General features: G+C 44.2%; 4 protein-coding genes and 1 pseudogene across 11 annotated transcripts; 2 read left to right on the forward strand and 3 right to left on the reverse strand.

Annotated features, from left to right (window-relative positions):
* Window positions 1-50,188: 50,188 nt before the first annotated feature.
* On the reverse strand, window positions 50,189-50,909 carry LOC124528087 (NADH dehydrogenase [ubiquinone] 1 alpha subcomplex subunit 8-like; annotated as a pseudogene).
* A 4,434-nt stretch (window positions 50,910-55,343) lies between these two features.
* SIRT5 (sirtuin 5) lies at window positions 55,344-94,850 on the forward strand. Of its 7 annotated transcripts, none has more exons than XM_047102375.1 (10): window positions 55,344-55,488; window positions 62,114-62,263; window positions 63,878-63,964; window positions 66,087-66,220; window positions 73,270-73,495; window positions 76,410-76,497; window positions 77,580-77,633; window positions 79,626-79,749; window positions 81,812-81,927; window positions 94,339-94,850. In XM_047102375.1, the coding sequence occupies exons 2-10, from the start codon at window positions 62,149-62,151 to the stop codon at window positions 94,412-94,414; spliced, it is 1,020 nt and encodes a 339-aa protein (XP_046958331.1). In that variant the 5' UTR covers window positions 55,344-55,488; window positions 62,114-62,148; the 3' UTR covers window positions 94,415-94,850. The 7 variants fall into 7 exon arrangements, with proteins under 7 accessions (XP_046958331.1, XP_046958332.1, XP_046958329.1 ...); XM_047102376.1 differs by lacking the exon at window positions 55,344-55,488 and adding an exon at window positions 55,816-55,840; XM_047102373.1 differs by lacking the exon at window positions 55,344-55,488 and adding an exon at window positions 56,041-56,186.
* A 3,612-nt stretch (window positions 94,851-98,462) lies between these two features.
* On the forward strand, window positions 98,463-102,894 carry NOL7 (nucleolar protein 7). The gene is made up of 8 exons (XM_047102650.1): window positions 98,463-98,777; window positions 98,875-98,935; window positions 99,578-99,636; window positions 101,312-101,343; window positions 101,585-101,666; window positions 102,229-102,350; window positions 102,429-102,506; window positions 102,784-102,894. The coding sequence occupies exons 1-8, from the start codon at window positions 98,512-98,514 to the stop codon at window positions 102,858-102,860; spliced, it is 777 nt and encodes a 258-aa protein (XP_046958606.1). The 5' UTR covers window positions 98,463-98,511; the 3' UTR covers window positions 102,861-102,894.
* Window positions 102,895-103,767: 873 nt separating this feature from the next.
* RANBP9 (RAN binding protein 9) lies at window positions 103,768-194,683 on the reverse strand. The gene is made up of 14 exons (XM_047102649.1): window positions 193,901-194,683; window positions 179,220-179,331; window positions 141,270-141,322; window positions 140,222-140,389; window positions 135,968-135,990; window positions 128,126-128,310; window positions 125,360-125,472; window positions 123,909-124,017; window positions 121,216-121,406; window positions 119,918-120,062; window positions 116,471-116,592; window positions 114,668-114,819; window positions 107,999-108,110; window positions 103,768-104,637 (listed from the first exon to the last, which is right to left on the reverse strand). The coding sequence occupies exons 1-14, from the start codon at window positions 194,475-194,477 to the stop codon at window positions 104,507-104,509; spliced, it is 2,193 nt and encodes a 730-aa protein (XP_046958605.1). The 5' UTR covers window positions 194,478-194,683; the 3' UTR covers window positions 103,768-104,506.
* Window positions 194,684-240,750: 46,067 nt separating this feature from the next.
* Window positions 240,751-267,071, reverse strand: MCUR1 (mitochondrial calcium uniporter regulator 1). 2 transcript variants are annotated; one of them, XM_047101934.1, is made up of 9 exons: window positions 266,509-267,071; window positions 258,495-258,632; window positions 254,692-254,795; window positions 253,844-253,945; window positions 252,270-252,311; window positions 251,392-251,463; window positions 247,386-247,439; window positions 245,961-246,075; window positions 240,751-241,179 (listed from the first exon to the last, which is right to left on the reverse strand). In XM_047101934.1, the coding sequence occupies exons 1-9, from the start codon at window positions 266,939-266,941 to the stop codon at window positions 241,145-241,147; spliced, it is 1,095 nt and encodes a 364-aa protein (XP_046957890.1). In that variant the 5' UTR covers window positions 266,942-267,071; the 3' UTR covers window positions 240,751-241,144. The 2 variants fall into 2 exon arrangements, with proteins under 2 accessions (XP_046957890.1, XP_046957889.1); XM_047101933.1 differs by lacking the exon at window positions 240,751-241,179 and adding an exon at window positions 241,392-244,890.
* Between the last annotated feature and the right edge of the window lie 21,287 nt (window positions 267,072-288,358).

A 288,358-nucleotide genomic window follows, 5' to 3' on the forward strand; every position in this document is an offset into this window, starting at 1 on the left:
CAAAGCTCAGGTGATATAACTGCTCCGTAACCAAGGAATGTGGGGGAAGATTAAAAGAGGAGTTTTCATATTGAATCTCTTTTCAATGATAAAAATGGATTTTATTTAAATAATGAAAAGTGAGTGGGGGGGCTTTCTTCCCACCTGTTAGACTTGTCACTCGGCTTCATCTTCCAAGACACCTGTAAGATCAGAATCCTGATGTTGTTTGACAAGAACTGCTCTCAAGTGCAGAACGATTGTGTAGGATGGCAAACTGGGACGAGGTCCACACTGAGAGACAAGCGAGTCACAAATACACTGGGCTGGGGGAGAGGCAGAGTGAGGAATTGTAAGTGACTCAACCCGTGCCTCTTAGTTCTGGTCTTTGGGGTCCCACGTGCTCTCCCTCACTCTCTGTTTTTGCAAAGGGTCCATGGTAGCAACTGGGGACACAGTGGAGATGGGAGCCAAAAGGTTAGCAGGAAAATGCCCAGTGGTATCGTACATGTGGGCTCTTCAGTATTTCTATTCACGTCACACCCATCAACCTGGTCACTGGGGCCCTGAACCAGGAAGTTGTCTTGAGGTTGTTTTGGGCTCTTCCCCCTCCTCCACCGTCTGCATCCCAGCGGTCATCAGGTCTGGCCAAAAACTGGAATTAAATATACAGACTGTGTATCTACGATATGCTAAGCAAAGTTCAGGTCCAGAGAGATTACCAGCTTAAGGACCTCATGGCCGAGGAGCTTACAATGCTACCTGGTGAGATAGCAACAAACAGATGAACAAACAAAAGCATCTCCGGTTGTGTGTTAGGTTGCTTTGGTCGGCTAGGTAAGTGAAACTGGCTTAATTCCAGTTGTGGAAAAGACTTCAAGGGTTTGTGATCAGCGGTTGAAGCACTGTCATCAAGGACCCAGTCCCTTCCAGCTCTCTGCCCTGTTCTTGTTTCGCATGAACGTATAGCTCGAAACAAGATGGCTGCCGCAATTCCAGGCATCGCGCTGAGATGACACCAAGGCCAGAGGGAGGAGAGGGCTTCTCTGCCTGTGGCTCTCCAAGGACAGAGGGATCTTTCCCTGGCGGCCCTCACAGCCTTCCCTCATGTCTCTCCCTCTGGAACTGGGTCACTTGCCCATTCTAGAACCCCGAACTAGCAGAGGGTGTGAGATTACCATTGGATCAAACAAGATGGAGACTCTTCCCCAACGGGGTTTGTGGGACGGTGACATCCGGCCGAAGCCAGGGTTTCGTTAAGAAGGAAAGGGAGGGGAACCAGCTCTGGCTTGGCGGCCAACAGTGTTGACAAAATATTTAAAAAGCATTAAAAGTAAGATGGACTAACGAGACAGAGGGGTCAGGAAAGGCTGCTCTTGACCTTGCCCCCACTGTCACTGCCTAGAGTTATGACAGCAGCTTCCTAATTGGTCTTCCAGCCTCCAACATTCCCTCCCCCACTCAATAAACCCATGTTTCATTTTGCCCCAGTGGATCTGCCTAAAATACATATCTGCTCATGTTGTCTTCTTGCTGAAAATGTTCCTGTCGCTCCTTAGTTCATATGCAATAAAGAGACGAACCTTTTAGCATGATGTGATGACTGAGTACTTCGCCCATGCAAAGCACTATAGCTTTGCTAGATGGAAATGCTCTCCTAGCCCCACCGTATAAATGAGACGATCGGGAACTGAGATGTTGAATAACTTGTCCCCGCAGTAGTACTTTGCTATCATCGCCGTAACACGTCACTACACACGTAGTGGTTTAAAACAACACAAACATATTATGTTATAGTTCTGGAGGTCAGAAGTCCCAAACCAGCTTCAAAATCAAGATGTCTGGAGAGCTGTATACCTTCGGGAGACTCCAGGGGCCAATCTATGTTCTTACCTCTTCCACCTACTTGAGGCGGCCTGTGTTTTTGGCCGTGTGTCCATATCACTCAACCTATGCTTCCAGACTCCTTCTTTTTGATCTCCTGCCTCCTCTCATAAAGACATTGTGATTACCTTGGGCTCACTTGAGTAACCCAGGATAATCTCCCCATCTCAAGATCCTTAACTTGATCACGTTGGCAAAGTCTCTTTCGCCATGTAAGTCCCTTTTGTCACGGGATACGGGTCTTAGGACAGGGACGTGTTTAGGTAGCCTGTATCCTGGCTACCACTCCCAAGGTCAGATGGCCAGGAAGTAGAGGAGTCAAGGTTTGAACCCAAGCTCTGGAGTTCCCAGAAGGAGTCACACCCTAGTTCCCAATCTGCTTGTTGTGTCTTTCACCTGGAAGGCCTTTCTTGCATAACCAGCCCCTCACATGGCTAATTGCCACTTAACCTTAGGACCTAGCTCACAGTGACCTCTTGAAAAGTTTTCCACAACAGCATTCTTACCCTACTCTTTTACCCCTGGACGTACCCTTCAGCGGAACTAGGTGTCCCTGCTCTGTGAGCCCATGTCACAGGGCTCACTACCAAGTTATCACTTGTAACTCTAAATGGGAAAGGCTTCCCACAGAGCGCAGGGAGCTCGGGAAAACTCGTTGATCGGTTGATCGGTTTGTGGGTTGGTTGGTTGAATAAAGGAATCAGCTGGGGGTAAGGTATTTGCAAGGAGAGATATAATTATAAGAGCTAATAGACATAAGGAAAAGGGGCTCTTGGCAGTAGTTCTGAGAAACCCGTCTTGGGGTAGGAGGACGTTTGGGGGTTTGGAACACCCTATATACTTTCAAGAACCAAGAAGGATCTGAAAAAGAGGCAGGCAAGTGACCCTCTTGGGCTGCTCTAGTTTGCCAGCTAAATCTCCAAGTGAGAAAGGAAGTGAGTTTCAGGGCAGAAGCTGGGTTCTAGAACAGAGTGAGCACACAGTTGTGCCCTGTCTCCCAGGGACAGGGCTGTGATGGGTGAGGCACAGAAGGAAAGATTTTGCAACCCAGGGTGACGAACTTTTAACTACTCCCTAGCTTGCGAACATCCAGTTCATTAGAGCTCAGAGTTAGAAGCTTATGTTGAACACTCTCCCCACCCCCACCCCCACCCATACTGGGGCAAAAAGAAATGTGTACATCACAGAACTAGTAAGTACCAGAACCAGGCTTTCAAACTGTCGGGGTTCAGGCCTGTGTACTTACCACCACACCATACTGCCTCTCGAATACCAGTGTTTCATTTTTAAAAGAAAGTAATCTCTGGGGACTTTGGAGCCTGGCCTAGCGGGCAGACAGGTCACAGAAAGTCTAGGAGAAAAGAGGGAGGAAAAGGGGGTGAGAAATCATTTCCAAACCAGATCTCCTAAGGCCGAGCACAGCACCATGCCCGCACCCCTGTATCAGGCCAATTCTTTGTCTTCTCAATGACTTTCCCTCTCAAAATTCGCGGTGGTCGCTCACTGAGAATTATCGTTTTCACCAGCTAGAAAGGAAACCTAGAGGTAAAGCAATTTTATGCTTCGATTCTAGCTAATTAAGTCTTGTAAATAAGAGGCAGAATGACTTCTCACCCCAAAGGGCATATTTATTTCCACTATGTGATTTTTTACCAATGAGTTGAATCAGTGAGGGGTTCCTCAAAGGGCCTGCCTGATATTCTGAATGATGTTTTTATGAACTAAATAAACAGAGAACCCTCCTGCGGTAGGAAAGCTACCAACATGAGTCACTACAAACCAGGGCTCCCCTAAGCAAACCCGTGTATACTTTGTTGGATAACAGAGGGACCGGGGCTCCAATTCTTACTTCCCCAGCAGAGGTGTTGACAGATATTGACAGGGACGCGTGAATGCATCACACTTAACCCTGCTGGTAAGATGTCCCCGAGAGAAGTCAAAAGCCCTAGCATGGCAAAGCATTGGCGATTTTCCAAGGTTAGACTTTTTCCGCCAATGTGAAGCTCTGAGTCCATACAAACTGTGCTATGGCTTGCTGAAACACAGTGACAACACCTTGACGTACTGTGGGTCCTATCTTAGACATCATGCAGCCCATCTAGTGAGGAAGTTAGGGCAAGGGACTCGCATGGCTAACGCAAGGCCTCAGAGGGTGGGGCAGACACCCAGGCTGGAGGTAGGGGTGTGGCAGGCTTCAGGAAAACCAAGGGAGGAGGTGGCCACAAATGGCAACCTTTAGCGGGTAAGCAGCGGGAGGGGTGCTTCTAAAGGGGGAAGGAAAACCGGGAGGGTCCAGGAGCCGGAAAACCGGGGGGAGGAGACATTCAAAGCACCTGTCAACGGAGTCAGGTGCCACGGGGGGCAAGAAGGAGAAGGGCTGAGAAAATCCCACTGGACCCGGTGACCAGGAGGATGTCGGTGATCTCTCCCCACCCTGTTGTGGGGGCAGAATCAAATCTTAAGGTCTCAGAGAGTGAATGGGAGGTGAGTAAGCGGAGGTGGATTCAGGGGGTGCTGCTTCTGAGAAGCTTGGCTGTAAGAAAAGAGGAGAGAGAGTACTCTGGCTGAAGGAGCACTCTGCTCCCGACCTTCGGAGAAAGGCAGGGAGGAGGGAAGATCGGCAAGTCTAGGGTCAAGAGACTCGAAACAACAGAGCTACCACAAGGAGACAAGTGGGGGGGGGGCGCCTGGGTGGCTCCCTCGGTTAAGCATCCGACTCTTGACTTCTGCTCCGGTCATGATCTCGCGGTTTGTGAGTTCGAGCCCCGCATCGGGCTCTGTGCCGACAGCGTGGATTCTGCTTGGGAGCCTGTCTCCATCTCTCTGCCCCTCCCCCACTTGCTTTCTATCTCTCCCTCAAAATTAAAATGAAATAAACTTTAAAAATATATTAAAAAATAATAAAATAAAAAATAAATTTAACTTAAAAAAAAAAAAAAAGAAGAAGGAAACAGGAAGTTCCATTCTTATTTGAAACCCAGACCAGCCAGAGGAAACTAGCAGGAATCATGCTGCTTCCAGAGATATTAGGAGAATTCACTCGAATCTTGGTTACTGGAAACGCTTAGGGAGGACTGACTGTGTTGCTGTACAGGGCGATCTCCCAACTAGTGGTCTGAACGACTCTAGGGAGGCATCAGGTCCCCCTAAACTACTGTCCCTGGCCAAGGTGCTCCTGTCACTTCTGCTCTCTCTGTGGCAGGAAAACAATACAAGCATGAAGGGAACTGTTTCTAAACCAAGACTATCAAAGAGTACCTTCTGATCCAAATGGCCACAGAGTCGTCCCTAATGGGTCCTCATGGGGCATGTTGACACAACCACTAATCTCTTTAGGGGATAATTTATTCTCTCTAGAAACTGGCTGTAAATACCGACAACCATTTTTCAATGATTGCTGTTGTTAACAGGCCCTGTTACCCCAAACCTACAACAGCTGGGTGTTGTCCCGCGGTCCAGAAGGGAACAAAATCCAGTGCATTTGGGGGAAGTCAAGGGATACCCGATAAGTACAGCACTGGTGTTTGCCTTCTCAGGAGTAACAGAGAGAGAGGTCTGAGAAGTCCAGCCCACACTGGCAGAGGCTGGCTGTGAAGTTTGTGGGTGGACACGTCGTGATGCCCGTCCCTCACCCAGTGGCAACAAATACATTCATGAGACACTACCTATACACCAGGTGCTTTCCTAAACGTTTGACCCATTTCCCCTCCCAACAACCTATGCGATGGATAGGAGGCCTCCCCTGAACCGACAAGGAAACCGACTTCAACGAGATGAAGGAATTGATCAGCTGTCACACGCCAGCAAGTTCCGGACCCAAGATTATGAGCCAGACCTGCTCGCCTTGAAATTCCGAGGCTTAACTACGCTCCAAGACTCGGCTTAAACAAGTCCGGTCTAGCTGTTTGTTCTGAAGGTTGGGCGAGTTAATGACTAAATGTGCTGTGACAACTTCAAAGAGGAAGAGCAAAGCCTCCTGACTGGTCTGCTTTGTGCACCTACAGCGAGAAGCAAGCACGCGTCTTCCAGCCCGGGTGGCGGCATCCACGCGGTCAGGGGATTCAGGGGAGGCACGTGTTTTCGGGCCACCGACCAAGGGTGCCGCACCCATCGGGGCTCACGGGAAGGTTTGGAGTGAAGCGGGCACCGTCTTGCCTCTCTGGTTAGCACGATGTCATTGCCTCATGTCACCTGCGGAGGAGTAATAGTGGGTGACCTGGCCAGCTAGTTCCGGAGGGCCACGGTTAGGCAAGGGAGACGTCTGCTGGCCTAGAGCTCCCTCAGGTGTGTACTAAGGGACTTGGCTGGGAGGGGGAAAGCCTGTGTCGTCGTTTCAACCCAGCCCTCTAGAAATGTTAGAGAATCAATTCCAGAACTCTCTTTGCCCAGCTCTTGGGTTGGCTGACTCATTGCTCAGATCTCCTAGCTCAAATGTCACTCTGTAAAGTAGCCCCCTCCTGTCCCTTCGGGTTTTTTTTTTTAATCTCTATTTTTTTTTTAATTTTTTAATGTTTATTTTTGAGAGAGAGAGCGAGCGAGCATGAGTGGGGGAAGGGCAGAAAGAGAGGGAGACACAGAATCTAAAGCAGGCTTCAGTTTCTGACCTATCAGCACAGACCACGACGTGGGGCTCGAACTCACGAATGCGGAGATCATGACCTGAGCCGAAATCGATCGCTTAACTGACTGAGCCACCCAGGTGCCCCTCCTTATCTCTATTAAAAAAATTTTTTGGGGGGCGCCTGGGTGGCGCAGTCGGTTAAGCGTCCGACTTCAGCCAGGTCACGATCTCGCGGTCCGTGAGTTTGAGCCCCGCGTCAGGCTCTGGGCTGATGGCTCAGAGCCTGGAGCCTGTTTCCGATTCTGTGTCTCCCTCTCTCTCTGCCCCTCCCCCGTTCATGCTCTGTCTCTCTCTGTCCCAAAAATAAATAAACGTTGAAAAAAAAAATTAAAAAAAAATTTTTTTTTTTTAATCTTTACTTATTTTTGAGAGAGAGAGAGACAGAGTATGAGCGGGGGAGGAACAGAGAGAGAGGGAGACACAGAATCCGAAGCAGGCTCCAGGCTCCGAGCTATCAGCACAGAGCCCGATGCAGGACTTGAACTCAAGAACCATGAGATCATGACCTGAGCCAAAGTCGGATGTTCAACAACTGACACGTGCAATCATCAGGCTCATTAGCCATGAGTTCTGTCTCCCTGCTCAGTCACTGCTCCTCGCTGAGAGGCCAGGTTCATCACTCCTGTTCTAGACTCTCAGGTGAGGGGTAAAGTGCTATGAAGTCAGGGACCCCAGTAAACTGCTTGGCTGCTAGTGAAAAACAACACATTTCTTAAATATCGACCGCGCAGCAGTATGTGGAAATAGATTATGTCTGTGATCTGTACCAACTTCACAGATTTATGACAAATGACCATTAATCATTTTTTAAAAGCCATTAGTACTACATATTCCCTATTCCCCATTCTTTCCATTCCTTTGCAGCGTCGAGGTAATAATTCATCCGATAACGGTGAGGTTTAACAACAGGAAAAATTTCCGGCCAGGTAATCGATTCAATGGCTGTGAGTTATGCTTGAGATTCTCACTGAAATACGCCCAACCTATTCTTTTAGGCTCTTCCAAGTGGAATCCGTTCCTGAAAACATGAATGTTCAGTAAAGAGCCAAGTGAGCATGTAAATTATATTCTTGGAAATTATTGCTAGGGTATCTGAAATTCTCAATAAAAATGTAATAGCACCCCAACCGATCTTAAGGGTGAACTTGCTTCAAGCTCATGCACGCCTTGCTGGCTGACTTAAGTCCTTGTGATCTGTAGCAGAACTAAGTTTCTTTTGAGATTTGCAGACCACTGGCCCTGAGGAATGAAGGACCAGACTTTCTCAGAAGAGATGGCCTGACTACATTAGAAAATAGCCACGGCAGGTGCCAGCAAGTCTGTTCATGGTCACGTCGACAGGTGACTAACTGTCCGGGCACCTGCTTCTCGTGCGCATAGCCCCTCTCCCTCTCCCCATGCCTTCTAAACCCCTACCCACCCCACCCCCGGCTCCCCCTGGACAGGGAAGGTGGTCTTTGAGACATTAGTCTACCTTCTTCCCAGGTTGCTGGCTTCCTGAGTAAAGCAAACTTACCTTTCCCACCATCGCTTGTCTCTTGAGTATTGATTTTTGAGCCGTAAGCAGCCGAGATGGAATTGGAAAGTGGTTCGTGGTCCCATGACAAAAACTCCAGAAAACCTCTTTTTAGGGAGAAAGGGATACTGCGCATTTGGAGAGAGCCTGGATCTCGTTATTATGACTCGGGAAACTGAAAAATCCAGATTCTCCATCACACTGTAAGTCAATTATATTCCAGGCCAATTGAATTAGAATTTCTGGGGGTGGGGCCTGGGCATCAACAGTTTTAAAGCTCCCAGGTGTCTCCACAGATAACCTGGAACAACCCCCAAATATAGGATCACCTGGAGAGCTTTTTTAAAAATATTAATGCTGGGCCCCCTCCCCAAGGATTCTGACCCAACTGATCTACAGAGGAGATGCGGATTTTTAGGATACACAGGTGAGTCCACCGTGCGGCTGGGATTGAAAAGCTCTGGCCTAATGCTGCTTCCTTAATTAAATCAGTCCAGACCAGTGAACCAATCTCGAATCTTCCCTACATCCTCCAGGTTTTTTTGTTTGTTCACTTGTTTTTTACTGCTGCTTTCTGTAGTCAAGCATGATAGGGTAGGGTGAAACTAGTTTTTTCCCTTTGAATTTATATGTGGATTGAAATCAGCACAATCTTACACTGTCAGTCATGTATACCTTTGTGCATTTGTACCTTTCTTACCTTTGGGGCAGCAGCCCTTTGGAAAGCTCACTCATTGGATTGCTGCTGACCATCAGAAGTGCAGAGAAAGGGGGGTGCCTGGGTGGCTCAGTCGGTTAAGCTCCCGACGTCAGCACAGGTCACGATCTCACGGTTCGTGGGTTCGAGCCCCACGTCAGGCTCTGTGCTGACAGCTCAGAGCCTGGAGTCTGCTTCACAGTCTGTGTCTTCCTCTCTCTCTGTCCCTCCCCTGCTAATGCTCTCTCTCTCTCTCTCTCTCAAATATAAAGAAAAATGTTAAAAACTTAAAAAAAAAAAGTGTGGAGAAAGGCAAATAGGGTAACTTCAAATCAACCGATTCCTTTATCTGAACTCAGGAATCTTAAAAATCCTGATGCCCCATCATGCCATAGGCCAAATATATTCTAGGGCTGTCAATTCTGAGAATTCCATAGAACTTCCCGTTTGGCTCACTCACCATCCGCCTGTGGTACAGTGGCCTGAACAATTCAGGCATGGAGCAGTCTCCAAAAACGACAGGTGGATGGGGGCGCCTGGGTGGCGCAGTCGGTTAAGCGTCCGACTTCAGCCAGGTCACGATCTCGCGGTCCGTGAGTTCGAGCCCCGCGTCGGGCTCTGGGCTGATGGCTCAGAGCCTGGAGCCTGTTTCCGATTCTGTGTCTCCCTCTCTCTCTGCCCCTCCCCCGTTCATGCTCTATCTCTCTCTGTCCCAAAAATAAATAAACGTTCAAAAACGACAGGTGGATGAATGAAGGAAAAGATACATGGGGGGCCGGGGGGGGGGGGGGTCGCAGAATTTGAGGACGCTCACACCTGGGCAGTATAGGGAATGATCTATCAACCACCTGAGCTGTGTAGAGAACTTAAGTCACTTTCCTGCGGCCACAAAGTAGAGGGCCAGGCCTGGATTCAAAGCCAGGTGTCCAAGAATCCAAAGTGGTTTATTTTTCTCTGACTTGTGTTGGCATCATGTTGACATAGGTCCACAGTCAGTTTATTTGAAAACTCTGGGACAAGAGTACTCTGGAATTTAGAGTTTGGGGGGGTTTAGGAAGGTATATAAATTAATGTTTCTGCAGCAAATCATGTTAGTGTTTTCACGAAAGGGGTCGAGAAGCCTCAGATCAGACTTTCGTCAATTCAGTACAAACCGTACCACCAAATTTAGGGTTTTCTGAACTTCTAAGGTTTTGGGAGTTGCAGATAAAAAAAATCATCACTGAGATTGGGGTGCCTGGGTGGCTCAGTCCGTTGAGTGTCTGGCCCTTGATCTCAGCTCAGGTCACGATCTCACAGTTTACGAGTTTGAGTCCCACGTCCGGCTCTGTGCTGACAATGTGGAGCCCGCTTGGGATTCGTTCTCTCTCTCTCTCTTTCTGCCCCTTCCCTTCTCTCTCTCTCTCTCTGTCTCAAAAAAATAAATAAGTACAAAGAAATTGTGAAGATGAACATCAGAGGAAAGAAATGTATGTATGTAGTAACAAACTTTCATTGGCTGATAAATATGGAGTGAATTGAGACACTAGGCAAAGCTCTGGACACGCATAACCCTAACAATAACTTGGCAAGATAAGTGCTAGAATACCTCCATTCTCCAAATCAGGAAACTGAGGCATGGAGGGATTCAGTAACATGGCTGAAATGACCTAAGTCCATTCATTTGGTTCAGTCTCCGTTGCAGTTAAAATCTGACAGCTGACATTTTTTAGAGAAGAATTTTTCTTTCTTATTGAGGGGTGGAATATTTCCAGCACGACTGGGAGGCACGGGGCTTTGATCTGAAAGTTTCGGCTTTGGAGCTTTAAATATGCCTTTTCTCTGGTGTTATCTGTCTTAATTTAGTGGCAGCCCATCCACAGAAAACAGCCGCAGCTTCTCCCCTCTGAGCGCCTTTAGAAGTCTTAGGAAATTCAAGGGGAAACTCATGGTTGATTCAATTCATTCATTTGCTGCTTGTTGAACACCCACGAAGGGCTGGCACTTTACCAGAATTAGACCCACTTCTGAGAAAGCAGAACAGCCTGTGAACTTCTAAAGCCGTGTTGTAAAATTAGAGTCAGATGACCGCGGAAAGTTGCCCTCAGTAATCAGCTTCCGTATGTAGATGCAGAGTTTGGCCATAAACAATGTGTTCTGCCTCCCGCGTGACTCATTTTCCCCTGGAATGATAACCTTTGCCTTCCTAGAGGAATCTGATAATGAAATTCACAGGAGTGGTCTCCTACTACTGTGCCTGATCCATTTTAGGATACACTTTAAATGCTCTCCGTGATTTACCAGGAAAGCCCCGGTGTTCTAATGATCATTGAAATAGAAAGCGCAGTCATTCAAAACGCGGGAAGTACAATGCGTTCTAGTGTTTAGTGATTAATTAGCCTTTCACCTTTCCGCCTTTAAAACTTAAGACCATTGCATAAAGCACACAAATCGCCCTAGCTGTCAGGCATCTATTTTGTGATTAACTGACGTTTATTATTTCAGAAAATAAGACAATTTTTTTCTAATTTAATTTTCAGGATTTAAGTTTGGGGTTTTGGAAACAGACAAAAATTGACTGCTGTTTATCCAGGGGTTCCTGGGTGGCTCAGTCAGTTAAGCCACCGACTCCTGATTTTGGCTCAGATCATGATTTCATGGTTCGTGAGTTTGAGTCCCGTGTCGTTGGGCAACTTGATGATAACTCAGAGCCCGTTTGAGATTCTCTCTCTCCTTCTCACTCTGCCCCTCTCCTACTGGTGCTCTCTCTCTCTCAAAATAAATAAACTTAAAAAAATTGACCGTTGTTTACACATAAATGTGCTTTTTAAAAATATGATGCTGTCTTAAGAGTAATTTTATTATGCTTGGGTAACGAAAATATCGAGGTAATGAAATCCAATGGAAAGAATGGTTTATCTGTAGAAATTCATTCTATGGGCAACTTTGAAGTAATTTTTTTTTAACGTTTATTTATTTTGAGAGAGAAAGAGCACATGCAAGGAAGGGGCAGAGAGAGACAGGGAGAGAGGGAATCCCAAGCAGGCTCCGAGCCATCAGAGCAAGCCATACGTGGGGCCCAATCTCACAAACTGTGAGATCATGACCTGAGCTGAAATTAAGTTCGATGCTTAATTGACTGAGCCACCCAGGTGCCCCTGAACAAATTAGTTCTTAAAAAAAGGACACCTGGGTGTCATGAAGCCTCCTTGAAGGAAGGAAGGAAGGAAGGAAGGAAGGAAGGAAGGAAAGAAAAAGAAAGAAAGAAAGAAAGAAAGAAAGAAAGAAAGAAAGAAAGAAAGGAAGAAAGGAAGAGGAAGAAAGAAAGAAAGAAAAAGGAAGAAAGGAAGAAAGAATGGAAGGAGGGAGGGAGGAAGGAAGTGCCCTTATGCTGGGTTGGCTTGCCCTACAAGTCTGCTACTTTCTTCTTCACAAGGCTCCCCCTGGTGTTTCATAAAGTTCAACTTTACCCAATTCTTTTGGACTTCTAAGTGCTTTTTTTTTTTTAACATGAAATTTCTTGTCCAATTGGTTTCCATACAACACCCAGTGCTCATCCCAACAGGTGCCTTCTTCAATGCCCATCACCCTCTTTCCCCTCCCTCCTACCCCTCATCAACCTTCAGTTTATTCTCAGTTTTTAAGAGTCTCTTTGGCTCCCTCCCTCTCTAACCTTTCTTTTTTTTTTTTCTTCCCCTCCCCCATGGTCTTCTGTTAAGTTTCTCAGGATCCACATAAGAGTGAAACCATATGGTATCTGTCTTTCTCTGTATGACTTATTTCACTTAGCATGACACTCTCTGGTTCCATCCACGTTGCTACAAAAGGCCAGATTTCATTCTTTCTCATTGCCACGTAGTATTCCGTTGGGTATATAAACCACAATTTCTTTATCCATTCATCAGTTGATGGACATTTAGGCTCCTTCCATAACTTGGCTATTGTTGAAAGTGCTGCTATAAACATTGGGGTACAAGTGCCCCTCTGCATCAGGACTCCTGTATCCCTTGGGTAAATTGCTAGCAGTGCTATTGCTGGGCCATAGGGTAGGTCTATTTGTAATTTTTTGAGGAGCCTCCACACTGTTTTCCAGAGCGGCTGCACCAGTCAGCATTCCCACCAACAGTACAAGAGGGTTCCCGTTTCTCCACATCCTCTCCAGCATCTATAGTCTCCTGATTTGTTCATTTTCGCCACTCTGACTGGTGTGAGGTGGTACAAGAAGCATAAAATACCTAGGAACAAACCTAACCAACGATGTAAAAGACCTGTATGCTGAAAACTATAGAAAGCTTATGAAGGAAATTGAAGAAGATACAAAGAAATGGAAAAACATTCCGTGCTCATGGATTGGAAGAATAAATATTGTTAAAATGTCAATACTACCCCAAAGCTATCTACACATTCAATGCAGTCCCAATCAAAATTGCACCAGCATTCTTCTCAAAGCTAGAACAAGCAATCCTAATATTTGTATGGAACCACAAAAGATCCCGAATAGCCAAAGTAATATTGAAGAAGAAGACCAAAGCAGGAGGCATCACAATCCCAGACTTTAGCCTCTACTACAAAGCTGTAATCATCAAGACAGCATGGTGTTGGCCCAAAAACAGACACATAGACCAATGGAATAGAATAGAGACTCCAGAATTGGACCCACAAACGTATGGCCAACTCATCTTTGACAAAGCAGGGAAGAATATCCAATGGAAAAAAGACAGTCTCTTTAACAAATGGTGCTGGGAGAACTGGACAACAACATGCAGAAGGATGAAACTAGACCACTCTCTTATACCATTCACAAAAATAAGCTCAAAATGGATAAAGGACTTGAATGTGAGACAGGAAACCATCAAAACCCTAGAGAAGAAAGCAGGAAAACACCTATTTGACCTCAGCTGCAGCAATTTCTTACTTGACACATCCCCAAAGGCAAGGGAATTAAAAGCAAAAATGAACTATTGGGACCTCATGAAGATAAAAAGCTTCTGCACTGCAAAGGAAACAATCAACAAAACTAAAGGCAACCAACGGAATGGGAAAAGATATTTGCAAATGACATATCAGACAAAGGGCTAGTATCCAAACTCTTAAGTGCTTTTAATCATCCTAAAAAGCTACCCATGGACGCCTCATTGGTTATTACCAAAGCTAGAACATCTGGCCAAATTTTGAAAGATAATGGGCACATAATAATTCCTCAACAGTTGTTTGTTGATATTCCTACAAACCTCATGCCAGAAACCAGGCAACTAAGGCAGAAAGAGGTAACTTAGCTCTCAACATTCACCTACTGGTGACCTTGGGTAAGTCACGTAACCTCATTTATATATTTATTCAACAAAATCTCCTTGATCATTAATCCATGCCGGTCACCAACCCTCCACTTCCACCCCCCTTCCTGGGTACTAGGGACACAATAGTGACAAGACAGGTATGGTTCCTGCCTTCACGGACCTTATACATTGAGAGAATCTCAAACCTGGTATGCATCAGAATCACCCGTAAGTCTTGTTAAAAACGGTTGCTGGGCCCCACCCCCAGAGTTTGTGTTTCAGTAGGTCTAAGGTTGGGCCTGATACCTGGCATTTCTAAGTTCCCAGATGATGGTGTTGATGGATGATGATGCTGGCCTGGGAACCCTACTTTGAGAACGGCTGCTCTAAGAGAACGGGGGTCCTAATAGTATGAGTGCTATGATAGGCAGTCTATGGGGATAGAAGTTTCCCCAGACACAGCAGATTCAGTCAATCCTAGGACCTTAACATCTCTGAGGTTGTAAACACTGACTATCTTCTACCTTTCAATATCTCCAAAATCAAAATGCATTTGATGAAATACTGTGACAACATTTGTCTTCTGAATGTTTATTTATTTAGAGAGACAGAGGGAGAGAGAGAGCACAGGCAGAAGAGAGGGGCAGAGAGAGAGAATTCCAAGCAGGCTCCACACTCGGTGTGGACCCCAACTCTGGGCTCGATCTCGCGATGGTGAGATCATGACCTCAGCTGATATCAAGAGTCGGATGCTCAATGGACAGAGCCACCCGGGCGCCCCACGTGAAATACTGTAACAACATTTAAGCAGACACAGTAATCAAGACAAGTCCGAACTGGCACAAAGATAGACATAGTTCGATGGATTAGAATTGAGAGTCCGGAAATGGATCCACGTCTGTGCTCAACTGATCTTCAACAAGAGCGTTAAAACCATTCAATGGGGGAAAGGATGGTCTTTTCAACAAACAGTGCTGGGATAAACCATGGAAAAGAATGAAGTTAGACCCCATCCCATACCATATATAAAAAATTGTCTTGGGGCGCCTGGGTGGCGCAGTCGGTTGAGCGTCCGACTTCAGCCCGGTCACGATCTCGCGGTCCGTGAGTTCGAGCCCCGCGTCGGGCTCTGGGCTGATGGCTCAGAGCCTGGAGCCTGTTTCCGATTCTGTGTCTCCCTCTCTCTCTGCCCCTCCCCCGTTCATGCTCTGTCTCTCTCTGTCCCAAAAAAAAAAAAAAAAAAAAAAAAAAAATTGTCTCAGGGCGCCTGGGTGGCTCAGTCGGTTAAGTGTCCAACTTTAGCTCGGGCCAAGATCTCACAGTTGGTGGGTGTAAGCCCTGCATCAGGCTCTGTGCTGACAGCTCAGAGCTTGGAGCCTGCTTTGGATTCTGTGTCTCCTTCTCTCTCTGCCCCTCCCTCTCTCATGCTCTGCTCTCTCTCTGTCTCTCAAAAAGTGAATAAACGTTAAAAAACATTTTTTTTAATTTACTCCAAGTGGATCAAAGACCAAATGTAAGAGCAACAACTATAAAACTTTATTTTTATTTTTTAAATTACTCCCTAATCATTATTTTAATTTTTTTTTAACGTTTCTTTGTTTTTGAGAGAGAGAGACAGAGAGAGAGTGGGGGAGAGGCAGAGAGAGATCAGACGACAGAGGCTCTGAAGCAGGTTCTATGCTGACAGAAGAGAGTCCAATGCGGGGCTCAAACCCACCAACCATGAGATGGTGACGGGAGCCGAAGCCAGACGCCTAACTGACTGAGCCACCCAGGTGCCCCATAACGACTATAAAACTTTTCGATGAAAAAATAGCGATGAGTCTTCATGATCTTCGAATTGGCAAAAGATTCTTACACAACATCAAAAGCACAAGCAACAAAAGGAAAACGAGTGGATTAGATTTCATCAAAATTAAAAACTTTTCTGCTCGGAATGGGAGAAAATATTTGAAAATCATATCTCTGGTACGGGAATTGAATCTGGAATATGTAAAGAACTCTCGCAACTCAAAAATTAAAAGATAATCTCATGTAAAAATGCACAGAGATTTCTCGAAAGAAGATATGCAGACGGCCAAGAAGCACATGACAAGGTGCTCAGCATGGTCAGGGTTGAAGGTGGGAGTGCAGGAGGCGAGAGAGTGAGTGATGGCTAAAGGGTGCAGAATTTATTTGAGGTTACGAAAATGGTCCCCAGTTGACTGTGGTAATAGTTGCACGTCTCTGTGACTATACTAAAGACCACAGAACTGTGTGCTCTTTTTCTAATGTTTATTTATTTTTGAGAGAGAGACAGAGCATGAGCAGGGGAGGGACAGAGAGAGAGGGAGACACAGTATCCGAAGCAGGCTCCAGTCTCCGAGCTCTCAGCACAGAGTCCGATGTGGAGCTCGAACTCACAGACCTGAGCTCAGATCATGACCTGAGCCCAATCGGACGCTTAACTGACTGGGCCACTCAGGTGCCCCCTGAACTGTGTGTTTTGAACAATGAGTTGTGTGGTATGTGAATTATGTCTCAATAGAGCTATTTTTAAAAAGGACACACACACACACACACACACACACACACACACACACCATATAAGCAGATCCCTGCCTGGTGACCAGCAGGTCACCAGGCAGAAAGTGGGGGTGGGGAGGCCACTGGAAGGAGGGAGAGGGAAGGAGAGAAAAGGAAGACAGTCCCAGGCTGAAGGAACTGTTTGCATGAAGGTATGGGGAACATAAAGCATTCGAGAAAACAAAAGAATTTTGATGTGGCTGGCAAATGTTTTCCTGGAGGGGGAAGGGGTGAGAATTACAAAAGTGGGGCCAGGCCACGAAGACCAAAGACCGTTGTTCTCCCTACTTCCGCTCTAGGCCAGCGGATCCCACAGTGTGGTCCCCGGATCAGAGGCAGCCAGAAGCAACCCAGATGAGGGCATGTTAGAAATACAAATTTTGGGGGCATCTGGGTGGCTCAGCTGGTTGAGTGTCCAATTCTTGATTGCAGCTCAGGTCACGATTTCAGGGTTCATGGGTTCAAGACCGCATTGGGCTGTGCACTGACCTCATGGAACCTGCTCTGTATTCTCTCCCTCCTTCCCTCTCTGCCCTTCACGCGTGCTTTCTCTCTCTCTCTCTCTGGCAAAATCAATAAACAAACTTTAAAATAAGGCAAACTGTCTACTCCATTCCAGAAGGCCCCACCCCTAATCGAGGGAACCAGAAACTCAGAGGGTGGGGCCCAGCAACGTGGATTTTAACAAGCTCTCCAGCTGATAGCACTGAAATTTGAGAACTCCTTCTCTTATCTTCTTACAAATCTGGCTTCCCTACAGAAGCCCGTGTTTTTTGATCGGTGTAAATCCAGTCGTGGGTCTTCGGTGCTTGAAATCCTCTGACGTTCCCCAGTGCACTTTCTTAGTGGACAGAGGTTTGACCGGATTGGATTTAAGCTTTCGGAGGTCCCCTCTGGGCTGTGGAGCAAGAGATGGGGAACAGTAAGAATGAACACCTGCGGACAGATGAAGGGGCCCCTGCGGTGACCCAGGTAAATGTGATGGGGGTGGGCTTTGGGGCGCCTGGGCGGCTCAGTTGGTTAAGTGTCCGGCTTCGGCTCAGGTCATGATCTCTAGGTTCGTGAGTTTGAGCCCCACATCAGCCTCCCTGCTTTCAGCCCAGAGCCTGCTTTGGACCCTCTGTCTCCCTCTCTCTCTGCCCCTCCCCCACTTGTGCTCTCTCTCTCTCCTAAAAAATAAATAAATTGGGGGCGCTTGGGTGACTCATTTGGTCAAGCATCAACTTCGGCTGAGGCCATGAACTCACCTTTCGTGAGTTCAAGACCCATCCCTCCCAGCCCCGTCGGGCTCTGTGCTGACGGCTCGGAGCCTGGAGCCTGCTTCGGATTCTGTGTCTCCCTCTCGCTCTCTGCCCCTCCCCCGCTCATGCTCTGTCTCTCTGTCTCTCTCAAAAACAAATAAAGATTTTAAAAAAATTAAAAAATAAAAATAAATAAGTAAACTTAGAAAAATGTGTTGGGGGGGCTGGACTAGCCGCGTAGCATCAGTCGGGCGGGGAGAGCACATCTGAGAGACGCAGAAGCAGAATCGACAGGACTGGACTCTTTATCTTTGGCTGGCCTCCCCGTAAAATATACACAATATTAAATTTACCATGTTAGCCGTTTTTAAGCGTTTGGTTCTGTGGCATTAAGTACATTCGCATGGCTGGGAAACCATCACTGCCATCCTTCTCTAGAACTTTCTCATCTTCCCAGAGACTGTATACCCGCTAAAGAATAACCTTCTGGCTGGGGAGGCGGGGGGGGGCAGCGGCTGGGGGGGCTCAGTCGGTTGAGCATCCGACTCCGGATTTCAGCTCAGGTCACGATCTCCACAGTCATGAGTGAGACCGAGCCCCACATCGGGCTCTGCGCTGGCAGCATGGAACCTGCTTGGGATTCTCTCTCTCCCTCTCTCTGCCCCCCACCCCGTTCTCTCACTCTGTCTCAAACTAAATAAATAAACATTTAAAAAACAACAACAACACAATAACTTCCCATTCCCCTGCCCCTAATAATCTCCATGAGTTTGCCTATCGCGGATACCTTCTATAAGTGGATTCATAGGTTATTTGACCTTTGTGTCTGGCTCCTTTCACTCAGCTTTACGTTTTCAGGGTTCATCACTGATGTAACCCGTGTCAGAAGTCCACTGCTTTTCGCGGCTAATATCCCGCGGTATCGTTTATCTCTTCGTCCACTAACGGATGCTTGGGTGGTTTCCATCCTTTGCTATCGTGAAGAATGCTGCAGGGGACATTGGTGAACAAGCACCTGTTTGAGTCCCTGCTTTTAATTCTTTGGGGTATATACCCAGAAGTGGAATCTTTGGATCGCGTGGTAATCCCGTTCAGCTCTTTGAGGACCTGCCAGCCTTGTTTTTCATTGTGGCTGCCCCAGTTTCTCCTCATCCAAATCAACATTTATTATTTTGTTTAAAAAAAATTTTTTTTAATGTGTACTTATTTTTGAGAGTGGGGGGGGCAGAGAGAGAAGGAGGGACAGAGAGAGAGGGAGTCAGAAAATCAGCGCGGATCCTGATGCGGGGCTTGAACTCGCGAACTAGGAGACCATGACCTGAGCCGAAGTCGGACGCTTAGCCGACTGGGAGCCACCCAGGGGCCCCTATTCTGTTTCTTATAATAGTTATCCTGATGGGTGTGAATGGGTGTCTTGTACTTTTGATTTGTGTTTCCCTAATGGCTGGTGATGTCGAGCACACTTTCATGGGCTTTTTGGCCATCGGGAGATCTTCTTTGGAGAAATGTCTATTCAAGTCCTTTGGCCATTTTTGAATTGGGTTATTTGGCGGCAGGGGGGTTGTTTTGTTTTGTGTTGTGGGAGATCTTTATACATTCTGGATCTTAATCCCTTAACAGATGTATGATTTGCAAATATTTTCTCCCAGTCTGTGAGATCTTTTCTTTCTCTTGATAATATGTTCTGGTGCACAGTTGGGCTTTGGTTGAGTGTGCCTCAGGAGCTATGGAGGCAGCAGGAATTGATCAGGAAAAAAACATGCTTGGTCCCAGGATGAGGGAGGGGTAGTAGATAAGGGAAGAGAAAACCCCCCTTTAAGACCCGAACCTCTGACTCAGGGCTGAAATTTTGCTGCCTAGTCCTATTTTGCATATCAGCGGCAGAGTATTATTTTTCTCCTGGCATTATTTCTGTTACCAATTCCATTCCCCTTCCAGGCAGAAGGATGCTTCGAGGAAAAGGAGGCCCAGATCTTTGTTAGTTTTAGAAATGGCTGACCTGATGGGCCCTGGAGCTTAAATGTCAGTAGCTTCAAGGTAAACTGTCCTCTGGGCTTCTGAGCCACCTGGGAATTTTGCGGAGGACGAAATCAGTGCTGTGGGCCAGCATTGCCAAGAGGAGCTACAGAGGAGGAGGGATTGATTTTGAAGGAATATGAGAGTAGGATTTCCTTGATCAGCTGTGGGCTTTCTTTCCCACAGGAGGCAACCCTACTCTTTCTATGGATTTAACTGTTAAACCCAATATCGTATGGGACCAAAAAGCTGGACAAGGTAGGGAAGAATGCTCATCCCCCACCTTTCTGGTTCTAGGAAGAGAGATTTTCCTCTAAAGGGTCTTTCCGCACCCACCCTCGTCCACGCCCAGGGGGAGGAACAAGCCACTCGTCAGGTTGGTGACTTTGGGACCAGTAATCCTCTTGTGACTTTTCTCTTTGGGAAACTGAGTGGTGCAGAAAGCACTGTCCTTTCAAGATACAGTTTAAGTTCAAGCTCTATATCGTGAAGCAAAGTTTCATCGCTGAGGAAAAATGTTGTGCAGTTGAAGAAAATCCCAACCGACCATGTGAGAAGAAAGCCTGGCTTATCTTCCTTTTACATAAAGTGATGTTGTAAAACCACTCTTTTGTGAAGAGGAAATCAAAGAATAAGGGGCAGCCAAAAAAATGTAGAGGAGTGTCAAGAAATTTATTTGAAAAAAGAAAAAGTCATGTTACTTTCTAGATTTGTAGTATCTGTCAGCTTTATAGAATTGTAATTTGTTGTGATTTCTTTTCTCATTCTAAATATTTACCTATTTAAAAAAAATTTTTTTTTTATTTTAGAGAGAACACGTGATGGGGGAAGGGGCAGAGGGGGGAGAGAGAATCTCAAGCAGGTTCCACACTCAGCGCGGAACCCGACGTGGGGCTCGTTCCCATAACCACGAGATCATGGCCTGAGCCAAAATCAGGAATCGGTTACTTAACAGACTGAGCCACGCAGGTGCCCCCTAAATATTGTGGTCGTAATATTTATATTTATATTTATAAAATTTATATTTAATTTTGTGGTCATAATTTTGTTCTTTTTCTTAAGAGCATCCTGGCATATTGTATAAGCATCAGGCCTCACAAAACCCAGAGCCATTCTCTGTCCCAATGAACTGAGGTACGAAAAACCTAAAAACCCGCCCCTTATGCAATGTCCCATTCTAAATTAGGCCAGTCACGTTGTCCAGTATAGCCTACCAGGGGTTCTGCAATGAGCTTAGGTGGCGTCATAATGGTAACAAAATGCTAACAGCACATCCTTTCTGTCAGGATGTTCACTGTGGATTGAAAGCTCAAAGATGAAAATCCCAGAGAGGTTGAATTCCTGAATTTTTAAGTTCAAGTGCAAAGGAATTAATCTAATATTTTCACTCTTATGTGTGAAAGCCTAAAGTTCCAATTCCTTAGGATGATTTTAAAAGAAATTAACAGTCTTCCCAATTTCTTCTAGTCCGTTCTACCCACAGGGGTTCTTGGAGCCTGGGTGGCTGGAGGGGTTCCTCTGGGAGATCCAGCCTGAAATAACCGTGTTCCTCCAGGATATCCAAAATGTCACCCATCACACTACTTTCCAGAAAGTCCATAGTATGCAACAAGAGAGGAGGCTTTGGGTGGCCCTGGCCCCACACCTACTCACTGGAAAAACAAAAACAAACAAACAAAAGCCAAATTCTTGCTTTTAGTACAGTCATCCAAGTTCTCTGAAAATTATGTTCCAGAAGCCAACACCTTGACCCACAGCTTCATGGAGGGAGAGAGGGCAGAGGAAGTCTCTGTGCCAGCTTCCCCAGGGAAGAACTAGTTAATCCCAGTTATCTACAACCCATGAGTTGTGCACCTATGTTTCTTTGGGAGACAGTTCCTAGCAAGAAGTCAGGCATGCCTTACCACTGCAGCCAAGGGGGTGGGGGTGCTCCGCGCTATGTCCACTGTCCTTCCAAGGAGGAGCATTAAAATCATCTCCACCTTCTTGCATAATTTAGAAATTTGCAACTGCCTAATTGTCACATCTTCCTCTGTTGGTTCCCACCCCCTCCCCCGTCCCTGCGTATTGAAGAGCTCAAAAATTCGATTTCCCCTTGGAGTCTTAACCATTTAAAGCCAGAGGCTAAAAAACAAATACTCTGTAACACTTGCAGAGTAGAATTCTCTCTTAGTTGAAAATTTCAACCTGCCGATCTGACTGGAAAACACACACACACACACACATACCCAGTAAAAGGTAGCAAATGCTTGTTCTGACCATGATGATCAAAAGTTCTTTTCTTAAAAAAAAAGTTCTTGCCTTCATAATTGGTGTCCCTCACCTTTGTTGCACAATAGAATCGCCTGGGAAGCTTCTCTAAAAAAACTACTCACTGAGGGGCCCCTGGGTGGCTCAGTCTGTTAAGCGTCTGACTCTTGATCTCGGCTCGGGTCATGATCTCGGCTCGGGTCATGATCTCACAGTTCCTGGATTCAAGCCCCGAGTCGGGCTCTGCGCCGACAGCCTGGAACCTGCTTGGGGTTCTCTCTCCCCTTCCCTCCCTGCCCCTCCCCCTCTCGCTCTCTCTGTCTCTCTCTCAAAATAAATAAACTTAAAAATAAAAATAAAAAACTACTTGCTGAGCTCCACCCCAGGAAAATTAAATCAGAATTGGGCGCGATGTGGACAGGTAAAGGGGTAGGGGACTAGAGTATCTGTTTAATTCGTTTCCCTGGGGAAGATTGAGTGCACAGCCAGGGTCAAGAACCGTGTGGCCTGCTGGGACCTGCTGCAGCCACCGATCACCCCAACCTCCACTATTCTTTGGCTTCCTCATGTTGATGAGACATACCTTCCAGTGGCCTCTTAAGAGAGGTGCATAGCTGTAAGTTTTCTGAGTCTTGAAATGCTTGAAATGTCACTAATTGGATGAACCAGGAGTTCACTACATGAACTAATGAGCTCACGGTTTGCCTGCACAGAGAAGTTTATGTGGAAAATAATGACTCTTCGGAACCGTGGGCATTGTTCAGGAATCCTGGCGCTTCTGACTCTCAGAGAATCCTGTGGAGCTATTAAGAAGCTTCATGCTATTCTAAGTCTTAGTCCTTCCATGGGAACCTACTTTCTCCTCTGAATGTGTTGGAATATACCGTTTAGTCAGGAGACTCACATCAGACATTTAAAAATTATTTTCTTATTAATTTCCTTCCCTTCACTTTCTCTATGTTCATTTTCTGGGACTCCTACTGCTTTACCCGACCTCCCGAACTGAGCCTTCGGGTAATTTTTTCTCGCTCTCATGGTTTCTATTTTCTTTCTCCTGGAAGATGTCTTTGACTGTTCTCCAACCTCATCACCAAATTTCTTACTTCAGTCAACCTACTTGATTTCTTTTGAACGCTATTTCAACAAACATAGCAAAACCTTTTCTCTGGAAGTACGCAAGCTGATTTTGACGTTTACATGGGAAAATAAACAAAAAAGGCCATAAAACTTCTAAGAGGAAGTACGCTGTGAAGGAACAAAGCCCTATCAGATGTTAACACATTTACAAAGCCTTAGTAATAAGAACAATGTGGTATTATGCCTGAAAAGACACTAAGACATATGGATCCTTGGAGCAGAACAGAAAGTCCAGAAGTAGATTCAATAGATTATGGATCAGTTTCATGTATGACAAAAGTACCATCTTGAATCTGTGGAGTAAAGATGAACTTTTTAGTAAAAGATACCGCAGTGACTGGGTACCCATTTGACCCATGCTTTATCATCTATCTATCTATCTATCTATCTATTTCCAGAAAGCAAAACAAAACAAAGGGCAAAGAAAACAGGGAGTTCATGGAAGAAAGAACTATAAATAATCCTTAAACATAGAAACAACTTCACTTTAATGAGAAAAATATAAATGGAAACTGTACCAAAATTCCATTTTTCACCTATCAGATTATTCCCCCTCCCCCCAAAAAAATCTAAAAATGTGCTATTATACTTTGTTGGAAAGGCTCAGAAGAAATATGCAATTCCATATTTTATTGGTGCAAAGCCATGCAACCCCTTATGGTGGGGAATCTGGTGATGTTTTCCAAAATTACAGACACATTTTCCTTTGGACACGACAATCCACTCATCTGGGAATATATGCTATACAATCTTCTACATAGTAATGCAAGAACACATGTACAAGTTTATTGATTGTGGTGTAATTTTTTAAATTTAGCCCATGAATTGGGGCACCTTGGTGGCTCAATCTGTTGAGTATCCGACTTCAGCACAGGTCATGATCTCTTGGTTCATGAGTTCGAGCCCTGCATCGAGCTCTGTGCTGACAGCTCAGAGCCTGGAGCCTGCTTCAGATTCTGTGTCTTCCTCTCTCTCTGCCCCTCCCCCGTTCTCTCTCTCTCTCTCTCTCTCTCTCTCTCAAAAATAAATTTAAAATTTAACCAATGTATTTAGCAGTTAAGTACTAATTCAAAAAACGAAGGCACACCAATTCAATGGAATAACAGGCAGCTATAAAAAAGGAATGTGGAGGGGCGCCTGGGTGGCGCAGTCGGTTAAGCGTCCGACTTCAGCCAGGTCACGATCTCGCGGTCCGTGAGTTCGAGCCCCGCGTCGGGCTCTGGGCTGACGGCTCGGAGCCTGGAGCCTGTTTCCGATTCTGTGTCTCCCTCTCTCTCTGCCCCTCCCCCGTTCATGCTGTGTGTCTCTCTCTGTCCCAAAAAAAATAAATAAACGTTGAAAAAAAAAATTAAAAAAAAAAAAAAAAAGGAATGTGGAAAATCCCTACTGAAGTGAAGAGATCTATCTATAGCTACACCATTAAAACATGAAAAGCACGGTGTAGATAGAATACTATTTGATGGAATGTAAACAGTATGCTACACTTAGTGGAATAAAAATATCAGTTGTATCAGTTGTAGAGAACAACACTGGAAATATAAATAAGAAAGTAATAAAAATATTTTCGGGGGGAGGAATCATTAGCCAGTGTTCAATTTCTCTAAGGATATCAAATAGATTTGAGTGACTTAGGAATTTTTTGTTTGTTATTCTGTTTCCTGAATTATTAACTTTGGTCTCTGTATCGGGGAGGAATGCTTTCAGCTACAAGCAACAAAACAATAAAAAGCAGTTCATTTTCCCAGGTAACAAGAAATATGGTGATAAGCGGATGCTGGACATTAGTTAGGGCGGGCATCCTTACAGGTCTTTTGGCCTTTCCCTCATGACCATCAGATTGTGGCCCCAGATCCAAATATCCCATCTACTTTCACAGCAAGAAAAAAAGGATAGAATAGGTCACTTCTTATATTCCTGAGGATTCCATCAACAAAGCAAGACTTTTCTAGAAACCTCCCCTTACAGACTTCCCTACACCAGGTCTTTTGGCTCCCCAAAGAGGGAGCCAACCAATGGCTTGGACAATTGATGAGTCATCATCTGGAACTGGGCACATTACTACCAACTTGGATAAATTTAGGGTTCTATTCAAGACATTGGGGGGAGGCTTATTGTGGGGCAGGCCTCATGCTAGAATGATTAGCCAGAGACTCAGACCTTCTTTTGCAGAACCTCAATTACCAGTATGGTGTGGTGGAGTCTGTGGCCCCATTCAGTTCCTCCAGGAGAGAAGCCTTCTATAGAGGTCTGCCTTGGAGCCAGGGTGGCTAGGGGTGGGTGCCAGAGGAGGGAGTTGGCGGTCAGACCAGTCCATTCCCAGGCAATCAATCCTCCTGACGACAGCTCCAAGCCTCAAGACCATCCTCGGGTTCCTATTATCTTTAAGGCAGTCGTTTTCAACTGGGAGCCATTTTGTTCCTCAGGTAGGGTTGCCAAACTTGGCAAATAAACGGACAGGGTGCCCAGTTAAATGCGAATTTCAGGTAAACAATGGATAATTTGTTAGTGTAAGTATGTTCCAAAACTCGCATCATTTATCTGAACTTCACATTTAACCGGGCATCTGATATTTTTTTTTCTGGCAAGTTGAAGGTACCCAGGGGATATTTGGCAACACCTAGAGACTTTTCTGGTTGTTACAATTCCAGGAGTGGGTTAGGGGCCAAGGATGCCGTTAGGCATCCTGCCATGCCCGAGGACAGTCCCCCACCACAAAGAATTATCTGGTCTGAAATGTCAATAGCACCGGGGTCGAGAAAAATTGTTCTAAAACAAAGCCTTTTCCTTTCAGCTTCTCCAGAGACGGAGGCTCCAGACTCTTGCCTGACATTATGTGCCCAGGGTGGGGCCCATTCATCCGTTTTTGAAATCTCAGCACGATCTATTTTTCGTGGCCGCATTAGAGACTCAAACGTTCTGTCTTCTTCTTCGTTTTCTTTTATAGGTAATAAGCAACCCAAGGAAGCGCTGGCCAAGAAGAAGACAGTGTCTATATTATGTTCAGGACCACGAGGGCCAGCCTGCAGGTACCCCTGGAGTCTTTTCCTGGGAAAGACCACGTTCAGCCGCAGCCCCACAAAGCAGCCCTGAGGAGCTGGGGGGGGGGGGAGAGGGGGGTGTTGGGGGGGCGCTTGGCTGGCTCTTTCAGGCAGGGGTGGGGGGGAGTGGGGTGGGGGTGGGCTTCCACCTTCCTGGCTGTCAAGGGAGGGATGCAACCCATACACAGCTGCACTTCTCATGAAGAGACGCTTTCTTTGCAGCCCCAGGGATGGGAGGGGAGCAGGGGGCAGAAGGGGAAAGTGTGACATGACTGTTAATCAAACAATTTTTCAGAGAACAGGGGAGGAAGGAAGCGAAGGGGTGGGGAAGGCGCTGAGTGTTTTCTGGTTATGAGATGTGTATAAATTCGCGGGAGGTTATTTGAGGATATTTAGCCAAGCCCTATTCACAGTTGTCCTTGAAATGAATACCAGAGCATTAGAATTCAGGGGTAATCGCTCCTCTTTCTGCAACCATCGGGCCCCATTTCCTTCCCCCCTTTCCCCCTGCCCCCGGCAGACCCCCGTGTCTCACACATGTTGGTGTATGTGCAAACAGAATGACCCACATAGACCGTTACCCGTCCAGTCAGTACACCTTGAGGTCCCTAAGGAAAAAAGAAATGACTGGTAGGTTTTTCTCCCTTTATTGTATTAATTCTTAAAATAATGAATAAAAAACTTTTTTTTTTTTTTTTTTACCCAGTAACTGCTGACTCCAGGATAGAGATTAAAGGGTTTTTTGGGGTTTGTTTGAGGGTTTTTTTTTTTTTTTTTTGAGAATTTAAAAATAAAAATCCATTCAGGCATTCATTAAGTCAAGCAAGATGAATCAGGCTTTGGGTTATATAAAAGCTCGGCTTTTTCTGGGAGATCTGTCGCTGCAGTTTGCTGCTTGCTAGAGAAAAGAATGCATAGATCATAAGAGGGGCTGGACGGACAGCCTCATCAACACTGGAAAAGTCCCTTTTAGGCTCAGCTACAGCCCTGCACCGGCTAGATAATAAACCTGAGTAGGTGAGGGGTGAGGGGCTGGAGGTGGGGGATTGGCCTCCCCTCCCTTCTCCGTGACCATGTGTCATTTGTGGGTCCAGTAAAGTCACTGGGTATAGTGCTAATTAATGGTTGTCATTTCCATCTCAACTGTAGTGACTTAATCCGTTTCTCTCGTTTTTTGGAAAGTATTGTAAGCTAAACCGAAATATATTAAAAAAGAAAAAGACCTTGAGTTTATCATGCATTGTAAGGGCCGTAGAGATATCCAAGGGAAAAGAAAAAAAAACAAACAAACTCAGAAAGTACCAAAAAAACAGAAAAACAAAAAACAGAGAAAATAATCATTGAACCCTGTTTGAACCCATAGTTGAATATCCAGAGATGGCCCCTGTCCTTGTTCTATTTCTTTCCAGGGTTTTCTCTAAGCTTCGTTTATGGATTGAAGTGTTGTGGTGACTTTTTATTTATTTATTTATTTATTTTTAATGTTTATTTTTGAGAGAGAAAGAGAGAGAGTGAGAGCAGGGGAGGTGCAGAGAGAGGGAGACAGAGGATATGAAGCAGAGGATATGACAGCAGAGCTCGAACTCCCGCAGAGCTCGAACTCACAAACCGTGAGATCAGGACCGGAGTCGAAGTGAGCCGCTTAACTGCTTAACCGCTTAACCGACTAAGCCACCCAGGCGCCCCCGGGGTGACTTTTTAAATGCCAGGTTGTATCTGGCTTTAAAAAATAGGAATTGCCATTTGACAAACACATTGCACAGCACGTACATAATTCCAATTAATGATCCAACAGCCTGATGTGGGGAAGATACTGTCGTGACTTCCCATTTTAAATACGAGCAATGGAGTTTCTTACTTGGCACAGTTAGTAAGTGGGAGAACGAGGCATATTCTACTTTTTTCACTTAATATTGAACACGACCTTTTCCATGTTGTAACTCTAACATCATTGTAATGATCCGATATTTTGAGTTGCTCTCTCACAATTTTGTACCTAGCACTGGACACTGGGGTTACTTCCAGTTTCTTATGGTTGTGGACCATGTTAGACTTTCTTTACTTACGATTACAAACAGCGGAATGAGCGTCTCTGAGCAAAATTATTTTCGGATTTAGGGATTTGTAAGGATAGATTTCCAAAAGTGAAAATGGAATGTTGTTGTCTTTTATTGTCTTTGTTTTTTATTATTATTGAAGTATAATTAACATAAAATGTTATATTAGTTTCAGATGTACAATATAGTGATTCAACAATTCTATATACTTACTCAGTGCTCGGTGAAAAGTGTGCTCTTAATCCTCCCCACCTGTTTCACCCATACCCCATCCACCTCCCCTCTGGTAACCATTAGTTTCTTCTCCATAGTTCAGTGTCTCTTTGTTAGTTTCTTTCTATCTCTCTCTCTTTTTCCATTTGTTCATTTGTTTTGTTAATTAAATTCCACATATGAGTGAAAGCGTATGGGGTTCATCTTTCTCTGCCTGACTTATTTCACTTAGCATTATACTCTCTAGTTCCATCTGTGTTATTGCCAATGGCAAGATTTCATTCTCTCTATAGCTGAGTAATGTTCCATTATATATATAATGGAATATATATATATATATATGAACATTACTAATATGGAACATTACTCAGCTATAGAAAGAATGATATATATACATATATACATATATATTATATATATATGTACACATATATACATATATATAATAGATATATATCTTACATATATATGTATATGTATATATGTAATATACATATATGTATATACATATATGTGTATATATATGTGTGTGTGTGTGTATATATATATATGTATATATCTCACATCTTCTTTATCCATTCATCTATTGATGGACACTTGGGTTTCTTCCAAGTCTTGGCTATCGTAAATAATGTCACAATAACCATAGGGGCGCATATATATTTTTGAGTTAGTGTTTTCCTTTTCTTTGGGTAAAGACCTAGTAGTGAAATTACGGGGTCATAGGATATTTCTATTTTTAATTTTTTGAGGAACCTCCATAATGTTTTCCACAGAGCACACCAATTTGCATTCCCACCAAGAATGCACAAGGGTTCCTTTTTCTCCACGTCTTTGCCAACTCTTGTTATTTCTTGTCTTTTTGATATGGCCATTCTGATAGGTGTGAAGTGATACGTCATTGTGGTTTTCATTTGCATTTCCCTGATGATTAGGGATGGTGAGCATCTTTTCATATATCTGTTGGCCATCTGTATGTCTTCTTTGGAAAAATGTATATTCAGGTGCTCTCCCCAATTTTTAAGTGGATTATTTGGGTTTTTTTGGTGTTGGGTTGTATAAATTCTTTATATATCTTGGATATTAACCGCTTATTGGATATATCATTTACAAACATCTTCTCCCATTCAGTAGGTTGCCTTTTTATTTTGTTGATTATTTCCTTCACTGTTCAAAAGCTTTTTATTTTTGTATAGCCCAACAAATTTAATTTTGCCCTTGTTTCCCTTGTCTGAGGAGACATATCTAGAAAAGTGTTTCTGTGGCTGATGTCAAAGAAATTACCGTTTATGTTTTTCTTTGAAGAGTTTTATGGTTTCAGAACTTACAAGTCTTTAATAATTCATTTTGAGCTTATCTTTGTGTTCAGTGTTAAAAAATGGTCCAGTTTCATTCTTTTAGAGTGTATCTGTCCAGTTTTCCCAACAGTATTTGTTCAAGAGACAGTCCTTTTTCCATTTTATAGTCTTTTCTCCTTTGTCAAAGATTGATGGACTATATAGTCATGGGTTTATTTCTGAACCCTCTATTTTGTTCTATTGGTCTATGTGTCTCTTTTTTGTGCCAGTACCATACTGTTTTAATTACCGTAGTTTTGAAATATATCTCGAAATCTGGGATTGTGATATCTTTAGCTTTGTTCTTTTTCAAGATTGCTTTGGCTATTTGAGGTCTTTTTTGGTTCCATACAAATGTTAGGATTATTTGTTCTATTTCTGTGAAAAATGCTGTTGCTATTTTGATAGGGATTGCCTTAAATCTGTAGATTGCTTTGGGTAGTATGGACGCTTTAACAACACCGTTTCTTCCAGTTCGTGAGCATGGAATACCTTTCATTTATGTGTGTCATCTTCAATTTCTTTCATCAGTGTTTTATGGTTTTGGGAGTACAGATCTTTCACCTCCTTGGTTAAGTTTATTCTTAGGTATTTGTGTGTGTGTGCGTGCAATTGTAAATGGGATTGTTTCCTTAATTTCGCTTTCTACTACTTCGTTATTAGTATACATAAATGCAACACGTTTCTGTATATTAATTTTGTGTCCTGTAACTTTACCAAATTCATTTATCAGTTCTAATAGTTTTTTGGTGGAGTATTTCAGGGTTTTTTATATATAGTATCATGTCATCAGCCAATAGTGAAAGTTTGACTTCTTCCTTACTGATTAAGAAGCCTTTTATTTCTTTTACTTGTCTGATTGCTATGGCTAGGACTTCCAGTACTATGTTGAATAAAAGAGGTAAGAGCGGACATCCTTAAACCCTAATAAAGATTAGAGCAGAAAAAATTGAAATAGAGACTGAAAAAAATCCTCAATAGATCAATGAAACCAGGAGCTTGAAAAAAAGGTTTGAAAAGTTGATAAACCAACCTTTAGCTAGACTCATCAAAAAAAAGAGAGAGAGAGAGAGAGAGCAAGAGAGAGGGGGGATTCAATAAATAAAATCAAAACCAGATAAAGACGCCACAAGAAAAGAAAACTACAGGACAACATCTCTGACTAACATAAATGCAAAAATCCTCAAAATATATTAGTAAGCCTCATTCAACAATACATTAAAAAATTGTTTGCCACGATCAAGTGGGATTTATTCCAGGGATGCAAGGGTGGTTCAATATTCACAAATCAGTCAACCTGATACATCATGTTAATAAGAGAAGGGATAAAAAAAACCAAAGAACATATGATCATCTCAACTCAATAGAGGCAGAAAAAGCATTTGACAAAATACAACATCCATTCATAATAAAAACTCGCAACAGAGTAGATTTACAGGGAACATACCTCAACATAATAAAGGCCATATATGAAAAACCCACAGCTAATAATCATATTCAATGTTGAAAAACTGAGAGCTTTTCCTCTAAGAAAATGGCATGTTTTTTGGGGTGCTTGGGTGGCTCAGTCAGTTAAGCATCTGTCAGTTAAGCATCTGACTTCAGCTCAGCTCAACTCAGCTCATGATCTCATGGTTTATGAGTTTGAGCCCTGTGTCAGGCTGTATGCCGACAGCTCAGAGCCTGGAGCCTGCTTTGGATTCTGTGTCTCCCTCTCTCTCTGCCCCTCCCTGTCTCTCTCTGTCTCTCTCTGTCTCAAAATAAATACATTAACATTAAAAAAAAAAAAGACTAGAAAAGAAAATGGAATGTTTTTAAGGAGTTTTATATGTAGAGAATCATTGATGTCCGAATAGCCCTCTTTTCCTGTATGTTCATCAGCAATAAAAGTTACTATTGAAAAAATAACCTGTTGATTTTTTTAGAAAGAAATTTATAGTAAGTGGTTTGAATATGATTTTGCGTTGCTCAGCTACTCCCTTCTCCTTCCTCCAGGTGTAACCTGTGTTTAACACTCCTGAGAGATTTCTCAGTAATATTTATAAAAAGGTTCAAAATAACACACAAACAGCATACCCTTTCTCAACCCCCAGCTTTACTGGAACAATTGATTGCTGTAAGCTACCGGTCTGAAACCACCCAGAACTGATTTGTGCAAGCCAGCCCCAGGGCTCCCTAGATCCCCTTGGCAAGCCGTCCTGGTATTTAACAGCCCTCACTTTGTGATGTTGAAAATTCTCCATTACAGCTAATTTGAGCCTCTTCTGCTATGCAGAGCCATTTGCCTTTGTTCCATTCCGGGCAGAGACATAACAGCTAGGCATTGTTCCCCAGGAGATTATTTCTTGGGGGGTAACACTCCCCCAGTGCATGGTGGGCTCTCAATGAATATTTCTGGATTAAAGTTGATATTGAAAAATCTCTAATTAGATCTATTCTCGGGCTTTCTTTCTCAAAGTTGAATAAGCTAACAACTTTGTTTTTTGGTTTTTGGTTTGGGTTTTGGTTTGTTGTTGTTTGTTTGTTGTTTTTTGTTTTTGTTTTGTTTACGCTTTGGAACATCTCTGTGCCTCTAACTTGTCGGTCATCCTGAAGCCCAGACTCCAAGTTGGGATGCGAAGTCTGTGTCCTCCGGTCACTCCTGCCCCACCACTCTCCCACGGTGTGAGCACCCAGCCTGTCCCCCCCCAACCCCCCTACCCAGAGGTGGCCTTTACCAGGGGTGTTCTCCCTGGAATAGATACAGATGAGAGGAAGCCATAACGGCGGTGAGAGCTGGCTGGGATAGAACCAGCTCTCAGGTCCAGGGGCACCTTAGTAATAAATAAGGGGCTCACAAGCTGACGTTGGATTGAAGATTAACCGGTTTCAACCAAAACAAGTTGTCATAGGTAGTGGAAATATTTATCATCGACACGAGAAGCTATATTAAAGTCAACAGATAGTTTTATATGTATTATACATAACTCTCAAAATGATTAAGAGAATTTTTTTTTTTTTTCCTGAGAACAGCCTACATTCCCCAGTCTTTAAAATACCCTCAGGAAAAAACCAGGCTAATAAAAACAATCGCGCTATAAGCCCTATATCTGTGCCACCTTATATCTGGGTAATCGGACGGCAGAGGACATCCTTATTACTCTGGAACGAAGGAGTTACAGCCAGGAAAAGGGGGAGGCCTCGATGGACACTCGTTCTTACTTTGTACGTGGTTTGAATTTTACATCATCAGAAGTTTCTCTTTCCAGTGTTTCACAACCTTAGTTGTTACTAAAATTGAATTGACAAAGAATGATGTTAGGACTCCGAGGCTGTGCAGAAGCCTCATTTACGGGTGAAAGCCATTATGTAAAAAAAAGGAACTATTCTCTTTTGTTTTACTTATTTGGCTTAAAGAGAAATACATTGCCCATCCCCCTCCTCACCTCCCATTTAATTTTTGTCACTGGGGAAGGAGTTAATGGCCTGATTAAACGCTCCACCATCACCTTCATTGGATACTAAATAGAGTCACCCCAGAAGAGAGAATCTCCATCTTACGCTGCTTTCTGGGGCTTCTGTTTTGTCATCTTTGTGTACATCTTTAAATCTGGAACACCCTGGGGTGCCTGGGTGGCTCAGACCGTTAAGCCTCCGACTTTGCGCTCACATCATGATCTCGCAGTTCGTGAGTTCCAGCCCCACGGAGGGCTCTGTGCTGATGGCTCAGAGTTTGGTGCCTGCTTCAGATTCTGTGTCTTCCTCTCTCTGCCCCTCCTCAGCTCGTGCTCGCTCTCTCTCAAAAATGAATAAAGATTAAAAAAATAAAAAAAGGAAAAATGCCCTTTCAGCCCTTTAGCTGATGGGTTTTGTTCCTCCACACTTAACAAGCTCTGTTCCTACCTGCTCTGTGTCAGATAACCGAATGCTTGTCTTGTCTAGGATATTGCTTTATGCTGCCCCGGAGATAAACAACGAAGACCTTAGACAGTTGATGCCGTGAGGATAGAATGCAAGATTGAGCAAAGAAGTTGCTTTAGTCAGGAGCTTGTCTACTTGGATCGCAGAATGATCCATTTTCTTAGATTCTCTCATTAAATCACTATTACTTAATTATAGGGTTCTCTGGAAGGCAAAGGAAACTGACTTTGAATTTCCTTCCAGAGCTTTTTTTCAGCCTTTCTGATGAGCCTAAGAAGAGACATTAGAAGACAAGCACTATTCTCATGCTAATGCTCAGAGGTCGCCACTATTGTGCCCAGGGTTCCTTCTAGTGTTTTTGACATTTCCTCGCTTGAGTGTCCTACAAAAAAGGCGTAGTATTTTTGCCACCTTATAGGTAAATGGGGCAAAGGCTCCCAGTATAGGACAAAGGTGTAGGAATAGGGAATCTCAGGATGAAAATATCCAAGATGAGGTAAACAAGATTAGGTATTCAGGGCGGAAATACCGCCCAACTTAGTACAATAGCAAGAAAGCTGCTTGCACAGGAAGGAAGGGCCAAATTAGGTGAATAGGTAAACAGGGCTATAGACCGCTGCAGGGCGAAGTTGCCCAGAGAAGATCTAATTAGCAAAAGAAAGGAGCCTTGTTGACCCTGAGGTTGCAAGCTCTGTCTTTCTTGTCCCCTAGACTAGGTAAACAGAGGTGGTGCCTCACGTTGGCTGAAAACCACCTTCCACCTGGACGCCAGGATTTTGTTTTATATTAACCCAAACCCCTAACACCGCGTATCTTCAAAACCTCACAATTTCATTCTCTTTGTGCGCACCCATCACCACATTTGTAAGCCTTCTGATCCTAATAAAAACGGAGCAAGGACCCTTACTCGGGGCTCTTGTCTCCTCCCAGACATTAGCCTCTCTCACATTTTTAATCCTGTGTCCCACTTTCTTGTCCTGGACAAGAGAGAACTCCAGACCTAGAGTCTACGACACCACCTGTATTTTAAACCGACTCTACTATTAAGAAAAGAATAAAGGAACATTAGCTACCAATTGCTTTTAAGCGATGGCTACTACATTAAGCTAAAATTCTTTCTCTTTAATATCCATTTTAGTGACCTTGGGTCTAAATCACCTCTTCCCTTAATCCCTCAGAAGGTCATTTTTAGAACATGAGTGTGAATATATAAAACACAGGGAGAAATATCTCAAGTGACAGTTTTCGTGTCTGTGGTTAAAGCGATGACCTGGATTGATGGCAAGGTTATTGACCCTTCCCTGGCCGGCACTCGCCTAAGCCAAGCTTTGAAACAAACCAGCTCAGCACTTAATCAATCCTTCTCTTTCCTTTGACTTTTAAAGTGGCCTTGATCAAGAGCAGCCTTCTTCCAATGCATGCTACCCCGGTGGAATTTTCTTTTTCTACTGAATTATACAATCCCAGGTTTGACAGTGACTCACCCCTGACCTTGGACCAGCCACTTACCCTCTATATCCAGGTGGCTGCACTTAAAAAAGAAGATGTTAACATTGACCTGAAGATTCAGGGACAAATAAGTTATTAATGATTTGAAAGCACTTAAGACCTATAAAGCTCCATAAAAATCCCTCCTGCAATAACGTACGGGTAACATAAGGGAAGTGCGATAGCCAATCACCATAGTGGAAATGAACCACGTAGGCGCCATTCTGGTGTTCTGTGAAATTAAGCAAAGGAGGCTATCCCTTTCCACCAGAAGGTTTTTGCCAAAGTAGGTGAACACTTGCGAACCCGCCTTCTAGTTATTTTCTTGTGGCCGTAGTGTAACAATTTGATGTGATTCAAAGCTGTCTTCATAGGTCTAAAAGCTTGGAGTGTCCTCATTACCTTTGGCCTCCTTTGACCTAGAAAATAGAAAGCAAAGCTTGTGTTGCTAAACATGTTAGCGGAAAATGCTAACAGGTTTGGAGTTCGTAAGGGTCTGTCTAGAGACCGTGTTGGAGTATGTGGAAGAAGAGACAGGCAAGTGGCAGGTGAACCTTGTCAAACATCTTAGTGTTTTGAAAAATGTGTAGGTGCTTTACTGTCATGTGAAGCATTGCTAGACCAAAAGGAGCCAATTTAAGACAGTACTTAAAATTTTTTTTTAATTTTTTTTACATTTATTAATTTTTGAGAGACAGAGAGAGACAAGCATGAGCAGGGGAGGGGCAGGGAGAAGTAGACACAGAATCAGAAGCAGGCTCCAGGCTCTGAGCTGTCAGCACAGAGCCCGATGCTGGGCTCAAACCCACCAACCGTGAGATCGTGACCTGAGCCGCAGTCCGGCGCTTAACTGACTGAGTCTCCCAGGCACCCCAACAATACTTTAAAGAGAACGGTGCTTGCTGTTGGTGGACATTGTCCTTCTCCTTGGCTGCTCAGCACAGGTACCCCCTTCCAGTATTGGGGAATTCTCTCACTTTAGGGATATTGGTGGGAGGCAGGGTCTGCTTTCCACGCTAGAGGTAAAAATGCAAGTTACTTGCTTTCCCAGGGCACAGCCACAGGACAAAGTCCTGCCAGACAGAGACACCTGTTGGGGACTTTGAAAACAGAACTAGTAACACAAAGAAAGGACCAGAAGAGCTCTACGTGACTGTGACCACGGCAACGGATGCGGGAGCCCACCTCCTTGGGCAGCAGAGGGAATTGTGAGTTGGCCATGTCCGGATCCAGAATTAGCAGTCTGTGGTTCAAGTTCAGATGTGGTCCCAGCTTCAGACATCTTCTTTCCGCTGAAGTTCTACACTGGGATTTTGAGCACTGTTCCTGGCTGGAGGTCCCAGCCCTGGTCCCAGGGCTACTGTGAGATACCCAGGACTCTTTCGTTGTTAGTAACTGGTTAAAATGAAAAATATTCATATTTTGCATCTGTGTTTGTTATTGTACAAACATGCACAAACCCCTCCTCTCCCCACCCTCCACTCCTCTTGGTACAACTAATTTACCATAACATTCACACATTGTGGTTGGACAATGCAATGGGCTTTCGTAAATTTATAGTGCTATACAATTGCTACCACAATCTACTCACATTTTTGTTTTGTTTTAGTATGTAGTTCTAGGAATTCTGACCCAGGTATGGATTTAACCACCCCACAGTCAGGATACAGATGAAGCAACCACTAATCTGTTCTCCACCTCTAGAATTCTCTTTTCCAGAATGTCATATAAATGGAATTCTACAGTAGGTAGTCTCTTGCGTCTTTGCATGATGCTTTTGGGAGTCACCCAAGTTGTTGCATGTGACAATAGTCTATCCCTTTTTGCTGAGTGGCATTATGTTGACAGCTGGACCACAGTTTGTTTATCCCATTCACCTTTTGAGGGGCATTTGCATCGTTTCTGGGGTTTTTTGGTGTTGGGCGAGAAATATCTTTTTCTATTTTAAATATCTTTTTTTTACGTTTTAAAAAATTGTTTTACTTTGGAATAATCATGACTTATTGATAAAATTGGGGATACTATACAAATAATGTTTTTTCTCTAAACGATTTGTGAGCAGTTGATGATCTAACGTCCCATTATCCTCCCATTATACTTATGTATTTTCTGCACACAAGAACATTCTCCTACATAACCACAGTACAACAGTCAAAGTCAGGAAATCCGCCTTGCTACATTACTACCACCTAATCCCCGGAGCCATTCAAGTGTGTTCAGTTGACCCAAGAGTGAGTTGTTTAGCAAAAGTATCCAGGTCACGATCACATGGAGTATTTAGCTCCCATGGTTCTTGAGTCTCTGTCTGGAAGACTTCCTCAGTCTTTCAGAGGCTTTTATGACCTTGACACTTTCATAATTAACAGTGCAGTTCTTCTGTAGATTATCCTTCAATCTGGTCTAACTGGTGTTTCCTTGAGATTAGATTAATACTATCATTGTTGGAAGTGATTGCATCCTATAATTTCCATTTGTCTCGTTACTGATGATATCCACTTTGATCCCTTAATTAGGTGGAAAATACCAGGTTTGACAAATATTTTGTAGGGTGGTATTTGGAAACTATCTTGGTACCCTGTTCTGTATCACACGTGCGCACATGCACACACACGCACACACACACACACACACAGAATGCATATAAAATAAATGTGTACATTTAAATATACATACCATGTATCTATGTTCCCATGGTTTCCGGTGTTATTTAATAAGTTGTAATTATTAGCTCTGTGTCCTTCTGATGTCCCCATCGTTCTTGGGGCATGGTCTTGCTTTCTGGAACTACAGAATGTTCCAGGATCACCTTCCTCTTTCCTGTGCCAAATGCGTCAACTGATACTGGGTATTGCTGCTCCCAGTCTTTCAGCGAACACAACTAGGGGAAATATGTACGTAGACGCACAAATACATACGCACATTAAAAAAATTTTTTTTAACGTTTATTTATTTTTGAGAGACAGAGAGAGATTGAGCATGAGTGGGGGAGGGGCAGAGAGAGGAGAAACAGAATCCAAAGCAGGCCCCGGGCTCTGAGCTGTCAGCATAGAGCCCGTCGCAGGGCTCGAACTCAGAGACTGTGAGATCATGACCTGACCCGAAGTCGGTCACTTAACCAACTAAGCCATCCAGGCGCCCCCTACATGCACACATTTATATTACATCTTTCATCTATCATCATCATTTATTGGAGTTTTTATATATTTTAGATATTAGATAAATTTAGATATATTTAGATATATATCTATTTAGATATTTAAATTTAGATATATTTTAGATATAGTTCCTTATATGATTTGCAAATTTTTGTTCTCATTCCATAGGTTATCTTTCTATTTTGCTTACGGTTTCCTTTGCTGCACTGAAGCTTCTTTGTTTGATGTAGTCTCCCTTGTTTATTTGTGCTTTTGTTGCCTTAGCTTTTGGTGTCAAATCCAAAAAATCAACACCAAAGCCAGTGTCAGGAACCCTACCACCTAAGTTTTCTTCTGGAGTTTTGTGATTTCAAGCCTTACATTCAAGTCATTAATCCAGTGTGAGTTGATTGGTGTGTGTGGTGTAAGATTGGGGTCCAGTTTCATTCTTTTGCATGTGGCTATCCAGTTTTCCCAGCACCATTTATTGAAAAGACTGTTCTTTCCCCCTTGTATATTTGTGACTCTTGTCACATATAATTGACCACATATGTGTGAGTTTATTAGTGGGCTCTCTACTCCATTCCGTTGATCTAGTATGTGTTTTTATGCCAGTACCATACTGTTTTGATTATGATAGCTTTGTCATATAGGTTGAAATCAGGAAGTGTGATGTCTCCAGCTTTGTTCTTTTTTCTCCAGATTGCTTTGGCTATTTTGGGGTCTTTTGTGGTTCCGTGTGAATTTTAGGATTGTTCTATTTCTGTAAAAATGTTGGTATTTTGATAGGGCTTGCATTGTTTTTGTAAATTGCTTTGGCTTTGAGTAGGTGGACATTTTCAACATTATCAGTTCTTCCAATTCATGAGTATAGAATATCTTTCCCTTTACTTGTGTCTTCCTCAGTTTCTGTCATCAGTTTCTGTCATCTTTCACCTCTTTGGTTAAAGTTATTCCTAGGTATTTTATTCTTTTTGAGGCGATAGTAAATAGTACTGTTTTCTCATCCCTCTTTTTGTTAGTTAATTATTAATGTGTAGAAATGCAACTGAGCTTTGTATATTGATTTTGTATCCTACAACTTTACTAAATTCTTGTATCAATTTTTTTAATGGAGTCTTTAAGGTTTTCCGTATATAATATCCTTTTATCTGTAAATGGAGACAGGTTTGCTGCTTTCGTTCTGATCTTGATGCCTTTTATTTTTCTTGCCTAATTGCTCTGGCTACGACTCCTAGCACCATGTTAAATAAAAGTGGCATTAGTGGGCATCCTTGTCTTGTTCCTGACCTTAGAGGAAAAGCTTTCACTTTTCACTGGTGAGTATTATATTAGCTGTGGGCTTGTCATATATGGCCTTTATGATGTTGAGACATGTTCCCTCTGTACCCACTTTATTGAGAGTTTTATCATGAATAGACATTGAATTTTGTCAAATGCTTTTCTGCATTTATTGAGATGATCATAGGATTGCATCCTTCATTTTGTTAATGTGGTGGGTCACATTGATTGACTTGTGGGTATTGAGCCATCCCTGAATCCTTGGAATAAATCTCGCTTGATTGTGGTATATGATCCTTTTAATGTGTCATTGAATTCAGTGTGCTAATACTTTTTTTTGAGATTTTTGCAATTATATTCATTAGGGATATTGGCCAGTAATTTTCTTTTCCTATAGTGTCCTTGTCTGATTTTGGTCTCAGTGTAATGCTGGCCTCATAAAATGAGTTTGGGGGTATTCCCTCCTCTTCTATTTTTTGGAAGCATTTGAGAAGGATTGGTATTAATTCTTTAAATGGTTGGTAGAATGCAACCGTGAGTGTATCCATCCAGCCCTAAACTTTTGTTTGTTGGGAGGGTTTTTTTTTTTAAATGTTTATCTATTTATTTATTTTTTTAATTTTTTTTAATGTTTTTTATTTATTTTTGAGACAGAGAGAGACAGAGCATGAACGGGGGAGGGGCAGAGAGAGAGGGAGACACAGAATGGGAAGCAGGCTCCAGGCTCTGAGCCATCAGCCCAGAGCCCGACGCGGGGCTCGAACTCACGGACCGCGAGATTGTGACCTGAGCCGAAGTCGGACGCTTAACCGACTGAGCCACCCAGGCGCCCCTTATTTATTTATTTATTGAGCAAAAGAGAGAGCAAGCAGAGAAAGGTAGAGAGAGAGGGAGAGAGAAATCCCAAGCAGGCTAGGTGCGGTCAGCATAGAGCCTGACATGGGGTTCTAACTCACGATCTGTGAGATCATGACTTGAGCTGAAAATGAGAGTCAGACATTTAACCAACTGAGCCGTACAGATGCCTCATTTGTTGGGAGGTTTCTAATTCCTAATTCAATCTCTTTACCAGCAATTGGTCTGTTCAGATTTTGTATTTCTTTTTTTTTGTTTTGTTTTAAGATTTTATCTATTTTTAAAGTAATCTCCACACCCAATGTGGGGCTCAAACCTACAACCCAGATACCGAGTTCCACACTCCACCAACCGAGCAAGCCAGGCACCCCAGATTTTATATTTCTTGATGGTTCAGTCTTGATACATTGTATGTTTTTAGGAATTTATCTGTTTCTTCTAGGTTGTCCAATTTGTTGATATATAACTGTTCATAGTAGAGGCATGATCCTTTGTATTTCTGTGGTACCATTTGTAACATCTCCTTTTTTATTTCTGATCTTATTTGCATCCCCTCTCTTCTTGGTGAGTCTGGTCAAAGGTTTGTCTATTTTGTTTATCTTTAAAAAAAAAACAGCTCTTAGTTTCATTGATCCTTTCTATTGTTTTTTTAATCTCTATTTCATTTATTTTTACTCTGATCTATGGTATTTCCTTCCTTCTACTAACTTTGGGCTTAGTTTGTTCTTCTAATTCCTTCAGGTATAAAGTTAGGTTGTTTATTTGAGATCTTTCTTATTTCTATATATAGGCATTTATTGCTATGAACTTCCTGCCTTAGAACTGCATTTACTACATCCCATAAATTTTGGTATGTTGTGTTTCCATTTTCCTTTGTCTTGAGATTTTTTTTTTGTTTCTCTTTTTATTTTCCCTTTGGTCCATTGGTTGTTTAATAGCATGTTGCTTGATCACCACATATTTGTGAATTTTCCAGTTTTCTTCTTACAATGGATTTCTAGTTTCACACTGCTGTGGTCAGAAAAGAAAAAAAGCTTAGTATGATTTCAGTCTTCTTAAATTTCTTAAGACTTGTTTTGTGGCCTACTGTAAGATCTATCAGGAGAATGTTCCATGTACACTTGAGAAGAATGTGTATTTGGCTGATTTTGAATGTAATGTTTCGTATATGCCTATTAAGTCCGTCTGGTCTGATTTGTCATTTAAGTCTGATGCTTCCTTATTGATTTTCTGTCTGGATGAAGAAAGCAGGGTATTAAAGTCCCCTGTTATTGTTTTGCCGTCTATTTCTCCCTTTAGGTCGGTTAGTATTTGATTTATATATTTAGGTGCTCTTATATTGGGTGCGTCAATATTTACAAATGTTACATCCTCTTGTTAGATTAACACCTTTATCATTATATAATGCCCTTCTTCGTCTCCTGTTACAGTCTTTGGTTTAAATTCTGTTTCATCCAACATAGACATAGCTGCTCCAGCTTTCTTTTGGCTTCCATTTGCATGGAATATCTTTTCCACCCCTTCACTTTCAGTCTATGTGTGTCCTTAAAGCTGAAGTGGGTCTCTTACAGGCAGCATATAGTTGAGTCTTGTTTTTTTATTTTTTAAAATTTTTATCCATTCATCCACTCTATGTCTTTTGATTGGGGAATTTAGTCCACTTACACTTAAAGTAATTGTTGAGGGGCACCGGGATGGGTCAGTGGGTTAAGCATCTGACCCTTGATCTCAGCTTGGGTCTTGATCTTGGGGTAATGAGTTCAAACATCACTTGGGGCTCCATGCTGGATTTGGAGCCTACTTAAAAAAAAAAAAAAAAGGAAAGTAATTGTTGATAGGTATGGGCTTATTACTATTTTGCTAAGTGTTTTCTGGCTGTTTTGTGCTTTTGTTCCTTTCTGTGTGTCATGCTCCCCTCCTTTGTGAATTGATGCTTTTCTGCAGTGGTATGCTTAGATTCCTTTCTCTTTATCCTTTGCGTATCTGCTGTAGATTTTTGCTTTGTGGTTGCCAGAGGCTTACATAAAGCAACTTATATTTATAACAGTCTATTTTAAGTGAACAACAACTTGTCCAAATGGATGCTAGAGCTCTACATTTTTACTCTCTTCCTTCCCATGTTTTGTGTTTTTGATGTCACAACTTGCATCTCGTTATCTTGTTAATCATTAACACATTATTGTAGTTACATTTATCTAATTATCTTTTCTAATAAAATATTTTTTTTTCTAATTCAACTAGCCAGAATTGGTTTCTGTGGCTCGCAGTGAAGAACCAGACCACTATTTTTCTACACCTGGAATGTCCCTAGACCTCACCAACTGAGGGTACAAATCAGGTCACTTTACTATTTAGACGTATTTTGTTAGTCACACTTATAAGCCCACACTTATATAACTATAGTATCCCAGTATTCTTGTTGTTGTTTCCCAAGTATTTGTCTTCTTTTTTATAATTTTTAAAAGAATGTTTGTTTATTTATTTATTTTGGGAGAGAGAGCCAGTGAGCAAAGGAGGTGCAGAGAGAGGGAGAGAGAGAGAATCCCAAGCGGGCTCCGCGCTGTCAGCGCAGATCCCAATGAGGGGCTTGAACCCACTGACTATGAGATCATGACCTGAGCCAAAACCAAGAGGTAGACGCTCAACCACCTGAGCCACTCAGGCACCCCTTGCCTTCCTTTTTATATTTGTAGACATCTCCAAGCTCCTTCCTGCCACTGCCCATTTCAGCAAGATGATCAGCCCCACCCGCCACTTAATAGCCTACTTGTTCATCGTTGGCACGTCATTTCTCCCCTGTAATGGGTAATGACTTGTAAACACTGCTGTCCTTGGCTTATGTCCTTCCAGGCCCCCAGGAGAGACCTGCTGCCCCCAGGCATTACAGAGTTTGATGAGCTGAATGCTTTCATTTTACACAAGCTTTTTCCTCTTTAGAGTTCCTAGGTTGTCAAGAGGACTGGGCTGAGGCAGACTCAAGTAATGGCCACTGGGTTCTACCTGAAACTTCTGCCCTCCTCCAAACCTTAGTCTTGTTGCTAAGGCTGGTTCAGGGTGCCTGACTTTGTCTTCCCTTAGAATGAATTCACTCTCAGAGGCTCTGTGTTTATTGCTCTTTCTTCTTTTGAGCTCCCAGTCCTCGTCCAGTTCACCAGATATGACTTTCTTGGTGGTACATTCCTCCTTCTACCATGCACATCCATTATGGAGCAAATGAGCAAGTTCAAAGACCCCTGCACCTGCACCAAAAATGGACGCATGGAAAGTGGCAAGAGTGACGATTACTTTCTTCTTATCTTATGCCTAATTCTCCTTCCCTGTTCCCCAGAACATCAGAGGAACTCCTCTTTAACCCTGCCTGGTTGAATACCTTGTCCCCTGCCGTAGAGATACCCAGCTGAGCTCAGAGGGTCAGAGGCTGCCTCTCCTACCCAAACCCTAGTGGCACTACGTTATTTCTCTTGATTTGGGCCCTTCCCATTTTCTCTCTGTCATTGATAGGTATATTACTTGCCTACCTTTGTGTAACAAATTAACCCAAAACATAGTGGCTTGAAACAAAGCATTCACGGGGCGCCTGGGTGGCTCAGTTGGTTGAGCTTCCGACTTTGGCTCAGGTCACGATCTCACTGTCTGTGAGTTCAAGCCCCGTGTCGGGCTCTGTGCTGACAGCTCAGAGCCTGGAGCCTGCTTCGGATTCTGTGTTTCCCTCTCTCTCTAACCCTCCCCTGCGCATGCTCTGTCTCTCTCTGTCTCAAAAATAAAATAAAAAACATTAAAAAAAATTTAAAAAAAAAGAAAGAAAAAGAAACAAAGCATTCATTATCCCACAGTCTCTGTAGATCAAGAATACAGGAACAGCTTTGGGAATGCAAGCTGGTGCAGCCACTCTGGAAACAACAGTATGGGGATTCCTCAAAAAACTAAAAGTAGAACTACCCTACGACCCAGCCATTGCACTACTAGGCATTTATCCAAGGGATACAGGTATGCTGTTTCAAAGGGACACACGCACCCCCATGTTTATAGCAGCACTATCAACAATAGCCAAAGTATGGAAAGAGCCCAAATGTCCATCGACGGATGAATGGATAAAGAAGATGTGGTATATATATATATATATATATATATATATATATATACACACAATGGAGTATACTCGGCAATCAAAAAGAATGAAATCTTGCCATTTGCAACTACGTGGATGGAACTGGAGGGTATTATGCTAAGTGAAATTAGTCAGAGAAAGACAAATATCATATGACTTCACTCATATGAGGACTTTAAGAGACAAAACAGATGAACATAAGGGAAGGGAAGCAAAAATAAAATTAAAACGGGGGGGTGGACAGAAGAGACTCATAAATATGGAGAACAAACTGAGGGTTGCTGGAGGGGGTGTGGGAGGGGGGATGGGCTAAACGGGGAAGGGGCACTAAGGAATCTGCTCCTGAAATCATGGTTGCACTAGATGCTAACTAATTTGGATGTCAATTTTAAAAAATACAAAATAAAATTAAAAAAAAAAAAAAGAATACAGGAACAGCTTAACACGAAGATCCACAAGCCCTGGTCAAGCCTTCACATGACAGCAACCCCAGCTGACATTTGAGCCGGGAGATCAAAGCCACAACCACACAACTAAACTGCTCCCAAATCCCTAACCTCTAGAAACTGTGGGATAATAAACGCTTCCGGTGAAATTGACCCTTTTCAAGTGAACAGTTTTAGGAATTTTGACAAACATATGTGGTCGTATAATCCCCACTACAATGAAGATCTGGAATATTTCTCTGTCGCCAAAATGCAAAATGTTCTCGTGCCTCTGTTATAATCAATCTCTTACTCCACCCCAGTCCCCTGGCAACTGATCTAATTTTTATGCCGAGAGTTTTGCCTTTTCCAGAGTATGATCTGAACAGAACCACAGAGTAAGTAGTAGCCTTTTGAGTTTGGCTTTTTTCATTTAACGTAACGCTTTTGAGAGTCACCCCCATTGTTACCTATGTTATTCATTTGTTCTTCTTTATTGCTGCCTACCATCTCCTTGCAAGGCTGCACCACGGATTTGTTTATCCATTCACAGTTGATGGTTATGTGGATTGTTTCCGGGTTTTGGCAATTAAGAATACAGCTGCTGTAGGGGAGCCTATAGTGGGTCGAACACTCAGTCGGTTGAGTGTTCAACTTCAGTTCAGGTCATGACCTCATGGTTTGTGAGTTCGAACCCTGCATGGAACCCTGAACCAAGCCCTGCATCGGGCTCTGTGCTGACAGCTTGAAGCCTGGAGCCTGAAGCCTGCTTTCAGATTCTGTGTCTCTCTCTCTCTCTCTCTCTCTCTCTCTCTCTCTGCCCCTCCCCCACTCGTGCTCTGTCTCTCAAAAATAAATCAACATTTAAAAACAATTTTTAAGAATACTGCTGCTGTGGGGCACCTGGGGGGCACAGTCGGTTAAGCGTCCGAGTTCAGCTCAGGTCATGATCTCACAGCTTATGAGTTCGAGCCCCGCGCCGGGCTCTGTGCTGACAGCTCAGATCCTGGAGCCTGCTTTGGATTCTGCGTCTCCCTCTCTCTCTCTGCCCTTCCCTTGCTTGTGCTCTGTCTCTGTCTCTGTCTCTCTCAAAAATAAACATTAACAAAAAAAATACAGCTGCTTTAAACATTAGTCTAGAGATGTTTCTGTGGATGTATTTTCCATTTCTCTTGAAATACCCGGGAGTGAGATTGCTGGCTCAAAATGGATCACAGATCTGATTGTAAAACCCAAACCTATTAGTCTTCTACAGCAACATTTGTAATGCTGAAAATGTTTTCTTATCCTGTGGTGTTCAATACAATAGCCAGTAGCCACAAGTGGCTCTTGCACAGTTGAAATGTGGCTAATGTGACTAAGAAACTGAATTGGTCATTTTATTTAATTAGATTTTAACTAATTTAAATTTAAATTTGACATTTGACTAGCGGCTACCATGGAAGCCAATGCCCTTCCAGAAGAAAGCATAGAAAAGCATCTTTGCGATTTGGGCTGAGGCAAAGATTACTTAGGGGACACAAATCAAGCCATAAGCCATCGGAATTTGTTGATAAATTGGACTTCGTCAAAATTGAAAAATGTCTGCTCCTTGAAAGATGCGTGTAAGATAATGGAAGGATGAGCAGCAGAGAAAATACTTATAAACAAATATCTGGCTAAAGAATGTCACAACTTAATTATTAATGAAATATTTTGCCTCTTGTAAAAAATAATTTAATTAAGTTTAAAATTTTGAATTAAACTTAATTTTAATTTAATGTCACAACCTAATTTTTTACAAGAGGCAAAATACTTGAATGGACACTTCACCAAAAGTGGACAGAAAATGACTACGTGGAGAGATGCTCAGGATGGTTATTCGTTAGAGAAATGGAAATCACAATTTGATGCCACCTTACGCTTAATAGGATGCCTTTGAAACTGCTGACAATACTAAGCACAGGAGACAATGTGGAGTAAATGAACTCCTCACATACTGCTGGAATGTGCAGACATTAAAAAAATAATCCAGAGCTCTTTCTATTGGAGTTTGATCAATTACATTTCCAAGGAAACTTCATCAGTGTCAGCCACTGATTCCTTAACGTCCAAGGTCAAGTGCCTTGGTTTGCTCTGCATTCAGCTTTCCTCCTCCTGTAGATTAGCATTCTGTATCCCTTGCATGTGCTGAACTACAGGATGGGTGTTTCATTTGCTCTTTTTGGTGAGAAATATAATTTCTGGTTTGGAGTTCCAGCAAAAAAACAGATCAGCCTTCCACTGGGCAGGAACAAGGATGCTGTGACTTTCTTATATAACACCGCGTTACCCCTGCTCTAGGGGCAGCAGCTGTTTATAATAACTTTGTCTCCACTGGTAGGTAAACAATGTCAGGGCCTCTCAAACTCTGAAGTTTCTGGAAATCCACCCAGGGATCTTCTTACAATGCATATACTGACTGAGAGGTCTGGGATAGGGTTCGAGTTTCTGCATTTCTAACAAGCTCCCAGGTGTTGTTGAGGCCGCTGTTCCCAGAACCACACCTATTTTCCATAAAGCAAAATTCAGAATCTGATTAATGTTTGGTTCATACCTTTCCAAGAGGGTTGAGGTGCTGTATCTCTTTCAAGGAGGTTGATGACACAGCACAAATAAAGGGGTCAAGCGCTGGTAATGATGACGTGGATATGCTTTCAAAATACAATCTAGAAGGTGATTCCATAAACTGGTTCTGGAAAGTAGTAAATTAATAGCAACTGGGCAACTGCTTATTGGGTGTAGCTACAGCAGGCACTGTGTTAAACCCTCTGTAGACATTATTTCACTTGCTCCTAACAACAATCTAGTAAGAAGGGGCATTGTTAGTCCCATCTAAAAGGTAAAAAATCTGAGACTCAAGACGCTAGAACAGAAGCTATGGACCCTGGATTCTTAAGCCTTGTAGAATTGCCTACAACAAACTTACATACACACACCAGTGATGATCACAAACCGGGCGGTACGAGTGATCAAATAGGTTCTTAAAATAAATATCTGCAAACTACATAACAAAAAAATGGACAGGCATATGTCAGATTACATGGAAACCACAAGACCTTTTCTCTTTGTTTCTTGAGGATGTTTTTGCTTCCCACCAATCTAGTTAATCTAGAAGTATGGTAGTTAGAGGTGGTTTGCCTCGACTTGCCTTGACATCTCACAGTAAACTTGTTAAACACCCTGATGGCAGGTTATTACAAAATTCTTCATGCTCTGAGAGAATGTTGACTAAGTACCCAGCACAGCTATTTATTGGAGGTCAAAAAAATTAAATAAAGAAAAGCAGATTCTAAATTTTAGTGCTTAATGTGAGAAAAGCCGAGGGCCAAAGATACAACACAGTATATGTTTGATGGCAGAATTTTATTATTTGATCTGTGCATAGTTATCTCTGCTGGTGCTGTTAGTTCTTATCCATTGCTCTGATTGAAGGCCTAGCCATGTTTGGCACACGACTGATAAATGAATAAGTGGATGGACGGATGGATGGATGTGCCAATGGGGGGATGGAGGAGACTAAATCGGGGAGGTCAAACTTGCCCAGTCAATTTAAAGTGGGAGAATATAAGACACTTCCTTTTTATTCCCACGTTCCTTAGCTTTTAACCTCCTATTGTCTTGGTACTTCTTTGGTTGGATTCTTCGTGTAAAGAGGACTTTCTGCAGTGAGAGGGCTTTTTTTTTTTCAATATATGAAATTTATTGTCAAATTGGTTTCCATACAACACCCAGTGTTCATCCCAAAAGGTGCCCTCCTCAATACCCCTCACCCACCCTCCCCTCCCTCCCACCCCCCATCAACCCTCAGTTTGTTCTCAGTTTTTAACAGTCTCTTATGCTTTGGCTCTCTCCCACTCTAACCTTTTTTTTTTTTTCTTCCCCTCCCCATGGGTTTCTGTTAAGTTTCTCAAGATCCACATAAGAGTGAAACCATATGGTATCTGTCTTTCTCTGTATGGCTTATTTCACTTAGCATCACACTCTCCAGTTCCATCCACGTTGCTACAAAAGGCCATATTTCATTCTTTCTCAATGCCACATAGTATTCCATTGTGTATATAAACCACAATTTCGTTATCCATTCATCAGTTGATGGACATTCAGGCTCTTTCCACAATTTGGCTATTGTTGAGAGTGCTGCTATAAACATTGGGGTACAAGTGCCCCTATGCATCAGTACTCCTGTATCCCTTGGGTAAATTCCTAGTAGTGCTATTGCTGGGTCATAGGGTAGGTCTATTTTTAATTTTCTGAGGAACCTCTACACTGCTTTCCAGAGCGGCTGCACCAATTTGCATTCCCACCAATAGTGCAAGAGGGTTCCCGTTTCTCCACATCCTCTCCAGCATCTATAGTCTCCTGATTTGTTCATTTTGGCCACTCTGACTGGCGTAGGGTGATATCTGAGTGTGGTTTTGATTTGTATTTCCCTGATAAGGAGCGATGTTGAACATCTTTTCATGTGCCTGTTGGCCATCCGGATGTCTTCTTTAGAGAAGTGTCTATTCATGTTTTCTGGTGAGAGGGCTTTTTGAACGGTTAACTCCAATAACAGAATTTCAAGATAAAATAGGAATAATTTAACAAGAAATGTGGGAAACCTATATATGAAGAAAAATGTAAGGGCTCTTGGGAGATTTAAAAGATGCCTTGAATAAATGAAAAGGCATATACTTTTTTTTAGTTGAACTGCAGTTGACATACGATATTATATTAGTTTCAGGTGATAACATAGCGATTCAACAATTGTATGCATTTTGAAATGCTCACCACGATAAGTCTGCTTACCATCTGTCACCATGGAAAGTTATTACAATATTATTGACTATATTCCCTCTACTTTACCTTTCATCCCCATGACTTTTTTTATAACTAACTGGATGTTTGTAATCTTCGTCCCCTTCACCCATTTCGGACTTCTTCTACCCCACCCTTGGCAACTACCAGTTTGTCCTCTGTATTTATGAGTCTGTTTCTGGTTTTTGGTTTTTTTTCCCTTTAAAATTTTTAATGGCCGGGAAATGGTATAGAATAACTGCCAAGTCACATGAATTAACTTTTTAAAGTTTATAATCCCAGAAAGGACACTCTATTGGTCGATGCAAACAGCATGGGAGTGTCATCAGTGGTCGTCTGGACCTGTGACTGAGTGCAGGCCATGGACCCCTCTCTACCTGGTCCAGAAAACATGGCGGCTGCCATATTTGGCAGGCTTCAGTTCTCCTTCCACCTCGGGGCTGGGCTCTGCTCTTGGTCTTGAGATTCTCTGGGAAAGGTTGATCTGTTTTCACTTTGGTGACTTTGACCGCTCTTTCGGGTCATGTCACACCCAGCCCAGTTTGTCCGGCACAGGCTTGTCAAACTTGGTCTGCTGTTTGCAACACCAGCAGAGTTAAATGCAGGCTGGAATAATCAATGCAAGTTTAAGCTTCTTACTTTTATTTGTTTTTTATTTCTTTTAATGTGCATTTACTTTTGGGGTGGGAGGGGCAGAGAGAGAGGGAGCCACAGAATCTGAAGCAGGCTCTAGTCTCCGAGCTGTCAGCACAGAGTCTGATGCGGGGCTTGAACCCATCAACTGTGAGATCATGACCTGGCTGAAGTTAGACGTTCAGCTGACTGAGCCACCCAGGCGCCTCTAGTTTAAGCTTCTGTAAAAGGCTCTACACAGCGAAGCTTGATCTGCTTGAAGAAGTCCAGAGCACATTTGTTGATGATCTCACGTTCCTCTAAACACTGCCTTGAGTCTCTCTTTCCAGTGGCACAGCATGAACTCATTGTTAGGCTTATCACGCTGAACTCCATAGTGATGAGCCTCAGCTTTGAGCACCGACTTTCACCTCCTACCCTTTTGGATCCCCCAGACTGCGGAGCTCCACTCTCCCTGGCATGATGGTGGTACCCATGTTTTTCTTTGTCTGTCTGACTTACTTCATTTAACATAACAACCTCTAGGTACTTCTTGTTGTTGCAAGTGGCAACATTTTATTCTTTTTTTATGGCTAGTTAATATTTCCATATATAGAAATTCATTTATCCATGGACATTTGGGCTGCTTCCATATCTTGGCCATTGTAAATAATGCCGCAATAAACATAAGGGCGCATATATGTTTTCAAATTAAGTAGATACTGTTTTTAAGTAGGAAAATTCAATATCGTAAGTATCTGTCAATTTGCCCCATGTTAGTTTATAAATTTAACTTGATCCCTTAAAAAATACCAATAGAATTTGGCTTTCAGAAATGGGCAGGTTTTTAAAAAAATTTTTTTTAATGTTTATTTATTTTCGATAAAGAGAGACAGAGCATGAATGGGGGAGGGTCAGAGAGAGAGAGGGAGACACAGAATCCGAAGCAGGCTCCGGGCTCTGAGCTGTCAGCACAGAGCCCGACTCAGGGCCAGAACTCACGAACCATGAGATCATTACCTGAGCCGAAGTCAGACGCTTAACTGACTGAGTCACCCAGGCGCCCCAAAACATGGATGTTCTAAACATGAAAAGAAAGAACAGGGCTCTTGGATACATTAACCTTAAAAACGAAACAGTTATTTTAAACCAGCAAAAATGGGTTTATTCTGGAATCGAAGTGGAGAATTGCAATTTGACACAGCAATCTGCAGCAAACCACAGGCACGTCCAACAAAAGAGAGGAAAGAAATGCTATTTTATAGAGAAGAAGGAGGAAGTTGGAAGTGATTGGGTTTTTTTTTAACGTTTATTTATTTACTTTGAGAGAGCGAGCGAGCACGTGCACGAGTGGGGGAGGGGCAGAAAGAGAGGGAGAGAGAGTGAATCCCAAGCAGGCTCCACACTGTCAATGCAGAGCCCAATGCGGGGCTCAAACTCATGAACTGCGAGATCATGATCGGAGCCGAAATCAAGAGTCGGAGGCTTAACAGACTGAGCCATCCAGGTGCCCTGGAAGGGGCTGTTTTGAATGAAAGTCCACTGGACAAAGGCAAGAGTTCAGGGTGATGAAGGCTTCTCATTGGCTGGGTTGCAGGAGTAGAGGTGCAATGCACATCTTTTCCCTGTTGGCGCCTGTAATTGAGGATTCTTCCCTATTGGCCATTCTTTGTTGGGACCTGAAATTGACAATTCTTGTAATTGATGTTGAGTGATAAGGGTTCCCCTTCTGCCCTCTGGACTTTAGTGAAGTTTCCCTTTATTAATTATCACAGACATTAGGAATAAGGGCACTGACTCCCCTACACCTCGCCATCCAACTACTAGAAGATTGCGCCCTCGTTGTTCCAGATTGCTGTCTGATATAACCATTTCCTCATAACCTGGCTTCCCGCACCACAGAGCATGCAAACACCTGCACCCCTCATTTCCTGCCTTCCACCACTCACAGCTGTTTTGTGCGTGTGTGTTCATTTTATTTCTTGAGTGTGAGCTTCAGGCATTCTTGCTATATCCTATGCAGCTGTATTGTATGCAGATGGACTGACCAGCTGACTGCAGTGAAAGCCGAAGCCCTGGATGCTGTGTGTGCGGGATCCCTCCGAGGGCAAGGCCATTCTTTGTGCTAACCACTCCTCGGGCCTCATACCGAAACCTGAAGAACCTGAGGGGCTGTGCAGACACGTTCTTGCTCTCTTGCCTCTCTCCAGACAGCGCCCAAGATGCCTGGGGGTAGATGGGAGGATGAGCGTCACATCGGCATGTGATTGTGGAAACAGACTAGAGCTGGGAAATGTATCATCTACGCGGCTGGGGTTTTGCACCATTTCTGGATGGTGTTTATATCTCTTCTAGTTTTGCGGTCTTGATGTCGATTTTCTTGTTGTTCTCCCTTAGTACTGAGTAAAACCCTTAGAAACTTGTAGCTTTCTCCTAAGCATGTCAAAATCAGTCAATCGATGAAGGACGCCAAGTCTAGATGTTTACATCTGCACCAGAGCTTAAAGAGGACAGTCCGGGGCGCCTGGGTGGCGCAGTCGGTTAGGCGTCCGACTTCAGCCAGGTCACGATCTAGCGGTCCGTGAGTTCGAGCCCCGCGTCGGGCTCTGGGCTGATGGCTCAGAGCCTGGAGCCTGTTTCCGATTCTGTGTCTCTCTCTCTCTCTCTGCCCCTCCCCCGTTCATGCTCTGTCTGTCGCAAAAATAGATAAACGTTGAAAAAAAAAAAAAAAAGGACAGTCCACCCTTAAGAGGCAGCATGGCAATCAGCAAAGTGAGTGACTCGGAGAGAATATACATGGGGTGCCTGGGGTGGCTCAGTTGGTTAAGTGTCCAAGGCCTGATTTCTCTTTTTTTCCTAAAATGTTTATTTATTTAATTTGAGGTGGGCAGGGGGAGATAGAGAGAGCTCGCACATGCAGGGGGTGGGGCAGAAAGAGAGAATCCCAAGCAGGCTTCATGCCGTCAGCACAGAGCCCAACTTGGGGCTCAATCTCACAAACTGAGCCACCCAGGTGCCCCTTGATTTTGGCTCTGGTTATGATCTCACAGCGCGGAGCCTCCTTGGGATTCTTTCTCCCTCTCTCTCTGCCCCTCCGCTGCTCACGCATGCCTAATCTCTCTCTCTCTCTCTCTCTCTCTCAAAGTAAATAGACATTTAAAAAAAGTCGGGGGGGGGGAGATTTTCTTCCCAGAGGGAAAGTTTGGCATGTCTGAATTTCACTAAAGGGAGGAGGCAAGATTCTACTTCCTAGCGTATGTACTCCTAAACTCTTATATCACCTCCTTCATTATGCCAGGAAAACCTCTGCAAATAGGTAGTTAATCGATAAACTGCTTTTGCTTGTTTACTTTTGCTTTGTTTTGTGCTGCTCGGGACTCATAAGCAACGTGAAAGGAAAAAGTAATTTACTTCTTCATTTTGGTAAAGACAGCCAAGCCATTCTCCTCTCAATGCTAGGCTGCTTTTCCTGAGGTTGCTCATTTACTCTTGTGACACATATTAATTGAATTAATAAATTGAGTATCCACTGTCAGGCCCTGTGAAGCAATGGAAATACCACTGTGAGCAAAGAAAGACAAAAAGGTCATCTTCAGGGATGCTTACAGCCTGGTGGAGGGGAGACAATGGAATCCAATAAACAGCAGTGCATTTGAAACCTTCACTGGGATAATTGCTGTAGTGCTGTAAGAGCCTGGATCAGGCACAAGGGATCTCACACATCGGGGGGAGAGCCGGGGTCAGAGAAGGCTTCCTTGAGGAAGTTACGATTGAGGGGAGCCGGGAAAGTTGAGAGGAGTTACTCTTGAGGGAATAGGGAAAGAACATTTCAGGAAGAGGGGACAGTCTTTGTTTTGAAAGAACAAGGCCATCGGGAGATTCAGCGGGAGTTGCTTGAAAGATGGCAAGGACGGTACCTAATGATGCTTCAGGAGGAACAGTCAGCTCATCCAAGTCTGGAAGAAGGGATGGCTTGAGGGGTCGGTAGGGAGGGTTGCTGTAGGGAGGAGACTCCTGGACCTTGATGGACGGCCAAGCCCCAGAGGTGGGTGAACATGTGGGCGGAGGCAGAGGGCTACGTGTTGGGCCTTGAAACCATGAAAGGTTGCAGCGAGGGGCACTGCACCCCGCTCCCCCCCGCCCCAGCTCCCTGCACCCAGTATCTGAATGTAGGAAAGGATGAACACTCAAAGGCTAATCTCACATGCACACAAAACCATGGAACAACACCGTAATAAGAGAAAGTGTGTGTGGAAGCCCCGACCTTTGTATCTGGAGCTAAAGCACTTAGGTTCGAATCTTAGCTCTATCAACAGCTTTTCTGCCTCGGGCATCACTTCCCTGGGTTTCCATTTCCCCACCAGTGAAGTAGGGATAACAGGGAAGATTTAAACTGGTTAAGGCTGGGCACCTGGGCGCCTCAGTAGGTTAAGCATCCTGGCTCTTGGTTTTGGCTGAGGTCAGCCATCTCACAGTTCGTGAGTTCAAGCCCTGTGACCGGTTCTGTATTTGGCAGCACAGAGCCTGCTTGGAGTTCTCTCTCTTCCTCTCTCTCTGCCCCTCCCATGCATTCTCTGTCTCAAAATAAATAAACTCAAAAAAAAAGAAACTGGCTAAGGTATGTTAAGCGCTTACAAGTGTCTGTCACAAAGTAAGTGCCACATACACATGGAGGGGGGCGGGGGGAGGGAAATAGTTAGATGTGAGGCCCTCCTCCCATATCCTTGGATTCCCTAAGCCCCTGAGGGGCTGCAAGAGCCTACAGGAGCAAGAGAGGCTTCCAAAGTGGGCTGAATTTCCAGCCAAACTAGGAAGTGGTTGAGGTCTGACACCAGAAAACAAATGTCAAGGTAACGTTTTTTGCACCCAGGTTCTCAGGCCACTTCCGGTTCAGATCCACGGGCACACCCGTAGGCAGTTCTACTGCAGGAAGGCTAGTGCTGGTGGTCAGCCTGAATCAAAAGGAAGAAACCTGAGCGATTTTAAGGGAAATCAGACACGTGGAGCCACTTGGGACACCCTGCCCTGGAGACCCTCAAACTGTTCCCTTGGGACACCCAGGTAAAGATCTCAGGGGTCGCTGCCCGGAAACCCGACTAACCATCTTTGGAGATTGCGTTTTCTAGCGTTTGAAGTGCTCTGTCCGGAAGCTGTGTGATCCGGCCGGAGGAAAGCAGGTAGTAATTCACGACACCTCGGGGAAGCGCGCAAAGACGCGGCAAGACACCGCCCCCGGCTCCGCTCCGCGGTCGCTGGCGGACAGACAGGAGCGGGGGTGGCCCCGCCGTTCGCGAGCGCGGCCAGGCTGGGTGTCCGGCAGGGGCCGCTGCAGCGGGGCAGGTGGCCGGCCCGCCCCGCGGCCTCCACGGCCCGCCCCCCGCGTCAGGGCCGCCGCCGTTCCCGCCTCCGGCAGGTGCGTCTCCGCGCGGCCCGCGGGCTCGGCGGCCCGTCCTCCGCTCCCCGCCGAGGGTCCCAACCCAGCACCGACCGGAGCGGACTCGAAGCTCCGCCGGCCGGGGCCGGCCGGGGGGCGGTGCCGGCGGGCGCATGCGCGCTCCCCTCTTCCGGGGCCCACGACGGGTGGGAGGGGGAGGGGAGCGGAGCTCGCTTCTGCGGGAGGACCCCGGGAGGCTCCCCGGGCGGGGCCGCGGCCCGTGCGGAGCCCCGAGCCCGGTGGTGGCACAGCTCGCGGGCACCTGCCGCCCGAGAGACGAGGGAGGGGGCAGGAAGCGAGGTTCAAAGTCACTCGGCCGGATCAGGTGGGCCTGGCGGGCCCCTCTGTAGGGGGAGCCGCAGGGGGGCTCCGAGTGGAGCCAGTGTGGCCACTGCAGCAGCCCGGGTCGCAGATGATGGTGGCCTGGGCCAGACTGGGGTGTGAGATGTGAAAGGGAGAGGTCAGGTTCAAGGAGACGATGCCTTAAGGCTTTGCGTGGAGAAGGTGTGGGGAAGGTTCTGGAGCTCAGGCGGGGCTGTGTGAGGTGGGAGCGCCTGTTGGACATTGGAGGGGCGGATGGGAGACCCAGAGAGGTAGGAGGAAAATCTGGACAGTGTGGTGCCTGGAAACCAGAAGAAGCAAATGTTTCCTGTAGAAGTGATCAAATGGGTCAGAGGCTGGACGTGGCCAAGTAGGATCCGGACGACCATTGGGTTTAGCAAGGTGGATGGAGGTCACTGGTGGCCTTGACAAGAGCAATTGGTAGAGGGGTGAGGGAATAAGTGTGCTAGTGGGGACTGGTACATTGCACTTAACTCCTAGGGTTTCAGAAATTATTTGTGTTGGTTTTTGCAGTTCCTTTGCAATAGACTTAACGTATTTTAAATCAGTGTTTTTCTCTTGCCTTCCTGATGGAGCCTTCCATTTATAGTATTTTTCAGCATTGAAAAATACACAGGGAACAGAGAGACGTTGTTCTTTTCTTCTAATTCAGTAGGTGATTTCAAAAGTCTGGTTAAACAGGGAACTGCCATTCACCCAGAGGAATGTCAGTGTTTGGGGAACCGGTCCTGCACCCAGAAAGCTCCCAATGACTGTTTGATGAGTTAGTTTATTTTCTCCCCTGTGGTCTGTCTCCCACCCTGAAGATAAAAGGCAGAGTAATGGAGTTCTCCATTCTCCGACTCAGCACGGCCGTGGCCTGTGCTGCTTAGAGGAATTTGCTTTTACACTTGAACAGGGTCGTAAGCTTGTAGAAGGTAGACCACTCCGACCAGCCCCCCCCCCCCCGAAAAGCAGATAAATGTTGGCACAGAAGATGTTTCCAATAAATACTTTGTGGGAGTATCTTGAAAATAGTCTTGTGTTCTGAGCATTTCCAATCTGGGAAGTAAATTTCAGGTGGCACTGCTGTATTTAATCTCTAGTCTGCACATTCACTGAAAGATTTGCAGAACATCTTTTAAATTGACGGAAAACTTAGCAAAATGGTTCCTACGCTCATTAAAAACATCATGTGAGATGTTCACCAATAAAACAGGAAGCGGAGTGGGTTTTGTGAGACCAGAAATTATCTCACTGATTGACTACTTCAGATAGACAATGAAAAACTTGCATTCTGAGACGCCTGGATGGCTCAGTTGGCTAAGCGTCCGACTCTTGATTTTGGCTCAGGTCATGATCTCACGGTTTGTGAGTTCGAGCCCCATGTCATGTTCTGCGCTATCAGCTTCAGATTCTCTCTCCCACTTTCTCTGTCCCTCGCCTGCTAGTTCTCTCCCTCTCTTTCTCTCTCTCTCTCTCTCTCTCTCAAAATAAACATTTAAAAGAAGGAAAACTTAGACTTTACTAATAAATTGATAAGTTAGTACGATAAAAGATTTGCAATACAAAGAATATAGATGTTTAGAAAGTATTTTAATTGTATTATAGTCCTTGAGTGTATGTATACATGCATATATATGTGGGGGGGGGGGCATTTGGCATAATTCACATAAGAACTAAAGCTATCTTCCCAAGAAGTACTTGCTGATTGCATTTCCTGGGCAAAGAAAATAGAAACTAGTGATTTTTAGAAATATTGAAATATGATCAAGTAAAACTTTTTTCTACTTTATGATGATTATTATTAGAGAGAGAGAGAGAGAGAGAGAGAATCCCAAGCAAGCTCCATGTCCCATGTGGAACTCAACCTGGGAATGGATCCCAGGACTGTGGGATCATGACCTGAGCAGAAATCAAGATTCTCCCCTTCTGACCCTCCCCTGCTCACTCGGGCTCTCTCTTTCTCTCTCAAAATGAATAAACATTTTTTTTTAAGAAAAAATAGGGGAAAAAAATATTTGTTTTCATTTCATAGCTATTTAGTAGAAGACTCATCATTGAGACCCTTGTGCAAAAGAGCTACGGACAAAGCAGTATTCCCAGCTGCTTTAGGTTGATGCCTCTGTTGCTTGGATCTTATTTCCTTAAATTCTTTACAATGCTTAATGACTTTTAACAATGTTTATTTATTTTGAGAAAGCGAGAGAATCCCAAGCAGGCTTCCCACGGTCAGCACAGAGCCCGCCCAACGCAGGACTCCGTTCCACCAACCGTGAGATCGTGAAGCAAGCCGAAACCCACGGTTGGACGTTTAACCGACTGAGCCCCCCGGGCGCCTCAAATTCCTAGTGACTTTTAAAATCCTACCTTCATGTCTGAGAAAAAAAATAAGACCGTTTATTCAGAAGCTAGCTACATGTCTTTGACAAGAAGTAGGCGAGTGTTTCATCGTATGGACGAACCACAGTGTTTCTACCCCCTTTGTAAGCTGATGGACGTTGGGTTTGCTTCCATGTTTTTGTCCTGGCACCGTGTGATGGACCCTGGTGTTCTGCTGTTGAACATAAATAATTTCCTAGAACACCAACATCACACAAGGCCACCCTGTGACCGGCGGTGAAACAGGACGAAAACAAGACAGCTCAGTGATTAGGTCTGAACCCAGACAAAAACAAGCACGTCTCCCAAGCCACAAAAATGACAAAACATTCTCCTGTCCCGGCTGATACGAGGGACTGCAGCTTCTTGACCAGTCGTGGTGCCAGCCCCTTTTTCCTCATTGCCCCTTTTCGGTAAGATTCACTAAAATAACCAAGGCATCGTGTTCTCTGACCGCATCCGGTCCAGAACGCGGTCCCGCTTCCATCAACCCTGCTTGACCTTCCTAACACACGCCTCGATCCTGTAATAAATCCTTTCGAAGGCTGTTACTGAGACACCCCGGAGGTCTCCATGGTGTTTCTCTCTCCCCGCAACCTGCCCAGCTACAGGAGAGCACTCGCACCGTAAACAACATACAGAGGCAAGTATGGCGGGTCCCTGCTTCCCCTCTTGTCTCCGGACATCCTATTTCCCACCCCACCTCCAACTCTTTTCACTTACTAGTTGGGAATTCTTCCACGTTTTTAACGCAAATGCCAACGAGTACTGTGGTCCCGTAGTACTATGGTACCTCCTATCCCCTTTCTCTTACAAAACAGTATTTATATTCTGGAGACGTCTCTCCAGGTTAGAGAGGCTGTCTTGGGGCATCTGGTTGGGTCAGTTGGTAGAGCATCCAACTGTTGAACCCAGGTTGTGAATTCAAGCCCCCCATTGGCTATAGTGCTTACGTTAAAAAAAAAAAAAAAGGTTAGAGACAATGTCTTTATTCTTTTTTTTTTTTTTTTTTTTAACATGGGACATCTGCATACCGGACTGAGTTGTGGAATTAAATAGTCTGATTTGGCACTAACAGAGTTTTGAGCCTCATCTTTCAGACATTTATTTTTAACCTCTCCGAACATCCTCTGCTCCGCTGATACCGGCCCTCACTCTGAAGTCAGGGAGCTGTCTGCTTCTAAATATGGAATCAGCCAGCAAATCACCTGTGATCACTTGGTTCATTTGTGTGTTTTTAAAATTTTTTTAACTGTTTTAATTTATTTTTGAGACACAGAGAGACCGAGCATGAGCAGGGGAGGAGCAGAGAGAGAGAGGGAGACACAGAATCCGAAGCAGGCTCCAGGCTCCGAGCTGTCAGCACAGAGCCTGACGTGGGGCTCGAACTCACAGACTGTGAGATCATGACCTGAGCTGAAGTCAGACGTTCAGCCGACTGAGCCCCCCCAGGCGCCCCCATTTGTTTTTTTAAAAAAAAATTGTAGGAAACGACACATAACGTAACATTTAGCATCTTGGCCATTTTTAAGGGTACAGTTCAATAGTGTTCAGTAAGTACAGTCACGTTGTTACATAACCAATCTCCAGAACTCTCTTTATCTTACAAAACTGAAACCCTATACCCATTACTTTTATTTTTAAACTATTTTATAGTTCACATACAGGAAAATGAATGCTTTTTTCGTGTGGTGTTCTGTGGGTTTTGACAGACAACAATCGTAACCGCCACCATAATCAACTTGTAGGACAATTCCATCACCCCCCAAAATCCCCTTGTGCCCCTTTGTGTATTCACTCCTCCCTGCTCAGGTGACCATGACATATTTTCTGTCCCCATAGTTTTGTCCCTTCCAAAATGTCATATTGGTAGAATCGTACACACCTTCTTTTTTGTCAAGCTGCATGTTGTGACTGTGCCATTGTGTTTACTGAACTCATCCCCCATAGGTGGACAGTTCGGTTGTTTCCAGTCTCCTGCTGTTAGTCAAACTGATCTAAAGAACAACCCTACAGATTCATCATTTTGGATGTGGGCAGGTCTCACTGTTTTACAAATTTCCTCACTTGGGATTGCTAGGGCAAAGGGAAAAATGCACTTGTAATTTTTTTTTATATTTTATCTTTTATTTTTTAAAATTTACATCCAAATTAGTATATAGTGCAACCATGATTTCAGGAGTAGATTCCTTAGTGCCCCTGACCCATTTAGCCCATACCCCCTCCTACACCCCCTCCAGTAACCCTCTTGGTTCTCCATATTTATGAGTCTCTTATGCTTTGTCCCTCTCCCTGTTTTTATGTTATTTTTGTTTCCCTTCCCTTATGTTCATCTGTTTTGTCTCTTAAAGTCCTCATGTGAGTGAAGTCATATGATTTTTGTCTTTCTCTGACTGACTGATTTCGCTTAGCATAATACCCTCCAGTTCCATCCACGTCGTTGCAAATGGCAAGATTTCATTCTTTTTGATTGCCGAGTGATACTCCATTGTATCTATATACCACATCTTCTTTATCCATTCATCCATTGGACATTCGGGCTCTTTCCATCCTTTGGCTGTTGTTGATAGTGCTGCTATAAACATCGGGGTGCACGTGTCCCTTCGAAACAGCACACCTGCATCCCGTGCAGAAATGCCTAGTAGTGCAATTGCTGGGTTGTAAGGTTTTAGTTTTTTGAGGAACCTCCAGACTGTTTTCCAGAGTGGCTGCACCAGCTTGCCTTCCCAGCGCCTGTAATCTTGATAGGTTGTCTTCCAAAGGGATTATGAAGTTTTGGTAAATGTTTTTCTATTTTCTGGATCTACAGACTTCTTCATTCTGAGTCTATCCAACAGTTTGCCCTCTAGATAGAAGTCAGCCCTGTCAACTACCCTTTTGATGTCATTGATCTAAATATTGTCTTTCTCTGTGTCTGTTTCCCTTTTATACGTTTCCTCAGGGATGGATAAGAATTTACTAACTGTGCTTTAAGTCACAAGTTCCTTTGACCTGATGTCATCTTGATCCCATTCGTTGTCATAGTATGTGTCTTCCCTGCCTCGTTCTGTTCTCAGTTAGAGTTTACCTTCTCGTAGAAACTGTCTTTTGACCCAAAGTTGAGAAGACACACCTTTTTCTTACCTTTTCATACGTTTTAAAAAGCAGAAGAACTTGTTTTCTGAATGAATTCTCACATCTTACCCCTTCCCAAGCCTCTAGGGCAGCGGTTCTCAAACCGGAACATTCATCAGAATCACTTGGAGACAGACGGGGGCCCCACCTGCAAAGTTTCTGAATCAGTGGACCTGCGGTGGAGCCCCTGACTTTGCAATTTCTAGTAAGATCTCAGGTGCTACTGCTGGTCTGGGGACCCGTCTTTGAGAACCACTGCTCCAGGGCACCTGGAACAGCTTGAAAACACAGACTGAAAACCGTTGCTTTAGAGGATGCATTCCCCTCAAGATCTGTTACTAATGATTTTTGTCAAGGGCCTTCTTACTTTTATATACACGTGTAGAAATAGAAGTTGACTGTTTCTGTTTGTGTCTGTGTTTTTTTTTTCTGAAGCCCATCTCTGGAGTTAGGACTACAAAGAAAACCTGATGCAACCTCTTCAGATTGTCCCCTGTCGATTACTCTCCTGGCTGTATAGTGGACTGAAGTCTCCAGTCTCCACCAGAACCCGGATTTGCCCGACGATGGCTCGACCAAGTTCAAGTAGGTCTTTCTCAGCCTGCCACTCCTTTATCTCTGGTGGAATTTAAAGTACCTGAACGTTCCTACACTTTGAGGGGGTAATGTCTGTAGTGGAGTGGGTGCTGGGCAAGATTTTGGAGAAAGCCACACTGCCCTCCTGCCCTCAGGCAAGCCCCCTGCAGGTCACAATCTGGGATCATCTCTTAGTAGGTCAAGTGCAAGCCCATTGAAGACATTTTATTGCTTCTCCCAGAATGTTTGCATTCAAGCTTCTCACATAAGATTTGCATTTAAATTTTTTTTAATGTTTGTTTTTGAGAGAGAGGGGAGGGGAGAGGCAGAGAGAGAGAGAGACAGAGAGAATCCTAAGCAGGCTCCCAGCTGCCAGCGCAAAGCCCAACATGGGGCTCAAACCCACAAACTGTGAGATCGTGACTTGAGCTGAAGTCATATGCTCAACTAACTGAGCCACCCGGGCGCCCTGATTTGTACTTTAAAATCCTCACCTCTCAGCAGGAGGGGAAAGCAGGAGACTGTCCTACAGGGTAATGTGGAGTAGATTTTCTACTTCAGAGATAAGATTAAAAAAAAATTTTTTTTTAATGTGTGTTTTTGAGAGAGAGAGAGAGAGAAGGGAGAGTGCGAGTGGGGGAGGGGCAGAGAGAGAGGGAGACACAGAATCCCAAGCAGGCTCCAGGCTCCCAGCTGTCAGCCCAGAGCCTGATGCGGGGCTCAAACCCACGAACCATGAGATCATGACCTGAGCGGAAGTCGGACACTCAACCGACTCAGCCACCCAGGCACCCCTTAATAACGACTTTTTTTTAAGTTTACTTATTGATTTTGAGAGAGAGAGCAAGCTGGGGAGGGGCAGACAGAGAGAGAGAGAGAGAGAGAGGGAGAGAGTTACAGGCAGGTTCCGTGATGGCAGCACAGAGCCCGATGTGGGGCTCCATCTCATGAACTGTGAGATCACGGCCTGAGTTGAAATCAAGAGTTGGACGCTTAACCAAGTGAGCCACCCAGGCGCCCCGAGGTAGGATTTGTCTGCAGGGAGTATAGAGTCTAACAGATTTATATACTAAAAGGACCTTGGATGAGCCTGTTCAAGAGTGCTGAATCCAGGGTGGCATTGAAAGGCCAAGCTGACCTCTTTTTGCCTCATTTTCAACTTCTGGATTTTTCTAATCCTGCAAGTGTGCTCAGACATAACGGCCCCTGCTTCTGTTTGCCCACCCTCAGAAATAAAAAAAAAAAAAAGAAAAACCCAATCCCTTGGTGCTCCTGGCTGTGGAGAACAGGGCAGGCTGCTAGAGGCTGTAGTGAGACCCACGGTTGTGCCTGGCTTCTGCCCAGAGCGGGCCGTCTGGGTTTGGAAGTGCAAAGTGTCCTGCTGTGTTTTCCTACGGTAGTTAGGAAATGTTCTTTTCTTGTCTTCTTTTCTTTTCTTTTCTTTTCTTTTCTTTTCTTTTCTTTTCTTTTCTTTTCTTTTCTTTCCTCTTCTCTTCTCTTCTTTTTTCTTTTCTTTTCTCCTCCTCCTTTTTCTTCTTTTAGGATTTCACACCACATTAACAGTATTATATCTTACATCCTGTTTTCCAAGAACCAAACCTAAGTTGCCCTTTTTGTTTCTAGACATTGCTTTTAAAGTGGGACCTTTTAAAGGAGTCACTTGGACCTGGGATCTTTTCATCAGTGGGATAACAAGAGTTTACATTTCAGGTGAAAAAGACTCTTAGGGCTGGGGAAAGTTTTATGGGCGAACTTTGAAGTCCTTGAGGATCTTTGTAGGGTTTGAACCCAGGAGTCGCACAAATGGCCCCGAGTAAAATACTTGCCCGTTTTCTTATGAAGCATCTTGTTCTTTCAGGGGATTAGATCAGACTGCAAACCCCAATCTACCCAGACGGGGTTCCTTTTCTCCTGGTTGGTCAGCTTTAGTGGGCTTCATTTCTCACGGTGGTCTATCTCCCAAAGGGACGTGAGCGTGGGCTGAGCTTTGGTGTGGTTGGCAAGTGGTTGGGCTGGTCATACCCCAGGAACAGTGTGCCAGCACCATCTTCAGTCCTTTGAGATTTGTGCTGCCAGAAACGTGGTCCCGGAGAAGCTTCAGGAATGTGGTAGGAGAGGGAGTAGTGAGCCTCTGCGTCTTTGCTTCTGAGAGTCTGTTTTCACTCCCTGTGCATTCTTACCAGCAGCCGGAGAGGAAGGGACGGGGAGGGCAGGTTGGGTCTTTATTGAGATTCTCACCCTGGGCCAGGCGTGGAGGTGACTCTGGGCTTGTAAGGGAGGCGTCGTGGATGTATGAGAAACCAGCAGGATCTGTCTTCCCAGCCTGGGGCACAGAATGAAGCCACATTCCTTTCATGTCTAAGTTCATTGTCTCTCCGCCCCCATCCTGCTATCCTTTCTCCTTTCTCCCATCCTCCTGTCATGGGCGCCATCAGGGGATGCTCATCCCGTCCAGGGGTCAACCTTGGTCACCACTGCCTCCAGCAGGAGACCAGAAAACCTTCTGTCTGCATCCGCTGAAGAACTCGTTTGCTCTTTTGCGAGAATCTGCAGAGCAGGAGCCCAGGTTAGCCACTCCCAGAAGACGTCAGTGTCAAGGGGCCACAAGCAGTGTTGGTCCGGCTTTTGCTTCTCCAGCGGGAGGGCAGAAGGGGGACTTTCTCTTCTCCTGGCAGCTTGTGCTCAGCTCTGCACCGCTTGGGCCCGGCCTCCGGGGGCCCCAGCACCACTCAATGGCGTCACCAAGTCATTCTTAACCAGGGACAAGGACATTTATTGCAAGGGCGGACTCTCCCTTGTGGTCCACGCACGGTGCTTGGTGCGGAGCCTGGGGCGTGGTGCGCCCTCACTGAAGGACGGTTGCTGCTGCCTCTGTTGGTCAGAGCTGGAGAGGGAGAAGGCCTGGAGGTACAGAACAAGGCCCCCCATCCCAGACAGTGAGCCAGCTGTAGTCTGTGACCTGCTCTCCGGTTATGCTCCGGGTTCACCTGCTTTTTGTGACCCCAAGTCCCTGGTGATGTCTTGCTGAAAGATCCAACTGTTGCTTGAGTTGTAAAGAACGTTGTCCAGGTTTGGAGCTGAGCATCTGTTCACAGGGGAGGGAGCCTCACCCTCAGCTTGTAATGATGCCGAGGGGACGCTGCAATTAGCAAGATCCCCAAAGGGAAGGGGATTTGGGGAGGAAGGGGTCCAGTGGGCCTGAGGTGAACCCTCCTACACTAGCTTGTTTTTACTGTTAGGAAGGAGGATGCGTCCCATCCATTAGGTGCTAAAAACCCCTGCGAGAGCCTGCTCTGGGGAAGGCAGTACTGTGCACATCAAACAGCTAGGGCCGCAGAGGCCACTTGTTTGCATCGGATCTCACAGGTGGATGGATGGGAGGCAGAGCTGAGATCGGAAGCCAGTGTCATGTGCCTGAAGCCCCTACTTTGTTTTTTTTTCCTTAAGTTTATCTATTTGGAGAGAGACAGAGCATGCCTGTGGGGGAGGGGCAGAGAGAGAGAGAGAAGGAGAGAGAGAATCCGAGCAGACAACGCAGAGCCTGATGCAGGGCTGGAACCCACGAACCCGTGAGATCCTGCCCTGAGCCAAAATCAAGAGTCAGACGCTCAACCGGCTGAGCCAGCCAGGCTCCTGCCCCTGCTTCTTAAGCCGCTGTCCGGTCTCACATCAGGCCACACGGGTGGCATCTTCGTGGCATCGGAATGATTTTTTATTTGGGTATCCTAAAATATAATTTCACGCAAGGTCAAGTCAAAATATGAACGATTGATACAGAATATAAATGTCCAAACGGTACGGTGGATTTATAAAGATTTTATGCTCTCTTTAGGTATGGCTGATTTTCGGAAGTTTTTTGCAAAAGCAAAGCACATAGTCATCATTTCGGGGGCTGGCGTTAGTGCTGAGAGTGGGGTTCCGACCTTCAGAGGAGCTGGGGGCTATTGGAGAACATGGCAAGCTCAGGTGAGTGATGTTTCCAGAATACCGAGAGGTTCTACTGAAGGAAGCACAGTTGGACTCAGAGCCTGATGCCTGGCCCAGAGGGAAAAAAGATTTGAAATTGACCATGACTCTTGTCCTTATTCGTTTCGGCCTCAACACAAAGTCTGTATGATTAGGGTCTCAGGCATAAGCAAAGCAGCCACTTTCCTTGCTTTCTAGATACGTACAGATCGCATTTATTCGTGTAACAATTTCGATTTCTTCTCTAACTTAAAGTGGAGTCAGAAAAGTCGTGCTAAGCATAGCTCATTACTTTTCTATAGATCTTGAAATTAAGTATTAACACAGTTCTTAAGTGTATTTATTTATTTTGAGAGAGACAGAGGCAGCACGAGTGAGGGAGGGGCAAGGAAAGAAGGGGAGAGAGAGAATCCAAAGCAGGCTCCGCACTGTCAGTTCATAACCCGACGTGGGGCTGGAACTCACGAACCGTGAGATCATGACTTGAGCTGAAACCAAGAGTCAGATGCTTAACTGACTGAGCCACCCAGGCACCCCAAGTATTACAAATTTTTAAAGTTCCTGTGAACTTTCATGTTTGAAACCAAAGTTGCAGTTTTGAAGGCTTAGGGCTCGACGTTTAAAAACTTTATACGGGGGCGCCTGGGTGGCTCAGTCGGTTAAGCGTCCGACTTCAGCTCAGGTCACGATCTCGTGGTCCGTGAGTTCGAGCCCCGTGTTGGCCTCTGGGCTGATGGCTCGGAGCCTGGAGCCTGCTTCCGATTCTGTGTCTCCCTCTCTCTCTGCCTTTCCACCATTCATGCTCTGTCTCTCTCTGTCTCGAAAATAAATCAAAACATTAAAAAAAAAAAAACTTTATACGAAGGCCATTAGAATGGAAACTCTATGGGCATGGACTTTTTAAAAACAGACTTGTGGGGCGCCTGGGTGGCGCAGTCGGTTAAGCGTCCGACTTCAGCCAGGTCACGATCTCGCGGTCCGGGAGTTTGAGCCCCGCGTCAGGCTCTGGGCTGATGGCTCGGAGCCTGGAGCCTGTTTCCGATTCTGTGTCTCCCTCTCTCTCTGCCCCTCCCCTGTTCATGCTCTGTCTCTCTCTGTCCCAAAAATAAATAAACGTTGAAAAAAAAAAAATTTAAAAACAGACTTGTATTATGGTGTAATATACAGGTGACCCTCAAACCACACAGGTTTGAATTGTGCAGGTCCACCTACGTGGGGATGTTTTTTACACATAGTGTAAAACTTTTTAGAGATTTGCGACAGTTTGAAAAAACTCTCACATGAGCCCCGTAACCTAGAAATTTCTAAAAATCGAAGACAAAGTTAGGCATGTCGTGAATGCATAAAATACATGTGGGTTCTAGTCTGTCTTTTATCATTTACTACCATGCAAATTTATTGCAAAAAGTTAAAATTTGCCAGAACTTAGGCACGCAAATGCAGAGCCTGTATGGTGCCATTCGTAGTCTAGAGCAAGGTAAACACATGTGAAGATACAGTGTTAAATCATAACTACGTAAAACTAACTGTAGTGCACACGATACCTCTGTAGTGATTTCGTAGCCACGTCCTGTGGCTGTTGCCGTGAGCTCACGTGTTGCGAGTATCTGCTTAAAATATGGTGTGACACAGGATGTCTGGGTGGCCCAGTTGGTTAAGTGATCAACTCTTGATTTTGGCTCAGGTCACGATCTCACAGTTCGTGGGTTCGAGCCCCCTGTTGGGCTCTGCACCGACGGCACGGAGCCTGCTTGGGACTCACTCTCTCTCTCTCTCTCTCTCTCTCTGCCCCTCCCCCACTCATGCTCTGTCTCTCCCTGTATCAAAAATAAATAAAACATTAAAAAATTTTTAAAGGAAAGAAAAAATAAATCATGAAGCCATTGCTGTAGCTATACCAGCAGACGCAAAAACCTTGCACTTTGGATGAAATATGTTTGTATCTCGTATTGAAAATGCAGCTTTAGGGCGCCTGGGTGGCTCAGTCAGTTAAGCCTCTGACTCTTGATCTCAGCTAGGTCACGATCTCACAGTTTGTGGGTTTGAGCCCCGCCATCGGGCTCCACGCTGACAGTGCGAAGCCTGCTTCGGATTCTCTCTCTCTCCCCCCCTCTCTCTGCCCCTCACCCGCTCGTGCTTGCTCGCTCTCAAAAATAAATACATAAACATTAAAAGAAAAAAAAAGAAAACGCAGCTTCTATACGGTTTCAGGATTGCCGTAAGAAAGGCATACCTGTATTCTATGACAACTTAGAGCACAAAGAAAGCAAAGGACCTAAAGCTGGAGACTTTAGTGCAGGAGATGGTTTGATAACCTCAGAAAGAGGTTTGGCTTTAAAAAATGCCAAGGTCGGGGTGCCTGGGTGGCTCGGTTGAGCGTCCACCTTGGGCCTATGTCATGATCTCAGGGTTCGTGAGTTCGAGCCCTGCATCAGGCTCTGTGCTGACAGCTCAGAGACTGGAGCCTGCTTTGGATTCTGTCTCCCTCTCTCTCTGCCCCTCCCCACTCACATTCTGTCTCTCTCTCAAAAATAAATTAACGGAAGCAGCTTCTGTCCACCAAGAGGCAGCAGACAAGTTCCCGGATGCCGTTAAGAGAATCATTGAGGAGAAAGGATGTCTGCCCAAACAGGTTTTTAACATAGACAAAAGTGCCCTATTCGAGGGGAAAAAATGCTACAAAAAACATTTACTAGTAAGAAAGAGAAGTGATCGCCAGGATTTAAGGCCAGAAGGGATAAGCTAACTCTATGGTTTTGTACAAACGCAGTCGGGTTTCTGATCAGACAGCCCTTCTCTAGAGAGCCGCTAACCCCCAAGTTCTGAAGGGAGAATATAAACGTTTTCCTGTCTTTATCTTGTACAAGAAGAAGGCCTGGACACCAAGAATCCTTTTTCTGGGTGGGTCCCTGGTGAAGTATCTTTGATTTCAGACGGTACCCCGTCCCAGAACCCTGTGAGTTCAACACCGAAGACTTCAAACTGATCTCCTCACCTCCAAACACAGCGTCTCTAATTTAGCCTCTAGATCAGGGGTCAGAAGGACCTTTAATGCTCACTACACACGGTGTCCTATGGAAAGGATTGTCAACGCTGTGGAAGGGAACCCCAACAGAGAGCGCCACGGAAGTCTGGAAGGATTTCACCAGTGAAGGTGCCATCGTCATTACAGAAAAAAGCCGCGAGAGCCGCCAAGCCCGAAACAATAAATTCCTGTTGGAGAAAAGTCCAGACGTTGTGTGTGACTTCTTGGGATTTATCACGCAGCCCTTCGGGGAAACCATGAGAAAGATTATGGGTCTGGCAAAAATGGCGGAGGGGCGGGAGGGAGGTGAAGGGTTTTAAGATCTGGATCTTGGAGAAATTCGAGCGCTAACAGACACACGCCAGAGGCACCCACAGGAGTCGACGTGATGGAGACGAGAGCCTCGGAACCAGTGCCAGACAATGAGGAAGAAGATGCAAAAGCAGCACAGGAGACAAACTGGTGTTAGACGCGAGGGGCGGAGAGAGGGAGAGGGAGGATCCCAAGCAGGCTCAGCGCCATCAGCATCGAGCCGGATGTGGGACTTGAACTCACCAACCATGAGACCATGACCTGAGCTGAGATCACGAGTTGGACGCTCTACCAGCTGAGCTACCCAGGCGCCCCTTGACTTCTTTTACAAGACGGACTTGGGCACTGTCCCTAAAGCGAATGGTGGAGGAAGAATTGGTTCCGTATGGAACCATTTTGAGAGAAATGAAAAGGCAAAAAAGTTGGGCAGAGATTACGATGTATTTCTGTGAACTCACACCCAGTGTGCCTGCCTCTCCGGCCTCCCCTTCCACCTCCCCCTCCGCTCCCTCCTCTGATGCCGCTGGGACAGCAAGACCCCCCCACCCCGTCCTCCTCCCCTGCCCCAGCCTTCTGGAAGGCAAGGAGGATGGAGACTTTATGATGACCCGCTTCCACTTAGTGAATAATAAATAACCATGGCGCCACACAGTTGATAAGCCGGCCCATCGTGCATGCGTGTGTCTTCGTGTGAGAACCTCATAACCGTAGGGCTCAGACCATAGGAGGTGTCTTGTGTCATCCCCGTTACCACCCAAGAATTCATCGTGTACGGCATCCTGTGTTCACCTGCATGGAAGTGCATCGCCCACCCGTACGGAGGCATAAAGTGAGTGATAGTTAACATGAGGTTCATAAGGTGTTAGTTTTCTCACGGTTCTCGAACGTTGCTTTCAAAGAATTACGGTACACTACAGTGAGTGTCTCTTACAATTTGAGAAACTGTGTATCAACCTATCATCACAGGCAAGTGGTTATTTTTTTAAGTGTTTCTAACACTGTGTTAGGAATATGATTGTGATACCGTATGCCGTAAAGACATTATAACCACTCACCCAGTGTATGGGCTAGCTACCGCGGAGCAATCGTATCCATTTCAGTCATTGCTGCTGCTTCGTTACTGACGTATGAATTGTGTTATGTGTGAATAAATACGAACTTTTCACATTGCCTTTTACGTGTTTTTTAATGTTTATTCATTTTGAGAGAGAGAGAGAGAGTGTGTGTGCACACGAGCGGGGGAAGGGGAGAGAATCTCAAGCAGGCTTCACGCCTAGCATGGAGTCCAGTGTAGGGCTCCATCTCAGGACCATGAGATCATGACCTGAGCTCAGATCAAGAGTCTGATGCCTTAACCAACTGAGCCGCCCCAGTGCCCCTCTTTTATTTTTTGATGTCTACCGTTAGTAATACATAGAGCATCTATAGTGTTTTGTATCATATATAAGAATATTGATGTAGATACTGACAGGTGATTCGCGTTGTGAATGGACAATGTACTTTGGGTATCGATACGTACAGTACTGTAAATGTATTTGCTCTCCCTTAGGATTTTCTTAATAGCATTTTCTTTTTTCTAGCATACCTTCTTGTAAGAATACATTATGCAATACACGTAACATGCAGAATGTGTGTTAATTGCCTGTTTATTTTATCAGTAAGGCTTCCAGTCAACAGTAGGCTGTTAGTAGTTAAGTTTGGGGGAATCAAAAGTTATACGCAAGATTTTTTACTGCACAGAGGTCTCTGCCCTTTACCCCCACGTTGTTCAGGGGTCAACTGTACGTACAATAAAATTCACCAGTCTGAAGCGTGCCATTTAATGAGTTTTGGCAAGTGTGTCCCGTAGCGTAGCCATGACCGTGATCATGGGCCCGGACTATAACTTCAGGCCTTTTGCAGTCAGCCTCCTGCTCTCCCCCTGGCTCAGGAAATCCCAAGTTTTGGAGGGCAGGAAGTTTTGTCTGCCCTTTTCTTTTTTTTTTTTAATATTTATTTATTTATTTATTTTGAGAGAGAGAGAGAGAGGGAGAGTGTGAGTGGGGGAGGGGCAGAGAGCTAGAGAACACAAGGGGGGGGGCGGTGGTGGGTGGAGACAGAGGCTCTAAAGCAGGCTCCCCGCTGACAGCAGAGAGCCCAACGCAGGGGGCTCAAACTCACGAACCTGGAGATCATGACCTGAGCTGAAATCAGACGCTGAACCCCCCAGGTTCAGGTTCAGACCGAGCCCCCCAGGCACCCTGTCTGGTTTACGCATTGCTCTATCCCCGGCTCCCGGGACTCTGGCACACGTGAGTGCTTGGTAGACTTCCGTTGGGTGAATGGAGGCCATCGTGCATAGTTACTTCAGTGCACGAATTCCACATGTCGTAGGTAGTTTCTTGTTAAATGAAGGGCTGATGAAGCTGCCTTTCCTGCCCTATCACATGCCCCCGGCTGGCAGATGTTCAGGATGTTCCGTCACCTCTCTGCTGCCCTCCAGGTGAGCCCGTGGCTGTAGCTGTGGGGATCGTTGCCGTAAGGATGAAGGAGTGGGGGAAGGAGGGCAGAGGGCCATTAGGGTCCCGGAAGAAAGAGGAGGCTCAGAAAGCAGCCGCTGAAGCAGAGAGGCAGGGGGTGGGGGGGCTCGGAGGGTCTCGGGGTGCTTTGAGAGGAGAGGATAGTCAGAAGTGTCAAAACAGCTCAGGGTTTGTGGGGAGGTACAGGGTGGATGTCGATGATCCACGGCGTAGATGTTTGTTCCCCATTCGCTCCCCAAGTGAAGGCTGACACTATTAGCAGGTGGAAGAGCGACCTTCGAAGGTAAAACGAAAGGCAGAACACCACCACCACCGCAATGAAGATCTAGAATGTTTCCGTCATTGCCAGAGGCTCCCTTTTGCCCTTTCCTCATAGGCTCGCAGCCCCAGACAATGATTACCCTTCTCTCTTTCACGGTAGATGAGACTTTTCTCTCCTAGAAGAGGAATCGTACTTTAAAAATATATTTTTATATATTCTGTTAATATGTGCACTGTTTCTTTTTTTTTTTGAAGTTTATTTATTTGGAGAGTGAGAGTGGGAGAATGAGGGAGGAAGAGAGAGAAGGAGAGAATCCCAAGCAGGCCCCGCATTGTCAGCCCAGAGCCCGATGCAGGGCTCGAGCTCATGAACCTGCGATCATGAGATGGTGACCTGAGCCGAAACCAAGCATCAGATGCTTGACCAACTGAGCCCCCGAGGCGCCCCTGTTCTTTCTGTGTGTAGTTGTGTGTGTGTGTGCGGAGCCATAATTATAGTTATAAAAAACTGAGTTTGTCAACTGTGGCCATGATCAATTGGGCATTTTGTATTTCACTTTTTTTCCTGCATCAATGAAAGGGACCTCATACGTTTTGGGACTCCATGAAAAGAGTAGATTCAACCTGAATTACTTTCTTGCATAATATTGCTTTACTTCCTGGTCATAATTTACTCGAGTGGAAAATGGGACAGGTTGCATTATCCCTGCCTTGGAAGTGGGGAAATGAAAAGCAGTTTCTCCAAGGTCCCTTGTTGGTCCCAGGATTAGGACGGAGGCTGGCGCCCAGGCCCCTGTGCCCCGTCCCCCACACCGCGTGGGCCTAAGGCGGATGTGTTCCAGCTCGCTCCCCCCGGAAGCCGCCTGCCTCCACGTTCCAGAGCCTTAGTGCACCCTTCCTTCTCTGACTCGTGTCTCCTGTCTCACCCCCAGGACCTGGCCACCCCTCAGGCCTTTGCGCGAAACCCATCCCTGGTGTGGGAGTTCTACCACTACCGGCGGGAGGTGATGCTGAGCAAGGAACCGAACCCCGGGCACCTCGCCATCGCTGAATGTGAGGCCCGGCTGCGTGGGCAGGGCCGCCGGCTTGTGGTCATCACTCAAAACATCGATGAGCTGCACCGCAAGGCTGGCACCAAGAACCTTCTGGAAATCCACGGTGAGGCGCCCTCGCGTGGGGAGGGGAACCAGACTTCAAAACATGCGTCCTGCCATTTCCCACCTGGACCCACCGAACCACACAGTCTGTACTTTGACAGACACCCAGGCGTCTGGTGTGCGGGTCACGCGGCAGAGACGCGAGTGCCCAGGGAGGCTGGCGGGAAAAGGGAAGTGTGGGCCATCGAACAACTTACGGCTTTGGCAGGAGCCGCCCGGGAAGACTCTGGCATTCCTGGGGGTGGCCGTTTCCTTTCCCCGCCTCCCCAGCTGGCCTGTCCCCTGAGGCTGAGCCTCTGCCCAGCTCTCAACAGATCAGTGACCAAGCCCGCCAGGTTTGTGACACCTGTGGAGTTTGTCTTACGTCCCGCTGGCTTCCCTCTGCCCTTGATGACACCGTCTCCCTCACGTCCTCTTTAATCCTCTCCCTCCTTTGAGCTCACCAAAAATCTCGTAAACTCAGACAGTTTCACATTTCATTCATACAAGAGCATAATCCCAAGGGCATTTGTATGTAAGAGTCTACAAAACTTCCATCCCAAGCAACGCATTGCTAATTGTGGAATTTCCAGCAGTGGTGACCCAGGGGGGAATGTGGCTGGTTTCCTTGGGTATGCAGTGAAGTTGCCTATTTTTGCCTGGGATAACGGAAACCGAGCACTGTTCACTTGGGTCCCGTCCCTCTTTTGTGCCCTGGCCATAGTCAGCCACCTGCTGACCCAGTGTCTTGTTGGCACCTTCTCCTGCTGGGTCTGGGCCACTGTCCATGTGGCTCGTCTCGTTTCTTTACACTATCAGAATGCAGGCGGTGTCTCTTGCCATGTATAAATGTGTCAGATGGGGGTGTTAACACCTGTCTTGGTTGTTTGAAGGATTAAATAAGACGATATGTACATATCATTAGTTGGGACTTACGGGGTTGCAAGCGATAAGAACTCTCTTCTAATTTAGGTAAAAACAGGTGCGCCTGGGTGGCTCAGTTGGTTGAGCAGCCAACTTCGGCTCAGGTGATGATCTCACGGTTCGTGAGTTCGAGCCCTGCGTTGGGCTCTGTGCTGACCATTCAGAGCCTGGAGCCTGCTTCGGATTCTGGGTCCCCCTTCTCTCTCTGCCCCTTCCCTGCTCACACTCTGTCTCTTTCTCTCTCTCTCTGCCTCTCTCTCTCTCTCTCTCAAAAATAAACATTCAAAAAAAATTCTGATTTAGGTAAAAAAAAAGAAAGCCCCTTCTTTCATCAAACTAAAGATGCCACCAATTTTTAACATGTATCGTGTTTTCAGTGTGACCCTCGCAAAGGAAACAGTCTGCCTAAGCCATCATATTTTATTATCCCTGAGCATTGTTATTTTGCACTTATCGAAATGGCCTACGAAAACTTACATAGACACAGATTTTTAGAAGCCGTATCACCCTTGCACATATAAAAAACAGTGAAATGTAAAAATGCACATATGAAAATGAGTGAAATAAAGTGGTTAAGATACTTCTCACGTTCCGACTCTTTCGAATCACTTCTGAATGACTCCAAGGCGTCAGTGTTTTCCAGGCGTGTTTTCCACGCATTTCCTAAAAGGCTGCTCCCCGCTCGTCTCCGGGTTCCCCTCCAAGCTGCTGACGCACATCCTGGAAGTCTGATATTGGGCCTTCCTGGGTCGACACTAACAGGTGTCGGGGGGAATGTTCTAGACAACAACCCGAACTCGTTTTCTTCCCCCAAATGGCCCTTTGGTGGTTTGTGGGCTGAAACATCCAGGGCTGGCCCTTGCCCCAGCAGTCCCTGGGGAATAACAGCCATGTCCCCACACGTTTCAGCCATCATCGTTCTCCTGTAACAGGTGTGCCAGCTCTGACAGCCTGTAACAGGCTCTGTTCTCCTGTAACAGGCTCTGACGGCCGCCTCACATCTGTCCTCCCGCCGGGGAGCGGTCGTAGGACACATGCGATTTCAGAGATACGAACGTGGGGGAGAATGGCCTTGCCGAAACTGACAAAGTAGGGATGTTGTCTCACAGAACCCGGGAGTCCTGGGTTGGAGTTGATGTCGTGAGCAACAGTCTCTTCTTGCTCTGCCCCCCCCCCCAGCTTTGTTGACTCTTTGAATAAAACCTCACTTCTCCCCGTGCATGCGGTCTGCCTCCGTGCGCCAGGCCAGTGAAGGGAGCTGTTGGCCGCTCTGGGCACCTTGCTTGGGTCACATACCTCCCTGTGACCGAAGGCCATTGCCAGAGGATTACGGTACTGTGATTGGACCAGTCGGGGGCGTGAGCCTAAGCTTGTATTTGGGGATGGGATTGACAGCTCCACCCACTCGGGATAGAGGAGAGATGGCTCCCCGAGGAAGGAATACTGGGCAGAATGGAGCAGTGGACGTCCACTCTGGCGCGGGGTGAACATTTAGTGAATCGTGGTCACCGTCGTTGCTTTAGCTCAATAAATGGGTTGCTAGTTTTAACAATTACTTGCTTCATTTGTTAGTTGCTTATGTATTTACTGAGCTGCTTTTGTAGAAAGACTCAAGATTTGTTGAGTCGACGGTAGGATTTTGCCAATACATCCAGCGTTTTGAGCCTTCGTCAGTCATGTACCTAGTAAACCGCGCCCTTGGGTTTACACTGGCTTCATGTACCCTACTGACCACCTTCAAGTCCGCCTCAACATCAGGATCATTTGAGAGCTCCTTAATCATGCCGTAAGTCATTTTATCTGTCTCTCTCCCTTCCAGATTACAAAATCCAGGAGGCAGATGTCCGTGGCTCAGTAGAACTGCGTGCCTTTGGATTTCCCTTGACACCTAGGGCAGGCCCGTTTGTTGAAATGAACGAATAAAAACTAAATTCTGTTGTACCTCTTTAGACATGGAGACAATTCCTTCTAATTATGCTAAATTCCGGTCTTGTTTAACTTGTGTTTTTCAGGTAGCTTATTTAAAACCCGATGTACCTCTTGTGGAGTTGTGGCGGAGAATTACAAGAGTCCCATTTGTCCAGCTTTATTGGGAAAAGGGTAATGACACTGCTCTACGGAATGAGTGTACTTTGTTTTCTCTTTTAAGTTGAACATAAACGGAAGGAAATTGAACAGTAGCCTAAGATTCCTGTGGATAGTTAGGAGAAATGAGACTAGATTACAGTACAGCCATAGGATAAAAGAACTATTTTGCTCAAAATTTACAATGCTAAGTGAAAACCACAGGACCTAACTCTTATCTAATACAATCCAAACTTCATATTTAAACACATGCACGTACACACACACACACACACACACACTCATGCAAACACACGCACACCCCATGTGGGTATACCTGGTATATAGAGATAACAGACCAGAAGAAAAGACAACAAAATATTAACAGTGATTATCAAGAATAGTGGGGTTATGGGTGATTTTGATTAGTTCTTTATATCTCTCTGGAGTTTTTCTAACATTTCTGTGATGAGCATGTACTGTTATAACTAAGGGAAAAAAATAAGACTAGACTTGAAATATTGAGAAAAAATTTACCTGGCCATTTAAAAAAATTAAAAAAAATTTTTTTTAGTGTTTATTTACTTTTGAGAGAAAGAGAGAGACAGAGGTGTGAGCAGGGGAGGGGCAGAGAGAGGGAGACACAGAATCCAAAGCAGGCTCCAGGCTCTGAGCTGTCAGCACAGAGCCTGATACGGGGCTCGAACTCACAAGCCTTAAGATCATGACGTGAGCTGAAGTTGGACGCTTCACCAACTGAGCCACCCAGATGCCTCTTACCTGGCCATTTTAAATCAGGATAAATTATATAGGTAATATATGAATCCAGTATCCTCCCAGAGGATTCCAATGATGATGTATACAGTGCATATCAGGAAGCTCCCCTTAACATCCTGGTGGCTCCGCCCCCTCCCCACATGCAAATTCCCTTTTCTGACATAAAATCACTGGTTGTTAACTGTTTGGTGTCTGCCCTTCCAGTACCCTTCTAAGTCAGCTTGTATTAACTATGAGTTTGGGAGCTGTATACCGCCAGGCGAATATACAGACTTACGTTATGTTTTCTGTCCTTGATTATACCAATGTCATTGTTTCTTTACTAACATCACTTACTCCAGGGCTCCAGAACCTGAAGCTCAGGATGCCAGAATCCCAGTGGAGAAACTTCCCCGGTGGGTAAAAATCTCTGATCCGTATTTGGTTTTCCAGATGGAAATAAAAAAAAAAAAACAATCAAAATCTAAGTTCATTTGCTGAGATGCCTCTTAAGTGCACAAATGCAGACGGACAGGGGCCAAAGGTTGAAGGTGAACCACCCCAGGGCTAGGAGAACCACTCCCTTCCCGTCCCTGTTTTGCTTTGCACTGTCCCTTTTTGCTTTGCACCGTGGTGGGAAAATTTGAGGCCTGGAAAGTTTCTGGAGCTGTTATGCCCCAGCTGCTTACATGGTGCTTACGAAGCGTAGAGGTGGACGTCTTGTGAAAATGTTAGCTGGTATCATCTTCATTCTCCTCCTTGTTGTGTGTTATTAGCCCAGGGCAAAGGAGGCAGTAAAAGGTCTTGCAAAAGTGAAATTATAGGACCAAACGGGATTTTTGCAGATAAAAAAAAAAAAAAATAAGAAAAGCCCTAGAGAAAGATTTTTGTGTCGGTTTTTCAAAAGCAGAGGTTACAACGGCATTTCCCAAAGTGTTCTTAGAACACTCGATCCATGTGATGTTGATGGACGTTACTTAAGAAATGATGTTATGTGTTCAAATAAATATGGAAACCGTAGAGTAAACAAATTTGAAGTATGTTTGCTTTACTGCAGGACTTCTCAGAGCATTTAATACACCAGAGTACACTGTTCTTTAAAGAATAGTTATAATTTGTGAATATTTCACTAGTTTATTTAACCACAGAACCCTATTTGTTATTCTTTTCAACGTTTTTTAATTTAAGTGTTTTATTTACTTATTTTGAGAAGACAGAGAAAGGATGAGAGTGAGTGGGGGAGGGGCAGAAAGAGAGGGAGAAAGAGGATCCCAAGCAGGCTCTGTGCTCTTAGTGTGGGAGCCTGACTCGGGGCTCGATGCCATGACCCTGAGATGATGACCTACCTGAGCTGAAATCAAGAGCTGGGTGCTCAACCGACTGAGCCACCCAGGCGCCCAGAACCCTATTTATTATTCTTAATAAGGGTTTTTATTACTGAATTCTAAAGTTTGATCTAAAACAATAGGGAATCGTGGGCTGTTCTTGAGAAGATTATTTATGATGAAAGTGAGGTTTGGGAGGTTGTTGTAGAAGGTCTACGTAAGATGACCCACAGGCAGTGGGGAGTGGAAGAAGAGGAAGATGGCGAACTTGGCCGTGCCCAGGGCAAGAGAAGGGTGAATCTGAGGGAAAGTGAAAGGCGGACACAGATGCGACTAGCAGGTGGCTGGTGTGTTCGAGGCAGGGCTGAGCCTGGTTCCTCCCGGCTGCCATGCCGAAGAGTGCGATGAGGTAGCTGGGAAAGGGAAAGCTGTGGTTAAAACCCCACATCCAGCCGAGTCCATGTCGATCAATTGGCTTCATCCGAGATTCATGGATCGGACAGCACCCCACGTAGCAGACAGAAGCTCCAAGGAGCTGCGCACAATGGAAGACGTTTATAGGTGGAAGAGGCAGGGCGAGGAAGTTCTTCGGACAAAGAGGGAATTGTTTCGGGCAAGGTCACCTTCCTTCTGGGGACCCAAGGGGTGTTTCAGGCGGGTTACCCCACTAGTGCTGACCAAGTGGCTCCAGATTGACTGGTTAAAGACCACAGGCCCTGGAGAGGCTGGATATACAGCTAGGTTAGGTACTAAGTCTTGGTTTGCTGATACGGGGCTTAGCCCATGGGACTCCATTTTGGGCCGGTGGTCTCTCTTGTTTAACACGGTTTAGAAAGAGAATGGTAAGGTTGGCTGAAACACATCTGTCAACATATCAGCCCAGTGCATCCGGACAAAATGAAAGCTTTAGAAGGGCCTGACTATTCAGAATAAGCTCACATGGTCTGGAAGGGGAGGGAGGGAGGATAACAAGGAAGAGGGCGACAGACTTGATTTGGGGTAGCCCCTAGCCTTCCTCTGATCCAGTGGGACAGATCTGGCAGGGCAGGTGTTAGGGTTGGGTGAAGGATAATGTTCCCACAGGTGTGAAGAGGCGGGGTGCGAGGGCCTGCTGCGACCCCACGTGGTGTGGTTTGGCGAAAACCTGGATCCTGCCATTCTGGAGGAGGTTGACAGAGAGCTGACCCTCTGTGACTTATGTCTAGTGGTAAGTCATGCCCTCCCCTGATCCTCGAGATTTTCCGGAACACCAGGACTGGGGTGGAGTTTTGTTGTGTTTTTTTATGTTTCCTTCCTTCCCTCTCTCTTCCCTTTCCTTCCTTCCTCCTCTTCCTACTGTGTGTGTTGAGAGGTTTTGTACCCTACAGAAGAATTAAGAAACAACGAATACGAATTGATCGTAAATGTGAAACTGCGGAAGACCATGTCTTGGGCTTTGCAAAGACACTCCCCTCCTGCCAAAAATAATGAAAAGAGCATGTTATTGGTTCTGATTTTGAAAGTAATACATGTTCATTATTACATTTGAGAAAACACAAAAAAGTGTAAGATTATAAGGAGGAAATTAGAAATCACCAATGATTCTACCATCCAAAAATAGCCACTGTTCATTTTAGTGTATTTTTTTCCTAGATCAGAGGTGAGAAACTGTGGCCGGTGGGCCAGATCTAGGCTGCCACTTGTTTTTGTAAATAAAGTTTTATTGGAACACAACCATGCCCATTCTTCTATGTATCGTGTATGGCTGCTTTCACACTCCAATGGCAGAGTTGACTATTTGTGATGGAGACTGTATGGCTTATAAATCCTAAAAATATTACTATATGGCCCTTTCCAGAAAAACATTTCCCCACTCCTGGTCTAGACCTTTTATTGTGCAGATGTATACATATGGTTAAAAATTCAAAAGTGGGTTCATACTGTATGTTCTGCTTTGAAACAACTTTATTCATGTAGCGATTCACCGGGCATATTCCGTGTCAGTACATCCACAAATCTGTATCATCTTTTCATTGGCGGCATGGTATTCTGTTGCATGGATATACAAGGATGTATTTAACCAATCCTCCATTGTTGGACATTTAGGCCATTTCACATTTTGATATTTTAAATAATGCTGTAGTGAATATTCTTTTTTTTGTTGTTAATTTTTTTTTTAACGTTTATTCATTTTTGAGAGACAGAGAGAGACAGAGCATGAGTGGGGAAGGGGCAGGGAGAGAGGGAGACACAGAATCCGAAGCAGGCTCCAGGCTCTGAGCCATCAGCACAGAGCCTGATGCGGGGCTCGAACCCACAAACTGCGAGATCATGACCTGAGCCGAACTCGGACGCTCAGCCGACTGAGCCACCCATGCGCCCCTGTTGTTAATTTTTTTTTTAACGCTTACTCATTTTTGAGAGACAGAGAGTGTGAGTGGGGGAGGGGCAGGATCTGAAGCGGGCTCCAGGCTCCGAGCTGTCAGCACAGAGCCCGACGCGGGGCTCGAACTCACGAACTGCGAGATCATGACCTGAGCCGAAGTCAGACACTTAACCGACTGAGCCACCCAGGCGCCCCTGTAGTGACTATTCTTAGACATAACTCCTCGCGTACTCTTCAAATCATTTCCTTGGGACATATTTCCTAGAAATGGAATGAATTAGACAGAGGGTGTGCATATTTCAGGGTTTCCTTAACACATCTTTAAAAGCAGAAGCACTTTCTCATGGGTACACATTCATTCAGCCAGTATTTATTGAGTGCACCCCAGTGTTTCAGTGTCTGTTCATCACCAGTGCTTAAATGAGAAAACCTGGTTTGTACAACATGTTCTGGCCTTTCCATTCTTGTAAAGCACACTTACACGTATGTATCTATAGGGAAAAACCTGAAAGGATGTATAACAGTGGTTATCACAGGGTAGCGGGAGTATGAATAACGTGAGTATATTTTTTCTTTGCGTTTTCTAATGTTAAAAAAAAAAGGAAAAAAACGAACATGGATTATTGGCATTACTTCACAGAGCAGAGACAAAACCGAGCCCTTGATGTGCCATTCTCTCCATTTGTGCTCCCTTTTCCCTAGCACATTCTTCTAGTGATCAGCCAACAGGATGCCTCTTAACTCCCCATCTGTCCCTTGGAAGCTCTCCATCTGTTTCATCCAGCTAGCTTTCCTCACATCTTGCAACCCTAAAGTGGCCTGAGTTTATGTAAGGTTTTCTGGAAGAATGTTTCCTCTCCCCGTAGTGTGGTCATTTGTCCGTTTCCATTTGTTTGCTTTGTAGGTGGGAACTTCCTCCGTGGTTTATCCTGCCGCCATGTTTGCCCCCCAGGTGTCTGCCCGCGGAGTGCCAGTGGCCGAATTCAACATGGAAACCACCCCAGCCACGAACAGATTCAGGTACAGGGACCAGGTGGGAGATGGACGGTGCTGAGCACGTTTAGACACGTTATCTAAACAGATGTCACCTATGGGTCTAATTAGAAAAAAAAGAGAGAGAGAGAGATGGAGACACACAGAGTATATGTTTCCTAATTTGGTCGGTCGTTGCTTTGGCGGAAGAACAAAATCTTCACTGTAGACCAAGGTAGCTATGTCTTTTGACAGGGAATTTGCCTTAGGGCTTTTGGGGTTCACATTTTGAAAGTTCTTCTTTGATTAACGTTTTGAAAGTTCTTCGATTCCCTAGGCTTTGCTGTCATTCGTGTGTTTATGTGAGATTTAGTAATGGCATTTCGGTGTAGGCGAGTTGAATACCCAGCACAGCCGGGGAGATGCCCGTACACCCTCATCACTCTGTTCTCACTGCGCGGCGTCCTGGGTGAGCTCCTCTTTGGTCTCATTGCCAAATAATTGCCAAGTTGCCACATATCCTCAATATCAGTACTTGGGGCCATGCCACGATACTGATCCCTTCTTCCACACTGTGGAAAGTGGAGACCATCAGAGTATGCGTTTTGGGGGTTCTGTTTTGTCCTCACCTTCCTTTTGCTTTCTTTTTTCACCCTGGCTGTTGTGTCTTCCCTTAGTTTATACATTTTTATCAGTCTGCTTAATTCCTTTCTAGAATAAGGTAGAACATGAAAAACTCTTAAAGAAATATGAATAAATGGAAAACTTCACTGAAACTTCTTTTTTTTTAAAGTTTTTAGTGTTTATTTATTTTGAGAGAGAGAGAGAGAGAATGAGTGGGGAAGGGGCAGAGAGAGAGGGAGACAGAATCTGAAGCAGGTTCCATCAGCAAAGAGCCCAACGTGGGGCTTGAACCCACCGACTGCGAGATCATGACCTGAGCCGAAGTCAGACGCTTAACTGACCGAGCCACCCAGGCGCCCCTGAAACTTCTTATCATTACTTCAGCAGTTTTCACCTCAACAACATATTTTAAAAATACCGATGGGGGCGCCTGGGTGGCTCAGTTGGTTGAGCGTCCGAATTCATCTCCGGTCATGATCTCACGGTTCGTGAGTTCAAGCCCCACGTCGGGCTCTGTGCTGACAGCTTAGAGCCTGGAGCCTGCTTCAGATTCTGTGCTTCCCCCTCTCTCTGCCCCAACCCACTTGCATTCTGTCTCTGTCTCAAAAATAAATAAATATTAAAAAAATTAAAAAAAAAAACCAACGTGTGGGTACCACCCAGGAGGTTCCGATGTAATTGGCCTGAGGTGTAGCCTGGGCATCGTGATTTTTATCAGCTTCCTAGATGATTCTAATGTGCAGCCACGGTGAGAACCAGCATTCTGAGTCTTCATTGGGATAAAAATGTGCCATAGACTGTGTGACTGTCTTCAGGTGACTTGGCCGAATCTAGTCTCCTCCACGTCTTTTTAATCGGCCACGGTTTGTGTCCTCAGTCCACCTCTTCATTTGTGCGTAAGTGGTAGGAATGAGGAAGACGTCCCTTTAAAAAACTGCCTTCGATTATAAAACTGATTCTTTGAAAACTCCCCAGGAGAAGAAATATAGAAGATGAGAATATGTGGAAGGACATTCATGTTCATGGACCAGACAAGTTAATATAGTTACTATGGCAGTGCTCCCCACCCTGATTTACAGATACCGCTAGTCTCTATCGAAATTGCGGCTGGCCTGTTTGCTGAAATTGGCAAGTTGGTCCCAAAATTCATACGGAAATGCAAGGGACCCAGAATAGCCGAAACAAAAAGAATGAAGTTGAAAAACTCACACTTTGCAGTTTGGAAAGTTACCATGAAGTTACAGTTACGCAGACCGCGTGGCGCTGGCCTGCAGATGGGCACATAGGTTAGCGGGACAGAATCGCGAGTCCAGAAATACACGTAGGTTAGCGGAACAGAATCGCGAGTCCAGAAATACACGTAGGTTAGCGGGACAGAATCGCTGGTCCAGAAATACACGTAGGTTAGCGGGACAGAATCGCGAGTCCAGAAATACACGTAGGTTAGCGGGACAGAATCGTGAGTCCAGAAATACACGTAAGTTAACGGAAAAGAATCGAGAGTCCAGTCAGCGTATGGCCAACCGATTTCTGGAAAGGGTATGAAGACAACTCAAGGAAAGGACAGACTTTTTAACAAGTGGTGCTGGAACAGCTGGAGAGCCACCTGCAAAAGAAGGGACTGGGACTCTTCATCACACCACCTGCAAAAATTAGCCCAAATGGGTCATAGACCTAAACATAAAAGCTAAAAATGTAAAATACTTAAATGAAAATATAGGAGTAAGTCTTTTTGACCTCAAGTTAGTCAAAGCCTCTGTGATATGACTTCAAAAGCACAAGTAACACAAGAAAAGTGGATAAATCAGGGGCGCCTGGGTGGCTCAGTCAAACATCCAACTCTTCGTTTTGGCTCAGGTCATGATCTCACGGTTCATGAGTTTGAGCCCTGCATTGCCCCACATTGGGCTCTGTGCTGACAGTGTGGAGCCTGCTTCGGATTCTCTTTTTCCCTCTCTCCTTGCCTCTCTGTCTTTTTCTCCTCTCTCAGAATAAATAAATAAACTTTAAAAAAAATGGATAAATTGGACTCCATCAAGATTAAAAACCCCTGTACTTCAACGGACCCCATCCGCAAAGTGAAAAAGACAACCTACAGAATGGGAGAGAATATTTGCAGGTCTAATATTTGATATGGGACTTGCATCCAGCATATATAAAGAGCTCTCACAATTCAATAATAAAAAGACAAACAGTCCAATTTAGAAATGGACCGAAGATTTGAGTAGACGTTTCTCCAAATATGTACACAGGGCCGATAAGCATATTGAAATATGCTGAACATTATTAAAATCAGGGAAATGCAAATTAAAACCACCATGAGATACCACTTAATAACCACTAGCATGGATATAATAATACAAAGTGTGTGTGTGTATATATATATATATATATATTATACATATATTTATATATATATATAATAAAGTAACAGGTGTTGAAAAAAGTGGACCTCTCACCTGTTGCCGGTAGAAATGGACAATAGTGCACCTGCTTCGGAAAACAGTCTGGCAGTTCCTCGAAAGGTTATGTACAGAGTGAATATATGATCCAGCAATTCTCTTAGGTAGACAGCCAAGAGAAATGAAAACATACATCTACTGGGGTGCCTGGGTGGCTCAGTCGGTTAAGCGTCCGACTTCGGCTCGGGTCATGATCTCATAGTTTCATGAGTTTGAACACTACGTCGGGCTCTGTGCTGACAGCACAGAGCCAGCCTGGGATTCTCAGTCTCCCCCTCTCTCTGCCCGTCTCCCACTCGTGCTGTCTCTGTCTCTCCCAAAATAAATTAAAAAGAAAAGAAAAGGCAAGAATGATCCAGATGTCCTTCCGGTCCTCAACTGATTAGTGGAGAAACATAATTTGGTACATACATATCAGGGAATATTATGCGGCCATGAAAAGAAATGAAATGCTGATCTGTGTTACAACATGAATGACCTTTGAAACATTCTAGTGGGTGGAAGAAGCCAGACACACAAGACCACACATCATATGATTCTGTTTATATGAGATTCCTAGAAGTCAACCGAGATGGAGGTCGATGAGTGCTTGTCTAGGGTTAGGGCAGGGAGGAACGAGGAGTAACTATAAATGGAGACACGTTTCCTTTTGGGATGAGAAAAAGTTGTCTAATGTGGATTGTGGTGATGGTCATATAATTCTGTGGATATACTAAAAAAAAAAAAAACCACGTTAAATTATGTTTTAAACAGCTTATACGTGAGTGATATCTCAGTTAAGCTATCCTGCTCAGAATTAAGTTATCTTCTAATGTATGCCCCGAAAAGTAGACATTGGACCTCTAACACGCGTTGTGGCCTACACAGGTAGCAGCTGTACTAGCCTGCAGCATTCTAAGAAATGTCGGAACAGGCAGTTCAGGCCTCTCGTCTGCTCGAAAGAACATCAGGGTGGCTCGGTGGCTTAAGTGTCCAACTTCGGCTCAGGTCATGACCTCACGGTTCACCAGTTCAAGTCCCGCGTCGGGCTCTGTGCCGACAGCTCGGAGCCTGGAGCCTGCTTCGGATTCTCTGTCTCCCCCGCTGTCATTCTGTCTCTCTCTCTCTCTCTCTCTCAAAAATAAACATTAAAAAAAAAAAAAAAAAGAACATGAGTATTCTCCAAGAATGGGAAAGGACAAACTTTGTTTCCTTCTTTTTTTAAAAAATGTATTTATTTGTTTGAGGTGGGGGTGGGGAAGGGCAGAGAGAGAATGAGAGAGAATCCCAAGCAGGCTCTGCGCCATCAGCAAGGAGCCTGACTCGGGGCTTGATCCCACGAGTTGCGAGATCATGACCTGAGCCCAAATCAAGACCTTACCCCACTGAGCCAGCCGGGTGCCCTGGGATAAACTTTCTGCAGGAGGAAGTGAGCTCCGTCCCTAGTCCCTTTCTTCTAATGTGGTTTATTTTCAGTCCTGTGATCTCCAGCTCACCTCTAAGAAGTATAAAGACTGAAAACAAAACCATCATGGTAGGAAAGTAACAAAATGCAGTTGGGGGGGGGTGGAGAAAAGAAGACAATGAAAGGAGAGTGTTCGCACAAGCCACGGGCTGGCCTCTACCTTTCATGCCCCGGACTGACCGGCAGGGACTGGCAGGCATTGTGTGTGTCTTCGTGTGAGAGGAAATTGAACCTGCCAGTTGTCCCTGCAGGTTGAGAAGAGAATCGTGGCGTATAATGATATCATTGCGTAAGCGGGGCCTCCTAACACGACAGACCCGGTTCCACCGCTGCTCCGTCTCGGCCCAAATCTTGGAAGCCTTGACCAAGTCTGACAAGCTACCCAGTGACCAGCACCTACCACAAGAACCGCCTTCCGTTCGTTCGTTCCTCTGGCAGCTGAGGCTGGCTGTACCACCAAGTGTGGCAATTTTCCCAGATGGGTGTAGCTGACGGGCGAAGACAGTCGTGCTTCTCTCTAGGAGTCCTCAAAGGTGGCATTTAGGAGAGACATAGGTGACCTTCTCACCCCTTCTCAGCTTTTCAAACGGGGAGCCAGGGCTGGGGCGATCGAGTGTTTGAGCACACAGCTCGACAAGGGCAGGATTTTCTCTTAACAGCTCACGCGTGATAGATTTTGGTTGGATTTGACTCCGGGTCGGTGCTCCGCAAACTGCCTCCCGCAGGCCGAATTCACCCGCCATCTGCGTTTGTAAATAAAGTTTTATTGGCACTCGGCCGTGGCCCCGTGTTTACAGCAACAGAACTGGGCCGTTGCAACAGAGACCGTCTGGCCTAAAATATGCCTTCTCTGAAAGGCTTTGTCAACAACTACTGTAGGTGAATGAGAGAAACAAAAGCTGGGATAATGTCTCCTTTTAGCCTAATTTTCCTTATTGCCTAAATAGGCGGGGCAGGAATGCGGGCCACACTTTGAACGTGGATCTCACAGGACGTCTTAGGCCGAGCACGCGTCGACTAGATTCTTTGCCCCAATTCTCACGTAGAGACAAAGTCACAGAATTTGCCTCCCACTGAAATGTATTAATGTCCTCAGGGTGTTCATCAGTTCCGGTTTTGTTTTTGTCACTGGTCCCATCCCCGCTGGTGGTCGCGGATGATTTCTGACAAGCCATTACGGTTGGTGTAGACACGAGCCACTTTCAGCTTCGGCTTCTGGGTCCTTGGCTGTTCACTCAGCGCCGGGGTCCTTGGCACGTGAGGGTCTGTGCACTTGCTGAGGCAGAAATGAGGTTTGCTTGTCAGGAGGCTGATGGCGTTGGGCCGTCCAAGTCCCCTGGTCCCCTCCCCCCCCCCCCCCCCCCCGTGCCCTGTGATCACCATGTCGTTCATCTTGGAATTTCTCTAAACTTTGGAATTTAGTTGAAGTCCACAGGTGTTCACTTACTAAGCACCTGTAGTGCCCTAGACACGGCCCTAGCTGCTCAGGCCGGGATACGTCAGGACACCAAGCAAAAAAATCTCTTGTGTGAACGTGACCCTCTCGTGGTGGAGGCAGACGGTAAACAGTAAAGCAGAATAAACGTGCAAAGACCGTAGCCGGTGAGCAGCTGGGCCGGAGGCTGTGGCAGAAAGCAAAAGTCGAATTGGAATGGAGCAGATAGGTTGCAGGATTCAGCTGGGTAGTCGGGGCAGGCCGCACTGAGAAGACATCTGCGCGGGCTTGGAGGCGATGAGAGAGTGCGCTAAGGGGACTGTCTGGCTAAGAGCTTTCCAGACACGGGACCACCTGGAGCAGAGCCCCCCCCCCCCCTCAGGACAAAGCACGCCTGGGAGGTGTGAGGACCAGCACTGAGGTCAGTGTGGCCGGAGTAGGGGGAGGGAGGGCGAAGAGGTGGTCAGGAAGGTCAGGAAGGAACTTGTTTTGGGGGGGCGAGGGGAGGGGAGAAAGAAAGCAAACTGCCAGTAGAGTTTATAAGTCCGAGTTCTTAGCTAGAAAATGTTTTGTTTTTTTTTTAACATTTAATATCGAGAGACAGAGACAGAGCACGAGCATGGGAGGGGCAGAGAGGGAGGGGGAGACACAGAATCCGAAGCAGGCTCCAGGCTCTGAGCTGTCAGCACCGAGCCCGACGCGGGGCTCGAACTCACGGACCGCGAGATCGTGACCTGAGCCGAAGTCGGACGCTTTACCGACTGAGCCACCCAGGCGCCCCTAGAAAATGGTTTTATAAGGGCGCCTGGGTGGCTCAGTCGGTGGAGCATCCGACTTCGGCTCAGGTCACGATCTCGTGGTCCGGGAGATCAAGCCCCACGTCGGGCTCTGTGCTGACAGCTCAGCCTGCTATGGATTCTGTGTCTCCCTCTCTCTCTGCCCCTCCCCTGCTCATGCTCTGTCTTTCTCACTCTCAAAAATGAATAAATGTTAAAAAAAAAAAACGTGGTTTTTTTGAAACCGGTTTTCTAAATTGCTTTAATTATGTATTTGCTCAGCAAGAGTATAAAGAGTATACTTTTAAATTACGGTTGGCCACAGTGGGTAGGAAGTCCAGTGCTCCCCCTGGCTGCACTGAGGGTGGGTAGGAAGGGCCCTAATCTTGGTTCAGGCAGTTCGGCTCCTTGTTGGTCTGTTCATCAAAAAGTCACTGAGAGTAAGAACAATTTAAAAGGCACACATATATGCCTTGATAAAGCATACTTAAAGACACCTAACGAGATTTAATTTTATTGAATGAAAAATATTTTCGTTTAGAGCAAAACACTGTGCATTCATTTGGTTTGTCTCGCTTTGCTTGACGGAGCTGGAGGCCATTTCTCTGAGCAGGGACCTGCTGATCATGCAGTCGCCTTTCTTGCATGAATCATGCTCTTAATCCTCCCAGCGTCCCCCGCCCCCCCAAGCCCCTGCAGATAAAAATCACCCTAACCCTTGGGGCGCCTGGGTGGCTCAGTCGTGGAACGTCCGACTTCGGCTCAGGTCATGATCTCACAACTCGTGGGTTCGAGCCCCGCGTCAGGCTCTGTGCTGACAGCTCAGAGCCTGGAGTCTGCTTTGGATTCTGTGTTTTCATTCTCTCTCTGCCCCCTAACCCACTCGCATTCTGCCTCTGTCTCTCTCAAAAATAAATAAACATTAAAAAAAAAATCGGGCACCTGGGTGGCTCAGTTGTTTAAGCATCTGACTTCGGCTCAGGTCACGATCTCGCGGTTCGTGAGTTCGAGCCCCGTGCCGGGCTTGGTGCTGACAGCTCAGAGCCTGGAGCCTGCTTCAGATTCTGTGTCTCCCTCTCTCTCTCTCTGCCCCTCCCCTGCTCACATTCTGTCTCTCTCTCTCTCTCTCAAGGATAAATAAAAACATTCAAAAAAAAATTTTTTAAAGTCACCCTAACCCTTATTTTGTAAAACAAAACAGACCACCAAAAAAACAGTCCGATCCCAAGGCTCTGGTCTAGACTTTCTGAATCAGACTTTCCGGGGCGAGAGGACTATTTGTTTATTTGACCAGCAGCCCAGGTGACTGTTCTCATCAGGGAGTCTTAGAAGACACCGGATTACAGCCTCTGGTTTAGGTATTTTTTCTCTCTTTTTTTTTTTTTTTCCTTTTTAGATGGGGAAAACTAACAGAAAAGAAATTACAGAACTAACAGAAAAGAAATTTGTGGAGCAGGCTTCCTCCCTAGTCTTTCCCACCTATGCTAATTTAACAGAATTACTTTCAGTGACCTGCCGTGCCTTTCCAAAGCCTAACAACAAATTTTCCTAGGAATAGCCCTCTCTTCACAACTATATTTTTGGGATTTATTACACAATTTTTACTTGAAGTAGATAATCACAGTAACCGTTAGAAGTGGCATGAACAGATTCCGGAACAAACACAGTGGACCTGGTCGCCCCGCTGCTGGCGGGGAGGCGGGGTGGTGCACGGGGCTGCTACAACACGAGTCTTCAAGCACTTTTGTATTTTTTTAAACTTGACATCTAACATTCTGTATCGGAATGCAGTAAAACCCTGGATTGCGAGTAACTTGTTCTGCCAGCGTTCTGCAAGACGAGCAAACATTTCTAATAAACGTTAACTTGATGAACGAGCGATGTCTCGCAACACGAGGAGTAGGGTAAGCCGAACGTCACATGATCGTAACTGAACCAATGGTTCTTGAGATTCACTTTGATATACGAGTGCTTTGGATTACAAGCATGTTTCCAGAACGAATTATGCTCGCAAACCAAGGTTTTACTGGAGTTGAAAACCATGTGATTCTAGGTGTATTAGAAATAAAATACTGAAATTTTATAATAAAAATGCATTATAAGCAAATCCGCCATTATCATGTTTTATTTTTTATTTTTTTAATGTTTATGTATTTTTGAGAGAGAGACAGAGATAGAGACAGAGAGCGGGGGAGGGACAGAGAGAGAGAGGGAGACACGGAATCCGAAGAAGGCTCCAGGCTCCGAGCTGTCAGCACCAGAGCCCGACGCGGGGCTGGAACTCACGAGCTGCGAGACCATGACTTGAGCCAAAGTCAGTCACTTAACCAACTGAGCCACCCAGGCGCCCCTTCATGATTTTAAATGTATTCAGTCTAAGTGTCACAACTGCTTGATACTCACCGTCATCTATTTACAAAATAGATATACAAGCCCTTTCCTTTAAAATTTTTTTTTTCTTGAGAGAGAGAGAGAGCGAGCGAAAGAGAGAGCATGAGCAGCAGGGTGGGGGGCGGGGGGAGCAGAGAGAAAGCGAGAGAGAGAATCCCAGGCAGGCTCCCTTCTGTCAGCATAGAGCCCGAAGTGGGGCTTGATCTCATGAACCGTGAGATCGTGACCTGAGCCATAATCAAGGTCAGATGCTTCGCTGACTGAGATGCTCAGGTTGCCCCCTTTTTCCACAGCCTTCACGGTTTTTCTTCTTCTCTTTGAACTTTTATTTCCACACTTGATCTTAGCCAAAAGGCCGAGAAGGGATGAACTTTTATTTCCGTTCTACTTTCACTATATAAATTCATATTAATGTAATATATTTTTATGCTTAAAAATCTTTTTTGTTAACTACTCTATTTCTGTAGCACAATATGATATGAATCTTTTATTTTCCATTTCCTTAAAACTTAAAAACTGTCCTATTGAAAAATTTCTCCAGATTGAATCATCGCTACAACAATTTGTGGTTTAGCTGTTGAAAACAACATATAAATAATAAATTTTGACTAATAATCCCATAAAAGTGAAATTTGATCGGAAACGCATCTTTTAATGTTTTATTTATTTTTGAGAGACAGAGAGAGACAGAGCAGGAGCGGGACAGGGTCAGAGAGAAGGAGACATAGAATCTGAAGCCGGCTCCAGGCCCTGAGCTGTCAGCACAGAGCCCGACGCGGGGCTCGAACTCACGAACTGTGAGCTCATGACCTGAGCCGGAGTCGGATGCTTAACTGACTGAGCCACCCGGGTGCCCCAAAACGCATCTCTTAATAGATGCATGGGCCACGAACTTTTTGGATTAGTTCCCGTGTCCCTGGCTAAGTGTTAGAAGGAGACCGTTTATGTGGTTCCTGCCCAATCCACCGGCAGTCACCAGAAACAAATCTGTAGTCAGATCAAGTTTACTGGTTCTCTGCAAATGAGGGAGACCGCATCCCAGGGGGACATGGTGCGTGTCCCCATGCGAAGGAAAAGGTGCCGTGACTACAGGATTTGGATTAGGTGAAATTTAAACAAAGCTGTTTTGGGGAGACGGAACGGCAAGCAGGGCTGTGTGGAAGGGGGTCAGGTGCAGTCTGGCGGGCAGCGTGGGCACAGGGTCCTGTTTCCCTGGAGCCTGCAAAGTGAAGGTGGACGTGGAAGGCTGTGTCCAGATGCCCTTTATCTGAAGGTCTGTTCCGGGATTGGAAGTCAAGGCTGCTGGTCAGTGGCACGGTGACTTAGATCCTCTGAGCATACTTACCCTTTACCGCTGTCATTTCCAACAGCAGTTTCGGGCAGTTTATGATTTTAGAGAACAAAGTTCCTCCCTGAGTAACAACAACAACAACAACAACAACAACAACAAAAAGCAGCAGTCACGCAGAGAAGGGGGGTTGTCAGGATCCTTTGCAGCTCCTCCTGGGAAAAAATACCGTTTTCTCTTTGCACTTGGCTTTCTCTGCGTCTCTTGTTCTCTCTAGTCTGAGGGCTGGGAGGGCACATTTTTACTGAATCGCATTTAGTGATCTCGTCGACGGCCCCATCGGGCCAGATGCTCTATCCGGTTTTATCGAAGACAGGAACAGAGTGGCCCCTACTTGCCTAAGGATGTGTCGTCACCCCGTCTCCGGAAACCGTTTGTTTTCTGAGATGCACACCAACATTTCAAACGCCCCTTTATCTGGCCCCTCGAAAGTTTGCACGTTCTGTGATGAGGCATCGGGGGAAGGCTCCAGGCGGGTGAGGGGCTCGGCTTGCTCTTGGAAAGTGGGAGAAAGCTGAACGGGGCAAGGGGCAGGTGAAAGGCCACTTTCTCAGGAAGGAAAACGTGTGCAAGTTGAGGCTGTGGAGATTCCCTGTAAGTTCTCCGTGCCTGGCTGGCATTTTTGGAAGGTCCTCAAGGGACTTCAACCGTGCAGGTGAGGAGCTTTCTGGCAGCCAGTGTTCAACATACTGTAGGTGGCCGGAAGGAGTAGAGGTGTCACTGGGTGGGGACATCCGTTAGCGGCACTCTGTCCAGAGACAAGACTGTTGGAGGTCTAAGGCGTCCACGATTTGTGTTGTGTCAACAATAAACGATATGGGGCGCGTGGGTGGCTCAGTCCACTAAGCATCCAACTCTTGGTTTCAGCTCACGCCGTAATCTCACAATTCGGGAGATCGAGCCCCGCGTTGGGCTCTGCGCTGGCAGCATGGAGCCTGCTCGGGATTTTCTCTCTCTCTCTCTGCGCCCCTCTCCTGACTGTCTCTCTGTGTCTCTCTCTCTAAATAAATAAGTAAACATTTTAAACAATTTAAAAAAAAATACAGCATGAATGGTGAATTACATTGAACATGTGCTTTTTCCATTTTTAATTGTGCTCAGTTGGCTTGCTTATTAACATACTAGAAAATCCTACTTTTACAGGATTCTCCTAACCCTGCATTCAGAGTTGGGCTTATTTTTTGTGTTTTTCCTCAAAGGAAGCCGAAATCATTAATTTTTCTTCTTTGTCCCTGCTGTTTGCTCTTTATGTTGGTTTCTTTCTCCTTTCCGACTGTATATACGTCAGTTAGTCGTGAAGTCCAGTGGATCGCTTGAGAGGCCTGTTCAGCTAAAATGTTCATGGTCTGTGTGGTACATGAGGTTATTTTTCTTTAGTCTTTTTCTTTTTTTAATGTTTGTTTGTTTGTTTGAGACAGAGCGTGAGCAGGGGAGGGGCAGAGAGAGAGGGAGACACAGAATCCGAAGCGGGCTCCAGGTTCCGAGCTGTCAGCACAGAGCCGACGCGGGGCTCGAACTCACAAACCGTGAGGTCATGACCTGAGCCGAAGTTGGAAGCTTAACCAACTGAGCCCCCCAGGCGCCCCTCTCTTGTCTTTAGTGCACCAAAATGCTCTTTTAATGTAGTATATGGATTTTGTAAAACTTGCAGTTTCAGTTATGAGGTTGGCAATACGGTCATAAAATGCACTTTACAATTATGTCTCCCCTACCCCTTAAAATAAAATTCGTGTTTATAGCGCCTGAATTCTAGGCTGTTCCTTTCCTAACTAAATCCCCTTGATTTCTGTGGCCGACCTGTAATGAAATGTCTACATCTAGAATTGTCAGAAGCTAGTTTGCCAAGAGTGGGGACAAAGTTCACAATACCCTATTTGTGAGATTTGGGATTTCACTTTGGATACAACCACGCAGTGTGTGAGCGGCTGAAGTCGTATGTTCATTTTGCTCCTAACTCTGCTGTATTTGTCCTATTTCAGGTTTCACTTCCAGGGGCCTTGCGGTACCACTCTTCCTGAAGCCCTTGCTCCTCACGAAACTGAAAACGTGTCTTAATTGTCCCGGGGAAAGAAGAAATTGTGGCACATCTAAGTACCGGGCCACAAACAGAGGCGAAACAATCACGGGGATGGTGAGCTAAATGTTAGAAAATCTAGAAATAACCTCCGATTCCCTGGCTGGAATCCCACCTGATGATAAGTGATGGCAGTTCAGAAGGAACAATCGCAAACGTGGTTAGAGGGAGAAGTCAACGAACAGTGGAGTTGATGCAATGTTATTTTGTGTGAACTTAAACACAAGATATCTCTGATGTGTTTGGTTGGTTATCGGAAGGGGATATTTTTGTGATTAGATTTTCTTTTAAAGAAGCAGTCGTGCTGATTTTATTGTTGCTATCTGGGCAAAGATAGGAGTAGAGGGGTCAAACCTTGGTATTTCTAATTTTTGTCAAGTTTTGGTGGAAAATAAACTCACTCTCTACGGTAGGTGATTTATTGTATAAAGATGCTACCCCAAGAGATGTCTTTGTTGGGGGATTTTCCTTTTCGGTGTTTTCCTCGTTTGTCTGTCTTACCTCACAGTGCGTGGGATAACCCTACAACAAGAAGTCATGCAAGGAAGGAAGAGAAAAGTAGCACAAGACAGATAATCAGGGGGCGCTTGGGTGGCTTAGTCGGTTGAGCGTCTGACTTCGGCTCAGGTCATGATCTCGCAATTCATGAGTTCGAACCCCGCGTCGGGCTCTGTGCTGACAGCTCAGAGCCTGGAGCCTGCTTCAGATTCTGTGTCTTCCTCTCTCTCTACCCCTTCCCTGCTCACGCTTTGTCTCTGTCTCAAAAAAAAAAAAAGATAAAAATGTTTAAAAAATTTTCTAAAAAGATAGAAAATCCGGATTAAAAAAAAATAAACGATGCAAATATATGGACTCCAGGGGCAAACACAGCTGCCTAAAGTTGAGCGCTGGCCTTCTTAGCAGCCAAGGAGGAAAGGGGGACGTGATCGCTGTTTCTCAATAACATAAACACAGAAGCAAACGGTCTGTGTATGGTGGAAAAGTCCACCAAGCTTTCCCAGACACTGAATTCTGAAGCTTTTTTTTTTTTTTTTCCTGTGGACTTTAAAAAAATTATGCCCATTCTACCTTGGAGTAAAGTAGTAAAAATACAGCTCCTGCTCAAGCCTCACCATCTAACGCCACACCCAAGGTCCCGGAATGCCTGCTGTCTGGCCTGACCGGGAAGAGTGGTCTTTAGGAAACAGTGGAGGGAGGTCAGCCCTACCTGGGTCCCTTAGATGAGGTGGGTTCCCTGGGTGATCACACACTTGGGCCACGTTGCCTCAGCCCCTTACAAAACTGCATCTAATGTTAACACTGTTGGCTTTCGTAGAAATAGACAAGACACGGTCACATAAAACTTTGTACTGCATTTGCAAGTCATAGCTTTTCATAAATCCCAGAGGTTCTTTGCTTGGGCAAGAGGGGTGTTCATAACCTACAAGGAGTCTGAAAGACCGGCCAAGCATCTTGAGGGCTCGATTCCCACTTTTCATCATTCACTTTTAATAGTTTTGTTGTTGGGCTTCTCAAAGTTAAATGCATACATTTTCCTAGGGTTAGCGATGTCAGAAGTCAGCATACTGTCTCAGTGAGTCTGATTATATATATTTTTTCAGGTTTATTTGTGAGAGAGAGAGAGTGCGCACATGTGCAAGTGGGGGAGGGACAGAGAGAGAGAGAGCGAGAGAGAGAGAATCCCAACCAGGCTCCACACCACCAGCGCAGAGCCTGATGCAGGGCTCGAACCCATGAACCATGAGCTCGTGACCTGAGCCAAAGTCAGACACTTAACTGACTGAGCCACTCAGGCGTGCCCCGTGAGTCTGATTATATTTTTAACCTGTAATTTCTATCTGACCAAAGCCCACGTGTTTTGGAACTGTTCTTTGCAGCTCTTCTCATCCTGGACCTTTGGCACCAGTGGCTTTTTTTATTTTTAGTTTTTAGTTTGATTCGTGTTTTTTCATTTTTGTTCACGTTTTGGTTTTGTTAGAGAAGATGAAAAAAAAGAGTTGAAAATACAAAATGTATGTGAGGTAGCATTATTTAATTCAATTTAATGTTTACTGAATGGCTCCCATATGATAGACACTGGAAATAAGATGATCGGCAAGATATGGACCTTACCCTCCAGGAGTTCACAGAATGGTTGGGACAACTGTTACGTAAACTATTTTACAGTGTGGCAACTACAGTGAAGTAATATGCGCAAGATTCAGGGAAGAATGCAATTAGAGATGGGTGGAGAGGGGATAGGGTAGATATTAAGGCACTTTAGGAGGAAGTCAGCCTTGGGGTGCCTGGGTGGCTCAGTCGGTTAAGCGTCCGACTTCGGCTCAGGTCATGATCTCCTGGTTCGTGGGTTCGAGCCCCGCGTGGGGCCCTGTGCTGACAGCTCGGAGCCTGGAGCCTGTTTTGGATTCTGTGTCTCCCTCTCTCTCTGACCCTCCCCCGTTGATGCTCTGTCTCTCTCTGCCTCAAAAATAAATAAACGTTAAAACAAAAATCTAAGAGGAAGTCAGCCTTGGTGGCAATGTTTGAAGTATAAATAGTTCCACATGGAGGGGTATCAGAAAAGGAAACAGCGTGTACAAATGCATAGCAAGTGTGAAACAGCTTGGTTTGTTCAGAGAGTGACCAATCAGTGCTGTGCAATGGGTGGGAGAAGATAAGCACAGAGATCAGGAAGGGCCCTGTGTGCCAAGAGACAAAATATACCCGGAGGCGGAGAATATAAACAACGCTCGGGTTGCATTCAGTTAAGTAACGGTGAAGTCATTCTTCTACCAGATTCAGGATTTGCGACCACCCGCCACTGTTCAAGGCTCCTGGGGTTAAAGCAGGGAGCCAGACCAGGACCCTATTCTCACATTGCTTACATCCTAATAGGGGTGTCCGATGACCAGCTGTCAGAAGTGGTGTTGACGAACAACGATGAACAGAGGCGTGGACAGTCCAGGGGGCAGGTGGTCAGGGGAGCCTGGTGGCTGAGGTTGCCAAGCACATGTTCGGTGCTGAGGATTGATTGAAACCTGCATCTGTCAACTTGTTCCTGTCGGCGACAGGAGGACTGGAAGGCATGGAGGTCCTATTGCTACAATTCTTCCCTTCGAAATGCCACTTCTTTGGGGTGCAGGGAGTGAAGGGAGCTGACTCTACAAATACTGATTAATTAGACTGTGAAAATTAATAAAGAGAAACCTCACTAAAATGGAGCTGGGAAGTTGGGCAAGGGCGGTCTCCCGCTCTACCACTTGCCCTTACTTGCAAATCCAACAGTTTACCTAGCAGGTGTAGACAGCTTTATTAACGCCCACAGGAGGGAGAGAGGCTTTCCTCTTCCCCCAGCAACAGCCCAGCCAATGACAGCGTGACAACTCGCCCAATGAGAAGCCACTGTAGTTTGAACTCCCAGTTTACTCCAATGGCCTTTCAGTTTGTAACAGCCCCACCCAAAGGTTCCCTTTCCTTTATAAAAAGAGCGATCCACGCTTTGGGGGTACTTGCTGTGGCTTTGCCTGCAGCCTGTTTGCCCCGGGGTTGCAACTCTCTACGATTCCTGAATAAACCCATTTTTCGCTGGTAAAACAACCGGCAGTTTTATTTTTTCAGATTAACAGGACCAAGCGGATCCCCGTGGTAGGTAGGGCCGCCAGGGCTTGCGGTCACAGGTTTCTGGGCACTGGCTGGCATAGCTGGCCACTGGACCGGAGGGGGGGGGGGAGCCAGCCAATCCTTCTGCCAGCCTCCCAGCGGAGGACGTCTCACGATGGCTCTTCCCCTCCTGGAGACGAGCCCCATCCCTGCCCGCTCTCGCAGCCGGAGCGCGAGCCACTGCTGCGGGGCGGAGAGGAATCCAGGTGGGATCCCAGGCGAGGAAAACATCCTACATACAGAGAGGAAACAAACACGGCCGGCTCTCTTTAGGCCACGCCCTTCCTCGTTCTGCGCCTGCGCCTCTGCTGGCGCGCGGCCGTCTTCGCACCTGCACCTGCAGGGGGCGGCCTAACTCGCGTCGCTCTTTCTTTGCGTCACGCGGCGCTTGCGCGTTGCTTCCGGGTCAGAGGCCGGACGGCCGGGCGCTGTGTGGGCCATGGTGCAGCTGCGGCCGCGCGCGTCCCGCGTCCCGCCGTCGGCGATGGTGGACGAGGGCCAGCCCGCCTCCGAGGAGGAGGAGGAGGCGGAGCACGGCCTGTTGCTCGGGCAGCCCAGCAGCGGCGCGGCCGCGGAGCCGCTGGAGGAAGACGACGAGGAAGGGGACGACGAGTTTGACGACGAGGCCCCGGAGGAGCTGACTTTCGCCAGCGCCCAGGCGGAAGCACGAGAGGAGGAGCGGCGGGTTCGGGAATCGGTGCGCAGGTTCGGAGCCCGCAGCCGGCCGGGAGAAACCGCCCCCCCCCCCCCCCCCCCGGCCCGCGCGTGTCGCCCCGCACTGACTTGTCACTCTTTCTCTCAGGGACAAAACGCTCCTGAAGGAGAAGAGGAAGCGACGCGAGGAGCTGTTCATCGAACAAAAGGTTAGAGGCTGGGGAGGCGTCTCCGTTTCAAAGCCACCCCGGCCGGGTCAGAATTCCCATGTTTGGCAGGGAGAGTCGCTAATATTTCTGGGGACAGCGGCGAAAGCCAAGGCGCTCGCGCTCTTTGCTGTCCACCGATTGAAAATGGGAGTGGGAAGAGGCGGGAGTTTGAGATCATGGGGTTCTCCCCCTTGTACCAGCTCACCGTGACGAGCCTGGTCGTTTAGTCTCGCGGAGGTCGTTTCTTTACCCGAAATTGGGTTGCTGAGGTACTTTGCAAAGTGAAGGCTGCACCTGGAGTATCTTTGCTTTGCTGTCTGACGTTTGGCAGATTGGCCACAGAGAGCCCGCTGAGGGACGTGACTTGACTGCGCTCATCGCAGAACAGTGACCTCTGGGGTGGAATACAGGGGCCAGCCTTCCCAGTCTTGGCTCAGTCTTCCCAAGAATGTGTTACAGGTTCTGAGCTTCCTGGGCCCACTCCTTCCACAGCGTGGAGATCGCAGGGGCAGGGAGGGTTCGGCCTGATTCATTTCTTGCTCTGGGTGTAAAGCTGTGTCCTTAGAGCCAGAAACTTGAGAAGCAGCCCAGGGTGTGTCGTGTATCTCACCTCTGATTAATTTTTAAATGTTTTAATCTAAGAAAAGGAAACTCCTTCCGGATAACATTCTAGAGAAGTTAACTACAGCCGGACAGACTAAGTAAGTAATAGATCTTGTTATATACGCCTTGCTTAGACACCTGTCTTTGGATGCTATACGGGTACACACGTTTGTTTGAATCCACATAATAATAAAGAGAAGAAGACAGAAAGCTACACAGTAGGTGGTTGGATTTGGTGGGAAAGGTGGAGGGAATTAACTCCACTTTTCAGTCTTCTGCCACTTTTTAAAAAAAAAAATTTGATGTTTATTTTTGAGAGAGCAAGCGGGGGAGGGGCAGAGAGAGAGAGGGAGGCGCAGAATCCGAAGCAGGCTCCAGACTCCGAGCGGTCAGCACAGAGCCCGACGCGGGGCTCGAACCCACGGACCGCGAGATCGTGACCTGAGCCGAAGTCGGATGAACCACCCAGGTGCCCCACCACTTTGTGATCATTCCCACAGCAAACTCTAGCCTCCGAGTTACTGATTCCAGTGTGTTCGGTCAGGGGACGGTTGTGCTCCTGTCCTTGTACTAAGGGCAGGGGAGACGGTGGTGAGTAAAATGATGTCTTGAACTGTTATCAGCTAGTGGAGTAGCAGGCACATGGCAGGCTCCGAGGCTCCTCTTGTCCCTCGACAGCTTGCCTTGGCCACTCCCCGGCTTCTGTTTCATTCCTCTCATTTAGCAGCTGTGCCCTGTGCCGAATGTTTAAAGGCCAGTGCAGTAGTTCTCGTCCTCCTCTAGCCCTTGAAATCAAACCTTAATAAATTTAGACTGCCAGATATTCGGCAATTTTTTAATATTCTCCTGGCCTCTCCTGACTGCTTTATTAAGTTCAGAAGTTTAGTCCTGTAGTTTTTTCTTTTTTTTAATATTTATTAAGAGAGCATGCAGACAGGGGAGGGGCGGGGGGGGGGGAGAGGGAGAGAGAGAATCTCAGGAGCCCGAGCTGGGACTCAATCCCACGACCCTGGGATCATGACCTGAGCCGCTCGCTTAGTGGACAGCCACCCAGACACCCCTAGTCCTGTATTTCTTGCCTAGGCCAGCGGTTCTCAAAATTTTCAGTAAAAGGCTTTTCCAAAGAGCTATTCAAGTTCTGTAAACACTACCAGTAAACATACTAACAGTTGTTACCTGGGGCACATTCCCCTTTCCTCCTTAAAAACCAAGCTCAGATGTCATCGCTGCCTCCTTAGTGTAGCTTTTCTCCTGTGCTGGTGTTTCCACATGGGAGTCTCCTGTTGTGTTTTGTCAGTTCACATTGGTCTCGTTAGACCACTGCTCTTCCAGGCTAGTCCTTGTCTCCATCCTTGTCTTTGTGTCTGAACTGCTGAATTAACCCTTTGTGATTCCTCCAAGTAAAATGAGGCAGTCTTACCACGTTTTCACTTTGTATTTTGAATACTGTATTACAGAACTCGTTTTTCCTGAAGTCTTTCACTTTACTGTTAACCACAGCGATCTGCTTCTGCTGAAGTTTGCTCATAGGCTTTGAGATCTTCACTTCTGAGAAGATACTCCCTTCCTAGCGTATTACTAGTTTGGGAATTGGTAGCAGTGCCCTGGGGAGGGACTTTTGCTTCCAAAACTGATTAACGATCCTGAGTAAAAACCGAGGGTGGTGGTAATGAAAAGGGGAGATCTTTGTAAAAGCAGATGAAATTGTGTTAACCAGTGGGGTCGTCTTTGCTATCTGCCTTACCAATCAGTGTTTTTATTGTTCTTCCTTAGCATCAAGAAATCATCAGGAAAGTTGAAAGAAGGTATGAACTATTCTCATTTAAATAACTTCTCTTGTAAGTGTCGGGTACATTTGCAGATATCTGCCGCCAAATGTTTGGCCCCGAGAAAGTGTGGGAATAGGCCCGGCCAAGCGTAGCTTGGGCCCGTTGTCTCTATTTCTTACAAATAAAGATTGCACCCAGATTGGTACTAGTGGATGTTTAAAGTACAGTCCAGTAAATGTTCCTGCTTTGTTTTACATATATAAACTCAATTTTTTAGCGAATTTGCAGAAGGAAAATGAAGACTGTGACAAAGGAAGTGATTCCAAGAAAGCTAAAGTACAAAAAGTACAGTCTGTCGGGTAAGGAGGGTCTTTCTTCTTTTCAGAGAATGTGAAGCTGACCTGAGAGAGAGTATTGGCTTGTGGGGGGAAATAGTTTCATTATAGTAGTTTCAGATTACCTTCTCTATGGGAAAACCAGTTCTGATATTTGCATAAAAATAAGACCTCTGCCTCCTAAAATGGAAACGTTAGTCTATTTGTATGTAGTAAAATAGCCCAGTGATGTCATTTTATTCACAATCTGCACTTACAGAAAATTAGGATTTTGGGTTTAATTTTTTTTTTTTTAATGTTTATTTTTGAGAGAGACAGAGACAGAATGTGAGTGGGTTAGGGGAAGAGAGAGAGGGAGACACAGAATCCAAAGCAGGCTCCAGGCTCTGAGCCGTCAGCACAGAGCCCTACGTGGGGCTCGAACTCACGGAGTGTGAGATCATGACCTGAGCTGAAGTCGGACGCTTAACCAATTGAGCCACCCAGGCGCCCCTTTTCACTTTAAGTAGCTAACAAAACACTTTTTATTTTCAAACTCAGCATGTTATCAGATTTGCTCATTTTGACCTTTTGTGTTTGTCACCAGCCAGAATAAAAGCTACTTGGCTCTAAGGCTAAAAGATCAAGATCTGAGAGATTCAAGACAGCAAGCAGCAAAAGCCTTTATACAGAATTCTTTATACGGTCCAGGAACCAACAGAACTACTGGTAATTTCTTTACAGACTGTCTCTCTCACTTTTTGCTGCAGATTAAACAAAGAAGTGATAGATAATTCTCTTTTCTAGTAAATAAGTTCCTGTCTCTTGAAAATAAGAGGTTACCAGTGAAAAAGGCTGCAGCCCAGTTTCTGAATAATGCTTGGGGTAAGATCCAGCTCCGCTCCCTCAGCTTTTTGTATATTGCACACTTTCTTTTAAGGAGGTAGTAAATACTTAAATAATCGTGAGATCTCCATTTTTTCCTTACAATGGCTTCTGTATTAATATCTTGAGGTTGCTTCTAAAACATAGATCAGCGTGGTAGGTATATCTGCTGTACAATTTGATTAGTGTTTATGTTCATAGAGTCTTGAAAACTTTGGAATTGTTTCTTGCGAATTTCGTATCCAGTATTCTTACTGTATAAAATTTTCTATTCTAGGAACTCAGAAAAAACAAAATGCCAAGAGGTTTAAAAGACGGTGGATGGTCAGAAAGATGAAAACTTCTAAGAAGTAAATCAAATGAAGTAAATGAAGGATGAGAACTTGTATGTATAGGACTCAGTTATTTGGTTTAGAAAATGCTCTTAAAAAGATCTAATAAATGATTTATAAAGAGTTTTGAAGGGTTACTGCAAAACTCGTAGGTCCGTTGGGGGAAGTACCCCATCACCTGTCATCCTTCAGGACAGTCCTGCCTCGTAGTTTGAGAATGACGTTGGAAGACAAACCGGTTCAAAAGAACGGTTTCCCTTTTTTATGAGCGTTTGCGCATTTAATTGAAAGCTCGTCTTCCACCTGCGGTGTTGGGTGCACAGCAGGGCGAGAGAAGTGGGCCCTGGGGTGTTTCCAGCTGCAGCTCTCAGCTGCCTTGGTCTCGCAGAGGTTCTGGTGCTTTGAGGGGCATTTGCTTCCCAGGCTATGGGACAGGAAGGAAGTAGCTGAAAGCTCAGTATCTCAGTGCAGCAAGTCTTTCTTCTCGAGGAAGATGGAAGCCTCCGTGCAGAGTTCATTAGCCAGAGGATTTGGTGATCTTGGTTAAGTGTTACTTTTAACCAGGTTGGGCGGGTGTGCTTTGGTGGCAGGCCACGTGCCATCGTTCCTACTATAGTTACGGAAACAGGAGATGAATTGCCTGTTTTCCTGCGGCAGCACCCACAGCATCAGGCCTGACCCTACTCTAGGGGGGGCCAGTAAGCTGAAGGCAGTCTTGCGTTGCAGAACTCAGATTTAGAGAATTGCTCTAATTCTGTATTAGAAGTGTGCAGGCACCTAATATATAAATTCAATTGACACTCTAGTATCTGTAATAGTAAATTTTTAATGGCTGGTTAATTATATCACTACATTTTTATTGCAATATAGTACTCATTTAAGCACTTAAAAATGGAAGGTGTACAAAGATTAAATTAAGACACGGTAAATTGACTAAATATTTGGTTTTTATATAAATAAAGGTCATAACCACACTGTTGACATGTAATACTGTTATAATACAACAGTTAAACTTGTGAGTCTACAACAGAAGTCGTCTGTAGTTAAACAGGAAACAAAGTTGAAAAAGACCATGTTAAAACAAAACTACTGGGACTAACAGGTCGGGATTGTAAGTAGCAACAAACATATTCACTCAGCTCCTGAGTATTTCAAGTTTTACAGTACACATTAAAAATGATTTCTTCCATCAACACTATAAATTCAAACTGTCGGATGTTTATGCGTTTTGCAAGTTACACTGATTGAATGCTTATATGGGAGCGGGGGTCGGAGCATCTCCCAAATTGAAGTTTACATCACCCACATGCTAACACAAACACAACTGGTTCCGTTTCCTTCCCCCCTCTCCCCCAAACAAAGGCGGCAGGATTTTTTGGTTTCTTTTAGGTAATTGTTTTAAAGGATTTGTGATGATCAATTTGAACGTCTGAAATTCAGTAATATTGAACTCTTAGACAACTAAGAGGTTAAAGATGGAAAATAATTTCTCCTAACACCAAGTTAGAAAATCATTTGCATCATGCTGTAAACTAGGAAGCAATGTAAAGCGACAAAAACCTGTCCCCAGTACATAATTAAAAAATCTAAATTTCAAATCAGCAGAGCTGGTCTACTTCCAGGTTGACTATATGCCACAATGTACACGTGAGCTCCTTAAATGCATAGCTAGTGTAGGTAGTCTTCCACTGTGGCAAACGCACAGGATCCGATTCCTGACCGAGCCATCAGTCCTAGACATTGTGTGGCCTGGCCCATTGCTAGGGCGAGTGGAGGTTGCTTTGGCAGATTGTGGGTTTCTGAGGAAAAATGATTAAAAATGGAAACAGCAATTAGCAAGACATTTCCCAAAAACTTCTCAACGGGGAAAATACTGCATTACTTGAAAACGTACCCCTGCCTATACTGTTCTTAATTACCTCACTAGCAATGGTCATTTCTAAGCCGGTCATTAACGTCTTGGCCCTGCTACTCGGACTAGGTGCTATGGGTACTGAGTATTCGACTCTGAAGGAAAATTCTTGCAGAATTCGACACTTAAAAACTTCCACATTAACTATGATGGGAAAGAGGTCCGGTCTTACCTGATACTTACAGTGGGGAGTAAGGACTATTTAGTGTTTCTCTTTGACTTAAGTCACTTGACCTAACAGGAAAAGGCCTCAGGCTTAAAGTAAAAGTTTCACCGATAAACTCCTCCCCTTCTGGGGATAGAACCCACCAGAGGCTAACTGTCTCCAAGGCATATTGGTGAATGTTGCTTGGGCTTCTAGGGAGCAAATGGTGACGGTGGCCGTGAGGCAAGACAAAAGCAAAACCACCCTACGACGTTGGAGGGAGTTGACTTACAGTTGGTAGATAAAATATTTTTTAAATGGCCGATAAATTTGTTCTCCGTGTCCTACATACCAGAAGTCTGCAAGACTTCAAGTTCTGTGCCAGAAATGAAACAATGAACTACTGGTGAAACTGGCCAAGTTCCTAATGATCTCTCCCTGGGTGGAGATGTCCAAGTTTTAAGTTGATTAGATTCCCAATTAATAAAATCACTCCTCAGTCCTTTGTAGGCATAGTGGACAACAAAGGGCAAAGACCATGATACTGGCAGGTAAGGCCACACTCCATACTATCCTATTTTTATTATTTTAGAGGGAGAGCGCATGCACGTGAGTGGGGGAGGGGGCAGAGGCGGAGAGAGAGGATCTGAAGCAGGCGCCACGCTCAGCCCAGAGCCCGACACAGGGCACGACCCCACGACCCCGGGATCATGACCTGAGCTGACATCAAGGAGTTGGACGCTCAAACGACTGAGCCACCAGGTGCCCCAATTTAATTCTACTTTTGATTCCAAGGTTGCAATGGGGTGGGAGAAAGTTCCGTAAAGAACGGCACCAAAAAATAAAGGAAGCAAATTCAGGATTTAAAGGTACAAAAGAACACAAAATAGGGTCAAGAATTTAAGAATGGAAATCTGTAAGAAAAGGTACACAGATCAGTGAGAAAGTATGGTTTGAAAAGTGGTCTGTGGGTTAGGATTAATAAAGTCCTGGCTATTCTTTGGCGAGACGCCGTTTAGCTAAACTTTGATGGTGCTACAGTTTTTGCCAGCTCTAAGCAGGACGGACTTTATAGTTCTGTCTTGTGTCCAGAACGATTTCAGTTTTACACAAAATCAACATGAAAAGGAATACAAAATGGAAAAGGAAGCTTCTTTTTCCAAAATGTCTGATGGTTCACAGGGAAGTAACCTTGCTGGAAGATAAGCATCAGGAGGCATGTGGTTATAAGCATCTTTAAATTCTTTTTGGATCTGCAACTGACAAGAACTAACATACAATTAATATGTAACAACTTCAAGCACTAATTACAGATGGTACTACATAAAATAGCATGGTATGTATAAATATTCACATATTCATCTACAGCAATTTATATTAATAAGCCTGTCATTAATTTTGCAGGAATCCTATGAATATAAATTTAAGTACTAGGTACAGCTGAACCCATCTACCAGGTAGCACAGCGAGAGTACACAGATCTTTAATGGCCCTACAAAATTTCATATTTAATCACTGAATTACCTTAAAGAACTCGACATAAAAAACTATTCTAAGAAAACTGGTTACTTCAAAAATTCTTCACAAATCTGATCCTTAAATATGAAGGCTGTAATTTCAAAAAGACCATTACAGTAAACCATAATTTGCCCTACAATCTCAGCATTACTACTGAGTTCCGTTTTTACCAATAGAGCTAAGTGGATTTCATATAACCAAAGAGAATACAACACATTAACCAGAGAAAATTCACGTGATTTATTATATACAGACTCTAAATTTATAGAAACCCCACCAAAGACGCTTTTTTTTCTTACCGTTATTGCAACCCCCCCCACTGTTCTACTTTAACACAAAGAATTCACAGTTCACCCCTGAGAAACACCAGTTTGAACTACACAGACCCGCTTCCAGCTGCGGTATTTGATACGGTACAGGGATGTAGACGGCTCTTCCCTTCCGGTTTTCTTCACCTCCAGCTTTATTGTAAGAATCCAGAACACAACACGCGTCACATACCAGATCTGTGTCTATCAAGGGCTCCTGTTCTTGGCAGGGCTTCCCGCCAGCAGCGGTTAAGTTTTAGGGGAGTCAAAAGTTACACGCAAATTTTTGTGCTGGGGGGTTGGTGTCCCAACCCCCACTCGGTTCGAGCGTCAACTGTAATGAACTTTGTAAGAGCAGATAAGGCTCATGTAGGAACACTTGCTCCCTTCACATTCTAGCCATACGGTCCCTGGCCCGCTGCAGGTCTCCCTGCTCTTTGTGGCAATGCTCTCGCGCACCTGAAATGGTCTGAAACGTGTTGCTATAAAGCTCCCAAACGTAACAGGGCCGAGCAGGAGTGGGAGCCTCATTTTACCTGGGGATTTAGCCCGTAAAGTCAGGTCAAAAGCCACTCTTCTTTAAGTTACCTTTGAAAAGAATCTCCGAGAGAAGATCATAGTTTCACGTAAACCGCCCTGTACGGTTTATACATAAATGCACAGAATGTTATAGCATTCACAGAAAAAGTATTTGTTCGGGACATGAGTCCTGTAAGCATACTCTGTAGTGAGTTGCTTACAGGGACAGCAACCGACCAGGGGAAGGGCAAACCGGTCTCCCTCCGTGCTCCCCTCTAGCGAAGTCTCACTACCGAAACTGCTGCTCTCTTCCCCCGCCCCTCGCTTTTTATCCGGTAAGGGCATAATACGGCTGGATATGCTGAACTTTCCTGCAAATACGGTGCTACTCCAAGGGCTGGTGCTGGCAGGGCAGTCACACGTCACCCGCAAGTCCCTCGTGTCCGTATCTTAAGCACAGCGGAAGCTGCGGTATGTGTGGCTCAGCCCAAAAACGCTTACACGACATGCACACAAAGACTTCCACTTTCCAGACTTCCCGGGGTATGATCCCAATATACCGTTGTGGTTTTTTTTTTATTATTCTATTTGAATCCATTTAATTTTGGAATTGAGATGGTGGAGGGGAAGGTTTCTGTATTTTGAAATAAGTTTACCTTTCTTAAAACGTAGAAATGGTTTCTACATGAAGAGTTTACCAAAATACGAATCCCGTCTCAAATACGCAGACACTCTGGCTGCAGTGACGCTTCACTCACCTAGTATTGCACTGTTGAGGGCTGAGCACACAGGTTCTCTCTGAATTGGGTCAAGCTGATTTCCAACCGGGCTGTTCCAAGGATCCGAGTAAGCGAGTAAACTGAATGCATCCTGTTGAAAACACGGCGGTTTGGTTTTTAATTCAAACGCTTCAGCTACCGTCCTCCCCACGGCTACAAGGTTGAGAGACGAGTAAAATACACAGCTTTCCGGCACAAGACTACGGTAACACTCAAACCCATTTACCCCAATGATTATGAGGCTATATATATATTTTTAACAAGATTATACAACAAAGCCTAATGGGTCTTCCTTCTTTACTGTAAACAGCCAATCTGAATCTTCCCCCATCCCTACAACACATACACAACGGCAAAATTAAATTCTGGTGGAACGGGCTAATTAAAGAGGAAGACAAAAACATTCAGATGCTCTATAATTTATCACCACTGGTGTGACTCTGACATTAAAAGGACAGAGCCTATTTATTTTCTTAAACAGATGTGGGGCCGAGATCCATCTCCCTGGATGTCATTTTCTCAAACTCAGGACCAACAAGGTAAACTGGCTGCCCTTCAGGAACATTCAGTAGTTCCAACCATCGTCGAGCCACCCTTCCTAAAGGGACGGACACGCGGTCTTCTCAGTCAGTGACTCCCAGTCAGTAAGCACTAACCGCTCCGGGACACTGGCAGCGTCCGTTCGTTCTAACCTCTCGGTACAGGAGGTCGTCCTCTTTGGCCCAAAGTCCATGCCCTAATCCGGGGCGGTGTTCCCCAGAGAGGCGAATGACAGGACGCCTTCCCGATTCAGAAGGCCTACGTAGGACAGTGCTTAGGAAGCGTCAATGAATTCGGTCAGTGCCACTTTCAAAATGCGGATTACGGACACGTGGGAGACTGGACTTTCTGAAGGAAAGATCCCAGGTCCAGCTGCCCGGACGTTCCTCCGCTCAACTCACCGCTGCTCAGAGCGGCCGCGGAGGCCGGGCTTGCCGGTCAGCTGTGCTCTGGCCCTTTCTCACCCCACGCGGCCTGCGCACCGGGGAGCCCGGAGGAGGGCTGTCCACACAGCCGGAGCCGCGCGGCCTGAGGCTACCGGGCGGGGAATACACGTGCCTCTCAAAGAAAACGCGTGCGGCTGGTCCACGGTCTTCCTTCCGCTGCTGAATATTTCACGGGTGGTAGACGGCTCGCCCCAGTTTTTATAATGAAAGGTCTCTGAGAGGCAAATTTCTTTCTTACACTATTTTGAGTCCCCTGCAGCTACTCACAGACGCTGGGAACAGGGAAGCAGCTTCACACACCCGCCCATCACAGGACCTGCTTCTTCCAGTGCATCGCACGGAGCCACCCCGTTCTACTTCCTGGCTCCCCCACCCCCGCCATCCGAATTTACTGATGGAAAGAGTATTAACGTCCTGTATCCTGGGAAGCTAACTCTAGTCACTGATCTTCGCTCAAGACTTAATTGACCCCACAGCCACCTAGTGAGGTACCATCCCCATGCTACAGAAAGTTACCTGAAGTATACCGAAGAAGTGTTCAAGGAACAACTGGTACCTAAAAACCTCTAAGCACAAAACCGTCCTCTTGGGTCTATACATCTGGACACGCAACCAAAAACGAGAAAGGTTGCGGTCCCAGATCTCAAGGCAGACCGTTCTTCTGTTAACACCTTCTTCTAGTATTTCACCAAAACCTCATGGAAAAAAAGATGATGATGGTAATAATTTATCGTGCACTCACACCGGGTGAAGCAATGTTTCGAGCCCTAACGTGGAGAATCTCATTTTATCCTCACAATAACCTTAGGAGACGGATACTGTTATGCCCATCTTACAGAGAAGCAAACTGAGGCAGTGAGAGCTTAAGGGCACACAGTTAGTACAGAACCTCTTTTAGTAAGATGCAGCTTCTTTTAACTGCCGATCTAAATATCAAGATGAAGAAAGTCTAAAATTTAGCTCCAATATTTTCAAAACAATTGAGTATTATTGCACACAGCTGCCAGACCCTGAGGACACAGAGAGCAATCACCAGGACCCAGTCATTGTGCCAAGAACCCACGCGGTCTTTCGGCGAAGTCAGACATGTAAATAAACAATGGACAGGGTACTGCTTATGAACATGCGGTATTTTGTGTCACGTGTCACAGTCCCAGAGAGACCCAAACTACGTGGAAACAGGCTGAGAGAAAGAAAGGCACAGATGGAGCCAGAGGTAAGGGCGGTTAGATCCTAAAATGTCCCCAAAGGCTTAAATTTTTTCTTTTCCAATACGACAATGGACTTTTAAATGGAGGACTGATGTGGGTAAGACTTGACTTCAGCAGGATCCCAGCGCAGCACAATGGAACAGGCTTGGAAGTCAGGTGAAGCTATAAGCAAGAAAACTAATAAAACCTTAAAAGAAGAAGAACAAGAAAAAAAAAAGGCTGATGCCACCAGGTTCCCTGAATATCTACAACTTTTCCTTTTCAAAGGGAGTGAAATCAGGGCAGCAACATTAATGTTTTAAATCCTGCAGTAAAACCTAACTGATGGTGGTGACCAAAGAAATGCAAACAAGCGACTTTAAGGTCTGAGCTTGAAGTCACTACAGCAGACTAACACAGGAGTACTTCTGGCACTTTCCTTTACTACTGCTGTAAGCTGGGGGAAGGTTTCTGGAAAACAGTATAGCAATATATAGGAAAAGCCACAATAATCCCAAGCTTTGACTCAATCATTCTCTTTCCAGGACTCTATCCCGTGTTGTAATTTTAAGGAACAAAGACGCATGTATAAAGGCATTCACTAAAGCATCTGAATAAAAGCAAAAAATTGAATAAAGCAACGCTTAAATGAACTGACACAGCAACTCAAGAGAGTAGCATGTAGCCATTTAAAAAGAACTAATGCACAGAAACTGGGAGTACATTTTTAGGACAATGACAACACCACAAAATGGTATACTTACTATGTCAAATATACACACGGGGGATTTAAGGCACAAAACTGAAACTCTGAGGCGTGGGATCGTGGGTTACTTGTCACTTAAAAACAAACAGATCTCAGTGGGAATAACTTCTGAGGCAAACGTGACATCATTCAGGTAGGATTCCCAAACTGTACTTGTAGTTGGCTTAAAGTCTGCAGCAGTTTCTAAACAGGGCTGGTCTTAAGTGGTTCTGTTTTGGCTTCAGTTGCCAGCCGGGGCTGCTCCTTCGTGTGCGACCCCACGGTCCCTCCGGCCAGAGCCTCAGGACGCAGCTCCTGAACAAACTCAAGTAGCTGACAAGCCACTGGCAGGCGTAGGGAGGTGAGGAACAGAGAACAGGAGAAGAGGAAAGGAAGACAGAGAACTGGGAAAGGTCCAGGGAAACGGGCGCTGCAGGACGCCCTGCCCCTCCCACCCATTTTGACCGCACACGGCCCCCCCCCCCCCCCGGGCTCTGCTCGAGGCCTGCTCCCCAGGACCCTGGGAAGCAGAATACAGTAAAGCATTTAGGGAACTCTTAGCTTCACATCTAAAGGAATCTTTCTCTCTACAGATGCCTGTGCGATTCAGATGCTAACGCGGATCCACACAAAATTAAAGATAAAAATTACCCACTACAATCACACGTGCCCTGAAATGAAAAATGAAAGGGGATGATTTCTAAACCTCTCAACGATGACAAAAAAAACCACCTCTTCATGTTGTCCTCAAATCCTCCAGCTGTTCTTCGGGGACTTGTAACTTGGATCAGTCAGTCATCTTGTCCCCACGTGGATCAAGATAAGTTTGGGGAATGGGAAGGAAGGAGTTCAGAATATTAAGAAAGTCTCTTAAAGTAGTAGTTGGCATGTGCTTAGAAGTCAGAAGTGCAAAATCAAAGCCATCCACACTCTTTAGATGAGGAAGATGAATTACATCTTCACATAATTCAATATATAATCAAGGACTCTCTTTGAGAAGAGGCCACATCAATGCCATTTTCTCAGCTTATGCACATCAGCATCAAAGACAGTAAGCTGATTAAGTGAAATCTTACATTCTGAAAGGCACTACATAAATCACATTCCTTCATCATGCACAATTAGCATAAAGTTTTAACAAGGAAACAGTCAAGATGACCTAGCGTAAAAAAGCACGTGAATTCTTAGAAACATTCCGTATCCCCAAATATCCCCTAAAACAGCAGTTCTCAAAGTACAGTCCAGAAACACGGGGTTCAATCTAAGATCCTTGCAGGAGGTCCTGGAACGTCAACACTGTTTTCGTAATAAAACTGAGAAAACCCTCTCTCGCCTCACCCTCACTCTCATTCTCTCCCGGCCACACAGCGGGGTTTCCAGGGGCCACGGGGCCGGTGACAGTGACAGCACAGCACATCGAGTGCACAGGTAGGGACGAGAATCCAACTTCCCCTCCATTAAGCCTGGCAAATGTAAAGCGATGCCATTCTTCCAAAGTTTCTGGAAGTTATTTTTCGTAAAAATATTCAACGGATCCAGGATTATTGGTCAGGAGATTAATCATTTGTTTTAATTTCTAGTATGGTAAATATCAATAAACAGAACCCATATAAACAAAACTCTAATAACATTCATGAATAGTGAGGTGCCATGCGCATTGGATATATTTAAAGGGGGCGGAGTTAAGTAAAGACCTAGTCTGACCTCAAGGAATTCTTCACCTTATAGGGCAAACGTGGGCAGCCATATTCCTAATATGTCAGTGTCTGGCTTTAATTTATTGGTTTTTTTTTTAAACTTCAGTATAATTAACACACGGCATTAGAATAGTTTCAGGTGCACAATATGGTGATTCAACAATTCTACACATTACCCAGTGCTCCTCACAAGTGCGCTCCTTGATCCCCATCACCTGTTTCACCCATTCCCCAGCCACCTCCCCTCTGGCAACCAGCAGTGTGTTCTCTAGAGTTAAGAGTCTTTTTCTGGTCAGTTTTCTTTATTTCTTAAATTCCACATATGTGTGAAATCGTGTGGTATTTGTCTTTCTCCAACTTATTTCACTTAGCAGAATACGAAGTCCATCCATGTTGTCACAAATGGCAAGATTTCCTTCTTTTTTATGGCTGAGTAACATTCGTGTGTGTGTGTGTGTGTGTGTGTGTGTGTGTGTGTGTGTCTCCCCCACTTCTTTATCCATTCACCGGTCGGTGGACACTTGGGCTGCTTCCCTAATTTGGCTGTTGTAGACAATGCTGCTGCTATAAACACAGGGGTGCATGGATCTTTTAGAATTACTGTTTTCATAGTCTTTGGGTAAATACCCAGCAGTGGAATTACTGAATCATATGGTAATTCTATTTTTAATTTTTTGGGAGATCTCCAAACCGTTTTCACAGTGGCTGCACCAGTTTGCAGTCCCACCAAGCGATTTGACATTTTAAATGAAAAACTGTTTAAATTACATATTCCACCAATTTTATTTAGCATAAAAATCATAATTAACTTCCTTTTTTTTTTCTTTTTTTTTTTGGGATAGCTCAGGGTCGCCACCAGAAACCGCAGTTGTGCGATCCAGCGGGTGAAGTACCGCGTAGAGCAAATACACCGCTGCTCCCGTCGCAGCCCCCGACGCTACAAGACCGCATGCCGTAACTGGCGATGTACGTGGGTGGCTCCTTCACCCACCATCCTAGGCTGAGCAGGTGGTGTTCCGTCTACACAGGCACCGTATGGAGGCTCCGGTGCAGGTAGCTGTTTGAATTTTGGCCGCTTTTAGGCCGCGTTTGGTGCTGCTAGGTGGTGCTGACTGTGGCGCTGAGGCTCAGTTTGGGTCAGGAAGGGCTGGCAGAAGCCTTGCTCCTGCCACTGCACCCCAGCATCGGCCTCAGGGCCACAGCACACGCGTCTCTCCTCTTAAACACGCAGGAGAAAATGTTGCTAACGAATCACCTTTGAGCCCAAGCTGACGCAGGATTACAAAAAAAATGCAACAGCTAGGTCAACATGTCATAGACTTACAGGGCTGTTGGGACTTACGCGAGTACGAAAAAAAACCCTCTGGGAGTCTTAACATCTCTACAACTAGCAGCAACGGCGACTTAAGGGAGGGAAAATCTCCATCCGCAACTGACACGCAAACTTGTGACCACCGTACTAAACCGCTGAAGTCCTAGCCATCTTACCACCTATCACGCGCATCAATCCAGAAGAGATCTGAAAATGTATTTTATCTATCTCGGGTTGTGAAAGTGCCTCAGCAATCACTGTCAAAATGAAAGCCACGTAGTACACGTTCAATCTGCTGCAGCCCTGAGCAATGTTTATGGAAATAAAAATATCGCAAACTTATAGTTTTATCAGCAAACTCGCATGTCTCCTAATAAGTCTGCCAATTTTACAGCTAAGAAAATTACAGTAAGTCGACAAAGGGCATAAAACGCTGACAGGCGGCAGAACTGGGATTGAATCCCTACCTTTACTGATTTATTTTTTTAAGTAGCCTTCATGCCCAGCACAGAGTCCAACGCGGGGCTTGAACTCACGACCCTGAGATCAAGGGCTGAGCTGAGATAAAGAGTCGGATGCTTAGCTGAGCCACCCAGGTGCCCGGAATCCATCCTTTTTACCTGAAGCCCAACAAGAATTCCTAGCGCTCAGTGCTTTACAAAATTAAATTTTAGTTCCTCTGACACATCAATAATTTTTCAAGGAAAAACAAATCTACCTTCAGCATTTTTTTATTTGCTGTGTTCTTGCCACATTCTCTCCTCAGCTGTTCACTCATAGCTTGTAGCTCTCTTCCAAAGTGAATCATTCTTTCTATGGCGGCTTGACTTCCTCCACACAACTGGCGTCTTAACTGACTCGAATCAACTTCTGTAAGCAAAACAAATGAGTATTTTACTTTCTTATTAAATGGAGTGCCAGGGAGAAATGAACATCAGTTGCTTACAACATTTTGTACGTTTCATGTAGTAATTACTACCTAATAGTTTATTTAAATATGCGGTTTTCTTTTTCACTTAATAGGAAACATTGCAGCTAAAAGGTATACTTTATCTAGGTCTCAAGAATCTAGGCTCTACTCTCCAGCACGCAGGTCAAAGCCCGTCGAAATCGTCTCCATTTAGGATGCCCCTGGTATATCAGGGAAAAGTGTAGAAGAAGTTAAGCACAGTTCTCTAAAACTACATTAAGCAGCATTAAGGAGAAAACAGCACTGCCACTCCAGCTACTCTGACACAGAGCAGAGATGGAAAAAAAGGACTCCTCCAGGTGAAAAGCTAAATGACTCCAATAAAAACATAGAAGACACCAGGGAATCACAGGATTAATTACACACTTTGAGAAAATAATTGTTTAGTATATATCTTGGTTGACAATAACCGCTGATCAATAATGTAACTGTATGAATCCCTAATAACATATAAATTACTAACGATGACGATCCTTAACATTTACTAAGCACTTCCTTTGTGCCTACTAGCTTTTTACAAATTAGCCCTTTTAAGCTTCACAGTGGCCTATGAGGCGGTTGCTATTATTACCACACCCATTTTACAGATGAAGAAACTGAGGCACTGTGCTCTTAAGTAACTTGAGCAAGGTCACACAGCTTGTAAATGGCAGTTGCAGAATTCAAATCCAGGTCATCTGACTCCAGAACTCTCAATCACCATGCTCTGATTATACTCTGAATGTTGAGGGTGCTGGTATCTGATAGAAGAAAACTAGGCTGCCTTCTCAACTATACCCCTCGCTGGAAAAATGGATTTTACACTGAACACATAATCCTCAACAACAGTCCTCAATAAGGACCCTTTAACTCCCAAATACTCAGAAATCTAATGTTGCCATCGAATTCAGGCAAAAAAGAATTTTTAAGCTCCAATCATTTTCATTCTCCAATCGATGGGAAAGTCTGCTGATGGTTTAACATTATGGTACAATTTACTATGCAAGTTACCAACAAAACAAAACTACGCGTGCTAATGTACCTTTCAGCCACATAATTTTGGGGGGGCCTGGGGGAGGGAGAGGGAAGGAGGGGGTCATACTGAAGCACCTACTATGTGCCAGGCACTGAACTATGCATAGTCACAGATATTCATATTAAATGAACTTAAGAAATTGATTTGAATTTATAAAATCAGCTGTACCCATTTGGCCTTCGCTGGCTATACTGAAGCCAGTGTAAAAACATTCATCTCCCCAACCCCAAGTGTCCTAAAAGACAGTGAACGCTAGTAAGAGTACGGCTGCATCAACGCCAGCACCAAGTTGAGCTGAAGACAGTCCGGCACAGAAAACCGGCTGGAACTTAACTTCAGAAGGCACTGGAAAGCACCGCGCCCTGCAGCAGCCCGCGCTCACGAGGCAGTTTACGGGATATGTGCTCTTGTCAAATCCCATGGCACATACATCGCTAAACGTGATTTATGCTCATCAGCTGTGAATCAATACAAGTAAAAGCATAACCTTGTAGTCACCATTTTTTATTAAAAACGTAAGAAATATCACTGCAGACCCATTTCGGTGTCACAGTCTTCCATTTCGTGGTCATGTTTAGAGCTACCATTTAGGAAGCCGTTGGATGAAGTCTCTCCAACCCCATTGGAGTAGTGCTCTGTCTCCATATCCACATCATTACTGGAAATAAAGAAGAAACACCTAACTTTAGAAATCACATCCTCGCAGCGTAGTTTAAAATAAATTCCTACTCCTAGCCTCCTCATAGACTGACTTCACAGGGCAAGAGCAGTCTGCAAAAACAAGGTATTTGGTTCTATCCTGAATGTCTTCAAAGCCAGCAGGTAGCCGACTAGCAACAAAGTCGTATTGCTGGAAGGAGGAAAACAGTGTACGTCCTAAAATGCAGCGGTTTCCTGACTCTGTATCTGTATGGACAAACCCCTTTTCACATACGTCTCACCGTGTTTCCAGGTCAGATCTGCACTTGGTTCTGTGTTCATCGGGTGCCCCAGCCTCACACCGCACGCATTTCGAGCAGTCAGGGCAAAAAAGGGGAAAACTACCCCGTCGAAACAAACCATTCCCCGATCCCACTTCACCTTTCTCGTGCCCTCATCTTCATCCCTTCTAGAACGAGGTTTTCTTTAAATGGCCTGGACGGGGTGGCATCTGTCCTCACCACTCAGAAACACAGCCTCCCACCAAGGTGAACGGTGATCTGGAAGACCACTCTGGCTCGCCCTCTCACACCCCGGCCAGCCCCCACCGCGATTTTTCTCTCGCAGGCTTTCTCGCTGGCTACAGAATCTAAAAAGCACTGCTAAATCCTCATTTTAAAAATGTGATTTTCGGTATTTAGGTTGCTCCTCATTTTCCCTCAGGTCACATTTACTGAAGAACAGCCCCGTGCCAGTAACTGTGTCTGGACACACACTGAACTTGTGGGCGCGCACACTCGCTCGACAAACGACAAACGCCTCCTCTTGAAGACTTCTCCAGTGAAGATCCAGGCAGGGATTATACCACCCAGAAGGAACGCGTGATGACAGTGTAGGAAATATTTAAATGAAAATGCACTTTTCCCATTAAAAAAGCAACCTATATTCATTCGTAGGAAAAAAACAACACCGAACGCAGACAAGCAAAACGCGCTCTGCACACACACCACCAGAGGTAACCGCTGGTAGCACCTCGGGGTGAGTGCGTGAGTTTAAGTGTGTGTGTGTGAGAGCACTGCTTCCATCAGTGAGACGTGTAAGGCAAAAAGACACAGATCTAGGAAGGAGGGGGCAAGGGCCCCAGGATGACTCCATCAGGCAGAAAAGCTTGCTGACTGTATCTTGATGAGCTTTGACAATGAGAAGAAAAATCAAACTTCAAAAAATAATGTTTAATGTAATGGAAATTGTTGAGATCATAGCTCTTAGTGATCTTAATATACTAACACTTCTTTCTTTCTTTCTTTTTTTTTTTTTTGACAATTCAGTTCGGTATTTGGGAGGGATCCTTTCATTCAACACACACTTAAGAGCCCCTGAGCCCACACTGTGTGTTGCGGGCTAAGGTTACAATGAGACGGCCTCCGCCCTCCAGGGGCCAACAGAGGACCCACTGGGAGGGAGCCACCACCTTTGCTGGGGATGTAACAAGGAAATCATCCTGGAAAGTGACAAGTGAGCTCAGTTTTACAGCCGGCTGAGAGGAGGGGAGGAGGGAGGGCGGAGGGAGCAGTGTTGCAGATGGGGCAGCAGGGGAGGGGAGTGCTAATAGAAAAAGCACACGACTGCAAGTCAGGAATCCTGGGACGCAGTCACTGTTCTGCAACTTACTAGCCACGAATTATTGACGTGTATTGTTGACAACAACAAAGTATCGCTTACTTTTCTGGTTTTGGCTCTCCATCTGTACAATGTTTTAATAGTTAGTACCACCCTCGCTACTTCGCAGTAGGGCCGTAAGGAAAGCCTTCAGCAGCTACAAAGTAACTGCTACTGTGTAACGGTTCGGGGCACTTCACAAGCTCACTTTCTTCGTCCGTCCGGCACACAGAAGATGCTGTCGCCAAACCCTTCCGGTGAGCTTGCTTCCCTGAACGCAGGTAACAACAGGTCTCTTTAGCAACTTCTTTGCCATGAGGAGGTATTTCAGACAAAAACCCACACACTGCCCGAATTGCCCCCAGTCCTGCCACAAACAATGGCAGAAGCCTCTACCAAGAACAAAGTGCTAACGTGCTATATATAAAGCACATACGCACGCACACACCCGTATTCCATACAGAATTTTCAGCACGACACAGTCCTCTAACCTACTTTCCACTATGTCATTTCTACCGTGAAAGACAACCTGAATCTCCTCCGTACAAGACGGCGTTCTTTCCTACTCTTCTCCTACCACTTTTGTGGACCGCCATTATGACCTGTATATACCACACGCCATTACTTTGGCAGGCTGGCACTTGGGATAGATCATCTTGATACTCTCATTACTCTCCTGATTTGCAATACTGATTCTCACACATACGCCTTTCTCCAGAATCCTATTTCCCATGTCAAAAGTCAGATCCCATCCTTTCTCCTTCAGTGAGAAAGTTTTGCACTGATGAACATTATTCCCCCCCCAGATGGGATGTGACCAAACAATTCATGTTGTAAGACCAAACCAACCTCAAGTTGATAAAATCTACACATCATTTTTCATGTGTATTATTTTTTTATCATGCCACTAGTCCTGAACCAAAGTGAATTCAGATGCTGGATGATCTGGGCAGGCTGATTTCGTAAGAACCCGTATTCAAACGATTACATTTCGTGAACCTCGAGGTTCGTGAATATTCAACCCGAATATATGTGACAGGACGGTGACACACACATCTCTTCTCTCCCAGCTCTCTGAAGCCGGAGACCAGGCCCGGCAGAATGTCTGACATCCGACGGGTCCTCGCACTGGGCTCATGGTACGCTTACTAAATGGCCGAAGGTCCCTCTGCTGCAACAAGCAAGCCCCGCCCCCTAAAGGCAGGCTTTCAAAAAAGATTCTTTGTCAAGTTAGTTACCTGGAATTCAGAAAACCTGATGCACATCTACACCAAAAAACCCACACAGAGAGAAAAAGACGGTTGTAAACGTACCCTACGTTACTTCTAGAGAGTAAATGAACGACTGGGACTTAACCTGGAAATACAGGCACAGCATTACGTGACCACATGTACAGGCCGCTGCCCACAGGAAGCCCAGAGGCAAGGAGTCCGGTGTGTATGCTTACAGCCCGGCAGAGGGAAAAGGTGATGCGGAGCACGACGAAGGAGCAGAGGAAAAGAGGCTGCCGGCCCCTGGGAGCCCGGAGAGTTTGGGACTCACTCCTCACCCTTTTGTTCTCTGAGGACCTGGGAGCGCCCAGACCCCCTATGGACGATCTAATTCAAGTTCTCCAAATGATTAAAAATGACGACGCTAATAATCAGGCTGCTTATAGTAACGTAAAAGCTAAGGAGATCACACACCTGGTGAAGTTATTAACTTGCTGTGATCGTGACATGTTTATACTGTTCAGTTCTGGTACATTCAAGTTGGATGACTGGTGTTTACTATGGCAATAGGATTGATGTGCTTTATTTGAGATCACCCCATTACTACAACTTTCAAAACCTGGGGAAAAACAAGAAAAAGAGGCATGAAAACAGAAACAAACACCAACTTACTGGTCAGTTGTAACGACTATATGCCCATATTCTGATCTTGCATTTAAAACTTTTATAACGTGGCAGAGTCCATGCATTGCTTAAACAGGAAACATAACTTCTTTGAAAGGACAGACGGATATTAATTGTGGGCTGTAATTATCATCTCCTCTAACATTTACTGAAGGCTTAATTATGGATCTTATTTAATCCCCCAAGCTCCCCCATGAGGCCTGTGTTCTCATCGCTCCCATTTAATGCACGAATACACTGAGGCCAAGAAGTCGTCTGGGCCCGAGTGAATGTATGAAATTCAAGAGGAGAGGTGGCGAAGGGTACAAACGTGAGAATCACATGCAGTGCACAGGATGGCGATGTAAATAAACCGAGAGGTGGTAATGTAGAAAGGTGCATGCCGACTGAGGAAGAGCAAAGGTGTTACTCTATGAAAGGAAAGAGGATGTGACTTTTGCTTTAGAAGGTTAAATGTACAGAGGAAAGAGAACACATTGGGAAGAACAGAATGAGAGAGACCAGCAGAGGAAGACTAAGGAAGGCTGGAAATAAACCTGTAGAAGTGATGTCCTCAAAGGCAGGAAAGGAGAGAATTTTAGTTCCTAGAACACCAAAAGCCTGAGAGACTGTGACCGGTGAGCCCAGAGAGGGACATGAGAAAATGAAGCGGGCAGAGCAGAGGCCCGGTGGGGAAAGAAAGAGAAAGCAGCCGGCCCATCTAGCGTGGGGGTTGGTGGCCGAAGCCGCCACGGCCACGGCACCGCCTTCACATTTACATGGGATTAGAACACACGGGTTACCTTTTACCTTTACCAAATATCTACTGATTTACTTTCTAGAGACAGCTCGAATGTCAACTTTTGCTTATGAAGATCTGCTAATAATCCATTCTCAGAAACAGCTCTGCTTCAAGTTACCTTCTGGTACTAAAAACACACGAGTCCGATCCACTTACAATTTTCCTTCCAGAGCAGCGCTGAGGTCAAGTATGTGCATGTGCAAAACAGCTATGTGGAAACGTCCACGTTTCAAAAAATTTTCATTTTGGTTCAAAACTACAAAGAAGGGCAAACACTTCAAAGTAACGTCGTAAGACTGAGTCTCACCAGAAAAATGTGCGCTGCTTCCTTTGCCTGGTGCTAAGCTGTGGATGCTCGATCCGTGACTGGGGCTCATGCTCGGGCTACTGAAAGGTCGAGGGCTGACAGGGTAACTGTCCTGAGATTTTGGACTCCGGCCTCCCAGACATCGTACTTCACTATCTGTACCATTCACCATTTCTATAAACTGACGCACTCTAGAAAGATAAGAGACAAATTTACTTAGGTCATTTTCAAATTTTTTTTTTTTTTTATGTTTATTCATTTTTGAAAGACAGAGAGAGACAGAGCACAAGCAGGGGAGGGGCAGAGGGAGAGGGAGACACAGAATCCGCAGCAGGCTCCAGGCTGCGAGCCGTCAGCACAGAGCCCGACGCGGGGCTTGAACTCACAGACCACGAGATCATGACCTGAGCCGAAGCCGGACGCTCAACTGACTGAGTCACCCAGGCGCCCCTACTTAGGTCATTTTCAAAGAGCAGTTTATTTAGTAGCAACAACAGATCTCTGAAAGGAAATACCTTATGGACTTGTATCTATCAGTAAGTGTGGCGTTTAGATAGTGTGCTAAAAACACTACATGTAGTTTCATACACTGTACTGCTTAGAATAATTTAAAAATTTCTGGAAAAACCAGAGTATAAAGCAAAACACACTATCTCTCCTTTAATTAAGATTTACTAAGAGGGACGCCTGGGTGGTTCAGTCGGTTAAGCATCCAACTCCGGCTCAGGTCATGATCTCGCAGTCAGTGAGTTCGAGCCCCGCGTCAGGCTCTGTGCTGACAGCTCGGAGCCTGGAGCCTGCTTCCCATTCTGTGTCTCCCTCTTTCTCTGCCCCTCTCCTGCTTGCACTCTCCCAAAAATAAACAAACATTAAAAAAAAATTTTTTTTTAAAAAAGATTCACTAACAAAATGAAGGAATCCATAGCTTAAAATCAGAAGACTTCATTTTTGAAGCTAAAAATAGTTTAATCAAATAGTATTTGCATTTGGCGGCAAGTCCGATGGCGTGCAAGAACACGATACGCTTTCGTGTACAGCTTTCGTGTACACATCACGTAGACGAAGCGCCTTGCTCCACGCTCTTCCTCACTGCAACTCCCATCTGCAACCTCTTAACCAAAATGTGCCACACTTAAAATTTTACTCTTAAGCAAAACCATTCTGACACTGGCTTACAAAGGAAGGGTTTCTGGTGGGGCGCCTGGGTGGCTCAGTCGGTTAAATGTCCGACTCTTGATTTTGGCTCAGGTCATGATCTCAGGGTCATGGGATCGAAGCCTGCAAAGGTCGGGCTCTGTGCTGGGCACGGAGCCTGCTTGGAATTCTCTCTCTCCCTCTGCCCCCCGCCCCCGCCACCGGCTCACTCTCTCTCTCAAAAAAAAGAAAAACAAACACAAAGGGCGTCTGGTACTTAGAGAGTTGAAATATTAGGCTTCATAACACCTGAATTTTAAGATAACAAAGATTCATAACACCCATAAAAAAGAAACGCCAAATTATGATGGCTATTGAAACAAAAGCTGCAGAAACGAAGTGTCGGCAGGATGTGGGGACACCAGGACTCTTGCATACCACTGGCTGAGGCTGTAAAATGGTGCAGGGCTACAGAGCTCTAAGGATTAATCTCCTCCAAAAGTGAAACAGATTTACCACAGGTTCAACAATCCCACTTCTGGGTATATACCCCAAAGCGCTGGAAGCAGGGACCCCACACAGATATCCACACACCACCCCTGTTCACAGCAGCGTTATTCACAAGAACCAAAGTGGAAGCGACCCAAATGTCTATCGATTGTTCAGCTTCAAAAGGAGGGAAACTGATACATGCGATATAACACGGATGGGTTTTGAGGACAATATGCTGGGAGAAATGAGCCAGTTACAGGAACAGACACTGTTACGCTTTCTTTTATCTGAGGCGCCCAGAGCAGCTGAATTTAAATTCACAGAAACAGAAAGTAAAATGGTGGTTGCTGGGAGGCAGGGAAGGGAGAAACGGGGACTTCAAGTTTCCATTTGGGAGAATGAAAAAAGTTCTAGAGGTGGATGACGGGTGACGATCAGAACAACGTGACTCCACTTAATACTACGCAAGTGCACGGGCTGCCTGGGTGGCTCCGACGGTTGAGCGTCGGGCTTTCGATTCTGGCTCAGGTCATGATCTCACAGTTCGTGAACACGAGCCCTGCGTCGGGCTCTGCACTGACAGGGCGGAGCCTGCTTGGGATTCTCTCTCCCCCACTCCTTCTGCCCCCCACCCCTACTGGTGCACGTGCGTGCTCTCTCAAAATAAACTTAAAACAAAAATACTACAGAAGTGCACGTGCAAAAATGGCAAACGTTACATATATTTTACCACAGCTTTCAAAATGACACAGACTTACAATAAGGTACTCTGCAGGAAGAAAAACAGATATCCACCTTCTAACTACAATTTTAACATTTTTAAACATATAGCTAGCACCATAGAAGAGCAGAAACATAGCAAGAGATGCCATCTGCTTATAATCCTACCACAAAAGTGTTTTTTACAAACTGTTATGGAGACGTGCTGTATCACAGAATTCTATGTAAATACCTGACACGAGGTGAAACAAAAACTATTAAAACATGAAAACAATTCTGATTATACGTAACACACACACACACACACACACACACACACACAATAACGTTTTGTTAAACAAACTCACTTTAACGTGAAAAGGAGATTAGGATTTCTTTCAAGTAAACTTGGGTATAACTGTTGTGTTGTTTCAATGGCTTCTCCCATTCTTCCTGCTAACACCAATTTCTGAATTCCTATTTAGAAAAAGAAGGAAAAAGATTAATTTTTTAAGAGTAGAAACATAAACTTAGTGGACCGTCAAAAAAAGAGTTAGTCAAAAAAAGTATTTAAATTACGGTGATTAACTTCCATTTCTTTTTTTGTTTTAAATCATAGTTTCTATCAGGCAATCAAGGAACAATTTCAGACACATTAAAAAATTAGAAAAACAAGTACTTTCATAAACTATTTCTAAAAATCATGAATTAATATACAAGTAATACAGAAAAACGTCTGTGAAGCATTACTGAAGTTTTAAACACGAAGATTAAAAGCAGGGACGTGTTTACGGCATACAGTGTGGTGCTGGCTTCACGGAATCCTTAAGCCCCAACTCTTCAACTTACACACTAAATACGTCAGCTTCTATCTAATATGCCAATCATATCTCAGTAGAGTGTTGTGTTTTTTTTTTTAAAGACCATAGCAAACATTAAAGAGGTAATATTCAAAATGCCTTATCAAACATGATAACCTTTTGAATCCAGTACTGAGAGAATGGGTAGCCTTGGAGTAAAGTCTGAATTCAACATTCACTGAGTGTTCCCCGCTGTCAGGTAAGCTGTTCAATTACATGATGGGCACACAAAAAAAGTGATCGTCTCCGGTTTGCCAGAGCTTAAACACACCGAGAAAGACAGACAAGCCTACAGTTGGTGACAACACAATGGAGTAAGTGTTCTTATAGCAGCGCGACCTATAAAAACATCGCTTTCACCCATCACGTTGTTTCGATGCCTAGGGTCTCATCAAACCACCCCCTCCCTGGTGGACTTAGCTGCACCACTGTCACTTAGGAGGCTAACTGTGGGAGCGACACACTGACGTGCCCCTGGTAGCCCGGGCCGACAGCTCTGGCCACAGCACCGGGACCCAGGCAGTACAACGGAAGACCAATACTACCTTAAGGTTAGCGAGCGATTTGAATGCAAAGGTTTACATTGCTTTGTACGTATTATCTCTGCTAGTCTCTAATCATGGGATTACTTTACCAACTGCAAAAAAAAAAAAAAAAAAATTTTTTTTTGTTTAATGTTTACTTCCTAAAAGCTAAAGCAAACATTTTTTAAGAAAAAATGGTAAACATTCCTTATAAAACTTTCTCCAAAATTCTTTCTACATCCGAACGCTAACCCAGTCTTACGTGTTTTTTAAGGTGGTCTTCAAAAATGTCAGTGAAAATAAATTTCAGAGGCATCCATTTTAAGTTAATATATTTGAAAAGATCTTAGTTTAAAAAATAAAATTTCTAAAAATTGATATAACCAAACCTATAATCTGAAAACAAGTGTTATCCATGCACCACAGGGTCCTTACTTTGTCTATTCTTAATGGAAGCTAATTCTTCTAGAACGGTCTGGTCTGTAGATCTGGCAAAGGCCTCTGCTGTGGCACAGTACCCATGGTGGACTAAATAAGATGAAACCATTCTTAAAATAAAAAGAAGAAACACACATCTTTTAGTCAAGAGAATACAGGCTTCATACTACAAGTTATATAAAACAAGATCTACTCTGATGTTACAAAACCAACCTATTCCCTTGAAACCAGGCTTTAAGAACCTCAACTTTAAAGTTAAAAAAAAAAATCATTTTGTTCTATTCATGTCATATTTCCAACAAGGCAGCTGCAAATCCCAAGTGAAGAGTGCTCTCCCTAGGAGTAACTACCACTAGAGAGGCAAGGACATTATACAGCTCTTGAGTCTTGGCTCCCCGTTATCCCCGGGGCCTTTCCTACTATTCCAATCCTTATATTCAATCCCAATAACCGTAATTTCGGTTTCATCCTTACTGCATGGCTTATCCCAGTGAAGTGTCAGCATTTTATAAAATACAGTAATTTTTAAATAACAGATTAACTCTTTGTGTTGTGTGGAGCTCGACTCCTTTCTCTGCTCCTCAGTTACAAGAGATGGGGTCACAGGAGGTGAACACAAGAAATGCTAAGGTGAACCTGAGAATCTTCCAGAACAAAGTCTCTGAGGGCGATTCTACTAATCAATGAGAAATTGCCCTTCTAATCTAAATCTATGAGTATGACTGTACACACAAAAAACTGACTCAGCTGTGATTTACATGGAAGTGCCATACTTCCAAAGAACAAGTGTACTTTTTAAAAGGCCATCAAGCGGTCAAAACACATTTACATCTAATCACAAAAGGTTACAAAAACTTGACTCAACAATATTAACCCAAATAACCAATATATCCAAGTATTCAACTCCTAAACCTGCCTCCACCTGGCACTACTGAGGCCCTATCAAAATGGGGAAGGAAGCTGTGGTTCCTGAAGGAGGGACTGGGGGGCAGAGGGGCAAATCTCCAAGAAACAAGATTTTTCATTTTATTTCATCTAATTGGTCAAATTAATTTAAAAGGGTAGGGAAGAACTGTTTTAAATGGACCCCCTAGGAGGTCATGGTGAGTGTCACTTTTGTAAAGGACGTGGTGGCGGTGAGGGTCCTCCCCGGACTCTGACCACAGAATTAAGATAAACAAGGTTTCCTCTACTACTCCCCTGCAAGGATGCTCAGCGGCACCCATTTTTAAAGCACGAAAGGGAGGTGACCCCGGGACAGCAACCTATCTGAGCTCTAACTCATGGTGACCACGAGACGTTCAGCCAGACTTCACTGCTGGGTCAAGTGTGCCGGCAAAGACTACCGGTGGAGAGCTTCTGTGATACCAGATGATAACGGCCCCAAGGAAGAAGCATGTTTTCCAAATTACCATCATGTCTTCCAATCACTATCTCCTCCAAAAAACACACACACAAAATTTTATTGTATCTTTAAGTTTACAACTGTTCAAAGCAATTACACAGACATTTAAGACACACTGTCGGATAGATGGTATCTCCAAGCCCTTGCTATTTTCTTGGGTGAGATGACAGCAGTGAAAATGACTATTTAAATTCACTGGTACTTAGTTTTTAAGTCTGTACCATTTCAAGCTTTCAGAGCTACTGTTTAGTGCTACTGACACCCAGGTGTCATCTCTAGCCTTTTCGCAAAGGTATAGTCTACAAAGTTGACTGTCACAGGACTTGCATTTTCCTGCTGACTTCCATAATGAAATTCTATTTTTTCATAAAAGAATTAAGATAAAGGTTGTTCAGTTTAGAGTACTTTTACTGACACCCATTGTTTGCTGCTACCCATTCTGTATCATCCTAAATCCTAAGTATTAATCCTGCATTTAGGAATCCTCACTCCATATTCTTAACTCTTTGATCTTCATTCTTTTTGCTTCCTCTTAAATGTCTAATGAGAACATATAAAAGTAAATTACATTAAAAATAATTAGTGATTCTTAAGAATTCCTGCCATAGAATGCTTTTGGTCAGATTTTCCTATTTAGAACAGAGGCAATTATAGCCTCCCTGAATCTCCACGAAAAATAGTAAATATTTAGCACAACAGGAATCCTAGTAAGCAAAAGTAGCTGGTATTATTCTGACAGAGTAACCCACACACTGGAAAAATTTAGTCAAAACTTGAAATACAAAATGTACATCCCAAATGTGTATTCCAGTACATTAACTATACCATTATTTTAACTGGATTATTTTTTTTAGCCCCATAAATATGCGAACTGGACACAGCCAAGTTCATGTCCAAAAACCACGAATTATACAACCTAAATTATCTTCCTGAATTTGTCTTTTGCGTTGGCACTATTAACAGAATCAAGTAGCCTATGGAAATCGTTAAATCCTATTACTAAGGATAGCAAATGAATGAACCCAAGCTATCTAGTGTCACTTTATTTTGCCCTCCAAATCAGTAAGACCAGATACGAAATTATTTTTAATCGCTTAAGCAGAGTGAATTACTTTTTATAGAGATTAAAATATCATCACTACATTAAAATTATTAGGATATATAAAAATTATTTTTAATTGTTTAAGAAAAGTAAATTACTTTTTATAGAGACTTAAATGTAATCAATGATACACTAAAATTATTAGGACAGAAATTAGATTAAAATGCTTCAATAAATATTCTTTCATACTAGAAGAATGTTTCATAAAAATATATATATATTTTTGAATAACGTCCATTCAAACTTCCTCACTTACTTTTGTATCATGGTCTGCCATTCGCCTTCCCGATCTCCAATAGGAAACCGGTCTATCTGTGCCTGGATTTTGGTTCTCCACTCTCGCATATAGTCTTCTATATCAAACACGAAAGGATGCTGCCCGAAATTGGCATCCACGACTTCTCCTGGTGTTTGGAGCCCCACGGTGGGATATAAATTTGGCTGTAAGACAACACATTTCACTAGCATCTATCTAACTGTTTTAAAGACTCAGTCATTCTTTCAAATGCTACCTTTCAGAATTTTACTTCTTGAATAGTTTAAAATCTCAATCAAAACCAGCAGAGAGAAAGAAAATTAGCTAAAGACAAATAAAAGTAAGCAAATAATCTAGGTGAGACTATATGCTCGACAAAAAGTAGCACTTCCTATAATCTAGTCATCAAGAAAAAGTCTAAAGCCACCTAAACCACCTGTTTTATTCAGAGACCGTGTAGCATTATACTTCTAATAAGCAAAAACATAAGTCTTGCTCTTAAGAACATGTCACATACTAGTTACACGTTAATTCAAGTGTAAACACATGAATTCGGATTTATGCTTTCATATATGATATGTCTGATGCATTTTCTAGAGACTTCATGAGAAGACTAGTTACTGTACAACTCTATTGGGCAGGCGCCACTTTAAGTTTACCGATTTCATTTCTCTGTGCATTTGGCATGCCATGATAAAGGGACGGTGGTAAGAACTTAATTATAAGCAAAACACACAGTGCCATTAAGAGTGGGGTTCTCTGTATAAAAGTAAAAGACTCAAATGCACACGTTTCAGGAGCGGAAAGGGATTTCAATAATCAAATTCACAGAGAAATGCATTTAGATCTATTCCAAGATTCTGAAGCTAAACAATCAAGTTTAATAGCTTCGAGTATGCCAAAAATACAGGAATCCTTTTGGGTCTATCACTAGTTGTTATACCTAAAGGGCGGATGAATTACTGAATGTCTACTAAATAGCAGGGTTTAAGCGCAATAATAATCCTGTGAAATAATTATTATTTGCATTACAAAGATAAAGAAAGTGAGGTTTGAGGTAAATTAACTTGCTCATGGTATGTATCACGACACAGGAGGGACTGGAACACAGATTAATCTGACAACAATCCACGTTTAGTTTTACTTTAGTTTTAACTCCAAGGCTTATTTCATCTTTATTCTCTGTATTTATGCCTCATTTCTTTGCTTTAATGGTTAGCACAAATATTTTCACAACAAAATTGGGTAAAGATTAAGAGCGGATAATTGGATGTGAATATAAGATGCTTAGATATATTTCACAGCAAAAAGCTGAGAGGATGTATTTAACAACAACTCATCGATGATCAAGCAACCAAAATCAGAAACAAAGGGAATACTGTGTCAAAATACTGAGGAACAGAATTGCACTGGATTCAGGAAATAAATGGTGATGCGATGTATGCAAATGCCCGGATTCCAGATCAACCAAACTAGCAAGTGTTTACAATTTTAAGCCAGAGATAAGGGAGATACTTGTTCCAGCCCTCTCATTTCACCCCCCAGAAAACTGAGACCCAGGGAGTGGCAGCACACATCTCTGAATGAGACACATAAAAGAAGGGACGCAAGCCTCTCCACTTTTGGCACACGATTCTTTCCACTGAACTCCAGAACCAAACTTTGACATACCTTAAAACAAAAGTATATAAAGCCAAAGACTGTTCATACAGGCAACAACAGAGTGAAAGGCAATCCCATTTGTCAAGCAGAATGTGATTCTGACATTCAGCACTGCCCAGAGACGCTTTAAAAAGGGTGTGCTAATCTAAATTTTCCTGGCGAACTCGGGAAAATAATCATATCAACACTAGAAAAGAAAATCAACATTCAGAAATACTCTGATAAAACTGTGCCATAACACAGATTAAGACTTCCCTATGACAAAACATGCCATAAACGTCAAGACAATAGACTTTATGGGGAAAAAAATCTGCTACACATGTAAGAATCAACATTCCCAATGTAAACAATATTCTCAAGATACAGGACAAAGATTAAAAGGCCAACTCAATTGTTTTTAAAGTGGTGACAGCTATACGCGCAATTTGCAGAAGAAATGTAAAATAACAATGAAAATATGAAGAGACACTTAACCTCACTGGCCTTCCTAAGATACAAATTAAAACAAGAAGAATTTTTTGCACATTAGATTAAGATTTTAAAAGCTAAGAATACCCAATGTTGATGAAGGTTGAGACAGTAAACCCTCTCATCCACTGTGCACAGCAATGTAAAAGGATATCATCTTTTAAGAAAGAAGTTTGGCAAAATCTATTAAAACTGACAGAGCAATTTCACTTGTAAGAATTAAATCCTACAGAGAAACAAACATAATGTCCTGAAGCATTATTTTAATGGAAAAATATTAAAAAGAATGTCCATTCACAAGTGGTACTACATACCACATTCATCGAAACTCAGACTCCAATAATTGTAAGACATACCATCATTTTACGTCTAAGAAAAAATACTTCCAATTAAATGTGGCAGGCCACAGATTCTAAGATGCACCCCCATTTTATAAAAGTCAAAACAGAAGGGTGCCTGGGTGGCTCAGTCAGTTAAGCATCTGACTTCGGCTCAGGTCATGATCTCACAGGTTCGTGAGCTCGAGCCCCACACTGGGCTCTGCGTTGACGTGCAGAGCCTACTTGGGATTCTCTCTCTCTGCCCCTCCCCCACTCATTCTCCCTCTCAAAAAGAAACAAACTTAAAAAAATAAGTGTCAAAATATGAAAATATGTGCATCTCAGAAATTGTGGTAGCGCATCATACAATAAGATATCAAAAGCAAGCAAAAAACAAGAGTAAAAAATTTGTATGCTGACACAGAAAGATGTTATATTCCTAAATGCAGAAAAGCAAGCTAGAGACTAGTACATAAACTATGACCTCACCTCTGCTGTAAACATTTAAATAATGGACATACTGGCTAACCTAAATTCAGAAACAGACCTGGAAGGATATATATTCAATGCAGCCATCGAGTCTAAACAGGCTGGAATTTCGAGAAACTTCTCTTTTGTACCTTTCTGTATTTACAAACATTTATTATTCAAATACTTAACACTGTGTATTACTTCTGTAATCAGGACGTGATAAAAAACTAGAAGTGGTAAAGTCAGTTGGATTCAATGAAAAGTAACAGTATTTTTTATACCACTTACTCAACTTCAAACCTGAAGAATTGAGGAGAAAGGAATGGCTTAAGTGGCTAAACTATACATTATAAAAAAAAAAAAATCTAATAGACTAACTTGCTGGACTACAGGTTTCTAGAAACAGAATATAGCAACACAACAGTTTTCAGTATGGTCACTGAGCTGTGCAACCATCACCACTATTTAATTTTATGACATTTTTATCACTAGCAGTCACCTCCTGCTCCCCATCCTGTAACCCCTGACCGCCACTCATCTACTTTCTGACCCTATGCAGCTGCCCATTCTGGACGTTTCACACAAACAGGATTCATACAATATGTGGTCTTTTGTGACCGTCTTCGCTCATTTAGCAAAATGCTTTCAAGGTTCTTCCGTGATACGGCATGAATCTAGGTTGTGGATTTATGTAAAACAATGTTTTCTAGGAAACTTAATAAATTAAAAAAAAAAAAAGATCACCCCTTCTCATGTAGAATCAGACAAAAATGAAAATAAGTCTCTATGAAGAGAAACATAGATCTCATAATTTCTATTAACCTATTAAAGATAAAGATATTAAAATAATATTCAAAAACTAAATATACACACAAAATCAAATTCAGTAGCATAATCTTGTTCTAAAGATGTTTTCTAATGAAAAGAAATGAAAAGAATAATGTTATCTATAAAAAGTAGATTTCAAATCAGCCTAAAGAGCTGGAAAATAGCATCATTTTAAATGAGGACAGCTTCTATAACAAAAAAGAAAGAATTTATGTAATCCCAAAGTGAATTAGTTTATAGATGGATATTTCTCCAACTGGTGAGGTGAGCTGGGGAAGAAAGATTATTCTGGAAAAGATGTAATGTAGAGTTTTCAGAGCCATGTAAACACCCTAGGTTCCGTGATAAATGGAATATAGTCTAAACTTTTTTTTTCTGTAAATACACTCTCTACCAGGATTTAATGCTACAGCTGGCCAGTGAGGGATCACAGGTAGAGAACACAGAAACACTTCTTTGGTGGGGACCTTAGGGGAAAGATTCACTTTTCCTTTCCTTTTCAAGGAGCGGAATGCTGTGCTGCATGTGGAAGTCCCAGCAGATCTCAGAATCCTAAGAATAAAAAGCTCTCAGAACCACTATATTGAAACAAAACAAAACAAAACAAAACTTGTAACACTACCCTAACTACCACTTTACCCGCTGTTGGTAAAAAGTTACCACCAGCTAATTATAGACAAGGCAAGAAACATAACCAGTGATTCTAAAATGGGACAAAAATAACCAGAAGGCAACACAAAAATAGTCAACATGTCTACAACCGGCGAGTCTTTTCCAAATTGTCACCACTCATGAAAGTGAGGAACAAGAGCTCTTAAAACATCTGCTTGTTCTGACAAGTTGGTTCTACTTACTTTGGGTCACAAAAAGAGGAAAAAACGCCCCCAAACACCCAACCAGCTAAACCCTTTGGCCAACTGCAAATGAAACTCAAGTGTTGCCCGAAGCCTCTGCGATGGTTCTGAGCCACACCGACCTACGTGCCAGCATCCACAGCTGCACCCCACCCCTGGCCCCTCCACAGATGCTCTTCTCTGAAGCCTCCCCTCCACGAGTCATGTGATCCCCAACTTGTCCACTCACGGTGTACCTCTCCCTTTATGTTAACTTGTTTGGCTGTTCCTGAATCATTCTCACCAGCAAATAAACATCCTAGTAAATCAAAAAATCTGTCACTGCTCCCACTTCTGCCACCAGCCATGACAGCCCACTTGTTTCCTCCCTAGTGCAGTCAAATTCTCCACCAGGTTGTCCGTACTCTGTGATTCCCCTCCTCCTATTCTCTCTTAAACCCTTTCCAATGAGGATTTCCCCGTCACTCAGTCGGCTGAAACTTTGTCAAAGTCACCAGCGACCTCAACTCTGCTTAAATCCGCCGGTCAATTCTCAGTCCTTAGCTTATGGGATCTATCACACGGACATCTGACACAGCTGCTAACTCCTTCCTTCTAGAGAGGTTTTCTTCACGTGGCTTTGTGGACACACTCGCTTCTAAGTCTTCCTCCTACCTCACCCATTGCTCCGTCTCAATCTCCCTTTGCCGCTCCCATCTCTTCTCCCAAACATGCATGCCCCTTCTTCTCTGCCTACACACACTCCCTTGTTGACGTCACAGTCTCGTGACTTTAAATTTACATACTGAAATGCCAAAGACTCCCAAGTTTTCGTCTCCAGCTCAGATCATGCTCTCGAATGCTGTATACCTGGCAAGTCCATTTCACTTTTCCAAAACTGAACGCCAGATCTACCCCCACTCAAAGCCTGCTTCCCTTACACACAGCCCTCTATCAGTAAGTGACATCGCCATCCTGTCCGTTCCTCGGGCCAAGAATCTCCAAGTCCTATCCTCTTTCTCATACGTTCACATCCAATCCATCAGAAAATTCTCTTGCCTCTGGCTCTCAGTTGGGGTTTTGTTCAATCATATTGATTTCTGTTTTTTAATTTAACTCTTTACCTGGAACTTACTTTGGAACAAACACAAGACAAAACCCCAAGATGTTTTTTTTCAAAAAAACAAACACCTTGGGGTGTCTGGGTGGCTCAGTCGGTTAAGCGGCCGACTTCGGCTCAGGTCATGATCTCGCGGTCCGTGAGTTCGAGCCCCGCGTCGGACTCTGTGCTGACAGCTCAGAGCCTGGAGCCTGTTTCAGATTCTGTGTCTCCCTCTTTCTGACCCTCCCCTGTTCATTCTCTGTCTCTCCCTGTCTCAAAAATAAATAAAACGTTAAAAAAAAAATTAAAAAAAAAAAAAGAAACACCTGTTCCATCACTGTTTATTATTAAATAATGCTTCCTGGTGAGCATGTTGATTTTAGACTCCAAATTCTCCTTGGCTTAGCAGAGTTGTTTTCTATTATAACTTCGATTTCTTTCTGGGTTTTTTTCCTCCCCTAAAATTTTCTTCAGGAATATTAATAATCTACAGGTCAGATGACTATTCTCTGCCTCTGATTCTCCTGCCACTTTTCTCAAAACTTCTCGGAAACTGGAACGTGTCTTATCAGTGGCACCTTACATGTGTCTGGTCAGGCAGCTGTCGCTGTGCCCGCAAGAGTGTGAATTTGTTAAAACAATGTTTTTCCTGGTGAAACATGGATAACTGCAATTTTAGTCAACAAGTCATGAATGGACCAACAAAGAAAGAAGTATCAGAGTCCTGACTGTTGTCAGAAAACCTCTGGTTAGTACCTTTTGGTAATATTAAAAAGGGCTGTCATCAGAGCCTGCACAATGGCACCAGGAGCTTAGAAGAAAATGCCAGAGACGTAATGGACAGCTCTTAAGAAATGTTCTTGATGGCCCAGAAGCCCCCATCATGTAGACAACCAGATGTCAACTCTAAAAAAGTGATTTCAAAGGTTGGACTCTTGACATTAAGTTTGGGGAATACCTCAATCAATCTATATTGCATATCTTATTGTTTTTAAGTGTGCAACAAGTGATATGGATTAAAAGCCTCTATTTAAATACGCTAAGAGATAATTCAATAAATACAAAATAAAAATTCTAAGTGACAAGAAAGCATCGTGTCATTGTTTGTTAGGTTTTTTCCCTTACTGTAGTGTTATATATACATGATGCACATGACAATGGACAGCCTCTGACTCGACAATGTATCTAGAATCACACCAGTTCTCACATCTCTAATGAGGGGAGTCACCATCATCTCCTGCCTCAATTTCTCAATGGCCTCCTCACAGGTCTGCTTGCTTCTACCCTTCCTCCCTGTCCCTGTCTAGGTCTCAACCAGCAGTCAGTGACCCTTTAAAACTTAAGTTATACCTCAAACCCTGCAGGGTCTCTGCCTTTCACTCACAGTAAACGCCGAGTCCCTACAATGGCCCTCAAGGCCTCTGTGATCTAGCTCGTCCTCTCCCACCATGACCTCTGACTCACCTAGCACTCTCTGTGCTCCTGCCTCAGTACGGCTCCCCTGACTGTGCCCTCTGCCTGTGCCCTTCTCTACATACCCATTCAGTTGACTCCCTCACTTCGCCACAAGTCTCTGCTCGAGACTTACCCTGAGCAAAGGTGAGCAAACCGTACAGCTCCTCTTCTGTCTTTGCTATGCCCACGTTTTCTTTCTTTAAAAAGTACTTAAAATAGGTTATAATTTACTTGTTTTGAATGAATTGTTTATTCTCTATTCCCCAGCGTGAATGCTTCAAGAGGAGAGAGACCTCCACCTGTTTTGATGAATGACGTATCCCAAGCACAGAACCTGTCACCAGCAGGCACTCAATATACAACTGCATTAATAAATGACCAGAACTGTGGCACAGCCACCTGCTGAAAAGTTCAGGGATACCAAGTGAATGCAGTGACATTACAAGGTGTAGTCTAAGAATCAATCCTGATTTATTTTTTTTAGCTACAACAAAGTTCCCTTGTGCCGTGGCACCCAGAGCAACTGGGGAGTTTAATTTCTAAAGTGCACAACAGCGGTGGCTACAGAAAGGATCTCTATTCTATGCATGATATTCTAAAATTAATAATTATCAGTAAGACTGAATTCCACACATGCTTAATACTAGTTTAAATTCTTTTAATTAAAAATGCAAGACTGCTTGTAAAAGAAATTATGTCTTACCGGTAGGTCGGTGAAAGCAATACCTAAAAAACAAACAAACAAAAACCAAAAAAAGTGGCATTAGAAATGGTTTTTCAAAGGCAGACAACAGTGACAAAGCTGAACTGAATTTATAACTGAAAACAAGGGAAGGAATGGCAAAGGAAGGAAAGGAAAAATTTAAAGGCTAAATATAAAATAATGAGACCACCTTTTTTCTCAATAACACCAACAGAGGTTGGAGTGAATGCTATCTCCTCTCAAAGTCCACATCCTTCTTAGTCACACACCAAGTTTGTTTATGGGGTACCATTTTGAAAAATGGTTTTAGATATATCTCCTAGGCTATGTGAGGACCCTTGCAAGAATACTGGTTGCATGACAGTGACATCTGATTTTTGACCAACACCCAAGCTGCTCTATGCACAGTCTTATCACTTAATCTTCCTCACCTGGATTTAGTTTTTCAGTAATTCGAGGGGGGAGGGGAGGGGCGCGGAGATTTCTTTTGTTACCAAGAAAAAGAAAAGTGAACAATGCAAAATACAGTATTTGTGTTTCCTTAAAAAAAAAAAAATGTTTCCCATGAAAGTACATTCTTAAATAACTTGACTATTCTGTGACAAAAGTCAATTCCCCATTCAAAGAATCAAGATTTACACGGTTGAGAACTTCTCATGAATGTCCTGGTAGTAATTTGAACATAGTCATGTTCCAAATATACTTGAATAACGTGACGTCATTGGAGTAAGTCTACTGGCATCCCGAAGTGATGACTTAATAATCTCTCTTCAGGTATTTAAATACGTTACTTAGTGGAAAATAAAATAATAAATAAACCAAACATTTCTGTAGGGTCTCATTGATAGGTTTAAAAAAATGAGCTCTAGAAAAAGAGGAGGAGATGCTGTCGGCTAGTCAGTTAATCTCAGTTCTTCCAGTCTAAATACACATTAAAACAAAGCAAAAAAAACCCAAACCAAACCAAAACAAAACAAAAACCCACACCAATACCATGACCTCTCTGGGACTGATCATCATCTAAAAATTGAGGGCGTTTCTGTTAAATCATCTTTATGGTCTCTCCCCACGTGAGATTTTATGGCTCTGTAATTGTGCTATACCATCAGAAAACACAATTATCTGATATTAAAGTAATAAAACGGAAAGACTATATACATCTCTACTCGATGGTTTTTAGTAAATGTGTAGAAATAGTGTTTTGTAGTCAAAGTCTTATTTTTATGACTTTTAAAAACTAGTAAATTCATGTTGGCTTGTCAAAAGGCAAACAAAGCTGGAGGTTCCCCCAAGTCCCCTGTAAAACATCCTGATCATTTTTGGCTTCATTAATAAATGGAAAGCAAAGGGACTACAGGCCAAATATGAAAATTTATTCTAAAATTTTCAGAAAACTAAACAGGATACGGAAAACAACAGAGAATATTTTAGTTGCCATTCATATCTTTACCATTTGCCATAAATTAGCAGCCTGATAAATTATTTTCCTCAAAGGTGTCTATTATAGCAAAGACTGTCTACTTTTATAGTTTCAGCAAAAGTTCCTTTTTGTTATTACCGAAATCTTCAGTCTTCCAAAAACTCTAATGGAAAAACCCAATTCCACACATGAACATTTTGAACGTGGCCAAACCCAGCTACCACAACCTGTACACATCCAGACCACAGGAAGATGCCACTGTAACTAGTATAATTATTGAAATATCACACAGAAGACACTTTTTTAATATTTCTCATTTTGTGACTTGGTAAGAGGTCTTCCAAAAAGTGATCTTCAATTGATAATATTCAATAAAACAAGTAAAAAACTTTCCCAATTAAGTTAACCTGCATACCGAACTGTTTCTCCTTTACCTATTTCCTCAAATAAAAACTTCTCCATTTCTATTTCTATGATCAGTAAATATCCAGTTTTGAAAACCTTCACGAAACAGAAACTAAAGACGTTATCAGCTTTTGGGTAGAAATTATCCACTCCAGGAAGTACACAACGACACTGTGGAAATAACATTTTATTTTCTAGATGCCAGTATTCGGATCAAAGTTACGTAAGCACACTTCTGTAAAGACAGTACGTATGTTCTGCTCTCTAGGCCGTATGGCCTCTGTCACAACTGCTCAATTCTGCCACCGAAACAGGGAAAGCAACCATACACATTACACAAATGAATGGGTGTGGCTATGTTCCAATGGAACTTTACTTAAAAAAAAAAAAAAAAAGACAGGAGACCAATCTGGACCATGAGCCATGGTCTGCTGACCTCTGTCCTAGAGGAGTCATTTTTTACCACTGGACTTCCAGCATCTAGCCCAGACCCTGGCAAACAATGATAATAAACAACATTTAGTGCATCCTCACTATGTGCCAGGCAATCACCTCAGAACTTCGCATGCGTCATTTCAGTCGACTTGAACAACCAAAAAAAGGTGGGTATTACAGTAATCCTGTTTTACAAATTGAGGCACACAAATACTAACCTAGTAAGGTCACAAGGCCTAAGCCAGGAGACAAACGCAGGCAACGAAAGAACCCATTTCAATCGCTCTTATACTGCCTCTCTGTGGGCCTAATAACCATTACTTTTAGAAACGAATCATGACAAATGTCTCCAATTTACTTAAAACTAGAATGTGATCCCATCACTAAAGTACCCTTTTCCTAAAAAGCATCTCACATTTTAAAAACTGTTTCTTATTCAAGAGAAAACCTCAACATAAATGTTTGTGAAACTCGAACAGGAAACTGGCACATCACCTATGATCTTTCCACTGCCCAAAATAGAATTTTTTTCTCTGGAATAAAGTTTTAAAAACATGTCTTCCTTTGCATCTTTGAATCGAAAGTCATACCTCAAAGCAGATTTCTCCTAACTTAAGACCAAATATCTGACGCGAGCAAGGCCACTGAGACCATCCCAGTTAACTGCTTTGATAAGTCAGAGCCAAAGCAGTTATTAACAAAGAAGTTGAAGAGGCTGCATCCTTCTGGAAACTGGCTGGCCACAGCAACCCAACCTTAAATACACACATTTTGCCTGGCGTCCTGAATCAACGTTCCTGTACCAAGGACCATATAAGGGTCTAGTAAGGACTTGGAATGACCTTTTAGTCAGGTAACACAGGGCTTCAGGATCAATATTAAAAACTGGAAGGAAAAGATTGAAGCCATATATAAATGTGAAGACATTAACTGCATACCACGAAGATGCTGAGACACTAGAAAGGAACAGCGATTACCAATGTAGCAAAACACTTAGAATTTCCCACAATGAAACGAAAGACACAACAGCTTTTGTGTTCTATCAAAGAACATCTCTTATTTGCCTAAGGACACTATTTGCAGTCTAATTTTTCAATACTGTTTATGAGCCAACTGAAATTTCTGCCTTCTGAAGCTACTTATTACTTTTTGCTTCCTTACGCTTTTCCTCATCAGAAATAATTTGCTTTGAGCCAAGGATTTTTCAAATAATGTGAAACCATTTTATTTGTAAAAGCATCAGTCTTACCATTCTTTCTTTATACTTTCTGTATAAAAACGAAAGCAAAAAGACTTCTAAGAAAAGCGAGTGTAACAACCGCATACGATTCAGAATTTGAAGTGCTGTGGGTGCATACGCAACTAAAAAAGCCTAATTTCCTACTCGTCTTACAATGGATAGGCTTCTTCGTGTTTCCATTAACCTGTTTATTGTGTATTTGCCATCTGTCTTTTATCCGTAGAAACCCTGCTGTTATTTTTTTCCTTTCAGTTCTGCTCCTTTCTGCAGAACTAACTTGTAGCCGTCATCCGGCAGTCATCACACTGTTAGCAGGCTTGACCTTTCAGTAGGTCACGGCCTTTGGTTTGCTTGATAGTACCAATCTTTTCCTTCATTATTCCCCCATACTACACTACCAACTGACAGCCCTTCTCTTCCCCTTAGCACCTGTTACCTAGAGACTTCAGTCATGCTACGAAGTGTTTTACTCAAAGCAAAGCAGAGAACACTTAGCATTTACTTCTATTACTAGAATAAACACGTGAGCCCTGGGGATTATTTTCACAGTTATTCCCGTACATGTGATACAATGTGGCCTTCACAGAATACAAATTTTCACCGTTTCCTCAACCTCCACCTGTAAGGAACAAAGAAATAATGTCCACGGGCAACTATTTATAATAGAGAACTAAATAATAAATGTGACTACCATGCTATAAGTACAATAATCACAATATTCGGTTATTTTACATGCAATACATTATCTTAGTACCTAAACTATGTCCATTCTTGGTGTAGAAGCAGGTATTGTTGATAAGGTTAACACAACAGCCAATGACATCACCAGTCGTAAAAGTTGGTCCATAAGGTTGTCCCGTTCCAGAAGAACAAAATGAATGTCCATCATCCCCATGATAACCATATGAATGTTTATCCCAGCCTAAAGAGAAAGTTCCAGTATATTTACAATGAAAAGTCAGGTTCCTCTGTACGAGAGCTATTCACTAAGATTACGACAAGCAAGAATGGTACAACAAACAAGAGCACAAAGATAAATTCCCAAATGTACATTTAAATTCCCAACAATTACACCACATGATTTCTACGTTAAAATACTGCTCACAACACTAAGGAAAATATGCCACACAGAAGACTAAAACATGCATTAAACACAACTCCTACCATTAAAAAAAAAAAAGTCACATTTTCCGTGCATATTTCCTTTGCTAACAGACCAAAGGAATTTTGCTTTGATTTGGCTTAGACACACACACACACACACACACACACACACACACACACACACACAGCATTTAGTATAAAATATAAGATTTTTCTATTTTCAAAAAGTTTCCCCCCAAATTAATTTTTTAACATTGGTAAGTGGGATACCAGAAAATATAATCCAAGAATCACTTTCACACCTTCCTTAGTTTACTTTTCCTATTAGCCTACATTCCCAGAACATTAAACAAATGACAACAGGTTAAAAGCCAGGAATGTGCTGGGTAGCAAAGAGAACCAACCAATCACATGAAAATAGTTAAAGTAGTTGATATGGCTATATACTGGAAGTTAAAATACCAAAACAAAACAAGCAAAAAAACCAAAAAACCAAAAAACAAAAAACGTGCATAGTACACGTAAGTTTTGCTAAATAACATTTGAATTTTTTAAAACCTCTCGGCTTCCACTTTGAACTCGTAATACACGTGATTAAAAACACAGAAAAATCAGTATTTAACGATTTCAAATTATTACTTCAAATTTAACCAGAAAGAAGTAGTTGTAAGACAGTACTATAATTCAATCACAAGTACCTGGTAGTCTATTCATGTTCACACCTTGAGCAGAAAGACCAATTCCCATGTAACTGTTAAAAAAGGGGGGGGAGGGGGGAGAAAAGCATGTTATTATAACCATATATGTAAAAAAATTACCCAACACCCTGAAACACCAGAACCCAGCCCAAGTTGAAACTCCTAGGACAGCTACAAAAGTTATTACAATTCATTAAATGGCAAAAAGGACAATATTAAGCACAATAAAACCCAGATTCACAGTAAATTCCTACAGTACTCATTCATAAAGACACCCCAACTATTAGAAATAATTATGCACTCTACTAACAACTAGAAAAACCTTTCAACTTATCCACACAAATATTTAGGATTAAGACTTCTAATAAAAAGTGTAGGGGGACTTGTGGAAGAAAAAGAAAACAATAATTAGGAAACAAATATATTTCTGAAAAGACACAGTAAAGATCTAGACCACAAAAAAAAGGAACACAGATACAGATTTAGAAAAAAAAGGATGTCAAATTCATATAAAAACATCTGAAATATTTAATAAAAGTACACTTGAAAGTATTTTTAAAAGCTTATGAAATATTTTTTTTTTAATTTTTTTTTTTCAATGTTTATTTATTTTTGGGACAGAGAGAGACAGAGCATGAACGGGGGAGGGGCAGAGAGAGAGGGAGACACAGAATCGGAAACAGGCTCCAGGCTCTGAGCCATCAGCCCAGAGCCTGACGCGGGGCTCGAACTCACGGACCGCGAGATCGTGACCTGGCTGAAGTCGGCCGCTTAACCGACTGCGCCACCCAGGCGCCCCAAAGCTTATGAAATATTAATAAAACCTATAAAGACAGGAGAAAAGTGGAAAAGTATAAAGCAATACACCTGTAAATACGGACACAAAAAAACCCAACAACTAAATAAAACAGTAAACTGAATCCAGTTTGTTAAAAGGCTAATTGACTATGATTGCACCAGGATTTAAAATGGCATCTGACAGGATGCTTTGGGTGGCTCAGTCGGTTAAGCATCCGACTTGGGCTCAGGTCATGATCTCACGGTTGGTAAGTTCAAGCCCTGCGTTGGGCTCTGTGCTGACAGCTCAGAGCCTAGAGACTGCTTCAAAATCTGTATGTCCCACCCCTTCCCCCACCACTCCCTCATTCTCTGCACCTCACCGGCTCCTGCTCTCTCTCAAAAATAAACATTAAAATAAAATGTCATTTGACCAATTTCAGCTACATTTCTAATAAAAACTCAAGCAAAATAAGAGTATAAGGAAACTAAAATATGACACACTTCCCCCCCCCCACTCCACCCCCCGCCCAACTCTAATACAGGAAGATATTCAACAGTAAACCCTGAAGCCATTTCCATTAAAATCAGGACATGGAGTTGTCTACAACTGTTAAACACTGTTTTGAAGTTTTCAGATAATTTAATAAAAATAATAAACTAGTATAATATTAAAAGATATAATCTGTACCTGTAGTCGCTATGATTATATATGTAGAAAACCACAGAGTCTACTAAAAGCTTTTAGAATTACAGTTGACCCTTGAACAATGCAGGGGGTTGCAATACTGACCCCCATGCAGTCAAATATCCAAGTATAACTTGATTCTCCCTAACTAATTGTCTGCTATGGACCAGAGAAGCCTTATCAATAACATGAACGGTCAGCTGACACATGTCTTGTATGCTATGTGCATTATACACCGTACTCTTACAATACAGTTCTAAGTGTCTAAAGAAAGAAAACGTCAAGGAAATCATAAGGAAGAAAAAATACATCTACCGTGCTGCATTTATTGAAAAATATCTGCATATAAGTGTACCCATGCAGTTTCAAACCCGTGTTGTTCAGAGGTCAACTATAATTATTTTGGCAAAGTGACTAGATATGAGACCAACATTTACATTTCTCTTTTAGTAGTAACCAGAGAAAAAAAAAGTGGTGTGTGTAAATATACAGTCACAAAACTACAGAAATCATAAAACAGGAGTCCCACGGCATGAAAACAATATATTAAAATAAAAGCTATAAATACATGGATATACTATGTATTTGGATAGCCTGACAGTACAAAAAAAGACTATGTTTCTAAAATTAATATATACATGTAATAAGATTTAAGAAAGATTCCCAATGGATTTTCAAAACTAGAATGATTTTGAGAGTATTGCACGTATTTTACATGCAATGTAAGTATTGGGAGAAATAAAAGACTTAATAAAGTACAAGACTTAAGTGTTTGAGAAGAAACATGAAGCTGCGAGCAGGGACACGACGGCAGACCTGCAAGGTTCTGGGTCTAGGAGCACCCATTAATGGCTACGAGTTTCCCCTTCTGGGAAAACGACGACTAAAAATGCTCCCCAGGAGGCACATCAGCCGTGCTCACTGCTTAAGACCAAAGACTGGAACAGGCTTCCGCTCCTGAAAGGAAGAGAAGAAAATACTGATACCACTTGTTGCCTTGGCTTAAGCCTACTGGACACTGTGGCCTAGATAAGGCTAGCAGTAGCCTCCTGACTAAACCTGAACAAAGCTGTTGAATGATCAGGGACTGAATCTGCCAGGCTGCCAATCCCCCTGAAGAGAGAACTGGAAGACTCTTCTACCTGCTTTTGTTTGGGGGCCCAGGGGTTAGAAAGTACAAACTGTCATAAGGAGAAAATAAGGATAGAAAAAGATGCACAAAATGAAGAGAAACTTTAAATTTTCTAATCAAAATGAGACTACAAAAGCAAAACTCTACAGGATATACCAAACATAGGCCAAGGAAATAAATACAACTGCAACAAGAATTCATTCTAGATGACACAAATAAGTGGACAATTAAGACAGAGGAAACAATTTAAAAAGGACATTTAGGATACGTAAAAGGAAAAAGGAGCCATTAGCACGGAAAATTAAAGCAGAACATCAGTGTTTATTAAGATAGGTAGCTAATTTTCCACAACTGAAAACTATTATTGTTGAATTGAAAGCGCATACACACTGAAGAAGATAAAAATAAACCCGCATGCGGACACACTACAGAATATCGGTAACACTTAATCCTAAAAGCTTCCAAAGGGAAGATGCAGCTAATGTCCCTCCAAGAAAAGACCATTAGACTGACAGCAGATTTTGCCCCAGCGGCAGTTGATGGCAATAAACAATGGCACAAAGCACTAAGGGTAAAGAACAGTCTAGAACTTAAGGTAAAGAACCTAGAACTTAATGGCCAGATCAAGTTGCACTGAAAATGAGGGCAACATAAGGTATTTAAAGACACTAAAAAGCTAGCAGTTTTACTATCCACAGACCCTCACAAAAGAACTACTTCAAGATATGCTTTACCAGAAAGTGAAAAAGTAAAAAAAAAAAACCAAAAAAAAAACAACAACAGAAGAAATGCAAGGGTCAAAGAAACAATAATCAGCACAAAAAATGATGACATATGTAACTAAAAATAATTCCTCAAAATACTATTATTTTAAAATTCTATAATCCATACCTAACACGCTAGAATACAATTAACGGTACTTTACATATAAAGACACAGGAAAACATGACCCATATTCAAGAGAAAAGAAACAAAAAACAGAATGACCCTGAGATGATGGAGTGGTTGAAATTAAAATATAAAGAATTTAAAGCAACTCTTGTTACAATGCTCAAGGACGTAAAGGGAAATATGCTTGTAATCATTTCAACAAAGAAGAAGAAACAATAAAAAAAAAAAAAAACCAAAAATTCTAGAGCTGAAAAATACCTGAAATAATAAGCACTTACATACTTAACGGCACACTGGAAATGGCAAAATGAGTTAAGTAAACATGAAGACAGAGCGATCTGAAGAACAGAGAGAAAAAATGAGGGGAAAAAAGAGTTGCCTAAGGCAGTATCCAAAGGTCTAACATACATGTAGCCCGAGTCCCACAAGGAGAAAGAGAAAATGGGTTAAAAAATCTGAGAAAAATCTCCCAAATCTGGGAAAAGCATTTATAGATTCAATAATCAACAGGTTAAATACAGGTTAAACACAAAGAAAAGCACACCTATGCACAAGTCACAAGCCAAACTGCTGAAAACTAAGAACAAAGTGAAATAGTGAAAGCAGCCAGAAAAAAAAAAAAACAAAACCTATTACTGTCACAGGAACACTGAGCTGCATACTCGTGCATTTCTCACATGAAAATAAGAAAGTTTTATTTCACAGTAAAATATCTATAAATGCAGAAACTGGGGGAGGGGATCTCATTATATTATCACATTTAAGTTCCTTAAATTCACTGCACTATACAAAATCATGCAATAAAAACCACAGGGCTTATGGGAAAAAATGGGGTAAGAGCATGGCATTCCAAAACTCTAGCAGTAACACATTTAAAGAAGACAAGAGAAGAACCCAATTAAAAAAATTTTTTTCAAAAAAAAATTTTTACACAAGCTAAATTGATTAAAATACATAAACACAACAATAAATACACCATCCTGCACTGAAAAAGACTTGAAGTTCACTTGGGGAAGTGGGTGGCACAGGACTGTAGCTTGTGGTTTATTGTGAAGTGGTGGAAGGAAAGTTCTTTGACGGGCAAATCTGTAACAGCAGATGTGGATGGGTGTGGCTTGTAACAGGCAGTGAACCAACATAGTTGGTAGATGTTTGAGGTGTGGCATGACATATAAAAGCAAGTTCGAATTACACAGCAATGAGGGAGTGTCAAGATTTTTAAAGTACATGAACAAGAAATTTATTTTTTATTATTTTTTAATAATATTTATTTTTGAGAGAGACAGAACATAAGGGGGGAGGGGCAGAGAGCGAGAGGGAGACACAGAATCTGAAGCAGACTCCACGCTCTGAGCTGTCAGTCAGCACAGAGCCCCATGTGGGGCTCAAACTCACAAATTGTGAGATCATGACCTGAGCCAAAGTCAGATGTTTAACTGCCTGAGCCACCCAGGAGCTCCAATGAATAAGAAATTTATTATTGTGATACTCTGTGTTTAGCAAAGGAAATGGCTATAAAAATTTTTCAGATCAATATAACAATTTCAAATTATACACTTATTAACATTTTAAAAATAATGGTTGCACCAAATATCAAATAACAGAGACTAAGAAGATTAGTTTATATTCCTACTATAGGTTTAAGGTTTAAGTCAATTAGCTTGTTAATTTCCCATCTGTTCTCTCCATTCATCCTTTTCTACGTTCTTTGTATTTTTCTATATTTACCCTTTGTTATTAGCTTTCTACTGTATGTTTTGATAGCGTATCAATGAACACCATGTGTTAAGAAATGCATCTTTAACACACATATTCTTGACTGAATTAGTATATTTATTACATGATGACAATGTAACACAAAACTTTTAAAGCCCGTTTACCTCTTCCCACATTTTTGTCACTCACTCCACAAGAATGGCACCACTGTTGCTTTGTTTAGTTAATGCTACTTAACTCATTAGACACACAACAGACTTCTCATCAGAGACCATGGAAGCCAGAGGCAGTGGGATGACGTTTGGCAATGCTGAAAAAGCAAACTCTGTAAAGCAAGAATTCTATATAGAGCAAAACTATGTTTCAAAAACAGAGAAACTGAGATATTCCAAAATAAACAAAAACTGGAAGCTTGTCACTAACAAACCTGCATAAGAAATGATAAGGGATAAAAGAAAGGAAACTAGAGACTAATTCAAATCCATACAAAGCAAGGACATCAATACAGATAACTACATAGGTAAATACAAAAGAAGGTATGAATGGTTGTTTCTAACTCTCTTCTCCTACATAAAAAACATAAAAGCAATAACTATAACTCTTTAGGTTTAAATTGCATACAGATAAAATTTTAAGACAATAACAGTGAAAAGAAGGAAGAAATTAGATATATTAGGAAGCAAAATTTAACATACTATGGGAATTAAGTTGGTATTAATCCAAATTATATTTTTATGTTAAGGTATTATCTGAGTAATCCTCCAGAGCAACCACTAAGAAAATAACTCAGAAACTACAGAAAAGAAACCACAATGAAATTGAGAGGTATACTAGAAAACATCTAATTCACACAAAAGCAATAATGGAAGAGCACAGAAACAAAAAGATACAACACATGTAATAAATATCAAAATGGCAGACTTAAGTCCGACGTTATCAGCAATGATAAGAAACACAAATGGATAAAGTCATCCAATTAAGAGGTAGAGACTCATAGAACAGTGTTTTTCATTAAAAAAACAAACATATTGTCTACGGGGAACACTTTAGATGTGAACACACAAGATGAAAATAAAAGGAAGGAAAAATGACATACTAAATAGTAATCAAACAAGAAATTAAGTAATCTATCACTAATACCAGACAAAATAGACCTTAAGACAAAAGCTGCTACTAGGAACAAAAGGATACATTTTATCATGATAAAAGGGTCAATACATCAAGAAAACATAACCTACCAAGAGAGCCCTATTTAAAGTGAAGACTCCAAGAATTAAAAGAAATACACAAGTCACAATAATGGCTGAAAATTTCAATAACTCACTTTGAATGATGGATGGAACAATCAGAGGATCAACAAGGAAATGCAAACTTGAACACAACTGTAAACCAACAGACATCTATAGAACTCTCCACCAACCATGGTGAGACATACTTCTCAAGAGCACACAGAAGAATCTCCAGGCCCTAAAACAAGCCCCTGTAAATTTAAAATAATTGAAATCATACACAGCATATTCTCCAACCACAAAGAAATTAAATTAGAAATCACAAACATGGGGTACTAGGTAGCTCAGTTGGTTAAGTGTCTGACTCTTGATTTCGGCTCAGGTTACGATCTCACCTTTCATGAGATCGAGCCCCGCGTCGGCTCTGCACCGACAGCACCGAGGCTGCTTGGGATTCTCTCTCCCTCTGTTCCTCCCCAGTGCACACACGCGTGCACGCTCTCTCTCTCTCAATAAATAAATGAACACTAAAAAAATTTAAAAAACTCATAAATATAATAAAAATTGGAATGTATACAAACATGTGGAAGCTAAACACATTTCTAAAAATTCACAAAGAAACCACAATGGAAATTAGAAAATACTTAGAAATGAAGGAAAATGAAAACATAATACACCCAAACTTATGGGATGCATCTAACGTAGTACTTGGAAGGAAATTTATAGCTGCAGTTTCCTATATTTTAAAAAAAGAAATATCTCAGGGCACCTGGCTGGCTCAGTTGATAGAGTGCACGACTCTTATCTTGGGGTTGTAAGTTCAAGCTCCTTGTTGGGTGTAGAGTTTACTTAAAAATAAAATCTTGAAAAAAAAAAAAAGAAATAGATCTAATGAATAATCCAACTTTCTACACTGAGAAACTAGAAAATTAAAACAAAACAAAAACCCCCCAAAACTAACAAACCCAAGCAAGCAATGGGATTAAAAGATTAGAGCAGAAATAAATACAAAAAAGACCAGAAAAGCAACAGAATCACTGAATCCAAAAGGTGGTTCTACTACGAAAGAAAAAGACTCAACAAAAGCAGCAACAAAAGAGCGGTAATTACTACCAAAGTAACAAAAGATTTTAAGGAAATAAAAAGAATTATAAGAAAATACTGTGAAAAACTATATAGCAACATACTACAGAAACTATTCAAAATGGACAAATCCCTAAAAAGTCATAAACTACCAAAACTGAATAGCAATCTTAAAACTTGCCACAAAGAAAAGCCCATGCTCAGATGGCCTCACTGGTGAATTCTACCAAACATAAAGAAAACTGATCACCAATCCTCAGACTCCTCCCTGCAAATTTGTAACAGTTTCTAACTAATTCTACAGGGCCAATGTCACCCTGTTGTCAAAATCAAGCAGATACCACAAGAAAACAAGAGAAAATATCCTTTACAAATATAGATGCTCAAATCTTCGACTAGGAAACCAAATTTGGCAACACACAGAGAAGGACTGTACATCATGAACAAGAGAAATTTATCCTAGAAATGCAGGTTGGCTTCGAAACATAATCAATGTAATACACCATACTTGCAGAATAGAGAATAAAAACAACTTGATCCCTGACACAGAAAAAGAATTAGACAAAATCCAACATCCCTTCTTTACAAAAACACTCAACAAGTCAGGAATAAAAGGGAACCTCCTAACCCGGTAAAAAGTATCTATTACAAAAAATCCACAGCTAACATCATACTTAATGGTAAAAGGCTAAACGCTTTCCCCTTAAAATCAGGAACAAGAAAAGGATAACCCCTTTTACCTTTTCTATTCAACACAGGACTGGAGGTTCTAGCTTGGGCAATAAGGCAAGAAAAAGAAAAGACATCCGTATTGTAAAGTTAGGAAGAAACATACCCTAGTCACATACAACACAATTTTATACATAAAAAATCCTCAGAATCCTTACCAAAAAACTATTAAACAAGTTCAGTAATACTGCAGGATACAAGTTCGATATGCAAAAATCAGTTTTATTTCTACTCTCTAGCAACAATTTGAAAATAAATTTAAGAAAACAATTTCATTTACAACAGAATCAAAGAATATCTAGAAATAAAATTAACAAAAAAGTGCAAGACTTGAACGCCAAAAACTAAAAACGTTGTTGAAAGAAAGTAAAGAACATCTAAATAAATGGAAAGACACCCACATTCATGGATTGAAAGAATACTGTAAATACTGGTAAGATGGCAATGCTGTCCTAATTAATCTAGAGATTCAAGGCAATCCTTATCAAAATTCTAACTTGCTTTTCAGCAGAAATGGAGAAACTGATCCTGAAATTCATATGGAAATGCAACAGGGCCCAGGAGAACTGATCTATCTGGAAAAACAAAACAAAACAAAAAAACTTGGTGGACTCACACTTCAGTGTTAGAACTCGCTATAAAGTTACAGTACTTAGGACAGTGTATTATTACTGGCTTAAGAACAGACATATGTATTAATGCAACAGAACTGAGAGTTTAGAAATTAACCCTTATGTTTATGGCCAAGTGATTAGGATAAGAGAGAGAAGACAATTTCATGGAAAAAACAAGTCTTTGATTTAATGGAAATTCGATGGAAAAGACAATAGTCTTTCCACAACTGATGCAGGGACTAGATGCATCTAGGCAAAAGAATGAAAACAAAGCCATACCTCGACACCATATATAAAATGTAACTCAAAATGAATTAGAGAACATAAAAACTCTTAGACAAAAACACCAGAGTAAATCTTCATAACCTCGGATTAGGCAATAGTTTCTTAGATATTATACCAAAAACACAAGTAACAACCACAAAAAGATAAACTGGACTTCATAAAAATATAAAACTTTTGTGCTTTGAAGAATACTGTTAAGGAATTTAAAACAGGATAAGATATATGCAAATAAGCTGTCAGGGACTTGTATTCAGAACACACAAACAACTCTTACAACTTAGCAATAAAAAGAAAACCCAACTAAAATATGGCCAGAGGACCTGAAGAGACATTTCTCCAATGAAAATATACAAATAGCCAAAAAGTACATGAAGTGATGCTCCATATCACTAGTCATTAAGGAAATACAAATCGAAATCATTATGAGATCTCACTTCACACACCCCACGAGGACGAGAATCAAGAATACACTAGAATCATGAATGAGCGTTTAGAACTTTCACAGTTGGTGACGAGGTAAAACAGTGCAGTCACTTTGGAAAACTGTCTGGAAGTTTCTTGAAATGGGTATCATTGAGTTTCTTTCTGACCCAGCAATTCAACTCCTGGTTATCTACCCAGGAGAAACAAAAACATATCCACACAGAAACATGACACAAATGTTCATAACAGCATCATTCCAAATAGCCAGAAATGTGTTTCCACCTACTGATGAATAAACACAATGTGACATATCCTTATAATGGAATATTATTTGGCAAGAAAAAGGAATGGAATACTGACAAATGCCGCAGCAGAAATCAACTCTGAAAACATTATGTTAAGATAAATAAGCCAGAAACAAAGGTCACGTGTTGTATGATTCCATTTATATGAAACGCCCAGGGTGTAGGTAAATCCGTGGAAACAAAATAGGCAAGTGGTTGCCTATGATCAGGAGAAGGGACTGCTGAGGAGTACAGGATTTCTTTTCACGCCATGAAAATGTTCTAAAATTGCACAATTCCGTGAATATGCTAAAAACTACCTAACTTCATGCTTTTAAGGGTGAATTTTTATAACTATGAATAATGTCTCAGTAAGATTCTCATTAAAACATAAACGAGAGGACTTTTGTTTGCAGCGCGAATATGTAAAGAGCTTGGAACCTGTCACTCCCTTCCGCACAAGAAAAAAAAGGTGAACAAATAAAAAGGCTACAACGCTGTGTGATTACAGAGAATCAGAGCTTACCATGAGCAGGAGTCTCTGAAGATAGTAACTGGTACGAGTATCACCTGGGTGGCTCAGTTGGTTAAGTTTGTCTGACTCCTGATTTCAGCTCAGGTCATGATCTCATGGTTTCTTAGATCGAGCCCCACGTCCGGCTCTTCACTGACAGCGCAGAGCCTTCTCGGGATTCTCTCTCTCCCCTCCTCAACACACACACACACACACACACACACACACACACACACACACACACTCTCTCTCTCTCTCTCTCTCTCAAAACAAACAAATTTTCAAAAACTAAAAGGTAACCATGAATTCCTGAAGGCAGAGTATAAACTAGCTTGAAGCTTTAAAACTGCTGATGGCCCAGTCTTCCAGAAGCCTCCATACTTGGATGAGTTTTACCTTGTCACCAGGTTATCACCCAGGAGCAAGAAGAGCTCTTCAGTTCTGTCCACGGGAAGGGGAAAAGTAACCATTCAGAGATAACACCCAGAGCAGTGTGTCCCCTTTAACAAAGACCTGCCTTCAAGAGAAACTACTTTATCAGAACCTTATTTGAATTAGAAAAAGAGCATTTAGACAACGCCAGTTCTTGTTAGACTTCCTGACTGAAGAGAAGGGGTTAAAAAAAAAAAAAAGACGAAAATTCTTCTGAAATTCACAGGAAAGGGACACTAGTCCACTATAACAACTGAGATTCAGTCATTAAATCACAGACCTCTGCCTTTCCCTGGGACCTTGTCACCACATCAGCAAGGCTCTAGTGTAACACTGTAACAGTCAATTACAACGGACAGAGGTACAAGACACAGACTCTATTTAAGGAGTTTCTAGGGAAACCCCAAAAAAGAGTGACAACAAAAACAAGGAAACCAGAGAAAAATGAAGCCCCTGACACAGTCAAACAATACATACACCAAGGAAACATTAAACACAACTTGACTCCTAGCCACGGTATAAAACATCACATAAAGATCTATTTACCTAAATTTCTATTACCCAATAAATCATGTAACATTCTCAACAACAACAAAAAAATCACACTGCATGTTAAATAGCAAGGAAAATACAATCTGGAGAAATAAAGCAAGTATCGCAATCAAACTCAGGCAAGGCAGAGATTTGGGAATTTTCAAACTAAGAATTTAAGATAACTGTGATTAATAGGCTGTAGGCTATAAGAAATATTCTTTTTTTAATGCTAGAAGTTAAAAACATTATTACAAACAGTGCTCTTGATGCGTTCACCATTCGACCAAACACAACTGAGAAAGCCAGCAGTGAGCTTAAGGATATGTTATTAAGAACTTCCCAAACTGAAATGCCAAGAGAAAAAAAAGGAATAAAAAGATCAGAACAAAACATACAAGAACTGCAGGACCAATATAAAAGGTGTAACATACACATAATGGGGATACCAAAAGAAGAGGAAAGAAACGAGTATTTTAAGTAATAATGGCTGGGAATTTTTCCAAAATTCATGACCGGCATGAAACCAAAATTCCAGAAAGGTTACAGAACACTAAACAAGATAAATACCAAAACATCAACACCCAGGCTTATATTCAAATTTCAGAAAGTCAAAAAAGAAAATCTTGAAATAAACTAAGGGCACAACAAAACAAAACCTCACCTATAAGGAAAAAGGATTAAGAATTACATGATGACTTATTCTCAGAAACCACGCAAGCAAGAAGAGACTGTAGTGACATACCTGAACGCTGAAAGAAAAAAACTATTCCCCTAAAATTCGGTGTCCAGCAAAATTATCCTTAAAAGGTTAAGGACAAATACTTTATTAGACAATCAAAAACTCCCAAGAACTGCCAACAGACTTGCCTTGCCAAAAATATTAAAAGTTCTTCGGAGAGAAGGAAAAAGTATTGGGGAGAAACTCAGATCCACATAAAGAAAGAATCAGGCAAGAAATAAATGAATATATGATAAAACCTTGCATTCTTCGCATTCTGAATTGATTTTAACTGTTGGAAATAAAAACAGCGACAATAAATTGGGTAATTACAGTTTATGGACAAGTGAAATGAGTGAGAGCAGTATTATATGAGATGGGAGGGAGGAAGTGGTTATAATGTAATAAAGAACCTGTACTACCTGTAAAATGGTAAAGTGTTTTTCGAAAATGGACTTATACTCATGAAAATGACTACTGCAAACTCTGAGGCAACTAGGAGAGAAAATGCAATCATAAAAAAATGCTCAATTAAAACCAGAGGAGGAAGAAAGCAGATTTTTCTTTTGAATAAAGGCAACAAGGAACAAATGCAATGAACAGAAGACAAGTACAAATAGCACTGACACTAATCCAGCTACAACAGTCAGTTTCAATGTGAGAGGTCGAAATATATCAATTAAGAAAACTGCCAGTTTGGATAAGAAAACAAGGCCAAAGTATATAGCATCTACAAGAAACCCACATTAAATATACGTACACACATAGATGGAAAGTAAAGGGACAGAGAAAGGCATACCATGCTAATACCAATCAAAAGAAAGCAGGACTAGCTATACGAATTTCAAAGCAGATTTAACAAGGAAAACTATCAGAACTAAAGAGCATTTCATAACAATAAAGAACCAATTCTTGAAGATATAATAACCCTTAATGTTTAGGCACCAGTAACAAAACGTCACAAGATGTATGGCAAAAACTGATGGAACTCCAAGGAAAAATAGTTAAATCCACTATTACAACTAGAGACGGCAACAAACATGCATTAGTAACCGGCAGACACAGAAAAGAAGCAAGCATGTAGTCAAACTCAAAAACATCATCAATCAACTGGTTTTCATTGACATTTATACACAACACTTCATCCATTAACAGCAGAATACCCACTCTTCTCACGCTCACAAGAACATTCACCAAGACAGACCACCTTCTGCTCCAGCAATCGTGCTCCTAGGTATTTTTACCCAAATAAGCTGAAAACTTATGTCCAAACAAAAACCTGCACATGTCGGCAGCTTTGTTCGTAACTGTCAAAAACTGGAAGTAACCAAGATGTCCCTCATTAGGTAAACAGGTAAACGGTGATACATCCGTACAATGGAGTATCATTTAGTGATAGAAAGAAATAACCTATTGAGCCATGAAAAGACATGGAAGAATCTTAAATGCGTGCTAAGTGAAAGAAGTCAGTATGAAACGGCTACATACTGTATGATTCCAATTATAACCCTCGAGAAAAGGTAAAATTATGGAGACAGTAAAAAGATCAGCAGTTGCCGGGAAGTTTGGAGATGGGGGGCAGAGAAGGGAGGGACAAACAGGTGGAACCAGAGGGGATTTTTAGGGCAGTGAAACTATTCTGTAGGATACCGTAAAGGTGGATACAAGATATTATGCATTTGCCAAACCACACAGAACTGTACAACAAAGAGTAAACCCCAATGTAATCTATGGACTGTAGTTAGTAATAACCTATCAATCCTGGTTTGTCAACTAGAACAAAAGTACCACATTCATGCAAAATGTTAATGGGAGAAACCAGGGGAGTGAGGGGTATCAACAGGAATTCTTTGTAGTATCTGCTTAATTTTTCTGTACAAATTTTCTAAATTTCTAAAAATTTCCTAAAACTGGCCAAAAACCCGAAGGTACATTTAGGGAGAAAAACACCATAACCCAATACAAAGGGCAAACAAGTTAGGAGTGATATTCCAACATACATAATATAGAATTATGCTTAACACAGAATGTGCTTAAAAATATTGTGAAAGAAGAAACCTATTTGGAGATACTCTCTGCAGCTGTACTCCTAACAAAGTCCTTCATACTGTGAACGGATGAATACATTGTGGGGCACCCTTACAGTGGAACACTACTCAGTAAGAAAAAGCAACAAAGAATTGGTACAGGCATCAGTGTGGATTAATCTTGAAGGCACTATGCTAAATGAAATCAGTCAGTCCCAAAGATTACATATGACACAATTCCATCCATATTTTTCAAAAAGAAAACCATGAAGGGAGGAGAATGGTTCAGTGGCTCTTAGGAGTTACCAGTGTAGAGAAGATTAGTGACCATTCCCTTTTAGGGAAGAAGTTCAGGGAGTGATGGAATTGTTTTATATCTTGGCTGTGGTAGTGGCTGCAGGACTCCATGAATTTGTCACAACTCAGAGAACTGTACAAACAAAAAAAAGTTTTACTGTACATTAATTAAAAATAAATTTTAAAAAAGGAAGTACTGTAACAAAAAAAATGGGTGATTTGAAAGCCAGCATTCTCCTCCATGGGTAACAATAAAGGACAAGTAATAAATCATTTTACATGCATACATTCCAAATAGGCGGCACACAAGTCCCCATCTCACGCAGGTCCCCCCAGGACCCTGCACGCTGCAACGTGATGGCTGGAGGAAGAGACGGCCCTGTACCTGACAAGTCAGCAAACTGCGGCCAGGCCCTGCTGGACTCCCCAACACCTTACAAAGAAACAAATCCATGTGATTACTGCAAATGCTGCTATAAAAAAATGTAATAAAATGTAAAGATATCAGACAATAATGGAGGAGGAAAGCCTGTTGTGAACCAGTGTGCACATCTGCTGGAACTGTACAGGGATAGTGTTTTCCAAAAGGGCAACTATGGCCCTTTTGAGTGAAACAATTCAACTTTTGGCAGTTCTCAAAAAGACTGGTGAACTGGATGTTTCTGTCATGTGGGCTGGAGTTAGCTTTTAATTTAATCTTAATTAAGATTTAATATTAATTTAATTACAATAATTCATGTAACCACTGCCTTGTTCGAAACCAACAGCAATCTTATCAATGTGATTCTTAACAAAAATCACTGTGATTTCTTAACAAAAGTGTTCATGAATCTCAGGAATAAAGAAAATTTCAAATTACACTAAATGTTAGCTCTTCATTAAGCATTCATCTAGTGGGTATAATGGTAACCAAGCAAATTCCTTGTTTGATGCTGAATTTTAAATTTTCAAATTCTGAATAGTTTTTTCATGTTACTCTAGGTACAAAAGGGATCTTTTGGCCTCACAAGACTTGAAAATTACTTAATATCTTTTGAACTAGAATGTCTTATATCTGTCTGAAGGCATAATGAACATAGTAAAATAAGACTCTTAAGGGCACCTGGGTGGCTGAGATGGTTAAGCATCCAACACTTGATTTCGGCTCAGGTCATGATCTTACAGTCTGTGGGATCAAGCCCCACGTTGGGCTCCACGTTGACAGCATGGATCCTACTTGGGATTCTCTCTCTGCCCCTCCTCCACTTATGCTCACGCTTTCTCTCTCTCAAAACAAATAAACTTAAAAAAAGAAAAACTCTTACTTTAAGAACACCAAAAGAGAGTAATTACTGCTTCAAGATATACTGGTATATCTCCTTCTATACAGAAACTCAGGACACTTATCTGCAACTCACAAGTACCAATCTAAAACATGTGTAAAAGATATGAATATAACATCCATTTCTTCTTTATGTGAAAGAAAACATCTAACTACTTTCAACTGTTAAAAGTAAACTGCAGACATATACCCAACTGGTGACTCATATAGTGCTGTAAAATTAAACCACAAGATTTCATCAAAAGTTGCACATGCTCCCGTGAAAATATTTCAATCAGGTTTTTAAGAAATGCATGCTTCAGGGTTAAAAAAAAACCAAAACCAAAACCAAAACCAAAACCAGACAAACAAAAACAATTACTAACCAAATCAGTTAAAAACTTATAAGAAAGCAAACAAAGAAAAATAAAGCAACTGTCTAGGGAGCTCCGGTCCTGAAAGATTATGAACACATCAGAAATTATGAGGAAAAACATGAAACTTCACTTGGCCACTAAAATAGTCATGCTTTTCACCGTATTCTATATGAGGTCTTGAACATCTTAAGGAGCTTGCTGGCCAAGGAGAAGACGGCAAAGGACTTGGCCCAGGGCACATCTCCCACACACAAACCAGCCAATACCCGGTCTGCGGCCCATCTCGTTATCTCATTTTCACATCAATCCGTCCCCTGACCTAAATCCCCCCAGCGTCAGGCACCAGAAAACTGGAGACCACCAAAACGGCCCAAAGCCCACCAAAATCATTCAAACGAGCCTCTCCTAAACTGTTGCATCGTTTCCCTTGGAAACCCCAAAAAAGGCTCTGGCCTAGGCCTTCCCCTTACTCCTGTCTTCTGCCCCCTGACCACAACCCGGTACTTCTCCTGGGGCCCCTCGTGGCATGTGGGACCTCCCCTCTCTAGGACCTGTGAGTGTCATAAACTTCCTCGCAAGCCTTGTTCTGGTCTCCTCCTGCAGCTGTGACACCTTTACCATCGTATCCAACATGTGCGTTCTTAGAACAGCCACTGCTACTATACGAAGGTAATTCAAGATCATGCGTATCTAAAATATTACAAATTAAGTACTAATCACCAGATGACTATCTGAGAGAATAGGACTGAGGTAAGAAATTTAACTGAAGAAAATGGAAATAATTATCCTTAATATTACTATTCAAACCTAGCGCACCCTGTGACGCAAAATGTTGTTCCAATTCTGATTCTCCACTGACAGCAAAGCAGCTACTGATCTCTCTCTACACTGCACTGCCCTTCCCCCATTCCTCCTAAAGCAGAAGGGTCATGAAAAACAAACTTAACAGGCTCTACTACTTGCCTCTGGAAAGTCCACCATAATATACATCAAACTTCGAGATGCAGATTTCTCCCATTACCTCTAAAAGAGCTATATAAACAATACCTTAAATTAAAGAGTGGCCTTCAAGTATTCACTGATCCTGCCTTTTAAGTAATAATTAAGACAATCAAACTCAATGACCCACAAAAGCAGAATACTCGTTTCAGAGTTCCTCTAATAATTCTTTGTCAAAGAATCTCATCTGTAGTTAGTTAATTACAACAACGAAATGTAACTTGGTTTCCTGACTTTTGAAAGTAGCCTGTCATAGTGTTAAACAGAGAGTAAGGAAAATAATTTATCACATTTTAGGTATAAAAGAGATCTTTTCCCCTCATAGACACTAAATTATGACTCGAATAAAGTGAAATCTTTGGCTAACAAAATCAATTCTTTCTATTGTACTCCATACATAAAATTCTTATTTTTCAGCATGTCCCTACAAAATTGATAGATAAACAATAAATAAACAATAAATAGCAGCAATTCCAAATCAAGCCAATAAGTTAATAAGAAATTGCTTCACATCTGGGGCACTTGGTTGGCTCAGTCAGTAGAGCATGCAACACCTGACCTCAGCGGTTGTGAGTTTGAGCCCCATGTTGGCTGTAGAGATTACTTAAAATCTTTAAAGAAAAAGAAATGGCTTCACATTTCAATCTTATGAACTTTACAGGTACTATCCATTGTACCAAGCGAGGTATACCTACAAAACTACACAGACTGTGGTGTATTTTACGGTTTTTCAGCAATAACATTTCTCTTCACACATGTTAGAACTTAAAATTTACATTGGATCTTTAAGACTTTTTAATAGGAAGTCCCCAATTTTTAATAAACATAAGTAGAATAGTGTTTTTACCTGCATCATGTAAGAATTAGAAGAAAAAAATTACATCAGAAATGAAGACAAACTAAACAGAACATAAGAGTGAACAGTCCCCATAGATAAAGATGGAACAAGAGAACCTGGATGGCTCAGTCGGTTAACCGTCCAACTTCGGCTCAGGTCACGATCTCGCAATTTGTGGGTTCAAGCCCTGCATTGAGTTCCGTGCTGACAGCTTGGAGCCTGGAGCCTCCTTCAGATGCTGTGTCTCCCCCTCTCTCTGCCCTTCCCCAGCTTGTGCTCTCTCTCTCTCAACAATAAACAAAACATCTTTGAAAAAGAAAAAAAAGAAAAAGATGGAACAGAGAAATTTTCTAAATAAACAAAGAAGGAAAGTAAAAGGTTTTGTGAGCAAATGATATAGAAGTCAGGCAAAGAAGATCCAACACACCCTCTTGACTGGTGTCCTTAAAAAAGAAACTTATGTAATGGAACAGGACAAGTACTGAATGAAAATCATCATACACTAAACCTTTCCGAAACGAGAGAGGGCTTGAAATTACTATTTAAGGACATGCAGGAAGGTTAACACCAAGATATATTCAGTACTGGCTCTTCAAAGAAAAATCTTTTGGCCATCCGAGTGGAAGACCAATTTTCTCAAAAGGAAAAAAAGATGGCCTAAGGCTGTGACAATGATGCTGCACATCCAAGATGATGGAGCTCAAGAAAATATAAGCCAGCGATTTTATATCCAGTCAAATCTTCAAATAAAATGAGTGTAATGGTCACAGTTTCGAACCAAAAAGGACTTAAAAATAATATTGTTCCCACGAGCTCTTCCTGAGTTCTCTAGTAAAGAATGATCTTCAGACAACCGGGGGGGAAAAAAAAAAAAAAAACCAAAAACCAAAAACCCCTAAGAGAAGCTTTGGCATAAGGTCTGGTACTGAATTACTAAACACTGAATTTTTAACTAACACTAAAAGATGAGGTAACACAGCTGTGGATGCAAACATATTATGTGCTTTTACAACATGTAGATATAATGAAACTAACAAAATGGAGGAGTCTGCCAAAAAAAAAAGAATGAACTATTGATATACACTGGACTACCTACATGAATCTTAAATGCATCATGCTAACCGAAAACAAAGTCATACTCAAAGGGTAACATTTATAAGACATTCTGGTTTCAAATACAAAAAAATTATAGGCATAGAAAACAGATCAGTGGTTGCCAAAAATTAAGGGTGGGAGGAAGAGTTGATTATAAAGGGGCAGTAAGATGGAATTTAGGGAGGTGAGGAAGAGTTCTGTATCTTGATTATAATGGTTGTTACATGATTTTATGAATTTGTCAAAACTCACAGAACCATATATACCCTTTCCAAAAAGCGGATTTTACTGCATGCAAATCAGTAATAAATTTTTAAATGCCAGAAAACAACAACAAAAGATAGTAGGGAAGAGAGAGGTAAAGTGAAGAAGAGGTTACTGGCTGATTTCATTATTGCTCACAAAAGAGAGTCTCTTTAAAGGAAGGGACTAGAGGTATTAGTATAAAAGTAACTTTCTAAATGTAAAACTACACAATCTTTCCCCCAAAAGAGAGCAATGAAAATAGGTATCATAAAAAACAAAATTCAGAAGTGACAAAAATGTTTCAAGCTTCCTTTCACTCCCATCTCCAGCTAACCACTTCCTCTATCTAGAAGCAACTGCTGTCACCATTTATTTGTGGTATTTGTTCAGAGTGTTCTAAGGCATATTCGGTTATACAGCTGACCCTTGAACAACAAGTGTTTGAACTGCATGGATCCACTTATACATGGATTTTTTATATTACAATACTGTAAATGTATTTTCTCTTCCTTACGATTTTCTTAACATTTCCTTTTCTCTAGTTTCCTTTAGTGCATAAATACAACATATAATAGAGATACAAAATATATGTCAATCAACTGTTTATGTTACTGGTAACATATCTGGTCAACAGTAGGCTACTAGTAGTTAAGTTTCTGGGGAGCCAAAAGTTATACACAGAAAAGCAGGGGTAGCAATACTTCTATCAGACAAAACAGACTTTAAAACAAAGACTATGGGGGCGCCTGGGTGGCTCAGTCAGTTAAGCAACTGACTTCGGCTCAGGTCATGATCTCACAGTTCGTGGGTTCAAGCCCCATGTCAGGCTCTGTGCTGACAGCTCAGAGGCTGAAGCCTCTTCAGATTCTGTGTCTCCCTCTCTGTCTGCCCCTCCCCCACTCATGCTCTGTCTCTGTCTCTCAAAAATCAATAAACATTAAAAAAATAATAAAAAAATAAAACGAAGACTGTGGTAAGTGACAAAGAAGGATACTACTTATTAAAAATGGTATCAATCCAATAAGAGGATGTTAACAATTGTAAATATCTATGCACCCAACATTGAAGCACCTAAATACATAAAGCAAATGTTAACAGAATAAAAAGGGTGAAATGGACAATAGTCCACTTTAACACCCCACTTACACTAAAAGATCATCCAGACAGAAAATCAGTAAGAAAACAGTGTCTTTGAGTAACACATTGACTAGGATGGACTTAGATATATACAGAACCTTCCATCCAAACACAACAAAATACACATTCTTTTCAAGTACACATCGAACATTCTCCAGGATAAAGCCCATGGTAGGCCACAAAACAGTCTCTATAAATTTAAGAATACTGAAATCATATTATGCATCTTTTCCAACCATGGCAGTATGAAACCAGAAATCAATCACAAGGAAAACACTGGAAAATACACAAACACATGGGGGCTAAATAACATGCTACTAAACAACAAATGGGTCAACAAAGAAACCAGAGAAGCAATAAAAAACATACATGGAGACACGTGAAACAAAAATGGGAACCCAAAAGACCAAAATCTCTGGGACACAGCAAAAGCAATTCAAAGAGGGAAATTTATAGTGATACTGGCCGACCTTAAGAAACAAACAAAAAAAAATCTCAACCTAACCTTACACCCAAAGGAACTAGAAAAAGAACAAAGCCCGAAGTTAGTATAACAAAGGAAGTAATAAAGATCAGAAGAGCAGAAATAAAATACACACACACACACACACACACACACGCGCGCACACTAGAAAAGATCAAAGAAACCAAGAGCTGGTTCTCTGAAAAGAAAAACAAAATTGATAAACTTCCAGGCAGTCTCATCAAGAAAAAGAGGAAGGAATCAAATAAAATCAGAAATGAAAGAGAAGTAACAACCAACACTACAGAAATATAAAGGATTATTAAGAGAGTACTGCAAAAAACAATATGCCAACAAACTGGACAACCTATAAAAAAAATCAATCAATTCCTAGAAACATACCATCTTCCAAAACTGAATCAGGAAGAAACAAAATCTGAACAGAGTAGTTACTGGTAACAAAATTAAATCAGTAATCAAAAAACCCTCGGCAAACCAAAGTCCAAGACCAGATGGATTCATAGGTGAATTCTACAAAACATTTAAAGAATTGGTGCCTATTTTCCTCAAACTATCCCAAAACCTAGAAGAGGAAGGAAAGTTTCCAAATACGTTCTACACGGCCAGCATTACTCTGATACCAAAGACCAGACAAAGATACTACCAAAAAAAGAAAACTACAGGCCAATATCCCCGATGAACACAGATGCCAATTTCCTCAACAAAGTATCAGCAAGCCACATTTAGCAGTGCATTAAAGGGATCGTTCGCCATGATCAAGTGGGATTCATGCCAGGGATGCAACAAAGATGGCTCAACATACACAAGCCAACGTGACACACGACATTGACAAGAGAAAGGACGCAAATCATATGATCCTCTCAATAAAAGCAGAAAAAGTACCTGACACAATTCAACGTGTTTATGGTAAGAACTGTCAACAAAGTGAGTTTAGAGAGAGGATATACCAACATAATAAAGACCATATACGAAAAACCCAGAGCTAACATCATTTTCAATGGTGAAAAACTGAGTACTTTTCTGTAAGATCAAGAACAAGACAAACATGTCCAGTGTAGCCACGTTTATTCAACACAGTCCTGGAAGACCTGGTCAAAGCAATCACACACAAAAAAATAAAAAATAAAAGGCATCCAAATTAGCAAGAAAGAAGTTATACTGTCACTATTTGCAGATGACATGACACTAATACATAGAAAAACCCTAAAAACTCTAAGAATTGAGTAAAGTTGAAGGATACAACATTAACACACAGCAATCGGTTGTCTCTAGACACTAATAAAAAAGTAACAGAGAGGGGCGCCTGGGTGGCGCAGTCGGTTAAGCGTCCGACTTCAGCCAGGTCACGATCTCGTGGTCCGTGAGTTCGAGCCCCGCGTCAGGCTCTGGGCTGATGGCTCGGAGCCAGGAGCCTGTTTCCGATTCTGTGTCTCCCTCTCTCTCTGCCCCTCCCCCGTTCATGCTCTGTCTCTCTGTCCCAAAAATAAATAAAAAACGTTGAAAAAAAAAATTAAAAAAAAAAAAGTAACAGAGAAATAAGAAAATTCAAATTACAAGTGTATCAAAAAATAAAATATCTAGGAATAAACTTAACCAAAGAAGTGAAAGACCTATACTCTTGAAAACTCTAAAACACTGATGAAAGAAAGATGATACAAACAAATGGAAAGACAGCTCGTGCTCATGGACTCAAAGAACTAATATTGTTAAAATGTCCACACTACCCAAAGCAATCTGTAGATTCAATGTAATCTCTATCAAAATACCAACAGCAATTTCACACAAGTAAAGAGTACTAAAATTTGTATGGAACTACAAAAGACCCTAAATAGTCAAAGCAATGTTGAGAAAGAAGGACAAAGCTAGAGGTATCGTAATCCCAGATTTCAAGACATACTACAAAAGATAGTAATCAAAACAGTATGGTGGCACAAAAACAGACACAAGATAATGAAACAGAATACAGGGTTCAGAAACAAACTCATGTTTATATTGTCAATTAATCTATGACAAAGGAGGCAAGAATATACGATGGGGAAAAATAGTTTCTCCATTAAATGGTGCTGGGAAAACTGGACACCTACGTGCAAAAGAATGAAAGTGGACCACTTTCTAATACCAAGAAGTAAAATAAATTCAAAATGGGTTAAGACCTAAATGCAAGACCTGAAACCTTAACACTCCTAGAAGAAAACAGAGGCAAAAATCTCTGACATTGGCCTTAGCAACATTTTCTAGACAGGTCTCCTCAGACAAGGGAAACAAAAGCAAAATTAAACTGTTGGGACTACACTAAACTAAAAGGCTTTTGCATAGTAAAGAAAACCACCAACAGAATCAAAGGGCAATCTACTGAGTGGGAGAAGATATCTGTAAATAATGTATCTGATAAGAGGTTAATATTCAAAAAATATATATAAGGAACTTATACAACTCACCGGTGGGGGTGGGGGTGGGGGTGGGGGTAACAATCCAATTAAAAACTGGGCAGAGGACCTAAACAGCCATTATTCCAAAGAAGACCTACAGATGTCCCAACAGATACAAGAAAAGATGCTCAACAACACTCATCAGGGAAACGCACGCCAAAACCACAATAAGATATCATTTTACACCTGTCCAAATGGCTAAAACCAAAAAGACATAACAGGTACTGGTGAGGATGCAGATAAAATGGAACCCTCATACACTGTTGGTGGGAATGCAAATTGGTACAGACACTGTGGAAAACAGTATGGAGGTTCCTCAAAAAATTAAAAACAGAAATACCATGTGATCCAATAATCCCAGTTATGGATGGATATTTACCAAAGAAAACAAAAACACTAATTCAAATAGATGCATGCACCCATATGTTAACTGCAGCATTATTCACATGGACCAAGATACCAAAGCAACCTAAATGTCCGCTGGCAGATGAACGGGCAAAGAAAATATGATACACACACACGGAATGGATACAACAGTGGAATATTACTCAGCCATTTAAAAAAAAAATGAGACCTTGCCGTTTGGCAACATGGGTGAACCTAGCAGGTATTGTGCTAAGTGAAATAAGCCAAAGACAAATACTCTTTCATTTATATGTAGAATCTAAAAAACAAAACAAAACAGACAAAAAAAAGCAAATGAACACACAAACAAAAAGCAGAAACAGACCCATAAATACAGAGGAAAAAACTGATGGGTGCCAGAGGGCAGAGGGGCAGAGGGATGGGCAAAATGAGTGAAGAAGATTGGGAGATACAGCCTTCCAGTTACATAAGCCACCGGGATGAAAGGTAAGAAATAGGGAATAGAGTCAATGTTGCAATAGCATTGCTGGGTGAAAGAAGGTAGCTAGGCTTGTGGGGGCACAGCAAAAGGTACAGAGTCTACACCTGAAACTAACATAACAGGAGTCAAGTATACATCCAAGAAAAAAAAAAAAAAAAAAAAAGATGTCATCTCCAAATGTATCAAACATTCCAGGCGAAAAGTAACTTTTGATCAGGTAAAAAACAAACAAAAAACCCCAAAATTATGTATTTGCAACTGCATGGAGAGTTAGCAGCCCTAGTGCCCTGTACTGTTCAAGGGTCAAATGTATTTTCAAAAGAAATAATGGAAAGGTAAACCAAGAACTAATAAAAATGATTACTTGCAGGCATGGGGAAGATGACCCATTAAAATGAAACTTCTGTGATGTACCTTCCTGTACAGTTTTAATTTTGGAACAATGCAAATGTTTAAATGTTTTACATAATTACAGAAAACAAAAAGAAAGAAACCCCTAAAAACCTAAAAAACTTAAATAAATGAAACTAATAATGTCAAGTTAGTTGTAGTAACACAAAGAAAAGAGTTACTTCAAGGGACTTTAGAGCGCAGTATTTTGAATATCTATCCCTAGTAGGATATATTCTAAAAAACAAACAAACAACTAAAAACACATCATAGAGTAATATTCTTTTTAGTAACGATACTGGTATTTTAATTTAGAAATATATAGCTATGGGGGCGCCTGGGTGGCTCAGTCGGTTAAGTGTCCCACTTCAGCTCAGGTCATGATCTCACGGTTCGTGAGTTTGAGCTCCATGTCCGGCTCTGCTCTGTTCTGTTCACTCAGATCCTGGAGCCTGCTTCAGATTCTGTGTATCTCCCTCTGCTCCTCGCAGATTCTGTGTACCCCTCTCCCTCTGCTCCTCGCCCGCGTGCACTCTCTCTCAAAAATAAACATTAAGGGGCGCCTGGGTGGTGCAGTCGGTTGAGCGTCCGACTTCAGCCAGGTCACGATCTCGTGGTCCGTGAGTTCGAGCCCCGCGTCAGGCTCTGGGCTGATGGCTCGGAGCCTGGAGCCTGTTTCCGATTCTGTGTCTCCCTCTCTCTCTGCCCCTCCCCCGTTCATGCTCTGTTTCTCTCTGTCCCAAAAATAAACATTGAAAAAAAAAATTTTTTAATAAAAAAAATTAAAAAAATAAACATTAAAAAAAATTAAAAAGAAATATATAGCTATGTTGTAGTATGAAACAAATGAAAAAAATGTCAGTAACGTAGGAAGCAAAGATTTTCAGATTAAGAAAAAAGAGATACAAGTATAAAATTAGAAAATGCAGGTAAAACTGATCTGAAAACTGCAATTTACTGTGAAATGCACTAAATAAGACAGACTGATGATGGCTAGACAGACCTGTGATAAAGCAAATGCATCAGTCCCAACCCTAAAATCTAGGTGCTGTGTACACGGGTATTCCCTGAACTCTTGCGTGTGTGTGAAAACGTTGGGGAAGAAAACGCTTAGAACGCGTGCTGTCTGAATCACCAAGACTGGGATGAAGCTCAACTTTTAACCAGCCCAGGCTTCCATCCGAGAACAAGGACTGCTCTGTAATCACTTCAAACACTTCGACCGCTCCTCCTCAACAACCCATCCGAACCGCCAGGTCAGCCACAAAGAGGCAAAAGGTCTAGAACCAACAGACCACTTTCTCCTTATTTTGAAATGCGTTTAATTTCACCTAAATGATTCTACCTGTCAGCGAACAGCAAGCACGCTATCTGAGGTCACCATAAACAAACTGGTTACAAACCGGTTTTCTCGTTCTGAAAAAGTGAAGTACGACCTCAAGTAAGATCTTCATTATGACAAAGCTATGCAACCTTACAGTTATATTGAAAGATTATGGGTATTTTCAAGACATTCTTAGAGAGAGGTTTTCTCTCTGAATTTTTCATTAAACTCATCCTAATGTGAAAATGTAAGTAGTGGTACACACAAGAATAATGTTATTTCATTATTCAAATACATCCTAAGTCTTTTTTTTAGAGTAATGTTAAAATTTGTTTGAATAGAGACAAAAAGTCCTGGAGAACACCACAAAATGTCAACTGCACTTTAGTATGTATGGGTGGTGGGACTGCAGATCCTTTTTAAAATAGTTATGCTGTTTTCTACTTCACAGAATTTGTCTGACTCTTTTACATTAAGAATGTGTTACCTTATACCTCAAAAAAAAAAAGAAAAAAGTCTTGAAAAAATCCATATGCATTTGCTGGGTATAAAATAACTGATGGGAGTAGGGGGTAAGGACGATTTGAGATTCATTACACTGAAGATAGTAACTCAAGAATAATTTGAGATGGGGCCCCTGGGTGACTCAGTCAGTTAAGCGTCTGACTTCGGCTCAGGTCATGATCTCACGGTTCATGGGTTCAAGCCCCGCATCAGGCTCTGTGCTAACAACTCAGGACCTGCAGCCTGCTTCGGATTCTGTGTCTCCCTCTCTCTCTGCCCCTCCCCTGCTTGCATTCTGTCTCTCTCTCTAAAATATATAAACCAAATATATAAACCAAATTTATAAACCAAATATATAAACCAAATATATAAATATATAGATATAAAATATATAAACCAAATATATAAACCAAAATTAAAAAAACCAAAACGAGTAATTTGAGAAACACAATGGTGCTGTATCTCTAGGTCACTTTTCCCATATTCCCCAGGTCCTTTGTTAAACACTGTCCTCCCCACCACAAACACAGCTCCCAAAATCTCTGATCCTTTCACAAGGCAGGTAAAATCACTCCATCCATTCTAAATACATACCTACCCTCTGCACAAGGCAGAGCTGGGGGGATATGGAAGAAAAGACATCCCTATCTACCTCCACTTGGTCAACATACTCCTCCAGCACCGATTTTGTGGAGAATACAGGAGTGAGCAGAACGGACCCCAAATCCCTTCTGCTTTCTCTTCATGGAAGTTGTTCTTCACTGCTACATCCAACCTGCCTCTTTAGCAATTCCAGCTCAGAAATCCTACCAAATTTCTTCTTAAACCTCACTATAGACAGCAATCTATACATCTCTTTAATTTTGTTGGAGTTTATCAGTTCCTTACTCATTTCATTTCTTCACTACCCAGCATGAACTAAAACTGGCTTATTTTAGTTTAGTTTAGTTTAGGTAGGCTCCATGCCCAATGTGGGGCCTGAACTCTCAACTCTGAGATCAAGAGTCACATGCTCCAACTGAGCCAGTCAGGTACCCCTAAAACTGGCTGTTTAATTATTCCCTCACCAGTAACCACAATCTACTGCAACTATTCTTCCAATTCACCTAATCATTTCCCAATCTGCATCAATCATGCAATTCAACTTTCCTCCCTAATCAGCTAAGAACATAGAGGAAAACGGTAGTGAGTATGTAAACTGCTGTCACAACAAATTCCTGGTTTTATTATTATTTTTTAATGTTTATTTGTGAGAGAGAGAGCGTGCGCACACAAGCAGGGGAGGCGCAGAGAGAGGGAGATACAGAATTCAAAGCAGGCTCTAGGCTCTGAGCTGTCAGCACACAGCCCAACGCAGGGCTCGAACCCACAGAACTGTGAAATGAAATGAGCCAAAGTCAGATGCTTAACCAACAGAGCAACCCAGGCGCCCCACAAATTCCTGGTTTTAAATCTCAAGAGTTCCTCAATACGTTTACTTTTCTGATCAGTGACTGTTTACTGATAAGTATGTGGGGGGACAACACATAGACAAAAAGTCTGTGCTCTCATGGAGCAGACACTCTCACAGGGAAGACAGACCTTAAAAAAACAATTATAAACATGACAAAATGCTAGGAAGAAGCAGCACAAAGTGCCATGAGAACAGGCAACAGGAGCCTAACCTAGTGGGGAGGAAGAAAGGCTGTCAAGAAAGGCTTCCCAAAGTAGAGATATATACGTTCCAATCAATTTCAAATTCCATCCCATGTTCCTAATTTATTTAAAACCCCCAACTCCATCCACTTAGCAAAGGAATTCACTCCCTCGATCCTTCTTTGGACTCAGCAGGGACTCCTCCTCATCAACTGATTTCTATAACTAAGTCTCTCCCACCTAAAAGGGAGCTGGACTCCTCTTCCTGGAGAGTCATTTGGCTACTGTATCACAAGTCTCAAAAATGTGTGTATCTTTTCCTTTGGTCCAATAATTCTACTTCAAGAAATCCTTCCCTAGGAAACAGAGATAGATTTCATGCTTAAAAATTATTTATAACAGTCAAAGGAGTTCACTAAAATAACAAGAGAACAGCTACAGATGTGCCTTAATATAGGTATGACAAACTACGTTGCAGCCAAAAAGTAAAGGAAAAAGAAAAAAGATGTTCAGGGCTTTTAATCTTATAGGAAAATGCTTGTCACTGTGTAAAAAATATGTAATAATAAATACAAACAAGTAAGCCAATAAAACAGGACACAAAAATCTGTAAGTAGAGAATAATCGTATTTATAATATGAGAGAGCATTATCTAAAAAAAACCAGAAGGAAACAAGTTGGATTGTTAATAGCAATTATACAAGATTATAATTTTCTTCCTCATTTTTCTTCTGTGCTCTCTGAATCTTTCAATTAGCTGCGTATTACTTTGCTGAATGGAGACAGGATGGTTTCCCACAACAGTGAGACAGCCCTGGAGTCTGCAGGCTCCGTGGTTTCCGTTCCCCACCTCCGGAACTCGGAGCTCTGACCTACTGCGCCCGCCTCTGTCCTGACTTCAAGGAAACTGTTTCAAGCCAGTGGACACTTCAGTTCTCCTTTTTACGGACTTTCTTGGCTTCTGACACAATACGGTCTCCCATCTCCCTTCTCTCTGACCATTCCTTCCTAGACTCTTTCCTCCCGTATATATGAGATATATATATATAAACATATATATATCCAAGAAACGTGGCGTTTCAAGCGTCCATCGCCAGCCTTTCTTTACGCCACGTACGTGGGTGATCAATCACATCGATCCCTACGGCTTTAACAACGTACATTCTGAGGACTCCAGAATCCACCCGTAGCTCTGCTCTCCCTCGGAAAAACCCACCGCTTTACCGTTAGTCATCTGGCTGGCCCACAGCAGTTCAGACGCTGCTCCAATCTGCAACCTGAAAGCTCAGCTTCCCTCCGGTATTTATTTTGTTTAGTCACCAGAAACCTGGAAGGTGTCCTCAACTCTCTCTCTCTCTCTCTCTCAAAACCCACCCTTGCCACCTCCTTCTCTCAGTTAAGGTTGTTTTTGTTTTTTCCGTGTCCTAATAGCTAACCACATCTGTCTAGGTTCTCACCAACTCCAGGACAGATTCCAGGACAGATTAAGCCCTCGATTTAAAATCACAATAGCCCAAATGGTCCCGTCCATATCAGTCTCAGATCTCCTCTCTGTATCACCATCAGAGTAACCTCCGTAAAATGCAAAGCCAAGCGCTATCATTCCCTTGCTTAAAACTAGCACCTAAATGACCAAGGGCCACGCACATAAGCACTGGAAGTCCATGTGAGGTCACCTCTGCACACATCCTCCCACAAAACCTGGGGCTGCTCTTTCTCCACCAGCGACAGCAGCAACAAGCATGTGCACCAGGCACTCTAGTAAGTGTTTTCAAAGAATCACTAATCCTCTGAGGCTGGCACTCTTATTTCCATTTTACAGATGAGGCAACAGAGTTCATCCAAAAGTACATGCGCAGACCCAACATTCGAATCTCCGTCTGTCCGATCCCAAAGTATACTGTACTTCTTGGCAAAAGTCACTTATCAGCTTCTAAAACAGCTATTCATCTTTTTTTTTTTTTAATATTATTTATTTTTGAGAGAGAAAGAGAGTAAGTGGGGAGGGGCAAAGAGAGAGGCGGACAGAGGATCTGAAGGAGGCTCTGTGCGGACAACAGAGAACCCGAGTGGGGCTCAAACTCAGGAACTGTGAGATCATGACCTGAGCCGAAGTCAGACGTTCAACCGACTAAGCCACCCAAGCCCCCCATAAAACAGCTATGTCTTTAAAAGCTCTGCTCATAGACTTGGCAGGGGTGGACGGGGGGAATCTCCAGACAATTAGTCTAAGGAGGGTAAATGAGGGCTAAGGGACAGTGAGAGACTTAGATTTAACCTTCCTCTTCCGTAACTATAAGCAAGCTTTCTATAGTGGCTCCCCACCCTATCCTCTGATAGAGTTGGTCACTTCCTCCATTACTACATATATTTTATACTATATTTAACAACTCACTGACCTGTCCGTGTCCCTTCTTACCTGCGAACCTCTGGAGGGCAGGGACGCCGTTCGTCTTTATAAACCCCAGGTTCCTAGCACATAAATACGCCAAAAATTAAACCACCACCTGTCCCTCTATTTTTTTCCATGTTTATTTTTGAGAGAGATCGCGAGCGGGTGTGTGGGAGAGATGGGGGGGGGGGCGGGGGACAGAGGATCCAAAGCGGGCTGTGCCCTGATAGCAGCAAGCCTGATACAGGGCTCAAACTCACGAACCGTGAGATCACAACCTGAGCTGAAGTGGGATGCTCAGCTATCTGAGCCACCCAGGCGCCCCCCTCCATTGTTTTTTTTAAAGCGCTAACATAATCCATCCCAAGGCACCGGCCTCATAACCGAACTCCAACCGTAGCCACCTTTCACGCTGCCACCGCACACCATATCCAACGTACCCCACCCAGTTAGCACTGCCTTTCGAAACAGTATCGCTATCACTGCCCTACTAAAAAGACTCCAGGCTCCCTACTACCTTCCACGTGAGAACTGTCCTCAGTGCTCTCTAGAGCAGTGCTCTCTATTGCCATTTTCACTTCTGGGAACTCTTCCCTATAATCCCTTAAGTCTCCAGCAATACTGAGCCACATACCTTGGCCAAAGATACCATACGGCTCCACTCCTCCAATGAAACTAGTCCCGCCACTATCACAGTCGGGAGTATTTTCCCCCAAAAGAGCGTCTTCAATTCTTACTCATTTTGTAAAGCCTATCCACACTACCTTCTTTACAAATCTGTCTCCTTGAGCTAGAATTAATCACTCTCTCCTCAGTTCTCCCATATACTCTCTTGCTCTTCAAGTGAGTAGTGTATCTTAATTCAGAGTGATCTGTATATGTCTGCCGCTTCCCCTGCCCCACTGTACTCTCCAATGAATTTACTATTCTTTGAGGGCAAGGACCCACATTTAGTTCACTCAGCGTCCTCTAGAAACTATGGACAAGACAGAGATGAATAAAATAATTTCATTTTTATATTCAGCCGCTGACAATGCCTGACACATCACATGTCACACATGGTCAATATATATTTGCTAAGTTAATAAATATGTCACTTGATGCCTTTGTTCACTTTTTCCATCTGTGTTTCCATTTGCTGCTTATCACCCATCGAAAACAGAAGGAAAGACTTTTTAAAGCCGTTTAAAACTAAATGGGAAGAGAGGACTTATTTCTTTTCCTCACTCCCAAGAAATAACCCAGAAAGTCAAAGAGCACAGAAGGAACACTCTAAGGACTGCACTTTCTTATCAGCAGAAGAATTTAGGAACAGAACAGAGACTGGATTACCTGCTGGCTTCTCTTGAACCACTGGCAGAATGGCATCAATATTTCGTTTGAAAAGCTAAAAATACCACTCATAATAAATTATAATTCTACAAATACTCAAATAAAAAATGGATCACTTCTCACATTTAAAACTGACTGGATGTTCACTGCCTGTATTAGTATGGATAATCTAAAACTTGAATGAAATTCCTGCACTGAATGTACATTCATGAGACACAGCTTTGAGAAATTCATCTCGAGAGTCAACAATCATTAACAAGACCACAAAGTAAATATATAGCCTTAAATATGTTTAAAAGTTTATTTAAATATATTAAAGTTATATAACTCCTAAAAAAAGCTATGCAGGTGACAGGTGATTTAATCTTTTGTTACAAAATGTATTCAAAATTTATTTTTATTTTTTTTTCAAAATTTATTTTTAAATTAACTACGAAACTCAGGCTCTTGTGTCCCAATAAATAAGCTTATTTTCCTGGACATACACAAAATGTTTAAATGAAAATCTAAGGCAAAAACCAAAATATATTATTTCTTTCACTCAATAAAAGGCTTCCTTCAAGCCTTATTCCTTAGGCAATAAAGTACAAGTAACAATTATCACAGTCATATTCCTAATTTTCCAAGGCAGACCCAGAAATGATGCATATCACATACAAATTAAGAGGTAATTCATACTCAACTCATGCTATGTCATGAGAAAACACGCTGCGTTTATCAATTTATCTTTTTTTTTTTTTTAATTTTTTTTTCAACGTTTTTATTTACTTTTGGGACAGAGAGAGACAGAGCATGAGCGGGGGAGGGGCAGAGAGAGAGGGAGACACAGAATCGGAAACAGGCTCCAGGCTCCGAGCCATCAGCCCAGAGCCCGATGCGGGGCTCGAACTCACGGACTGCGAGATCGCGACCCGGCCGAAGTCGGACGCTCAACCGACTGCGCCACCCAGGCGCCCCTATCAATTTATCTTAAGACAAGGTCTTGGATCTAAATATTTATTTGCCTGCTCTAATCCTGGATAAACACACAGTTTAAAAGAAAATTAAATTTCAAATATAATAAACTCTCAGATGAGCACATATCGCTGCAAATGAAAAGTAACAGCTGCTCTTTCTGGTCCATCTTTACAAAGATGCTGGGATTTTAGGAATTTTTAGTTCTCTTGATACAGTTAAATACATCTCCAGAAAGACACTACTTGCCCAGTTAGCAATACGACTTGCTTTCCTTCATAAAGGAATCATGCTTCCCTGCCAAAAACATGGAGTTAGACCTAGAATTTTGTTCAAAAAGTGCACAGAAAGATAACTAAGATCTGCCCAAAGATACAACAGATCTGTCCAAGAAGAGGAGGTAAGTACTGTTTCTCATTCATTCATATGAATGCTGGCTATAAAGTAGTCACTAGTACTAGAGTGACAGAAACATAAAACATAAAATAGTCCCTTACCCTTGATTCTGCACTTTATACCACTGGTAGGAAGTGAAACAGGATAGATATAATTACAGTCCGACCAAAAGGTAAATGAAGATTATTAAAGGCATAATCCTATTTGGGGGAGGAGAAAGTACCACGAAAAAGGAATCTTTAAACTAGGGTTGGAGAGTAATTAGTTAAGCCGGGCAAATGGTAAAGAGACAAGAGAAGGTGAATGTAAGAAGGAAGGAAAGAGGGGCCCCTGGGTGGCTCAGTGGGTTAAGTGTCTGGTTTAAGCTGAGATCACGATCTCATAGTTCCTGAGTTTGAGCCCCGCGTCAGGCTCTGTGCTGACAGCTCAGGGCCTGGAGTTGCTTCGAATTCTGTCTCCCTCTCTGCCCCTCCCCTGCTCATGCTCTGTCTCTCTCTCTCAAAATTAAGCAAACATTAAAAAAAAAAAATTATGAAAAAAAAAAAAGAAAGGAAGAGTCTGCAGACAGAACTAGAAATATTTGGCCACATGCACAGCAAACTGTGGTACTACACTGCTGTCTACCCAATGCATTTTTCACAGATGCTGATTCTGATTACAAACAGGTCCTTGTCGGGCACCTGGGTGGCCCAGTCAGTTAAGTGTCCGGACTTTGGGTCAGGTCATGATCTCACGGTTCATGAGTTCAAGCCCCACGTACGGCTCTGTGCTGACAGCGTGGAGCCCACTGCAGATCCTCTGTCCCCCCTCTCTCTGGCCCTCCCCCACTCACACTCCCTCTGTCTCTCAAAAGTAAATAAACATTAAAAAAAAACAAACAGTTTGTTCCATCCCTCTTTAGGGTCATTTCACATTGACTCCACTCTGTTTCCTATCCTACTTTCTACTTTCTGGGGCTAATTTCTCCATGCCTAAGCTTGCATTAGGTGGAAATGGAGATTAACTGGATGCCCCAGGTACAGCTTACAGTGCTCAGAAAAGAGATGAGGTAGAAGGACCTTGAATTTAACTGGCGTGAATGACAAAATGAAAACTGCCCTATGAAGCCTTCCACTCAGTTTCGCTGTCATTCAGGATTTTTAAGTGTTGTTTGTAAGTCGTTTCTTAACCACTTCCACAGCGGTTGGCAGATGATGAAAATCAAAATCAAGTAATTTTGGAGTTTGTTAAAGGGGGGGTCAGATAAGAACTCAAGATCCTTTAACAACATTAGTCATTAAGGAAGTGCCAATCAAAACCACAACAAGAAACTACCAGATACCTATTACAACGGCTACAAATTTGAAATAAAAAAAACAAACTGACAATACCAAGTGCTCCTGAGGGCGCAAGGCACCAGGAACTCTCATACACTGCCGCTGGGAACACCAACTAGTACAGCCGCCTTGCAAAAACAACTCGGCAATTTCTCATAAAGTTAAAAGTGCACCTAACACACGGTCCGGCAATCTCACTCCTACATATTTACCCAACTGAAATGAAAACTCAAGTTTGCACAAAAACCTATACATAAATGTTGAGAGCGGCTATATTCCTAATTGCCAAAAACGGCAGCAACCCAGATGTCCTTCAACTGAGAAGTGGATAAGCAAACTGTGGTTGGCTCAACCATACAATCAGCAATAAAAGGACTGCTCTACCAGTATATGCAACAACAGGGATGAATCTCAAATGCACCATACTAAGTGAAAGATGCCAGAATTAGAAGGCTACATACGATGATTCCATTTATATGCCATTCTAGAAAAAGCAAAACGAGAGAGACAGAAGATCAATCAGTGGTTGCCGGGGGGCTGGAAATGGGGAAAAATTGTCTACAAAGGGGTAGGAAGGAATGGTTTTATCACTGATCCTTGAACTATGGTGGCCTTGGAACACCAACCTCCCACCCCCTCCACCCCCCCTGCCGCCACACAGTTGAAAATCCTGTGTAATTTTGACATATCCAAAACTTAACTGTTAACGGCCTGCTGTAGCCTGAAAGCCTTACCGATTGCATAAACAGTTAACACATATTTTGTATGTTGTATATGTATGATACGCTGTATTCTTACAATAAAGTACACTAGAGGAAAGAAAATGTTATTAAGAAAATCCTAAGAGGGAAGAAAAAGAAAATCATAAGAGGGAGCCTGGGTGGCTCAGTCGGTAAAATGTGACTTTAGCTCAGGTCACGAGCTCACGGTTTCCGAGTTTGAGCCGCGCATCGGGCTCCGCGCTGGTGGTGCGCAGCCTGCTTGGGAATCTCTCTTTTCCTTCTGCCCCTCCCCCGCTCATGCTTTCTCTCTCAAATAAACTTAAAAAAAAATCGTTAAGAAAAAGTATATTTACAGTACTATACTGCAGTTATAAAAAATGTCCGCGCATAAACTATACCCATGGGGGTCAAACCTGTGTCATTCAAAGGCCACTTGTATATTGACTGTGGTGGTGGGTACACGACTATCCACACCTGTCAAAATTCACAGACCTGAACACTAAAAATGATCAATTTTACTACATGTAAAAATCACCTAATTTTAAAAAGAGAAGAAAAAAAAATGAATGAGGATCCCGGCAACAAAGAGATGAGACTGAAAAACTACAAAAGGAGTAAAGTCACACCACGAAGGACCCTGCTAAGAAGTTTTAGATTTTATCCTCCAAGCAACAAGTGCACCAAACAATCTCCCAAAGGGGACAGGCACAACTGTGTCTGAAAGAACACTGACAACAGTCACAGACTGAAGTAAGACCGGTGAACCAGCCACCTCGGTAATTTAGGGGACAAACGAAGGAAGCTGACTTAAGGCGGAGGCCGTAGAGATGCACACAGTTAAGAGTCAGGAAGTTCTCAAGTTTCCAGCACGAGTGACACCACTGACCAAGCTAACCTGGAACGTGTGTGGGACACTCACATGCAAACACCGGGTCAGATGTATGGGGCTGGGGCTCGAGGGAAAAAAAAACATGAGGGGCAGCTTTAAAGTTGAGACTCGTCAGGGCACTTGCAGCCATGAAAATATAAGGTCAAGATCACGCAAAGAGACAGAATATGGAGAATGAAAAGGTAAAGAGAAGGGTGCCTGGGTGGGTCAGTCGGTTAGGCGACCGACTTCAGCTCAGGTCGTGATCTCACAGCTCATGAGTTTGAGCCCCGTGTTGGGCCCTGTGCTGACAGCTCAGAGCCTGGAGCCTACTTGGGATTCTGTGTCTCCCCCTTTCTCTGCCCCTCCCCTGCTCCCATTCTGTGTCTCTCTGTCTCTCAATAATAAATAAATGTTTAAAAAACTATAAAAAAAATAAAAAGAAAAGGTAAAGAGAATCCTGGGAATCACTGTGAGCGACACCAGCATTAATGAGGTTGATGGTATAATCTGAAGTAAAAACAGAATTGGCTTACTGAGTATGCAGCAGCCGAGTAAAAAATGATTATAATCATGTGCCTATTTCAATCTGGGGTCTCTCAACCACTTTATCTGTGGCTTCTTGATTTTATCTTTGCCCTGATCACCCTGGGGAAACTGAGGCAGTTAAATAAGAAGTTATCATGAATTCCAAAGTTTCACTTTCGACTTCCCATATTGTTGACAATGAAATTATTCCACAAATAAAGAGGAATAATCTATTAAACATACTTATTTTGTCAGTTAAACACAGAAGAAGCACTAAGAGGTTAAATGATTCACTTCAAATACAGGTCGACTTAGTAAGTTTATCTTGGTAGTCGGACAAATGACTCTGGATGCTTTAAAGGATTTCTGGGCCCCTCCCCCGCTTGTGCTTTCTCTCTCTCTCAAAATAAATAAATACACTTAAAAAAATTGGGGGGGGGGAGGGCGGTGCCTGGGTGGCTAAATAGCTTGAGCGTCTGACTTCAGCTCAGGTCATGATCTCACAGTTCCTGAGTTCAAGCCCAGCATCAGGCTCTGTGCTGACAGCTCAGAGCCTGGAGCCTGCTTCAGATTCTGTCTCCCTCTCTCTCTGCCCCTTCCCTACTCGTGCTCTCTCTCTCTCAAAAATAAACATTAAAAAAAAAAATTCTTTTTTTTTTTTAAAAGGGACCTCTGGTACCACAATGAAGTTATCCGGAAATACCAGAGGATAGATCCAATAATTCAAGGTAATTAGTTCTTAATCAGAGATAGGCACCAAAATTTCCTGCAAAGCTTACTCAGAATGCCCATCTTGCCTAAGCTCTGCTTCTGAAAATAGTGATTTAGGAACTTTTAGGATAAGGCCCAAGCTACTACGTTTCCAATAGTGCCGTAAGTGACTCTAATGTATACACACACAGAACACACTGATCCCAAGTTGAAAAGCAATGCTATCAAAGTTGCCTCCAGGATCTACGTGGAGTTCTCATTTGGAGGCCGTTCCACCACATCCTAATCCCTGCCAATCACCTCCAGCTGAGAACATATAAACATACACTTCCCTGATCTAAACCCAAAAGTTAAACTCCTAACCCCCATAAAATACCTATGAATCACCGTTTGGCCTTGGTTAACTAGCTCTGGGAAGATTTAAATTCTCAACAGAATTCAGACAAAGGCAGTGTAAGGCAAGGCATGGAAAATGAGTCACTGTCTGTCGTTTAATTCCAATTCTCCAACTTAATGACAAACCCACCAGAGAAACTTTGTTATTTCACCAACTCAGGTATTAGCTTCAACCAGTATTTAAACAGAACTAGAACTACATCCAACCTGCTACAGTGGAACGTTCGGGTCCTACTTGACCGATTACCAAAACTTCCAAGATCCCCGTTTCCCAGTTACATCACAATTATTATAAATCAAGGCAAAATAATTATGCAAGAACAGCCAACAGTTCATCCCACCAAAATTTACACTTACCCATCTCTTCCCTTACTGACAATTTTTACTTCAAAATAATAGATCCCACAGGCTGCTGGTATTGGGTGCGTGGCACGAACGGACGCTGCATCTTTGGGGGTTTTACCATGACCTGCATAGGACACAGGAAGGGGGGAGAAAAACACCTCAAATGAGATATTCAACAAAAATCTTAAGCAATTCAGGAAAAATACAGTTTTTAGAACGATATATACGTTTCTGCTCCCATCAGTACATATAAAGACTTAGTGAAACATTTATTATCGCAAATCAATATGCAAAACAGCCCAAGTTAGCCCCGGGACTTTTCACACTATTACTAGATTTAATACACTTTAAGAATCTGAATACATAGAACCTACCAAACTAAATATTTTAGGGTAGACTATATTTTAAGAGAAAAAAAAGGCTGCATTTGAAAAAGATGAAATTTTATTAGATCCAAATTGCATATAATTTATACTATTCCCACTCTTTTGTCAAGTGGTCTATTTTTTAAACCAGAAGCATCTATATCATAAAGTATTATTTTATTTAAATTTTCTTTTTTTTTAATGTTTATTTATTTTTCAGAGACGAGAGAGAGACAGATTGAGAGAGAGACACACAGACAGAACATGAGCAGGGGAGGGGCAGAGAGGGGGGGACACAATCTGAAGCAGGTTCCATGCTCTGAGCTGTCAGCACAGAGCTCGATGCAGGGCTCACACATGGACTGCGAGATCATGACCTGAGCCTAAGTCAGACACTTAACCGACTGAGCCACCCAGGAGCCCCTCACAGAGTATTAGTTTTAAGTGAAGTTTTATATAATTAGATTGGACTTGGCAGAGTAGCTTTCTTATTTGAAGAATTTACAAGTTTTGGGCACCTGGGTGATCTCCTGATTTCAGCTCAGGTCATGATCTCATGGGTCATGAGATGAAGCCCTGTGTGGGGCTCCACACTGAGCGTAGAGAGCCTGCTTGGGATTTTCTCTCTGCCGCTACCTGGCTCTCCACTTCATGTGTGCACACATGCGTCCTCTCTCTCTAAATAAACATTAAAAAGAAAAAAAAAAAAGAATTTACAAGTCTGTTCTTCGACATACTCTTACCATTCATTCTACACAAAGTCTGATCCATAAAATTTCTTTGGTCAGTTACAGCCTACTGAGAAGTATATCTAAACTCTAGTTGTATTTTCTTTCTCTCTTTTTAAAGAAAGGAATCTAACACCATACCACTGCTGAAATCTTTAGGGAATCTGTTAGCTAATGGCTTTTAAACTTTTTAAAATAGCAATTCCTCAATTCTAATCCAGGAGGATTTCCTTCCCTCACAATCGCCTCCCCTGTCCCTTGCCCAAGACACAAATTAGCTTAAAGCTAGCATGTGAACGAAATCAACTGAGCAAGATATGCCCAAAAAATCACAAAAGAAGAAAAACATAAGTTGATGGCAGAAAGTACTCAAGAGTGAGACAACTCTCCACAATCCCCAAAAGGACTGAGAAACAACACTCAATTCTTTTTCGGTGTTAAATATGTTTCCCCCAGTACAAACTTAGGTCATTACCCTTTAGTCACACTATAATATGACCTTCATGGGTTGCAAACTTCCCGTTCTCAAATGTACCATGTTTCAAAACTAAATGTCTTCTTCAAATAGAAAATTCTCTCTTAGCTATACAATAACCCTCATGCACCAATGAGACAGCTTCCCTTACCATACATAAACCTTAATCAAATTACATCATTAAACAGGTAAGCTTACACTAGCAAAGCAAACTAGCATGTGTTCACATGGCCCAAAAGAAACTGAGTGATCTCAGACACTCCTTTCTGTTACCATGAAAACCTGTGTCCACAGATCTCTTAAGTATGTTATGGGCGAAAGTGGTGACCACTGAGAGGTGATAAAACTGGTGAGGAAGATAAAAATGGAAGCCCCTAAAACTGCTTTAACATATGTTAGCTAATAGATTTACATCGAGCTAGGAAGAAGGAAAACAAAACAAAACACATCAATCTGTAGAATACCAGTCAATTCTTAAAGAGACATTTAATAAATTATGGTTTCAGCAAAACTTGTTTTTCAGTAAGAATGTGTTCAAATAATTGAGTTGCCTGGGAAATGGTAGGGTGAACTAAATGAACTTTTAAAATTCAGACAGTTAAAAAAAAAAATCTAAAGAAACCCTACCCTGATTAACCCTGGAGTCCTGAATCAACTTTTACTTTTAGTTTTGGTTTTCTGGAAGAGAAGTGACCAAAACTTTGAGGGATAAAGTAGTCGCAAGGTATATATTTAATAATAATAATCAGGGTGCCAGGGGACTCAGTCGGTTAAGCAATCACACTCTTGGTTGCGGCTCAGGTCATGATCTCACGGTCCTGGAGTTTGAGCTCCATATCGGGCTCTGTGCTGACACTGTGGAGGCTGCTTGGGATCCTCTCTCTCCCTCTCTCTCTGCCCCTCCCCTGCTCCTGCTGTGTCTCACAATAAACTTAAAAAATAATGATGATGATGATGATGATAAATGACAATAAGTCAACATACATTTAGTGTTATGTGACAGGCACTTCTCAAAGAGTACCATATTTGTTCACTCGTTTAGTGTTCAAAACAACTTCTGAAGTAGGTACTATTTATTATCATTTCACAGTTGAGGAAATTAAGGGAAGATGAAGAAACTCGCCCAAGATCATACTGCTGTGTGAGAATTCCAGACCAGGATTTGTGCTGGGATTTAAATTCAAGAGGTCTGATCCAGTGTGAGCTCCGAACCCACAGGAAGGGTTCAATGAGCATCCTGGGATCACTTCACTTGTATTCCTAGCTCCTATTCTTGCTACTTCTATGGGAAAAGAGAAAGAAAATTAGTATTTGAGGGTGAACAACCTCCCAAAGAATTAGGTGCTTTGGTATAGATTTTCTCCTTCAACATCTGTGAAACAGGTATCATTTAACCTCACTTTAAAAATGGAGAAACTGTGGGGCACCTGGGTGGCTCAGTCAGTTGAGCACCTGACTCCTGATTTCAGCTCAGGTCATGGCCTCACGGTTCATGAGACCCAGCCCCACACTGTCACATGCTGACAGCACGAAGCCTGCTTGGGATTCTCTCTCTCCCCTCTCAGCCCCCACCCCAAAAACATACATACATACATACATACATACATAAAGTAAAAATAGAGAAACTCTTACAGAGGTTGTATAACTTGCCCCTAATTAGCAGAGTCGTGTGTTAAATCCATATATGAATTAAAATGCCCTGGGGCGCCTGGGTGGCTCAGTCGGTTAAGCGTCTGACTTCAGGTCAGGTCACGATCTTGTGGTCCGTGAGTTCGAGCCCCGCGTCGGGCTCTGGGCTGATGGCTCAGAGCCTGGAGCCTGCTTCCAATTCTGTGTCTCCCTCTCTCTCTGCCCCTCCCCTGTTCATGCTCTGTCTCTCTCTCTCTGTCTCAAAAATAAATAAATGTTAAAAAAAAATTTTTTTTTAATGCCCTACATTTTCCTCTTATACAAAAATAACTGTAAACTACACAATCATCAATCTTCCAGGTTCTATTATATTATGTTCTATTTAGACGCTGTAGAAAAATTCCGTAAATGTTAAAAGGATTGGTCTCATTTTTAAATTAAACTTAAATGGAAAGACCTAGGCAAAAGTTGCAATGTCAGACTAAAGGAGTTGTACTGTCTCCTAGGTAAGACTCGTAATATCAATAGCGAAGGGCCTATTTCTAGTAATTGCTCATCGGCAGGAAGCTTGTTACCTTAAATTCTGTCGTGACCAGACAACACTACTTCACACTACGAAAGGATAAACTTTTTTTTTTTTTTTAATTTTTTTTTTTTCAACGTTTATTTATTTTTGGGACAGAGAGAGACAGAGCATGAACGGGCGAGGGGCAGAGAGAGAGGGAGACACAGAATCGGAAACAGGCTCCAGGCTCTGAGCCATCAGCCCAGAGCCCGACGCGGGGCTCGAACTCATGGACCGCGAGATCGTGACCTGGCTGAAGTCAGACGCTTAACCGACTGCGCCACCCAGGCGCCCCCGAAAGGATAAACTTTTAAACCCACAAAGTCTTCAGCGTCACGTGTTTTCTATAGGATTCAGAGACAAAGTACAGTTACTGCTTCAAAACCGTAAGGTTAGCTCTTTCATTTCACAACCTGTCGATTCCTTTTAACTGCAAGGACAAGGTTTTGAATTAAGCCCACCTCTCACCCCCCTCCGCTCTCCCAACGTGCAGTCAACTGCCTTTCTGGAAATATCAATCAGTCTTCCTAGTGCCACTATCCCCTCACACCGCTAACACTCCTTCTCACCAGCCTCCCGTTCAGCCAGGAAAAAGATACACCACTGCCTGAAAACTCTGTCGATCTGTCCCGCCCCCCCCCCCCAGCACTTTCCACCGCCTTCCAGCACCCAAACCATTCCCCCTAACTGGAAAGCTCTCCCCTTCCTCCTCACCTAGTTACAGCAGCTTGCCTCTTAGCTCCTCCGCTCAACTTTTTCTTCCTCAATTACTCTTCCTCTAGCCTGACTGGGTCTAACCTCCTTCTTCTGTGCCCTCCTAGCAACACGTGTTCGTCCCATACACTTACACGCTCCACACTTACTCGTGATTATCTTATTGTTCTCACATTTTAATTCCCGGGCCTCTTTACTTCCACTGACCTCCTCCTACTCTAACTCCAATCATTCCTTCCTGGAGCCACACTCTGGATTCTGACAGCACCTGAAACTATTCCGCCTCAGAAACAGTAAATTCTAACGACGTGTTCTGCTACAAAACACGTTTCTTGAATACAAATTAGCTCACACGTACTCGATAAATACAGGAATGATGTCAGCACAATAAAGAAGTCATTTAGTTCATAACACAGCTTTTCCCAGTACGTTAATGAATTAAAGAGCAAAGCCTAGCAACATGCAAAAAAACTCTTAAGTCAAAAAACCTGGGGCCCTCTACAAGTGCATTCCTACGGTGTCCAGTGTTCAGTGGCCTCAGGAACAGCTACACCTGCCACGGCATTAAGCCATCTGGGGAAAAATTCAAGCGCGACACTGATCAAAAAGTACGAAGATACTCCCTCTTTGTTTATATCGGTATGGACTCATGCGTCTCTTGCATATTTACTTTATACTCTGTGTTATAATTCACTACTACTTTGTTTTGCTGCTCAAACTGCCCAGCCCCTGGGAGCTTTTTCATTTGGCTCCCCTGACATACCTCCATTATGTCGCTTCTTGCTGTTTGCTATTTTCTGGCCCTAGAAGACTCTGGCGGCTCATCTTGTGTATTTCCCACCCTAGTCCTAGAATCAGCCATTCTCCGAGGAGCCCTGGGGCTCGCTCCTTTTACTGGCAAATAGCATCAGAACCCAAGATCGAGCTACCAGGTGTGCTCCTTGTTACTGGGGTGTCACTGCTTTTAGGCTTGTTCATTGACAAGAGCAGGGAAATATATGGATGTATACTAAACCCTTACATGTACATGCGTACATGTATACATATGCACACATACACACACACACCCTGCATATATCTACGTTTCTATATGTAATCATCTGTGTTTGTATTAAACCAAACATGAGGTCACGCTGAGGTCTCCAAGTTTATTACCACACACAGATCATTCTAACCTTCTCTCTCTGCTCATCTGTAAAATTCCACCCCAACAGTAAGAAACTTAGCTCCCACCGTCCGCCATCCATTTAACTGTGCAATTCCAGTACATGTATAATAGCGTCTGAATTGTTAATCCATATCCCCACGGGACACAACTTGATCAGTAAAAGTTCAGTGCTTTTGTAGTTTCTTTTACCTTTACTTTTACAGACTATCGGTTTCCAAAGTTACCTGGGGCAGCTCCTTTCCCCCTCTTCTCCAAGGCTATTCCATGGATTTGTAATACAGTTAGACCGGTTTGTCACATTCTGCGTTTTATCCTGGGATTTCCCCCCTCTCTCCTAATACATTTTTTTTTGAAATGTACAGACATTAAAGTGCACTCTTTATGGCCGTAAAGTTCTGTGGGTTTGATAAATACACAGCGTGATGTGTCCACCGTTACAGTAACGTGCTTTCACTGCCCTAGAAACCCCCTGTGCTTTGCCCATCCCCCCACTCCCCTCCCCTCACGCCCCTGACAACCACTTACTTATCTTTTTACTATCTCTTTACTTCTGCCTTTCCCAGAAGATCAGGTAAGTGAAATCATACGGCACCTAATCTTTTCAGACTGGCTTCTTTCACTTAGCAATACAGATTTCAGATCCATATGTGCCTTTGCTCGGAAGGACAGCTCATTTCTTTTTATCACTAAATAATATTCTATTGTATGGATGTACCACAGTTCACCCATTCACCTTCTCAAAGACCTCTTGGCTGCTTCCCCTTTGGGGCAATTATGGGAGAAGTCGCTCGAACGTCCACATGCGGCTTTCTGTGTGGGCCAAGTTTTCAAGTCAGCTGGGTAGGAGCTCAACTGCTGGTGAAGCTACATTTAGCTTTGTTAGACACCACCCAACGCTGTGCAGAGCGGCCGCATCACTTCGCGCTCCCGGCCGGCAGGACGCAAGCCCCCGTCGCTCTCGCGTCCTCACCAGCAACTGGCATCGTCAGGTTTTCTTTGGACTTCAGGCATCCTAACAGCTCGAGTTTGTACGTTCTTCCTTTGTTTGGAAGGGGGGAGGGGGGGGCGGGGATTTGAAAAGAGCTAAACCCTGAATCAGATTTTTATTTTTGATCGGACGGCTGTCAAGCCCTTACATCTCTAAGAAGGAAGCCCAAACCCCAGGGCTCCAGGCTGCAGCCTGTGATGCCGGACACAAACGCCAGCAGAAATTTAACCGGGCTCCTGTTTTACTAGGCCGTTATTTTTGTGGGGCTCTGGTTACAAAGTTCCATAGGTTTCAAGTAGTCTGCCCCAGCCCTATTTTTCCCATAAGCCCTGTTACCTTCAGTGCCCAATTTTGTGGAAAACCTAAGGTTTTTCCAGGAACACATTTTTGGCACAGGAGCTGCAATGCCTGTATCTTCCTCTAGGACACAACTCCCTCTGCTCTCCCCTTCCTAAACATTACTGATCCACACTCCTCTTCAACATCAAGGGATCAATGGGAACTCCCAACTCCCGTTCCCTGAGCCCTGCTCCCCCGGCTGCGCTCCGCTCCGCCCCATCTCTCCTCTTCCGGGACGGGCTACGTGGTAATCACTCAAAAGCTCTCAAATATCGTTGATTTCTCTCCCACGCCTATCCTTCCGCCACACGCAACCAGCAAAACCACAGCCTTAGATCAATATTATAATCCACTTCCCTCCTCCAGCCGGGGGCAGTTGGCCTCTACCAAGTCAAGTCCAACAACCTCGCACACAGCCACCACTATGAAGGAATGACGTCGGCTGGGCTCTCCCACTGCTGTCTACGGTGTACTGAGAAAGCTTTAGTTGGCCTGTGCCCCCTTCCCCTCGGTGGCCGGTCCACATTCTCATCACCCACTTTAAGGTCACCACCCACTTTACCGATGCGAGCAAACCGCCTCGCCTCCTTTATCGTACACTGGGACTCCGCTAAGTGCATGGTCATGTTCTCGTCCCCACTCTCCTATTACAAACTGGTCGGCGTCCACAGCAATCCTCACCTCTCCCCCGATCGGGGGAGTCTCAGGGGAGTGGGATGTCCTCTCTTCTTCAGGACTGCACTGTGCTCTGGAACCGCCCTCCTCCCTGCAGGCCAGCAGCGTCAGCCTCCCAAGCTCTTCTTCCCCCTTCCCCTCAATCTGTAAAGGCGGTGTCCCCAGAATCCCCCGTGCTTCGGTGCCACATCATGGTCAGTAATGCACTGGGGTTGGTAGTAAGTATAATAAACTTTTTTTTTTTTAAGGTAATAAAAGCAAGTACCGTTGACAGTAACTTTGTCAAAAGGTCCATTAAATCTGGACATGACATTTACTGGGACTCCATACATTCGACTAACGCCACGCTCTCATCCAACTTCACGTCACTTCAGTTTTACCCACACCGCCAAGCAAAAACGAGACTTACTTGGAAATGATACAATAGTCTCGAACACAGTACCTTCCAGTGGAGTGTTCAGGGATAATTTTGATTATGTGGATTTTCATCTTCTATGCTGGTGTTAGACGCTAATCACCAGGCGCGATGTAACTCCACCGTCCACCATTTAAACAACAACAAAAAATCCTGCCTTAACCTCCATCCTCCTCCAGGTTTCTTCACTTATTTTCTCAAGAGTAATCTATATTCACTATCCCCTCTGCTTGGTCCCTACTATTTACTCTGATCTTCGCCCCCCAACACTAAATTCAAACTGCTCTCCTCAGGTCACAATGATCTAATTTCCAAATCCAGTGGAAAACTTTGCCTGTCTCACTGAGCCTGTCTGTTGCACCTGACACTTGAGGTCACTTCCTCATTTCTCATAGTCCTCTGCTCAGCTTCTGGGACACCACACTCTGCCCTGTTCAGGTACCTCTCACCTATTCCTTCTTGGACTCCACCCGGTCTTTTAATGTTGGTGTTGCTCAGGGTTCCATCTTTAGCCGACTGTTTTCACTTTATCTGCTCCCTCTCTGGGTTTCAACCACCACCTAGAGGTGACTCCCAGATCAGTCACGACCTAGACCTCTCTCCCAAGCTCAGTCAGTTACCGTGTGTGCCCACCCTTCCTAGGAGAAAGGGCCTCAGACACCATCCCTACTGCAAGTGGGGCCCAGACTCTCCTTATGCCTGGAGGGTGTTCTGTATTTCATCAGTACCCTCTCACCTCTACAGCTGACTCAACACAGGTTAGCACCTGACGTGAAGGCCACCCATTCACACCACAGCACGCAACGAAAAGCTGCGCCCAACTAAGAATGATGGCAATTAGCTAAGCCAATCTGCTAAGTCCCTCAGGAATCTGAAATAGGAAGGAAAGGATAAACCAGTCAGCAGGGAAAAGAGAAGAAAACAACCAGAAACTAGAAACTGCAGCTGAGTCTCTTTGGCACTGGAATAAAACGAAAAGTCATGAACTCCAGCCACTGCAATGACTTGGAGCCACCTTAACTCCAGAAGATCTGTTCCTGCTCTTTCTGTAAGGTGTCTCTGGGTTCTGCTGGTTGCCATGAAGTCAGATCATGTGACTAAGATTCCCAGTCCTACTCATCTCCAAATACACTGTAATACTTCCTTGCAATCATTATTTGATTCCTGGTTCTTTGCAAGAACCTAACAGAGCTAGAAACCCAAGTGTCACCCTTGATTTCTGTCTCCATCATTCCATCACTTCCTATCAGTGTTACTCTAAAACATATCACAAATCTGGTTTTCCTCCATCCCACCACTGACCAAGTTCTAGGCCTTTCTTATGGTCTGTCTGCCAAACAATCATCTAAATGAATTTGCTCTTTTCAGCCCTGTACTCCTTAAATCTATCTTCCAATTGTTTGTATGACAAAAATGAAAATATGAGCCAGCCACTTCCTAAAGTCCTTTGAAGGGCACCTTGGGGCGCCTGGGTGGCTCAGTCGGTTAAGCGTCCGACTTCGACTCGGGTCATGATCTCACGGTTCATGATTTCGAGCCCCGCGTCGGGCTCTGTGCTGACAGCTCGGAGCCTGGAGTCTGCTTCCGATTCTGTGTCTCCCTCTCTCTCTGCCCCTCCCGTGCTCACGCTCTCTCTGTCTCAAAAATAAATAAAACATTAAAAAAATAAATAAATAAAGTCCTTTGAAGGGCACCTGGGTGGCTCAGTCGGGTAAAGGTCTGACTTCAGCCCAGGTCCGGATCTCACAGTTCGTGTGTTTGAGCCCCGCATCAGGCTCTGTGCTGACAGCTTCGGGGCCTGGAGCCTGCTTCGCATTCTGTGTCTCCCTCTCTGCCCCTCCTCCCCCACACTTTCATTTTCTCTCTTTCTCTCTCTCTCTCAAAGATATTAAAAGAAAAAATTAAAAAAAAAATCCTTTGAAGATTCCTCATGTCCTAGAGAAGAAGATCTAAGCTTGGTAAAATATTCCAAAGGCCTCTCATGATCTTTTCCCAGCTGCTACTTGTCACACACTCTTAAATTCCAACAAACCAAACCTGCTGGTCAATCCGAACATACAGGGTAACTCTCTCCTCTGGGCTCTTAGTTATGCATTTTCACTCCTAACGCCCCTTCTCCTATTTTCCTCATCTTTCCAGACTGACCACTGGCCTCATCCCTCCCAAAAGCTGTCCCTGACTCACCAACTTTATCACTTCCATATCAGCCAGGGGTCGATGCCCCTCCACTCTTCCACAGGACTCTAACACTTCCCTTACTACCCTTGAGTGTTTTACACGTGCTTTCAAAGACATTATCTTATCACCTTGGAGTGCCTAGAACTTGGTACAAAGTAAACATTCACTTAAAAGCTTGTTGGTTGGGCATCCTACTTCGGCTCAGGTCATGATCTCACAGTGTGAGTTTGAGCCCTGCGTCAGGCTCTGTGCTGACCATTCAGAGCCTGGAGCCTGCTTGGGATTCTGTGTCTCCCTCTCTCTCTGGCCCTCCCCTGCTCGTGCTCTGTCTCTCTCGGTCTCTCAATAATAAATAAATGTTAAAAAAAATTTTTTTAATAAATAAATAAATAAAAGCTTGTTGAATAAATGAATGAACAGAGAGCAGGGCATAAACACAAACTGTCTAGCAGAATATCTGCACCATAGGAACTGCTCAATGAATGCCATTATTACTACTTTTCTATGAGTGTGATTATTAGGTTCACTTAATTGTTGTAGTTATAAACTACCATTTTTAAAAAATTGTTTTAATGTTTATTTTTGAGAGAGAGAGAGAGAGAGAGAGAGAGAGCGAGCGCGAGCGAGTACGGGAGGAGCAGAGAGAGAGGAAGACACAGAATCTGAAGCAGGCTCCAGGCTCCAAGCTGTCAGCACAGAGCCCGACGTGGGGCTCGAACTTATGAACCCTGAGATCATGACCTGAGCCGAAGTCGGACGCTTAACTGACTGAGACACCCAAGCGCCCCTCAACTACCATTTTTAAAGCTCAGTTTCCCTAATACTGGCAAAGAGATCCCTGGGAAAAGCTCAGCTTGGTTTTTAAATTCTTTGATATTAGGGAACATTTTTCTGTCATCCCCATAAGTCCTGAAAGACATTCGTATTGGTAGGCAAGCAAATATCATAAAGATATTTCTTCAACCTAAAGAAGCAGAAAAGAATTCAATGAGTAATTAAATTTCAGAAGTGTCAAAGGCCTGATGACCAGGGATACTGAGAGGGATAGGAGGCACACCAGAAAGTCAAGCTATTTCATTAGATGCTGTTAATAATGCCTCAATCAAAAAGAGCAATTCACTAGTTCATAGCTACTTATCATTTCCAACTTTCACTTATCCTGCGTTTCTTCTAAGCTGCCATAAATTGCTATAATCAAAGCATCTGGACTTTTCCAAGGCATTAGTGTGTTCCAGACCACGTTTTTTTTTTTCCCCTGGAGGAAGTACTTTTAACGTCAACTAGTCCTCAAAAAGTTCTAAATGTGATCACTGGATTATATCTACTAGAGATAACTAAAACTCATACAAATTGAAAGAGGCAATACTGGAGGGTTGGAAAGAGCACTCAATTTAGAGCTGGTGAAAACTAGTTTCCAGGCCTGGCTTACTTGTGACTGGGAACACCTAGCCTCCAGGTGCTGCCACTCTCTCATATCTGAAATTGAGAATTCCACTACCTTGTCCAAGTCCACCAAGACACTTGTGTGTATTAAAAAGCTTTGTAAAGTATCCAAATGGGATAACTTTACAAATATAAAAATGCAATCTGTAACTGAAGCATTTAGGACTAATTGAATCCAATTGTCATATGCATTAAAATGCTTTAAGTTGGAATAAAGTTCTCATTATAACGGAGTCTAAGCTTGTCACATTCGTACTTATTCAAGGCTGACGAGAGTTTTAAAAATAAAAGGGGCTATGCCTGAGTGTTTCGCCAGTTGGTGTGTGACTGCTAAGCAAAGGGTCTTTTTTAAAATTTTACCACACAGTACACACACCCTGTTATTCCACTGCAATCCGATCAACTTTGTCTGCATGTCTGGCATTGTTTAACATGAATCCCTTCAAATCATTTAAGGAACCATATGGCTTCCAAAACAGTAATTCCGACTCAGAAGAATAACATCTTAAAAACTGAGCATGGTTCAGAGCAAAAGAAGCCAACGTATTTCTATTTCAAAGGTAAGAAAAATCCTTATCCTTCTGGAAAATAACACCCATCTTTTCAAATTCCATTATATGCAAAAATATTTTATCAACAGTGGTTTTCATGCTAAAAGGGTGCGAAAAATGCTTCGGTCCAAAACAAAGCAGCCCAATGATATGTCAAATAAAACTCACTCTTCCAATTTGGGGACTTCAATATTTTATCCTCCATACCTATGACACTCCCCCTTTGCTCCCTTCCCTTCTTACTGGGACAGAGTTGCCCAGTACTTTGGTGTGGTACACTCAGAAGGCACACAGAAAAACAACAGGAAAAAAAAAAAAAAAAACACAAAACCTCACACACATTAAAATAACAAGACAAGAGGAAGAGGCAGTGGGGGGGGGGGGGGAGACTGTGACAAGGGGGAAGGGAGAGACAAAGGGGAGAGAGAGAGAGACAGAAAAAAGATGACAAACAACAAAATCTGTTCTTCCAGAAATAATGCCTTGTGTTTATAAAAGAGTGAAGTTTCCAGAAAGTGAATCTTAGTATTACACAACAAAAAAGTAATAAGAGGCCAACAGGAAAAATAATGGGAGACAGCAGTATCATAAATATTCCAAACTCCAACCAATTTCACACAAGCATGCACTTTTCTCTGACCCAAATCATCAATTTTACGTAAAAGGAGTCAGTAAAACTAATCGAGGCATGTTACAGTGCTAAAGAGACTCTAATCAGAAATCCTAGATCTCATGGAAATTCGGAGCTGGAAATTTCCTTACCATCCAGCTCAACTCACTCAACTCTCAGAGGAAGAAACTGAGGCCCTGTCCTGGAACATGCCTAAAATCACAAATGACTGCGGGACTCAAGAAAGGTAGGATTCTTTGTTCAATAATTTTCCATATCGCTTGCCTCTGATTTTATAAGCTAACTATTAACCATCAACCATAAATTTAAGATAAAGTTTTGTCAAGTCTAACAAAAAGCTTTCCGGTAGCCAGATCAGAAGTAAACACTTCACAGCACAGCACAGCTCACACGAATTAAAACGCAAAATTAAATAACAGCCTTCACAGAGCGTGAACGAAATGTCCTAACTTAAAAAGAAAGCAAAGGTCATTTTCAGCCATTTAGAATAAGGAACATAATATTTAAAACGGAAAGTACTTCTGTGGATCTATGGAGAAAAAGAAGGAATGTGCAACAAGGCCTCTTTTTGTGCGTGATTCTTTCCAGCCAAACCATTTGCTAGATTTCTGCCGCCATTCTCCTTTCTGATCAAACAGTAACTTATTTATCAAGGTTCCTCTCCGATTTTAGTCCTGTGTACTTCAGGAATTTATCCACAAAAACTGTTTATACCCTCTACATCCCCTGTCACTAGGATCTGATGAAGCCCCTTCCTTTGTAGCCAATCAAAACGAGGCTGCTTTGAAATGCAAAAGCTCTTGCTTCAGGTTTGGGGCCTAGAAACTGGATTTGCTTCCAGACAGACAGACGTTAGATTTTGTTTTCTCCCGACAAGTAAACTTGACGCATGCTATTCATTTAGGCTGCTACATTTCAAGAATCGTCAGAGCAATTGATAATTTCGTATAAAACTGATCTGCTTAAAGCTTTGTTTTAACAGATAGGTGAGGGAGGAGGGGACAAGCCTAAGGCTGCTGCTGTTGTTTTTTTTTTTTTTTAACTGCAGGTGTAAAACGTAAAGCCGTTTTCTTTAAAATGCTATATAACATTTTTAAATATCCGTTTTCAATTAGACTTCATATAACACGAGCACATAAATATAGGGCATTTCCAATCACTAGTGGTAGGTTTCTGCTCCCCTAAGAAAACACCTACTTTTGAGCTTCACCTCTTCCCCTCCCAGTTGCTCTGAGTAAGAAACACTGATGGCAAACTTGGGGCCCTTGCCCTTTTGTCCCCGTAGGCAAGCTCTGGCCTAATTTTGGACAAAATCCTCCACTGATTACCCCTCCCCCTATATACCCCTGATCTCCCTTAATTAGAAATCATACCTCAGGATCGTGCCTGTCCACCCCCCCCACCCCCCCCACCCCCCCCCCCCACGTAAGAAGAGAACGCCTGACCCCATCACCACCACTTGGAGAACAATGTAACCCAACTCCGGGTCCGTGGATTCCTCCACCCAAGCCCTAAGATTTATCTTCAAGGGAAATCGGAAAGCGAGTTATGTCCTGTCATCCTGGATTCCCTCAAGGTGTCCCACTCCTGGCCTAGGATCACCGGCTCCATTACACCTAGGGACATGCTACTCACCTGCCTTGCCCAACAATCTCGCCCGTTCCCCGAGACCCCGGTCCCACCCTCGCAGCCGCGAACGGGCGGCGAGTCACCTCGGAGGGCCCCGGGCGGGAGGGGGTCGGGGGCGGGTCGAGAGTCGGCTGCGGCGGCGGCAGGACACGTCGGGTCAGCGGCCCCACTCCCACCGCACGACGACACACGCCCAGTACCTTTGTAGTGCACCCGCAGGTTGTTCTGAGAGAGGCCGATGTAGCTGAACTTGTCCTTCGGGCTCCAGGATCGCGGCAGCGGCGTCTCCTGCTCGTCCACCGCCGGGTAGAGGCGCTTCAGCCGCCGCTGCAGCTCCTTCTCCTGCTCGTTCAGGGCCGAGTCCCCGTGCGGGAAGGGGGCCGCGGCGCTGCTGCCCGCCGCCAGGGCTGCGGCCGGGCCGCCTCCGGCCGGGCCGGGGCCCGCGGCGAGGCCCGGGGGCGCGGGGGGCGCGCTGGCGGGGGCGGCCGCCGAGGCGGGCGGCGGGGGCGGCGGCGGCGGCGGCGGGGCCGCGGTGGCGGGGGGCGGCGGCGGCGGCGGCGGGTGGAGGAGCAGGGCGGCCGCCGCGGCCCCCAAGCCGCCGCCGCCGCCCGCGCCGCCGCCGGGCGAGCCGGCCGGAGAGGAGCCGGCGCTGACGGCCGGGGGCGCCGGCAGGACGACTCCGGAGACGGGGGCCACGGCCGCCGGCGGTGGCGGCGGCAGCTGCTGCTGCTGTTGTTGTTGCGGCGGCGGCGGTGGCGGCGGCGGCTGCCCGGACATCCCGGCCGCGACTCAGCCTGCGGCCACCTCCACCTCTTCTCTCCTTCCTCCTCTGCTTCCCGGGGGCGCTGTCGCTGCGGCCGCCGGCACCAGGCGCCCAGTCCGCCCGCCCCGGAAGCAGGCGGCGGGCCGCGCGCCGAGGGAAGAGCTCGGCGGTTGGGGGGCTCGGAGACGGGGGAGCGGGCGGCGGGCCGGGGGAGACCCCGAGAGAACGTTGGCCGGGGCGCGGGCCCGGGACGCGGCGCCGAGGGCGGGGGCGAAGCGTGAGCGCGGGCGCAGAAGGCGCGGTGGCGGCCGCCGCGGCCGCTGCTCTCGCGGCTGTTTCCCGGCGGGCGGGCCGGGCCGGCGCGAGACGCTGCGCGCGGGCGGCGCTGGGCGAGGGGGCGGGGACGGAGGCGCGAGGGGCGGGGGGAGCGCGGGCGGCGAGGGGCGGGCTCGCGGGGGTCCCGGCGCGCGGGCCGCGGGAGTGGGAGGCGGGGGGGGCGGCGAGGCGCGCGGCGGGGGCGGCGGAGCGCTTGTCCCCGGCGGGGCGCGGGGCTACCGGCGCGGGGTCCCTCTGCCGGTCCCTGCCTCCTCCCACGAGCCCGCCGCCTCTCCCCCCCCCCCCTCCGCCCGGGCCCTCCCGGGAGAATCTCCTCCTACTTTACTTCTTTTTGTTGTCGTCGCCCCACCTCCCCCCCCCCCGTAGGGTTCCCGCTGGAGCGGCGGTGCTGCTTCTCGCCCAGGCGAAAGTAATCGAGCCCGGCTGGGGCCGCCGCGAGCCCGGCCCGCGGGCTCCCGGGACGAACGGAGAGTCTCGGGCTCCGGGGGCCCCGCTGGGTCCCCGAGGTGAGCAGTCCCTTGACTGCCCACGGGCTGCCCGGGCTCTGCCGGCCGAGCTTGCCCCGGACGGGGCGAGGTCCCCGTCCGCCGCCTCCCTCTCCGTGAACCTACTTGCTCTTTATTCTGCACGGGACTTAATACCTCAGCGTTTAGCATGTGGGGACTGGAAACCATTTCTGAAGGCAAAGTCTCCCACTTAAAATAGTGGTCATTTGATTAATTAATTTTATGAGGACTTAAAGTGAACTTGGAGTGGTGGAAGGTGGCACAGGAATACTAATAAAGACTGGCATATCTTCAAAGAGCAGGAACACGAACTATATGAATACAAGATTATAGTGTGGATTTAGAAAGGGCTTCTAGAGACGTCAAAACATTTTATAGACTCGTTAATTTTCATAACAGGCCTCTTTGTTAGGTAGCAAAGAATTATGCACATTTTTAAAACAAGGAAATATTCACCGAGGTCAGCAGAGTCAAAAATAGGACTTCCTACTTTGCAATTCCCAATAGAGTGCTTTGCTTGGTCGACTAATTTGGCACAACTTGCCAAGTGTTGCTCTCTGACCCATCCTAGCATTACTATTTTGTTTTCCTCGCTTCCCTTTGTTTGGGTTATCCTTTCCTTAGCTGGCAAAATCGATCTCAACACGTGTAAACGGCATGATGTAAATTCTGGTATTTTGTTTGCTTGCAAAGATATTGTGGTGGTAATTGTTTGTCCAAATATGCAAGGAACGAATAGTTTGCTGAATAGAGAAGTATTTATTTTGTCTTGAAGAGGGTAGGTAAATGGTGATTTAATTGAAGGCCCCTAATGTCTGGCCAGAACGAATAAAGTCATTCAAGTCTAATTTCTCCCTCAATTACCCAGACAACTTGATGCCCTCTGGTTCTTTAATAAAAATTTCTGATCATTGTAACCTATTGTTTGATGACTTTTTCCAAGCCAATGCACTTTAAATTACAGGATGTCATTGTATTTAAATTGTTCTAAAACTTTCATTTACATTACAGTAACAACGAGTCTAATGTAAGCCACACTCTATTTAAATGTTGGCTAATCAAGGTAGAATAAATGCGCTCCAAGCCACTCCGTAGAAGTAGGACTGCAGGAGAGTGTTTAGCACGTTGGTTTGAATTTTTTTTTTTTAAATGTATCCCGCTGGGCAGCGGAATTGCCAGGAGAAGGAGGCCAACCAATTAGAAACAGACACTCCTTTCTCTTGATTTAGTCAGTGGATATTGGGCCCAATTTCAGACCTCCCTCCAGGCCTCTTGAACGGGCATAGTGTGAAATAAATATGTGGCCCCTTAAAAATATGGTTTTGAAGACCTGGAAAAGAGATTATGATGTGCTACGTGGGAAATGACTACCCAGTAATCATACCCGGACCCAAGTGTTACCAAAAAGAGTTGAAAGAAAAAAAAAAAAAAATCACAAGATGTTTCTGTAATGGGTAATTATCATACATGATTAAAAGTAAATTTTAATTATGAAAACATTCGGCTTGTACATAGAGGTATGTGTGGTAAAAATCCATTAGCCTTGAACTTGTCCACCACGTTTGGCACCTGTTTTCAGCCTTTGCCATATATGGCAATAATATTGATGTGGGTCTTTCTGCTGAGGTTCTTGGTTGCAAACAATAGGAGCCAGTTCGGCTCTCTTAAGCAGAAAGAATTTACTGGAAAGATATAGGATGGTTCTCAGAATTGACACAAGCCTGAAAACAAAGGCCAAAGGTAGTCAGGCCAGGGCCCCACCACTGGTCACAGCAGCCACCATCAATCAGATGCCACCTCCACTGCCTGGACTCTCATCTCTCTGACCTCCAATCTGCTCATCACTCACTCAAATTTCAAAGTTGGCAAAGCCTAGGTGGCATGATCATGCCAGGGGCTCCCTGTGAGCAGAGATTCCCAGCTTATTCTATGGGTGGGTTATAGAGGGTAGCCCTTGAACGCCTGGAGCCCACAGAGCTGGTCTTTCCCGGCCTTGAGCAGCCTCATGCGTTCATAGAGTACTTTACACCTCATATTCATTTTCTTTTTTAAAAAAAATTTGTAAATGTTTATTTTTGAGACAGAGACAGAGTGTGAGCAAGCAAGGGGTGGAGAGAGGGAGACGCAGAATCGGAAGCAGGCTCTAGGCTCTGAGCCGTCACGGGGCTCGAACTCACGAGCTGTGAGATCGTGACCTGAGCCAAAGTCGGACGCTCAACCGCCTGAACCACCCAGGCGCCTCTCGTATTCATTTTCTATGCCTGGCATGACATGAAAAACGTGAGAACACACTGCCCTAGTGGAAAAAGGGCCACTGATGCCCAGAGTTGAAGATTTCCCAGGACTAAGAAAGAGGGTCAGACACTGGCCAGCCAGTTTCAGGAAATATCCGTGACAGTATCCTTCTAGGTACTGGAAAATGTGACGGCCAAGTATGCCGAGATCCAGAGTATGGCTTCAGGGTCTGTATTAGTTATCTACTGCTGCTTGGCAAATTACCCACAAAGTTAGCGGCTTAAAGTAACAACATATAACATAGTTTCAGTGGGTCAGGAATCTGGCCCAACTTAACAGAGTCCTCTGCGTGAGAGTCTCTCAGGGGCAGTCAAGGTGTCAGCTGGGCGACCCTCATCCCAAGGCTTGACTGGGAAAGGCTCTACTCCTAAGCTCACCCACCTGGTTGATGGCAGGATTCAGTTCCTTGAGGCCATTGGACTAAAGAGCCTCAGTTCCCTGCTGGCTATTGGCCAGAAGTGGCCCTCAGTAACTTGGCCCATGGGCCTCTCCAGTAAAACAGCTTGTGTCATCAAAGTGTGCAAGCCAAGAAAGCAGATAGCAGCGAGACAGAAGTCAGTCTTTTGTAACCTACCTAATCACAGAAGTTCCATCCCATCATTTTTGCCATGATCTATTTTTTCAAAGTAAGTCGCTAAGTACATAAGTCACTCTAGGTCACTAGGTGCAGCCCGCATTCAAGGGGAGGGGATGATTCTAGGGGATGAACAGAGACTTCAGAGTCCAAGGCGAGGTAGACAAAACCTAATATGAGGAGGATTTGTGTGCTGTCTTGGCCAGGCCAGGAAGGTGGTGCTGGCTATGATCGCAAACCCAGAGGTAGGATTCCTACGGCTGAGGGTTCGGGGTGAAAAGGGTCCGCAAAATCACTTGGAATAACACAAATGCACCATTTCATATTCATGCATGACTAGAACAGTTACAATTCAGTGTTCATTAATAACACAAATGTGAAGACCCAAAAGTTATTAAATGTAGAGGAAACTACATGTTTTATTAATCGGTTCTAGAAGGATTTGAACAAAAATTGCAATTTTGGCTTAGAGAAGCTGAGCTAAGAAGTTAATCTATTATCAATCTGAGTTCCCTCTTAATTTTTCCTTCTACTTTTTCTAGTCTCCCGGAGCTCCTCCTTCCTTTGTCAAAACTCGCATCTCTTCCCTCCGTGTTGATTTCTGCGTCCCCTCTATTTCCTGGTAGTGCCACAAAAGCACATGCAAGGTGGCATATCAGCAGGGAGCAAAACTTGCTGTAAACCTCTGATCTGGAACTTACTTCCTCTGCACCGTCTCCCTCAGTGCTATTGAGTAGGGGCGATCAGGTTCTTGATGGAATCATAAAATGAGAAGCCTGCCCCAGAATTTCCCTGAGGTCCAGACAATGCACCTGCGAGCCTAGGAAAAGCCTACTGGATGCTAGATCATGCAGGCAGCCCAAGGCATGCTGGTTTGGTCCGTTTGGGCTCCTAGAATAAAATACCACAGACCAGGTGGCCTATAAACACCCAACGTCTACTGATCACAGTTCTAGAGACGGGGAAGTCCAAGATCAAAGCACCTGAAGATTTAGTGGCTGGCCAGGGTCCTCTTCCTGGTTCATAGACGGCTATCTTCTCTGTGCGTCCTCACCTGGCCGAAAGGGCTAGGGAGTGCTCTGGGATCTTTTTATAAGGGCACCTGGTCCCATTCACATGGGCTCCACCCTCGTGACATAATGATGTCCCAAATGCCCCACCTCCAAATTCCATCACATTGGGGGTTTAAATCTCAACATCTGGAGTTTGGCAAATAGTTAGGAGGGAAGAGACAGGTGAAAGGAAGACAAAAGACAAAAACAGAAAAAATAGGCGAGAAAGAAAGAAAGAAAGAAAGAAAGGTCCTCAAAGGGCAATGGTAGATAGTTCCCCAAAGTGCCAAACATCCCTGAGGTCTATAATACACAGCGCTAAGCAGCACATGGGCATTTCTAGCAAAGGAGAGGGGAGGTGTGGGGGAGAAATCTTAAAGTCCTTGACTTAGAGGAGTTTGTCGTTGTGTGCAGAAGAACATTGCTTTTACATAACCAATTTTTCAGGTTGAGTAGGAAAAGTGCTGTAATAGAGACGGAAAGCACTATGGCTATTTTTCTAATATCCCAGGAAAAGTAATTCTCCAGCCAACCCATTGTTGTCAGTAAAATGAATTAATTCTTCGATCCAAGTTTCTTTGTACCTAGGTTACCACACAGACATAATTAATGCACATATTTTTTTTTATTGTAATGGCCCTCAAAGAAGGTGCGAGGTGTAATTTGCAATCTAAATACAAGAAGAAAGTAATTTAGTGAGGCAATTTATTTTGCAATTCACTGTTTCCTTCATCACGGCTGTATATCACTTTATGCTCAGTAATTAATTTCTTAAACTTTTTTGTTTGTTTTCCTGAAGTGCCTTTAATGATATGCGAGGAAAAATATGCCAGGCAATATGTGAGGCTTTTTAAAATCATAATATTTCAAAGATGTCAGAACATCTGTATTTTCTCAAAAGATTTTTTTTTTAATGTTGTATTTATTTTTTGAGAGAGAGAGAGAGAGAGCACAAGCAGGGGAGGGGCAGAGAGACAGGGGGAGACAGAGGATCCGAAGTAAGCTCTGCACTGACAGGCTGATGGCAGAGACCCAGTGTGGGGCTCGAACTCAGGAACCGTGAGATCATGGCCTGAGCCAAAGTCAGACACTCAACCTACCGAGCCACCCAGGCACTCCTAAGGGTTTTATTTTTAAGTAATCTCTACACCCATTGTGGGGCTCGAGCTTACAACCCTGAGATCAAGAGTCGCACGCTCTACCAACTGAGCCAACCAGGAGCCCCCTTTTTCCTTTTTCGTTTTTAAAAATATTTTATAGAACATCTGTATTTTCAAAAGCAGCGTAAACGATTTCAAATACTTCTTTGGTAGTTTTCTGCCTCAGCTGAAATCAGTTTACTTTACAAATATTTAACTTATATAAATAGATACCAGTTATTTAAAGGAGTGGCCTTAGCTGGGAATTACTGGCCTGTCTCCTGCTGTCACCAACTGTCTCAGCCCCTGACATATGCTTTGTGCCACTATCCGAAAATTTCCCATAGACAATTGATCTTCAGCATTTTTTTTTAAATGCTTGGTTTTTTGTTTTTTGGGTTTTTTTTTTTTGTTTGTTTGTTTTTTTGAGACAGAGAGACAGAGAAACAGAGTGTGAGCAGGGGAGGGACAGAGAGAGAGGGAGACACAGAATCTGAAGCAGGCTCCAGGCTCCGAGCTGTCAACACAGAGCCTGACACGGGGCTCAAACCCATAAACTGTGAGATCATGACCTGAGCGGAAGTCAGACGCTTCACCGACTGAACCACCCAGGCACGCCATGACCTTCAGCATTCTTAAAAGATCAAAGACCTTTCTAAATCCTTACACTCCAAATCCCACCGTAGCATAGCATGCCACCCTATAAAACACAGTAAGCATAATGAGAATCATCGACATGGTTAGAGCACAGAAAAGCTGCACTAACATGTGGGTGTTGGGTGACTACTCAATGACCAAGTTCCTATTTCCATGTAGTGCTCTCACCTCATCGCACATGTGATGCAATCTGTGCTCGGGCAAAATTATGAACCTGAATTTCTTCAAGAGTCTTCCGGGCTGCCTCTAAAGAGCCGAGACTATGGGCGTTCAGAGTTGAGTACGGTGCGTAAGTGCTGCCCTGGTTAGATTCTTCAACGGTGCACGGCCCTCTCTATCTTGGTGCGGCTGTGCACACACATACACACACACTGTAGTTGACCCCAACATAAGCACTCCAAAAGATGTCCATCTGTGAACCTGTGAACGTGACCTTATTTGGAAAGAGGCTCTTTGCAGACATGATTAAGGACGTAATGAAGTAATGCCTGGATTATTATGGAGGGCCCTAAATCCAATGGCAAATGTCCTTGTGAGAGAGGCAGAGGGAGATTTCAGACAGACCCATGAGGAGAAGATGCACACGGTCAGGAGGCCATGTGAAGACGGAGGAGGGGAAAGGGAATGCCAACATCCACCAGGCAAAGCCTGGATCTTCCCTTACAGAGATGGACAGAGTACAGCCCTGTCCGTGCCTTGATCTCTGCACTTCCGGCCTCCAGAACTATAAGAGAATAAACTCTGGGTTTTTTTTTTTTTAATTTTTATTTATTTTGCGAGACAGAGAGAGAGAGAGACAGCACGAGTAGGGGAGGGGCAGAGAGAGAGGGAGAGAGAACCCCAAGCAGGCTCCGTGCTGCCCGCGTAGAGCCCAATGCGGGACTCGAACTCACGAACTGTGAGATCCTGATCTGAGCCGAGATCAAGAGTCAGACACTTAACCAACTGAGACACCCAGGCGCCCCATAAACTTCTTTTGCTTTAAGACGCCAAGTTTGCAGTCATTTGTTACGGCAGCCTAGGAAACTCATGCACACATATACTTCAAACTTATTAGGTTCTGGGGGGAAAAGTTGTACCAAGTCGTGAAGAAGATTAAGTATACCGGGTGCTGTGGAAGCCAGCGTGATCCATTAACACATTTCCCCCGTCGAAATTGCCCTGCTTCTTACTGGAATGTACTTTGCCATACGATTCAGAGCTCACGTGTCATGTTAATTGTCTATCTCCAGAAGGCAAATCTAAGCTCACTACTTGTCTTCATAATTTTATAGCTTAGCCTCATTTCTCTCTCTCTCTGTCTCTCTCCTCTCTCTCCGGGTTCTGAGTTCCAGTAAAGGAAGGGGTTATAAGCACTTTGGTTTGATGGAAAAGTAATTTTATGGCTGGGGTATGAACTGAAATGGCTCTTCCATGGGTCAGAAGCATAAATGCCGTAAAACGGCCTTGAGGACACTATTAGAGGGTCACCTTGGCTGCCCCAGCTCAGAGCTGTTACTTTTTAACCATGAGATGCCTAATGTCATGTGTATCATGCTTTAACGACTCTTGAAAAATCTGACCCCATAAGGATAACTTTGTAGGACAGGTCAGTTGTCCTATTTCACGTTTCCTAGAAGCTGAACCTGAGATGGGGTTTCTTTGTTTTTTATTTATTTTTTTAATCCCAGTATAATTAACGTACAGCGTTCTATTAGTTCAGGTGTATGTGCAATGTAGTGATTCAACGATTCTATATATTACTCACTGCTCATCATGATAAGTGTATTCTTTTTTTTAAATTTTTTTTTAACATTTATATATTGTTGAGAGACAGAGAGCGAGCAGGGGAGGGGCAGAGAGAGAGGGAGACACAGAATCCGAAGCAGGCTCCAGGCTCTGAGCCGTCAGCACAGAGCCCGATGTGGGGCTCGAACTCACGAACTGTGGGATCATGACCTGAGCTGAAGTCAGATGCCCAACCGACCGAGCCACCCAGGCGCCCCATGATAAGTGTATTCTCAATCCCCTTTATTTCACCGATGGTCCCCCCACCTCCCCTCTGGTAACCACCAGTCTGTTCTTTATATCTAAGAGTCTATTCTTTTTTTAAAAAAAATTTTTTTTTTAACGTTTATTTATTTTTGGGACAGAGAGACACAGAGCATGAACGGGGGAGGGGCAGAGAGAGAGGGAGACACAGAATCGGAAACAGGCTCCAGGCTCCGAGCCATCAGCCCAGAGCCTGACGCGGGGCTCGAACTCACGGACCGTGAGATTGTGACCTGGCTGAAGTCGGACACTTAACCGACTGCGCCACCCAGGCGCCCCTCTAAGAGTCTATTCTTATGTTAGTCTCTTTTCTCTCTGTTCGGTGAGATGGGATTTCCGATGCACGTGGTTTTTTGAGACAGTGCTCTCAAGTGACATCTGTAATAAGGGGAGCAGGAGAGGGCAGGGGAAGAAGCCATGCAAAGATGAGTGTCCAGCGAAGTCTGGCTTCTGCCTGACCCCACAGGGAGCTCTGAAGTGTGTGCGATGCTGCAGGATTGCCCCATCTCGGGCAAGAGTCCAGGACTTTTATAACTTGTATTCAGCCCTCATTAGCTGACCACCTCCCTCCCTGGGGGAGCATAACATCCCGGCATCTCTGGGCTACGAGACTCCCTTCAGGCAAGGGCAGTTCTCTGGAGAAGGATGTAGTGTGAACCACTGGCAGCTAGTGCTCCCAGCAGCCTGAGATGGGTGAACCGTCTGGTGACGGATACTGGTCAGGGTAGTAATCGCATTTAGGGATGTGTGTGCTCTGCTCCAAGCTACATTTTTGTTTTAACGTTTATTTATTTTTGAGACAGAGAGAGACAGAGCATGAACGGGGGAGGGGCAGAGAGAGAGGGAGACACAGAATCAGAAGCAGGCTCCAGGCTCTGAGCGTCAGCCCAGAGCCCGACGCAGGGCTCGAACTCACGGTCCATGAGATCGCGAGATCCCGCAAGATCGCGAGATCGTGAGATCGTGACCTGGCTGAAGTCGGACGCTTAACCGACTGAGCCACCCAGGCGCCCCATCCAAGCTACATTTCTAATCACACGACTGATCATTTCTTTTCTTTTTTTAATGTTTATTTTATTTTTGAAAGAGAGAGACAGAGCATGAGCCAGGGAGGGACAGAGAGAGAGAGGGAGGCACAGAATCGGAAGCAGGCTCCAGGCTCCGAGCGGTCAGCACAGAGCCCGACATGGGGCTCGAACCCATGAACCGTGACATCGTGACCTGAGCCAAAGTCAGACACTTAACCTACTGAGCCACCCAGGCGCCCCACATTTTTTTAATGTTTATTTATTTATTGAGAGAGAGAGAGAGAGAGAGAAAGAGAGAGCGCATGCATGAGTAGGGAAGGGGCAAAGAGAGAGAGGGAAGGAGAGAATCCCAAGCAGGCTCTGCACTGTCAGTGCAGAGCCCGACACGGGACTCGAACTCACGGACCCCGTGAGATCATGACCTGGGCCCAAATCAAGAGTCAGACACTTCACCGACTGAGTCTCCCAGGCGCCCCACGGGTGATCATTGCAACGAATACAGCGGCCAGAAGAGAACTCCCTGAAGGAAGGCACACAAACAAGCATGTTTGCATTCCCGAAAGGCTGGAAATTCACGTCCTGCAAATCCTATGAGGAAGACCTCATCAGCAAACACTTTCAACTTTCAGTAGGAATGATCTAGCAAGAGTGTGTTTTGTAGAGAAATCTGTTTTTGGGATGCCTGTGGGAGCAACCGCACAGTTGTGAGTTTCTGCTGCCACGCTCAGTGCCGACCTCACACCGTGTTTATTTTCGTGGCCTGCATGCCTTTTTCCGCTCTCTGTTGGCCGCATGAATGTCTGTCTGTGTCCGAGGGGTTTATTTTAGCCTGTAAGGTCCTGGTCGACACAGGTCACATCTATTTTTTGTTCTCTATGTCGCGTGTTGCACAATTTTCTGCTTAATAACTACTTCTTGCTGATGATGCACTGTAGAGACGTGACTGTTTGCTTTGTGATGACGGCAGTGATGTTTTACTCAATGACTTACCCAGGCTTTAACCGTATGACTCAGGCACCATCTAAACAGGATGTGCACATCCAGATACCTCCAGGAGCCAGCCGGATCACGTAGAAGAGTCACCCAGGTTAGGCTTAAAACCATACGGAGCCGTGGGGACTGTCACAGATGGAGAGTGTAAAGAAATTCGAATCGTAATGTTTGAAACAGTACGCGGGCCAGGCAAAACATCTCTCTGCGGGTCAGATCTGGTTAGTGGGTCACCAGTTAGTGGCCTGGAGGCAACCCTGAGCTCAGAGCCGGACATTCGGGGCCAATTACAGATGTGCTGGATGTGCTCTGCCGTCTCCCATCTGCCTGGCTCACTGAGAAGCCAAAAAGTGTTGTTATTTGCCTCCACCTACCTGCCATCGGTGATTGGGGACATCAGTCTTTTCAGTCACGCTACCCTGCCTGTGGAACCAGACCTAAAGAGCCTGATACGCTTCCCGGCTTGCCAGGGAAATCTGAGTCACAGGTGCCCCATCTACTTAACACAAGCAGGAGAAACCCCTTCAAAGAGCCCACTTCCTGTGATAATGCCCCACATCCAGTATGTTCTCCTTAAGTACTTCCCAGTGCCACACACGGGCTAGTTTCAAAATCGTCGATTCCAGGTCTCTACGAGCACCTCGTGGTTTTCATTCTCAGAAGGAAGTTTTTCACAGTTTGATTACGATGCCCAGATTACATGTACTAACAGCCAGTGTTGGCAAGAACGTGGAGAAGTCAGAACCCTCACACCCTGCTGGCGGGAATGTAAAATGGGGCGGCCCCTGTGAGAAACAGTATGGTGGTTCCCCAAAAGGTTAGTTACGCATAGAGTTACCACATGACCCAGCGATTCTACTGCTATGTATACACCCAAGAGGAATGAAAACATGTCCACACAAAAGTCTGTACACAGATATGCATAGCAGCATTACGCATAATATAGCCAGAAGGTAGAAACAACCCAGATGCCCATCAATGGATGAACAGATAAATCAAAGGTAGTATATCCATACCACGGAACATCACTCAGCAATAAAAAAAAAAAAAAAAAGAAAGAAATGAACTAAATGTCTCATTCCTTATCAAACTTTTAATTCACAAAGTTATTTATGTCTCTATCAACACATGACTTCCTATTTATTCAATCGGTTCATAAATCACCCCATTATCATTTATTTTGATGCTCAAAGTACCCGTGGTTTGGCTAGTGGGTCCTTTTGACACATCTCTGTCATTCTTTGAGCATTTTCTTACTCTCCGGCACAAGATGATGCTCCAGACTCGTCTTGTACCTTCCACACTACAGCCTTGGAATGAGCCATTTCTCCAAGAAGCCATGGTTCCTTGTAGTTGGAAATGACGTTGGAAGAAAATCTGGGCACTAGGTATATGTATTGCTATTGGAGTGCTGTTGTCCTTAAGCCTTCTCAGTGAAAGCTAAGGTACATGCACTACACGTAACTAGTTATCTATTGCTGCGTAACAAATTTCACAAACTTAGCAACTTAAACCAACACCCAGTTATTATCTCACAGTTTCTGAGGTCAGGAATCCTGGCATGGATTAGCCGACTCCTTTGCTTAAGGGTGTCACAAAATGTCTGTTTGGGGTTGTGATCTTATCTGCAGGTTCGGTTGGGGAAGGACCCCCTTCTCAGCTCATGTGGTGGCAGAGAGCCTCAGTTTCTCAGTGGCTGTTGGCTGGAGGTTGCCCTCAGTTCCTTGCCCTGTGGGCTTCTCTACAGAACCACTGAAAACACAGCAGCTTGCCTCATCAAAGCCAGCAAGGGAGAGAGAGTCTCCAAGCAAGACGGGCATTACAATCTTACGTAACATAAGCACAGAAATCACATCCTATTTGCCGTATTGAATTGGTTAGAAGCAGGTCATAGGTCCTGCCACACTTAAGGGGAGGGAATTACACAAAGGCATGAATACCAGGAAGTGTGGATCACTGGGGATTATCTTAAGAGCTTGCTACTACGACCACCTTATTAAGTGATAGAGGCAAGGGGGCTATCTTGTAGTCCGTCTGCCACAGTACGTATATGCATATGTACGTCTTTGTTTATATTTCTCTCTCTCTATCCATCCATCCATCTAGTCTATCCATCCACCTATTCTGTCTTGCAAACCGTGCTTCATACTATTTCACCTACTTCCAATGTAACATCACACCGTTCATTATCGTTTTCTTCCTTTCCGTATTTTTAACTCTCTTTTCCTGATGGTGAGAAACCTCTATATATTTATTTGATCCATTCCTCACCTCTTCTGCCACTCCTTCTCCATTACAGATGCTTTCCTCTCTACTCGGGCTCCGATATCCTGTGTCCGGCTGCCCTCACGTGAGGATGCCTCTGTCATCGTGCTCACACCCTGACACACACATGGAGCCACCCTGTATGTGGATGCCCTCTCACCCTCAGAGGCCCTACCTCCCCTTTGCATGGTGGCCCTCTTCACCTTGCTTAAGACCTGACACACCACCGCTAACCCTCTCTCCCCGCACCATGGATGTCCAGCCCCATCCAACGCTTCAGGTCTGAATCGTTTGGGATGAAAGGGAAGGGAAAGGAAGGAAAAGAGCACATTTCCCTTTCATGATTCCATTTTTTTCCTCGTGAAATGCAATTCATCCTCCCCTCCTTCCAAAGTTGGGAGAGTAGGTACAAAACATTCCCTGAACAGATGGCGTAAGACGCAAGTGACTCTTCTATAAATTTGCAGCCTATTAGCTGGAGTGGAAGGAGCTCTAATGGGCGAAGCGGCAGCAAGAAACTATAAAGGAAGGACAAAGAGAAACAAGCAGGCACAGCTCTCTCATTCTACTTCTGTGCTTTGTTCAAGCTCATCTGTTTTCCAGTCTGCAAGGCTCACTTTTCTGTCCTTTGCATTAGTTCAATTCTTCACTCGAGGGCCAACTCCCAAGCTTCCTTCTTCCACAAAGACCCTCACTAACTGGATTCCAGCCATTTTATCCCCTTTTAAAATTCCAACCCATACTCACGTCTTTGTCACCACATTCTAACGCTTGATTCTATATGACCTCGTATTGATCGCTAGTTCTTTTATGTACACGTGTCTTTTCTCCCGAACTAGAGAGTGAGTTCCTTAAAGATGTACTTCACTGTGCCTAGCACATGCTTGGTGAGTGATTGAAAGCAGCCACTCTGTGCAGGCACATGAAATCAGGCTGGAGGGGCGCCCGGGTGGCTCGGTCGGTTGAGTGTCCGACTTCGGCTCAGGTCGTGATCTCGCGGTTCGTGGGGTTCAAGCCCCACATCGGGCTCTGTGCTGGCAGTTCAGAACCTGGAGCCTGCTTCAGATTCTGTGTCTCCCTCTCTCTCTGCTCCTTCCCTGCTAGCTCTGCGTCTCTCGTCTCTCTTTCTCTAAAAAATCGACATTACGAAAATTAAAAAAAAAAAAGAAAAAGAAAGAAACCAGGCTGGAAAGGGACAGATGGGAACTTACCTCGAAAAGCAGCCACTAGGTGGTTCATCTCTTATCCTCTTGTTTAGTTCAGTGTCTTGAGTAGAAGGCACGCTCAGCGTTGAAACGTTCAATAAATATGGACTGAATTATAACTTAGCGCATACAGTAACCACAATTCTCCAGAATACGCGGGGCCCCAGAAGCCATGTGCGTTGTATCTCCCCGACTCCAAATGGATGGCCAGTGACATCCATATGAAAGCTGAGGCATTGCTTATTTATACCCCTGTTTTTCTGGATCCTGTACGTAACACAAGCCCCACAGTTTAGAGGAGTCTCCCTGAACGCGGATGCCCAGTTATATTCACGAACCAGTTGAAGAGAGGGAGCAAAGGGTGAGATGTTCTTCTGATACAGAGTCTGAGTTAAGAAAGGCGGCTTCCTCGGCTGCAAAAGAAAGCAGTAAGATCAATTTCCAAGTGGGACGTGTACCCTCAGTCTGTTGTGTCACGGCCCCGTTGTTTAAGGGGGTTGCTTCTTGTAGATCCTTCGGAGCTACTCAGTGGATGCAGCTACAGGTGACCGAAATTTCAAGCTTATTTATCAAATAACTCAGAGGGTCTGTCCGATAATAAAACCCCTAGTAACTGTGGAGGGAGTAGATGTTAGCCATCATCACAGAAGGTTCACTAGCTTGACCAAAGTCACTAAAAAGCATCAGACCTGGCAAATCTTGGCCTTCTGACCAGTACCCCTTCCAAGAGTCCTCGTGGGTATTACTGTTATCTACTTGTGGGTTTTTGTTTATTTTTTATTTTTTGCGTGCTGGGGTGCACAATGAAAGATACCCCAGTGGCTGGCTTTGGGGTGTGCATCGTGGGGTGGTGCATCATCAAGCCTCCGCTAATCGCCCTGATCTAAGACCCAGCGAGGCGACACAGCCCCAAAGCGGAAGCTCATGCGATCCCAACACGCGGTCCGCCCCTCACCGCCGCCGCTGGGCTGACAGTCCCAGATCCGCCCGGCTGGGCACGGCTCCTTTAAGGGGTGGAAGCACCAAAGAATGCGTGCAGGCTGCCAGGACAACATGTGAGCCTGGTGAAGAGGACCCCCGGCTGGGAGCACGTGAAGAGGGTGAGGCGACACGTAAACAGCGCTCTTTCTTCTTGGCAAAAACAAGGGACAAGAGACACCTCGGAGGAGACAGAGATGCTATTTTTAGATGCCGTGGTTCTGGCCACCGGTAGAGGGTTTTCCCACCACACTTAAAATTAGGTGTGTTTTTCTTTTCTTAAGCGGGGCATTTGAGTCTCGTTCTAGAAAGCAATCGGAGGCACACACCTGCACCGCTGGTCCATTTCGTTGGCCAGGGGGCTAGCTGAGGAGATCGAAGGAGCGTTTTGAGGTCCTTATGTGTGGCAGGGACCACAGTGGTTGCCTCTGAGGCTTCTTAGTTCTCCTGAAACACTGAAGGGAAAGGCGGCAGCGTCTGAGGACCCGGGTTAGCCCTGTAAGGAACGGCCCGTTGAGGTTGCCCTTGCCCTTGTCCTTTGAGCGACTGGACTACCATTCGAAATCGACATACTCTCGGGGCGCCTGGGTGGCGCAGTCGGTTAAGCGTCCACTTCAGCTCAGGTCACGATCTCGCGGTCCGTGAGTTCGAGCCCCGCGTCGGGCTCTGGGCTGATGGCTCAGAGCCTGGAGCCTGTTTCCGATTCTGTGTCTCCCTCTCTCTCTGCCCCTCCCCCGTTCATGCTCTGTCTCTCTCTGTCCCAAAAAAATGAATAAACGTCGAAATCGACATACTCTCATGATTAGGAAGAGACCCCGCGGAAAGGGAGCTGGACAGCAGCAGAGGGTGTAAATCGACTGGCCAACTCAACACCTGTTGGAAACGCTCCCCACCCGGGAAGCCGAGCAGCTTATTTATGCTCAAGAGACGTTCTGCGTCGAATTCTTTCGGTGAGCCACTACCCCCAGTTATTTTGGCTAACCATCTGCGTGTTCAGTTATCGGGCTTGCTTCGTTTAAGTTCCACCTGCGTTTAACCAGACGGTTGTTGAACAACACCACCCACAATTCCTTTTTCATTTGCCGGGCTGGGTAGGTGGTGGGAAAGGGCTCGAACTGTGGAGTCAGACCTACCTATAACCCACTTCTGTCCCTAAACAGCCCCGACTTGCAACAGACGGGTCAGCGAGCCTCTCTGACCTTCCGTTTCTGCGTCTGCAAAACGGGGGGGCGTGTTCCCAACCCCACGGGACACTCTGCGGTCTTCAGTACCTTTCTGGCCCAAGGTAGACCCTGAGAGAAGAAAAGTGACGATGAGTTTTGTTTGTTGCCGAGCCAGAAGCCTCCAGAGGCTGGCTGCACGTCACAGAAGTTCAGCGGCTCTGACCTAATTCCTGCTTGGGCTGTGGAGGGGGAATGACCTGAAGCTCAGAGATCTCAGGATTCAGAGGACAAACTGCAAGATTTTTGCCCCTCAAAATCCACGGGAGACACAAAAGGACAGATATTGTATGATTCCACTTAAGTGAGGAACCTAGATTGGGCAACTTAACAGAGAAAGTAGAATAGAGATCGTCAGGTGCCAGAGATCATGGAGATAATGGATATGGGATTTCGGCGTAGGATGATGGAATGTTCTGGAGATGGATGGTGGGGATGGCTGCACAATCGTGTGACTGCACCTCATACCCCTGAAATGTCCACTGAAAAATGGTTAAAGTGGTCGATTTTGTCAGGTATATTTGACCACAATTTTAAAAATAGGCGGAAAAAATCCATTGGAATGAAGCAAATCAAGATACATCCAATCATGGAATACCATCTAACTGTTAGCAAGAATGGGGTAAAAAGATGTAAAAAGATGAGCCTATTATTATTCTACTGACGTAAAAAGATGCCCAGTACACAAAGCAAGTTGCAAACCACACATGTAGCATGATGCCAGTCGTGCTTTTCTGCCTTACTCTTACTGGATCATCTTACTTTTGCCACACCCCTGTGAGGTATATACGGTTGTCATCGCCCCATTTTGCAGATGAGGAAACTAAGGCGCGGAGAGGTGAGGTGCCTCGCCCCAGGACACAGATCTAAGAAGTGGCAGAGTTAGAATCTGGACCCAGCTCCAACTATCTGGCTCCCAAAATCTGAGTTCTAGACTCTTCAGCATCGACTTCACCTGGGAGATTTTAAATATGCAGGTTCACAGACCCCACCCTAGACCTAATGGATCAGATCTGCAAGGCACCGAGATCCAGGAAGGGTTCTTGGGCACGTCGGAGCCTCAGGGGAGTGACGTCTAACCACTTACAGGCAACACTTAGTGCCTGTTTGATAAGAAGAATAAATGTTAATATATGCATAGGTAAACTTTACTGAGAATTCTGTGGACTTTGTTTTTGTTTTTGTTTTTTTAACGGCGCAGTTTATTCTAGAAACTAGGCACACACAAAAATCTGTATTAATTTGGCCACAAACCAGGTTCCATCCTATCTTATTGGCTTAAGAGTTATTTTGTCAGTTTAGAAACGTTTTTCTCTTGAAACTCTTGCCTCTGACCTTCCAAACTCAGTCTTTAACTGAGTAAAGTAAAAGTATAGTGAAACCTTACCAAGTTGAACTCAATTCTGAGAGGCAATTGTGTTCTTTTTGGAATATGGTGAAGTCTTGGAGAAATTGAAGAAATTGTTTAGTAAATAAATTGTCTAGCTAGTTAATAGGCTCGCAAGGGGGCATGCTTAATTGACTAAATAAAGCCAGCCCAGCCTGTTTTTTAATTTTAAGAATTTTAGTACCTTAACGGTTCTCTTTTTTTTTTTTTAGTTTTTTTTTTTTCAACGTTTATTTATTTTTGGGACAGACAGAGACAGAGCATGAACGGGGGAGGGGCAGAGAGAGAGGGAGACACAGAATCGGAAACAGGCTCCAGGCTCTGAGCCATCAGCCCAGAGCCCGACGTGGGGCTCGAACTCACGGACCGCGAGATCGTGACCTGGCTGAAGTCGGACGCTTAACCGACTGCGCCACCCAGGCGCCCCAGTACCTTAACGGTTCTTGACTGGAAATGAGACCTCGGCATTCGTTAGGGGGACATGATTGCTTTCTGGCTCGACGTTCTGGTAGTACTTTAGTTGGTGTGATGTAATTTAATGCACGAGATCTAATTTCTTAGAAATGATTCTCGTATACATTTGCCACATCATGTAAATTCTACCCCCATTCCACACTCCCCCCACCTCGCAATTGGGTTGATGAATGCATTTTTATCTTATCAAGCTTTGAATAGAGTATTCTGTAATTAGCGTGAGTTTGATTAAACCCTGAACTAAGAAAGTTTCTCTGAACATCTCCATACCTCAGTTTCTTCACCTGTAAAATGGGTATATAAAGGGTTATAGGCAGGGTCACCACAGGTTGTGCAGACTGAGAGCTGTGTAGGGTTGGGGACACCGGTCACAGCCTGCATGGTTGTGGGCCGCCGACCTGCTTGGAGGGTTCCGGAGAGGATTACATGAGCTGACAGACACGGATCAGGTGAAATTGTGCCAAGTGCCGAAGAAACACTGTTTAAGTATTCGATGATTTTAATAGAATAGGTCTTTTTTTAAATGTTTCTTTATTTTGAGAGAGAGAGAGAGAGAGCAGGGGAGGGGCAGAGAGAGGGAAAATGAGAATCCCAAGCAGGCTCCACTCTGTCGGCATGGAGCCCTATGCGGGGCTTGAACTCATGAACCGTGAGATCATGACCTGAGCCGAAATCAAGAGTCAGACGCTTAACCGACTGAGTCACCCAGGTGCCCCCAGAATAGGTCTTGATTCAAGGGCTTATTGCCCTCAAATAAATATTGCATGGAATGACAGGAGAAATGAGCTTGGAGAGTATAACGTGCTTTCCTCAATCAAAACCCCTGGTTTGGTAAGTGATTAATATATTCTCCCATTAAGAAAATTCAGAAAACCCACCCATCATACAAGAAGGAAACAAAACTTCTGCCCTCCAGGGGCACACAACATATCGATGGACACAGAGGGGGGGTCGTTCGGAGGAGTCAGGTCCTGGGGCCACACGGGCTCTCAATCCCAGTGCTGCCATCACCAACTGTAGGACCTTCCCCCTCACCTCAGATTAACCCCTTTAAACCTCAGTTTCTTTATCAGTGTAGTGGGCAGAATGATAGCGGTCAGGAGGGTAGAAGGACCCAGGCCCGCAAGCACTCCCCACTGTTTTGGGCACTAGAAAACGCCCAGCAAACACCTGCTAGCCTGCCTGCCTATGGTCTCGGTAGCAGCATCATTATTATTCCAGAGACAACTGTCCCCGTTTTCTTCTTTGCCTTCCTCTTCCCCACATGCCCGCTTCTTGCCAGAGGGCACCCATTCCCACCCCTGTGATGTCGGCCCATTGTTTTCTCCTGCCTGGAATTTTCTCTCTAGCACCTGCTCTAAACCCTTGAGTTGAACCCAAGACAAGACTCATCTCCTGGAACCAAGAAAGGCCAAGAGAGTTGCAACCACACTGAGATTACTTACCAACAGTTAGCCTCCGCTCCTATCCCTTAGGAATAACAAAAAGGCAATGGTTTTGTCCTCACGATAGAAAATGTGGCTTTGTCCTCATAATGTCCTCATATGTAAATATCCTCAACTATAAAAAAAAAAAAGTCCTGGGCTTTTCTTTGTTTCATGTTTAGCTATTCCTTGCATTTGAGCTTTCAGACAGAAACATGAGAGGCGTCTGGCTGGCTCGGTTGGTCGAGCATCTTGACTCTTGATTTCGGCTCAGGTCATGATCTTGTGGTTCGTGAGATCGAGTCCGGCATTGGGCTCTACGCTGACATGTGGAGCCTGTGTGGGATTCTCTCTCTCTCCCTTTCTCTCTGTCCCGCCCCCCACAAATAAATATTAAAAAAATAATAAAGTAGAAACAGTAATTGTTGCCCCACTTAGTAAGTTTTAAAAAATGGAATTTGTAAAAATAATCGCTTATTTGTTCATTAAATGAGTCTTGCTGGACAGAAGCCGCGTGTTAGACATAGTCACAAAGAGAAATAAGGTAGAGATTGGTACTCGAGGAATTTATAGCCTTTTAAGAAAAACATAAGGCAGGGGCGCCTGGGTGGTTCAGTCAGTTAGGTGCCTGACTTTGGCTCAGGTCATGATCTTGTGGTTCATGAGTTTGAGCCCCGCGTCGGGCTCTGTGCTGACAGCTCGGAGCCCGGAGCCTGCTTCGGATTCTGTGCCTCCCTCTCTCTCTGCCCCTCTCCTGCTCACGCTCTCTCTTTCTCTCTCAAAAACAAATAAACATTAAAAAGAAAATAAAAAGAAAAACACAAGGGAATAACAGTTACCCAGCAGGTGCCAGATTCTGTGGCTGAAACTAGCTCCAGATGTTAAGGGGTGTTCGTTGGGTTCCACAAGCAGGAGCTTCGGGCCTGCAAGCTTTCTCGGGAGCGATGAACATGTTTGAGTTCTGGGCAAAAAAAAGGATCATGACCAAAATATCGAAAGGGAGCGACAATATCAACATCAAATGCATATATAATCGAATGTCTACAAAATTACCATTATGTCAACGGCATCCAAATTAATTAAAGTGATTACATGTGGAGACAGTTTGTGAGCCAGGTTTTTTCACTTTGCATTGCCTCTCTCCTAGCTTCAGGGGGTTTACAGGCAATCTCTGGTTATTTTCTTGGCTCGTGACTTCAGTCTTCCCGTGGCCCTCTCCTCACGGCTCTGTGTCCAAATTTCTCCCTTTCCATAAGGACTGAGTCCTCGTGGCTTAGGGGCCACCCCTCTCCAGTATGACCTCATCCTAATTTAACTAATGACACGGGCAGTGCCCTATCTCCAGATAAGGTCCCCTTCCGAGGTACTGGAAGTTACGACACAAATCATCCCAGTGAGCGAAGTAGAAATGGGAGGAAGGCCAGCAAGGCATGTCCAAAGGCCCTGCAGAGACTAGAGAGCACAGGGCCATATGCAGAAGAGAGTCACGATGAGGCTGGAGTGGATTGCAAAGCGCTTTGTAAACTGAGTGTAAGTTTCATCTGAAGGGTTTTCATCTAAAGGTTTGATTTTAAAATCAAAATGAGGGGCGCCTGGGTGGCTCAGTCGGTTGGGCGTCTGACTTCAGCTCAGGTCACGATCTCACGTTCTGGGAGTTCGAGCCCCACGTCGGGCTCTGGGCTGATGGCTCAGAGCCTGGAGCCTGCTTCTGATTCTGTGTCTCCCTCTCTCTCTGCCCCTCCCCCGTTCATGCTCTGTCTCTCTCTGTCCCAAAAATAAATAAACGTTGGGGAAATAAATAAATAAAAATAAAATCAAAATGAAACAACAGCAAAACAGCCCTTACGCACCTCTGCCTTTCCTCGCCCTCCTTTTCCCCAAACGCCTCTCACCCCAAGATCCTAAAAGCCAACCAGGAAAGAACCAAGCCCAAAGGTGTGGGGAGTACTCTGAGTCATGTGGCATGTTCCCTGCACAGCCCAGCTGAGAATCCGAGGACCTGATCCTTGTTCACATGGCCTCCCCTACCCCTGCCTTTTGCATTTGGGTCTCGTAGAAGGTAATGCTTTGCTCGTTGTGGAATCTTAGACCATAATTTCTTGGAACCATTTTTTTTTAAATTTTTTTGTAATGTTTTTATTTATTTTTGAGACAGAGAGAGACAGAGCATGAACGGGGGAGGGTCAGAGAGAGAGGGAGACACAGAATCTGAAACAGGCTCCGGGCTCTGAGCTGTCAGCACAGAGCCTGACACGGGGCTCGAACTCACGGACCGCGAGATCATGCCCTGAGCCGAAGTCAGATGCTCAACCGACTGAGCCACCCAGGTGCCCCCCATTTTTTTTTTTTTTTTAAGAATTCCGTAACACTAAGTGAAGCAATAGCGTCCGTATCACTGCTTGTATTTAAATGTTTTGTGACGGTGGCGAGGACTGTTGATCAGCATGGGAGAAAGACTGAAGTGATCTGCTTCTATGCCCGTTCCCTCCATCACCCTGGAGGCACCTCCAGGGCAGGAACTATATCATTTCTATATCCTGTACCATTCCGGGATCCCACCGCTAACCACCGTGCTCAGTAAATATTAAACCGAAGGCCAGAGACCCCCCTTGCTCAGCTCAGAAAGCCTGCTGTAGGTTGGGTGTCCTGAAGGGCCTCTCTCAGACCAAGGAATTAATAGTTTATAATAATGTCCAAGAGGCCCAATCTTCTCCTGGAAAAAAAAAAAATCCCAAAGCTAATGCTATCCTGCTCTAAATAGAAAAGCCAAATGCGTATCAAAAATTCTAAGTAAAAACCATCCTAAAAAGACACAATCCACAAGCCATAAGAAAAAAAAAAAAAGGACAGATTTGACTACATAAAAAATATAAACTTCTGGGGCACCTGGGTGGCTCAGTCGGTTGAGGGTCCAACTCTTGGTTTCGGCTCAGGTCATGATCTCACTGTTTGGTGAGTTCGAGCCCCGCGTTAGGCTCTGTGCTAATAGCACAGAGCCTGCTTGGGATTCTCTCTCTCTCTCTCTCTCTCTCTCTCTCTCTCTCTGCCTCTCCCCTACTCATGCTGTGTGTGTGTGTCTCTCTCTCTCTCCGAATAAACTTAAAAACAATAAACTTCTAAGAAACCAAAGATATTAAAAGACATAGGACAGACCAGAATAAAATATTTATATCGTACATAGTAGACTAAGGTTTAGTATCCTAAATACGCAAGCAATTCATGTATTAATGCAAATGGCTGATAAACAATGAAAGGGCTTGCTACTGATCAAGACGCGCAAATTAAAACAGCAATGAATAACTTTTTTGCTCACCGGATTGACAAAAATGAAAAATACCCAGTGCGGGGCCGCCTGGGTGGCTCAGTTGGTTAAGCGTCTGACTTGCACTCAGGTCATGATCTCACAGTTCGTGAATTCGAGCCCAGCCTCGCGCTCTGTGCCGACAGCTCGGAGCCTGGAGCCTGCCTCAGATCCTGTGTCTCCTTCTCTCTCTGTCCCTCCCCTGCTCGTGCTCTGTCTCTCTCTGTCTTTCAAAAATAGATACATGTAAAAACAAAAATTAAAAAGAAAAAGAAGAAAAAGATTTAGTGTTGGTAAAGGTGGGGGTGAAAGGCACTGTGGAAGAAAGCAGAACTTGATTTATTTCTGGAGTGCAACTGGCAGCATCTATCACGATTTAAAAGGTAACTAAGCTTGTGTCCAGAAAGCGCAATTGTAGAGATTCATTCCGGTGATAATGACAACAGCTAGCCTTACGTGAGCACCTACTGCGTGCCAGATCCCATGCCAAGTGCGTTACATGAACAACTTCCTTTGCTTCACAAGATGACCTATAATCACCTCCATTTTCCGAGAAACTGAGGCTGAGGGAAAGTAAGTTTTCACAGTGAGTAACTAGCGAAACCAGGATTTAAATCCAGGCAATCTGATTCCAGAGCCCATACATGAAGTCACTCTCTTTAACATGCCTCACACCTGCATGAGGATGCATTATTGTGCTATAGGGTCTAAACCTAAGGTTCTAAAATTAGAAAGACGGCTTGATACGTAAGTTACAGCCATACCATGGGATACCCTGCAGCAAACAGGTAGTTTGGTTTGTACGGGTAGGGAAACTTCTCATGTCATTTTATTGAGTAGAAAAAAAGCAAGTTGTAAAATAGCATGAGCAACAAAATGGATTTTTTTTTAAACCAACTATATGTGTGAGCACGCGTGTGTGTGTGTGTGTGTGTGTGTGTGTGTGTGGGAAGGGACATATCCTGCTGTGACAAGCCGCCCCCGCAGAGCAGCTTGAGAAAAAGGACGTACAACAGGTTATTTATGTTAGTTATTCCTTAAATGTGAAAGTAGGGGGACTCCTTTAAACATGTATCGTTCAGGTCTCTTCACTTCATAAGTAACAGAAAGCCTAACTCAAATTAACTTAAATACTGCAGGGGAATATTTACTCAGGCCTCTGGAAAATTCGGAGGTCTGGTGTGATTTGGCAGCTTAACAAGGCCAGGATTGGTGTGATTTGGTAACTTAATAACGTCTTCAAGGAGTTGGTTTCTTTCCATCTTTGTACTCTGCTTTCAGTTGTGTCTGCTGCATTCATAAACAAGATTCCCTCATGGTGGCAAAAAGGCTGCAGCAGGTCCAAACGTCACATATGCATCCCCACAGTACCTGGAAGCAGAGATGTGTTCTTGTCTCCTAATTCTCAGCAAAAGTCTTCAGGTTCAATACCAGTTGGATCAACGCTGAATGAACCCCTGGGGCCAGAGGAATGGCAAGTGCTCATGGGCTTGGGCCTATATTCTCTAAATAAACCACTATGGCAAAGAATCCTGCTTAGATCAATGAGGGTGTCCCCTGCAGCTGAGAGTGGGGTTGATCCCATGCAAATCACTTGTGGCTGCCACATGACAGGGGAGGGGTGGAATGTTTGTTGTGGAAACAACCCTACGACACGTGTGCATTATTTACATTTTCTACCAGTTCTATAGATGCCAAAGCGTCTAATACTTTGGCAATTTTAAAATACAAGAATGGGCCCTTTTTTCCCCATGGAGATACGTTGCAAATGATCAATTTTATAAATATTTTTATTTCTTCCTCAAGTTCAAATTATGTAGCTAGATTTCCTGCATCAAAGCGTCATCTGAGAGATGGGATGCGGCGTGTTGTAGCTAGAGGGACCAGTGCTGGACCGAGAACTAGCAGCCTGGGCTCAAGTTCTAGTTCAGTCAGCAACAGTGAGCTCGCGGAAGAGTCACAGACCTGCTCGGCACTCAGTGTCTTCATCAACAGATGATGGCATTGGTGTAGATGATCTTAAGGTCCCTTCTACCTCAACGATTCCTCTGTCTTTGTTTATAAGATATTCCCTTCCTATCCGTCCATCCATCCATCCATCCATCATGCAATTATGGCTCATTTTGGTGAAAATACTGTATGCAATAGATAAAAATACTCTAATGATACAAAAAGATACACAGTGCAAAGGTTTGTTCCTCCTCCACCCTTGACTCCCAGCTTTCTGCTTTCTGCCGAGCTCTAACATCTCAACAACGTATCGTATATGCATGCGTTACCCCTGCCCCATTTATACAGGCAGTGACATACCACAAGCACACCCTCCAGTCTGCCTTTGCACGTAACTATCTATAAATGGACCTTTTGGGTCAAAAGATAAGTGCATTTTGTTTTGTTTGTTTTTTTTTAATTTTTTTTTTCAACGTTTATTTATTTTGGGGACAGAGAGAGACAGAGCATGAACGGGGGAGGGGCAGACAGAGAGGGAGACACAGAATCGGAAACAGGCTCCAGGCTCTGAGTCATCAGCCCAGAGCCTGACGCGGGGCTCGAACTCCCGGACCGCGAGATCGTGACCTGGCTGAAGTCGGACGCTTAACCGACTGTGCCACCCAGGCGCCCCCGAAAGATAAGTGCATTTTGTATTTTGATCAATGCGTGGCTAAATCACCCACCCAAAAGGATGATGCTTGGGGCCCCTGGGTGGCTCAGTCATTGAGTGTCCGACTTCAGCTCAGGTCATGATCTTACAGTTCCTGATTACTCTTTCATTTGTGTTGTACAGGATCAAAAAAGCACATCTCGTCGTGGTTTCACTTTGCCTTTCTTTCATCGTGTTTGAGGTTGAGAACGTTAATATGCTTCAAAGCCATCAACAGTTGTTATTTCGTTAATCACCTGTGCAGGCCCTTTGACCTTGTCCTTTCTCCTGCAGCCACCAGCTTTCTTGGAGTGCAGAAAATGGGGCATCCTTAACCCCCTTCCCCGTCTTGGGGAAAGATGGAACTCCTAGGCCGTCACGTGAGGCCGCGGGGTTACAGGTGGGTGCTGGAGTGGGGGCAGTGGGCAGAAACCCACGCAGGGTGGCGGGCACCCCATGCGACAGGTGCATGGTTTTGACATTCTAAAGGGTTTTAAGACACCAGCTAACAATCCAAAACCAGAAAATGTGCCATAGAGAGCTTATGGCCCGCTAGGCCTGAAGTATTTGCTATCTGGCCCTCGGCAGAAAAGGAAAACGTCTGCAGGTCCCGGAAGGGGTAAAGAGAAAAAAAGAGGAGGCTGGGGACGCGGCAGGATGGGGCAGCTCTGACAGGTCCCAAGTTCTCTCAGCTGGGAGGGACCCGCAGTGTCAAGTTTGGCCAAGAGCTCAGGAAGGATGAAGGTTTAAGAGTGTTTTGGAATGAGCAATGAGGAAGTAGGTCACCGTGACCTTTGTAGAACAGGTTTGGGGGAGTGTTGATAGGCAGGTTTTTGAGTCACAAGAAGGGAAAAGACAGAAAGGGAGGGAGGGCCCTGAGGGGTGGGGTGGGGGAGGGAGGGAAAGAGAGAGAGAGAGAGAGAGAACGAAAAGGAGGGAGGGCGCGGAGGGAGAGGCCTGGACGCAAAACACGAGTGCTTAGTAAAAGTTAATTGGAAAAAAAAAAGCTGGCACGACTTCTTTAAGACAAATAATAATTGTTGTATAATGTTATGTAATCGTAATTATGATTATGAATGTGAATACTGCTCACTTCTTTAAAGCACACGTTAGGTCTGACTTAAGCTATGGATCTCCCCTTCTGTAGGGGAGGAAATCCCTAGTGGCTATAAAAACAGCGTCAGCCCCAGGCCGGACGTTGGGCACAAGCCAGCCCAGCCCCCACGCCTTATGGGGGGGGCGGCCCAAGCTGAAGAAGGACAAGTGACACTCTCCGGCCACACAGGGAGCCCGGCAGGAGCTACAGGTCTGGCTTTGTATCTCAGTTCTTTTTCTGCCCCATGGCCGCCTCGACCATCTTCTCTGACGGCCCGGGGGCATCTCACATCCGGCTAGCACCCAGTAGGTCCTGTAAGACTCTTCCAAACTTTACATATCCATTTCCAGACAGTGCACTTCCAGGCCGCTCTTTGAAACACCCTCTTCCGTTTTTGTAAAATTGACATTAACGAGGCAGAATTCTTTTATTGCGGTGAAACACACACAATGCAAAAAAATCACCATTGCAACCATTTTCAAGTGTATGGTCCTATGGCATTACGTATGTTCACACTGTTGTTTAAAAGTTTACATGAAGAGGGGCGCCTGGGTGGCTCAGGCGGTCGAGCGTCCGACCTGGGCTCAGGGCATAATCTCACGGGGCGTGGGTTCGAGCCCCGCGTCGGGCTCTGTGCCCACAGCTCGCAGCCTGGAGCCTGTTTCGGATCCTGTGTCTCCCTCTCTCTCTGCCGCTCCCTACTCACACTCTGACTCTCTCTCTCTCAAAAATAAATAAACATTAAGACAAATTTTTAAATAATAAAATAAAATTTACATTAAAAATGACATCCATCACCGCCATGAAAAAGCAGAACTTCCCCATTATCCCCAACTGGAACTCTGTACCTATTAAGTGGTAACCCCCGATCCCCTTGGATGAGGTGTAATTTATATACAATAAAAATCCCCATTTTAAGTGCACATTTTGTGGGATATTGACAAACGTGTCCTCTTGGGTAGTCACTCCTTAATCAAAACATAGAACATTTCTGTCGCCGCAAAATGTTCTCTCGTGGTCCTTTGCAGTCAGTCCCCAAACTCTGTCAGTGACCTTTAATCTAGATTTGTACTTTGCTCAAAGCACATATTTTTGCAGCCCTGCAGATTAAAAAAAAAAAAACAAAACCACACCTCATTGTGGTTTTGCTTTTTTTTTTTTTATTGTGTATGAGGTTGAGAACGTTTCTGTCATTATAGGTTTTTTCCGCGTTTCTCGAATTTCATAAAAATGGCATCACACAGTATACGTTCTTGGGTATTTGGTTTCTTTCCCCGAGTGTCGTGTTTCTGAAATTCACCCACGTCATGGACACGACCAATTTGTTCCCTTTCATTGCTGAGAGGTGTTCTGTTATGTGACTTGACCAAAATTTGTTTATCTGTTCACTTGCTGGCATAGACATTTTGGTTATGCACGACTTCGTTTTGCCTGGCTATCATGCACCAAGCTTCTATAAACGCTCAGGTACAAGCCCTTGGGCGGACATATATTTTCAATTCTCTTGGGTAAGAAAAACCAAGCAGGAGTAGAATTGCTGGGTCGTGTGGTCAGGGCAGCTTTGTGAAAAATGGCCAAACGGTCTTCCAACTCGGATGTGCCGTTTTGTTTTCCACCAGAGCTTGTGTGAGAGTTCGGTCGCTCTACGTCCTTGCCGACATTTGGTGGTGTCAGTTTTTAAAACTGTAGCCATTTCAGGGGGGATGTGTAGTGGTATCTTATTGTGGCTTTAATTTTCTGTCTCCGGTAAATAGAAATGTTGGGCCTTTTTCATGTGCTAATTGTATATCTCCTTTTCTGAGATGTTGGCTTAAACCTTTTGCCCATTAAAAAAAAAATTGGATGTCTGTCTTCTTATCGATTTGTAGGGGTTTTCAAAGAAATATGTCTGGATTTCAGTCCTTTGTCAGATGTATATGAATACCAGAGGTTAAGATTTGTCTAATTTGCATCCACAGAGGCAAGGGTCAGACGTCTTAATTCCCCAGGAACGGCAAGGGCATCCTCACCAGTTTTTATACCTGTGGCTGGTATTGTTCCCGAAGAGGAAACGAAGGATGGCTTGAGGGAAGCTGGCATTTTTGAGCCCGGGAGCAAACAGGGGCTTGAGGGCTTGGTGGGTAAGGGCAATCTAGGGTTCCTTGGCATTCCAGGAAGCAGCCTCAGGACCATAACCCAAAGCCACAGAAAGTCTTTGGTGAGTAGGGTCTGAAGTGTCTAAGCCACATTTGTCTTTGGGAGAAGGAAAACGTGACAGTGTAGCAGGCCCAGGGGAAGCTGGGGGCCCTTGCTGGGTGTCTCACGAAGGGCACACTCACGAAGGTACACCGCCTGTTATCTTGTCCTGATCACACACAGGGAAAGCATGAAGCCTCAGAACGGGGACACCTTAGCATCCGGGGTCCTCCCCTTTCCATCTGAATATCTGAAATAGTGAATGACGTGTGACTATGGAGTCCTCTCCTATATTCATTCTCTGCCGGTGCTTTAGAAAGAACCTCATCAAAACAGGGTTCCTGAGGGGCGCCTGGGTGGCTCAGTCGGTTGAGCGTCTGACTTGGGCTCAGGTCACGATCTCACGGTCCGTGAGCTCGAGCCCCGCGTCGGGCTCTGTGCTGACGGCTCAGAGCCTGGAGCCTGCTTCGGATTCTGTGTCCCTCTCTTGCTCTGCTCCTCCCCCGCTCATGCTCTCTCTATCTCAAGAATAAATAAAACATTAAAAAAACAAAAAACAAAAACAGGGTTCCTGAAATCCTCCACGGGAAGATCTCCATGCAGCCATGGGAAGTCTCAGCGAATTCTACGGGAATCAAAGTGGTGCTCGGTGATTATCCAGAATATTTATCTGCAGGAAAACCTTTGGTAGCCACTATTTGGTCAGGAGAGCGGAACATTTTCCCCAGCATGACTAGCTAGCAGGAGGGCGTCTCTTCAAGAACTGGATATGGCTCTTGCTGAAAATCCCTGTCCCATAAAACAGGCGGGACTGACCTCACGTGGGCAGCCTGAACCAGAGGAGAGCAGCTGGAGAACGCACTGTGTGAACAGACTGCTTGGGGGTGGGGGGGTGGGGGGTGGGTTGGGCTTGCTTTTAATCCAAGGAGAACCAGGAAATCAGAGCCCGGGTTGGGGGTGGGGAGTGAGAAGCAGGGCAGCAGGTGCACCAACACCTAGCAACGAAGGGGAAGCCAGGGGACCACAGCTGCACGAGAAAAGAAACAAAAGAAAGTTGGGGGAAGGGAGGCAGGAAACTTCGACAGGTTTCAGACGAGATAGATCTCAAGGTTGTGTAAGAGTCGGCTGGGGATGGCGGAGAGGGCCGAGTCGTCCAAGCAGAGAGACCACACAGCAAAGGCCCCGAGGGGGCCTGCTCGTCTTCGAGGCGACTTCATGGGGACACCTTGCAGCCTTGAATCTCCAAACACAGGCTGGGCACCTCCTCAGTGTGAGCCCGAGCTGTTACCCCTTCCCTGCCCTGCAGCCTTTCCAAGGCGGGAATTTCTGTCCCCCTGCCCCGTGCTGCTATCCAGGGTCCTGTTCGTATTGGATGCTGGTCCTTTAACTTTTAAAGCCCTCCCTAAAGCCTTGTGGCTCCCGATGCCTACCGATCTCCCTTGGGTCCTGAGGACAACTGGCCTGGCCCAGAATTGCTGTTTTCTTGTCCCCCTGCCAGGCTTGGCCAGGCTTACTCTGTGGCATCTGGAAAATAACTTTCTTGCTCCCTGTTTTAGTTTTTAAAAACTGCATGCTATTCTATAATCTCACAGTCCTATTGTGATAACCTCAGTTGTTTTTTTTTAAGAGCCTTTGAAGAAAATGTGATATAATTACATTCAGTTTCATCCTCGATGTAGCCAAGAACCCAAAGTGCGATTATAGGTGTACCCAGTTTTTGGAAAAACTGATACATGGAAATTCTCATAACACGGTTATACTCGGAGAGGATTTCTCACATGAAGAAATCACCGCTGGGGCGCCTGGGTGGCTCAGTCGGTTAAGCATCCAACTTCGGCTCAGGACACGATCTCACGGATCATGGGTTCAAGCCCTGTGTCAGGCTCTGTGCTGACAGCTCAGAGCCCGGAGCCTGCTTCAGATTCTGGGTCTCTCTCTCTCTCTCTCTCTGCCCCTCCCCCGCTTACACTCTGTCTCTCTCTCAAAAATACTAAACATTTTTTCAGCATTTTTAAAAAATCACCACTGGTTTCCTCTAAGTAATTTCCCCCAAGTAGTTAAAACAAGACCAAGTTTTCCAAAAGTTCAATCCATATCCAACTTCTCAGCGTCCGTAGGAGGACAGTGTAGGAAAAGGCACATCTGAAATGCTCTGTTCTCCTTCCCTCTACTCATCACATCAGGATTTGCATGGCCTCCTCGGCCCCAAACCCTGTAATCTCCAGCCTTCAGGTGGGCCTCTGGGTGCTCACCCACGGATTCCACCCGGCCCAGACTCCGGAACTGTTTTTGGGGGACCCGAGGCTCACTGGCCTTCTCCTGACCCTGAAGGCATCCATGCTACTGCCCCATTTCTCTGCTTCTCTTTCTTTCCTTTTTAAATTTATTTTTATTTTTTTGAGAGAGAGAGAGAGCATGAACAGGGGAAGGGCAGAGGGAAAGGGAGAGAGAATCCTGAGAAGGCTCCATGCTGTCAGCAGGGAACCCACGAACCACGAGATCATGACCCGAGCGGAAACCAGGAGTTGGACGCTCAACCGACTGAGCCCCCCATGCGCCCCTCTCTGCTCCTCTAACAGAACTCTTCAGAAAGTTGTTTGTACTGGTTGTGTCCAACTCCCCTCCGCCTGTTATCTCTTGAAGGCAGTTCAATCAGGCTTTCACCCCACCACCACCAAGAGCATCTGAAACTGCTCTTGTCCAGGGCGCTCGCCGGGTCTAACGGGTCCTGCTCCTTCTCTCCTACTTGACCTCTCAGCAGCTGATTATTCTCCGAGGTGGAACCTTTTCTTTACTTGGCCTCGGGACCGCTGCTCCCTCACGCAGTTCCTGCAGCCTCGCTTGTCTCTCTTTGCTGAGTCTTCCTCCTATCTCCGGCCCCCAGCCAGCAGAATCTTCTGGAACTCAATCCTCAGACTTCTTCTCTCCACTCTCTGCATTCACTCCCTAAGGGGTAGCTGGGGTCACGTGGCTTTAAATGCATCACGAAAGGGGCACCTGGATGGCTCGGTCGGTTGAGCATTGGAGTCTTGATTTCGGCTCAGGTCATGATCCCAGGGTCGTGGGACCGAGCCCCACATCAGGCTCTGTGTTGCGTGTGGAGCCTCTCTCTCTCTCTCTCTCTCTCTCTCTCCCTGTCTGCCCCCTCCCCCTGCTCGTGTGCGTGCTCTCTCTCTCAAATAAATAAATGCATAAATAAATAAATGCATCACGAAAGCTACCAAATTCATGTTTCAGTTGGGACCTTTCCTTTGAATTCCAGACTCACACAAGTCTTCTTCCTTCCCCTTTGCTTCTCCACAGTCTGTTCCCCTTAGCTACAGGAGCAATCAGGTTAAAATGTGAATTAGAGCTCGGCATGCCTTTCTCAAGACCGCCAATGGTGAACGAAAGCCCGTCTTCCCGAAGGTCTCCGAGGTCTGCACAAGCTGGCCCCCTGACGCCTCTCCGAACTCTTTTCTGCCACCGCCCTCACTTTGCCCCCATCAGGGGCTCATGGCAGGTAGTGCTGCCGGTCGATAGCCTTCAGGCGCCCCGGGAAGGAGAGCTGCCCACCCCAGCCCTTTCCAGGGGCAGCCATGGCTCAGTGACCTGGGGGGGGGGGTGCCAGGGCCCAGCCGCCTCCCCCAGGGTGCGCGGCTCTGGAGGGTCGACCTATCTTCAAAACTCCCCGCCGGAGACAGCTCGTCTTCCGCCCCGTCTTGCTCCCTTCCCCCTTCCCTTCCACAAGTTGAACCCAAGAGTACTCCCTAACACAGACCCCGGGCACCCATCACCAGCTCACGAGGACAGGGACTCCACCTACTTTGTCCACTATTACTCCCACGGCCCCTGCCGTGTAGTAGAGCCTCGGCACCAAGTCAGGCTGGTGCTGGTCACGCTCTGACCGTCTGATGCTGGTCATTGGCCATTGTTACATCCTCTGGGACTGAAGTCCAGCGTGGTGGGTCTCCATCTTGACCCCCTTGATCCCTTTGATTCTGAGTCGATGTTTTCGTGGCTCCCGTTGTCTCCTCCACGACGACGTAGGGTCTGCCTCATTATCTCGTCAGTCTTTCTGGAGATATGATCCTGCCCTTAGAGTCTAGTCCCTAGGTATCTGCTATTCGATTAGCAGGAATCCCGCCTCTCGCTCTCTGGATGCCCTTGTGCTGCTCAATACTGGAACCTCCCCCTGGAAACCCAAGTCCCCATTCTCATCAACGTCCCACCCGTGGTCTGGCAGAGCCTCCCTGAAAGCCATGTCCAAACTTTGGGCCACACCTTCATCTTCAGCGTCAAAGGGGGCATTGAAAGGCAGTGTCACTGCCGTAGGAAAGGGTGTTTGCGTTGGGGCCAGGAGGGTCTGGGTGTACATCCCAGCTGTCGCCTACAGCGGGACACCCTTGTGCTGGTCCTTCATTCCTCTGTGCTTTAGCTTCCCCACCCGGGAAAGCACAGTGACATCAGCCTCGCTTGGTGGCTGTCAACAACACGTGAAGACATATGAAAATGTCTGGCACGCAGCTGGCAGTCAGCAAACTTCTCCCGACCGCACTGAAATCCTCTGAAACATCTGCCCTGTTGTGTTCCGTGGAATAGCACAATGTCCTCGGGAGGAAACTCTGAGTCTGGGTAGCTCTGCGTGCAAAAACATAGTATTTCCCTTGGGAAAACATTAGCGCTCTGTGAAGTGCCATGATGATTTCAAGCATATTGAAACAAGACAACAATAACCTGCGCTGCAAAATCCACACCGTCAGCCGAGTGCACCGGGTCGGGGCAGAATCTCACGTCTAGGAAAGCGTGGCTTTACCTCCGAAAGGCAGCCTTTAATGAACAGGGAGCACGAACATATACCGAACACCATCCTGGCTCTTGCCCGACCTCATGGAAACCTGTATATACGAAGCCTTGCCAAATTCGCAGAAGCTTTTCTAGTTCCCATTATTTTGCTGCTCGAAAGGAAGGGAGTAATCTCTTCGCTGGTAGGGTGTGGTACCTTTAACAGAGCGCTGAAAGCAAGTTCAACACAAATGACCCATGCTGGCGGGTTGCGCAATTCTCAAGTTATTTTTATGATGGGCAGTGTTTTTCTTTTTTATTCTTTTTTCCTCCCTCTTGAGTTGGCTAATGCTTTCCAATGAGCAGGCTCTATCTGGTGCGACTCGGCTAGCCCAAGCCGCACGCACGGTGCCAACGAGAGGGGCTGTGTGGACACGCGTTATGTTAATGGACTGCCAGTAGGGCGAGGACGGGAGAGGAAATATTGGGCTGTCCACTTGCCATTTGTACTCTTGGCTTGGAAGCAGGTCATTAGCTCAGCAAAGAGAATATAAAAATACACAGTAAGGTCGCCATAACTTCTGAAGCCTGAGCCATCGTCTGTGAGGGAATCAAAACGTGGGTAGACACGTCATGAAGGTGTTCAGTGTTCCTCTATGTGACCAGGTACAGAGCTTCCCTGCACAACTTGGACGAGCTGTTTCGTGCTGGCCTGGCAGGTCACTCCAGGTACGCCTAGCACCCTGCACTCAGAGGGCTGCCCCACTCACCACCCGCTGTGTTTTCTCTGGGATACCGCCAGGCAGAATGTGTCCGAAGTCATTATTGAATCTGACAGACATCGTGCCCTCTCCACATACTTTATCCATTCCAACGGCTAAAGAGGCGAATGGTGTCTTGGAGAATGTGCAGTGTGCGTCCAAGAAGGCAGATTCCTTCTTCATATTCAGCCCACGATGGCTCAAGGATTCCCAGTTTCCTCTTGGGGAGCTGAGTGCAGGAGTCAAGAGGGACGATTGAGTCCAGCGAATGGTTCCCAGGAGAAGCTTTGGCATTTAACTCTTGCGTTCGGGGCGCCTCCGTGGCTCAGTCAGGTAAGCGTCGGACTGTTGACTTTGGCTCAGGTCATGATCTCACGGTGCGTGGGGTCGAGCCCTGAGTCGGGCTCTGTGCTGGGTGACGAGCCAGCTTGGGATTCTCTCTCACCCTCTCTCTCTGCCCCTCCCCTCCTCGCGCAAGCTCTCTCTCAAAAATAAAATAAACATTAGAAGAAAAAAAAACCCCAACAACTCCAGTGTTCATTTTTAAAAAATATTACACGCTCATGGTAAAACAAAATTAACTAGCACACAATGAAGACTAAGCCTCCCTCAGCACACTGACCCCCCAGTTCCCTTCTCCAGCGGCAACAAAGATTACCACTTTTTTTGCGTGTCCTTCCCAACAGAGTCTATGCACATTAAGAGGAGCTTTGATTTTTGAAATGCACTTTCATACGTTCGGCTGAAACGGTTGGTAAGATAGCTTTTCCAAATAACTCTCCATGGTAACATAACTTTGGAACACACACACTCACACGGACATCCACATGTACACACACAGTCGTCCTCTTAAGCACAAAATGGAGGGGAAATGATGCAACAGAGTGACTAGAAGGTATATTCCAGTAAACCGCGGCGGTGAGTGGATTCTCAGATGGTTCCAGACAGCTTTTTGTACAGAAATAGCCCCGTGAGAACACCCAGCCCACTCAGACGGCAGAACAAATCCCAGGAACTTGCCTTTGTGCAACCTTCCCCGTCAAGCTCAAGTCCAAACACATCAGACCTTGGCAGGGCTGCTCGGGTACATTGGCCGACAGACAGACACTCTAGAAGCTCTCCGTGCTTCTCCCTCCGCAGCAGCAGTAGATTCGTCCAGATTGGGATGCACCAGCTCCTCCCCACCCCCAACACACACAAGCCAAAAGCCCCTCAAGTTTCTCTCCATCATGCGGTTGAGTAAAGCCCCAACTCGCTCTCACTCCAAAGGAAAGGAAAAAGCACCAGCAAGTATAAAGCTAAGACATATGTGTGCATCTTTGGTAGAAATAAGAAAACCCATCCTCTCTCTGAGGCCATTCTGAAACTCAGTCGTGCTCGGAATCGCTCAAATTGGCAAGGCGTGTTTGGCTTCGGAATAGAGGTGGCTGGGTGGGAGTGATACAGAGTGACTTGAGTTGTTGTCATTCTAGTGACTTTCCATAAGTGACATGGGAACGGGGACACTGGAGGACTAGGTTTTACCTAAGTACCGATACAGAACACAAGAGCTGTCATAATTTTTAGTCAAGTCAGCCAATCTACAGGAGCCTGGGTAAAAATCTCTCATGGAAAGCCAGCATTCTAACATAGGAACCTGGAGGGGCGCCTGGGTGGCCCAGTCGGTTAAGCGTCCGACTTCGGCTCAGGTCACGATCTCGCGGTCCGTGAGTTCGAGCCCCGCGTCGGGCTCTGTGCTGACAGCTCGGAGCCTGGAGCCTGTTTCAGATTCTGTGTCTCCCTCTCTCTCTGATGCTCCCCCGTTCATGCTCTGTCTCTGTCTCAAAAATAAATAAACATTAAAAAAAAATTTAAAAATAGGAACCTGGGGCACCTGGGTGGCTCAGCCAGTTAAGCGTCCGACTCTTGGTTTCAGCTCGGGTTGTGATCTCACGGTTCGTGAGTTCGAGCCCTGCGTTAGGCTCCGCGCTGGCCGCATGGAGCCTGCCTGGGATTCTCTCTCTCTCCCTCTCTCTCTGCTCCTCCCCCACTCTCTCTCGAAATAAATAAATAAACTTTAATAAAATAGAAACCTCATGGAAGAAGCCAATAGAAAAGGAACATTTCTATCGTATAGCAGATACACTTGGGAGTGTAGTCTTTCTCCTGGTTAAGGAAATAGTGACTTTGTACATCTGGTTCGGGAGACCTAGAAGGATCACACTCCAAGAAAATACTGCTTCACCTGCTGACTACTGCCTGAAAATCCTTTCCTAGTTGAGAAAGCCTTAAATTCCTCAACAATATAGAAAGTGTAATAAGCAGAACCCCCTGCATGGAACAGCAATTATTATAATGCTCATTTCCTGAACTCTTATTGATGGTAAATGCTTATATTCATACTCAAGACTTTCCATGAATGATCTCCTTTAATCCCCGTGGTAGCTGGTCCCTAGGATGAGCCCTCAGTGATCCTGCCTCTATATATACATGCCCTTGTGTGGTGCCCTTCCTTTGAATCTGGGCTGGCTCTGTGCCTCCCATGTAACCAGTAGAATTGGGGGGGGGGCTTGGGGGGGGAGGAAGGCATACTGTGTGGTCTCTGAGGCTAGATCGGGAGGAGCCTCACAGCTCCTGCCTTGGTCTCTTGGAATGGTCATTCTGGGGAAAGTCAATCGCCATATGAGAAATCCAAGTCTCCGGAAGCCATGTTATAAGGAAGCCCAAGCAAGTCACGTGGAGTGGCGGAGGGGACACAGGTGCTGGCCAGCCCTCAGCGATCCCAGCCATATACATTCCAGACATGTGAACCAAGAAGCCATTTCCATGCCAGCTCAACATAGTTTTCAGAGGATTCGGCCCCCAACTGACATGTGATTACAAACGCATGTGAGACCCTAAGTGAAAATTGCCCAGATGAGACCGCTCAACCCACAGAACCATTGAAAATAATAAGTTGGTGTTTTACGCTGCTAAGTTTTGGGATGTCTGTTATTCAGCGACAGATGACTGAAACACTGACTCTCCAAGATTCTGAGTATCACAGCTAATTCTCCAACGTCCATGTCACCCCTTCCTTACCGTGCAATCTGGGGCATTTGGCCCGAGTCTAGGGGTACCCGTGCTCTGACTACGTTAGTGGTTTTCAGAGCGTGATCTGGAGGCTTCCGTGGCACCCCACAACTTGTTAGAAAGGCAAAGTCTCAGGCTCTTCTCTTGACCTACAGAATCAGAAACGCTGACACTGAGGCCCGGTTATCTGTGTTTTTGTAAGTCCTTCCCGCCACCCCGATGTACGCTCAAGTTTGACAACCACTGCATACCAACCATGGTAATCCTGTCCATGCCTTGCTAGTAACTGGTTTACGGAGCCAGGCCTGAGGCACTCAGTGCATAGCATTCCCTTCGTGCCAGTCATTAGCCCGTGGTCAAGGGGGTGGTTTCCTCTGCCCTGGCTGCCACTCTGTGAAGGGAGCCAGGTTTAAGATGCGGCTGACCCCGAGGATGGAACGCAGAGAAGCAGAAAGAACCTTGGGTCCCTGATAGCGGGGTTCAGTCAGCCTGTTGCACCTTTGAACTTTCCATTATTAGGGCGGGGTGGGGTTCAATCGATTTCCTCACTGGTTAAACCCATTTGAGTTGGCTTTCTGGTTACTTGTGGCTAAAAGCACGGTGAGTGTTATGATCTGTGGTTTATGTGGGACAGGCAGGCTGATTTGCAGGAGCTCAGACCCCTAGGAAGCAGAAAAGGCTGGGGTTTGAACCCAGGTCTCTGTGCTGTCAAAGCCCACCCTCATAACGAAGGGCTGAGATTTGCTCTCTTCCCGAGGGGAGAGGTTTCTGGGTTTATTTTTGGTGGGCTGGGGCACTGAGAATACACGAAGGCAGTGGGCGTCTCACAGAAGAAGAGATACCATGGAATGGGGGAAAGGTCCAGGGCGGGTGGGGGGAGGTCGCATAAAAGAGAATTCCTGCCCAATTCGACTCAGGTCTGGTCTGTGCTCGGGTATTTCCTCATGTCCTTAAATTGAATGATGTCCTTTCTCCTCTCCTTTCCCCCAAAACAGATCATCAGGCTATGTTGTTTTGCAAGGAAGACGCTGGGAGAGGGTAAGACAAGCGTTCCTTTGGGGAGCAGGCTGATTGGTCCAAGTAGTTCTATAAACTGCATCCGCCCACATCACGCTACTCCAAAGACAGTTTATAATCACAAAAGGAACAATCTGGAAGATTCCAGTTGTCAACACAGCTCAAATGTAGCAGCAGCAGACCTCGCAGAGAAGACATATGCCGTGACACGGATTTGGGATTTTTACAACCTCGGGGAACCCCAGGCTCTGTGCCCCCTTCGGAGATGCCAACATTTGATGGCGGGGGCGGGGAGGTTCTTGCCTCTATTCCCCTCCACGGTGGTCCCCAATCGCAGGCCAGCTTCATCCACTCCCGCCCCATCCCTGCATCTCCGGGCACCCCCTGCGAGAGCGAGGTGGCTACTTTTAACCTGTAACCCTGAAGCCCAGTTCGGGGCCCTTCCGAGGTACCAGGGTGGCTGCAGCTTGCAAAGGACACTTCCGAGGGAAAACACAAAAGGTGACGATTCTTGCCTCCAACAATCACCCGGGGTTTAAAATACGGGCAGATCCGCCTTGACAAAATTTCCAGCGAATGTTCTCTATGTTTGAAACAGATTGCGCCGGGAAGCAGAGAGCAAGTGTTTAGTGAACACACCGCTGTGTGCACGGCGTCGTTTCATCACTGGGAAAGGACATCGGTTAGGGGACAGTCCTTCCAGGAGCGCTTAGAAACAACTGTAAGTCCACATGTTCACTAAGCAGGAAATGCAGATGAGAAAATGCACCGACTCACAAAACTGTTTCTAGGCATTGGGTGGCGATGCACATAAACCGATTTAATCCTCGTAATGACCCTATGACTTGCGTACTATTATTATCCCTATTTTACTGATAAGGAACCTGAGGCACTGAGAGCTGGGGTCATTTCCCCAAGGTCAAGGGATTCAAACGGAAGCAGCCTGGCTCTGGAGGCTGTGCTTCCAACCTTGACACAGGACGCGAATGGCGAGGAACACAGAGAAAGAAGAATGGGGTCGATCCAGGTGGCTTCCTGGAGGAGGTAAGTTGTCACAAAGAATGATGGAGATTCGGGGCCACATTGGTGGTGAATGAGAATGAGCAAGATTAAAAAAAAAAAAAAAAGACAGTTGGTTCCCCTTCTTGCTAACCCGTCTTACTTTTTTAAAAAATGTTTATTTATTTATTTTGAGAGAGAGAGGCGGAGAGAATCCGAAGCTGACTCTGCAGTGACAGCAGAGAGCCCGATGTGGCCCCGAACTCACAAACTGCGAGATCATGACCTGAGCCGAAGCCGGATACTCAACGGACTGAACCACCCAGGCGCCTCTAACCCTCTTAGTTTTAATGACTCCTTAGTTTTCAGGCCTCCTTCAGGGGGAGGCCTCTTCCCTAACCTTTATCATTCCGCAAGCATCAGGTACCGGGGCCCTGTGTGCCCTGAGCCCCAGGACTCACGTGTTGTAGCCTCAGGGCTGTGGTCTGGGGAGGAAGAGAGTCTCCTAGTTTCCCCTCCTTGTGTTACAGACAAGAGACAGGAGGAGCAGAACGGGACGTCCCGTCTCAGAAGATACTGGAAGTCTGAGAAGACGCGTCACGGCTGGGGAATCTTGACTTGCCTACCTAGGTCGGCATGAGTTCAGAGTCGGGGCGTGGGGAGAGCACCGTGGAGGTCCCGGGGGAGGAATTTTCCCCGGAGCGCGGGGGTCTAGGCTCCCTGGATGGCTAACCCTCTGGGCCTTCCGGCCATTCGTAGCGCCCCCTTCAGGCCCCAGGCTGACTCACTCCCTGGAAGAGAGGCCGGTGCTCAGGATGGGTGGCCTCCGCCCGCCTGGGCTGCCCCAGGCACGACGCTGGCCCCTGGGGATGAGAGGCCAGGAGGCCCGACCCCTCCCTGGGGGTGCCTGCTGTGCGGCCCCGGGGAGACCAACGCACTCACCATGGACAAGCTCGGTTTCTCTCCCTGTGCAGACCAGGAGGCGGCTCTGCCCTTGTAAAACACTTGAACACTTGAAGTAGAGGGGTGCCCGAGGTTAGTTCGTTTTAGTTATCACTGAACCTTAATAAAAAACCTAATTTAGGATTTATCGGTAACCAAAGCATCTTCTTGGGAGACTGATCAGGAGTCATGTGGCACACAGGGAGGGCACCGCAGGAGGACTTGGCCCCCGCGGGGTCCCTGGGTGGTGTCGGGGGGTGGGGGGGGGGGAGAGTGGGAGGAGCTCCAGTAACCAGCCGTGTGACCCACGTGGCAGACTGCACAATTTTCTGGCTTTGGTTCTTCATTCGGAAGTTGAAGGGGTAGAATGGACATGTTTTTTTTTCAAAACCAGTTTCGGGGCGCCTGGGTGGCGCAGTCGGTTAAGCGTCCGACTTCAGCCAGGTCACGATCTCGCGGTCCGTGAGTTCGAGCCCCGCGTCGGGCTCTGTGCTGACAGCTCGGAGCCTGGAGCCTGTTTCGGATTCTGTGTCTCCCTCTCTCTCTGCCCCTCCCCCTGCTCACGCTCTGTCTCTCTCTGTCTCAAAAATAAATAAATGTTAAAAAAAAAAATTAAAAAAATAAAAACCAGTTTCAATGAGCTCAATTTACGGATTTAAAGTGTGTCCTCCGTATATTCACAGAGTTGTGCAGCCATCACCATAATCCATGTTTAGAACATTTGCATCACCCCAAAAAGAAACCTTGTACCCTTTGCGCTCACCCTTTCCACCCCACCCCCACCCCTCGGCCTTAGGTAACTCCCAGTCTAGGTTCTGTCTCTATGGATTTGCTTATTCCGGTGAAATGTCTGTGTGTGTGTGCACACCTTTTATGCTTAAATAACTTTAAAAAAATGTTTATTTTCGAGAGAGACAGAGACACAGTGTGAGCTGGGAAGGGGCAGGGGGGGCGGGGGGCAGAATCCGAAGCAGGCTCCAGGCTCTGAGCTGTCAGCACAGAGCTCCAGGCGAGGCTGGAACTCACCAGCCCTGAGATCATGACCTGAGCCCAAGTCCTTCTTTTGCTTAACAAACGGAGCCACCCAGGCGCCCCTATTCTTAATGTAACTTTTTTAACCCACAAGAAGGTGGGATGAAAAGCCACTGCACCCTTCCCGCGTGCCCCTTCTCCCTCTCATCTCTCTGAGGTCTGAGATCTGAGGCCCCGCTTTGAGAAGAGCAGGAGATACATGGTTTCCATGGAAAGCTGAGAGCAGGCAAGAGGGGTTTTATGCAAATAAAACAGAATTTGGAAAAGAGGCGAATGCTTCCAAGGGCCCTGTCAGGATTTGGGTAGCCCGGCTTTCTGGAAAACTTTTGAAAAGTGGCTGAATATATATATATATATATATATGGTATGTATTATATATTTTATATAATATATATATATTTTCTCACGTAGTGCTACAGATAGATGGTTGACTTGGTTGATTAAGAACGAAATATTCTAGGGGTGCCTGGCTGGCTCAGTCAGGGGAGCGTGCGACTCTTGATCTTGGGGCTGTGGTTTCGAGCTGCACACTGGGTGTAGAGATTACTTAAAAATAAAATCTTAAAATGGGGCTCCTGAGTGGCTCAGTCGGTTGAGCGTCTGACTCTTGATTTCGGCTCAGGTCATGATCTCACGATTTAGGAGTCTGAGCCCCAGGTCGGTTTTGCAGGTGCAAAGCCTGCTTGGGACTCTCTCTTTCCTTATCCACCCCCCCCCCCCGCCATCTCTCTCAAAATAAATAAACTTAAAAAAAAATGAAATACCCTACTTAATGATCCACCAAAAAAAAGGGCATTAAACTAAATAGTAAATAATTATTTAAGGCCTGAACTTTGAATAAATCTAAGGCTTAGACAGTGGCCTTCATGTCAACATCAATCCTTTAATACAAAAACCCCCAAATAAAATGAGGAACATTCACAGTCACTCTGGGATTTATGCGAGGGGCTGGCAGAGTAGAATCCTTCACAGCTTATGCTCATTTCCTTGAAGTTTCTGGATTTCCTGCTATGATCTATGTACGTACCCGCTACAATCTATACCCTAGCTGTTCAAGCGATTATTGTTTTTTGCTAAGACCCCGCATCTTTCTCAATAAATTCATCTGACTCAGGTGCCTGAGTGGCTCAGTCTGTTGAGCGTCCGACTTCGGCTCAGGTCACGATCTCACGGTTCATGGGTCTGAGCCCTACATCGGTCTCTGTGCTGTCAGCGTGGAACCTGCTTCAGATCCTCTGTCCCCTTCTCTCTCTGCCCTTCCCCCGTTCACGTGTGCTCTCTCTCAAAAATAAATAAAACATTGGGGGGCACCTGGGTGGCTCAGTCAGTTATGCGTCCGACTTTGGCTCAGGTCATGATCTCACTGATCATGAGTTCGAGCCCCACGTCGGGCTCTGTGCTGACGGCTCGCAGCTTGGAGCCTGCTTTGGATTCTGTCTCCAGCTCTCTGCCCCTCCCCTGCTGGTGCTCTGTCGCTCTCTCTCCGTCTCTCAAATAGAAACTAAAAAATTTAAAAACAAGAATAAAACATTAAAAACTAAACCTGTCCTGGTATGTGTTGGTGTCTTGGCACTCTGGGGAGATGGCGAGGGAAAGGTATTCCTTTGAGTCAGAACGCTTGGGTCTGAACCTGGAGTCACCACGTCTTAGCTGGGCGCTGGTGGGCACATTACTTCGACGGTCTCTGCCTTGATTTCCTCATCTGTAAAGAGATTATTTCAGCGCTTACTTCATAGGGACGTGATGAAGATTAAACGAGCACGGAAAGACGTTCGAAGTGTGCCTGGAATATGGTAAACAAATGCTCCATAATCATTCCCATTCTCGTTACTGTTCCTGCTGTTACTGTAGAAATGTGGGAACCGTGGCTTGGCAAGCTTAGATGGTTTTCCCAGGAGCATGGCAAGTGGCAAGCTGGGGAGCTGAACCCAGGGCTCCTGACTCATCGCATTAGTGGTTTTGAAATTATCTGCTTAGAAAAACGGGTGTTGAGCAACCACACCATGATCCTCTGCCGCTAAAACAAAACAAAACAAAACAATCATGGGTTTATTCATTGGCAGGAAGAAGTTAATGGACTTCTCTCAACCTTAAACTTTTTCCCTTAGAGTTTTCTTAACCTTTGAGGGCTTGCTACTCTTTGGTCTATTAGCACACCCAGTGCTCATAACCAACGGGAGGCATTCGCATAAATATTAATGGTGAAGACTCGGAAGTTACCGGCCGTGCTCCATTCAACCGCTGTTTGGTTCTCACGCACGCTGACCTTGTTTCTTAATTGCACTCGCACCTCGGAAGCAGACTTTCTGCAGGGGTACCTGTCCAGGGTCCGAGTGAAGGGATTGGATACGCCAGTGATTTGCAGCATCCCACAGAGGACACCACGTTCAGCGGAGAAGGCGATGCCTTCTGGGTCCACCACCCCCTTAACAAGCCTGATGGCCACCAAGCGTGCCATAGCCGACCCTGACTTCTACCGGGTGTCGACTGATTTTCTTACACGTTTCCCTCAAACCTGTGAATTGCAGATCAAGTATATGTGTTTTGAGTTATTCTTAGAGGAGAGAGTCAGAAAAGAAGGAGCCAGAAAGCTGGGAACAGAGGAGGACAAATGGAGTGGGGGACACATGCCTTCGCCATGTGGCGTAAGGCAACCGAGGCAAAAATAAACCTCAGGACGCCAGGGGTCCAATGCCTGTTGGAAGTCTACCCTGATCTTTCTGTTTCTTATTTTAAATTTTTTTTAACATGCAAGGGACTTTTCTTTCTTAAAAAAAAAAAAAAGTTTTTTTTTAATGCTTTTATTTATTTTTGAAACAGAGAGAAAGCAGGAGCTGGGGAGGGACAGAGAGGGAGATAGGTCCTGACGTGGGTTCCGCGCTGACAGCAACGAGCCTGACGTGGGGCTGGAACTCGTGAGCCGCAAGACCATGCCTTGAGCTGAAGTTGGATGTCCAACTGACTGAGCCACTCAAGCGTCCCTCTAATTTTGAGAGAGAGAGAGAGAGAGAGAGAGACAGCAGTGGGGGAGAGGGGCCGAAGGAGAGAGAGAACCTTCAGCAGGCCCCATGCTCAGCACAGAGCCTGATGTGGGGCTTGATCCCATGACCCAGGGGTCATGACCCGAGCCGAAATCAAAAGTCTGACGCTCAACTGACTGAGCCACCCAGGCCCCCCTACCCTGCTCTTTTTAAGGGGAAGGGAGTGGTATCTGGGTTACGCCATGCTTTGCTAAAATAATACCGCAAGGCTGAGGATCTATAACCCTGCAGATTGGGGAAGAGCTTTGAGAAATACGTCTGCGTGTGAATTTGTCCATTTGAAGCGATTATCTCCTTCTCTTTAAGTGTGCAGGCCATGTCACTCGCACGCTTAACCAACGCTGTGAATGCCAAGCCGACAACCACTGCCAGCTTCCTTCTTCCTTGTCCGCCTCCCACCGGAAGGGCTGCAAAGGCGAAAGAAACACTTTTCGCCTTGACTAAAAGGCGAGACACCTATGAGAAGAGCCCTTTTGGAGCTCTCTCTCTTGTTCTGCATGCTGCCACCTGCGGATGTGAGGCCCGGAGCTGTGGCAGCCATATTGTGATCACGTAACCCCAAGGCTGAAGCTGCAGGCCTAACATACAGAGGAAGGGAAGGATGCAAAGATGAGAACAGCTGGATCCTCAAAGGCAACACTGACATACCAACCCAACCCTGAGGATCACCTGTATTTCTAGACTCAATTAAGCTATAAAAGTCATCTGGCATAAGCCACTGTTTGTTTTACGTTACTTGCCGTTGAAAGCACCCGATTGCTACGACGTAAAAAAATAATACTCGTAAGTGCTCTCATGGGTTCGCTGAATACCTTGGTCCCGCAGGTTTCCATCCTTTCTCCGTGAAGTCTCATCACCCTATTTCACAGATACCACAGAGACACCGCCTCTCAGAATGACGTGAGGCTCACACACCACAAACTACTATAAAAAAGAAATAATAAAAAAATGCTTCCGTGTTAGGCACAGACGCTGGCTTTCGTGCAGTAAGGGACACGGTGCCACTCGGCAGCTGTTTCTTCTCTCCTGGGAGGACGGACGTCGTGGGCTCTCAGGTGGCCATGGAAGAACCGTAATATCTTCCAGAGACAGTTAAGTGCCCGAGCTACAACTGGGAGTGCAGCTCCCTGGGCTGATCTTAAGCTTCCAAATCATGAACTGATAGGGGACGGGGAGGATGAAACGGAGAGAAAAATATAAATTAGGACCTTATAAAATACCCAGGCCTCGGGGCAACTGGGTGGCTCAGTCGGTTGAGCGTCTGACTTCCGGTCAGGTCATGATCTTGTGGTGAGTTCGAGCCCCGCGTCGGGCTCTGGGCTGACGGCTCGGAGCCTGGAGCCTGCTTCCGATTCTGTGTCTCCCTCTCTCTGCCCTTTCCCCACTCATGCTCTGTCTCTCTCTGTCTCTCAAAAATGAATAAACATTAAAAAAAACCCAACCCAGCCTCAACTCCTTCCTCCTGAGAGTGCTGGCCTAGAAATAGTTGTGCGCGTACTTGTAACATGTAAGAGGCGACCCAAAGCTGTTGACGTTAAGGTGCAGATGCCCACATCCTTGTGGGTGGCGGTGGCCCCCGCGAAAGCTCCCCAGCCTCCCGCAGTCTGTGACCCTCGCGTGGAAGCTGCGGAATTAGGGTAGACGCCACTGGCTGTACGATGCGTGGCAGCGCTCGGCTGGGGAAAGGCGGAGTCTTCGATTCCAGAAAGAAAGCTGTTTCTGGAAAATGCCATCCTTCGAGGCAACGTTCTTATTTTGGAGGACATCAAAGGCCGGAGGCAAAGCCAAGGCTTTCGTTTTGCGGCACCACGTGCATGTGAGAGCAGGACCAGGTGGATGGACGCCCCCCACCCGCTTTGTAAACACGGAGGCTGAGTCTGCAAATCATTGGAGGCTTTTTAGCAACTTTAAGGCTCATCCTCAAGTCCAGTTTATTTGACTCTCTACCATTGGTAGATTTCTGGTTGGAGACCATGAAAGGTACCTGACATTAATTTCTCAGCTATTTCACTGGTCCGCTTTCCCAAGGTGTCTGCTTTCCTCACATGCAGACGCGGTTACACTGAAGGTCGCCTGCACAGTGACTCGCGAAGAGCTCCCTCTTCCAGAGCTGGGACGCTTGCCCAGCGGGTCTCCAGGGAAGGAGCTGCCCCAAGGAACCACAGCACCCCTCCCTGCACCCTCCTGCTCGGCTGCCACCTTGGCCGCAGGCTTCGGATACGTTCTTCCGGGCTTTGTCCCAGTGGAATGAGCTCTCCAATCACCAAGCCTCGGGGCATGTGCTGGGCCTTTCCGGTTCTTCACCAGGAAGCTGGTCTGAGAGAGTTTTGCCCACCTGGAGAGAAAGGGGAGGTAAGAGGTGCAGAGAGGAGGTCTGATGGCATTGGAGTCTCGCCCCTCCTGAGCTTTGATCCTGTGAGCTAAAAGGGCAGATTCCTTCTTGCTCAGGCTAGCCTGATTTGGATTCCTAACACTCATACTTCTCAAACTTGAGCTTGAAAACCTCATTTCCCCTCAAGTAAAGGGTTTTACACAAGCATGCTGATTCTTTTGAATAATAAAAAAATTTATTTTGTAAATCAAATAAGCACTTCCCAGGTTGTCTATACAAACCCAATCTTGGGGGTACTAGATTTTCTTATAATACACCAACGTTACCCTATACAATTGGAGGGAGTAACAGTTAAAATGCAGTGCACGCACAGGTTGCTCTAGTTCTTCTCCATTCATTGAAAAATCTGAATGAGAAGTAGGCACACAGAAACAATCACATATTTTACTTTAGACAATAAAGATATTATACCCACTCTACAATAAAATGGAATTGAGTGTTTGCTTAAGTGACGAAAAGGTTAATAAATGATTTGGGTTATAATCAGAGGAACGGGAGTGTAAATCTTCAGCAGGACAGGTATTTTCAAAATAGAAGCGCAACGAAAGGCTCGACATTCCCCAACACAGGGAATACAGAAGGAATAGCTTCCGCTTAACACGTTCTTGCTCTAGTGTCAGAAAAGCTGCAAATCTGATACACGTACGTTAAGGCCGAAGTTTCTTAGACGGGGGTTCTAGATTCGTTTGCAAAGGACGGCGACAGGTTCGATGGAGCATGGTGGGGTGGAAGAGAAATGCTGGGCCGGTGCTGACATGGTTAATGCACAGGCAGAGGCGGGGACGGGGAGGAGGCCGAGAGACACAGAAGCGAGGCTCCTGTCACTAAGGGCAGCTACAAAGGGAAGGGCACGAGCTGAGCCGGGGCCAACCCAGGCAGGGACATGTTCGCTGTGGCTCAGGGTGTTTATTTTTAGAGTGTTCCCGAGACAAATTCCAGCGAGATGTCTGGTTTGAGTCAAGCCTTTCTTCTCGAACTTGACTTCTCAACTGAGGTCCTTGGCGTACTTGAGGGAAAAAAATGAATACATTCGGATTTGGTTCTGTTAGAGACGAAGCTGGAAAACCGGCCGAAGGGGTAAGAACGGCCCCGAGACCAAACTGCTGTTTCCTGGAAAGAACCGTAGAGACAGGCAGGTTTTGCTTACTAATGGAGCAGGAAAGGAGTCGATTTGGAGTTTAGGTTCTTAAAAAACAAAAAACAAAAAACCAGGGCAGGCGGGAGGAGGAGGTGGGAACGCAGAGGCAGCCTCGAAGGAGACGGAGCCTGTCCATTCGATGCCCTGCCTTGGGCACGCGTAGCTCAGGCACCTGTACCCACAGGGGCGTGTTGGCAGCTCTCAGCTCTGGTTAACTAACTCCCCAGGGCCCGGACACGAGCTCCCTGCAAGTTGGGCCGGGCATCCTCCCCCTTCCTGAGATTAGAAATTAGGCGAAGGCCTAAATCCCCAAGTGATCTGAATCCCTCTGAGCCAGGCTAGTTCAGGGAACGGTCACGCTGCTCTCAGAAGCCTGGGCCAGCCAGCAGCGGGGAGGGCATGCTCGTATTTCTGGCCCATATGCTCTTCCCATAGAAGACCTCTGACCAAAGAGAACACGGTCCCGAACCCCTGTAACCTCCACGGACGCACGCAACCCGAGCCACCCAAAGGCGAGTCCGTTGTTCCCAAGGTTGCGGGGATGGGGCGGCTGTCCTGTGCTGCAAACGACGCCAGAGCACAATCCAAGGCCCCGGATCCAGGGCCTGACGCAGCCCACTACTGCAAACCGCGGGGATGGCACCTGGGGTACTTTCTGGCAGATGAAAGAGTGTCACCCCACTGAGTGCCACTTAAAAACATATTTTACCGGGAAGTAAGGTCACCTCACTTGTTTTTAACCTACACGAGTCACTGTTTGCTCTGAAACCTAACTGCCTACAGTGCTTGTGCCTCTTGGGGATTCTCTTAATTCTGGAGGAGTGTCTGCGCTCCAGGCCCTCTCTCCAAGTTCTTATTCACGAAAGTTGTATCCACATTAAGCAGTGGCAAACGTGGTCTTAATGGGATGTCACTTACTTAAATCTTTAATAATTAAGGCAATTGCTAAATGTGCAGTATTTTCTGGGGCTCCGTCCCTGAAAGGGGAAGAACGTACTGCCACAGTCGTTTATGGAGCACTTGAGAGAATTCTGGATCAAGTTGAAAACGATTACATTACACTCACTTTGAAACCGATACCACCAATGCCAAAGTACTTGATTTTCATGCTTATTTGGAGTGCAGAATCTCTGTGCTAAACCTATGTTTTGAAAAAAGACAACGATTTACACTTCCGGAAGTTTCAAAATGACATCCAAAGGACAAAGGTAATTTGTCTGCCAACAGTGACGGTGGGTGATTTATTCCACCCGTTTGAGCGACACTTGTCTTCTCCACCGTACCAGGTCGTGTGCACACGCGTGTGGAGAGAGATGGAAAACATGGTCTCCGTGTCCTCCTTTTAAAAATGCTTCTCCTCTCCCACATCAGTCATTCAAATAACATGAGAACGTGCTTCTCTAAAAGGACCCTGTCGGTATCTAGGCATTTATTTGTTTTAAAAACCAGAGGTAAGGTAGGTATAAGAAAGTCTTGAACAACCAAAGGAATAGACCCAGGTTTGGACGATGAGCTAGCATGACGGTTCTCTAACTTCCAAGCATATTCATTAAAGGAAGACTTGTGTAAAAAGTGCATCCACTATCTAAAGATCTAGATACTGCTACAGAAGGAAAACTGAGTGGTTCTCTTGCATGCAAAGCAGATGAAGACCAGAAGGAAGGAGACCCTGTTGCACAAACTAGACTTCCATGCCGAGAATTAGCGCGTTTTCTAGGTAGGCAATGCCACAAATGGGAGTTACCTTACGGTTCTCACATCATGGAGACTTAAGTGAGAGGGTGGGAGAGAAACCTAGCACTCTGGGAGGTAAAAGAGAGTCCCCAGTACCATTACAAAACTTCGTTAGGCAACAAGATTTTCTAGCTGGAAGGCACGTAAAAAATAACCATGACAATAACAAAGACAATGGAAATGAAGAGGAAAAAAATCTGCTTTGGGTGGACAGGAGAGGGGAATCATTAAGACCCCAAACAACTGGGCCTGAAACACAGTTACCCTAATGTGGGGACTGGCTGATGGGAAGGACCGGGTCCTCAGGTAAAGAGGATTTGGTGCTCTTGGTTCAGTTTCGGTGATTCTTCAGCACTTAGTGAAGACGCTGAGACCCCCACGTCCTCTGACAAAAGATTTAAAATTGTGGAGAATTATGCAAATATTTACTGTTGATATGTCCCACAGGTTAGACCAAGTTCACTGGTCCAGCTGAGCGGGGTCTCCCACACTTTGTCCACCACCGCTCAGCGTTACAAAGCCAACTAGACAGAAAAGACGAAAGGAACAATTATGAAATTCTTGACTCCTTTCCTTGGTCATATGTCCATAATCTGCATAAAATAAATAATACATGTTAAATCGAAACCAGGGTTAAAATCTGGAAATGGGGGAGGGGGCGGGGAAGGACAGCAGTCTGGTTTTCTTAAGGCAGAACGATAAGGATTTCTTTAAACAGATACTTTATTACATCCACAGGCGATAAAATCCCAGAGCTACTGTTAGGCACGTAAATACAGACCCTGTAAGAAAAAAAAAAAAAAATCGAGCATAGTATTAGTTAACAGTTACTTAAGGAACAACTTTTCATTAAGAAAACACAGCTGTTTATCCACCTACCCACCAAGCAAAACAATGAACAAACGCAAGAAACTCAGATCGTCTGCTAATGTGCCATATTCCACGAGACACCTGCCCACGACAACATTCCACTACTTGGGGCACCAGGGTGGCTCAGGCACTTGAGTGTCTGCCTTTGGCTCGGGTCAGGATCTCATGGTTCATGAGTTTGAGCCCCACATTGGGATCGCTCCTGTCAGTGTGGACCCTGCTTTGGCTCCTCTGTGCCCCCCCCCCCTTTCTCTGCCTCTCCCCTCCTTGCACGCTCTCAAAAATAAATATAAAAATGTTAAACAAAAAATAAAAAAAACCCTCCACTCCTTCAAATCATCATCTTCAAAGTACAAATTATCCAATATTCAACAAAACTTTTTAATGAAAGCTGAGAATCACCGAAATTCTGTGGTCACAAAATACATGTATATTACAGGGACACACCCTTTAAACCTTCATGAACAAAATTCCACTTCTAAATGCTTTAGCAACTTGAAATACTGATTAATCCAAAACGTTAAATAGGAGTTGCAACGGATGGCTAATTATATTCACACGTGAGTCTTCATTTCCTCTTCGGGCTCAAAAATTACAAAACCAAAATAGCTCCTCACAGGGAGTGGGACCAACTGAAGCAGAGAGATCACAGTTCAAAAGCCTTTTACTCCATCCATAAAATGTTCTATCTTGAATTTCACTAAACAAGTTTTCAAGTAAGTAACGACTGTTCAATGAGAGTAACTTAGAAAATTTAAGATTCTGACCATCGTAAAGCACGTCGCTATGCTACTAAGGGGAAAAAAGGCGAATTACGGTATGATGATCCATCTATTAGAAATTGTAAGGTGCCTTCTAATTTCAGAGACGTTAAAATGTGAAAAAAATGTGTTAGAATCAACAAAGTGCGCATCTTTGACTTATTTTCTAAATTCTATGTATTTTCAGCTGTTCTGAACGACTTCGGCACAAAATAGCTTACCTGCTAAATATTTAATGTTATCAAGCTTGTGCGACTCCAGCATGGTTTTGAGGCCAGCGACCTCAGTGTCTATCTTCCTGTCGGTCTGGGTGACAGCCCGATCTTGCTGGGCATGCTTTTAAAACAGAGAGAGTCACAGCATTAAACCAGCTGGGATACCTCTGTCCCCATGGCTCCCTCCTAAGGACCCTCCCCAGCAGGGTGCAGTCGGAGAAAAAGCTGGGGTAAGATTGAGGAGACCTGGGCTTTGGTCTCTGTTCTTCTATCCTCACACTATGTGCACTGATCAGGGCCTTTAATATTCCTGTTACTTTATTGTAAGAATACAGTATACAATACATACAACACACAGAATATGTACTGACTACTGATGTTACTGGGAAGGTTTCCGGTCAACAGGAGGCTATTGGTGGTGAAGTGCTCGGGGAGTCACAAGTTATATGCAGAGTTCTGATGCATGGGAGGGTCCCTAATCTCCCTATCGTTCAAGGATCACTTGTAGTTCCTTATGGCTAACAATTCAGGGAATGAGTAAGGAAATAAATGCCTGGATGAGTAGAAAATATTCTGGAGGAATATTCTATTCTCTGATGGAAGTGTCTTGTGAGTTTCAGAGGTCCCAAGTAACATAGGAGGGGAAAAAAAGTAATGCGTGCCCTAAGTTCAAAAACAAAATAAAAAATAAAAAATCTCCATTCCTTATTCTTCAGTCACTGAGACTTAAACTTCCATTAAGATAATCAAACATTCTATTAAGTGCAAAAAAAAAAAAAAAAAAAATCCCCAGGATGCTCCAATTCTGGGTGCATACCCCAAAAACTGAAAGCAGGGACTCCAACAGGTACGTGTCCAACCACGTTCATAGCGGCATTATTCACGATGGCCAAAGGACGGCAGCAACCCAAGTGTCCACTGACAGGATAATGCAAACGTGGCACGTCCATATAATGGGGTATTATTCAGCCTTACAAAGGAGGGCAATTCTGACACGTGCTACAACACGGATGAACTTAAGGGCACTGTGCTGAGTGAAATAAGCCAGCCAGTCACAAAAGGACAAACACCGTATGACTCCACTTCCATGAGGTCCCCAGAGTAGTCAAACCCATAGAGACAGAGAGTAGAACAGGGGAGAAGGGAATGGCGACCTAGCGTGTAGCAGGTGGTTTCAGTTCTACAGGTGGTCAAGAGTTCTGCAGATGGACGGCAGTGATGGTTGTGTCATGATGTGGATGTACCTAATGCCATCGAACTGTTCACTTAGAAGTGGTTCAGGTGGCGATTTCATGTGTACTGAAAAGAAAACCCCTAGGACGCTGAGCCTGCGTGCATCCTCCCTATGACACATCACGAATGACAGTAACCATGCGTGGGATGAAGCAAAGGTGGACACAACCATCAAGGAAAGTCAGTCTCATGTCTTACCAATGCCACCATTTCTGTCCTCATTTCCAGCAGCTTCCTTTCATTCAACGAATACTGAAACAAACATGTAACCCAGATCAGATTCTGATTTATTCCTTTCTCCCTTTCCTCCTTCTGCATTCTCCGTACTTCCAAGAACACAGAACACTAGAGATCACCTCTGCTGCTAGCCCCGCTCCTGTAGATGCGTTTGCTCAACTTTCTGATTTCTAGCCACTCACTGCTCCAGTATCTGGATTCCTTTCATCACCCTGTCACCCCCTACCTCTCTCCCCTGCTCCTGTGCTCGCTTCGCTGTGATGTCATTAGGCCCCTCCCACTAGGGGACCAATCTGCATGGCTGCTGAGTCAGATGCCTTTTGGTTGTGAGAGGGTTGAAAAAAGTGGGGAAGGATGTAGTTTGGGAGCTATCCCTTCACAATTACAAAATTGGTCACTAGCTGAGGCTTAGACAAAGATAGGAATTTTATAAAGTTGGGGGAAAAACAGTTTCAAAGAATATTATTCTGTGACGCACATGTTGCCTAAAGATACAATTTAAGTACATCGATACAAGAAATGCACAAACCATCACATGTTGGTTTTAATTACACAACAACCCACTTGGGTGTTGTCACAATCCAGTGTTAATAAAGGAACAGACTAGCACTACCCAGAATCAAAATGGTATCTTGCCTTTGGCTATTAATGCTTATGCAAAGATTTAGTGCAATTTTGTTGTCATTGAGACCAAATTCAGACATACCACCTTAGCAATGGGCATTAGGATTTAACTGAGTTAACGAAAACCTATAATTTAAGTGAAAAATTAGCTTTTAATTCGTCACTAAATTAACATTGTTATAGGAGAGAAAATCAATGCTCTAGTATCTAGAAACGTTCTAGCTATAAAATGTTCCCCGGGCAATACCAGGGGGATAGAGTATAAAAACAGTGATGCCCAGAAATGAAAAAAAAAAAAAAAAACCGACAAAACCCAAAACCCCAAATCAAGGAATAGCCTAGGACCAAAGACTGCTCATCGCCTCTTTGTATGTCAAGGTTTCAGAAAAGGAAAGAGCTATGCATCAAATCACCACAAGAGGGCAGGGTGGACTGGATCTTTCTGCAAACCTTGGGCTCCAGTCTTCCCTAAGTCAGTCTCGACTAAACAGAAAAGAAAAGCCTAAATCTTGACATGGCCATGGATTTTAGAATAACCTCTATGGGATTCCATCTTCCTGCACCCCAAAGCAGTTTATAGGCTGTACTGCTTTTGAAACTGGCTGGAAGTGCCACCAGTTATATCTTTGAATCAGCATTATAACTTTAATTTTATTACTATTATTTTTTAAGTAGGCTCCACGCCCAATGTGGGGCTTAAACTCATGACCTTGAGATTAAGGGTCGCATGCTCTACTGAGTCAGCCAGGCGCCCCAGAATGATAACTTTATTAAACGAGGAAAGGGAGGGTCAAATAACTCTTCCCCAATGCACACTGAATCCACGCCAGCTGCGAAACAGTATATACGGTTGTCCTGCATTTCAGAGTCTTCTAAGTTAAGGATTACTGAGAACCACTTCTCAGCTGGGCTAATAAATCACATAAATTCACTGCCTTTAGCCCATGTTTACCGATCCCATACCTTCCCATCTCCTAGATGTATTTCTTCCCCACCTGGTTAGCTATGGGCTAAATCAAGTGCATTCAGATTTTCTGCTAGGTACATAACCCATAGGGACAAATGTAATTAAAAGAGTTTCTCTTCTTCTAGAGACTAATTGTATGCTAATGATTGCCAACTATTTTAGCGGGAGGAGGTGATTTAATCTTCATGGTTGAGACGTGTTTTTTAAGACAAGAAAGACAAGTGACATGGGCCTAATAATTACTTTGGACAACAAGGCTCAGCTCAACTCTTGAAATCCAGACACAGTTCTAAAATAAAGTTAAGTACCTATTTGCATTTGAGTACTGGCTTCATTTAGCATCGCAGCACATTTTGGTTACAGACTGTGAAAAACACGAAGTCAATGGACAAATGTGCATACTCAGTTTCTACAGGTGTATCCAGTTCTGTTTGTGAAAAATGCTTTGCACCCCATATTTCTCATTATCCTAAGAATGAAGACGCTATCTAACTACCGCGATCAAATTGAAATAAAGCCTGAAGAAGATGGATGGCTTAAAAATCGCCAGAGGCAACTCAAAGTGTATCTTTATTAGAACATATTCACTGAAGCATTACGTACAATCACTGAGACATGGAAGAGGTAAGTGTCCGCTGATGGGTGAATGAAGAAAATGTGGTGCATATGGGGTACCTGGGTGGCTCAGTTGGTTGAACATCTGACTTTGGCTCAGGTCATGATCTCACAGTTCGCGGGTTCAAGCCCCACGTCAGGCTCTGTGTTGACAGCTTGGAGCCTGGAGCCTGCTTCAGATTCTGTCTTCCTCTTTTTCTCTCTGCTCCTCCCCCACCTGTGCAATCTCTCTCTCTCAAAAATAAACATCAAAAAAAAGAAAAAAAGAAAATGTGGGGTGTGTGTGTACGTATATACGTGTGTGTATGAAATATTACTCAGCCATAAAAAGAAGGAAATCCCGCCGTTGGGAACAACATGGATGGACCTCGGGTGATTAAATAAGAGAAAGACAAATACTGTATGATCTCTCTTACATGTGGAATCTAAAAAACTGCCCCCAAACCAAAAAGAAACCCCTCAAAACCTGAGCTAACAGATACAGAGACCAGATTAGTGGCTGCCACAGGTGGGAGCTGCAGGGTGGGTGAAATGGGTCAAAAGGTACAGACTTACAGTCGTAAACACTGTAAGTCCTGGGATGTAATGTAAGGCATGGTGACTACAGGTAATTGTACTATATTGTATATTTCAAAGTCGCTAAGAGAACAGATCGTAAAAGTTCTCATGGCAAGAAAAAAATTTTGTAACAATGTATGGTGAGAGATGGTGACTAGATTCACAGTGGTGATGGTTTTGCAATGTATAAAAATATGAAATCATTATCTTGTATGCCTGAAATGAATATAATGCTGTATATGTCGATTATAATATAATAAACTTTTCAAAAAGTATTACTGTGAAAGTTCTGAGGGGGGAAAAAGTACTTATCTGCATCGTGTTTGAAAAAAGCAAAGGCAGCAGAACTGCATTTCCAGTTTTCTTGGGTCCCCGTATGTGATCCCACAAATTGCTGTATGAGTGCTAGTCGGCTTACTTACTCTAGTATCTTTTTTGTAACAAATGTATACAACTACTTTTCCTAATTAAAAGTTTCAATTTAACGTAACTTAAAGAATCGTTTAGAATTTGCATTTCAAAACTATGCAATAAAGTCATTAAGATGTCTTTATTAAAAAAAAAAAAAAGACTATGCTTTGGATTCTGCATCTCCCTCTCTGTCTCTCTCAAAAATACATAAACTTAAAAAAAAAAAAGCTTACATGGAAATATTTTTTTAATCCTGAATTTCAGTGTAGAATTTGATATTAATAATTTAATATTCAAGACAGATCATCAACTTAACTTTTGAGAAATCAGGACCCGTGGAGGTTTAAGTCAGATTAAATAGAGCGAGATTGAGTTTGGTTTCTTTGGTAACATCTAAGTAACACATAATTTAGTCTCTCTGAAATAAGATTCAAACTTGATTTGACCAAGATTTTAATCAAAAAAAAATTTTTTTTTGAGATTTTTTTAAAGATTTTGAGTAATCTCTACACACAATGTGGGGCCTGGACTCGTGTCCCTGAGATCAAGAGTCACAGGCTCTACGGACTGAGCTAGCCAGGCATCCCTCCAAAATTTGCATTTTAATGCCATTTTGGAAAGCATCAAATTTAAGCTGTAAGCCAAAAACAGAATTAAAGCGAAAACTGCCTACCAACAATACCTGGGTAAGTGTGTGACAGCACTGCTGAGCTGTAAATAAACTCAGACCTGACCAAGTACGCATCCTGCGGAGAAATGAATTCGCACTCGGTTTTTAAAGAAAGGACATACCAGTTCCTTCACTCTGCTCTTTTCTAGATTGAACTCTAGTTTGGTATCTGTCCGGACCTTGACCACTTCATCCTAGGAGGAGGGCAAAGAAAGAAAGAAAGAAGTCCACAGTGAGAAAGGGGAACCTTGGGGTGCGAAGCCTAGAATGGTGACCCTGCTGGTTCTCTCCTGAGCCAACGGCTGAGGCACGGGGCGGGGCCAGGGGCTCTCAGAGATACGGAGACAGGAGGACCGTCCCTGGCCAAGCCATGGCTGCACTCAGCCCTGTCTTGGGAGTCCCCAGTCGTATACACAAACAATCCCCTTTAATGCTCAAGTCAGTCCAGGGGGGGTCACTGTCGCCTTTAACCTCAAGATTCCCAGTGTAATCTCTTTACAGAATTCGTGGCAAAAGTCATTCCCCGGACCACTCTGGAAAGCAGAGTTGGGCTCAAAGAAGGAAAATACTAAATTCTGGTTTAAATAAAGCCTTCTTTCTGACACTCACCAGAACCTTTTCTTCCTTAACATCCATGTCCTTTCCACTTAAAAAAGAAAAAAATCAAACAGCTGGCACAGTAAGCATTTAAAACCACAGGTAATTCTCCAAGGCCAGTCTCTTCTAAGAGAATCTAGAGGTTCCAAGTGGCTACCTAAGAATTTTTTAACCTAAAAATGACTTAATTCATCCGATTCATCCTAGAACACAATTTTCTTAACGAATTTGGTTACAGACATCGCTAACTTATTCCGTGACTATGTTCTTAGCTAAATCTTCCAATGTGTACTTCTGAGACATATTACACAAATAATTAACATAGAATTAAAGGGCTTCTGACATTATATTTATTACTACGTTTATGTAAGTGCAAACAAGAAAGCAGGAGTGAGGATCTTACCATTACTTGTTGTTTTAACCGATGTAGTTCGAGGTTTATTTTCTAAAAACACATTAAAAAAAAAAAAAGTCAAGGGTACGCTTAGAAGGTTAGAAAAAAAATACACAAAACTTGGTAATACACACATCAGGACACGTATGTGCATGAGTTTTCCTGATTCTTTTCTCATTGAACACGAACCTCGCCGCATTCAGAATGAAATGTGACCCGAACAGCCCCCGCAGCAGAAATCTGTCAGGCCAGGAGGGTAAGACCACGCGTGTGCCTATCTTGAGATCAGTTTTAATTCATTTTGAAAGTTACATAAAATCAGTAATGCAATTGTTTTCAACATACATGTTTGCCTCCAGAGGCCCTGCTTTCTTTAATACCTCCTTCAACTTTGAACAAATTCTGCCTTCAGACAAGCTGATTTCAAGGACAAGTGTGAGAGTTTCAAACTTTACCATTTTCTAGCAAAAGAAGGAATCTTTTGCTAGAAGGCTTCTTACAAGACTAGGATGAACCGGTAATAAATGGACTTCCTCTACGGAACTCTAACGAGGACTGAAAACAAAAGGAAGGATGCAAACACAGCACGGGCTGCACTTTACAAACCACGGGATTCTTTATAGCACCACTTGGTCAGGAGAACCCAAATTTGGAAACAATTTTAATATGCACTTGACCCTTGAACAACGCAGGTGTTAGGGGCACTGACCCACACACAGTTAAAAATCTGCATATAACTTCTGACTCCCCCAAAACTTAACTAATAGCCTACTGTTGACTGGAAGCCTTACCAATAACAGGACACATATTTTGCACGTTATATGTATTATATACTATCTTCTTACAATAAAGTAAGCCACTGAAAAGGTAATGTTATTAAAAATCTTTTAATGTTTATTTTTGAGAGAGAGAGAAAGAGATAAAGAGAGAAAGAGAGAAAGAGAGAGAGAGAGAGAGAGAGAGAGGGAGAAACAGTGTGAGCAGGGGGAGGGGCAGAGAGAGAGGGAGACACAGAATTGGAAGCAGGCTCCAGGCTCTGAGCCATCAGCACAGAGCCCGACATGGGGCTCACACTCACAAGCCGTGAGATCATGACCTGAGCTGAAGTCGGAAGTTGAACAGACTGAGCCCCCCAGGTGCCCCAGAACAGGAAATGTTGTAAAGAAAATCCTAAGGAAGAGGATACACATTCACTGAACTGTATAAGTGGACCTCTTCAGTTCCAACCCACGTTGTTCAGGGGTCAATCTCCTGTATGTCACAGGAAAATAATGTGGCACATTCACATGACCCTACAGACAGTGGACAAGAGCAAAATCTGCTGCTGCAAGCCACAATGGATGCTTCCCCCAGATGAGGTTCTGGAAAAGGCAAAACTGGCCAACGGTGCCACAGGCCAGGCTAGTGGTTTCCTAGCAGGGTGGGGGTCAGCAGATTTCTGGGGTCCCAGTAACATTCGACTTCTCGACCTGACTGGTAGCGGGCACCTGGTGAAGACACGTCTATCGTGCACTTTGTCTCTGTGTGTTGGGTCTCAACGTCTCGATACTATTTTGTAAGGATGAGGGGCTCTTCAGTGTTACCTCATTTTCTGCTCTGAGGGCTGAAAATTCACTCTTCTCCAAAATAACCATATCTTTTTTCACATTAGCAATCTGAGACATGATTTGCTGAACAGTGATCTCCTAGGAAGAGAGAAACAAAACATATCAATAACCTGGGCGGGCCTGGGACGTCCGCCTCCTACCTGGTATCATCTTTGCGAGAAACCAGAAGAACGCGGACGTGAGAAAAGAAGCGCAGCGAGGCCATGCTCTATTAATGAGGAAAGGAAAACGGTAAAGACCAAGTCCAGTATCATCATCAAGCGTGCCACGGTTAGAAGGGTGGCAGTCTGAGGGCCAGCGGCTCACGAACACGCCGCCACAGTGCTGGCCAGATCGCCCTTTGTTGCGTATGGTTGGTGGACTGCCACAGTCTGTTTTCAAGCATAGTGAGTTTTCCAGCACGATTCTACAACAGTGGACAAAAGAGCTTCAAATAAATATTTTTTATGCCACTGGAATCATTCGCCTCTCAACTACTGGTTAAAAGTACCATATGCTTTTCAGAGGTGCCTGGGTGGCTCAGTCGGTTAAGCATCTGACTTCAGCTCAGGTCCTGATCTCATAGTCCGTGAGTTTGAGCCCCCGCGTCAGGCTCTGTGCTGACACCTCGGAGCCTGGAGCCTGCTTCCGATTCTGTGTCTCCCTCTCTCTCTGCCCTTCCCCTGCTTGTGCTCTGTCTCTCTCTCTCTCAAAATAATAAACATTAAAAAAAGAAATTTAAAAAAAAGTACCATATGCTTTTCAATAGAATATTATCCAAAAATATGTATCACAAATAACATCCCAGCTTCAGACTTTAAATTTGCTACAGTGCCCCAACTAACCTGCTGCATCTTGGTGACCATATCCTTGTAGACGATATCCATATTGGCATCGGTGATCTTGACCAACGCAGAGACAGTGATTTCTGCTTGCTGGGTGGTAAACCCTAAGCGAACACACACAGACAGTCACACTCTGGAGACTCCGTTTGTCACAAAACAAAACAAAACAAAACCCAGAAAAAAACCCTTCACAGAAAGGGAGACAATGCAAAGAAAGGGAGAAAGTGAATTCAGAAAGCCCAGTGTGGCAGGAGGTGAAGAGACCAGAGTCTGTGATGTGTCTGTCACTCTGGACAAGCATGACACATTGGAGTCTATTTCCCCAAGTAAGATAAAGGGTTGGGCTGGTGTCCTCTAACATCCCACCCAGCTGTCAAAAATCATGTTTCCAGAGAATGTCTCATGACAAAGAGGAAGCCTGAAGTGTGGGGTCAAGGGAAGGAAAGCAAGACTCAAAATTACAGATGCAGTTTACTGCTTTTGTAATTTAACAAAGACCCTAGGTAATTTTTCTTTTTCTCTGTGTGGTCTACATTTTCTAGAATGACATGTCTTCCCGAATTCTAAAATGTACATGTTAGTAAAGAATAATTTACCTAAGTAGGAAAGTTCAATTGTTTTATAACCTGCATAAATCTGTCAAATCACCGACCATATAAAGATAACTAGTAATTCAGCTGTTAATTTATTTGATGTTAAAAAGACAAAATCATTTTTTTTATGTTTCCTCTACAGGTCTCTTGGGTTACTTGTGGAGAGGGGGCCAGGTGCTACTCAGTAAATGATACTGAATTAAATTATATAAACATCCAACTCAGCAGTGTCACTGTTTCCAATAACTGTAGACGGTAATTTACATTTCACATTGGAAATCCTAATAAAAATGTTTAAAACCAAGTCCCTGGAAAGTAATTTTTTTTCTATTAAACACTTCCAGCCATAAGAACTACGGAAGAATCTACTGATTATTGTAATTAAAGGCACTTTGAATAAAGTTATAACTGATACAATTTGGATCAGACGAAGCATGGGAGTAAAATTTTTAAAAACCAAAGGCAAAGACTTGAAAGAAACAAAAAAGGACCTCCAAAGACCTACTCCCTTCACTTTACTCGAAATCCTTAAATTTTCAACACGTGGGTCATGTACATTTAGAAAAATCATCTAAAAGGTTACCCACCAAAATGTTAATGCTGTTTAGCTCTGGGGTATTGGGATTCAAGAGTTTTTTTGTTGTTTCTTTTCTGCCTTCCCCATTTTTTGAAAATGAGTCTTGCAAGTTTTGAAACTTTATGACAGTTTCCCAGTTAAATATAATTAGTTTGGCAGCGATGAGTAAAAGAGAAAGAGAAACCGGAGAAGAACTTATGCTGATGATCAACTCCACAACCTTATAATTTATAGCCAGCTGTGGGAGGAGAAAGGGATAAGAAAAAGTAGAAGTTAGGCCTAAAAACCTGCCAGGTTACCAGGTACAAATCAATGTTTTGTGAGGAGGACAGACCAATACACGATCAGGGTCAGGGAAGCTGCAAGACGGACGGAACTTCTCTCAAGCAGGAGACACAGCCGAGGAGAAGAGGACAGAGGGTGGGGTGTTCCTGGACGGGTCCTTCTGGGCCTCACCCTACGGCATCGGGGACCCATATCGCTCCTCTAAGAGGCCTCGCGCCCTACACTGCAGTGGGTTCCTCCCAACACCGGTCTTGAGAGATGCAAACACTCAGGGGTCAAGGTTTGAAAACAAGAAAAGCAGGAAGTACATCCATCGGAATAAGACACTTTAAACATGAACAATTTTTATTTATCAAAACTAACTAAATCGACTTGTATGCGGGGGGAGGGGAAGTAAACCGCACCTGTTAGCGGGACGTTGCTCTGAGGCCATCTCGAGGCCACTGCAGCTACCCTGCCACTTAGCAAAATTTGTGACGCTTCCTCACCAACCCCACGCACCTGCGTGGAGCGAAACCTCCCCATTATCTTGAACGTGTCTTTTTACGTTGGGTTACTTTCAATGCAAGAACACGAGGTCCATCCAAAAAAGGAAAAAGTAGGAAGACTTCTGCTTATCAAGACAATTCTTATGCCTCTCTTCTCACTTATGCTCTTCTTTTTCAAATTCTGAGCTGAAAGACAGTTTGGTGAAAGAAAGGCCTAACGTTTCAACTCTGAGAAGCAAAGTGGTGAAAATTATGATACAGTGCTTGACCGTTTCTCCAAAGTGCGTTCAAGTACATGGTATTTCCTTTAATTCTCAAAAAAGATCTTCGGAATTCTTATTGTGCTGACGCTACCGATGAGATGAAGAGATGGAAACTGGGAAGAATGACAGAGCTGCCTGGCTGTGCAGCGGGGCCCCGGGCAGAGCTTGAACCCAGAACTTCTAACTCCCCTGCCCCAGCACGGCAGAACTCACACCATCGCGTGTCCTGGGCAAGTGAAGCACAGGGTAGCCCGGACAAACAGCCACACAGTGTAGTAAAGGGTCACAGTACAGAGAATGAGAATTGGTGTGTCCGTCTAGATGAGACAAAAAGAGAATGTGGGGCGCCTGTGTGGCTCAGTTAGTTAAGTGTCAGACTGCAGCCCAGGTCACGATCTCATGGTTTGTGAGTTCGAACCCCATGTCAGGCTCACAGCTGTCAGCACAGGGCCTGGAGCCCGCTTCAGATCCTCTGTCCCCACTCTCTCTCTGACCCTCCTCCACTTACACACTCTCTCTCTCTCAAAAATAAACATTTAAAAAATAATAAAACATAAATAAAAGAGATGTTACCTATGTACTGAAGGCACTTTCAGTAAATGTCATATATGTTAGAGCTACCTTTCATGTTAATGAACAGCAAGAAGGGAAAATATTAGACTACTTAAAAACACCACAAGTTAGAATTATTAGCAATTGCTGCTCAGGAAAATTTTAATTTCATAAAAGTCTTCAAAGCACACATCATGCACAGTAATAAAGCTACCCCTTCTATGCTACAGACAGCTGTCACAGGAACCATTCCTGACTTTTGCTAACTTGTGTCTAAATTTTTATCTAGAACGCTGTACTTCTAGAATGATGTTATAAAAAATACACTTCTTGGGGCGCCTGGGTGGCTCGGTCAGTTAAGCATCCAACTTCGGCTCAGGTCACGATCTCGCAGTTTGTGAGTTTGAGCCCTGTGTCGGGCTCTGTGCTGACAGCTCAGAGCCTGGAGCCTGCTTCGGATTCTGGGTCTCCCTTTCTCTCTGTCCCTCCCCTGCTCACACTGTCTCTCTGTCTCTCTGTCTCTCTCTCTCTCTCACACAAATAAATAAACATTAAAATAATTTTTTTATTTTTTTTTTTATTTTTTTTTTTTTCAACGTTTATTTATTTTTGGGACAGAGAGAGACAGAGCATGAACGGGGGAGGGGCAGAGAGAGAGGGAGACACAGAATCGGAAACAGGCTCCAGGCTCCGAGCCATCAGCCCAGAGCCTGACGCGGGGCTCGAACTCACGGACCGCGAGATCGTGACCTGGCTGAAGTCGGACGCTTAACCGACTGTGCCACCCAGGCGCCCCTAAAATAATTTTTTTAAAATGCACTTCTCTCAGACAGAGAGAAAATGGGTGGGAAAAGTCTCAACTGTACCAATGAAGTGAAAATGTCCTTAAGCAAAAAATAAGAACTTAAAAAACACAGAGTGACCAAAAGATTACCTGTAGACTTAAAGTCAAAGAATAATATGAGAAATTAGATAAGATCATGAGAAGTCGTATTTTACAGCGTTTTTTTTTTCTGTGGCATTGAGCTTGGCACAAAAGGATTACCATTTTCTTCGAGTAAACACACTAAGGCATGGGTGTCAAAGTAGAGCTTCCTGTTCCCACAAGAGGTGAACTCCCTCCTTTTGTGCTCCACATCTCTCCTGTGTTCCAGCTGCAGGCTTCCAGCAGACAGGCTTAGTTCTAGAAAGGACAGGACAATAAAGCTCAAAACAGGACCTGGTGGTAAAGGAAAGCCATGAAAGAACATGGCATACCTCAAAAGCCTACCCGTTTTTTTTTACGTTTATTTTTTAAAAGTAATCTTTACACCTAAAGTGGGGCTCAAACCCACAACCCCAAGATCAAGAGTCGCGCACTCTTCTGAATGAGCCAGCCAGGCACCCCTCTTTTTTTTAAACAGCTTTATTGAGATGTAATTCACATACTATGCAATTCACCCATTTCAAGTGTTCAATGCGATTTTTACTGTAATTACAGAGTTCTGCAACCTTCTCCACAGTTAACTCTAGAACATTTCCATCATCCGAAAAAGAAACCCTATACCCTTTAGCTATCACGCCCCAATCTCCCTACTCCCTGACCCCCACGCAACCCCTTATCTACTTTCTGTCTCTACGCATTTGCCTACTCTGGGCATTTCATAGGAAGAGATCATAAGGGATGTGGTATTTGTGACTGGTTTCCTTCACTTAGGTGAGGTTTTCAAGGTTCACCCACCTTGTAATTACATGCACTTTTTATACCTTTTTATTGCTGAATCACATTGTGTTTCAGGAATATACCAATTTTTTTCTTATCTACTCATCAGTTGAAGGACGTTTGAGTTGTTTCTACTTCCTGGCTATTAGGAATGATGCTGCTGGGAACATTAGTGTATGAGATTTTGTGTGAACCAGTTTTCAATTCTCGTGGGTATATATCCAGGATTCAAACTGTTGCATCATATAGTGACTGTGTTTAACCTTATGAGGTTATGACAGGCTATTTTCCAAAGTGGCTATGCCATTTTTCATTCCCAACAGCAGTGTCTGACGGATACAATTTCTCTACATCCTCAATACGTGAAATTTTTTTTTTATTATTATTACAATCATCCTAGGGGGTATAAAGTGGTATCCCATTACAATTTTATTATTATTTTCTTTAGATATCTTTTCAACTATGGTATTTACTTATTTGTTCTCTATGATTAAGAGTCTGTTTCTTGGCTTATCTCTCTCACCTTTTTTCCCCTGTTTGTTTCTTAAATTCCAAATATGAGTGAAATCATAGGACTTATTTCGCTTAGCATTGTACTCTCTAGCTCTATCCATGTCTTTGCAAATGGCAAGATTTTATCCTTTATATGACTAAATAATATTCCGATGTATATCTATACCACATCTTCTCTATCCATTCATCAGCCGATGGACCCTTGGGCTGCTTCCGCAATTCGGCTGTTGTAACTAATGCTGCAATAAACATAGGGATAGTCCATTGTAGTTTTCATTTGCACTTCCCTGATGCCTGATGTTGAGCATCTTTTCATGTGCTTAGTGGCCATTTGTATATCTTCCTTGGAGAAATATCTATATCCATTTAAAAAAAAATTGGGTTATCTTTTTATTATTGAGTTGGTTGTTAAGAGTTCTTTATACATTTTAGAAAAAGTTCCTTATCATTTATATGATTTGGAAATATTCTCTCCCATTCTGTGGGCTGGCTTTCACTTTATCGATGGTGACTTTTGAAGCACAATAGGTTTTTATTTTAATGAAATCCAATTTATTTATTTTTTGTTCCTTGTGTTTTTGGTGTCACATCTCAGAAACCACTGGCTAATTCCAGGACACAAAAATTTACACCTATATTTTTTTCCTGAAGTTTTATAATTTCAGCTCTCATATTTAGGTCTTTGATCCATTTAACTTTTATGTGGTGTGAGATGAGGGTTCAACTTCTTTTGAGTGTGGATGTCCAGTTGTTTCAGCAAATCTTTGAGAGAGATTGTTTTAAATCTGTATATTAATTGGGGGAGTACAAATTCAATCCATGAACATAGGATGTCTTTCCATTTCTTTTTTTTTTTTTTTTTTTTGGTTTTACTGTTTATTTATTTTTGAGACAGAGACAGAATGCGAGTGGGAGAGGGGCAGAGAGAGGGAGACATAGAATCTGAAGCAGGCTCTAGGCTTTGAGTTGTCAGCATAGAGCCCAAAGCAGGGCTCGGACTCACGCACTGTGAGATCACAACCTAAGCCAAAGTCAGATGCTTAACCAACTGAGCCACCCAGGCGCCCCTATGTCTTTAATTTTTTAATAATGTTATGTAGGTTTCACAAAAGAGCTGACACTTGAACACAGGTTTTAACCACATGGGTCTGCTTATACACAGATTTTTTATAGTACAGTACTGTAAATGTATTTCCCCATCTTTATGATTTCCTTAATAACATTTTCTTTTCTCTAGCTTACACTATTATATGGAATAGAACACATGTCATAGACAAAATATTATATTATACACAACTGTCTATTAGGTAAAGCTTCTGGCCAAGCTATTACCAGTTAAAGTTTCAGGAAGTCAGAAGTTAAACACAGATTTTCAATCATGTGGAATATAAGTTTTGTGGGTTTTTATGTTAAATTTATCCCTAAGTATTTTATTCTTTTTGATGCTACTATAAAGGGTATTGTTTTTTAGATTTTTTTCAGATTGTTCATTCTAGTGTAGAGTAATGCAACTGATTTTTTTTTTTTTTACACATTTTTAATTTTGATCTTGTATCCTGCAATCTTGCTGAACTGGTTAATTAGCTCTAATGGTTTTTTAGCAAATTCCTTAGAGTTTTCTATGTACAAGATTATGTCATCTATGAAGAGTGATAGTTTTACTTCTTATCTGGATGCCTTTTGTCTTGACCGGGTCAGAATTTCTAGTACAATGTTGGATGGATGGTGATTTGCTCCTGATCTTTGGTGGGAAAGTATTCGTCTTTCACTATTAAGTATGATGTTAGCTGTGGGTTTTTCACAGATGCCTTTCACCTTTTTATCTGAAGGGGTGCTGAATGTTGTCAAATTCTTTGTCTTTTGAGATGATCATGTGGTTTCTCTTCTTTATTTTTTTAATACGGTGCAGTACGTGAACTGATTTTCAGATCTTAAATGAACCTGCTGTTCCTGGGACAGAATCCCCTTTAGTCATGATGTATACTCCTTTCTTACATAGTGCTGGATTTGATTTGTTGCGTATTTTGCTGAGGATTTTTGTGTCTTTATCCAGAATTGGATATTGGTCTATAGTTTTCATTCTTTGTGATGTCTCTGTAAAAGCCTATCTTTAGAGAGAGGTGTCCTAACAATTTGTATATTATCTTTTCTACGAATTTCTGTGCATTTAGCCACAGATCCAACCCATTTTGTAAACTTGTTTGAGGTTCCCTGGCTTTTGTATTTCATGAACCATAAAAATAGTTTTAAAAAATATGTAACAATTGCAATGCCAATGAGTAATTCTGTCAAAAAGGACATTTAAACATAATAGCTCCTTACTATTACAATCATACTATAAAAAACACTTTGACAGCAAAAGAAAAAAAAAAGAGATGAACAATATAAAAAAAAAACCTTTCAGGGGCACCTGGGTGACTCAATCGGTTGAGCGTCTGACTTCGGCTCAGGTCATGATCTCACGGTTGGAGTTCGAGCCCCGCATCGGGCTCTGTGCTGACAGCTCAGAGCCTGGAGCCTGCTTCAGATTCTGTGTCTCCCTCTCTTTCTACCCCTCCCCTGCTCATGCTCTGTCTCTCTCTGTCTCTTAAAAATAAATAAATGTTAAAAAAGTTAAAAAAAAAAACCCTTTCATTTAAATGTAATAAACATAGCTGTATGAAAATATTGCCTCATATTTGTCCTTGCTTTTCTACGATGCCAGGTTTGGAGAAGGGTGGTAGAAGAAAGAACAGTCACTACTCAAGAGTTCAAAGGTTTTCTCAGTAAGATCCCTAAGTGACTAGAAAGATAGTTCAGCTAATCAGCTCCTATAGTCAGTCCTTCACCTCCAAACATTTTAAAGGAAACTGCACGTACGCAAAAGTGTGGCGTGGACAGGACCCTACAGATCCGATGCTTGTCTGTAAGCTACAGCAGTGGTTCCCACCTTGGAAAGAGGCTCAGTCGGGATCAGGTACAAGAAATCCAATAATCATTTTGTACCAAGCGCGGTTTGCAGACTGATGAAATACAAAATGCAACAGCTATCATATGTATGTGTGAGTTTAAGGGTTAAACAAACAAACAAAAAAAGGCCCTTACTTTCAGAGAACTGTCAGCCTATAGTATAAGGTCCTTGGCAAGGGGCAACTGGATGGCGCAGCTGGTTAAGTGTCCGACTTCGGCCCAGGTCACGATCTCATGGTTCATGAGTGTGAGCCCCGCATTGGGCTCTCTGCTGTCAGCACAGGGCCTGCTGTATTCCCCTCTCTCTCTGCCCCCCCCCACTCATATTTTTTTCTCTCTCTCAATAAATAAACTTAAAAAAAAAAGGCGTTGGCAAAGCATACAAATACAGAGCCTGTCCTAATTTAGCCCACACTTGCCCTTTCAGATTTCTTTCCAGCCACTTAAGCTATTCCGTTTCCTGCACTTACATAACCTTGGTACTCCAACCTTAAGTCTGCTCTGCCCCCCTTTTTCAACTGGTAAATTTTACGAAACCTTTTTACGCTTTTTCATTTAATTTTACAATCTGCTAAGCACATACTAAGTTCCGGGCAGAGCATTACACTACTCTGTATGGTTCTGTCTGCTAGTTCCACCCAGGGCAGGGGGCAGCCTTGATTGCTCCTTATCTGCGTTCTCAGCCCAGTTCAGACAGCTCGATCACAGCACTCCCTGTATTATTCCCACATCTGTATCATCCATTAGTCCAAACATCCCAAGAGCAGCTAGTCTTAGTCACGTTCGCGTTGTTAGCATCTAGCAGAAGGCCTGGCATGCTGCAGGCCAGAAATAATTTTTTTCTTTTAATGTTTATTTATTTGAGACAGAGAGTGTGAGCAGGGGAGGGGCAGAGAGAGAGGGAGAGAAAGAATCCGAAGCAGGCTCTGCACTGTCAGCACAGAGCCCGACGTGGGGCTCAATCTCCTGAACCATGAGATCATAACCTGAATGGAAATTAAGAGTTGGATGCTTTAACCGACTGAGCCACCCAGGTACCGCCAGAAATTTTTTAAGGGAACTCTATGATCTGGATTATGAGACTGTCTAGAAAGAAAATTTGAAATCAACTCCTTTTGCCTCTTCACCAATGGTCTTTCTTTTTTACATTAAGTTGCTCAGTTAAATCTGGTCTTTTTTCACCCTTTCTGTCCAGTCCTGAGATAAAAGTGGCCTCTGTGAGAAGAGACCCCGAATGTCTGCCTGACACAGGAACAGACCTAGCTCGAGAAACAGTGGGGGTGGACAAATGAATGACCGAATCTCTTACGGGGCTCTCTAGAGGTTACACCACCCATCTTTCAACTGTGCTGAACTGTCCCATGGGTCGCGAGTTGAAAACACTAGAGTCTAGAGGGGACTTGTGAAGAGTGATGGAGTTTTCTAGTATCGAATTTCTTGTTTAACCAAGAAAAATAACCACTTGTGTGATTTAACCCCCCCCCCCCCGCTCACACACACACAAAATAAACTATCACAACTACTTTCGAAGCAAGAGCTAATTCCAAACTTCGATACCGCAGATTTTTTTTTCTCGTCCAAAAACAACTTATTTCGGTCGCAAAATATGTACTGCCATCTGAAAAGTGGAGAAAAGGACTGGCCACTTGTCACTTGGCAGGCCAACCTCTGCTGACAGAAGCTGCATGTCCTGTCTTCTGTCAAAGGGCAGAGCCTGAGGACGACCAATATTCTGGCATGTGGAATACCTCTGACTCATTTTTTCTCCTTTATGGTGACAACACAGTGAGGCCCAAGAACTGGGAACTCCTACCAATAACCAGGAAGCAAGTAAAGGGAGCTATGCTACAGTGTCATGTGGAATTCTCCTTTGGAGGGACCATCAGGCTATCAAAAGGATATTAAAAATACATACATAGGGGCGCGTGGGTGGCTCAGTCGGTTAAGTGTCCGACTTCGGCTCAGGTCATGATCTCGCGGTCCGTGAGTTCGAGCCCCGCGTCGGGCTCTGTGCTGACAGCTCAGAGCCTGGAGCCTGTTTCAGATTCTGTGTCTCCCTCTCTCTGACCCTCTCCCGTTCATGCTCTCTCTCTGTCTCAAAAATAAATAAATGTTAAAAAAAAATTTTTTTTTAAATAAAAAAATAAAAAAAAATAAAAATACATACATAAGCAGCCCAAAGTTGGCCTTGAACAGAGGAGGAAGCCAGGCACAAACTTCCTATTCGTAACATCCTCAAGTCTCAGTAGCTCTGGTACTGAACACAGCATGAGGCTGGAGGCAAAAAGGACCAAAACTTATGCTGCTAGTTAATGGGCACACACACTCCTTAAGTGTGTGTTGTCTGTTTCCCCATAGTTAGGCATCCGTTCTCACTGTGAAGAATGAGATCCTTTGAGACTAACCCAATAGGACCTCCTTCTTGACACACTCTCAGAAAACTGATGAGAAAAGGCTCTTCCCCTTTGCCCCAGCATCTTGAATTATGAAATGAAAATAAATCACGTTACCAGCCTGTCAAAAAAAAAAAAAAAAAAAAAAAGAAAGAAAGAAAGAAAGAAAGCAGCAAAAGCACTGAAATAAAGACCAAAGCCATCTCTAACTCAGAATTACTGCAGGACACTGACAGAGTTCACGACTCTTTCTCCACCCTTTATACATAAAGCTTCCTCCCTTCACTTTCTTCCTCTCCCAATCAGTTTCTCCCCCAGCCACAGGCATTCTCAAATTTTAGATGCGGTCAACATTCACAGGGCATTTCTACTGAGAAAAACATAATAAATAAAGAAATAAATAAATACCCATCAGTGTAGTTACTGATGGCTACCGACTCATACGTATAGCCCACCCAAAGTGATATTTTTGCCCTTTGCTAATTAATAAAGATGACCACAAATGATGGATCTAATAATCAACCATTTGCTGCCTAGTAAACTGAGCCTGTTTTTGGACTTCCCTAATCTTTATGCAGGGCAGTGACTGCCCTCACCTTCCAGAATTTAATCAAATGCCACCTTCTGAATGAAACCTATTCTGATAACCCCATTTAAATCCATAGCTGGAGGCCCCCCTCACTTCTAACCCTTACCACCTCTGTTTTTTTTTTCCCCTACAGTATTTGCGTACATATATGTAAATTATATGTGTATGTGTAAGTTAAAGCTATCAAGCCGTATCATCTCCTCTGCTAGAGTGAAGATCCGAGATTTTGTCAATTGATACATCCCAAGGACCCAGAAAAGTGCGAAACACAGAACAGGCAACTAGTGGTTAAGGAGTTAATAAATCCGTTAGAGTAGGGGGGGCACGGGGGGGGGGGCGCCTGGGTGGCTCAGGTCAGATCTCACCGTTTGTGAGTTCCTTGGGAGTCGGGCTCTGTGCTGACAGCTCAGAGCCTGGGGCCTGCGTCCGATTCTGTGTCTCCCTCTCTCCCTGCCCCTCCCCCGCCCACTGTCTCTCTTAAAAATAAATAGATTAAAAAAAAATCCATGAGAGTCGTAAATAAAATGGTAATAAGCTCGCAGACCCCCGCAGCCGCCCGCACCCCAGGCGCGACAGGACGCACGAGTCAGCGGCGCCCACGCGGCGGCTCCCCGCAGCCCGGAGCACCGGCTCCCCGCCCAGCGCGCGGTCCTCCCCGCAGCCCGAGCCAACAGCGCGCCACACACCTGGTGCCCGGGACTCCGCGTCATTCGGCTCTTCCCGGCTGGCCAAGGCCAGGCGACCGCGGGTCACCAGGGCAGGGCACCACACAGACCTTCGTCCCCACGCCCCAGCAGAGGAGCCCGGCGACCTCTGCACACCCGACCTGTGGGTGGCCGAGCCTCCCCCCTGCCCCAGCTCGGGAGGTTAAAGCCAGAGCTGCCCCCGCATCCCGCGGCCGCGCGGCCCTCACCTCTCCTGGAGGAAGCGACGGGGGCCACCCGGCCTAGGCACAGGTGGAGGAGGCCCGCGGCCGAGGCGACGCCCGGGGCGAGGCCCCGCAGGCACCTCCCAGCGCCGCCGCGACCGGCCGGGGGCACGGAGGGCCCCGGGCGCGAGCGCTCCCGCTCCGCGAGGGGCCGGCGCGGGGAGGCGGCGGCGGCCAGGCGCGGGGAGGGCACGAGCAGGAGGAGGAGCAGCGGGGAGGCACGTGACGCTCCGCCGCGGGCCGCCGGGGCGCGGGGCCGCAGCGCCCCCAAAGCCCCCGGCAGCGCGGACAGGCAGTGGCGCGCCGGGACGCCGCGGCCGCCCGGGCTTCCGCAGCGGCCGGAGGGCAGGAAGAGCAGAAGCCGCCGGCGGCCCGTAGGGCGCTTCGGCCTCCCGCCCGCTACGAAGCCGCACTCCATCGCCACGGCGGTCACCGGCCCGGGCGCGCGCTCATGCCGCCCCTCGCGCGGCGCCGGCCGGTGTCAGACGACAGGAGCGAGCGTGGGCGGCGGCCTCGACCCGCCCTTTCCTGCCGGGCTGCCGGGCCGCCGGGCTCCGGACGCGCGCCGAGGCGGGGCGGGGCCGGGGGCGGGGCCGGGGGCGGGGCACGGTCCCAGGTACCGCGAGAGTGACTTGCCCCGGACCAGCTCAGTAGGGTGGAGGCGGCGGGCGCTACGGGATCTGGGTTGCCTGCCCGGCTGCCACGATTTGCATAGTCAGTGTTCTGGTGTCCTTACAAAGAAATTAATGACCCTGGCGCCCTTCAGAATCCCTTGAAAAGTCCCCGCACCACCAGGCTGCCCTGGTCATTTTTTCTGGCCGAAGTCCCCCAGCGTGTGGTGTGCACGTTAAGGAATTAACAGGGCCGAGGGAGCGGCGCTTACTTAGTCAATACATTTTAAAGGATAAACTTCAGAGCTTTTGTTTTCGGATTAGTACACAATCTGGGGAATTTAAAACGTGGGGTTTGTATGTTAACGGAGAGCTACAGGCGTAGGATATCTGACACTAGTGGTGTTCAGTTCAGTGAACTTTTTGAATGCCTAGCGCACCTGTCTCGGTTACAGGTTGGTCTGTTGTGTGAACTCGGTGTTTCCTGAGTGAGGGAATGAAACGCACAAAGCTCAAGGCTTGGAGAGAGAAAGAAAAATGAGTTGTCCTTGTCCCCCAGGAGTTTTCTTACACACTTACATATGTCCACATACATGATGGAAGGAAAGCATGTTTTATGAGCCTTAAGAGCTATAAAGTGCTGGTAAGAGAGAAGAGAGTGCATATGGCGTTGAAAGGGGTGGAAGGAAGGTTTAAGTAGCTATCAAAATACAAATAACTAAAAATGTTAAGGTGCAAGTTGACACTTTCATAAGAAGTTAGTAGGAGTTACACATTTGTAGAACTGGTAGGGAAAGCAATTTAGCAAAGTGTATCAACAGCCTTTATGTTCATAAATTGACAGCATGTGGTGGTTTGTTTCCAGTTTTTGGCTATTATGAATACGGCTGTTATAAACATTCTTATATACATCTTTGTGTGGATATGTGCATTTATCCCTTGTTAAAGGAAAAAAGTTATTCAATGACACTTGTTAATGCACAGTAAGGAAAACTTTATTCAAGGGTGGGGGGCTATCTTGATAGGTCTAGGGAGCACTACTGTGGAATTTTGCAGTGGGGGAGAGAGATTGGGGTCAACTTCAAACACAGCAGGGACAGACGGGAATTCATAGCCACAGAGCAGGGTGGGGATAGGAAACATCAGAAGATGGATTCTGGCTAAACCAACCTAACAGGATTCTTGCCGACAGCCCATCAGGGTGATCAGGTATGGAGGATGGAAGGTCCTGGTTGAATTGATTTATCGGGAGTTTTGCTAAAATTGGATCATACAGAGAGGAACAGGGAAGTCTGAAAGTCAGGCCTAGTTGGAAAGCAGTTCTGTGGAACCTGAGTAGGGTTTGGTTAATGACAAAATCTTCATCATCCTCTTGGGAAAGAACCTAGGAGTCAAACTGATGATTCATATGTTCAGGGTAATTTAACTGTACAGAAAATGCCAAAATGTTTTCCAGAGTAATCAGACCCCTTTACACTCTCACCAGCAATAGATGAGTTTCAGTTGTTCCATATCCTTGCCAACTTTTCATATTTTCAGTCCTTAATGGAATGCTATCTTATTGTGATTTTAATGTGCATTTTCCTGATGAATAATGATATCCAGAGTACCTTTAAAAAAAATTATTTGCGGGGCGCCTGGGTGGCTCAGTCGGTTAAGCGTCCGACTTCAGCTCAGGTCAAGATCTCGCGGTCCGTGAGTCCATGAGTTCGAGCCCCGCGTCGGGCTCTGGGCTGATGGCTCAGAGCCTGGAGCCTGCCTCCGATTCTGTGTCTCCCTCTCTCACTGCCCCTCCCCTGTTCATGCTCTGTCTCTCTCTGTCTCAAAAATAAACGTTAAAAAAAAAATTAAAAAAAATTATTTGAGTGAGAGAGAGACAGAGAGAGAGAGAGAGAGAGAGAAAATGCAAGTGAGTGGGGGGGGGGGGAGAAGCAGAGGGAGAGGGAGGGAGAGAATCCCAAGCAGGCTCCACACTCAGTGCTGAGCCTGACACAGGGCTCGATCTCATGACTATGACATCATGACCTGAGCCAGAAAGCAAGAGTCTGATGCTTAACCCACTGAACCACCCAGACGCCCCTGAGAGTACCTTTCCATGTTGTTTTAAAAACCGTTATTGTCAGTATTAAATGCAGTGGCATATGTAAAGTGCCTAGCACAGTGCCTGGTATAGGGTTGAAGCCTAGCAAATGTCAGTACCAATTACAGGTTGGATACGACTTTTCCTTAGATAAAGCAGGGACACATGTTACTTGCTTTCCAAAACACCTTCTTGTGTTTGGTGTCAGCACCTCAGCTTTCCATGGGGTGACGCTGGTCCCTGCTCAGTCCATGAGGTTTGGGTAGGCCAACCTCTCTCCAGGCCATAGGCGTGGCCGTGTCACCGGTTAAGAGTCAATGAGCTTCGGTACTAGAATTTCTCTAAGAGTTATTGGGAAGGAGAAGGTCTTATTTTCTGTCGATAGCTAGGTGTAGGATGTTTTAAACCTTGAGCTCTTGGGGTTACCACGTGGCCTGTGACTGAAGCCTTTATGGAGAAAACAGCCCGGCAAGATGAAGAGAAATGTCTTGTTCTAGCTTAACCTGAAACTGAAATTTTTATTTCTAAAAACCGACAAACTGCTTTTGTTTAAACCAGCTACGGCGGGGTTTGTGTCTCCTATCCCGACTAATAATAGGAGCCTCATGAATGGCAGGTCAAAGAGAAAACAAAGATGTCAGAGCATGTAAGTGTGACCTTTACCGTAATGACCTCATTTACCAGTAAACATTGACCAGGGGAGATCAGCGTCCGCTACTCAGATTAGCTCTTCTCCCTCATGGAAGAATAACAAAGGGCGAGGAGAGGATTCTGGTTCCAGGGGGGATGTAGTTAGCACACCCCACCCTATCTCTTCAACTCATTGCAGCTATAAAATCTGGACACAAAGCACAGAGCAGGTATTTGAGGACTCTGAAAAATAAATAGTAGCAAACGGGTCAGTGAAGGCAAAAATTCAAAGTGCCACCAAGCCGATGCTGAGTTCACGGATATTTTTTCCCCCTTTGGCATCCTTCCAGCCTATCCTGTCAACCCAGAATTCTATATCCAGCAAAAATTCCATCAGGAATGAAGTTGAAATAAACCTCTTCTTAGATGAAAGAGAACGAAGACAATTTTTTTCTTTCTTTTCTTTTCTTTTTTTTTTTTTTTTTTTTTTTTTAGCCAGCAGATTTGTTCTAAAAGAATTGCTAAAGGAAGTTCATTAGGTAGAAGGGAAATGATGCCAAAAGGAAGCTTGTAACATCAGGAATGAAAGAAGGGCAATAGAAATAGTAAATATTTAGGTAAATGTAATTGACTATTCTTCTCCTCTATTCTTTAACATATGTTTAATGGTTGAAAGCAAAAATTATGAGTGTCTGGTGGGGTTTTCAGTGTTTATGGTTAATGGTTATGGGTATGGATATCCATTATATATCATATATGTACATTATTATACATATATGATGTAATATATATAATATATGTAATGTATGATGTATTTATATGATGGTAAGGTTTCTATATTGCAGTTCAAGTGCTAAATATTAATTCTAAATAGATTCTAAACAGACTTAGAAAAGTTAATATGTATATTATAATGCCTAGTGCAACCCATAAATATATTATCCAAAGAGATAGAGTTAAAATACACGATAAATAAAATGCCATAATAAAAAGTGTTCAAATAACTCAAAAAGAGACAGGAAAGGGGAAAGAGAAGATTTAAAAAAACAAAACAAAACAAAACAAAGGGAACAAACTAAACACAAATAATACAATGGTAGACCTAAGTCTAAACATATCAATAATCACATTAAATGTAAGTGATCTAAACCAGGGGTCAACAAAGTTTTTTTCTCTTCAGTTAAAAAAAATTTTTTTTAATGTTTATTTATTTTTGAGACAGAGACAGACACAGGGTGTGAGTGGGGGAGGAGCAGAGAGAGAGGGAGACACAGAATCCGAAGCAGGCTCCAGGCTCTGAGCTGTCAGTGCAGTCCTACGTGGGCCTCGAACTGACGAACTGAGAGATCGTGACCTGAGCCAAAGTCGGTCACTTAACCAACTGAGCCTCCCGCAGGCCCCCCAGATAGTAAATATTTTTTGCTTTATGGGCCACATACAATCTCTATCACATGTTCTTCTTCAAAAACAGGTGCTGGGCTGGACGTGGCCCAGGGGCCATTGTTTGCCAGCCTGTGGCCTAAGCACACCTATTAAAGGACAGACATTTTTGGATGGATTAAAAAGTAAAAGAAAGGGGCGCCTGGGTGGCGCAGTCGGTTAAGCGTCCGACTTCAGCCAGGTCACGATCTCGCGGTCCGTGAGTTCGAGCCCCGCGTCAGGCTCTGGGCTGATGGCTCAGAGCCTGGAGCCTGTTTCCGATTCTGTGTCTCCCTCTCTCTCTGCCCCTCCCCCGTTCATGCTCTGTCTCTCTCTGTCCCAAAAATAAATAAACGTTGAAAAAAAAAATTAAAAAAAAAAAGTAAAAGAAAAAAATGATGACCTAACTATTTTTTTAAATGTTTATTTATTTTGAGAGAGAGAGAGAGAGAGAGAGAGAGAGAGGCAGAGAGAGAGAATCTCAAGCAGGCTCCTTACTGTCAGTGCAGAGCCCCATGCGGGTCTTGATCTCATGACGTGCGGGTGAGATCATGACCTGAACTGATATCAAGAGTTGGATGCTTCACTGATGGTGCCACCTAATTGCCCTCTTTTATTTTTAAATAAACAAAAAAATTTTTTTTGAGAGGGAGAGAGAGAGAGAGAGAGAGGGAGCGAGAGAATCCCAAGCAGACTTTGTGCTGTTAGTGCAGAGTCCATCACAGGGCTTGTTGACACAAGCTGTGAGGTCACCACCTGAGCTGAGATCAAGAGTCGGACGCTTAACTGAATGAGCCACCCAGGTGCCCCGAAACAATGACCTAACTTTACATAGTTAACAAGAAACTCATTTCAGTTAGAAGGGTGTGAGTAGGTTGCAGGGGTGGGGAAAGGGGAAGATGCTTCTCCTTAGTGCTTCCCTAAGAGGCAAAAACCCCAGTGAAAGAAGCTTCTAATGTGTGCTGAGATAGGGACTTGACAGAAGTAGAGGGGTTCTCCTTGCTATTTCCTTCCTCTTCCCTTCTAGGGAAGCCAGATTTCTGGCCATTTCGGAGTGGAAGCATATAGCCCTGAAACCGAAAGCAGAGGGTGACTCTGAGTATCGTCAGTTACCCCCATCAAACCTGAGCCCTTTATGCCACGCAGAGGCCTTTGGACACTCATTCTGTGCCCATTTGTTCTTCTTTTACATAGAATATTAACTACATTAGCCCTTCTCACAATATTATCCGGTAGGAAACAGTAAGTTAAGAGGGAGGAGCAATAAGAAACTAATGTGTAAGGTAGCGTAAGAAAGGTATATGAGAGGGGGGCTTGGGTGGCTGAGAGGGTAGACCATATGACTCTCCTCTTGAGGTTGTAGGTTCGAGGCTCACACTGGGTGTAGAGATTACTAATCAAATAAGACCTTAGGGGCCCCTGGGTGGCTCAGTCGGTTGGGCGTCCCACTTTGGCTCAGATCTTAATTTGGCAGTTCGTGAGTTCGAGCCCCACGTCAGGTTCTGTGCTGAAGGCCCACAGCCCGGAGCCTGCTTCGGGTTCTGTGTCCACCCTCTCTGCCTCTCCCTGGCTAGTGCTCTGTCTCACTCTGTCTCTCAAAAATAAATAAATGTTAAAAAAATTTTTTTGATAGAATAAAATAAAACCTTAAAAAAAAAGAAAGGTACGTGACAGCACAATTGCCATTGAACAATATGATGATAACTTAGAGGACTGAAGGAAAGGTTGAGACATAACCAGTTTCTCTTTTCTTTTCCCTGTATTTTTGATAATTTTCCTATCCCTTGGCTGAGTTTCTATTTTTAAAAAAAAAATGTTTTTAATGTTTATTTTTGAGAGAGAGAGAGACAGAGAGTGGAGGGGTGGGGGCAGAGAGAGAAGGAGACACAGAGTCTGAAGGAAGTTCTAGGCTCTGAGCTGTCAGCACAGATCCCGACTCGGGGCTTGAACCCACAGACCGCAAGATCATGACCTGAGCCAAAGTCAGGCACTCAACTGACTGAGCCACCCAGGTGCCCGGCTGAGTTTCTATTTCAGGGACAACTATCCATATTTTGAATCACTTTTGTTTTCCATATCTATTTTGTTCTTTTGAATAACTGTTACTGTTTTTACTCCTCCTGCATTTACTTGTATGACCTCAAGCCTTCTTCTTTGGGAATCATTTAAGTCTTTGCTATACCCATTCTCTTCCTTACTTTTAAAAGTAGTCTGCCTCTGACATTTGTAGAGACCAGAGCAAGAGAACAAATGAAGACCCATTACCCCTATATCCAGATATTTAGAAGTTATAAATCAAGCCAAGACCCTGTTAAATAAAACATGTTCCAACCTCCTTTTTTGTGAGGGCTAGTAGAATAAATGCCACCCCAAAAATATGCCACTTTGGCATAAGGACTGTTTTCGAACTGAAGGCAATTGAGAGGAAGTCGATACGAGAAAAGTTCTCTGCTTTTCCCCTATTTGCCTACACATAGGACATAGATCTGTAAAGGTGTCCCCTCCCCTTTCTCTACCAGAAAGAAGTTAATCCCCAGAGGGAACTCTAGATCAGTAACAGCCGAGAAGTAGAATCAGAGGAACCTACATAATAAACCTTTTCTACCCTTATCAATCATTACTGCCCCTTAGATTTGCCTTCTCACAATTTGCTCCCCCTAGAAGCTCAAAGCGCTTTTGCTTGTCTTACCACTTCTCCCCCAAATAATTGTTCTTTGCTAAGATGCTGTACAAGCCCAAGTTCTACCACTCCTATGTGTTCCTCATCTCTGACCACTCTTGTGTGTGCCCTCTGTACTTGTGAATGAACTTGTCTGTTTTCACTTGTAGATCTTTTCTTTTAGCAGTTGAACTGATGGACTCCAACCAAAGAACTTAAGATGGAGGCACCTGGGTGGCTCAGTTGACCAAGTGTCCGACTTCAGCTCAGGTCATGACCTCGTGGTTTGTGAGTTTGAGCCCCGCTGTAGGAGTCTGTGCTGACAGCTCGGAATCTGGAACCTGCTTTGGATTCTGTGTCCCCTCATCTCTCTCTTTGTCCCTCCCCCACTTGTGTGCTGTCTCTCTCTCAAAAATAAATGAACATTAAATTAAATTAAATTAAATTAAATTAAAAGTATTAATTTAGGGGTGCCTGGGTGGCTCAGTCGGTTAAGCATACCACTTTGATTCAGGTCATGATCTCATGGTTTGAGTTCAAGCCCCACATCAGACTCTGTGCTGATGGTGTGGAGCTTGCTTGGGTTTTTCTCTCCCCATTCTCTCTTCCCCTCATCCGTGTGTGTGTGGGTGTGTGTGTGTGCGCTCACACGCACTGTCTCTCAAAATAAATAAATAGACTTAAAAAAAGAAGATGGGTGACGGGAAAATAGTTTTTCCTCCCTTACACTTGACAAATATACTTTCTTACCAACAAAATATAAAACACGTGTATAAGCAATCGTTTTTCTGTTCTTTAAGCCACTCCGTCGATGGCATTTTGTTAAGGCATCTTGAGAAGCCCCATACACTAGCTATATTGGCTTATTAGGGTATAGGTTCCGTATCTAAAACAGAAACCCACATGGGGCGCCCGAGTGGCTCGGTCACTTAGGCGTCCAACTTCAGCTCAGGTCATGAACTCGCGGTTCTTGAGTTCGAGCCCCGCATCGGGCTCTGTGCTGACAGCTCAGAGCCTGGAGCCTGCTTTGCATCCTGTGTCTCCTTCTCTCTCTGCCCCTCTCTCTCTCTCTCTCTCAAAAATAAATAAATGTAAAACAGAAACCCACAAACGTGATTGAATAGTATAGGCTTCTGTGTGTCTGTGGTGTTGAACTGGTTGACTCCTCCTAGAGCGTTGCTCTCATCTGCCAAGATAAACGACCAACATTCTGGCATTCTAAGTAGGCAGAAAAAGAAGGAGTGAGTGTGCCTCTTCCATTTAGGGATGTGATCTGGAAGTTGGACACATTACTTCTGCTTACATCCTATTGGCCAAACCATCGTTAAAGCGCCAACCTTAGCTGAAAGAGAGTCTGGGAAATATAGTCTTTATTTGGAGTGGCCTTAACCTCACTACAACCTGGGGGTTATAGTACTATCAGAAAGAAAGGGAGAATGAATGCTGGAAGGAAACTCACAGTTCTTCTACAAGTGAGAGAGAGATTTCTTTATATTGCCAGAGGAAGAAAATACACACACACGCATTTGATTCCTTAGTGGATAATACTACAATCTACTTCTTTTCATTCTGATAATTGACAAAAACCAAGTTCGCTGCTGCCCCCAAGTGCTTATCAATGTCATTTCAATGCCTCTGCGTATTGATTCACTTCCAGGTTCCGCCAGTTGTAACCAGGAGCTTACCTAGATCCTGACTTCCCTGGTGTCACCACCTATGGGGTTTGAGTTCTGGAAAGAATGAGACCCAGCAATACACTGTATAAATGTTAAGGTGAGTGTGGCAAGCACAAAATCCATATTAGTGAAGAGGTCAGAAGCCATCAGGATGGACCGTATTTTGTGAGCATGGCTTTCCCAGTGCCCAGTTTTCTCATCAGAGATGACCTAGGCTGATGGTCATACAATCCTGCCTAACCAGGGCCAAGTCCTTTAAATCATAGGGATTTACCAATTCTTCTATAGCCCCAACTGCCATCTGGAAACTCAGGCAAAATAACATTCAAGGATGGCAAACCCCATTTGGATCTAATAGTTAGGTCCCAGGTGTAATTTCTCATAATGCCATCAGCACCATTTTGCTACGTTGCTTCAAAGATGATATATTAGGAAAACAATCAATCATCACACAACCACCAATACATCTCATCTAGCTTGTGATTACCTGTCTGAGACATGTGCACTAAATCAACTCCATGGCAAGGCCCAGGAGAGACCCAGCAGGCTTACCGGAGCACCTCCAACCCCACTCCCAATTACCTTTTCTGCCTAATTCATTAGCTCCTCTAAACTGGGCTGGACTCAGAACAAGGAGTCCCTTGCTCCCTATTTCTACTCCATTTTGTCCTTTTTCATTGCTGCCTTTTCCAGGTAAGAATAGGGAATCTGTCAGGGATAAAGGTGACTGCACAGTGGGATAGATGGGACTCCAGGACAACGACCTCTTAGATCCCATGGGCTGTGGCATCCTGATCTTTTAGGGAGCTTGGCTGACCCTGGACACGACCCACTGTGTCTCAGGGTATGCAGAAAAGAGTTAATAGAGCAAGCTTAAACCATAGTCCCTGGAAAGTCCTGCTTACTAGGTTGGTACTTGGGTGGTGTCTGGGAACTTAGATCTCAGGAGGGGTCTCACTGCTAAGTGACAAGGCTAGCTCACTGTGCCTAAGCTGTTTGTATAAACAATATGGCTTATGCTGAACACCTGCTTTCTTTCTGGGTGTCTGGAATTTTGGCACATGTCAAGCAGAGTCTGTCTACATGATCAGTCCCTAAAAAGACCTGGGCGAGGCTCCTGGGTGGCTCAGTTGGTTGAGTAACTCACTCTTGATCTCGGCTCAGATCATGATCTCACGGTTTGTGGGATCGAGCCCCACATCAGGCCGTGCGCTTAATGGCTCGGAGTCTGTTTGGGATTCTCTCTCTTCCTCTCTCAGTCCCTGCCTCGCTCACGCACTCTCTCCCCCAAATAAATAAATACACGTTAAAAAAAAAAAAAAGACCCTGGGCACAGAGTCTCTAATGAGCTTCCCCAGTAGACAAGACTTCACATCTGTGGTCACAGCCTGTCGCTAGGGGAATGAAGCGTATCCTGTGTCATTCCAAAGGGATTCCTTGGAAGCCTGTGCCTGGTTTCCTCTGTACTTCACCCCGTGTGCCTTTTTCCTCTGCTGATTGCACTTGGTATTCATTTTGATGTAATAAATCAGCCATGAATACAACCATGTGATGAGTTCTATGAGTCTTCCTAGTGACGATGGTCTTGGGGATCTCCTCTATGCAGAGTGATAACAATTTATCAACAATTTTGTTACCTCCACCATATATGTAACAATTTAACATCCATCCTTGCATTAGAGGGCAAGGTCCGTGAGGTCAGGGGCCGTGTTGTGTTCGTCATTCTATCTTTGGCGCTTGGGTATCATTCCTACCACATAAATGATGATTCATTACTTTTTCTGGAAATTAGGATAAACAGGGTGGGAGGAAGAGGTCCTTAGCAGGTGAATTGTGGAAAAGTGGACGCTATGGATCTGTGTCCAAATTTGATTTCATTTTAGATCATACAGATAAATGCCATATCTTGTATTGTATTCCAGGTATAGACCTAGCCCCTATCTCCATGCTATGGAACATGAGCATGGAGATAGGTATTTTCACTTATCTATATTTCTGCCTGATGTTGGGTTGAATAGTGTCTCCCCAAAGTTCATGTCACCACTTCCAGGGTGGGTCCTTATCCAATCACTGGGGTCTTTATAAAAAAACAATGCACAGAGACACAGAGAGACACAGAGAAGGTGATGTTAATAAAGACACATCGAGGGAGGGAAGTCAGAGATTGAAGCGACATATCTGTAAGTCAAGGAACACTTAGGATTGTGGGCAACCACTAGAAGTTAGGAGAGATACACGCAACAGATCTCACTCAAGGCTTCTGGGGGCTACCAACATTGCCAACACCTTGATTTTGAACTTCTAGCCTCTGGACCTGTGAGAGAATTAATTTCTGTGGCTTCAGCGGTACTTGTTATAACAGCCCTAGACAACTAATACACCCTTTAAATTTTATGTAATGAAGATGCTTACATTCTTTTTTTTCTTTTTCACTTCTAGGGAATTGGCAAGATTCCTTAATCACAGCAGTACAACTTTTATATTTTGTCTTTATAACTTCACATAATTATACATAAATGTACATATTTAAATCTGTAAACATAGGCCTTTATTCCAGCATACAAGTCTTATTTCTAAATGAACATGTCTAGATGGCTTTCTTCAGCCAGCTTTGGAGCTAAAAAAAATTACCAAAACCAATAATCTTGCATGAATCTATCTGAATAGCTATTTTGAACTTAAATATTCCTTATTTGAATATTTCTCCTTTGGAAGAAATGGCACGATACAAATTCGATAAATATATTTTCACAAAAGCGTAGTATAAATATTTTCTCTTCTGAGACATCAGTGAAGCCATGTATAGAGGATAGAAGAAGAATCCCACAAATATAACAGTAAGTAGATCAAAATGGATTTCAATCTGTCAAAAATACTTAGGGGCAGGGGGGAGAGGAAAATAAAAGCATATTTATTTTTATCTATTAACGAAGAAAAGCTTACTTTAGGTACTTGGGTAATAAACAAAATTGGTTAATCAACAATATTTCCTGGATGCTTACTCTGCACTTAAGATAATTATCATTATTATCATTATCATGGGATAATTGCTGATATGGGGTTTTTTTTTCTACCCAGCTTGTGTCACCCAGCACGGGCTACAGGACATTCCGAATTCAGTCCCTTAAGGAAGAGTTGTTACAGTCACAATATAAAGAAAAATAAAAGTAGAGCTTAGCTTTTGAGTTTCAAAATAGACTTCTGTTTAAAATGGAGGTTTTATTATTATTCAAGTACAAGTACGGTGAGTTCATCCTGTTAAGGAGATGCCTGCCATTGAAAAGATAATTTGTTCTATTCACAGATTCCAAGAGAGTAGGGTATGCCATTCAGGGGAAGCAGGGAATGAGGGGAAGATGTAGGCCAGAGCCTTTATGGTGGTTTCTATGGGGGAGGAACAGGAAGGCAGGGTAAGCAGGCTTAGGGTTGGCTCCCTGGAATCATTTCAGTGGGCTTTGAGGGTAGGGTTGTCCTGCGTTGTCTGCACCTGCCCTGGGGCAATTACCACAGGGGAATATTGGTCCTGAGGGAGTGAGTCTGATAAAGAAGGTAGTGGGATGTGTGAGCTCTGGATTGCTGCTTTGCACTTGAAAGGCACTCTCCCAGGCAAGTCATTTACTGTCTCTAGATTTTGGCTAATCCTGGGAGGGGCAGTCCTTCTGTGTAAGCAAGGCCCCAAGGTTAAAACGGCCTGATTAACATATAATTTTTTTTAATGTTTGTTTATTTTTGAGAGAGAGAAACAGAGTGGGAAAGGGGAGGGACAGGGAGAAGGAGACACAGGATCTGAAGCAGGCTCTAGGCTTTGAGCTGTCAGCACAGAGCCCGACGTGGGGCTCAAACTCACCAACTGTGAGATCGTGACCTGAGCCGCAGTGGGACACTTAACTAACCGAGCCACCCAGGCGCCCCTATTTCACTGTTTTCTAAAAGAAAATAATTCTTTTTTAAAAACCCGCACATAACACTCTTACCATATGTGATAAAAATAGCATGAATTCTTTGCTGTCATCAATTATCCAGTTAGCATTTATATGTCCTCAGTTACCTGACCACATTTTTCAAAGTTTGTTGGCTCACGTTAGGATATAGTTAAGGCTCAAACGTCGCCCTTGATTGCTCTATCACTTAAGTCTGTTAATTCTAAATTGTCTTCCTTCGGGGTGTTACAGTCGCGATATAAAGACAAGAGTCAAGTTTCAGCTTTATGAGTTTCACAGTAGCCTTTGAGTATTGCCTCAGAGTTAGTCGTTGAAAGTGTCTTGGGCTTTTGAATGCCCTGTCGTTTAAGCATTCAGAGCATAGTATTCACCCTAAAAACAGCAGACCTGGAGGAATGTTGGCTGTGCCATGTTGTTTTTCCCTCCCCAGAGGAACTGAAGATGTCTGGAAGCTGGAAGAAGGGCCAAAGGTGGATGAGCGGGCTCCTAGCCTGTTCCTGGTCCGCTCTGCCGTGCCTGCCGGTGGAGGCTGTGTGGAAATACAGCTGAATGTGTTTAGGGATCAGAGGTATGGAAAAGACCAACCTCATGAAGAAATTAGAGGTGATTTATTCAGGGCTTGCTGTAGCGAAAGAGTCGGCCTTGCTGACTTGCATTTTGAAAGACACTCAAAGGCAGGCAGGGACATGAGAAAGCTTGAGAGTAAGAAAAAGGATCTGCTTCAGGTGTGTCCTCATCAGAAGCTGTTGGCCCTGGGAGGCTGGAGGCAGGGTAACTACAAGGGGGGGCTTCCTGTGTGACTGGAAAGGGATACCTATTTGGTTATCTCTGATTGGTCCTGAGTTGGAAGCAGGGACAAACCTTCGCGAAGCCATCAGTTATCAGACGAGTCCTGGCCATTTGGGGCTGTTAGGTTTCCCGGATTGTTGCCCCAGGTTGTGGTCCGACTTCCGGAAGGTCTGCTTTTGAGCAGGCCGACTTCCGGGGCTGGTCACTGTAGATAAGGGGTTGGTTTCCTGGGCAGGTGCTGCAGGTTGTGGGTCAGAGTCTGAATTTTCTAAATGGTCCGGTCATTGTCTGTTTGTCTGTTCAGTCTCTAAAGGGCAGGAAGGACACCTGTGTGCCCTCCGCACGCCGGCCTTGCCGGTTCTCCTGACAATGAGCTGTGACAGGGACGGAGTGGATGCGGCACAGGGCCAGGGAAGACCTTCTGAGTGAGAGGCATGGGGAAATGTCCCAGGTCCCCCTCAGAGAGCCAAGAAAGAGCTGAGAAGGGCCTGCAGGGAGGCCACGTCCTCTGAGTGTAAGAGTAACCTGTGTGGTTTAAGGATCAGAGACCAGACGGAAACACGGGACTCCTCCGAGCTCAGGCTTTGGTCTCTAGTTGTCTTAAAGAAAACATATTCTTCTTTGACATCACAAAGATTGCATCATTTCCATCTCATGGTAGCCCTGTGTGTTGACTGCGTGTTTTCTTGTTTTTATGTTTTCGTGTTCTTGATGCTCTGGCGTGTGGGGCCTCCGACCTGGGCCTCCCAGGGCCAGCTAATTCCTAGAGGTAGCAAATAAGTCCCCTGCGAGCTTGCCTCCGATGTAAAAACCAACCGGTGCCGCAACACTCTAACCATCTCCTTTATCAAATTCTCAAACACCAAGCCAATTTTTCCCTGCCCTGAATCACTCCAGGGCTAGATATGGGACAGCCAAGGACCACTCCTAAAGCCCAGAGCCCGCTGAAGTTATTCAAACTATCCAGTCCCACCACGCGGGAAGGGAAGGGGGAAAAAGAAAAGTTACGAAGAGGGAGGGAGGCAAACCACGAGAAACTCTTGGATACTGAGAATAAACTGAGGGCGGAGAGGGGAAAGCGGGTGATGGGCATGGAGGAGGGCACCTGTTGGGATGAGCACTGGGTGTTGTATGGAAACCAACTTGACAACAAATTATATTAAAAAATAAATTAAAAATATTGTATTGGTTTTACTTGGAAAAAACCAAAAACTACCCAGCCCCAAACTTACTCAGCATATGTACCCTGCCTCGCCCACTCCTTCCTGTGAAAACCCCAACAGAGGCCCTAAGCTATGCTCTCCCTTCTCACCCCTCTTCTGTCCCCTGACTGTCCCTGGTGCTTCTCCATGTGTCCCTGCGTGACATACCTCCTGTTCCTAGGGCTCTGCGAGTATAAACTTCTTTCTTCATTACAATAATCTCTGTGTCTGCATGTCTTACCGTATCTGATGAAAACAAATGAGAGTATTTGTCAACACACCCCCTCAAAGGGTTTCACTATCCCCGTTGAAAGATGAGTACGCCTGCGTGACTCAGTCAGTTGAGCGTCAGACTCTTGATTCGGGCTCAGTCGTGATCCCGGGGTCCTGAGATGGGGCTTTGTGCTGGCTCTCTCCCTCTCTCTCTGCACCTCCCCTGCTTTCTCTCTCCATCTCTCGCAAGAAAATAAAAAATAAAAAAAACAAAGATGAGCAAACCGAGACTTGGAGCCGTTTAGTGTCTGCTAAGCTGGTGAGGTGTGGAACTGGAATCCAAATCCAGACCCTTCTCTCAATTTATGCGTGTTACACAGAGGACAGCCTCCATCAAGTTTCCCACAGAGATAGGCCCTCTCTCTCTCTCTCAATCTCTCACTCTTCTATGTCTCAAAGCTCTGATGAAAGTCACATCCTCTGGGCCCACTGAGGGCCACCAGCAGGGACGGGTGAGCACAAATCCATTGCACATTCCTATCTCCTTGGGTCCTCGGGTTCCTTCCTCAGTGTGATAGGGAGGAATTTCTGGCATCTCAGCTTCATTGGGTCAAGTCTGCCCCTGGCTTCAGGTTTTAGTCGGGCCCGTGGGCAGGGAGTGAGAGTCCCTCCTAGCGGCAGAGACGGTAGGCACCACGCGTAGGAATCGCAGCTAAGGATTGTCACCATATAGATGACGTCAGCGCTGAACTCTTCCCTTTCGGGATAAGTCTCTTGGGGATCTGTGTCCACGCTCACTCCCCAAGGGTTCAGAACCTCCGCAAGCCAGGCTTTCCTTTTGCTGTGAGACTCAGTTTTTCCTGGAACTGTCTTCTTAATTGGCTCCCGAGGGGCACGGGGGGCCTCGACCCCATGTGGGTTTGGGGGTGCTATAGAGGAGTGGGGCAGGAGGGCAGTTCCAGAAGAGCAGGGAAGGTAGGGTCACCCTCATTACGCGGGGAGGATGGTTGCTTCTCCTGGAGAGGGAGTCTCCGAAGTTTTGGAGGTTTAAGTACTCAGCATCATCCAAATTTTCAACAGCCATATTTTAAGTCTTTCTTGTTATTGTTTTGGTAATTCTGATTTCTCGAGGGGCCATTTTTGGGGTCGTCTCTGATTAGAAGATTATTATTTTTACCTTACATTATGACTAATAAAGACCGTGTGCAAGGGAAGCAACAGCTCTGTCATTTTCTTGTTATGCCCCCGGTCTAATGTCTTCAAAAGCATTTTTTTTTTATTTTTAAAGTTTATTTATTGATTTTGAGAGAAAGAGAGAGAGAGTGCACGTGCACGTGTGAGTAGAGGAAGGGCAGAGAGAGAGGGAGAGAGAGAGAATCCCAAGCAAGCTCCGTGCTGTCAGCGCAGAGCCTGACTCGGGGCTCGAACTCATGAGCAGTGGGATCATGACCTGAGCTGAAATCAAGAGTCCAACACTTTAACCCACTGAGCCCCCCAGGCGCCCCATGAGTAGCATCTTTCATCTGAAGTTTACTCGTGGGCGGGTGTTTCAGCTTGCTAAAGCTTCTGTAGCAAAATACCACGGACAGAGTGGCTTAAATAAAAAGAAATTGGTTGTCTCACAGTCTGGAGGCTGGAGCTAAAACCAAGGTGTCAGTAGGGTTGGTTCCTTCTGGGGGCTGTAAGGGAGAATCCGTTCTATGCCTTTCTTCTTGGCTGGCAGAGGACTGTTTCTCCCTTCTCCTTCTTTACATGGTCTTCCCTCCGAGTTTGGCTATGTCCAGAGTTCTTGTAATACAAATGGCAGTCGTGTTGGATTACAGCCCACACCAATAGCCTCGCTTTGACTTGGCTACCTCTGTAAAGACCCTATCTCCAAGTAAGTTGACATCCTGAGAGATGGGGGGGTTAGGACTTCCCACACATGGGTTTTGGGAATGACAAATTCTATCCATAACAAAAGATGTCTTCTTAAGTAAAAATCAGTTTACTTACTATAATTTTCTTAGGTTGATTTATTTTGAGAGAATGAGAGCAGGGGAGGAGCAGAGAAAGAGGGAGAGAGGGAGAATTCCAAGTAGGCTCCACACTGTCAGTGCAGAACCCAATGCAGGGCTTGAACTCACGAACCGTGATAGCACGACCCAAGCCGACACCAAGAGTCGGAGGCTTAACTGACCGAGCCACTCAGGCGCCTCGAATAAGATAATTCTTGACTTGACTTACCTAGCACGGGTAAACTGTAATTCACAGCAATTCTCTGAAAGTGAATGAGGCTACTACAAATCCTTGTTGTGGTAGAAATCCTACTTTTCCTTCATGATCCCTTACCTACTACATACAGCATGTGATCTTACCGCCTGTGGGCCCAGTTGGGGCAGAGCAAAGCCATATGCTAAACATTAGTAAGGTTTCAGTTCTTATTCTTTACAATTATTCACGTTCTAGTATTTTCTTCCAACTTTGGAGACACTACTTTACTGGTGTCTTTCTGGTCCAAATCAAGAGATCTGTAGGGGTGCCTGGATGGCTCAGTCCGTTAAGCGTCCGACTTCGGCTCAGGTCGTGATCTCAAGGTTTGTGAGTTCGAGCCCCTCGTCGGGCTCTGTGCTGACAGCTCGGAGCCTGGAGCCTGCTTCGGATTCTGTGTCTCCCTCTCTCTCTGCCCCACCCCCGCTCAGGCTCGACCTCTCTCTCTCTCAAAAATAAATAAACATTAAAAAAAGAAAACACACGAAGGGAACTCTAACTTGAAAAAACGAGGGTAAATTTGGAGAGAATGAAAGAATCCTGGCTGTAGGAGGTCATTAGCTAGCTGTTACAATTAATCATAAAAGAGGTATCCCTCCACTTGGGGTATGAGGGTTGTGACCATTGGTTTAAAGGAGGTGAAGAGTTGGTCAGTAGCATGATTAGCTAAATGGGTCCTCAAAGTAATTTCCAATTGCTGAGTAATATTCTCCCACAACCCCTTGCACAGCTGAGCAAGCTTAGGTTGACTGAATATATGCACATCACTTTACTAATAAACAAATAGCATTATTTGATGGAATACATTATTACATGATCAAATTCTGAAACTTCAAATCTGAAAACAACAGATTAAAGCCAGTATTCTGCTAACGCAACAACGGCTTTTGGTATTGTGTGGCGTTAGGAAAATACCAACAATTTATTCAATTTATTCATTTTTTTTCAACCATCGGGTTTCTATGCTGAGAAGTGCTGTTTTTGGCTATTGTCCTATGGGATAGTTTTTTATAAATAATTTTGGATTGTTTTTGTTTATCCCAGTGGTTCCCCAATTGTAGCATGCATCCGAATCACTGGAGAGCTTGTTAAAAAAACAGATCGCCAGACCCGACTCCCCTCTGATTCGGCAGGTCAAGGGATGGGGTGGGTAGGAACTTGTGTTTTTAACAAGTTCCCGAGTGAGAACTGCTGCTCTAGTGCATTCTGTTTTCTTTACTTGTAGATGTGTTTTGATAACTTTTTATCTAAAACTGAAACAATTGGGAGAGCTTAACAGCACACTATTTTATATTCTTTAAGAAAATGTTTACGTAATCGCCATTTCCAACGTGGGGCTCAAACTCATGACTCCGAGATCAAGAGTCACATGCTCTTATGTTAATTTTTGAGAGGGAGGGAGGTGGGGGAGGAGCAGAGAGAGAGGGAGACAAAATCTGAAGCAGGCTCCAGGCTGTCAGCACAGAGCCTGACGTGGGGCTTGGACTCACAAACCATGAAATCATGACCTGAGCCCAAGTCAGACGCTTAACCAACTGAGCCACCCAGGCGCCCTGAGAGTCACATGTTCTTTTGACTGACCAGCCAGGCGCCCCTGAAAATATTGCTTTTGATTAATGTTACATGAAGGTGTAATTATATTGGTAATTATTAAGTTATAAGATTTTTCATTTGTGTTGATCTAAATTCCTCACATTGGACTTGCCATGCATTTTCTTGGAGTAGAGATGTATGTATGTCATCAGCACTATCTTGAGTATGGTTTAGGGAATTATGGATAATGTTAACTTTAATACACATTTCTGCACCACTAGCTTGTCAAAGGAGGATTTAGAACTGTTCCTTGTTTATTTAAAAACTGACATTTTATGCCCCATTTCTAGGCAGAAGATGTTGCTTTCTTAATAGTTATTATAAAATTTATTTCTTATTTTAAAAAATTGATTATATGATATCTCTAGGTAGCATGAAGTTTATTAAGCATCAGTTATCGGGGTGCCTGGGTGGCTCGGTTGATTAAGTGTCCAACTCTTGATTTTGGCTCAGCTCTTGATCTCATGGTTTGTGAGATTAAGTCCTGTGTCAGGGCTCTGTGTTGGCAGGTGAGATTCTGTCTCTCCCTCTCTCTTTCTGTCCCTCTCCCACACATGGTCTATCTCTCTCTCTCTCTCAAAATAAATAAATAAACATTAAAAAACCCCACTAATTATAATTTTTGAGGTAAAATTAGTGCTATTACATTAATGCTCAGTAAGATTTGCCCATTAGTATTTAAGTAATAAGAAATAATTTATAAAATAAATAATAAAATTTTTTTAATTTAACTTTATTTTTTATTTTTTAAAATTTATATCCAAATTAGTTAGCATATAGTGAAGCAATGATTTCAGTAGATTCCTTAATGACCCTTACCCATTTAACCCATTCCCCCCTCCCACAACCCCTCCAGCAACCTTCAGTTTGTTCTCCATATTTATGAGTCTCTTTTGTTTTGTCCCCCTCCCTGTTTTTATATTATTTTGGTTGCCCTTCTCTTATGTTCATCTGTTTTGTCTCTTAAAGTCCTCATATGAGTGAAGTCATATGATTTTTGTCTTTCTCTGATTGACTAATTTCACTTAGCATAATACCCTCCAGTTCCATCCACGTAGTTGCAAATGGTAAGATTTCATTCTTTTTGATTGCTGAGTAATACTCCATTATATATATATATATATATATATATATATATATATATATATATACATACCACATCTTCTTTATCTGTTCATCCATCGATGGACATTTGGGCTCTTTCCATACTTTGGCTATTGTCCATAGTGCTGCTATAAACATGGGGGTGCATGTGTCCCTTCGAAACAGCACACCTGTATCCCTTGGATAAATGCCTAGTAGTGCCATTGCTGGGTCGTAGGGTAGTTCTATTTTTAGTTTTTTGAGGAACCTCCATACTGTTTTCCAGAGTGGCTGCACCAGCTTGCATTCCCACCAGCAAAGCAAAAGAGATCCTCTCTCTCTGCATCCTCGCCAACATCTGTCGTTGCCTGAGTTGTTCGTGTGAGCCATTCTGACAGGTGTAAGGTGGTATCTCATTGTGGTTTTGATTTGTATTTCCCCGATGATGAGTGATGTGGAGCATTTTTTCATGTGTTGGTTGGCCATCTGGATGTCTTCTTTGGAGAAGTGTCTATTCATGTCTTTTGCCCATTTCATCACTGGATTATTTGTTTTTTGGGTGTTGAGTTTGATAAGTTCTTTGTAGGTTTTGGATACTAACCCTTTACCTGGTATGTCATTTGCAAATATTTTCTCCCATTCTGTCAGTTGCCTTTTAGTTTTGCTGATTGTTTCCTTTGCTGTGCAGAAGCTTTTTATTTTGATGAGGTCCCAGTAGTTCCATTTTTGCTTTTGTTTCCCTTGCCTCTGGAGACATGTTGAGTAAGAAGTTGCTGCGGCCAAGGTCAAAGAGGTTTTTGCCTGCTTTCTCCTTGAGGATTTTGATGGTTTCCTGTCTTACATTGAGGTCTTTCATCCATTTTGAGTTTATTTTTGTGTATGGTGTAAGAAAGTGGTCCAGGTTCATTCTTCTGCATGTCGCTGTCCAGTTTTCCCAGCACCACTTGCTGAAGAGACTGTCTTTATTCCATCGGATATTCTTTCCTGCTTTGTCCAAGATTAGTTGGCCATATGTTTGTGGGTCTATTTCTGGGTTCTCTATTCTGTTCCATTGATCTGAGTGTCTGTTCTTGTGCCAATACAATAAAAAAATTTTAAGTATTACTGTTAATCCAAACAACAGGAGAACTTTTAGTCTTTTATTGATTCAGAGATTTTTTAAAAAATGATTATATAGCAATTACAGATGTAATGGGACCACCAATTTGTTCAGAATTTAATTTTTTTTTTTTTTTAAATTTTTTTTTTCAATGTTTATTTATTTTTGGGACAGAGAGAGACAGAGCATGAACGGGCGAGGGGCAGAGAGAGAGGGAGACACAGAATCGGAAACAGGCTCCAGGCTCTGAGCCATCAGGCCAGAGCCCGATGCGGGGCTCGAACTCACGGACCGCAAGATCATGACCTGGCTGAAGTCGGACGCTTAACCGACTGCGCCACCCAGGCGCCCCCAGAATTTAATTTTTTTAGTACAGAGTCTAATTTGCTCAAAATTTGAGGCAAATCTCAGGGCATCTGGGTGGCTCAGTTGGTTAAATGTCTGCCTTCAGCTCAGGTCACGATCTCACGGTTTGTGAGTTCAAGCCCCACATGGGGCTCTCTGTTGTCCCACACGCAGCCTGCTTCAGATCCTCTCTCCCCCTCACTCTGCCCCTCCCCCCCATTGTGCATGCCAGCTCTCTCTCAAAA

The sequence above is a fragment of the Lynx rufus genome, unplaced genomic scaffold, assembly GCF_022079265.1.
Source record: "Lynx rufus isolate CCGP_SWC_20201006 ecotype Redwood Valley unplaced genomic scaffold, mLynRuf1.p SCAF_6, whole genome shotgun sequence".
Classification (NCBI taxonomy): Eukaryota; Metazoa; Chordata; class Mammalia; order Carnivora; family Felidae; genus Lynx; species Lynx rufus.

Excerpts from the sequence above, each read along its gene's own strand:
- RANBP9 (XM_047102649.1), bottom strand. The coding sequence starts at position 194,477 with ATGTCCGGGCAGCCGCCGCCGCCACCGCCGCCGCCGCAACAACAACAG. Across the intron at positions 135,991-140,221 it reads CAAGAATGGACATAGTTTAG|GTATTGCTTTCACCGACCTA; the intron begins GTACTAAGATAA and ends TTTGTTTTTTAG. Across the intron at positions 116,593-119,917 it reads CAAGTTAATAACTTCACCAG|TAATGATGTGGATATGGAGA; the intron begins GTGTGTGATCTC and ends CTTTATTTCCAG.
- SIRT5 (XM_047102375.1), top strand. The coding sequence starts at position 62,149 with ATGCAACCTCTTCAGATTGTCCCCTGTCGATTACTCTCCTGGCTGTAT. Across the intron at positions 73,496-76,409 it reads GAACCTTCTGGAAATCCACG|GTAGCTTATTTAAAACCCGA; the intron begins GTGAGGCGCCCT and ends TGTGTTTTTCAG. Across the intron at positions 79,750-81,811 it reads TCTGTGACTTATGTCTAGTG|GTGGGAACTTCCTCCGTGGT; the intron begins GTAAGTCATGCC and ends TTTGCTTTGTAG.
- NOL7 (XM_047102650.1), top strand. The coding sequence starts at position 98,512 with ATGGTGCAGCTGCGGCCGCGCGCGTCCCGCGTCCCGCCGTCGGCGATG. Across the intron at positions 101,667-102,228 it reads CAAAAAGTACAGTCTGTCGG|CCAGAATAAAAGCTACTTGG; the intron begins GTAAGGAGGGTC and ends GTTTGTCACCAG. Across the intron at positions 102,507-102,783 it reads GTTTCTGAATAATGCTTGGG|GAACTCAGAAAAAACAAAAT; the intron begins GTAAGATCCAGC and ends TTTCTATTCTAG.
- MCUR1 (XM_047101933.1), bottom strand. The coding sequence starts at position 266,941 with ATGGAGTGCGGCTTCGTAGCGGGCGGGAGGCCGAAGCGCCCTACGGGC. Across the intron at positions 254,796-258,494 it reads GTGTTTACTCGAAGAAAATG|GGTTTACCACCCAGCAAGCA; the intron begins GTAATCCTTTTG and ends GTGTTCGCTTAG. Across the intron at positions 252,312-253,843 it reads CCCTCAGAGCAGAAAATGAG|AAAATAAACCTCGAACTACA; the intron begins GTAACACTGAAG and ends ATGTGTTTTTAG.